The 202183-nt window shown below is 34.7% G+C and overlaps 3 protein-coding genes and 2 long non-coding RNA genes across 7 annotated transcripts; 2 read left to right on the plus strand and 3 right to left on the minus strand.

Annotated features, from left to right (window-relative positions):
* Nucleotides 1–7932: 7932 nt before the first annotated feature.
* On the plus strand, nt 7933–13006 carry LOC127830993 (uncharacterized). The gene is made up of 3 exons (XM_052355961.1): nt 7933–8506; nt 9175–10175; nt 10669–13006. The coding sequence occupies exons 1-3, from the start codon at nt 8172–8174 to the stop codon at nt 11025–11027; spliced, it is 1695 nt and encodes a 564-aa protein (XP_052211921.1). The 5' UTR covers nt 7933–8171; the 3' UTR covers nt 11028–13006.
* Nucleotides 13007–22490: 9484 nt separating this feature from the next.
* On the minus strand, nt 22491–36941 carry LOC127830994 (protein SSUH2 homolog). Its single transcript, XM_052355962.1, has 12 exons — nt 36812–36941; nt 35593–35852; nt 34835–35054; nt 33268–33397; nt 31884–31944; nt 31431–31555; nt 30022–30084; nt 28903–29006; nt 28117–28209; nt 27679–27781; nt 25997–26101; nt 22491–23873 (listed from the first exon to the last, which is right to left on the minus strand). Exons 1-12 carry the CDS (start codon nt 36841–36843, stop codon nt 23727–23729), a joined length of 1443 nt encoding a protein of 480 aa, XP_052211922.1. The 5' UTR covers nt 36844–36941; the 3' UTR covers nt 22491–23726.
* Nucleotides 36942–56443: 19502 nt separating this feature from the next.
* On the minus strand, nt 56444–192203 carry LOC127830991 (neuroglian-like). Of its 3 annotated transcripts, none has more exons than XM_052355957.1 (27): nt 191965–192203; nt 152837–152984; nt 123351–123499; nt 118524–118641; nt 114228–114631; nt 113117–113245; nt 111234–111339; nt 108361–108551; nt 107527–107658; nt 102277–102417; nt 98787–98965; nt 93139–93229; nt 91789–92076; nt 90562–90784; nt 83260–83407; nt 82181–82406; nt 76395–76525; nt 75794–76022; nt 75060–75182; nt 72486–72665; nt 71126–71143; nt 66924–67049; nt 65897–66055; nt 65152–65286; nt 64755–64830; nt 63843–63988; nt 56444–61976 (listed from the first exon to the last, which is right to left on the minus strand). In XM_052355957.1, exons 3-27 carry the CDS (start codon nt 123421–123423, stop codon nt 61909–61911), a joined length of 3840 nt encoding a protein of 1279 aa, XP_052211917.1. In that variant the 5' UTR covers nt 123424–123499; nt 152837–152984; nt 191965–192203; the 3' UTR covers nt 56444–61908. The 3 variants fall into 3 exon arrangements, with proteins under 3 accessions (XP_052211917.1, XP_052211916.1, XP_052211918.1); XM_052355956.1 differs by having other exon boundaries at nt 111234–111351; XM_052355958.1 differs by lacking the exon at nt 71126–71143 and having other exon boundaries at nt 111234–111351; nt 191965–192201.
* LOC127831000 (uncharacterized) lies at nt 76784–111805 on the plus strand. Its single transcript, XR_008026349.1, has 3 exons — nt 76784–77018; nt 79038–79131; nt 111278–111805. It is a non-coding gene; the product is annotated as an uncharacterized LOC127831000 (long non-coding RNA).
* Nucleotides 85101–86211, minus strand: LOC127831001 (uncharacterized). Its single transcript, XR_008026350.1, has 2 exons — nt 85636–86211; nt 85101–85231 (listed from the first exon to the last, which is right to left on the minus strand). It is a non-coding gene; the product is annotated as an uncharacterized LOC127831001 (long non-coding RNA).
* Nucleotides 192204–202183: the final 9980 nt, after the last annotated feature.

Here is a 202183-nt window from a genome sequence, read left to right on the forward strand (position 1 = left end):
CTTTAATTAATTCAAAATCTCATTTTACAGCAGAGATTCCAAATCTGACCTGTAAATGAGCCCCATATTTACTGCCAGTGCTAGGTTACCTTTTCCCATTTGATCATTCTTAAGTATTGGTCTTGTAATGCTGCTACTGCTTCTGCTACTGCTACTGCTACTACTACTACTACTACTACTACTTCTACTACTACTACTACTACTACTACTACTACTACTACTACTACTACTACTACTACTACTTCTACTACTACTACTACTACTACTACTACTACTACTACTACTACTACTACTACTACTACTACTACTACTACTACTACTACTACTACTACTACTTCTACTACTACTGCTAGTACTACTACTACTACCACCACCACCACCACCACCACCACCACCACCACCACCACCACCACCACCACCACTACAGCAGAGATTCCAAATCTGACCTGTAAATGAGCCCCATATTTACTGCCAGTGCTAGGTTACCTTTTCCCATTTGATCATTCTTAAGTATTGGTCTTGTAATGCTGCTACTGCTTCTGCTACTGCTACTGCTACTGCTACTACTACTACTACTACTACTACTACTACTACTACTACTACTACTACTACTACTACTACTACTACTACTACTAATGCTACTACTACTACTACTACTACTTCTACTACTACTACTACTACTACTACTACTTCTACTACTACTACTACTACTACTACTACTACAACTACTACTACTACTACTACTACTACTACTACACATACTACTACTACTACTACTACTACTACTACTACTACTACTACACCACCACCACCACCACCACCACCACCACCACCACCACCATTCACAGTGACAAAAAACGTATTCACACAATGGCTGCTACTACAACTTATAGCCCATATAGGGGGGCACGTTTTACAAACAGCCCTTGTTTCTATGGGATTTTAACCACAACTGTTCATGTTTATCTCCGACACATATTTTTAGGTCACCTGTCATGAAGTGACACGGTGAGCTTATGTGATCGTGTGATGTCCGGCGTCCGTTGTGCGTGCCTGCGTGTGTCCGTGCGTCTGTCCGTCAACAATTTGTTTGTGTAGACAGTAGAGGTCACAGTTTGCATCCAATCTTGATGAAATTTGGTCAAAATGTTTATCTTGATGAAATCCGGTTTGGGATTGTATTTGGGTCATCTGGGGTCAAAAACAAGGTCACTAGGTCAAATAATAGAACAACCTTCTGTAGACAATAGAGGTCACAGTTTTCATCCAATCTTTATGAAATTTGGTCAGAATGTTTATCTTGATGAAATCTGGGTTAGGATTTTATTTGGGTCATCTGGGGTCAAAAACTAGGTCACTAGGTCAAATAATAGAAAAACCTTGTGTAGACATTAGAGATCACAGTTTTCATCCAACCTTTATGAAATTTGGTCAGAATTCTTGATGAAATCTGGGTGGGATTGTATTTGGGTCATCTGGGGTAAAAATCTAGGTCAAATAAATAGAAAAACCTTGTGTTGACAATAGAGGTCACAGTTTTCATCCAATATTTATTAACTGTGGTCAGAATGTTTATCTTAATGAAATCTGGATTGGGATTGTATTTGGGTCATCTAGAGTCAGGAACTAGGTCACTAGGTCAAATCATAGAAAAACATTGTGTAGACAATAGAGGTCATAGTTTTCATCTGATCTTAATGAGTCAGGTGAGCGATTCAGAGCCATCATGGCCCTCTTGTTAAATGTTCAACATTTATCTTGAAATGCATGGCTGCTTTATTTTTGCATGAATTTCTAAGGTTTTGAAAAATGAATCAAGCATGATGTGAGAGAAAGTTTTCTTGGCCACAACTTTTTCTTTAAGGTTCATAGCAGTGATAATAGTATGGTCATCATTGCTAGATAGAAATATTATTATTTATATTAAGCCATCGGTAATTGCTGCTGAAATATTGCTCTTGTCTTATGATATGACACAGAAGCGCCATTATTTGCTTATTCTTGCATAATATCTTCCTTAAACTTTAACATCTTCAATATCCAACATATGTAAGATGTACATGTAGGACAGCAATCTGATAGTACAGTAGAGTATGTTTTGATGATCTAAATTGTTGGTGAACAGTGATAAATATGTTTCAAAATGCACACAAACAGTGAATAAATTAAGAGTACTGTGTTTACGAGCTGAAAACACCCATTACAAACTGTGAATTAAAGGTCAGAAATTTGCAAGAATGACAAGAGACTCTTTCCTGGAATTGCTCTGCTGAAATTGAAATACTTTATTTTACATTTTAACCCTTTACCACTTAGATACATATTTTGATGCATTTTTTGTAGTCACTTAGAAAGTTAAATGTAATTAAATACCTTTCTTACTAGATTCGAGTTTTAAAGGCTTGATTTCCAATCCTTAAATTCTGATGAGCAGCAAAAAGCATAAAACCTGAACAGACTGCGAGTTACATGCAAAGGATTAACAGGTATTATTTCGTGTGACCTCCTTAATAAATGCGAATTGAAGATAAATTACTGATACATTCACAACTACAGGTAGTCAAAAGCATTTTGCATGTGTAAGACTACTGAATCATTTAAATCATGCTAATTTCATTTAAATTAACTAAACATTTTGTTTGAATAACAACTAGGATTGTTTAATGGCGTTAAAGAGCATTGACAGCTGTATATTGTCTCCATTTTAATTGTATCTGTGAACAGGTGTGAATGCTTAGCTTTTTAGAAGATGTGAATTGTGCAAACATAACATGTGTTTTATTAATAAAATGTCCCATTGTGCAAATTAGTGTAAACAATTAAATAACCAATTTTAATATTCCTTTCATTTAATAACATCACAACACAGACATAAGTCACTGTTTTACTTCATGTGTGCTCAAGCTAATGAAAATGTAATATTTAATATTCTATCGTGCTATCTAATCATAGTAAAATAGCATATGTTAGGAAACAGTTACTAAAACTTTTTATGTTCATTTTCTTTTTAAAATTGCATAAAAGGTGACTTTTGGTCATTCCACTGCGCTTTTGGCTCTTTTATGCGCTTTTGGCTTATCAAGTAACAAACATTTTAATCAAGATAAAAAATTGCATAAAATGAAGCCTTATGGATTAATGCAATTTTTCATTTGATCAAAACAAATGGAATTCAACTAGTTGTATTTAATGTTATTGCTTACATTTTGTGTCCTAGATTCCCTTCAAAGAAAATGCATATTACCGGCAGAATCTTTGCAAATCCTGTTACATGTATTGTGGTCATTTAAACATTTCTGTTTGTGCATTTGTTTCACGTATGGTAACATATACTTGAATCAAACAGTTATAAAGATTATAGTGCATGGTACAACTTTGGTAAAAAATAATGGACAATTAGCTCTATTAACAAAATAATATATTTTAACTTTGCAAACAGATTTACTAGTGGAGTGGATAGAGTGGTCTGGAACCTTTCACATGAATTTAAGTTTAAAAATTGTTGAAAAAATATATTTATTTAATATAAAATCAAATGCTGCAGTACACAATACTTCATAGACAGGGATAGAAATTATTGATTGCCTGTTTCTTCGGGCCTTACAAAAAAGCTTGAACCGATTCTATGACATTTATCAGCCCCAGTCAACAGAATCATCTGTAACAGGGTAATTTCAAGTAAAATTGCTTTATGTTAATATTGTCGTACTGTTATCTGACATATTTTATTTTGAAAAGATGCGTTAGATAAACATGTTATATACGTATATAGAGTGAAATAGCTTATGATGCTGGTCGTCATCCTAAGGCTCAACTATTGCTACTAATTTTTAGCTCGGCTGTTTTCGGAGAAAACTCGAGGTATTGTCATAGCCAGCTCGCCGTCCGCCATCGTCGTGCTAAAACCTTAACATTTTGTTAAGGTTTTGAACATTGGCTCTAAAATCAAAGTGCTTACACCTAAAACTTTGAAACTTCATATGTAGCTGCATCTTGAAGAGTTCTACATGCCACACCCATTTTGGAGTTACTAGGTAATAGGTCAAGGTCACTGCCCTTTAAAAAAAAAAATCGGACAAGCTTTTATTTATTCAAAACTGGACCAGCAGCCGAGCCTTGGCACCCGTCATGTGGTGTTCTCATTTTCCATAGCGCCAACCTAGATGTAATTTACTGAATGGTTCTAGGCTGCACACACTTTAACTGAGCAGCTTAAGTACTAAAAAGGGTTGCCTGTCTTAATTACCAACTGCAAACTGTTTCTATGCCTGACTGACTTATGACTTCATTGGTAACATCCACTAGGTATTCATGTTTCTATGCCTGACTGACTTATGATTTCATTGGTAACCTCCACTAGGTATTCATGTTTCTATGCCTGACTGACCTATGATTTCATTGGTAACCTCCACTATTCATGTATTGGTTGTTGGTAACCTCCACTATTCATGTATTGGTTGGAGATAACAATTCAGCTGAACAAAATGGCTCACTGCTAGGCACTTTTGCATTTTTAGCTCACCTGAGCACGAAGTGTGACGTAGTGCTCAAGGGGAGCTAGCATGTAGTGTGACGTAGTTCTCAAGGGGAGCTAGCATGAAGTGTGACGTAGTTCTCAAGGGGAGCTTTCAGGATACTGTGATGTCCATCTTCCAGTGCTTGCATGGGGTGCTTGCGTTTTATATATTTCCCTTAACCCCTTGACAGATTTTTTTTACGAAACTAACCTTGAATTATCATTTGGTTACTCTTTTCCAAAGTTGTTTAAATTGTTCAGGACCATAACATATGTAGGTTACCAGAGCTTAAAATATATTTAAAAACGAAACTTAAAAAAAATCTTCTGTAAAACCTCAAGGATTAGGGTTGTAAGATTTAGTGTGCAACAGTGTCTAGTAGTCCTCTAATAAGTTTGTTCTAATCATGTCCCTGAGATCGAACCTGACCACGCCCAAAGTTGACATGATTGATATAGACTTATATAATAAATAACTTAAAACATATCTTTGTTTATGAAAATGCAAATGCCAGGGTTTAATGTTTGGTCTGCACATGAAACAGGGTTAAGTGGACCACTGGTCCTCTGCAAAGTTTTAATGCAGTTTTCTTCTTGTTATGTCCAAGAATACACATTGAACTATATATTTACGTTTAAAATATGTTTTTTTTATATCTTTTTACATCACAATTTTAGATGTATTCATTAAGAGGGCCTAATACTACGGATACACATGCTAGTGTTCCTTGAAAAAGTGTGTTAAAAGATTATAAACTGTAAAGGCCCTGTGGTCAAAATTTTCTCTGCCCTGGGTGTTTCTTGTTTTCCTTGTATGTATAATATGAAAACTTTAAAATTTGTCTCTAAAACCGCAAATCCTAGAATTTGATATTGTGCATGTAACATCATATGACTGTTCTCTACCAAGTTTGTTAACATCATTAGCCTGGGGAAAAACTGGTTATCCCAGCGATCAAAAGATTTATATAAACCTAAATAAATCTTCAATATTAATAAATCTTCTCTAAAACCGCAAGTTTGAGGTGTTAAATATTTGATGTGTAATATCATACATGAATTAATTTGTGCAAGTGCTACATGTAATTTGACTGTAGGTTACATCATTCCAGTTAATAAGTTTTGTTATAAATTTTAACCAGAGCATCACTTGAAAACTCATTAACGACGTGTTAATTTGAAACTTAATAGGAAGGTCGATTTTATAAGAGTGAAGTTCAGTACACAAGAACTACAACTCTTGCTTCCATATTTTTACATTTATTGCACTTTGTATATTTCTGTATCGAAATTTTGTCTGCAGCATTTCTTGAAAATTATAAAAGGTATCGTCTTATTATGTAGATAGATCGCAATGCTGGAAATTGCAGAGCATGATAACAATAACTCCTGCTTTCATTATTTCACAGTCATTGTCCTTTTGGTCATGATGAAATATTGTACAAGGGCATAACTTAACTATTATATAAGGTATCTAGATGAAACTTCATGCAAATATTGGTAGGAAGTTTGAATTGTTAGAAAATCAGTCCTTAAAACATAACTTCCGATGCCATCTGACAAAGTGGCATGCGAGGTATATTTTAGATGTGAAAGTTTTAGTTTTAATTAGTTATTTTTTATCCACCTGATAGTTCAGAGGTCAACCAAATAGAATTTCAACTATGCTATATAAAAATAATTAAATTAGACTAATCAGATATGAAATGCTACTTTTGTTTTACTTATTTTACCAATGTATGCCGCTATAAATGCACTTTCAATTTTGGAAAGGTTACATACAATGTAAATGTATTTAAAGTAAACTCCTAGTTCCTTAAGTCTGACAGATTAATTCACTGGCTTCTATTAAAGAACCACTGAAAGTTTTATTAACCTTTTGCATTCCTACAAAAAATCCAAACAAACAAAATTCACATGAATTTAAAATTAAATTAAAATTAAAAGATGAAAACATGGCACTCGTCCAAATGGAACATTACTGCAAGGTCAGCAGCCCATCAATATTAACCCTTTGAATGCTGTGAAATTTGTTTTCTGCTAAAATGTCGTCTGCTGAATTTCTAAAATTAGCATTTTCTTCATTTTTTTTCAAAGAATACTATCAGAATAGCATACAGTTCGGATCCTGATGAGACGCCACGTTCTATGGCGTCTCACCTGGATCCAAACTGTTTGCAAAGGCCTTCAAAATTCGGTTCCCGCACTGAAAGGGTTAACACTCAGATATCTGAAAATGCATAGTTGTACGTTTTTGTTTCTGTTAAGTAATACAAGACTCACCAAACAGTATCAACTGTATGTGAAAATAATGCTTTCCTTTTAAGATGTATGTAATTAACTGAACTTTTTGTCCTCATCATCCTTGTATTGCAATGCATTTATACATTTTATCCGATTTTTATTGATTTTGTGTTATGCACACCATAAACAACAAAATGTATTGTTTTAACTTTTCTTGAAAATAAAGACAAACTTCTTTCACAAGTAATGCTAATTGTTGATGTATAGTGTTACTTAATTGATTTTTTTTTTCAGATTTAAAAATAGCACCTGTTGTATTTGAAATTGAATTAAACTTTATTGTTAATATTTTAACAGTCACCATATGTCAGTTTAGAAACTGACAACATCTTAATTGGCATTTTAATTAGACTAGTATTGTTTTATTCAAAGAAGCCCATTCATCACGGTTTCTCACCTGCTGTCAACACCCCCTTTAGGGAACACTCAGGTCTTTATGACAATTTAATTATATCTAATTGCATCCTTTGTGATTTGATTAGTAATTAAGATTTCTCAAGATGTCTGTCAGTATGACACCTCACTAAGAAAATGTGTATAAAAGTGAATAATATTGAACATGAGAGACACATTGCATTTAGCTTTACTTATTTAATCTTGACTTCATGATTTATGCGTGATAAATATAAACTTCATAAAATATTATAAGACTTAGACTGTGTGTCAGTACTGTGAATTCTAAGGACTAATGTTGTTGTGCTATTAACTGAGGACTTTGTTAAAATAAACACTACAATAATCAACACTTGTGTGTGTGTGTCGACTCAAGCAAGGTAATCTCTTCATTAAATGATTGTGTACCAAATTATTTCATTGTTGATTTCCCAATGTACACACTATCTTAGTCCCTTAAATTGGTCTTATGACAAGTAAACCCATTTATGCCGAATGGACTCTCCCATCCTTCTAAATTGGATCAATTTATTTCCAAAATTAGGGATGTCTAGTATATTTATTTCTATATTTCGAATATTTCTTACAGAAATTCTTTAAACAAACAGCGTAGACCCACATGAGACGCCGTCTCATGCGGTGTCTCATTTGGGTCTACGCTGTTTGCCAAGGCTTTTTTCTAGACGCTAGGCATAAATGGGTTAAAGTAGTTAGACTAATAAATGCGCCCTGTTTATATCCATGATATCAAGTTAACCTGGTTGCTGTAGTGACAGAACACATTTCTGTATTTCCTCTTTGTATGCAGTTGACGCAGTTCTGCTGGACATTATTTGTTGATAGTTTTTAGACAATAGCCTAAGCTTTACTTGTTTTGTTTGTTGAATAATAAATTAGCAAAGATGCCTTATTATTTCAGTTAAAACAAAGATTGAAAGATCAATCTGTGGTCAATAAAATGGCGACCTTTTCCCAATATTCCGTTGAAAAGGGATCTGACACAGTCCAAGACTTCTTGTGTTCGACCTGCAAAGATGAGGAACTGGAGGAAGGTGCTGATTATTACTGTGGATCCTGCGTTAAGTTTTACTGTAAAAAATGTATTCACTTGCACAGTCAGTTGTTTAAGAAACATTCCCCTCATGGAAGGGGAGATATGAAGAAATGGCCAGTTGCCAAGGAGGCGGAAGATTTTCTTCTTAGATGTGATGTTCATAAGGAGGAACACCTGAAAATGTTTTGTAAAGGCCATAGCCAGCTGTGCTGCTGTAATTGTTCTTTTCTTAATCACAGGTATGTTGATCATGTAAATATATGAGGTTTAACCCATTTATTCCTAGCGTCTAGAAAAAAGGCTTAGGTAAACAGAGTAGACCCAGATGAGACACCGCATAATGCTGCATCTAATCAGGGTCTATGCTATTTGCGTAAAGAAATTTCTGTGAGAAATATTCTAAAAATAGAAATAAATATACCAGACAGCTCTAATTTTGGAAAAAAATTGATCCAATTTATAAGGATGGGAGAATGGGTTAAGCCTGATTGGAGGTTAATTATGCCAGTAAGATGATCCTGCATTAATGTCTGTGAAATTATAAAGTTATATCTTAATGTCTATTGCATACTTATCAAACAAAGAGATCACAATATACATGTATGTAATACTATTTATTATATATTATGAGCCTTATGCTGCAATGTAAGGTTCCATTATCAAGATACATATACTGGTAGATAACCTTACTATCAAGATACATATACTGGTAGATAACCTTACTATCATAATCAAGATACTGCATATACTGGTAGATAACCTTACTATCAAGATACATATACTGGTAGATAACCTTACTATCAAGATATTGATCTGATTCACATGGATCAAGCTGTAAACAAATAGGTACTATTGCACCATTTATGAATTATTTGTTTTAATAAAAACAAAATCTGTTCTCTTACAGACAATGCAAAGAAGTGTTGCTTTTATCAGACATGGTAAAAAAGACCTCCACGGACCTCAAACAACAATCTGTTACTATCGAAACTACTCTGGCAGAACTAAAGAATATACAAGACAACCAGGAGGCAAGCATTCAATCTGTTCAAAGTTCATACGATGAGCAGTTACACAAGATACAGGAAACTCGCAGAGAAATAAATGCAGCCTTAGAAAGGTTAGAAAAAGAGACACTAAAGGAAATGAAACATACTCTGACAAAACTGCAAGTCTCTCTCACAAGTGATGTTGACAAATACACCACACTTAGAGAGGAGTTAAAACAACTTCGAGATGCCATGCACAACATAGGTGGTAAAAGCAAGCAGGAATTATCATTCATAGCAAGCATCAAATGCCAGGACAAAATACAGCAGTATGAAACCCTTCAAAAGAAAAACCTTGAACAAGTAAACTCTTCAATAACATTCCAGCCTAATGGTGAAATTGTGCAATACCTGTCCAACCTAACAGGTCTTGGGAGGATTGAACACAATACATTGACTGTGCAGAGAAAGCCAGACCCAATAATAAAGCTGAAAGGGAAGATTATAAAGTATGATGTGAGAATACTGAGTGATGAACAAAAATGCAATATCTCAGCCATCTGTGTTCTCCCAGACAGACAGGTCCTGGTTGTAGATAGCACGAATAATAAAGTCAAGCTGCTGAACCGGAAGTACCGGGTGGTGAATCACTGGGATGAGGCTGCAGATGACATGTGTCAGATAGCACCCAGTGAGGTGGCAGTGACTATGAATAAAATGGTCAAGTTCATCACAGTCATTAACAACCAGCTGGTGAAAGGCAGGGAGCTTCAGTTAGACCATAAATGTTTGGGTATTGCCCATCACCAAGGAGACCTGTTTGTCACCTCTGGTTTTGCACTCTACAAGTACACCCTGAGTGGTCAACTGGTCAGCCAACTATACATGGATAAATCAGATACCATGACATTCAATACAGGTGAGAATTATGTTGGGTATATCTTTATGAATAAAAAAATTGTAATATGACAAGACAGTAACTTACGGCAGCTATGAGCCAGATGTCTTTAATTGGATGATTCAAATATATGTATTTAAAGATTAAATAGTGTCGTCAATCTAAACTAAGGTTGTAGTTCTTATCAGTATTTGAATAATTATAATTTGTAAGGTCAATTTGTTACTATTTATAGTGACAATATGTAGTTAAGAATATAATAAAAAAATCAATACATTATATACAATAATTGGTCTATAAAGAAAAGAATGAAAAAAAATCTTATTTTAAGTTTAAGCTGTTGAAAAAAAACTAGACAGGAACATTTCAATCTTGGTTCTTTTTTAACATTATTTTTCTTTAGTTTAATTTACAAACACAACTGCAATAATAATTTTGTAAAAATACATACATACAGTATGGTCTTGTATAATTTTCACTCATAATTATTCAAATCATGTTTTCTGTTTTGCAGTGGAAAGGTGTGCAGTGAGCCTGACCGGCGATAAGTTGTACATTAGCAATACCGACCAGCACACGGTCCTCACCCTGGCCAGGGATGGAACAGTCCTTTCAGTCTTCAAAGTCCCTGAACTACTAACTCCATATGGCATTCATGTGACACCTGCAGGCCAGGTGCTGGTATGTGCATGTGGCGGCTATTCTGCTTCTAGCATCATACAAATGGACAGTAAGGGCGGTAAGGAGCTGGCCACTCTGGCTACAAGGAGGGATTGGGTTGAGGGCGCAGACTCAGTCTGCTACAACAGCAACACTGCTTCCATTATTGTGGGGCAGTTTGAAAACAACAGTATCCTGGTGTTCAAAGTGTAGTTTGTTAGTTTTGTTAATGTAGTTTAAGATGTGTTTCTTAATTAATATGTATTGCATGTTAATATTTCACTTTTGTTCTGAAAACTCAATAAATTTATGCATTACCCTTTCCCACTCAGAAGCAAAGTGAAAATGTTTTAGTGCACACAGCATAAAACCAGAACAGCCTGCAAGTAACTGACAGTCTGTTCAGGTTTTATGCTGTTTCCTGCTCATCAGTATCTAAGGATTGGAAATGAAGCCTAAAAAAAACTTGAATTTAGTAAGAAAGGTCTAAAATTAAATATAACTTTCTGAGGGACTACAAATGCTTGAAAATATGTATCTATGTGGTAAAGGGTTAATTGGCACTTGATTTGTAAACTAAGCGACTAGATGATACATCAACTTTCACTCGTGTGTTTATAAAGAGTTTTATTTTCATGTGTACATTTAAATGAATTTTTTTTGTGTGTGCTGATAATTGAAGGTCTGAATGTAAAAAATCATTAAGCAGAAGACAAATGTGAAATCTTCATCCTGTTTTGATGGTTGGGGTTTGTTTATTTTATTTCCTATTCTAAGCTGACAACATTTTAAACCCAGACATGTTGAAAATGTAACATGTCCAACTTCAAAGACTGAAATAAATGCAGTTTTTTTAGAATACATAATCAACCTTTGTCAGTTTAATCTTCCTGCATTCTGAAAAAAATGTTCAACTGCAATTAGTTTAATGAAGCCAAGTGTTCAAAAATGACTTAAATTTGAGTCTTCTGAGAAAACTGGGCATAATGCATGAGCCTTTAGTGTTGTCCCAGATTAGCCCGTGCAATCTGGGATGACACTTTACGCAGATGCATTTTGCCCAGTTTTATCAGAACACGACTCATTTTGGCACACTCATTAAAACAGAATACTTCATTTTCTCAAACAACGAAGTAACTGATTATCACAACCATGTAACAATGTATAACATATTGGAACAAAATTTAAAGGGACTGTCAACCGCGATTGACGAAAAAGAAAAGTTTTTAAAATACTGTATTTTTTTACAATTATTAGTTTATATTGATTAAAATATCACGATTATTATTATTAATTGAAAAAAGTTCTTATTTTCAGTATATTCAGTAATAAAATTTCACTATAAATAACGCAAGCAGATCATTTTATATATAAAATTCACTACGAATACACAATTTGCATTCCTGGGTTAACCACATGTCGATGATGATCAATCTACTTGCGTTATTTATAGTTAACTGGTAGTTACCTGGTAGTAATACCCAGTAAAATTTATTACAGAATATACTGAAAATATGAAAACTTAACAACTTTTTTCAAGTAATGTAATATACCAGTCGTGATATTTTAATCAATATAAACTAATGATTGTAAAAAACACGGTATTTTAGAACTTTTCTTTTTCGTCAATCGTGGTTGACAGTCCCTTTAATGTGATTTTTATGCCCCCTTCGAAGAAGAGGGGGTATATTGCTTTGCTCATGTCGGTCTGTCTGTCGGTCGGTCTGTCCACCAGGTGGTTTCCGGATGATAACTCAAGAACGCTTGGGCCTAGGATCATGACACTTCATAGGTACGTTGATCATGACTTGCAGATGACCCCTATTGATTTTGAGGTCACTAGGTCAAAGGTCAAGGTCACTGTGACCCAAAATAGTAAAATGGTTTTTGGATGATAACTTGAGAACGCATACGCGGCCAACAGGCCGAACTCTGAACAATATAAATGAAGCAACTTTTCTGTAATCCTAAATCTATAATTATCAGTCCAATGAAACATCATCATTTGAGTAAAATAAAGTGGATCAGTAAAAATATTATCAGAATATGAGATTTTTTTGTACAGTTTGTGTATTAAATATTGTGTTAATGTTTAATTTTGTTGATTAATATAAATATAAGCAGGACAGGAGAAACAAATGCAATAAGTTTAAATTTCATGTTTAATAAATAGAGGATATTTGTTCATGTCAGTGTGAGATCATTTGTTATTTTTTAGCATAGTTGCGTTTTTTTTTTAAACATCTAACAAATTACCACACCCCACATTATACTCCCCTCTCCCCCCCCCGCCCTACCCCACCCCCCCCCCAAATTTTTTTTTTCCTTTTTTTATTTTCGAAAGATCGTCTAATAAATTATTGAATATGAACAATTTCCCCATGATGGCTTACGTTATACTGTCAAGCACTCGAATAGTTGAGCGCACTGTCCTCTGACAGCTCTTGTTAGGTCACAAGGTCATAAGGTCAAGGTGACTCGAAATATTAAAATGGTTTCCGGATGATAACTCAAGAATGCTTACGCCTAGGATCATGAAATTTCATAGGTACATTGATCATGACTGGCAGATGACCCCTATTGATTTTCAGGTCACTAGGTCAAGGTCACAGTGTCTCCAGATAGTAAAATGGTTTCTGGATGATAACTCAAGAATGCTTATGCCTATGATCATAAACTTCATAGGTACATTGATTATGACTAGCAGATGACCCCTATGCATTTTCAGGTCACTAGGTCAAAGGTCACAGTGACTCGAAACAGTAAAATGGTTTTCTGATGATAACTCAAGAATAATTAGGCCTAGGATCATGAAAATTCATAAGTACATTGATCATAACTGGACCCCTATTGATTTTCAGGTCACTAGGTCAAAGGTCAAGGTCACAGTGACAAAAAATGTATTCACACAATGGCTGCCACTACAACTGACAGCCCATATGGGGGGAATGCATGTTTTACAAACAGCCCTTGTTTACTTTTATAATACTAAAGGTATTTCTTACTGTAGTTGTCACCACTGTCATTATGATATATATTACTAGTGCATAAATAATAGTTATATAAAGTGTTTATCCTATCTTGCATGTGTCTAGCTCATAACTTTGTCATCAACAATTGGATTAATCTAATCTTATCTAAATAGTGCCAGAAATGCTAATCATATCAATGTGTCTCACACAAGAAGCATGTTCCTGTTTTGAAATAAATGCTTACATTAATTAATGACACTATAAGTTTTTGCATGAAAACCTAAAAGAATCTCTTTGTCCTGTTAATAAGTTTATTGTGGATGAAAGGATTTCAAAATGCATCAGGATAAACTAATTTCTAGACTGCCTTTCATGTGTATCATATATGCCGGGGCTTTTTTCTTACTGGCAAATTTGTGCAAGTGTCTTGAATGTAATTGTATTGCACACTTTTAAAATTGTTTAAAGGCATGAAAAAAACACTAATGAAGATTAGAAAAATATATTGTTTTGATATTAATATTGAACAATAAAAGTTACTACTGTTTCAAACCTGTACTTGTAGTAAATGTTTACCTCTCTCTGCAACAGAAACTTGTCATGACGGCCCATATCTGTGACAGACCTTGTGATTAAAGCCCAATATATCATATAACAAACCAAAAGAGCAAATAAAACAAGAGGGTAAAAGATTGCTTACCTGAGACCTGAAGGAACTGAGCTATTTTGAGCATCTGATGGAATGTTTTCCTTACCATTTTAGAGTACTGCTGAGATATTATTAAAATTAATGTTCAAATATTTGGGACAAATGAAACGTCTTGACTTTTCTCAAGAATTTCACTCAAGCCATACACTTTTTCCCCCTGCCTTCTAGTGGCTATGTTTTTGAATGGTTAGGAACCATTTCCCTGCCTTCTAGTGGCTATGTTTTTGAATGGTTAGGAACCATTTTGCTTCTCTGATGATACGGTCCAACTTAGCGGTTCCCTGCCTTCTAGTGGCTATGTTTTTGAATGGTTAGGAACCATTTTGCTTCTCTGCTGATACGGTCCACCTTAGCGGTTTCCTGGCGATAGCGGTCTGTGGTGATGCCCCCAGACGAAAACCAGTCTTTATGACACCAAGACACTGGTACTTAAATACACCATAGATGTCTTGAACCTTTTGAATTGTTTCCCTCTGCATCAAAAGAATTTCTGCATCTTAGCAAGCACCATAATAACTCTTTGCAGCCAACGTTGTTTATCTTGACAATATGAAGGCAACGTTTGAATCTGTAGTGTTAGAAACCTGGATCCCCAGGTCATGTCTTTAACAAGTTGTGTCCGTGAGCACCCAACTGTCACAGTATTCTTTATTCCGAGTCGACGATTTGCTCAAGTAGTCGATCCAACCACATTTGCAGGAGATCTGACTGATATGTGTGCATTTCAAAGTTTATGAGGTCCTTCCAAGTCTGAGGCTGCATTTTGTGAGGACCCGGAGTGTGTCCCTGCACTCCTTCCTAATTACACATTTACTCACAATACTTTGAACAAATTTTAAATTAAAGCTGCAATTTTCAGCTTTTACTTAAACAAATATTTTAAATGTTAGTGTGGTATTGTGTTGAGGGAGAAAGCCTTAGTACCCAGAAGAAACCCAACTGTCGGGTATACTATCGTGCCCACCAACCAAACTTGCATGCTGTGGTGAACAGGGGTAAAACTCTAGGGGCCAAGGCGAGAGAAGAGCGTGTACCAGCCTATGCATTTACCAGACAGCAAACTGACAGAAAATTGATTTCCAAGCCTTTCTATACAGGGGAATTTAGCGCCACCTAGCCAGTGAAACTAAGAGAATGACTTGGAGACTTATAACGATGTCACAGATTGCCCTTCACATGTGAAGAAGACTACTGATCAAATAGTTCTCATCCACTACTGATTACATATTTCTCATCCACTGTCACAGAAATAAGCGGAAATTCATTAGAACAATTTTATAAAACATATTCCCTAAATATTAAATGCTCCAAAAATGCTTAATAAATAAAGAATTTAACCTTTCATTGTGAATTACAAGTCACATTTCCGTATTGTTTTTTAGCGGGTGTAGAACTAGGGGGGGGGGGGGTAATTAAAATGCAATAGTTATAGAAACATAAGGCTTGTAATTTGACACCAAAACCTTTGCCACATATGCTTCATTTGTGAATAACAGTGAGTTTTATTTTGTGTGAAGATATATTGTTTGACATAGGTGAATTTATTCTTTAACTATTATTAATTATTATTTGCTAATAATAATGCAGTAAACAATTTTTTGTCAAATTATCAATCTAAAAAAAACACTAAAACAATACTCATTCCTACATCTAGCTGGAAGCCAGAAACTTGCACAACCTCTGACCAAAGATTTGACTAGTTACTTGTGAAGCTTAAACCAAATTTTAAAATTGGCCATTGAATATGACATTTTTCATTATTGATGTCAATTTTATTTATGTATTGTAATTAGTTTACCCGATTGTAGAAAGGTTTTTCTTCAAAACTTTATCCATCATACTGATCGATGTCTTATCATGTCCCTTATATGTCTTGTACTTTTTTCTCATTCTTTACAATAGCTAAGGAACTTGTGAATCACATTTGAGGAAACTTTACATGAAATAACACTGTAAGATGGACCTATGCATTTTGTCAGGTGGTTATGCTCTAATTATTTTTTTTTCTAAATAATTTTAAATTTTGTTAAGAGAGTACTTCACACAAGGACAGCGCTATGGCCACAACTTAATGTAATTTTTTCCTTGAATCTGTAACAAAAATGTTAAAGAAAAAAAAGCCTCAATAAAGCATAAACAACATCATTTAGATTAATTTGATCATATATTTACTTAAATACAAAGAATTTAAACATATATAAACTCAAAAAACAAAGACAACTTCAAATGAAATACCTGCAACAGTCTTATAAAAACAAAAAACATGTAATACAAATATGTATTTAATTAACTATTGACACTGAACAATCAAAATAAAATGTAACACACCCGAATGTTTGGATGCCAATTTAATGAATATAGAGAAATGTGTTATACTATATCACATAATAAATAATTAAATAAAAAATCAATAAACGTTATGTGACTGAATTGATTACCGATATTATTGGGAATGACATGCTCAGATTATCCATAATTTAAGATGAAATATTAGTATTGTTATATTTCCAAAAGACAAAGTAGATAACAAACATCAAACTAGAGCTTGAAAAATACACCACGATGTTACATACACAACTATATTACACATATATTATTGAAGCAAGTTTTAATGATCATTTTATAGATATTCTAAACTGAACAAGAGATGTGTTTGTCAGAAACACAATGTTCCCTAATGCGCTGCTTTGATTTTTTTTTTACCTTTGACCTTGAAGGATGACCTTGACCTTTCACCTACTCAAAATGTTCAACTCCATGAGATACACATGCATGCCAAATATCAAGTTGCTATGTTCAATATTGCAAAAGTTATGACCAAGGTTAAAGTTTTGGGACACACACACACACATACAATGACAGACAGGCCAAAAACAATATACCCCCGATCTTTGGTTCCGGGGGCATAAAAATGTACAGAAGTTAAGTAAATCTTAACATATTATATATACGATATTAAATATTGCACATGCATACCTTCAAATCATAACAAAGTTTTAATCTTGCAAGTTAAAAGGCTTATAAGATCCGTTTGTTCACAAGTTTAACAAACCGATGGAAACCCATTGTGGTTCCAGTGTAGACCCACACTATGTCCAAGGGGAAGATCAGGGACATTGTTGTTTGCATTGTTTTTATAATATACTATCAGGTCATGCAAGAATCACAATCATTTTTGCGCAAATGCTTTTTTTCCTGTATATAAAAATGTCAATTTTTCTGATGAGCAATTAAAAAAGCATACATTATATAACTTAGTCTTATTCTGTCATTGTAAAATTCTTATGAATTGGAATCATTCTAATTTCATTGTTAAGAACAACAACTAAAATCATATTTAGTTGATTATTAGATAGTGATTAGGGATAAGGGAAATGTTTTAATAAACAAGGAAACAGCCATAACAAAATAATAAAACTGTTCAAATGATTGTGGAAACATAAATTATTCCAGAAAGTCCAAAAATGATGACCATTGTATATGTTAAACCAGGGAATGTAAAGAATTAATTTTCAGCAGAACTATTGACTGTGTAAACATTGTTTCTTGCTATGATGAATACATATAAAAAAGTCCTAAAATAATATTATACAACAAACAAAACAACCTTATCAAATATTTTAAGTAATTGTAATATAGTACATGACTGTATACAGGTATTTTTTCCAAGTAGTAAACCCACTATTGACATACTCTCATTTCTAAATGACAAAAAACCACTAGTTTACCTTCATTAAATTAAACATTAAGTTCACCAGTAAATACAGATAGAACACATTTAACTGGCATTCGTGGACTGCATTACCATGAGTTATACACATTGATTGTTTCCTATATTTGCATTCATTTTTATTTGTGGACATTTTGCATGAGTTACTCTCATTTCTCAATGACAAAAAACCACCACTGTTTATCTCCATCAAATTAAACATCAAGTTCACCAGTAAATACAGATAGAACACATTTAACTGGCATTTGTGGACTGCATTACAATGAGTTATACGCATTGATTGTTTCCTATATTTGCATTCATTTTAATTTGTGGACATTTTGCATGAGTTTAACAAGACCACAACAGTATACTTAGTGAGTAACGTGATATTCAATTAAAATTGCTTCCAGTGCTGTAACATGTATATTCATCATGATGATATTTAAATACATTGATGCATATGGGTCAGTTTCAGGCGAATAATTGTGATCAATATAAATCACACAATGGACATAATGTAAATCTGACAAAAAATGTATAAAGCTTCTTTGTTGAAATTTCATAGTACCTTTTGCACATAGACATTTTGCAAAATAGAACACCTGAACATGTATTCACCAACCCATTCTTAGATTTACAAATAAAGAATAGACTTGGCACCAAGAAAACATAATTGAGACTTAAAATATTTACAGTCTATATGTACTGCAAATACCAGTTTATATATATTTAAATGTTATAATTTTGATCGATGGAATTTTAGTGCTCACAGACACAACTTGTTAAAGACATGACCTGGGGATCCAGGTTTCTAACACTACAGATTCAAACGTTGCCTTCATATTGTCAAGATAAACATTCTGATGAAGTTTCATCAAGACTGAGTCATAAATTTGGCTTCTAGAGTGGTAACAAGTTTTGTGTTTAATATCATAAAAGTTGACCTAGTTTTTGGACGTACCTGACCAAGATTCAAACTTGGCCTAGATATTGTCAAGATAAACATTTTTACAAAGTTTGATCAAGGTTGAGGCGTAAATGTTGACCCTTGAGTGGTAAGAATTTTTTAATTATGGACAGACGGAAAAGTGCTTTGATTAATGCCTCCCATTCCGTAGGATAATAAAAATGTGGCCTCTGTGTGGAAACGATCTACAAATTGACGATGTGCGCCACACAGATGACAACTTTGGACGCCGGACATAGGGTGATAACAATAGCTCACCATCAGCCCTTCATGCTCCAGTGAGCTAAAACTATTTAAAACGTATTATTTAACTAAACATATAACAATTTAAAAAAATGAAGTACCTTAAACTTCAAACAAAATTTTACACCGGTAAAATGTAAAAAAGTGTAAAATAAAATGCAACTTTAAAATAAAAGCAGAAATGCTAGACTTGTGACTTGACACATCAAAAGCACAGACTTGGCACATCAAAAGCATGATAATATAAACAACACACATATTTAGATGAAACATAATTTGATTTAGAATTTGATATCAATCAATATGAATTCAACACATCTTACAACCTAAACCCTTAAACAAAAATACCCCACTAAATATTAAAAAATATCTGACAAGCTCAATATTTTTGGGAATTTTGTTAGGGTATGTTTGATGAAAGGAAACTTAAATAATACATTCTTTAAACAGACCACCATAAGTTGTCTCTTATTTTGAAAATAAAAGTATACAACTTAGAATATCTGTTGTGACTTTTCAGTTATGTTCTTATAAACATACAACTTATTTTGATATTAACACATTGCAAAACACATAAAATATCATTTCAACCAAATAATTTTATGTGGTAAGTAAATAAAAGAAAAGTATCAAATAAAAATGCTTAAGATGTCATACAAAAAATGCTTCTGATGAGAATTGTATGATGATAATATAACACAAACAAGAGCACCGCCTTGCGGGTGCAGACCGCTCATCTATTTTCTTTTTAAAGGTGAAGGGACTATTTTCAATCACAAAGGAGGGAGGGGTGGAGTGAAGAGGGGTGCATTGTGTGGGGGTGTGGACATTTATTACATTATGCTCCATAAATGCAAAAAAAATGCAAAAAAAAATTCGGGGGGTGGGGGTGGGGATTCTTGGGTGCGATGGTTGGAGGGTATTTCAAACATAAAATAATAAAAATAAATATTTGTGTTTTTTAACAGTTTCAAAAAAAATTGGGGGGGGGGGGGGGTGAGGTGGGGGGGGGGGTATAGTGTGAGGGTGTGGTGGTAATTTGTGAGATGATCTTAAAAAAAAAATAAAAAAAAAAATTAGGGGGGGGAGATTCTGGTGGGGGGTTGGGGGAGGGGGGGTGGGGGGGGGATTTTTGGGTGCGATGGTTGGACGGTATTTCAAACATAAAATAATCAAAATAAATAGTTTTGTTTTTTAACCGTAAAAAAAAAAAAATTGGGAAGGGGGTGGGGTGGGGGGGGGGTATAGTGTGAGAGTGTGGTGGTCATTTGTGAGATGATCTTAAAAAAAATAAATTAGGGGGGGATTCGGGGGGGGGGGGGGGGGGCAAGGGAGGGGGGGGCAAGGGGGGGGGCACGGGCGATGGTTTGGGTGGAGTCTATTGTGGTATGTCAGGTAAGAGTAGTTTTGTCAAAGTATCAATCAAATCTAATCATAAATAAAGAAGTTATGGCAATTTTAGCAAAATTTAATAATTTGACCTTGAGAGTCAAGGTCATTCAAAGGTCAAGGTAAAATTCAACTTGCCAGGTACAGTAACCTCATGATAGCATGAAAGTACATGTGTATTTGAAGTTTGAAAGCAATAGCCTTGATACTTAAGAAGTAAAGTGGATCGAAACACAAAAATTAACCATATATTCAAAGTTACTAAGTCAAAAAAGGGCCTTAATTCCGTAAAAATGGCAACCAGAGTTATGCAACTTGTCCTTTTACTGTCCCCTTATGATAGTTTGTGAGTGTTCCAAGTATGAAAGCAATATCTATGATACTTTAGGGGTAAAGTGGACCAAAACACAAAACTTAACCAAATATTCAATTTTCTAAGTATAAAGGAACCATAATTCTGTCCAAATGCCAGTCAGAGTTACATAACTTTGCCTGCACAGTCCCCTTATGATAGTTAATAAGTGTTGCAAGTATGAAAGCAATAGCTTTGTCGATACTGTAGGAATAAAGTGGACCTAAACACAAAACATAACCAAATTTTCAATTTTCTAAGTATAAAAAGGGCACATAATTCTGTCAAAATGCCAGTCAGAGTTATCTTACTTTGCCTGCCCAGTCCCCTCATCATAGTAAGTAAGTGTACCAAGTTTGAATGCAATAGCATTGATACTTTCTGAAAAAAGTGGACCTAAACGCAAAACTTAACCGGACGCTGACGCCAACGCCAAGGTGATGACAATGACAATTTGAAAATTGGTTAAGTTTTGTGTTTAGGTCTACTTTATTCCTACAGTATCAAAGCTATTGCTTTCATACTTGCAACACTTATTAACTATCATAAGGGGACTGTGCAGGCAAAGTTATGTAACTCTGACTGGCATTTGGACAGAATTATGGTTCCTTTATACTTAGAAAATTGAATATTTGGTTAAGTTTTGTGTTTTGGTCCACTTTACCCCTAAAGTATCATAGATATTGCTTTCATACTTGGAACACTCGCAAACTATCATAAGGGGACAGTAAAAGGACAAGTTGCATAACTCTGGTTGCCATTTTTACGGAATTATGGCCCTTTTTTGACTTAGTAACTTTGAATATATGGTTAAATTTTGTGTTTCGATCCACTTTACTTCTAAAGTATCAAGGCTATTGCTTTCAAACTTTAAATACTTTCATGCTATCATGAGGTTACTGTACCTGGCAAGTTGAATATTACCTTGACCTTTGAATGACCTTGACTCTCAAGGTCAAATTATAAAATTTGGCTAAAATTACCATAACTTCTTTATTTATGATCATATTTGATTGATACTTTGACAAAACAACTCTTACCTGACATACCACAATAGACTCCACCCAAACCATCCCCCACGCCCTCCCCCCCCCAATTTTTTTTTTTTTTTTTTTTTTTTTAAGATCATCTCACAAATGACCACCACACCCTCACACTATACCCCCCCACCCCACCCCCCAATTTTTTTTTTGAAATGGTTAAAAAAAACAAATATTTATTTTTAATATTTTATTTTTGAAATACTGTCCAATCATCGCACCCAATAATCCCCCCCCCCCCCCCCCGGATTTTTTTTTTTTCAATTTTTTTCGCATTTTTGCAAGATAATGTATAATGTAATAAATGACCACACCCCCACACTATGCACCCCTCTTCACTCCACCCCTTCCTCCTTTGTGATTGAAATTGAGAGTCCCTTCACCTTTAAAAAGAAAAATAGATGAGCGGTCTGCACCCGCAAGGCGGTGCTCTTGTTTTATTTTTTTGCAACAATGACCTTGACCCTTATATCTGTTTCCCATAGCGTACTCCCAAACTAGGTCTACATGTAAGCAACTCATGCACAACATTTAATTGCAATACCTCCATCCACCTGAAACTGTTGTTCTTTTTTTAGTTACAGTTACCTTGACCTTTACCTGACCATCTCCAAATGCTATCCCAGCCAAGGTCTGCAGGTAAGCTATCTACACACACAATTCCCTTGTAAAACCTTTATTCCAAACTAAAGTTATTGTGAGGAAACAGTTGATATATTTTTAGTCACAGTGAACTTGACCATACTGGCCCAATGCAATCCAAGCTGGGTCTCCATTTGAATGTAATTACTCCACACCAACTGAAGTTATTGAGCAGACAATATTTGTCTATTCTTATAAACAATGACCTAAATCTTGACCTGATGAACCCCAAATTCCATACCAAGCAAGGTGGTCTCTATTCAAGCTTAGAAAGTAAGTTTCTTTAAGATTGGTTAATGCAAACTGAAGTTGACGAACAGGACATCACTTATTAGAATGCAGACAATGGAATGTTGGCAATTTAAGATAATTCAAGGGAAATTATTCAAAAGTGTTTAAGGAAATCAGGCTGTTATTAAACTTGGTTGAGATATTATGCTCATTAACATTGTAATCAAGTTTAAATATGATATGATTACAACTATTTGAGTAAAAGAGCGGACAAATTAATTTTGATAATTTTTATATTCAAGGACCATAAAGCTAAAGTGCTTCATTTGATCTGGCTGGTTATCTAATTGCCCAAGATATAATGCCTACAAACATTATCACAAAGTTTCAAGATGATGCAACTAAAATTTTCTTACATATTGACATCTTTTTATTTTAGTGGACACAGCCATTTTCCTTGACGCCGCATGCCCACCTGCAGCAGGTGTTCACATGTTTTTTAAAGAGACATGTCAAAATATTCCACAATTTCAGTCATGTGATAGTCCCTTTTAGGGCACATTTTCCATAGTTGGGACAAACATGGCTACAGGACATTTCTAGTAATCAACCACACTCTGACTGCCAGTAAACCACAACAAACTGTTTGGAATGTTTAGAGAATGGAGCAGCCGCAGCAGCACTGTTGCGGGTAATTTGGGGCGTAGACTTTCTTCTCGAACCCGTACACAAAGAAATCGCTGTCTGCCCCCTTCCACTTGTACAAGGCCTGCGTCACAGGGATGATCCTCACTTGATGGCGCTAAAATGAAATGGGAACATATAAAATTATTACCTGATGTCTTATATAAATGATAAATAATTATTTTTTGCTATTTCCTCGTCCAAAAAGAAATTTGCAATGTTTTAAACTGTTACCGGTGAATATCGAACTGTTGACCGGTCAACAGTTTGAACTGTTGCCCGCTGGAATAATGACGTCATTTCGTCAAATACTGACGTCATTTTACAGTTAGACAGTCAAAATTATTTATTTTATCGATTACTGTTGTGTGTAAATAAAAATTAAGTTTGCTGTTATTTCTATGTTGGAAATTTGATCTGGTAATAAAACACTTATTTCATGGATGCTTGGTGAACAGTCAAAACTGTTGTCCCACGGTATCAGGGCTGACATTTGGAACTGTTGCCCTCGGCCTATCGGCCTCGGGCAACAGTACCAAAGTCATCCCGGATACCTTGGGAAACAGTTTTGACTGTTCACCGCGCATCCATGAAATAAGTGTATACTGTAAAGTGTTGAAATGGTGGCCAGCTTAATAGTCCACAAATAATTTTACATTTCAAACTTTACTTACAAAATTTTCTATAGGAAATCTGATCAATGTAACAACAAATTCCCACATTGGTCTTAATCATATAGTTTATAAACAGGTTATAGCATGTGATGATTCTGGAAGGGTGTGAAGTATGAAGAAAGCACACTATGTTTGAATCATGAGTATAGTAAAGTAACTACTGTGAAACCATTTATTTTCGTCAGCACAAAATTTCGTCCTTTTAAAAAAAATGACTATTTCGTCAGCACTTAAATTCGTCAATTTTTGGTTTTGAAAAAAAAAGCGCCCGATTTGTTTGTAATGTTTGTAATACGCGGTTGCGAAAAAAACGTGCTGGGGAAAGCTGGGTGACACTTGGTAGTCACTTGCAGGAGGTGGGCCTTGTTTGGCATATGCCAATTAACAAGTCTGTTATTTCAGGTGATAGTAACTGTCCCTTATTATTTTATGTCATTGACACGTTCTTTGTTATGATTAGAGGATAAGTGGGACTGAATAAGCGTTAACGAGTGTTTTAAACAACGAAGCCAATTGCCAATTAGTCTTTTTCCATTACAATCACGGACAACCAAACACAAATTAATATGTTCTTTATTAATTTGTAATAAAACCGCAGAAGATATTTCAGTCAGGTGTTGATCACACATCGTCATATTTTAATTGAGTATAATAGTATTGTCTTTAATCCGGATTCACCGCGTGTTGGCTGTATAATCTGCAACACCCCTGAAAAACACAATACACACAATAAGTAATAAAGGTGTTAACAATTTGCGCTAATCAACACTATTATACCTAAACGAAGTCGATGCATTCGATACAGCCTTATTGCATTCGCGTTTTACAGGAAATGTCAGTTGTCAGTACACTATATAATGTACACCCCTTTGTGTCAAAACCAGATTTAACTTGAGTGTGAATAGTCGACTGTTTCATGTTCTTTGTATCAATACCATCTGGGTATTCGGACGTTCAAAAAATTTACCTACGGCTTAGCGTTCACGCCGACTAACGCATTTAGCAATATAACTTGTGTTTTTTTTGTCACTATTTCTTTACTTGCAAAAAATACTAGTGGCTTAAAACTTACCTTGCAATCTTTTTTTCTCGTATTTCACGAGTGTGCGAGTGTTAATTTCGAGCCCTGTGTATATGCGTGGATAATGCTGGATTTAAATGCCTCATGCCTACGGTAATTCAGTCTTTGTTTCAAATATGGGACAAGATTATTCGTTAGGATCTTGAATTCGTCCATCGGTCGAAGGACAAAAAAGACGACAATTAATGTCTGACGAATAATAATGGTTTAACAGTATTCCATTTGAACCAAGCACTTTTGAACACAATTAAATTCATTTCATACAAACAATGTTTTCTTTCATTAGAACCAATGTCATTTTTATATGCTCTGAATTATTTACAGTGGACAGGAGCTTCAAAAGAACAAATTCACATGTTATTGTTTTTTCATTTCATTCAACATATTAACAAAGCAAAGTTACAAAACCAAAGTCAAAATATTTGTCATATTTCTATAAGTTTTGGACCCCCTGTTACAAAGTCCCATCTGCCACCTGTACAGTACCTGCATGAGAATCCTCTCAGAGGGAAAGGCAGAGGCGTGTTGGGCCACCAGTCTGTTGGAAGCGTTGTTTATCTCACCGTCTGGGAAATGATTCACTGGCCACACCTTGAACAGACATACAACAGTGGGAAAAGAATGCATAGAGCACTACAGAAATAATACATAGAGCACTGCAGAAATAACACATAGAGCACTGCAGAAATAATACATAGAGCACTGCAGAAATAATACATAGAGCACTGCAGAAATAATACATAGAGCACTGCAGAAATAATATATTGAGCGCTGCAGACAAATACATAGAACACAGCCCAAATTATACATAGAGCACTGCAAATATAAATTTATGTTTTAATGATTATTTTAAGCTTCTAAGTCACATATTGAAAACATTGCAAAATATTTTTTGGCAAATAAATAAAAACAAGATACTACTGGTATTAAATAGAACTAACTGAAAGAACATTGTTGACCAGTATCAAACTCCCAATGTACTTGGTTTAGTCACTTCAAAGTAAATTTCAAACGTATCTCAAGATGCTTTACAGCTATGTATAACTCTCAGATTGTTGTGGTAAAATCACCATGTGGGTATAAATAACCAATTCATTTCACTTCCAGTGTCCTTGAGATGACAAACACAATTAGTTCAAAATAACAATTTGTACTAAGTGTCATTTAACCCTTTCCCACTCAGTTAAAATGGCTATGTGCAAACAGCATAAAACCAGAACAGCCTGTGAGTAACTCACATTTTTACTCGCAGTCTGTTCAGGTTTTATGCTGTTTGCTGCTCATCAGTATGTAAGATGTAAGGGTTGGAAATGAAGCCTTAAAAACTTGAATTTAGTAACAAGCGATGTGTTTGTGAAACACTATGTCCCCATATATTTGACCTTTGACCTTGAAGGATGACCTTGCCCTTTCACCACTCAAAATGTGTAGCTCCATGAGATACACATGCATGCCAAATATCAAGTTGCTATCTTCAATATTGCAAAAGTGTACATTAAATGAGCAATTTTGACCCATATATTTGACCTTTGACCTTGAAGGATGAAATTGACCTTGACTTTTTACCACTTAAAATGTGCAGCTCCATGAGATTCACATGCATGCCAAATATGAAGTTGCTATCTTTAATATTGCAAAATTTATGGCAAATGTTAAAGTTTGGGCAAACAAACACACAAACCAACCAACCAACCAACAAACCAACAGACAGGGCAAAAACAAAACGTCCCCCACTATAGTACAAATGTGTCAAAATACGTATATAAGTGGAAACTGGTTAAGCAGCCTAGTCTAATCCCCAACCAAGCTCATAATTTTTCATCCGTATTGAAATATTTGCAAATTATTTTTTTAAATATATTACTAGTTCATAACTATAAATCACTCAATAGGCATACATACAAATAATAATACCATTACATTAAATAAGCTATACGAATCATGTTTGGCATGATGGTCATAGGGCCTTTACAACCTGATATAAGATAAATAAAGTTTAAAATCAATTCTAAATTGAGCAATGAATTAAGAAAGGTAAATAATAATTCATTAATTAAATCCCTGTTTATGAAGACAGTTTTCCAGGAAGAGATGTCATGTAGAGGGTGCCAGTAGAATGTCGCCCAGACTTCTCTTAAAGATAAAATTAAACAAAAGTGTGCATTTACTCTTGGTTGCGTCTCTGAAAACGCCACTTGGCCGCTGACTGTACGAATCAGATGGTCTGGCAGCATGGTACGCTCAACGATGTGATCTTGAAGGTGGTTAGTCCTACAAATAGCAACACAAAACATTAAATTTGCTCGCATAGAGATTTGTTTATTTGTTTTGAACTATAGCTATAAAAGAAGAGTTGTTATTCCCCTGATATATAAAAACTGTTTGCTTGTCCATGGACATCATCTTCTCAAGGGAACATGCTGCTTTTTTTATTTGTCCAAATAAACAATCTGATAAAAGACCTTCATGGGAATATTCCTAAGTTTGGTCAACAAAATATAACGAATATTATAAAGAAAAAAAGACAGCATACACATTGATGCTGCCCAGATGCAGTGCCTTAGTGTACATTATTACCTACATCAAAATACAGAACCAAAACCTACCATATAATGGTGAGGCGGATGTAACACTTGAGGTTACAGTGACCTTGGCATCCTGAACATGTGACCATGCCGTAACCATGGCATGTGTCACACCTGAAACAAATGGCAGAATTATGTGAGTAGCAAATGAAAATAAGCATTCATTTTTTTTATAACTTTTTGCAGTTTTCCTCAGCATATCAGTGCTACTAACACTTTACCTGGGTCAGAGGGTTTACCAATACCACATGCACTTATAAGTAGCCGGTATTTCTGTACTTGAATCGGAGATAGGTGGGGAATGGCCATAGAAATAAATTAATGACCAATCAATACAAGTTAAGTGGCCTGGCTGTTAATCGCACCCATGATCCTTAGAATTGTAGTAAAGCAATCTAACAGATGAGCTTGCCTACCCAGTTTTAAACATTGTGGTCCACAGAAAAAAATAAACAATTTCCAAAATTCAGAGGGTCATACCTCTGTTACGACACAGGTAATTTGGATGAAATAACAAGAAACAATTATTATTTCATAGCATCTTTCCAATAATGTATGTATAACAATCCACAATGTATTGTTGATTTAAAAATAGTCTGTCATCACATCACAGAAATGTGGATGTCTACAGATAGACAAAACACAGACAGATGTCCACGGTGAATTCAGTAAATCATGCTGTACTTTGTTGCAATTGGTTTAAAAAAACAATATAATACTTTGTTCAAAGACATTATCTTTTTACTGGCAGAAAAATTAAAAAAAAAATCAAACTCCAGATTTTAAGGAAACAACACAATGTGCAACCTTCTTCTTCCATGGCCATGACACCAGTGACAGCGCTCCCTCTCATACTCCCCGTTGCGGTACTCAGTCTTGTGACCGTTACCATTACACCAGGTACAGCGCACCTGGCAAACACAATACACAAACTGGTCAAAGCCCTTGTCCACCAAACATAATTCTATGCAAAATGAGCCTCGCTCTGTGAAAAGGGGGTTTAATGCTTGTGCGTAAAGTGTCGTCCGAAATGGAGGCTAATCAGGGACGAAACTTTCTGCTTTTATTGTATTTTTCGTTTGAAGAAAGTCTCTTATCAGCAAATATTAAGTTTTGTCGGACTGCACAGGCTAATCTGGGACAAAACTTTACGCACATGCATTAAACCCCCTTTTCACAAAGTATGGCCCAATGTATTTGATTGATAACTCAGAAATGCATTCAGCTCTATGCAGGTGTGAATGGAATAATAAACATGTCCCATCAGACTAACAAATTGCTTTTTTAGTTTGTCCTGACTAAGTATTTGGTAAGCCATGATAGTGCAACTTCCATTTAGGTTGAGCCTAAAAAACGAATTAAAGTAACCTTAATACTACGCGGTTGTAACATCACAAAAAGTTTAATCCAAGACATGCTTATGTGTACAGTGCAATGAGGGTTAGAGCAGTTTAATCCAAGACATGCTTATGTGTACAGTGCAATTAGGGTTAGAGCAGTTTATCTAAGGCAGTGGGATCCATAGGATTTATCATGTGGCTTCAAAATCAAAATTGATTAGGATTTCCCTCACTGGCTTTATAAATTACATTAGTTAGCTGTACTTGTTCTTTTTTCAAAGATTTATACTTGCAACAAGAAGGCAGTTTCACTTAACAAACATTTCCAATTAATAACCCATTTATGCCTAGCGTCTAGAAAAAAGGCCTTGGCAAACAGCGTAGACCCAGATGAGACGCCCCATGATGTGATGTCTCATCTGGGTCTGCGCTGTTTGCTCAAAGGAATTTTAGTAAGAAATATTCAAAATATAGAAATAAATATACTAGATGTCCCTAATTTTGGAAATAAATTGGTCCAATTTAGAAGGATGGGAGAGTCCACTAGGCATAAATGGGTTACGGACAGATATTGTATTTTTCTTACCCTGCCCCGCCCAAAACATCTGTGACAGCGAATCCTTCCCATGGCTAAACAGTTGTGACATGGCTGGAAACAATTGAACAGTTATTATTCAACGTGATAAGTTTGTCTATCTTACCTCCAACAAAATACCAATTTTCTAAGGCTATGGTATATGCTACACTGTTTTTTTCAATATTTGCTCCACCAGTACAGGATTAACACGTGCTTATATCCAGTAAGTAAAAACATTGTTTAAATACAAATCTTGAAAAAGTATGTTACAGCTTTTACATCAGCCTTCAATGAAAACAAACTTTCAAAAGTTCGAGAAAATCTTTATAGGCGCATCAGCTGATTTTCTGTCTTTAATATGAAGGGCACACTTTTGTCCCGAGTACGACCAACATTTTGTTTAACCAATTCTTATATTCAAGACTCATCTCTCTTCTTTATTACATAAATACTTATTTTGTAGACTAGTAAACAGCGTGAAAATATGTCCAAACAAGCAAATTCGTTGAATTGATATCCCCCGCCAATATGCTTCTGGACACAAAAGTGTTATATTTGACACTCAAAAAAGCATTTTTTTCAAGATTTTTTCATAACTCCGTTATTAACAGATGTTGTACAATGACATTTGGCTTGCATCATCCTCTTATCCATATATATACTCATACCAAGTTTCAATGAAATCCGCCAAAGCACTTCCAAGATATGGCTCCGGACGGACGGACGGAAAGACGGATGGACGGAAAGATGGACAGACGGATGGACGAACAACGCCAAAACAATATCCCTCCGCCTATGGCAGGGGATAAAAAAAACAACCTATGTTTCCAAGTTCAGTGCTGGTTTTTGTATACTTCATGTTGTATGATATTACATTGATAGACAAAGTATCTAAAAATACTGATCATTAAAAAGTCTGCTAGAAATGTCAAAATTATGCAGCTAATTTTGTATGATGTATTTTCATTTGATGAATATGACTTAAGAAATAGGATTAAATACAATAGTTGATCATTATAGCACAAGTTTAGAAGACCCGATTTAAGATCTCATCACAGAACATTCTGAACTTGAATCGTACTTGACCCATTCAATACAAGACTATTGCCAAGCAATATAAGTCCCCTACCGGTGAAACTCCAATATTTCCAGCAATATTTCTAGTCTATTTGTTGCCATATCAACCAGAATTCTTGACATAGGAACAAAATGAAATGACGTGCATAATCTCCCTATTGCCATCTGTCCATGTTTCATGAAAAATATGAAGAACTTTTAAAATTATCGCAGGATCCAGAAAAGTGTGACAGAATAACGGACTGGCTGACAGACACACAGAGCGCAAACCATTAGTCCCCTCCGGTTTCACCGGCAGGGAACTAAAAATGTTAAGAATATTACTGCAAATGTAGGCTTACTTTGACAGAAGCTGTGTGGGGGACTTCAATGAATGTTTTCTGGTTCTGGAACATCGCTGGGGGCGTGGCCTGTATGTCCCAGGGTCCGGGGGCTGGGCCGTTGTGGGGGCCATCAATCACCTGACCTGTGAGAACAGGGAGCTTGATTATACAAACATGTCATGTCAAATATCAGGAATCTTACTGATACACAAATCTAAACGAAATACTAGTGATCCTGTTGACATACTTTTTCTTACCTGATATAAAAGTAATCTTATGGTGACAAAAAATCATGAGAAATAATAGTGATATTATTGATACATAATTTGTCACATGAAATAATTGTACTCTTATTGAAAAACAATTTTTGCACCAGGAATTACCCAAGTAATTCTTGGATTTTAAGTCCAGCTCTCAACCAACTCAGCAAGCTGGTCGGGAACTGGCTAATCTAGCATTTCAAATACTTACCCTTATACGGTTCATAGGCCCAGGCTGTGGATCGCGCTTCCCCAAATGTCTCCAATGTATACTGAAACAAACAAACAGACAAAATGGTAACCACAGTTAGGCCACTGCAAGTATCAACATTAACCATGGTAAAGTAAACTGCCCAACAGTCTGAGTCCAGTAATATGCAGTATATGCAGTTTGGGCCCATAGTAAATTGGCTGGACTGTAAGCATTCTACAGACCCAAACTGCATATCACTGGACTCAGAAATATGCAATTTGTGCCTGTAGAATGCTTACTGTCCAGGTAGCCAGTTTACTATGATGGCCAAACTTTTGGGTTCAGCCAATTAATAATGAGAATATTGCATTTGTTTTATACCAAGCTAAAAACTTGTGTTTATTATTTGTTGTTGTTTTTTTATATATTCAGAAAACACTGTTTATTTGATTTGAACAGTTTAAAAAGCCATTTATAATATTCACAAATTGTTGTTTGTTGGTTGATTAAATTATTGCGACACAAATCTAATTTGATTCACATTAAGGTCTAAAAAATATTTTGCAATGAAATAAGAATCATGTATTATTTTTGCTTGGTACTTAAGTTGTAGGGATACGAAAGGTCAATAACAAGCTGTTTAACTTCCTTTGACCTGTAAGCATGATATTGACCTTGAAATTATCTGCCTAAATTAACTGACAAAGTTAAATCATTATTATTTGCAGGACATTAATTTTCGTAAATTTCATGGGTTGACAGATCAACAAATTCAACACAAACACAGGGAAAAATGACCGACGCTAACTCCTTGTCTTTTCCCAAAATAAACAATCCACAAGTTTACATCTCCACAACAAAAGTTTTTAATTAAAAACCTTGAAATTTCATGTGAAAAACTATAAATGATTTTACAGAAAATTATGAAACTGCAGTGCTGGCAAGATTAAAAACATATAATTGTACAGATAATATGACAGACAAATGTTTAATAATGGGAATACATTATTTCCTTCTGACATTTCCTTCTGATCCATGGAAAGACTAAGTCTCATAGCACATGTGATTAAGGTTTTAAAGTTCAGTATTTCAGTATTTCATCAAATATTTGCACAACTAAATTGAATTTCAAAAGGTGCCTACTGTTTGTGCATGGAGGGGAAGTCCTTCAGAGGAGAAGCAAAATGGAGCATGGCTCAACATCTATCTAGTGCCCTCTATATCTATTGCCATCTAAATATATTGCCCTCTCAATATTTTGCCCTCTAAATCTATTGCCCTCATAATCTGTTGCCCTCTAACTATTTTACCCTTTACATATATTTCCCTCTTAATATATAGCTCTCTAAATCTTTTCCTACCTTTGTGGATCGATGAAAAAGCAATCGCAGCAAATACTTACATGAAAGGCGCTTGAAGCTATGAGGTCAGTTAAGGTCAGTTCAGTGGCAGCCCCTTTCCCATAACAGCAATTTTCCGCAACGTGCTGAAGCAATGCCTGGCGAGCCTCGTGTTCATCAATCCGTGGCAAACTAACAAAAAGAGCAGAGAAAGACCCTTTGTGAAAGTGTGGTACAAGCACATTAAACTCTGTGGTATGGGCACCATACATTTTCTGTAATTATTATTATTAAAAATGCATTTTAATTCTTAAAAAAGAGCACCACATCACAGGTGCCAACGCTCGGCTGCAGGTGCAGTTTTGAATAAATGACAGCTTGTCAAAAAAAACAAGGGCTGTTTGTAAAACATGCATGCATCCCATATGGGCTATAAGTTGTAGTAGCAGCCATTGTCTGAATACGTTTTTTGTCACTGTGAACAACGGTGGTGGTGGTGGTGGTGGTGGTGGTGGTGGTGGTGGTGGTGGTGGTGGTGGTGGTGGTGGTGGTGGTGGTGGTGGTGGTGGTGGTGGTGGTGGTGGTGGTGGTGGTGGTGGTGGTGGTGGTGGTGGTGGTGGTGGTGGTGGTGGTGGTGGTGGTGGTGGTGGTGGTGGTGGTGGTGGTGGTGGTGCAACCTTAATTTCATTTTTGCACGATGTTTATTGATACAATGCATTACAAAAATGCAGTTAGCCTTACATTTGGTAAAATTTAAATAAATTACAAGGGAGGAAAATGCTGTAATTTTTTTTAAAACTTATTGCATTTGTTTCCCCTGTATATAAGAAAGATATAATAGTGTATTACCTCCCCTGTCCTGCTTATATTTATATTAATCAACAAAATTAAACATAAACACAATATTTAATATACAAAATATACAAAAAATCTCATATTCTGATATTTTTTACTGATCCACTGTATTTTACTAAAAAGATGATGTTTCATTGGACTGATAATTATAGATTTAGGATTACAGACCAGTTGCTTCAGTAATATTGTTCAGAGTGTGCCCTGTTTGCCGCGTATGCATTCTCGAGTTATCATTCAAAAACCATTTTACTATTTAGAGTCACCGTGACCTTGACCTTTGACCTAGTGACCTCAAAATCAATAGGGGTCATCTGCGAGTCATGATCAATGTACCTATGAAGTTTCATGATCCTAGGCGTATGCATTCTTGAGTTATCATCTGACAACCACCTGGTGGGCAGACCGACCGACCGACAGACAGACAGACCGACATGAGCAAAGCAATATACCCCCTCTTCTTCGAAGGGGGGCATACAATTTTTTTTTTAGAGGTCACAGTGACTTTGACCTAGTGACCCAAAAAAGGGGTGTGGCATGTAGAGCTCATCAAGGTGCATCTACATATGAAGTTTCAAAGTTTTGGGTTGAAGCACTTTGATTTTAGAGCAAAATGTCAAGGTTTTAGCACGTACGTTGCGGATGGTGGAAGACATGACGAGCTGGCTATGACAATAACTCGACTTTTCTCAGAAAACAGCTGAGCTAAAAATGAAGAAACAATAAACTTATAGCACAAGAAGTGCAATTTCCAACTACGGGGTGTTTTTTTCATACTCATGTAATTGCTCCCTCCTAGGCGGTTCTCTCACACTCTCCTCATAGCTAGGAGGCTGCAACATTGCACCATCAAACCCAATATTGGAGTACCCCACCACTGAGTCCATCTTCTCCAGAGGCGGTGCAGATGGTGCAGTGGGCCCCGCATTGGGATTGTCCTCCATGTCTGTGTCCGGTGTAGGCCCTTGCCACTGGACCTGAACATCACCTGGCGCCGCTAGAAGTGTATGAATACTATAGGGTCAGTGATTTCCCAAGATATCCAAGTTAATAAGTTCCATCCACGTGGGAAAAGTACCTTTGTTACATAGGAAATTCATGACAATGAATCTTCAAAATCAGGAAACATGCCTATTGCTGAAATAATCATGTTTTGAAAAGAAACTTACATTTAATACAAACTGATATGAATGTAACTGCAAATGTATTTTAATTTCTATACAAAATGTAACAAATGCCTAACTATCATCATTGTATATCCAATTAATGTACCTTGGGAACAAATATCCAGGATAGCAATAATATAGGAATCAATGTCCGGGGTGTCAATATAACGTAGGAATCAATGTCCAGGCTGTCAAAATGAGGTAGGAATGATGGTCTTGTTTGTCAAAATAACGTAAGAACAAATGTCCCAGTTTTCAAAACAACATAGGAACAATCCGCCAAGTCAAAATAAGCATAGGAACAATTGTCTGTGGGAACGAAAGTCCAGGATTCAATACTCAAGTCTGTTGCACTTTTTAATCACATACCTTGCCCCTGTGGTGGGTCCACCGGAAATTTCCCAGTTGGGCCAGATGGATATTGTCCCTGTGGGGGCCCCCCTTGGTACTGGCCCGGATACTGCCCTTGTGGGAGGACACCTTGATATTGTCCCTGAGGGGAGCCTAAGGGATATTGCCCCTGTGGAGGGGGCCCCCCTTGGTAGGATCCTGCAGGAGGTCCCCCTTGGTACGAGGGGCCCCCAGCAGGGTATGGTGGCGAGCTAGGGTACACTTGATTCATGCCTGGTCTGAAAAAAGAAATTTACATGATTTATCTCATAATCTACAGAGTCTTTATATGTTTGAACTCTGTCAAGAATAAAATAATAATAAAGTAAAGTAAACTCAGATTTTTCTGTACACAAGGTTCATAAGACAGATTACAGAACATTGCCAAGATTTTATTTTTCCATTAAAACAGATTCCTGTACAAAACCTCTTTTCATCAGAATGATATTTTCATACATGCATCAAGGTCATGCTCATGTTCGCGGGCTATACATCTTCCAATTCAGAAATCACAGAAATTTAAGTGTTGAACAACATGGTATCTTTCAGCGGGGTTATCATATGGTGTATTAGACCTAAAAAAGTTGTCTGTTTCAACTGACTTAATTTTCTCTCATTGTTGTTGCCAATCCTAAATGTTTTTTGTTATTTCAGGCTAAACTTTGTTTATTTTTTGCTACTTTTGATAATATTCGCAAATAAAGGATGCAACAACGTTTTTAACATGGGTATAAGGCTTCTTTACTTGTTGGAAATACTTTTGATGTTTAATTAAATACCTTAAAATGCATTGAAAATAAAATAGTTTAACTGAACAAAAATATTTAGCAATTAAACAATTGCGTCTTGTGTATCACCATCCAGTTCAACAAAAAGCTAATATCATAACAAGGAAGTTATTTATTGATGATTGCTCTCCTTAAAATCAGACACAAAATTAAATAATGCACAAACTAGTGAACATAGGTAAATTTCGGTACCCTGGTATAAAAAATATATCATGTATAGCCCAAAATTGAGAAAACCTGATGATAGAAAACTGTATCAAAACCAAGCAGGCAATTAATTTTCCTTAACACAAAAGTTACTTTCAGTTTCCATTTGAAGATTATTGTTAAGAGTCTTATCCATAAGTTTGTTACCTGTACATGTAAATATGTTTTTTTAAGTATAACAAAGTTTAAATTAATGTCCCAACCTTGATCCAAGTAATGGTTTCTTCTCGTCCATCTCTTTAAACAGAACAACAGCAGCCTAGCCCTATTTAAATCAAGCAACTTAATACCAACTATCCTATATACTATCTACTGGGAGGTAAACAACTAAACTGCAGGCTAAATTGGTCTGTAAAGATGAAGGCTAAATCTGATTAACAAAATGTTTGGTTAAGTTGTTCACATTTTTGCAATTTTTAATTTTACCAGTATTCTTTTTTTTGTATAAAGACATTTTTTATAATTTTTAATGTGTAGTACAATCATAAATAACAAATAAAGAAGTCATTGATTGCATTTTAAATGGTTTTCAGTTATTAACACTGTATTTGTGTTGCTCATTCATGAATTGAAATATTCTGATTTTCATTGTAGGATTAATAACACCCCAACATTTTTGTTCAAAATATCAACAAAAATGGAAAAAATTGTCACAAAACCAGGTTTTCAATTTGAAAAAAAAAGGTCGATAAAGGGAGACAATTCAAAATGTGCATTGTTACACCCCTTGTGTCAAATTCAATCAAGTTTTACTCATGGTGACCTTGATTTCAATTTGAAAAAAAAGTCTGATAAAGGGAGACAACTCAAAATGTGCATTGTTACATATTGTTAATAGTGACCCCCCTTGTTTCAAATTCAATCTATTTTTAGTCATGGCGACCTTGACCTTGGAGATATCGACGTAATTCTTTGCAGGACACACCGTCCAATGATGGTAAACAAATGTGCCAAATGATTTTAACATCTCACAATGAATGACATGGTTATGGCCCGGACAAGCTCATTTATGGCTATTTTTGACCTTTGAACTCAAAGTGTGACCTTGACCATGGAGATATTGACATAATTTTTTCGCCCGACACACCGTCTAATGATGGTGAACAAATGAGCCAAATGATTTTAAAATCTCACAATGAACGACAAAGTTATTGCCCGGACAAGCTTTTTCCGCCTGCCCGCCGACATTCGCCAATCTATAACGAAGACCTGGTTAAAAATTGCTCATAAACCCCAAAAATGACATGAATTTAATCAAATTTAACGAAAAAGTCAAAAGCACATTGCCCTGAAAAAGTACTTTCAGCAATTTTTGCCCGCAGTCAAAATGCTAAAATGGCCTGCATTTTAAAAATGTTCTGCCTTGTGTAGTACTGCATGTGCCTTGTATTTCACAATAGATTTGACAGCTGATAAACATTCAAGGCTAAAGTGTATCATTTAATGGTCCAACAGTGATTATGTTATTTATAATCATGATAGCTTACATACTTAAGATCTTATGCTTAATTGAAAAGTCATTAACCTTTATAATAGCAATTACATAATGAATTTAACACCAATTAATTAGCAAGCAAATATGAATGTATGTTTATTGATTTTTTTTTGTATAACTTGAAATGTATAAGAAAATACACTGCAAACAAGGGCTGTTTGTAAAACATGCATGCCCCCCATATGGGCTGTCCGTTGTAGTGGCAGACATTGTGTGAATACGTTTTTTGTCACTGTGAACTTGACCTTTAACCTAGTGAACTGAAAATCAATACGGGTCATCTGCGAGTCACGATCAATGTACCTATGAAGTGTCATGATCCTAGGCAAAAGCGTTCTTGAGTTATCATCCAAAAATCATTTTACTATTTCGGGTAATCGTGACCTTGACCTTGTGACCTCAAAATCAATAGGGGTCATCTGCGAGTCATGATCAATCTACCTATGAAGTTTCATGATCCTAGGCAAAAGCGTTCTTGAGTTATATTCCGAAAACCATTTTACTATTTCGGGTCACCGTGACCTGGACCTTTGACCTAGTGACCTCAAAATCAATAGGGGTCATCTGCGAGTCTTGATCAATCTACCCATGAAGTTTCATGATCCTAGGCGTATGCATTCTTCAGTTATCATCCGGAAACCATTTTACTATTTCGGGTCACCGTGACCTCGACCTTTGACCTAGTGACCTCAAAAACAATAGGGGTCATCTGCGAGTCATGATCAATCTACCCATGAAGTTTCATGATCCTAGGCGTATGCATTCTTGAGTTATCATCCGGAAACCATTTTACTATTTCGGGTCACCGTGACCTTGACCTTTGACCTAGTGACCTCAAAATCAATAGGGGTCATCTGCAAGTCATGATCAATCTACCCATGAAGTTTCATGATCCTAGGCGTATTCGTTCTTGAGTTATCATCTGGAAACCATTTTACTATTTCGGGTCACCGTGACCTTGACCTTTGACCTAGTGACCTCAAAATCAATAGGGGTCATCGGCGAGTCATGATTAATCTACCTATGAAGTTTCATGATCCTAGGCGTATGCGTTCTTGAGTTATCATCCGGAAACCACCTGGTGGACGGACCGACCGACCGACATGAGCAAAGCAATATACCCCCTCTTCTTCGAAGGGGGGCATAATAATGGAATACCAATGAAAAACAAGGGCTGTTTGTAAAACATGCATGCCCCCCATATGGGCTGTCCGTTGTAGTGGCAGCCATTGTGAAAATACGATTTTTGTCACTCAGACCTTGACCTTTGACCTAGTGTCCTGAAAATCAATAGGGGTCATCTGCGAGTCACGATCAATGTACCTATGAAGTGTCATGATCCTAGTCAAAAGCGTTCTTGAGTTATCATCCGAAAATCATTTTACTATTTCGGGTCACCGTGACCTTGACCTTTGACCTTGTGACCTCAAAATCAATAGGGGTCATCTGCAAGTCATGATCAATCTACCTATGAAGTTTCATGATCCTAGGCGTATGTGTTCTCGAGTTATCATCCGAAAACCATTTTAGTATTTCGGGTCACCGTGACCTTGACCTTTGACCTAGTGACCTCAAAATCAATAGGGGTCATCTGCGAGTTATGATCAATCTACCCATGAAGTTTCATGATCCTAGGCGCATGCGTTCTTGAGTTATCATCCGGAAACCATTTTACTATTTCGGGTCACCGTGACCTTGACCTTTAACCTAGTGACCTCAAAATCAATAGGGGTCATCTGCAAGTCATGATCAATCTACCCATAAAGTTTCATGATCCTAGGCGTATGCGTTCTTGAGTTATCATTCAAAAACCATTTTTTCTATTACGGGTCACCGTGACCTTGACCTTTGACCTAGTGACCTCAAAATCAATAGGGGTCATCTGCGAGTCATGATCAATGTACCTATGAAGTTTCATGATCCTAGGCCAAAGCGTTCTTAAGTTATCGTCTAACAACCACATGGTGGACGGACCGACAGACAGACCGACATGAGCAAAGCAATATACCCCCTCTTCTTCGAAGGGGGGCATAATTAGTATGTATTGTTCCCAAGTATTCTGGAGGCTCTGACCAGTGATAGGTCATTTACAGTTAGAACAGCTCATTATTCCGAACTTACTGTTGTAAATCTAGACATCAAATGATATGTTAGTTTTTTCCCATGTGGTTATAAAAAGCTGAAATGAAACTTTAACACTTTTGAATCTGGCTAAAAAAATGTGTTAAAATCATAGAACCAGGAAGTTTGGCACTCTGCAAAATTTACGAGCAATCTTATTTCAGGCAGATATTAAAAAAAAAAATTCATGACTTTAAAAGGATATTATACATTTTTTTAATTTTTCTAATCTGTTTTACAGAAGTTTTTAAGGTAAAATTTACACAATGAGTCAACCAACCACACAGTATGTTAGTAACATACTAATTAGTAAGCCTTTTCTCAACATGATTATGTCTCGTGACTTTGATACTGCATGCTGCAGTGACCCCAGTTATATGTCTCGTGACTTTGATACTGCTGCAGTGACCCCAGTTATATGTCTCGTGACTTTGATACTGCTGCAGTGACCCCAGTTATATGTCTCGTGACTTTGATACTGCTGCAGTGACCCCAGTTATATGTCTCGTGACTTTGATACTGCTGCAGTGACCCCAGTTATATGTCTCGTGACTTTGATACTGCTGCAGTGACCTCAGTTATATGTCTCGTGACTTTGATACTGCTGCAGTGACCCCAGTTATATGTCTCGTGACTTTGATACTGCTGCAGTGACCCCAGTTATATGTCTCGTGACTTTGATACTGCATGCTCCAGTGACCCCAGTTATATGTCTCGTGACTTTGATACTGCTGCAGTGACCTCAGTTATATGTCTCATGACTTTGATACTGCTGCAGTGACCCCAGTTATATGTCTCGTGACTTTGATACTGCTGCAGTGACCCCAGTTATATGTCTCGTGACTTTGATACTGCATGCTGCAGTGACCCCAGTTATATGTCTCGTGACTTTGATACTGCTGCAGTGACCTCAGTTATATGTCTCGTGACTTTGATACTGCTGCAGTGACCTCAGTTATATTATGTCTCGTGACTTTGATACTGCTGCAGTGACCCCAGTTATATGTCTCGTGACTTTGATACTGCTGCAGTGACCCCAGTTATATGTCTCGTGACTTTGATACTGCTGCAGTGACCCCAGTTATATGTCTCGTGACTTTGATACTGCATGCTGCAGTGACCCCAGTTATATGTCTCGTGACTTTGATACTGCATGCTGCAGTGACCCCAGTTATATGTCTCGTGACTTTGATACTGCTGCAGTGACCCCAGTTATATGTCTCGTGACTTTGATACTGCATGCTGCAGTGACCCCAGTTATATGTCTCGTGACTTTGATACTGCATGCTGCAGTGACCCCAGTTATATGTCTCGTGACTTTGATACTGCATGCTGCAGTGACCCCAGTTATATGTCTCGTGACTTTGATACTGCTGGAGTGACCCCAGTTATATGTCTCGTGACTTTGATACTGCATGCTGCAGTGACCCCAGTTATATGTCTCGTGACTTTGATACTGCATGCTGCAGTGACCCCAGTTATATGTCTCGTGACTTTGATACTGCATGCTGCAGTGACCCCAGTTATATTTAGGTATAACAGCTGGATACTGAGGTGTGTTAATTTTATCTTACAATACCATTTTATTTTATTATTTTCAATATTAACTAGAAATGCATCATTAACAACAAATATTTGGCCACAGACAAGTCCACAGTTACAGTTGACACGAACAAGACAAAGGGCAATATATTTCAGGCAAAGCTAATTGCCGCCAATAGGTATTACTTGTCTACACGTTAATTTGAGGTCATCCAGATTTGGTTTTATTTGAAAGTTTGACAGAAATCCGCAAGAGGATTCAAATTTTGAAAAAAACACCCACATAGTTTGGGAACTACAGAAAAAAACATCAAAGGACTATGTTTATGCCAACACTCATCGCAGCCAAGATTCCGTTCTTTCTTACCATCATCTACACAGTTGTTAAAGTTATTACCCTATGAAAGTTGGAACGTGATCCACCCTGTAGCTAAAGAGAAGGTGAAATAAACACACAATTTTGTGGATATTTATACCAGTCAAAAATTCAAAAGGCCATAATTCTGCAGAAACTTGTTGAAGCCAAAATTCCTTTCTTTAAAATCATCTACACATTAATGTCATTCAACTGTGCGCGAAATCCACCTAGAAGTTCAAGAGATTGAAAACACAAGCTTAATTCAGGACGAAGGTAAGTAGGGACAGTCGAAAAAGTTCAATACTTGATGCCTTCTAATCCATGGGAACATAATTGAGTCAATATTAAAACATATGTTTGCATTTTGTATATTCCTTAAAGGTACATGATAAGTTGCTGCTCATCATAATGGCCTGACTTGAGGGTGATTATTGCATAAATAAAAAAGCAGCTTGTCATAATGTCTCTTTAAATTTTTTGTTCTGGGGACTTATTTTGATTTTTGATTCTTCAAAAGCTTGAATAATAAAGGAAGAGAAGAAAGTGAGAGAAGACAATTTGTGTTTTGTTTTATTTATCATTTGTTTCTAACATGATTACAGGAATTAGGATTACAGTATATAATGATTTGTTTTTTTAAATTTCTTGACAAGTCTTTGCTCCTGGTATTTTTCTTGTTTATGTAAATTTCAATTTGAAAAAAACCTTATGTGCCCAGTGGTCTGACTAGTCTTATTGCAGCAAAATGAGTTACATGATCATAACCAAACACAACTGATCCAAGAAAAACATTTTCAGAAATATTTGGGAAATTAAAAAGAAATATTGAAACTTGAAAGAATTGACGGATAAAGTAGATGCTGCCAGTCAATACTCACATCAATACTCACATCATTTGTATCTGTATACCTTACTCTCATAGTATCAGTCCCCCTCATAGTATCGTGCCTTTAACGAAAAACTTTCAAGAAGTGATGGAAAGTTAATGTGTTTTTCAATTTTTAGAAGTTGTTATTTATCTGATGGTTATCCATGACTATTAAGACGATCATTGACATTCTCATGATTTCCGGTGTTCTTTGGAAAGTAGGTCATGTTTATTCCAGGGTGATGCTATGATTTTTAATTACTTAACACACAATTATGTAAGTTTGTTTATGGATCAATAGAAGCTGTATCAAATGTTTTATATGCTTAATTTTTAATAAAATGTAAAAATATTTTAAGAACAACGTGAGCCCGGGGCAGGGGTAACTTCTTATATACGGGTATATAGGGGTGTGCCGATTTTATGGGGTGTGTTTTTCGACTAAAATTATAGAAATGGGTATGGTTTTGAGCATCTAAGTATAGATATGGGTATTGAAATCAGAAATTTGCTTGTATATAAATGCATATAGATTTGAAAGTATCAGTATCAAAATGGGTATGATAAATGTCATTCTTGTATATAAATGGGTATCAAAAAGTAAATTTCCGTAGCGGGAAAGATGCAGAAACTTGACTGTTTTATCTGTTGCTTGATCGACCAAGATCATGATACTGTGACATCATATATTAGCATATGTCATATATTAAGTGACGAAATCGTTGCATAATCTAAAAGTGCCGGGAAAAGTGCAGTTACTGCAAATTATATATGAAAATTGTGTCGGAATTAGATGACTGTAAAAAATAACCGACTTTACGCTACATGTGAACACGGAATTATACTCTGTCATTCCCGGCTGTCATTGTGACATCTTGGATAATAATATATATTTTGTAGAAAATTGTAATTATGTGTGGAATCAAGAAATCGTTATCACAGGCTTTGATAGTAAATTAAGAAAATATATTTAATTTCTGGTCATACTTAAATATAGGATTTTACTAAAAGTTGAAAACATATTTAAAATTGAGATTTCTATTACGATAGACGAATTGGAAAGTGACCAAACTGTTTTCCCAGACAGTTAAGATATATCTCTAGCTCAACTAAGGGTCCAGTTTATCATAATTCTTGTATTGAAATGGGTCCACTTTTTCCATGGTATCGTATACAAATGGGTATGCTTTTTCAAAATTTCGGAAGTCTCAGCGGGACACCCATACCCTAAACGTGAGCAAGAGTTTCCTTTTTCCATTAAATATTTTTTTTTAGAACAAGCACATGCACATAGTAATACTGTAAATCTTAGCAACCAATCAGAATGGCTGATACTATTAGACAATTGGACATGAAACATATTACTACAGGGAGCTACAAGGTCTAGCCAGTATTTTGTCAAAACATTGCAGATTTAAATGAAGTGTTTGCTGTTATGTCCAAAAATACAAATTTAACTATAGATTGACATAAAACACATGTGTGTTTTTGTATTTGTTTACTTTCACAATTATGTATATATTAAGAGGGCCGATTTTACGGATGTGCTGATATTACGAACAGACATGTTCAGGAACCTATACAAACAAAGGGATGCGCAACCTCACGATATCCCGATACAGCACGCGAAATAAACCGGTGCGAGAGATTTGATAATCTCGATTGATTGGTCCCTGAGAAGTGATAATGCGGCTACACGATATCGATTTCGAGGGATTTCGCTTATTGAGCGGGTTACGTTTTTTCGGATTCAAATTATATTATGTTAAATAAACAAGTACCTTTTCGTTCAATTGTTGCATTGTTGATCTCAAAATCAATCATTAATTAGTCCAATTATTACGCATTATGTCGAACGGGGCCCCAACTATCGGACCCTTTGATGAATATTAATTGCTGGTTGTTTCGCCAGGGTTTAATTGCCGTTGTTTATCGCACGTACATGCATGTACAAAAGACCGGTCTTTTCATAGAATTAAAATGTTACCATGTTTTGTTTAAAATAGAAACATAATCAAGACATGTTGAGTGCAAACAACTCAAAATGTATAAATGTTCTTTTAACTCCGAAGCAGCAAAGTTTCGCATGTCATTTTAATATTCACCAACAGAGTCGCTCAGAGCCTGTGCAGCCAGACTGACCTTCATGTAGTTAATGGAAAGCAGATCGATTCATTCGATTGCGAGCGATTTGGCTGATTTATGGTGATAGTTGTTTCGCAATATTCGACTTTTGTTATTTAATAAACAAATACATATTCGTTCAATTTTGCCTTGTTTGTCTTGTAAATAAATAATTAGTAATATTAACACGCAGTATGCTACACGGAACCCAATTACCGGATGCGTGGACGAGTAACAATACCATTTCTTTCTCAGGGTTTCAATTGCCATTGTATATCGCACATATGTGCATGTAGCAAAGACCGGTCTTTTAATTAATTAAAAATGTTACTCTGCTGTGTGAAAAGTATCAACATTATCAACGCCTGTCAATTGCTTACAATTTAAAATGTATAATTGTTCTTTATCATCCAAGATAATGAAGGTTAGCATGCCATTATATTATTCTCTTGGACTCCTTTTGAACATGATATCCATAGTAGTACTGCAAGTCTTTTGGTGATTTCGTATTCAAGTATTGAACAAAAATCAGCAGAATTTGAAGGCAAGGCAATTCATAAAAGTGGTTTATGTTTTATTTCTCAGAATAAATCAGTAAATCATAATTCAAATCACTGAAACATACACATTAGTTCATGCATGATAGGTAATCTTGGTATTATTTAATTTTAAGAGTATGTGTAACAATACATTCATGTTACTAAGTGTAATGAGCATTCAGTTTAAGAAAATATTCTAAAAACTCAATAGCATGTAAAAAAAATCACATGTTTGAAAATGATTTTGCACAAGTAACCATTTGCAATGTGAGATAGAACAACATAATAATACTAATAATTTTTCTATGTATTATTTCAACAACAAAAGACTGAGGTTCCTCCTGACATGGTGATGCAGAAGATTTATTTGAAGCCTACAGCAATACAAAAAAAGCTTATTAAAATTCAATACCAAATTATCTTGTTTAAACAAGTTTTAAAAATTTATATTTATAATAAGTTCTGGGAACACATTTTTGATTAACATGATCAAAGATCGAACAGTCACTTTTGAGTTAAGCAGAGATATTCACTGCTGGAATGTGTTTATTTATGAAAAATGCAACAGTTTAATTTAATCAATTGAATATTTAAAACTAATTCATACTGAATTTTCTTTTGTCTTCGGCAAGTCTGAAGGTTTGTGAAGTTTGTTGTCGCCACTGCTTTATCTAGTAGACATGAATATAGTAACATCATCTTAATGCTGGGATGGTCAAGGTACATGTACGTCTCAGGAAAAGAAAGGAATCAAATTTCAGTGTTGAATCAGACAGTATCAGTATCCTTGGCATAGCTGTGATCACCCATGTATGTCAGCACTATTTTAAGTCCACAATGTTTTTCAACCATTAAAAGTTCTTAATGTGGAAATGACCTGGGTTTGTACGCCCAAGTTTCGCTGGCGTCATGACAATTTCCTTTGCGGGGTCAAACCTTCCGTCTAAAGAGCAAGAGACCCTCTTTTGCTTCTTTTCAGCGCACTGAAAATATAAAACAATATGAATTTAAAACATAAGTATGGCAATATAAGTATATTAATTAAGGCAAAATAACAGCTCTTCAAACAAAAGATAAATACCATATGCTAATTGAACCGTACACAATTAATGTCAATTATACACAGGTTTGTTTGTCTCTTCATTTTTCTTTCCTTAGACAGTACTCAAGTAATCAATTATTTTATAGATAAAACAACTTTAACTGTTAAAGACTATTTTATCACATGACTCTTTGCTGCTTATCAAACAAATTCAGGTCAGCTAGGTTAACATGTTTGTAAATAGCCCCAAAATCAAGTTCTCACTGAGTTAATAGAAACAACTTCCCCACAAAAAGACACAGATGCTGATCTAAATAAATAAAAATAATAATAAATAATAAAATTAATTATTTGAACCGTTGAGATTGTTTTATTTACAAATCAGGATTAGGGTATAAATAATAAGACTAAACATTAGAAGTTGAAGGTAGATCTTTTTATAACAGATCCTTATAAAAAAGACCACTGACATATGCAAACAAGTGGTAAAATTGCCTCTCTGTGTTCAGCTAGATAGTGGTTAAACAATACAAAACAATTAAAATTGTATTATCTTTGAGCTAATAAAAAATAATGCCTTTGCAATACATGCAAATTAAATGTGCACCACACAATGCATTGAAGTGTAACATATGAAAAATTAACAACATGATTAATGTAGGTCTTGCATTGACTGAGCCTTTTGAAAAAAGCTGCAACATATGTTGTTCAAATTGATAGTGGTTACAAAATAAAACAAGAGCACCGCCTTGCGGGTGCAGACCGCTCATCTATTTTTCTTTTTAAAGATGTAGGGACCTATCTCAATTTCAATCACAAAGGAGGGAGGGGTGGAGTGTCGAGGGGTGTATAGTGTGGGGGTGTGGTCATTTTTTTACATTATTTTCCAAAAATGCAAAAAAAAAAATTTGGGGGGGGGGTGGGGATTCTAGGATGGGATGGTTGGACGGTATTTAAAAAATAAAATAATAAAAATAAATATTTGTGTTTTTTAATCATGTTTGAAAAAAACAAGAGATGTGTTTATCAGAAACACAATGCCCCCTATTGCGCCGCTTTGAAATTTTATATATTTTTTTTACCTTTGACCTTGAAGGATGATCTTGACCTTGAACTTCCACCACTCAAAATGTGCAGTTTTATGATAATGCCGCTTTGAAATTATTATTGTTTTGACCTTTGACCTTGAGGAATGACCTTGACCTTGAAGAATGACCTTGACCTTGAACTTCCACCACTCAAAAAGTGCAGCTTCATGAGAATTCCGCTTTGATTTTTTTTTGGACCTTTGACCTTGAAGGATGACCTTGACCTTTAAGGATGACCTTGACCTTGAACTTCCACCACTCAAAATGTGCAGCTTCATGATAACGCTGCTTTGATTTTTTAAATATTTTGTTCGACCTTTGACCTTGAAGGATGACCTTGACCTTGAAGGATGACCTTGACCTTCACCCTACATCACTCAAAATGTGCAGCTTCATGATAACGCCGCTTTGATTTTTTATTTGTTTTTTGACCTTTGACCTTGAAGGATGACCTTGACCTTGAACTTCCACCACTCAAAATGTGCAGCTTCATGATAATGCCGCTTTGAATTTTTTTATTTGTTTTTTGACCTTTGACCTTGAAGGATGACCTTGACCATGAAGGATGACCTTGAACTTCCACCACTCAAAATGTGCAGCTTCATGAGAAAGCCTCTTTGAATTTATTTTTTTTTACCTTGAAGGATGACCTTGACCTTGAACTTCCAACACTCAAAATGTTCAGCTCCATGAGATACACATGCATGCCAAAAATCAAGTTGCTATCTTCAATATTGAAAAAGTTAGGGTCAATGTTAAAAGTTTTTTTCGGACTGACAAGACAGACTTACTGATATATTGACGGACAGTTCAACTGCTATATGCCACCTTACCGGGGGCATACAAATTATGTTTTTGGGATGGGGGGGGGTATAGTGTGCAGGTGTGGTTGGTGGTCATTTATTAGATGATCTTTAATTTACAAAAAAATAATGGGGGGATCGAGGGGGGGCGTGGGGGATGGTTTGGACGGAGTCAATTGTGGTATGTCAGGTAAGAGTTGTTTTGTCAAAGTATCAATCGAATCTAATCATAAATAAAGAAGTTATGGCAATTTTATCAAAATTTAATAATTTGACCTTGAGAGTCAAGGTCATTCAAAGGTCAAGGTAAAATTCAACTTACCAGGTACAGTACCCTCATGATAGCATGAAAGTATTTAAAGTTTAAAAGCAATAGCCTTGATACTTTAGAAGTAAAGTGGATCTAAACACAAAATGTAACCATATATTCAAAGTTACTAAGTCAAAAAAGGGCCATAATTCCGTAAAAATGACAGCCAGAGTTATGCAAATTGTCCTTTACTGTCCCCTTATGATAGTTTGGGAAGTGTTCCAAGTATGAAAGCAATATCTATAATTCTTTAGGGGTAAAGTGGACCAAAACACAAAACTTAACCAAATTTTCAAGTATAAAGGGCCCATAATTCCGTCAAAATGCCAGTCAGAGTTACATAACTTTGCCTGCACAGTCCCCTTACGATAGTTAGTAAGTGTTGCAAGTATGAACGCAATGGCTTTGATACTTTAGGAAAAAAGTGGACCTAAACACAAAACTTAACCAAATTTTCAATTTTCTAAGTATAAAAAGGGCACATAATTCTGTAAAATGCCAGTCAGAGTTACAAATCTTTGCCTGCACAGTCACCTTATGATAGTTAGTAAGTGTTGCAAGTATGAAAGCAATAGCTTTGATACTTAAGGAATAAAATGGACCTAAACACAAAACTTAACCAAAATTTTCAATTTTCTTAGTATAAAAAGGGCACATAATTCTGTCAAAATGCAAGCCAGAATTATCTAACTTTGCCTGCCCAGTCCCCTCATGATAGTAAATAAGTGTACCAAGTTTGAATGCAATAGCATTGATACTTTATGAAAAAAGTGTACCTAAACGCAAAACTTAACCGGACGCCGACGCCAACGCCAAGGTGATGACAATAGCTCATAATTTTTTTTCAACAAAAAAAATGAGCTAAAAATGACTAAAATTGTATTGTTTTTGAGCTTATACAAAATTATGATTTAGCAAATAATGCAAATGAAATTTGCACCACACAATGGACTGAAATGTAACATTTGTAAAGATACCATCATGATTATTATAGGGCTTGTATTGACTGAGCCTTTCAAAAAATGCTGCGACATATTTGATTAAATTGATAGTGATTACAAAATTAAAAAATGACTAAATTTGTATAATCTTTGAGCTAATACAAAATCATGATTTTGCAAATGATGCAAATAAAATTTGCGCCACACAATGCATTGAAATGTAACGTTTGTAAAGATACCAACATGATAAATATAGCATGGACTTTGAGGGAAATCTCTTTGGTTGTAAACAACTTACATGTGCTATTTCCCGCATTGATACAAGTCCCTGGATGATTTTAATGATTTTTTTTTGGACCTTTGACCTTGAAGGATGACCTTGACCTTTAAGGATGACCTTGACCTTGAACTTTCACCACTCAAAATGTGCAGCTTCATGATAACGCTGCTTTGAATTTTTAAATATTTTGTTTGACCTTTGACCTTGAAGGATGACCTTGACCTTGAAGGATGACCTTGACCTTCAACCTACACCACTCAAAATGTGCAGCTTCATGATAACGCTGCTTTGATTTTTTTTTACCTTTGACCTTGAAGGATGACCTTGACCTTGAACTTCCACCACTCAAAATGTGCAGCTTCATGATAATGCCGCTATGAATTTTTTTATTTGTTTTTTGACCTTTGACCTTGAAGGATGACCTTGACCATGAAGGATGACCTTGAACTTCCACCACTCAAAATGTGCAGCTTCATGAGAAAGCCTCTTTGAATTTATTTTTTTTTACCTTGAAGGATGACCTTGACCTTGAACTTCCAACACTCAAAATGTTCAGCTCCATGAGATACACATGCATGCCAAAAATCAAGTTGCTATCTTCAATATTGAAAAAGTTAGGGTCAATGTTAAAAGTTTTTTTCGGACTGACAAGACAGACTTACTGACATATTGACGGACAGTTCAACTGCTATATGCCACCTTACCGGGGGCATACAAATTATGTTTTTGGGATGGGGGGGGGGGGGGGGGGGGGTATAGTGTGCAGGTGTGGTTGGTGGTCATTTATTAGATGATCTTTAATTTACAAAAAAATAATGGGGGGATCGAGGGGGGGCGTGGGGGATGGTTTGGACGGAGTCAATTGTGGTATGTCAGGTAAGAGTTGTTTTGTCAAAGTATCAATCGAATCTAATCATAAATAAAGAAGTTATGGCAATTTTATCAAAATTTAATAATTTGACCTTGAGAGTCAAGGTCATTCAAAGGTCAAGGTAAAATTCAACTTACCAGGTACAGTACCCTCATGATAGCATGAAAGTATTTAAAGTTTAAAAGCAATAGCCTTGATACTTTACTTTAGAAGTAAAGTGGATCTAAACACAAAATGTAACCATATATTCAAAGTTACTAAGTCAAAAAAGGGCCATAATTCCGTAAAAATGACAACCAGAGTTATGCAACTTGTCCTTTACTGTCCCCTTATGATAGTTTGGGAGTGTTCCAAGTATGAAAGCAATATCTATAATACTTTAGGGGTAAAGTGGACCAAAACACAAAACTTAACCAAATTTTCAAGTATAAAGGGCCCATAATTCCGTCAAAATGCCAGTCAGAGTTACATAACTTTGCCTGCACAGTCCCCTTACGATAGTTAGTAAGTGTTGCAAGTATGAACGCAATGGCTTTGATACTTTAGGAAAAAAGTGGACCTAAACACAAAACTTAACCAAATTTTCAATTTTCTAAGTATAAAAAGGGCACATAATTCTGTCAAAATGCCAGTCAGAGTTACATTACTTTGCCTGCACAGTCCCCTTATGATAGTTAGTAAGTGTTGCAAGTATGAAAGCAATAGCTTTGATACTTAAGGAATAAAATGGACCTAAACACAAAACTTAACCAAAATTTTCAATTTTCTAAGTATAAAAAGGGCACATAATTCTGTCAAAATGCAAGCCAGAATTATCTAACTTTGCCTGCCCAGTCCCCTCATGATAGTAAATAAGTGTACCAAGTTTGAATGCAATAGCATTGATACTTTATGAAAAAAGTGTACCTAAACGCAAAACTTAACCGGACGCCGACGCCAACGCCAAGGTGATGACAAAAGCTCATAATTTTTTTTCAACAAAAAAAATGAGCTAAAAATGACTAAAATTGTATTGTTTTTGAGCTTGTATAGTGTGAGGGTGTGGTGGTCATTTGTGAGATGATCTTAAAAAAAAAAAAAAAAAAAAAAAAAAAAAATTAGGGGGGGGGGGAGGGGGGGAGGGGGGGGGGAGGGCACGGGGGATGGTTTGGGTGAAGTCTATTGTGGTATGTCAGGTAAGAGAAGTTTCATCAAAGTATCAATCAAATCTAATCATAAATAAAGAAGTTATGGCAATTTTAGCAAAATTTAATAATTTGACCTTGAGAGTCAAGGTCATTCAAAGGTCAAAGTAAAATTCAAGTTGCCAGGTACAGTAACCTCATGATAGCATGTAAGTATTTGAAGTTTGAAAGCAATAGCCTTGATACTTCGAGTGGATCGAAACACAAAAATTAACCATATATTAAAAGTTACTAAGTCAAAAAAGGGCCATAATTCCGTAACAATGACAACCAGAGTTATGCAACTTGTCCTTTTACTGTACCCTTATGATAGTTTGTGAGTGTTCTAAGTATGAAAGCAATATCTATGATACTTTAGGGGTAAAGTGGACCAAAACATAAATCTTAACCAAATTTTCAATTTTCTAAGTATAAAGGGCCCATAATTCCGTCCAAATGCCAGTCAGAGTTACATAACTTTGCCTGCACCGTCCCCTTATGATAGTTCATAAATCTTGCAAGTATGAAAGCAATAGCTTTGATACTGTAGGAATAAAGTGGACCTAAACACAAAACTTAATCAAATTTTCAATTTTCTAAGTATAAAAAGGGCACATAATTCTGTCAAAATGCCAGTCAGAGTTACATTACTTTGCCTGCACAGTCCCCTTATGATAGTTAGTAAGTGTTGCAAGTATGAAAGCAATAGCTTTGATGCTTAAGGAATAAAATGGACCTAAACACAAAACTTAACCAAAATTGTCAATTTTCTAAGTATAAAAAGGGCACATAATTCTGTCAAAATGCATGCCAGAGTTATCTAACTTTGCCTGCCCAGTCCCCTCATGATAGTAAGTAAGTGTACCAAGTTTGAATGCAATAGCATTGATACTTACTGAGAAAAGTGGAACTAAACGCAAAACTTAACCAAAATTTTCAATTTTTTAAGTATAAAAAGGGCACATAATTCTGTCAAAATGCACGCCAGAGTTATCTAACTTTGCCTGCCCAGTCCCCTCATGATAGTAAGTAAGTGTACCAAGTTTGAATGCAATAGCATTGATACTTTCTGAGAAAAGTGGACCTAAACGCAAAACTTAACCGGACGCCGACGCCAACGCCAACGCCAACGCCGACGCCGACGCCAAGGTGATGACAATAGCTCATAATTTTTTTTCAAAAAATAGATGAGCTAAAAATGAATAAATTTGTATAATCTTTGAGCTAATACAAAATTATGATTTTGCAAATGATGCAAATAAAATTTGCACCACACAATGCATTGAAATGTAACGTTTGTAAAGATACCAACATGATAAATATAGGGCTAGTATTGACTGAGCTTTTCGAAAAGAGCCACGACATATGCTGACCAAACTGATTGTGGTAAAAAATAAATCACTAAAATTGTATTGTCTTTGTGCTCATTCAAAATCATGAATTTGCAAATAACACAAATAAAAATTGCAACACACAATGCATTGAAATGTAACGTTTGTAAAGATACCTACAAGATTAATATAGAGATAGTATTGACTGAGCTTTTCGAAAAAAGCTGAGACATATGTTGATAACACTGATAGTGATTACAAAATAAAAAAAAATGACTAAAATTCTATAATCTTTGAGCTATTATAAAATAATGAATTTGCAAATAATGTAAATTAAGTTTTCACCACACAATGCATTGAAATGTAACGTTTGTAAGAATACCAACATGAATAGTATAGAGTTTTATTAGACCAAGCCTTTTGAAAAAAGCCACAACACATGTTTATCGGATTGTGGAAGTGTAAACAATGATACGCATGATTTGGTGAAACTACCCACCGCTGTTTTTATTAGTAAATACAAAGAAATAAAACAATAAGATGTCTCAAATTCAACAAACCTTTGCAATGAATACTTCTTTGTTGGCAACACTTGGTTAATTTGTAATCTTAAAGGGATCTTTTTACGCTTTGGTAAATTGACAAAATTGAAAAAAGTTGTTTCAGATTCGCACATTTTTGTTTTAGTTATGATATTTGTGAGGAAACAGTAATACTGAACATTTACCATGGTCTAATATAGCCATTATATGCATCTTTTGACGATTTTAAAACCTAAAAATTATAAAGCGTTGCAACGCGAAACGATTGAATAATTTGGAGAGTTCTGTTTTTGTCGTTAAATTTTGTGAAACTACGAAGATTGCTTATATAAGGTATAAAATACGTCAAGTATGTGTACTAGGCGGAATAGCTCAGTAGGCTAAAACGTTTTTACTTCAGGACTCCAGGGGTCACTGGTTCGAAACCTGCTCCGGGCAATGTTCTTTTCCTTTTTTTAATTTTATTCTTGATTTTTTACTGGAGCTTTTACGATCCAATGTTTACATTTATCAATATAAAGCATTTAATGAATAAGTTAAAAAATGCCAAAATCTGTGAAAAGGCCCCTTTAATGTGACTAGATCGCTTTGTCACGGTCTCTCTGTCAAAATGGCTGCTGTGAAAATTTGCATTGTCGCGCAAAGTCTCGTTGGGTCGCAAGTCTTGTTTCCTTTTTGTGTAACAACGGGTTAGCTTGTTCTTCAGTTTCATTGAGTTGGGAATCCCTTTGTTTGTATAGGTCCCTGCATTGTTAGAAAAATTTTCAATAATGTATTTTATTAATGGCTTTATTTGAGTTTGTGTTATTGATGCATTAACATTTTCTATACTTCAATGAGTGCTATGACGGTCATCTTTTGCCCACATATTTTAAAAGAACATAAGTAATGCTCATGAAACAGCATTGCGCACATAATAGCAGACTTGAACGTTGAAGTACCCATGGCTCTGGTGTCTGCAATTTGCAAGCCACTTATTTTGCATTTAATTCGCTGCCTTAACAACGCTGAGCATTGAAAAAAGTCATGCACATTTTTTATTACGTTTTACATTAAAAAGTAACAAATTTAAAGCCTAACCATGCATTCTATAAGCTAAATTATGTGTTTTTACCTCAGCGTTTTTACATTAACTTTGGCAATTTTATAATCAAGGGGAGTAACTTGTGTTGTTTCGGTTACAAACCACTAAGTTCTTTGATCGCGGGTTGCAACAATCCTAGTCATACCGGTAATCGAAACTCGGGTCGGTCTGGGTATTTGATGGAAATCAATTGCTAGGTTACAACAACATACAAAAGACCTTCTAGTTATAGTTTATTGACTATACCCAAAAGTATTTTTAAAAATCAAACCAATAAGAAAGGTTGTCAAACACTTGACTTTTATTAATTGTATGTAAATACACACTTTAAATAATAATTAAGTGAGAAATCCTGAGCTCAAACTGGGGATTGAAGTAGGGTCTCCGGAGTGGTAACTAGACACATCGCTCAAGAGCTAGCCCAACAGCTAGGCTGTTGAAAGTGACCTTTTTTCACAACACTCCTTCCCCTCTTAATGTTTTGTCTTGCATCCACATGGCCCTCCCTGAAACCATTACACAAGCTCAGACCTATTTACTTATTCACAGTTGGTCTATGCCTCGTTGTCATTGAAGTGAAAACTCTTGAGCTCCAACTGGGGTTTGAACCAGGGTCTCCTAAGTAGTAACCAGACACTCTAACTGAATCGCTATAGGCTAGCTGCCCAACATTAACACTTATTTCACTATAGACTATTTTAATCAATGTATTTACATGCAGGTGCTTTAAATAAAATATTATTGCTGTATTAAAATAGGAAATATATTTTAAGAAAAACAGGCACAATCATTAAAATCATCCAGGGACTTGTATCAATGCGGGAAATTGCACATGTAAGTTGTTTACAACCAAAGAGATTTCCCTCAAAGTCCATGCATTCACTTATACTGAAGATTATAAAGGATCTGTTAGATCCATTTAATTGGGATTTAGATACATGTTTGCTGTCAAATTCCCATCTGTTGAGAATCCTATTTGGTCAAGTTGTTTTCACTTAATTGTCAAACATAGTTTTCCCTCTTAATATTCTGGTTAAAGGACATTTTAAAAGAACTTACAAGTCTTGAAATATCTTATCAATATGGACTGTTTTATAAATCTATCTCTAAGTTATAATTATACAAAGTGACAACCTTTAAAATGAAATATTATGTATATAAGTATATCTATTAAATGTATCTATGTTTTTCAGAAGATGATATACATTAATTGTTGCTTACAAACATAGGATTAAATTGTAAAAGGTCCAAAAAGGTTTTGTTTTTTTATTTTATTTACCATTTTCTTAAATTCATGGAAAATTACCATACAGGAGCCAAGGAAAACACAACATTTTGGACAGCATAAATACTTTATTAAGTCATGAAATATAAAGTTTCTATTAATATTCATTTGAGATTTAAACTCAAAAGAACACATCTGACTAGGAAAACAATACATGTACACACATTCACAAAATTAGTAAGAAACAAATAAACAGTACCTGATAAGGTTTATACCTCTATGTTCAACAATCAATCAACATTGCTTTTTTAGGGTTTTGAATATTTTTTTACTGTCTGAGGGAAAAAAACATGTTTGTTTTTTAACAAAACAATGCATACTATCATAAGCCTTTAAAGTTTCGATATCAATAACCAAACTATGATGTGGTGACAAAAAGAGAATAAATTAATTTAAAAAAATGTTCAATTGTCTTTCTCATTGGAACTGTGTCAAAACATTTTGCTAGATTGCACATGCCAACATTTATTGTTCTTTACATCCACTTAGCATGGTTTACATAGAAATCAATTTACTAAGGGCAGATTTATTGGAGTGCATATATCAGTTTGTATACATGTAGTCAAATGACATTTGAAGCTGAAACTTGGCACATCCTACTAATAGGGATTCTACTTCATGATTGTGTTGTAAATTGCTTCTCATAGTATTTATTGACATTATAATATTCTAAAATTGAATCATTTTTTAGAACATACGAGGTAGAGTTAAATAGTAGTACAGTAATCATGTAGTTTTCTCATTGATGAGGGAAGTGGATATTGGAATTGAAATACTCACTGTATAATACTTGATATTACAGCGTTATCTGATTTAATACATACGGAATATTACGCTAGTCAATTGTTCCATGTGTTTGCATCAGTGGAGTGGCTTGTGTGATGACGTATCTCACGAGAGGCTGAGCCTCGAGTGTGATACGAAATAGCGCATGCCACGAGACTAATACAAACACTTGTAGCAATTGACTTGCGTAATATTCCTTTTATTATCTACAACTTTGAATCATTTAAGTTAAAAAAATGAGTTTAGGCGTTCATAATTAACCAAGAATGCTATTATAATTTTCTGCATTCAAAGTGACGTCATTAAAAGTAGTCCAGCTAGTATTGTAATACATAATTGGAAAACTAGCAAGTAGCATTATACGGGAATTATTTCAGAGCAGTTGTATTTTACAGATTGATACAACTTGTATTTTTTGGGAACATAAAGCAGGTATATAATAAAAATAAATATTAATGGAGTTGCTATTTTGTTCCAAATTGGACTCTGGTAAATCATGAAAACATAAGGTATTTAAATAAATTTTAAAGTAAAAGTCTGTACTAATACTGAAACCATCAATCACAAACACACAGCATTTTAAAAAAACCCACATAATAACTATTTACTGATGACGTTGTTCAAAATTTAGATATTTTAACTGTTATAATTGTTAACATTAACATACAAAGATCTTCACTTGTTTAACTTGTCAAATTGATAAGTAGATAAAACATAAATAAACTGTATACTATGCAAATAATTTTACAATACTAAAATTATATCTAACAGGTTAACATAGGAACACCAATATTATTTATAATGTTCACTTCATAAATCCACAACAAGTCAATATTTTCATATACAAAATACATAGCATATACATTACAAGTCACATCTAAAGCAAAGAAAATAAGGTGGAATGTAAGACTCAAAAATAAGTTAATATAAAAAGTACATACAAAGTTTGCAGACAATATTAATGAGTTGTATACTATAAAGTGAATGTACAATGTTTGCTTTAATGAAGCAATAATTAAAGCAGCTCATACAAAAATAACAGTACCATATATTCCCTAATAAACACCAAGGACCTTATACCATAATATACCTCTTATTTAAAAAGTATACACATGCGGCGACATGCCTGTTAAAGATCAATTTTTATAAGATGGACTTTTTTACAGTTTGGCAAAATGACCATTAAACAAAATTGTCATAGATTCCAAAATGATTTCAAAATATTTAAACTAGAAAAATAACACTCCTATGATTTTTACAAAAATGTATGTTCATTCATGGATAATTATTCCTCGAAATTAGAAACATAACAAGTGTTTTGGAACGCTTTAACTTGATAACTTAAAAAAACACTTGCTAGTCCAACATGCACTAAAATGCTGTCCAAATTCAAAAGCATGATATGGTAGCGCATAAGCTTTGTCATCCAGAGGTCCCCAGATTTGAAACCCAGGGCAGCAACATTTTGTTATTCATGTATTTTTCCTTGGTATCACAAATATTCAATACTATCCCAAATATTATAGTTTTGTTTGTAAATTCACTGATGAAATCTTTCAAAAATACAAAAATCTATTAACAAGTCACTTGAAAGACTCAAATACATGCTTAACTTAAATCTTTGTCTGAAATGTTTGTGTAAATAGTTGCCAAGTCAACTATACTTTATTTGTTATATTAGTATTTATTACAGGAAACAATTTTTTAGACTTGTAATAAGTAATAAATGACCACCCTAAAAAACCCACCCCCACCCACCCCTGTCGAAAATGTAAGGTCCTAGGAAAATTTATTTGGGAATATGTGGTAATAAGGTCTATCAGCATATGGGCAATTTAGACTGATAGCTTGTTACAGCTTTCACTGGAAAATACAAGTACAACTCGGGGCTAAACATGTATGCACGTAAGTCATATTTAAATATAAGCACATTTAATGTGGTTCTTTGAGTACCTATTCTATCATTCACACAAAATGGCTGCTCTGTCATTCATACCACTTCTAGATTTCTGAGCCTCTATATACAATGCTCAATAGGCAACACTACTGGGAATGCATTGGTTTAAACATTTTTATAAGGGCATGAGATTTGGCTGATAAGGAATAAAACTTTCTGCCACATTGTATTGAGATCTAAATAAATTTTACAACTGTTTTAAACAAATAAAAATCATGCTAAAATAATAAATATTTATTCTTTTGCAAGCATATAATATAAGTCTTTTATATGATTTAATGAAATAATTTTGTCTTCAAGTACAACTCCAGTCAAGATTTGCCTAAGGTACTTTGTAAATACAGGCACCACCACTTCGAAGACAAATGTAAATTTAATGCTGCAAACAAACAAAAACAGGAATAATGCAAACTCTGACAAAATATTATGTTTGCAAAAAAGGCTGTGACTATTTGGTGAATACATGATGCTAGGACTATTTGGTGAATACATGATGCTAGGACTATTTGGTGAATACATGATGCTAGGACTATTTGGTGAATACATGATGCTAGGACTATTTGGTGAATACATGATGCTAGGACTATTTGGTGAACAGCTGCGACTATTTTGTGAAATATAAGCTGCGCTTAAATGCATGAAATGGTGAAAAAGATCCTAAAATTTCAGCTCTTAAATGTAAAAACACATACTTCATAAAGATGAATGAAAAATATGCATAAATATTGCACAGTATTGAGGCATTTGATGATAGCTATACGTGGTTTAAATGATGGGGCATTTGAGGGTAGATAGCAAATTTGGTGTAATGTAACCTAAAACAAGAGCTGTCACCATAGGATGACTTATGCCCCCTATAAACGATTGATAGAAGTTATGAGCTTTTTTCGAAACCTAAACACAGATTTCAAAACCTAAACGCGGACCCTAAGTTCAAGGTCAAGGTCACAGGGGTCAACATTTGTGTGCGTATGGAAAGGCCTTGTCCATATACACATGCATGCCAAATATGAAATTGCTATCTGAAGCGACATAGAAGTTATGAGCATTTTTCGAAAAGTGTGACGGACAGACGAACGGACAGACGGACATTCCGATCACTATATGCCCTCCTTCGGGGGCATAAAAAGACTATGGATGCAAAATTTGCATTTGTAAGCATTTAAATTGCATTATTAAGCTATTGGAGAAATTCTTCTAAAAATAAAGTAAATATTTTTAAAAGTTAACCTTTAAGATCTCAGAACGTAAACTTTACCATTAAAATATACAAATGCACAAAACAAAATGTCATCTTGATAATTCATCGCAGCATTTGTTCTTACTTTTGATGTTGTTGGCAAAAAAAGAGGAAGTACATTTACACAGGACTTTGTGATTAACTGTATAAAACAAGAATACATTTATATACACAGTTTTGTGCAAGAATTCATAAAAACTATCAAAAGTTTACCTCATTAATTCATATAACTGCACAATGATATTACCTCTGACAGAATTACTAGCTTTGAACATGTATTTACATAGACAGGAATAATAAGCTTGCAAATTGTTAAATTACTCTAAATTACTTTAAATTTAAAACAAGCTAAAAGCTTTCTTCATTCTTGAAACCATCATGTCATGAATAAAATATGAATGAGCAATGAATGACTGGAATTTATTGGAATTCATGAAAAATATAAAATACAGGCATCGAAAGGACAGCACAACATGTAATATTCATTTTGTTGTACACTGTAGCTTTCTCAATGAATAAAGTAAAAAAAGTATTTTAAAAACCATTAGAGCATTTTCTATTTTTAATGCACCAAACGTATCATTCCAAAGTAATATAGAACCATAACATGAAATATTCACTTAAGGGTGTGGTTGGTAACATTTCTTGTCCTTCAAACAGCATTTTTAGAAATTTTTCAATACATGATAATTCTGACAGAAAACAAATTAACATTTTCATACACCTGGTTAAGAGAAAAGAACTGTTGCAAGTAATTTGTTACAATATGACTAACAAATTACATAGAAATATTTAATTGTATGTGCAAACATGTTCGCCAATTTTATCATCAGACTTAGAACATTGCTTTTTTAAATACTGGATAATTTGACAACAACTAACAAGTACCATGAATATTACAATATTGCAAATGAAAATTGAACATATTACAATTGTTGGATAAAATATAGAAAAATGTATACGACATATGACACGGCGATTCAACTTTTTACATTAAGATAGCTCTACCTTCACATCAAATTAAATCTAAGAATCTTTGTCACACCATTTAATCAAAACAGCATGCCCATATTAAACATCAGGTCAATTTATCAATATAAAATTATAATATATAATAATTTATTGTTTGTAATTAAACAGTAACATTGCGAATATATCTATTACAGCAGAAAAATTAGCTCAATAAAATAAAACATCAAGTCTTTACTATTTTTCCACTCAATCCACAACTCAAAGCCAAGACAAACTATCAGTTTATAAATGCTTACTTCAGATCCTTTGTTGTTTCTTCGATCCCAAAATTTGTGACAAACATTGCCTAGCAACAGATGCTGTTGGTTGCCATAACAACAATGGACCTTTATGATCTGTGAACCTTTATTTCCACCGTAGATCACGTCCAGTAATGTTCAGAATCTTTATTTGACTAAGATCTGCAAACATGATACAACTGACCACATTGTTTTAGTTGACCTTTATTTCCTCGGTTGAACTTGGTTCCACAGGAGACAACCTTTCTGGTGTGGTTTATCAGACAAAGGTTGTGGTTCCTGATTGATGGTTCCCTTTTTCATCTTTAATCTGGTTCCCATATTGACCTAGAGGAGAAAACAGAGCATGTTTAGTCACTGTGTATTTCAGCTTTACACAAAACGGGTTTCAAAGAGATGCTGATCTTATCATAGCTTGCATTATGTTGTGAAAGATGCATTTCTATATGACAGAATGCTATATAACATTTAGTTTTACAGCAAAAAAGAATTATATTTAATGATAAGACAATATTCATACTTGAATGTCAATTGAAATCCCATCAACATCTTTGAATGTACAAACAAATAAAAAAGTTTTACAATCAAAGTTTATTTCTTCATGAAAATCACACATTTTTAAAAAAAGAGTGACCTTGAAAAATTATTGCGTCTACTGTTGTATTATGGAATTCTGTGAGGAAAACAGGCATAGTAGATTTTGACAGAAGTGTGGCACACTTGTGTTCATGTTTAATTTTGTACAATTTTAATACTCAACTGTATCAAGTGAATATTTTTACTTAAAAATTGAGAAAAAGTGCAAATGTAACCTTTTTTGAGGTAGCATTAATTATTTTAACTGTTTGATTGATAAGTCTTTTCTTTACCCCAAAATGCCCCATTTAACTCACACAAATTTGTAAATAAGCCCACACAAAAACCTATGAATGACCCCACACACAAACCTATACATGAACCCACACACAAACCTATAAATGAGCCCCCCCACACACACACACCAATAAATGACCTCCCCCCCCACAAACCTATAAATGAGCCCACACACAAACCTATAAATGACCGCACACAAACCTATAAATGACCCACACACAAACCTATAAATGGCTTAACACACACAAACCTATAAATGAGCCCACACACAAACCTATAAATGAGCCCACACACAAACCTATAAATGAGCCCACACAAAAACCTTTAAATGAGCCCACACACAAACCTTTAAATGAGCCCACACACATACCTATAAATGAACCCACACACAAACCTATAAATAAGCCCACACACAAACCTATAAATGAGCCCACAAACAAACCTATAAATGAGCCCACACACAAACCTTTAAATGAGCCCACACACAAACCTATAAATAAGCCCACACACAAACCTATAAATGAGCCCACACACAAACCTATAAATGAACCCACACACAACATCAATGACCCACACACAAACCTATAAACAAGCCCACACACAAACCATAACTGATCCCTCACACAAACCCTATACATGAACCCACACACAAACCTATAAATGAACCCACACACAAATCTACAAATTGCCCATACACAAACCTATAAATGACCCCACACACAAACCTATAAATGACCCACACACAAACCTATAAATGACCCCACACACAAACCAATACATGAGCCCACACACAAACCTATAATGACCACACACACAAACCTATGAATGACCCCACACACAAACCTATACATGAGCCCACACACAAACCTATAAATTACCCCACACACAAACCTATAAATGACCCCTTACACAAACCTATAAATGACCCCCCACACAAACCCAAAATGACCCACACAAAAACCTATGAATGAGCCCTCACACAAACCTATAAATGACCCCCACACAAACCTATAAATGACCCCACACACAAACCTCTTTATGACCCCCACACAAACCTATATATGACCCCACACACAAACCTATAAATGACCCCACACAAACCTATAAATGACCCACACACAAACCTATAAATGAATTTCTTCACACACAAACCTATAAAGGAACCCACACACAAACCTATAAATGAGCCCACACACAAACCTATAAATGAGCCCCCACACAAACCTATAAATGAGCCCGCATACAAACTTATAAATGAGCCCACACACAAACCTATAAATGAGCCCACACACAAACCTGTAAATGAGCCCACATACAAACCTATAAATGAGCCATCTTCATTAAACTTGCTGGGATCCACGTCCCCGTACTCTGCCATGCTGTCTGTCTCACTGCCTCCTGGCAACTTGTCAGGGTCGTTATCGAAAGAATCCGGACTGCCCGCTGCCAAGGGATCCAACTCCCCGCTGTAACCAAGCAACACAAAGATATATTTTCTAAATTAATCCTAAATTGATGCCCATGAAAGCTTACACCTGAAGTTTCTTAATTAACTCACAATTACTTCCTACAGGAACAATTACAGTAAAATCATAAAGTATTTGAAATATTGTGGTCTTAAAAAAAAATATTGACAAGTAAATTCATGATTACTCGTGTAGGTTATTATGATATGAATGAGACTGAAGTTGTTGTTTTTAGTACAAAAAGTGCAAAATCAAAAACCATGGCAATTGTGTCAAGAATATAGAATTTGCCTTGCAACCAGGAGGTCCTGAGTTTGATCTACACTCAGAGAGAGAGTTCTGAAAATGCTTCAAAGGAATGGTTTGTGCAAAGAAACAGACTCAAAGAGTGTGGAAATTAGACAAAAGCATTCAAGCCGATGGTACCTACCCAGTATTTTAGCATGGAAGTTGCAAATTATGTTACTCGAAGATTGACATAAATATGCATAGTTGAATTCGTAATTCATAAACTATCGATAATGAACCAGTACAAAGAAATGTATAGACATGCCTTTTGGTTGTTAGTCAAATGGTTTGCTGTCAAAATATTGCAGCCATGGGCTTTTGTTTACCAAAACAAATGTACACCCATGATTTGTCAACATACTCATTGACTGACCGTTATCTACTGGCTGGTTAATATAGCATGCATTTCAACACATTTATTGATTAAACATTATCTACTGGTCAATATAGCAAGCATCTCCAAAACCCTGTTACATACATTTTTTGGTACTCGTTCATCAAGTCCCGGTCTCCGTTTTCTAGGTCAGCCCCTCGTAGTTTCTCCCTCTCTTGAACTTTGAGACAGAAAAAGAAATGGAAACATTATAATAGTAGTTATAACATCACCACCATCATATTCATCATCATCACTACCATCATCATCATCACAATCATCATTAGAATATTTTTTAGCATATACGTATGCAAGATAATCAAAACTATAGTCATCAACATCATTACTGACATTTTCATCATCATTACCAATTCTTTCCAATCATGGCCTGGATCATTAACAAGAATGGAAAAATCAGTATGGATTGCATAAAAAAACTCCATACAAATCTACAATCTTGAACCATTATCTGTACATAAGTTTGACATGCTATGTACATTACCATTATATTTTTCTCCTCTTCGCCTCTTGATGAAACAAACGATGATGAAGAACAGGATAAGTACGGCAATCGCCACCATCATCGCAATGAACCAAGATGCCTGCGCGATACTAACGTCTGTTTTGATTGGTCCAGCTGCAAGCCAATTAAAACATCAATAAATTGTTTCCATGTTGCATTTTGTGGTAAAAAAATTGAATCAACAAAAACATGTATCTCTTTATCTAAAACATCTGAATGTATCGCCTTTTCAAGATGATAATGTGTAAATTATTGGGCATTTTTAGATGCACACATTTAGAAAAAAAAAACAGACGTTGTACATGATGACATAATAAACAACATAACCTAAAATGGCTGAAAATTGTAAAAAAAAACTTTCTTAAGTCACCAAGTACTTTTTTTTTAATTGTAAATGTCCTTCCATGTTAAAAACATTGATATCATTATTTTATATGTAATGTTAAAAGATATAAAAATGTAGTTAAAAGATTTTTCCATAATTCTGAAAGGTGAAATTCCAAGTCAAAAAGAGCAGTATCCCTAAATTACACTGAGCAAAAAAATGATAATGCAAAGCTTGAATTTACAGCATTGAATACCAGTTTCAAATGTTAAGATTATTTCATGGCATCAGATATAGGGGAGTAATTTTTAGAAGGGAATGTGTGAGAAAACATAGTTCTTAAATCATAGCTTCAGTTTGGTGACTACTTAAAGAATCAACATTTTTCCTTTCACTTACGTCCCCCCTGTGTTGTAACATGTTTCATCTCGCTGAATTGGTCTACTTTATCATTGGACGCGACAACGATCATCTGGTAACGTGTGTTGGGTTCCAGACTCGAGATATTCATCCATGAGTTGACGTCGTCCTTGCTGGATTTCTTCCACTCCAAATCACCTGGAAATTACAATGACATGTAGTTTAGTTTAACTCTTTCAGTGCTGGAACCGAATTTTGAAGGCCTTTGCAAACAGTTTGGATCCAGATGAGACGCCATAGAACATGGCGTCTCATCAGGATCCAAACTGTTTGCTTTTCTGATAGAATTCTTGGAAAAAATTTCTAAGAAAATGCTAATTTTAGAAATTCAGCAGACGACATTTTAGCAGACGACAAATTTCCCAGCATGCAAAGGGTTAAATCTCTGTAGTTTGTCTTGACTGTATTGAAAGCATCAGGCTTATAGAGACACTCTCAAGTCAGTTTCCTAGAAAGAATCAGTACTTGATGTGTTTTAAAGTTCCTTAGGATCCTACCCAAGTAAAAACCTGGTTTATAAAACTTGTTTATTGACATTGAATATAAATTTTACTTGCAGATGGGCAGTGATATTCATGTTAAGCATAAAATTGCGTGTTGACAAAAATACGAACAGTTGCATAAATTTAAACAGATATGATATGACTTAATAGTAAAAATATACTATAACAAATGAAAGAAAATCAAAACAAACATAAAACAATCTTGACATCAGATTTTCCAAAGGCAGTTTCTTATACTTATAAAGTAGTTTTGAAAGCATCTTAACACTATGGTTTCTGGAAACTCCTTTTTATTAAAATTAAATAAAAATAATACCTCATAAAGAGCAATTTTACCAATCACTGCAAAGTGTTCGAGGGATAGTGTATGTATAAAACAGCACATATATGTGGTATCTACATTTTAATAAAATTGTATCTAAAATTGACTGGTGCAAATTGTTATAGGTACTTATGAGTTCAACTGAGACTGTCTTAGGGATTTACAGATATTGGCCCCTGACCTTCCTTCTTGTATTGCACATAGTGGTACAGGCCGGCCGGTTGGTCAGTGTTGGCAGGCACACTCCAAGACACATTCACGAAATCCTCCCCAATCAGCGTGAATTCGATTGTCGGCTTGATCAAAGCTGAAAACCAAACAGAACCAGTCTAACAGTCTGGGTTCAATGATAGAAAGGACTGTTAGTTTCATACATATAAAAAGTGTTCATTGATATTCTTTAAGCATGTAGTAAGGCTAAATTGGTCATTGTCGGCTCGGGAATTACTTAAAAAGTACCCCAGGTAATCTTAAGTATACTACAATTGACATAAAGATGAACATAATTAATTTGAAAAAATGCGCTGAAAATGACCAATTAAGCGTCTATATTACCGGGTACGTTTATGTACATTTTCCGTACCCGGGGAACATTGTAGTATACTTAAGAGTACCCGTCGTACCTTTAGGTAGTACCATGGCCAACCATGACCAATCAAGCTTTAATAAGACAATACTCACTGTGCCACATCAATGGAAAGTAAGTGAGACTTACTTTTGGAAAATGTGCACGTGCATAATATTGTCCCATATTAACAGGTGCAGTTTCACTGGTTTATCAGAGACAATACATTTTGCCAAAACTGGATTTTTTTTTAACAAAACATTCCATGATAGCGGACTGCACAGGCTAATCAGGGACGACACTTTACGCACATGCATTCAGCCCTCTTTTTCCAGCGCAAGGCTCATATAAACAACATTAACTTGCTCTCAATTAAGATCCATAAAGTTTGTATCACGTACAACAAGTTTATTTCAAATGACCCATTCCCAAAACCATATAGTCTTTCTTCCAATATGGAATTAACACATTTCCAAATCAAAAGTGACAAATAAATGAATACACATGATCAATACGTGTAAGAATGGACAAACAAAACAACAACTAGATGCTCCCTAAAAACTGGGGAGCAAAATCAAGCTTTGCTTTTTCATCTTAAAATTTCTGTATTGAATGTTCTGCTATAATACGGTATGTTATGTACATCAATGAAATAAACAGAATATATAAATACCTAATGTCAAGATCGACTGATTCTTCTTTATAATATAATTCTAGTCAAAACCTGATGGCTCGAACTCCTCTCGAAGCATCAATTTTTTATTGCTATAAAAAAAATTTTTTTCATATGGCTCAAATTTGCTATGGTCAAATTATCGGATGGCTTGAACTGTTTTCACAATCCTGGTCACAATTTTCATACGTTCATTTGTTTGTTTTGCTCGAAGTCCCATCAATTGACTAGGAGTGCTTCATCAAAGGCACGCCATAATTGATGTCACAACAGTTGCAAACATGTCATAATCGAAAACATAAAGTTTCTTGGCGACAACTCATGAACACAACACAGACTGACATCATGTCATTCTTTATAAAAACAAGCGAATACATAAATACAAGTAGTGCTGTTTAATATTTCATTGATGTGTATACAGTGATTATGCATGTTTTGTTTGTAAAAGCTGTTTCTTACATGTACCCTAAAATGTGCTACGTAAAAACGTGCTTATATAACATACATTCATTAAATGATATTTGTTTGATTGTAAGTGCAACAGTTTAAAAATATTGATTAATAAAAAATAAGTATTTAATTGATTCTTATTTATTCAAAATCAGAAAGAAGTAGTAGTACAGAGTTCAGACAGTATACATGCTCTTTAACTGGAGATAAAATCAATTGCAGATTCATGTTAATAAACACAAGTATACGAAATCGATTGGCTCGAATTCTTGATGGCTCAAACTTTTGTTGTCCGTCCATTAGTTTGAGCCTTCGGTTTCGACTGTATTGTTGCCTAGACAGCATTTAGCAACATTCTCAAGCCTACATTTGATGATTCCTGAATAACACATATTAGTAACAACAAGTGTAAACAGAACACTCGAACAACATTCCACTTTCAATTTTGAAGGCAATGCAACCTCATGACCTCAAAAGTGTGCTATAGAACCATTCCTCAAACATCATGAATATTTCTATAGATTGCTAGAAATCATGCGATTTTGTTTTTAGTACTACACTGAACTCGATCTGAGTAATTTCTGTGGATAAATGAAATTAGCATACAGCTTTATACAGTCACGTTGCTTTGTAACATGTAATATTTAGTATTTATTATAAAATTATGTTAATTGATAGCTCACTTTAAGTATAAATCATTCCTGACAGGCGATCAACATAGTATCGGTCACTCATGCATATACTATATACTGGTATCAACATAGTATCGGTCACTCATGCATATACTATATACTGGTATCTTACTTTTCTTAAATGTGAGCACAATTCTTAGTCTGTCTTTCAGGCCTTTTTTCTTCTGCTCTCACTGGTCTGAAAGTCTGACCTTTTCCCAAAGCAAATTTTTTCCGCTATTCAGACCAAACAATATCCAAATTGAAAGAACTAGTTTTGATTTCTTAAAACTGCAAATAAACATACGATTATTCAAGGTTTTACAGCCAATGTTCAGTCTGGCATAACATTTGCATATCTTCTAATTTCACTGCTGTTTTCAAGAAAGATCACCTTCTTTGCTGATTTACAGTAATTTTGTACATGGTGCATTTATCTTAATTTAAGTTTACTTGTCAATATTTTGTTATTATAAAATAAGAACATTGTCCCATGTCCACACATAGAGTAACCTGATGTATGCAAGTACAGTTGGATTACCAGTCTGTCGTGATTGGCATGCATGGACACAGATCCTCATTCAATTGAAAACTGTCCATGCCATGCATTTGAATCATTTTGTGCTGTAAACCAGATTATTTCAGTGCGCAAAGCCATTCCAATATTGATGTCTTGTTTCAAATTCAAAAAATATACTTTTTGAAAAAAAATTGTTTTGATCGCAACGCCACAAGAACATATGTCCCTAAAATTTCCCCATTATGACCTGAACAATTATGGCATGAATGAAATTTAATGATGAATAGAGACGCCTCATAACTTGTCAAGAGTTTTTATCAAATATTTTGATATTTTAACAATAGGAAGGTCAGATTAAAAATCTAGTCAAATAAAAGGAGGTAAAGATTCCAGCTTAAAAAGACGCATTCCAGTGGTGTATGTATTCTACTTAACTATTACACCTTATTTCATTATAGCTTAAAATCATGAATATGATTGCCTTTGTCAGGCTTTTCCACAGGATTTTACCCCGGCACAGGGGTGAAGACCCTCAGCTGGCATCATGGAATTTCTTACTCAATTATATGCTCCTAAAATTAATTTCTTCATCACTGCAGAGTTAAAACAATGACACGAAGAGAATAATTTAAAATTCAGGCACAATGGTACTCTTATTTTGAAATTCAGGCACAGGGTTTCCCCTGATGTGAGATTTCAGGCACATGTTTTCCCTGATATGTGATTTTAGGCACAGGGTTTCCCTTGGTATGTTATGATGTGAATTTCCCATTTTAACCTATGTACTTTTCCCCAAAACGGTCTGAAAAAGGCCTGTAGTTTAACCTCTTATAAGGAAAAACTTATTATATGGAAATAGTTAAAATTGATAAATTCCTCCAATAATGGTGCTTTTTTTTCATATTATAATGTTCTACTCATGCAAAAAAAAATTACGTTTATATTCCATAAGATTGGGCAATGTTTTCTTAACCAAACTGCAAGTTTACACTCGCCTCTGAATAGAAAGAATGCGGTACCCATACCCAGCAAATATGAACCAACACAAAAAAGACTACATATCAACATTAAGTTATAACATGGGAAAGGTGAAAACATACAACTTACTTAAAAATTTGAAACTTAAAATCCCTCATAAAGAACCATTTCTCATGAAAAAAAAATTGTAACGAGTTGTAACGCAAAAATCCCACACGAGCCTCCTTATGGGAAAACAAGGCTAAATACATGTGTATAAAGGGTCGCTCCAGATTAGCCTGTGCAGTCTGCACAGGCTCATCTGGGATGACACTTCTGACTTTAGTGTATTTTTTTCGTTTGAAGGAGCTCTCTTCTAAATAAAAATCCAGTCTAGGCCAAAAGAGTCGTCCCTAATTAGCCTGTGCAGAATGTACAAGCTTTATCTTGTATGACACTTTAGGCACATGCATTTAGCCCTGTTTTCCCACAGCGATACTCATTTGATACCACACACTGCTAACTCAAACATGCTGAACTCTTATACCTGATATAAGGGAGCCTTCTGTGTAAGGAAACAATGAATTACTTGTAAAATGTGTGATACTGCACAACTATATTTTCTTATCCATTATGGAAGATGCACATTTTGAGGTCATTTACATTTCCAGACACGAGTAAAATGGGCCTATAAGCAAAGGCTTAGCATGAGACCTTTGTATGGGCTTATGCAATTGTAAATAACCAAATTAGGTCACTATTTTTATGTAAGAAAATGAGTGATTAATTTACAAAAAGTCGTGCAAATCAAACATTTATTTATTATTTACTAACGAAACTTACTACTATTGTATATTGTAACCCAAATAATATTCGAGCATTTTACATATTTCTATATCAGGGTGCTATTAAGTCAGGCTAGAAGTGAACTAGGGATAGTTTTGTGATACGTTTAATATAGGCATCATCTGTGCAAAAAATTAAATAAATACTACAATATTTTTTTTACAAATATTTGCTATTTGTCCATTTACACAACATTATAACAAACTGTAAACAGACTTTAATATCACAATTTTCAATTATGAACCCTTTTGATCTGCCAAGAAAAATAAATATTAGTTAGCTGATAATTTTGAAGATTTGATTTGAGTTTCAGATTTTAGCAAAAAAATGTGTCTTCTTTTTCCAGTTTTAAAACGTTTCCTTAATAAAGCTTCCTATAAACAAGTCAGGTCCAAAGTAATACATTCACAGGAGCTCTGGAGTATGCTATGTTCCACAATGTCCGCAAAAAGTCAAACCAAACGCCCCAAAATCAAATAATAAGCTCAGCTTTAAACAATGAACCAATGAAAATTCTTGCTAGATTTGATATGTGATTGAGTTAACCCATTTATGCCTAGCGTCTAGAAAAAAGGCCTTGGCAAACAGCGTAGACCCAGATGATACGCCGCATCATGCGGCGTCTCATCAGGTCCGCTCTGTTTGCTTAAAGGAATTTTTTTATAAGAAATATTCTAAATATAGAAATAAATATACTAGACATCCCTAAGTTTGGAAATAAATTGATCCAATTTAGAAGGATGGGAGAATCCACTAGGCATAAATGGGTTAAAGACCAAAATTAAGCTTAACAAGAGAGTCAAATGGTTGAAGATTTCTCACTTTCACAACTTTTAAAGAGGACCAACAAAGTGAAGTCTGGTGAAAATCTGCCTAGGGATTCAGAAGGAGCTGTTGTTTGCATATTTGAATAAAAGTGTCAACACGATGGACCAAGTGTGGTAAAAAAAGCTTACCCTGAGCAGTGAGCATGTTCTGCTAATTTAAGATAAAAACTTTGAACGTAAAACAGCTAGTCACTATTCCCCAAAATGAGCTTACAAAAAGTCTGCAATACTTACGTCCTTCTCCCGCTGTTTTCGCCTGTAGGTAATACGCGTCTCCGACCCCTTTGCTCGTCATTGCCATGATATGGATTGTGTACATTGTGTTGTCCGTTAGGTTATTGATGATCGCTCTGTCTAAATCTGGATTATTGAATACCTCTGCTATGACCATGTCTCCAATGTTGAAACCATCCACTGAAAGAGAAATGTCTGCCATTGTATAACAACTCCACTTAGAAAATCAATGTTATTTTCAAAAAACTGTCAGACAAGTTCTTCTTTAAAATGTGTCACAAAATTGACCCTTTCCAACTCAGAAGCAAAGTGAAAATGGCTATGTGCAAACAGCATAAAACCAGAACAGCCAGGTTTTATTCTGTTTGCTGATCATCAGTATCTAAGGGTTGGAAATGAAGCCTTTAAACTTGAATTTAGTAAGAAAGGTCTTCAATTAAATGTAACTTTTTATGGGACTACAAATGTGTCAAAATACGTATCTAAGTGGTAAAGGGTTAATTAACTAATTTCCTACAAATGAATGCCGAATATATAAATAAACATGATTGTGGGAGCCCTTCCTTTCCTTAACAAATCTAACAGTTCTACCTTTATTGAACAAATCTGAGGGCCCAGCCTTTCATGTACAAATTTGATAGTTTATCTTTATATAACAATTCTGAAAGCAATACCTTTAAGGTACAAATGTGAAAAACGCAAATTTTACACTAGGAATTTTATAGTCCTTAAGATACCTAACCATTCTAGTATAAATATTAGGGATGGCAACGAATACCGATTTCGGTATTCGAATATTCGGTCACCCTTCCGAACGAATATTCGGTCAACATCTCGTGGAAAAGTCAACTTTGTTAACCGTACCATTACTCCATGAATTATACTTTCGTTTTTACCGGAAGTTCACCGGAAGTGACTAAATATTGACACAGCGTTGCCGTCGCTAATTCGAAGCTGATTTTGTTGATTACTTTTTATTGTTAAAATTGAATGACAATAACTGTTTTTAAACTATTAATATCGTACATCAACAATAGAACGAGAACAATAATATTTCATGACGAGAAAATAATTACATGACAAAACAGTTAGATCTAAATATAGCTTCTAATTAAAGCTGAAATTAAACGAATTATGTACATAGCCACAACACACTTTGAACCTGTTTAACAGACAGAAAAGTCAGCCTTTTAAAGTTGCCACGTTTAAAAGTCACTTGGATCGGCGACTTCTTATCGGATGATGTCGTGAAATACTTCCAAGCAGCGGAAGGCGTAGCTGGCATTTTGCTTGGACAGAGATTTACTTTATGCGTGTAGCAATTATAATATTTTCAATTAAATGAGGGCGAAATACCAAAAAACATTTCTTTAAGTGTAATACCTGATTGAATATTGAGTAATTAATTAAAGTTTGGACCATACGATACGCAAATAATCATTAGAGGTTGAGTAAATTATTTTCTAAAAGCTTTTCGATTGGACAACGTGATTATAACCATACGATCTTTTTTGTTTTTCACACCAATTCGGCTCTTTCTTTACTCATTTAATCTTTGATCATTTTAAATGTAATTCGAGTTATTAGATCAAGACGGGTCGGTGTTTTAATTTCCATACGGTCTTATTTGTTTTTTACACCAAGTTGGCTTTTCCTTTACTCATTTAATCTTTGATAATTTTAAATGTAATTCGAGTAATTGGATCAAGTGCAGGTCGATGTTTTGATTGCCGACGCGATTTGCACCTATCATAATTTTGACACAAAGTGTCTGTCTTTGTTAGGCAATTAGCGGGATTTATGACCGGTATACTGTCATCACCATAGCGACGCATTATCGCGCCTACCGGAATAAACATTATGACACGAGGAACAACTTTTTTAACAATGTTTGAAGCAAATTTCACGAAAACAAAGTCTTTGAAATTACTCGAGTTTTTTATTTTTTCTTCCGAATATTCGATTCGGAAAACAGTATCCGAATATTCGGTCCGGGACCGAATATTCGGACATTCGGATATTCGTTGACATCCCTAATAAATATGGCACTTTTACCTTTCTGGTACAAAGTGTAAAGCCCAATCTGTCTTCTAACTTATCTGGTGTAGCCTTACCTTTCTGGTAGAATATCTGGTATCCTTACCTTTCTGGTAGCCTTACCTTTCTGATAGCCTATCTGGTAACCTTACCTTTCTGGTAGCCTTACCTTTCTGGTAGCCTATCTGGTAGCCTATCTTGTAGCCTTACCTTTCTGGTAGCCTATCTGGAAGCCATACCTTTCTGGTAACCTTACCTTTCTGGTAAACTTACCTTTCTGGTAACCTTACCTTTCTGGCAGCCTTACCTTTCTGATAGCCTTACCTTTCTGATAGCCTATCTGGTAACCTTACCTTTCTGGTAGCCTTACCTTTCTGGTAGCCTATCTGGTAGCCTTACCTTTCTGGTAGCCTATCTGGTAGCCTTACCTATCTGGTAGCCCTACCTTTCTGGTAGCCTTACCTGTCTGATAGCCTATCTGGTAGCCTTACCTTTCTGGTAGCCTATCTGGTAGCCCTACCTTTCTGGTAGCCTTACCTGTCTGATAGCCGATCTGGTAGCCTGTGATTATCCCATTAGGTTCCTTGGGTTCCTCCCAGTTGATAAGGAAGTGGTGAGAACCTCTTAACAGGATCCCTGCAGAATGGGGCTTGGACGGAACTGAAAATGAAGTTAAGTCTGGTAATATCCAATGGTCAACCCTTTCTTGCTAGGAATTAAAGTGTAAATGGCTGTATGCAACCAGCATGAAACAAGAACATCTTGCAAGTATCTTGCAGTCTGTACAGTTTTTATGCTGTTTGCTGCTTATCAGTATCTTATGATTTGAATTGAAGCTTTTAAAACTTGAATCCAGAAATAAAGGTATTTAACTTGATTTCCTAAGGGACTACAAATGTGCCAAAATATGTATACGAGAGGTATAGGGTCAAGACAATTACAATTTTAAGTCTTATTATTACCTGCAAAGAAAATAAATAACATAGAATGTAAAATGCTTGTATATATACTTTTACTAATGAAAGAAAAATATCTGATTTATTATTACTTATTTAATTCCATACTCCATTCAAAGAGTTCAGGAATGTTGTTATTTCATTCAATACTCCATTCAAAGTGTCCAGGAATGTTGTTATTTAATTCCATACTCCATTCAAAGAGTCCAGGAATGTTGTTATATTATTCCATACTGCTCATATAACAGTTTTCAAAAGAGATTTGTTATCAAATATCCTAATTTCAAACAAAACACCTATTGTCATTTCCAATACCTCCTTCCAGAGTGACAAATTTCTCGATGTTGCTTGAATTCGAATCATAGAACGAATTGCAGGCCACCACGTCAGCTTCGATATCCGAAAAGGGGGGCAAGTCTTTCACAGTGGCCCTTTCTTTGACGTTAGGGGTCGCCCTTCGAGTTCTAGGATCAACAGGGGCTTGTCTAGCAAACATGACTTCCTTCAAGGTTGTGTTCTTTTGGTCAGCTTTCCAGAAGCGAATCTGTAATGAACCATTCAGTACTTAATTAACCCATTTATGCCTAGCGTCTAGAAAAAAGGCCTTTGCAAAAAGCGTAGACCCAGATGAGACGCCGCATTATGCAGCGTCTCATCAGGGTCTGCATTGTTTGCTTAAAGGGATTTCTGTAAGAAATATTCTAAATATAGGAATAAATATACACGACATCCCTAATTTTGGAAATAAATTGATCCAAATTAGAAGGATGGGAGAGTCCACTAGGCATAAATGGGTTAATGTTGTTTAACAGAAGGAAGAAGCTGCTGGGGAACATCTTAATTTGTGACTTAAATAAGATATTAAACTATTAATGTCTAAGTGTCTGGAAACAACTGATTCTACACCATACTTCACCTTGTATCCCTTGAACTCTCCCCTCATGGCCTGGGGTGAGGTGTCAACAGGGTCCCACTGGAAGGTAGCCTCAGTTGCCGTGACATTGATGCCTTCCACCAGCTCAAAGTTGCCTGGGGCTGTCAGAGGTTCTGAAATTACAACAAAGAAGTTTTGAGTACATAAATTCATGTTTCACAACATGCTAACGTGGCTAAGCCTTTGATGGTGTAGCCTTTAATTAAGGCTGTGGATGAGCCTTTGTTATAAGCTGTTGCCTAGCCTGTTGTGTTGGCTGTTTTGTAGCCTTTTGTGCAGGGTGTGGTGTAGGTAGCAGTACACAGTAGGAAGCAAAAATATGCGAATTGGCCCCGGTCAAAAAGTGAAATATTGGGAAAGGGTAGGTTTCAATGTCAAATTTGAGGGTAATAGGTCTTATTGTAACCCCAAATTGCACAAAATCCTAAGAATATGACCATTTTCAAATGCGAAACTGCGGGGTCATGACCTCATGTTGTTGTTGTGTTCTTTGTTACTCAGGAAGGACAAACACAGTAGGCATATTGTATTTTGGGTTCTTTTTAAGCTGGAATTGCTAGTAGGGTCACGCTGTGAATTATTGTGCAAAAACCACCTGGTAACAAGGTATTTATTCATGGTTTGATGGGTTGTGCTTTGTTTTGCGTGTGAAAATATCATTCCATAAGCAGGCTATCATTATGTTTGACTCGTCCCCAGCCACTTTCGTACATGGTAAAAACTTGATTTTGAAGCCCCTGTTTGCGGCTTTGCCATTCTTTCATTTCATTTCATTCTGTCCGTCCGTCCGTCCGTCTGTTAATGTCGTACGCTACGTCAAATATCCTTTGACAGATTTTCTTCAAATTTTAACACAATCTTAATATTGATAAACCCTGATCCCCTTTCGTTTTTGACGGAATTCTGAATTGTCGTTCCAGAGTTATGGGACTTTGTTCGTCAAAATTTCGTTATTTCATTGAATGTCCTACTGTAGCTCAAATATCCTTCGATGGATTTTTTTCAAATTTCAACACAATCTTAATATTGATAAACCCTGATCCCCTTTCGTTTTTGACGGAATTCTGAATTGTCGTTCCAGAGTTATGGGACTTTGTTCGTCAAAATTTCGTGATTTCATTGAATGTCCTACTGTAGCTCAAATATCCTTCGATGGATTTTTTTCAAATTTCAACACAATCTTAATATTGATAAACCCTGATCCCCTTTCGTTTTTGACGGAATTCTGAATTGTCGTTCCAGAGTTATGGGACTTTGTTCGTCAAAATTTCGTGATTTCATTGAATGTCCTACTGTAGCTCAAATATCCTTCGATGGATTTTTTTCAAATTGATCCCCTTTCGTTTTTGACGGAATTCTGAATTGTCGTTCCAGAGTTATGGGACTTTGTTCGTCAAAATTTCGTGATTTCATTGAATGTCCTACTGTAGCTCAAATATCCTTCGATGGATTTTTTTCAAATTTCAACACAATCTTAATATTGATAAACCCTGATCCCCTTTCGTTTTTGACGGAATTCTGAATTGTCGTTCCAGAGTTATGGGACTTTGTTCGTCAAAATTTCGTGATTTCATTGAATGTCCTACTGTAGCTCAAATATCCTTCGATGGATTTTTTTCAAATTTCAACACAATCTTAATATTGATAAACCCTGATCCCCTTTCGTTTTTGACGGAATTCTGAATTGTCGTTCCAGAGTTATGGGACTTTGTTCGTCAAAATTTCGTGATTTCATTGAATGTCCTACCGTAGCTCAAATATCCTTCAATGGATTTTTTTCAAATTTCAACACAATCTTAATATTGATAAACCCTGATCCCCTTTCGTTTTTGACGGAATTCTGAATTGTCGTTCCAGAGTTATGCGACTTTGTTCGTCAAAATTTCGTGATTTCATTGACTGTCCTACCGTATCGGATTTACCATGTTACAATGTTAAATTATCAAGTATTCACATATTCAACTGGATGAGATTTGACTGGAACATTGGAATTCCATACACACATACTCAAATGGGTGAGTTGAACATATTTTTTTGACAAATATTCCAGCTGTCTTCTGCCATTACTTTGCCTAGCACTAATGCCTTATGTAACTTTTTGTATCTGCTGGTTTTCAGACTTTTCACACCTTTCTTCCCGTGTTATGGCACCAAGAAAAATATGAAGATATGTTAAAAGAATAATTTGACTGTAGGTTTTCATGTACAACAGAAATCTTAATCATTTGTTCCTACCATATGACAGGAATGTTGAGATTATTTAAAAAGAATAACGGGAAATTTAGTTTCCCCATGTAACAGAAACTTTATTCACATTGTAGTATATATCTTCACATATACTCAAAAAAAGATATGGTATGAATGTCAAGGAGACGGCGCTCCATGCTCATGTACTTATAAAATAAACCATGTATTCAAATACAAATAAACTGAAGTAAAAAAATGATTCAAAGGGTTATTTATTACCTTACTACTTCATTGGCGAACGACGGGCGTATCATGCGCTCATGGCGCAGCTCCTCAGTTGTTAATAGTATCACCTGTACAGGTTCCATATGCTCTTTTTTATCTTAAATGTAAGTTTCAGACTACTTGTGTGCAGTGAATGTGTTTTTATGATTGCAGGTTCGTTGTTTTCTGAATTGAGCGTGGTGGAGATCAAGAAGGTGTCCGCGGCTCCGAGAGAGTGTGTGTCTACCGTTGTCTGCTACCTTAAGTGGTAAATGACAATTTTTTTTTTACACAGCCTGCCTGTGAAATGTATTTTTTTTTTAAGCTTTTACACTAAGGTGCAGTGTGAAAATGGGCTTTGATGAGCTTAGTTTTCATAATTCGGATGTAAATAACTGATCTGAAAAAGGGAGGTAATTCAAATATTAAAAAATGGCTATTTTCAGCTGGAATCCGAAAAAGCTCTTACAGTGATTTCGCTGTCCAACATCCAGTTTGTTATTATTTTATCACGTTACTCTTACTGTTACATGTTATTTGAGTGTTTCTCATGTTCTTAGTGTCTTATGTATGCTTAAACAGTTGTATTAATGTAGGAAAAGGAACAAAATAGACAAAATCAAGGAAATTGGCACCCCAAAGGCTGAAAAATCAACTATTTTTTGTCAAAAATTAGGTCCAGACATGTTGGGAAAGGTATCGGCTGTGCAAGTAAGATGTATATAAGCATGAGCAGAGTGTTTAAAGGGTTTCCAAAAGGTTCCAGGAGACATTTAAAGTGTGTCTCTCTTGGAACTCTGAAAGCATGAATTGTCAGTGAAATAGGAGTAAAGTGTCACTTTGGGTTAAGTCTTTGGTGTGAAGAAAGACAGTCTTTTTTGCAGTACAGTTGATTGAAAACAGTCTGTTTTTGTTAGGAATTGTCTAAAATACTAGAAAAAGATGCTTGAACAGTTATGAGAAAGAGTAATTGGTGTCCTTAATTGGTAAATGACAATTTTTTTTTACACAGCCGGCCTGTGAAATGTATTTTTTTTAAGATTTTACACCAACGTCCAGTCAAAAAATGGGCTAAGATGAACTTAGTTTTCATAATTTGGATGTAAATAACTGATCTAAATAAGGGAGATGATTCAAATATTGAAAAATGGCTGTTTATGTTCCCCAGTCTATACTGGGGGACATATTGTTTTTGCCCTGTCTGTTGGTTTGTTCGTTGGTTTGTTTGTTTGCGTCACACTTTTACATTAACCATAACTTATGCAATGTTGAAGATAGCAACTTGATAGTTGGCATGCATATGTATCTCATGGAGCTGCACATTTTGAGTGGTGAAAGGTCAAGGTCAAAGTCATCCTTCAAGGTCAAAGGTCAAGGTCAAATTTTGCGATATTGAAGATAGCAACTTGATATTTGGCATGCATGTGTACCTCATGGAGCTGCACATTTTGAGTGGTGAAAGGTCAAGGTCATCCTTCAAGGTCAAAGGTCAAGTTCAAAGGTCATATAAATGTGGTGGGTGAACATAGTGTTTCACAAACACATCTTGTTTCAGCTGGAATCAGAAAAAAGCTCTTAACAGTGATATGGCTGTCAGACATCGAGTTTGTTATTATTTTATCATGTTTTTCTTACTGTTTCATGTTATTTGAGTGTTTCTCATGTTCTTAGTGTCTTATGTATGCTAAAACAGTTGTATTAATGTAGGAGAAGGAGCAAAATAGACAAAAGTCAAGAAAATTGGCACCTCGGGGGCTGAAAAATCAACTCTTTTTCTCAAAAATTAGGTCCAGACATGTTGGAAAAGGAATCTGCTGTGCAAGTAAGATGTATATAAGCATGAGTAGAGTGTTTATAAAAAGGAAAAAGGTTTGAAAGGTGTCTAAAAGGTTCCAGGAGACGTTTAAAAAGTGTCTCACTCAGAACTCTGAATGCATGAATTCTCGGTGAAATAGGAGTAAAGTGTGCACTTTGGGTTAAGTGTTTGATATGAAGAAAGACAGTCTTTTTTGCAGTACAGTTGAATGAAAACAGTGTGTTTTGTCAGGAATAGTCTAAAATACTAGAAAAAGATGCTTTTGCAGTAATGAAAAAGAATAATTGGTGTCCTTAAGGTAGCAGTACACAGTAGGAAGCAGAAATATGCGAATTGGCCCCGGTCAAAAAGTGAAATATTGGGAAAGGGTAGGTTTCAATGTCAAATTTGAGGGTAACAGGTCTTACTTAGTCAATATAAATTGCCGCCATATAGTCTTTTGATGATTTTTGCTTTGGCAGATTTATTCTGAACGCGAATTATTTCAGCTAAGGTCTTACTGTACCCCCAAATTGCACAAAATCATTAGAATAAATGTATGACCATTTTCAAATGCGAAACTGTGGGGTCATGACCTCATGTTGTTGTTGTGTTCTTTGTTACTCAGGAAGGACAAACACAGTAGGCATATTGTATTTTGGGTTCTTTTTAAGCTGGAATTGCTAGTAGGGTCACGCTGTGAATTATTGCGCGAAAACCACCTGGTAACGAGGTATTTATTCATGGTTTGATGGGTTGTGCTTTGTTTTGCGTGTGAAAATATCATTCCATAAGCAGGCTATCATTATGTTTGACTCGTCCCCAGCCACTTTCGTACATGGTAAAAACTTGATTTTGAAGCCCCTGTTTGCGGCTTTGCCATTCTTTCATTTTTGTCAATAGTATCACCTGTACAGGTTCCATATGCTATTTTTTTATCTTAAATGTAAGTTTCAGACTACTTGTGTGCAGTGAATGTGTTTTTATGATTGCACGTTCGTTGTTTTCTGAATTGAGCGTGGTGGAGATCAAGAAGGCGTCCGCGGCTCCGAGAGAGTGTGTGTCTACCGTGGTCTGCTAACTGTAGCTTTGATGTATGTTTTGGTGAAGACTTTGATGTTGGCTGTGGTGTAGGATGTTTTGTAGCCTGTGGTGTTGGTTTTGGTGTAGCCTGTGTTCTAGGCTCACTTGAAGGCTTGAAATCAAACTGAGAACTATATTGTTCAAACCTAATCAATCCAGGACCGAAGCTTAATCATCTCGACTGATCAAATCTAACATCATAAACCACAAATTCAATTAATTCACCTGTGGTTGCAGTGGAATTGTGGATTTGGTATCCACTTAGCAACCGGGAGGTCACAGGTTTGATTCCGAATGTGGGAGCCTTCTTTAGATCTCCCATGGACACTAAGTAATGGTTCTACCCAGGAAATGCACTCAATAGCATTAAAATAAGCCTCAGAATGTCAATGCAATCGAGCTTAAATATATAGGTTTAAACTAATAAAACATAACCCACCTGCCTCTCCTGAGTACCCAAGATGTATTACAGCAGGTTCACTGAACTTCCCTTTGCTGTTTTCTGCCTCAACGTAAATCTCGTACGGCTCATAAAACTTTCCTGAGTAGACACGGAGCTGATTTTGCTTCCAGTCCAGAATCTCGGTCACGTTTTTGACTCCGTTGTGCTTCACGGTCAAAACATACTTGAACTTGTCTCCATTGTGCTCAATCTCTGTCATCCTCTGTAAAAATGTGCGTCAAAATTTGATGCATGTGATGCAATGTTTCGATCAACTTAAATAAGCTTTTTTTGCTTATGAAATTTCATAAAGTCTCTGTTAATTCAAATGTATTTTCTTCAATATTACGATATTCACCCAATTTCTTAAATGACAAATACCATAGTAAATAAACAGCACAGAGAAAAAAAAGAAAATCAGGTCTTTTTCAATTATTTTCTGTTCCATAATCTACAAAAAATAATCCACATAAACAAATTATCAAATTTCTTGTTATATGAATGTATAAAATAAACAGAATAGCATGTGTTCCAATAGTATGTCTCAGTTTCATGGCTTGCACTATTTGAGATCACATTCCAGGTTGCCCCTCTATTGTAATATGGCATAACAAGGCCACTCGACTGAGACATGAGCTAGAAACAAACAACTAGTGTAATATTCCATAAGTTTTTCAGTGAAAACTATTTCATTTGTAACACATTAATATTAAATTCTGCTCTTTTTTTGTAGCATTAGGTGGAAATGAAATATACACCTCATGACTGCTAGAGCACTTACTTGATCTTATGTCGAGAAAAAAAAATCAATTAATACTCACAAAGTAATCATTTATCAACAAATTTCAATGCAATGCTTTGTATTTTGGTTTGTGCGATTTGTATCAGAAACAGGCCCTGCAAATTTATTTTTTATTCAAGGTTTATTCAGCCTGTGAAATGAAGAAACAGTTTAAAATATGCTCATGACACTGAAATTAAACACAGAGCACTGACATTGAACACAGTGCACTGAAATTGAACACAGAGCTCTGAAAAGGAACACAGAGCAGTGAAATTGAAAATTTCAAACTTACATCCCAATTGATGATAAGCCAGCCCGGCTCACTGCGGTCTGTACGCACGTTGAAGGGGTGGTGATCAGGCGTGTCTGGTTTGGTCTCACATCCTGTCATGCTCCTCTCACTTGGTAGACTTTTCCCCAGCTGGTTCTCTGCTATCACTCTATCAAACACAAAATATTAGATAGCACAGCTGGTTCTCTGCTCACTCTATCAAACACAAAATGTTAAAACAGCTGGTTCTCTGCTATCACTCTATCAAACACAAAATGTTAGAACAGCTGGTTCTCTGCTATCACTCTTATCAACACACAAAACATGAGCTAGCACAGCTGGTTTTCTGCTATCACTCTATCAAACACAAAATATTAGATAGCACAGCTGGTTTCCTGCTATCACTCTATCAAACACAAAATATTAGCTAGCAGAGCTGGTTCTCTGCTATCACTCTATCAAACACAAAATATTAGATAGCGCAGCTGGTTCTCTGCTATCACTCTATCAAACACAAAATATTAGCTAGCACAGCTGGTTCTCTGCTATCACTCTATCAAACACAAAATATTAGCTAGCACAGCTGATTCTCTGCTATCACTCTATCAAACACAAAATATTAGCTAGCAGAGCTGGTTCTCTGCTATCACTCTTATCAAACACAAAACATGAGCTAGCACAGCTGGTTCTCTGCTATCACTCTGTCAAACACAAAACATGAGCTAGCACAGCTGGTTCTCTGCTATCAGTCTGTCAAACACAAAATATTAGCTAGCACAGCTGGTTCTCTGCTATCACTCTATCAAACACAAAATATTAGCTAGCACAGCTGGTTCTCTGCTATCACTCTATCAAACTCAAAATATTAGCTAGCACAGCTGGTTCTCTGCTATCACTCTATCAAACACAAAATATTAGCTAGCACAGCTGGTTCTCTGCTATCACTCAAACACAAAAATATTAGCTAGCAGAGCTGGTTCTCTGCTATCACTCTATCAAACACAAAACATGAGCTAGCACAGCTGGTTCTCTGCTATCACTTTATCAAACACAAAATATTAGCTAGCACAGCTGCTTCTCTGCTATCACTCTATCAAACACAAAATATTAGCAAGCAGAGCTGGTTCTCTGCTATCACTCTATCAAACACAAAATATTAGCTACCACAGCTGGTTCTCTGCTATCACTCTATCAAACACAAAATATTAGCTAGCAAAGCTGGTTCTCTGTTATCACTATCAAACACAAAATGTTAGAACAGCTGGTTCTCTGTTATCACTCTATAAAACACAAAATATTAGCTAGCACAGCTGGTTCTCTGTTATCACTCTATCAAACATGAAATATTAGCTATCACAGCTGATTCTCTGCTATCACTCTTTCAAACACAAAATATAAGCACAGCTTCTTCTTGCAAAAATTTCAATAGCAAAATCTAGTCTAGTGTTAAAATTTTGATGCCAAAACTCAAGGGTAACAGGTCCAATCCCCCAAAGAACCCTAACTTACTACCTGTCTTTTGCATGAGACATTAAAGGGGCCATTTCACAGATTTTGGCATGTTTTGAAGTTTGTCATTTAATGCTTTATATTGATAAACGTAAACATTGGATCTAACAAGAGTTCCGCGGTCGGAGATGACCGCATTGAAGCCGGATTTTTTATTTAAATGACAGGAAAGTACCTTTCGTGTTTTTGTCAATGCAATACTTAAATTACTGAAATATTGTTCAAAGGTCAAAATGAAATGTAAGTACTTTTCAAGTCATGAGCAAACCTTGTGTTATGTTTTGAATGCATGCATATACATGAACAACAATAACATTTAAGGTCACAAATATGAACTTGAATTGACAATTAGGAAAGTTTGATCTCAATTTTTTTATTAGCAAATTAGTAAGATATTGTTTGAAGTTTCCATCAATTTCATTATCAAATGTAAGAAAATAAACTTAGATGAAATAATACTATTTATTGTTTTGCTTTCACATACCTACACAGAAATCCAGACAGCCTTATGATCACTCCAAAAGGTTTCTATCACACCAGTTCTAGCAGATAGATTGGACACATAAATATGATCCAAGCTTGAATGACCTTGACCTTCAAATGAATGACATTGAAATGACCAGTGGTCATCTTCTAGTACTGGCCAATCTTTATTTCAAGTTTGAAGACTCTAGGTACAAGCATACCAAAGTTATAACATGAAATAAGAACTTTAACATTTTTACATTCAAGGTCACAGTGACCTTGACCTTCAAATGAATGACCTTGAAATGTCCAGTGGTTACTTACTAGTTCTGGCCAACCTTCATGTCAAGTTTCAAGACTCTAGGTCCAAGCATACCAAAGTTATAACAACTTTAACATTTTTACATTCAAGGTCACAGTGACCTTGACCTTCAAATGAATGACCTTGAAATGTCCAGTGGTTACTTACTAGTTCTGGCCAACCTTCATGTCAAGTTTCAAGACTCTAGGTCCAAGCATACCAAAGTTATAACAACTTTAACATTTTTATATTGAAGGTCACAGTGACCTTCACCTTCAAATGAATGACCTTGAAATGACCAGTGGTCATCTGTTAATCCTGGCCAACCTTCATGTCAAGTTTGAAGACTCTAGGTCCAAGCATACCAAAGTTATACCATGAAATAAGAACTTTAACATTTTTACATTCAAGGTCACAGTGACCTTGACCTTCAAATGAATGACCTTGAAATGACCAGTGGTTACTAACTAGTTATGGCCAACCTTCATGTCAAGTTTCAAGACTCTAGGTCCAAGCATACCAAAGTTATAAGAACTTTAACATTTTTTATATTGAAGGTCACAGTGACCTTGACCTTCAAATGAATGACCTTGAAATGACCAGTGGTCATCTGTTAATCCTGGCCAACCTTCATGTCAAGTTTGAAGACTCTAGGTCCAAGCATACCAAAGTTATACCATGAAATAAGAACTTTAACATTTTCGAGCACGCCGCCACCCCGCCCGCCCGCCCCCCCGCCCGCCCGACAACATCAATCTATAAGCCGAGATTTTTTCGAAAAAAATCCGGCTAAAAAGCTCCAGTAAAAAATCAAAAATAAAATTAAAAGAGAAAAACAAGTAACCCTCAGCAGGGCTCGAACCACTGACCCCTGGGGTCCTGGAGTAAAAGTCTACTATTTAGACCACTCGACCATCTGTCCTCATACAATGAACGATGTATTTTATATTATATATAAGCAATCCTCGAAATTTTACAAAATATAATGACAACAACAGAACTCTCCAAATTATTGAATCGTTTCCTGTTGCAATGCTTTATAATATTCAGGTTTTTAAATCATCAAAAGATGCATATAATGGCTATTTTAGAGCATGGTAAATTTTCAGTATTGCAGTTTCCTCACAAATATCATAACTAAAACAAACATTTGTGTTTCTGAAACAACTTTTTTCAATTTTTTCAATTCACTAAAATGTGAAAAGGCCCCTTTAAACCAAGGTACATTGTTCAAGGCACTTCACGCCATGCTCTACAGAGCCCAGGGTCTCGCACTATATCCATTACTCAACTAATGAGTCTTCAGAGGGCAATAGATGAGAAATCGACTACATACTTACATTTCAATCATATTTTAAGAATTGTCTAATTTTATCCAATCCTGCTCTGACATCACATGTTAAACTAGTTTATATAAAACAGAACAATGTCATGTATGTTGTTTGTGACTTGCCAAAGAGTACATGGTGATGTTTGTGATATTTAATCCATCTATGCCTAGTGGACTCTCCCATCCTTCTAAATTGGATCAATTTATTTCCAAAATTAGGGATGTCTAGTATATTTATTTCTATATTTAGAATATTTCTTACTGAAAAATTCCTTTAAGCAAACAGCGCAGACCCTGATGAGACGCGGCATCATGCGGCGTATCATCTGGGTCTACACAGTTTGCCAAGGCCTTTTTTCTAGACGCTAGGCATACATGGGTAAAGTAATGCTTTGAGGCTATGACGGGGTGTTTATGGCCAACAAAATTGTTTCCCAAATCCATTGATCGAATGTTAATGGCCTACCGGTACTCTGATTTATCATTTGATGATACTACCCCATCAAATTTATTTATTCATATCAAATAAGAAAAAATAATTCCCAATTGCTTAGCTGATATGGTGTTTGCCTCACAACAGGCCGCCTGAAGATATTGCAAACACACAATAATTATACTGGTTCTTCCCAGGAAACAGAATCAAGACTTTATAAGCCCAAGGTCTCAATATCATCAAGCTTCAATGCACAGGCTTAAACTAGTTTGTCCTACCACTCTGCATTACAATAATTGCTTGTGCTGATAAATCAAGTAAATTGATCATGTCTTCATTGTTGCTTATATATTATAGTCTCATATTTTATGTGTGGTTTATTGACCTGTTAAACAACTATTACTGTGTTTCTTGTCTACAGAAAAATCTTAAAGTGGCTTTTTTGAAACAAGAGGGCCATGATGGCCCTGTATCGCTCCACTGCTGAAAAAAAGGCTAAAACAAATATTCTCGGCATGTGCAAATACCGGTACTTAAATATAGGCCCTATTTAAGCACATGTACACTTTTGTGACCCCCTGGGCTGGGTCAAATTTAACCCCAGGGGCATACATGTAATTTGAGCAAACTTTATAGAGGACTACTATATATATATAATATATACAAAATGTGGTAGCCCTAGGTCCTAGACTTAAGACTATAAGATGTTACTGCATACCAAATTTGGTAGCCATAGTCCGAATGGTTTTTCGACAAGAAGGTTTTTAAAGATTTCACAAAATAGGCACTTTATAAGCGTTTATTCAATTCTGTGACCCCCCCGGGCAGGGTCAAAGTTGACCTCAGAGACATTATTTGAACAAATTTGGTAGAGGTTTATTAGATGTCACTACGTACCAAATTTGGTAGCCCTAGGCCTTATGGTTAAGGACAGGAAGATTTTTAAAGTTTTCACAACATAGGCACTATATAAGCATATAATCGATTTTGTCAGGGTCAAATTTGACCTCTGGGGCATAATTTGAACAAACTACCGTAATAACTCTATGTTTTCGGATACCTAAGTTTTGGGACACCCCTTTTTTTAGCAAAAATAATTATTTTTCGTGACTCTTAATTTTCGGACACACGAGTTTTCGTCCATAATTAATGTCTCTAAGTTTTCGGACAGTATATTTTACGGCTCTATTTTACCAAATTTCGGTCCTGTTTTCGATATCTTATGACACTTCGATCATGGGGTTTTACAACCAGATTAACATCATAAAACATGGCAGGTGCATGCCTGAGGGCAACAGACCATTGCATTTGCGTTATTGTGCAAATAACCTTGTAAACCGTTATTAAACAATGGTTTCGCCCAATAGCATTAGTGTTATGACAATAACCAGGGAAAGTGCCAATTAACAGTTTAATTATCTACCGCAATGGTACTACCCCTTCTCAGTAAAATAACTGTGACAAATACTTAAAGTGATATTATGGGCATTTTTCACTGTTGAATTGAGCTGAACAGAATTAACAGGTCAAAAGAATTAGTTAAAATGTGGTAACTGACCAATTATCTATAACACAACTTGCTACAAGTTGTTTATAAAAAATATATATTATTTTCTGTCAAATAAATTAAGCATTTAAAATTATTTAAAATGCAGTGCAATCATATATAACTGTAATTTATACTATACGACATGGTATTTTACAAGCGTGTGCTATTACCGGTAGTTGTAGATTCATTTACGCTATATTCGGACACTTCAATTTTCGACTCTAAGTTTTCGGACATCTGTATTTTGTTCATGTTTTTCGTATCTAAGTTTTCGGAAATTTTTTATTATTTTTAAGTGTCCAAAAATATAGAGTAATTACGGTAAGTAGAGGACTATACAATGTCACTACATAACAAATTGTGTAGCCCTAGGCCTAATGGTTATGGACAATAATTTTTTTTAAGTTTTCACAAAATAGGCATTATATAAGCATATGTTCAATTTTGTGACCCCCGGGGCAGGGTAAAATTTGACCCCAGGGATAAAATTTGAACAAATTTGGTAGAGGACTATTAGATGTCACTACATACCAAATTTGATAGCCCTAGGCCCGATGGTTATGAACAAAAAGTTTTCACAAAATACGCCTTATATAAGCATATGTTCAATTTTGTGACCACCGAGGCAGGGTCAAATTTGACCCTGCGGGATAAAATTTGAACAAAGTTGGTAGAGGACTATTAGATGTCACTACATACCAAATTTGATAGCCCATGGCCCGATGGTTATGGACAAGAAGCTTTTTAAGTTTTCACAAAATAGGCCTTTTATAAGGATATGTTCAATTTTGTGACCCCCCGGGGCAGGGTCAAATTTGACCTCAGGGGCATAATTTGAACAAACTAAGAAGAGAACTATTACATGTCACTACATACCAAACTTGGTAGGCTAGCCCTATGCCACACGATTATGGACAGAAAGATTTTTAAAGTTTTCCCACAATAGGCCCCATATAAGCATATGTTCAGTTCTGTGAACCTCGGGCAGGGTCAAATTTGACCCCAGGGGCATAATTTGAACAAACTTGGTAGACGACTATAAGATGTCACTACATACCAAATTTGGTAGCCCTGGGCCCAATGGTTATGGACAAGAAGACTTTTAAAACTTTCACAAAATAATCCCTTTATAAGCATATATTCACTTTTGTGACCCCCGGGGCAGTTTCAAATTTGACCCCAGGGGCATAATTGGAACAAACTAAGAAGAGAACTATTACATGTCACTACATACCAAATTTGGTAGCCCTATACCATATAGTTATGGACAAGAAGTTTTTAAAGTTTTCACAAAAAAGGCCTTATATAAGCATATGTTCAATTTTGTGACCCTTGGGGCAGGGTCAAACTTGACCCAGGGGCATAGTTTGAACAAACTTGGTAGAGGACTATAAGATGCCTTTACATACCAAATTTGGTAGCCCTAGGCCCAATGGTTATGGACAAGAAGATTTGTACAGTTTTCACAAAATAGGCCTTATATAAGCAAATTTTCAATTTTGTGACCCCCGGGGCAGGGTCAAATTTGACACCAGGGGCATAATTTGAACACATTTGAAAGAGGTTCACCCCAGGAACATTCCTGAGAAATTTCATCAGAATTGGACCAGAAGTTTAGGAGAAGAAGCTGTTTAAAGGAAAAGTTAACGCACGCACGACGGACACAGGACCATGACATAAGCCCCGCTGGCCTCTGGCAAGTGGTGCTAAAAAATCAATTTTGACCATTCACAAACCTGAATGTATAGTTAGTGTAGGGCGACAGTAGTACTTCTGCTTCTTTTTTATTATCTTGAACTGTAACAGCCTGTGTCCATTGATTGGGCGCATATGAGTGGTTGTACTCTACGTAGAACTTTGTGATTGGTCGCAGATTATCTTTGCCAGGTGTCCATGATATTCTGGCCTTTCTGGGCAGGCATTCTTCGACCTTGACATTCCTCGGAGGATCTGGGGGCGCTGAAAGATTGAAGAAATACACAAATACAAATCAAGTACTTGTTCTATACAGGAAACGGACTCAATAGTGTTTCAATAAACCAGGCTTTCTATGCAATTGAGAAAAAACAACAACTTTAAATTCAAATAAACACATTTTCATTTAATTATTTCCAATTTGTTCATGAATTAAAATAATAACTTTTATTATTAGTAAGTAAAAGGTATTTAATATTCTGGAATAACCTTACTTTGACAATGCCACATTAACATGTACTTTAAACTAACATAATGGAATAACAATGAAGTGTAAATTTACATAAAATAAACAAATTGTGGACATTGCTTTATGACCCTGGAATCTGTCAGTGTCTAAGATAATCATTATCCGTTGAATCTTATGTTTTAGTATAAGCATTGTAAATAAAAAAAGAAATGTTTTTGTTGTTTTCAATTTCTATTCAATTAAACGGAATTTCTATTCAATTAAACGGATTATTCAATTATCTGATATTCAATTAAGTGGAATCTACTGTCTACATTGAAGCCCTTAAACAAGAGTTATGGCTGACAATTCTGTGTTAAGATCTTAAAATAATCTTTTGAAATGGGAGATTTTTTCAATACTTCAAAATGAATTTTAGTTTTATCATTAATATTTCCAGTCGTTTTTTTTTAATATTTAAAGTAAACTGCTGATACTCCTAATTTAACTAGTGTAGGTCATATTCTGCAAGTGTTCATATAAAGGCTGCTTGTTCGTACCTCGTATTTCCACAGAGGCACTTTAAAGGCTGCTTGTACGTACCTCTTTTATCTACAGAGGCACTTTAAAGGCTGCTTGTACGTACCTCTTATTTCTACAGAGGCACTTTAAAGGCTGCTTGTTCATACCTCCTATTTCTACAGAGGCACTTCAAAGGCTGCTTGTACGTACCTCTTATTTCTACTGAGGCACTTTAAAGGCCTGCTTGTACGTACCTCTTATTTCCACAGAGGCACTTTAAAGGCCTGCTTGTACGTACCTCTTATTTCTACAGAGGCACTTTTCTGATCAGAGTCCAGCCCATTGGTGGCCAAACATGTATAGTTTCCTGTGTCCTCCGCTGTTGTACTCTCTATCCTCAGTCCATAGTTCTCAAACATTTTCAACCGCGAGTTGAACTTGATGGGGTTCCCATCTTTCAGCCATGATATTCTTAGGTTTTTTATCTCATTTGGATCCGTTTTTGCCCCGCACGTGTACACTAATGGCTTTCCAAATGTCATCTGCTGCGACAAGGGTTGTGGTGACAGTGTTATCACTGTTTTCTCTGAAGTAGTTTTAAGATTTGTACTTATCATATTCTGCAACAATACAAACAAGAGATGTGTTTGTCAGAAACACAATGCCTTTAATGCGCCGCTTTGATTTGTTTGAACTTTGACCTTGAAGAATGACCTTGACATTGACCTTTCACCACTCAAAATGTGCAGCTCCATGAGATACACATGCATGCCAAATATCAAGTTGCTATCATCAATATTGCAAAAGTTATGACCAAGGTTAAAGTTTTGGGACACACACATAGACACATACAATGACAGACAGGCCAAAAACAATATACCCCTGATCATTCAATCCGAGGCATAAAAACACTAGGAGACCTCCCTTGGATATTTACTCCCTTTATTCCCATTAATGGCTGCAGTTGAAAGTCATACAGGTATTTGCAAAATAATTACAAGACTATCGGCAGTAAAACATCAATAACAAACCTTACAGATAATTGGAAGACATGGTATTATTATCAAGAATTTACTTAAGTATAGTAATTTTTTATATGAGTTTTAACATCATGATGAACTTGACATTCAGAAATTGATTTTTGAGTAGTGAGTTTGAATGTTTGACAATGAATTTGTGGGTAGTGAGTTTGACTGTTTGACAATGAATTTGTGAGATTGCAATGATTAGCTGAGTTGAGTTTGACTGTGTTTGAACTCAGTGTTTGAAAAGATGAGCTAAGAAATCGATACTGTTCTTAATACTAGGCAATCTATGCTACCAAACTTGCATCCAAACAACCAATTTACCAACCAATGACGTTAAGGTGCACAGCAACATATCTTCTTGGAAATTAACATTCCAATGAAATGAAACATTTATTCAAGTACTATGACAAGAAAGAATATTAAAACCTGACTAAGAAGATTGTTTCCATGCTACAAGATATTGGATTTGAAAATAAGGCTTTTTCACATTTTAGTAGATATTCTTGGTAAATATTGGATAAAAAATACTGCAATTATCAGTTAATTAATATTTACATGTATGCTTTAGAACAATTTATTCAATATGACACTTTAACACTGTAGACTATCAATTTAATCACCTCTAACAATAAGCTCTCCGGATGAGTTGAACTTTCCGTACTTGTTGTCCGCAAAACACGTCCATATCCCAGCATCATTTTGTGTGGCATTCTGAATATTGATCGAAACATTAATATATTTACACAGATATATTTACACATGCCACTCCACTTCAGGGGTGTGAAAACATCAACTTAGATTACTTGTCCATAGGTCATTGCAAGATGTCTAAAATACATTATAGGTTTTATTCCTGGTCTTCCCGCTTTATTTTTGCTGCATTAAATATTAACAAATATATAATATGAACACTATGTCTTACTTCATAACTTTATAATATATAGGAAAATAATACTATTATTCTAAATTTCCTTTAATTATTTATTTCTTATATTGTATAAGTCCATAGACAAGTAGACAAGACATGAGCCATTTTTAGCTCATCTATTTTTTGAAAAAAAATTATGAGCTATTGTCATCACCTTGGCGTCGGCGTTGGCGTTGGCGTTGGCGTTGGCGTTGGCGTTGGCGTCGGCGTCCGGTTAAGTTTTGCGTTTAGGTCCACTTTTCTCAGAAAGTATCAATGCTATTGCATTCAAACTTGGTACACTTACTTACTATCATGAGGGGACTAGGCAGGCAAAGTTAGATAACTCTGGCGTGCATTTTGACAGAATTATGTGCCCTTTTTATACTTAAAAAATGGAAAATTTTGGTTAAGTTTTGCGTTTAGTTCCACTTTTCTCAGTAAGTATCAATGCTATTGCATTCAAACTTGGTACACTTACTAACTATCATGAGGGGACTGGGCAGGCAAAGTTAGATAACTCTGGCATGCATTTTGACAGAATTATGTGCCCTTTTTATACTTAGAAAATTGACAATTTTGGTTAAGTTTTGTGTTTAGGTCCATTTTATTCCTTAAGCATCAAAGCTATTGCTTTCATACTTGCAACACTTACTAACTATCATAAGGGGACTGTGCAGGCAAAGTAATGTAACTCTGACTGGCATTTTGACAGAATTATGTGCCCTTTTTATACTTAGAAAATCGAAAATATGATTAAGTTTTGTGTTTAGGTCCACTTTATTCCTACAGTATCAAAGCTATTGCTTTCATACTTGCAAGATTTATGAACTATCATAAGGGGACGGTGCAGGCAAAGTTATGTAACTCATACTGGCATTTGGACGGAATTATGGGCCCTTTATACTTAGAAAATTGAAAATTTGGTTAAGATTTATGTTTTGGTCACTTTACCCCTAAAGTATCATAGATACTGCTTTCATACTTGGAACACTCACAAACTATCATAAGGGTACAGTAAAAGGACAAGTTGCATAACTCTGGTTGTCATTGTTACGGAATTATGGCCCTTTTTTGACTTAGTAACTTTTAATATATGGTTAAATTTTGTGTTTCGATCCACTCGAAGTATCAAGGCTATTGCTTTCAAACTTCAAATACTTACATGCTATCATGAGGTTACTGTACCTGGCAACTTGAATTTTACTTTGACCTTTGAATGACCTTGACTCTCAAGGTCAAATTATTAAATTTTGCTAAAATTGCCATAACTTCTTTATTTATGATTAGATTTGATTGATACTTTGATGAAACTACTCTTACCTGACATACCACTATAGACTTCACCCAAACCATCCCCCGTGCCCTCCCCCCCCTCCCCCCCTCCCCCCCTCCCCCCCCCAATTTTTTTTAATTTTTTTTTTTTTTTTTTTTTTTTAAGATCATCTCACAAATGACCACCACACCCTCACACTATACCCCCACCCCACCCCCCCCACCCCACCCCACCCCCCCAAATTTTTTTTTTTTGATTTTTTTTTTTTTTTTTTTTTTTTAAGATCATCTCACAAATTATCACCACACCCTCACACTATACCCCCCCCCCCCCATTTTTTTTTTTTTTTTTTTTTTTTTTTTTTTTTTTCGCTTTTTTGGAAGATAGTGTAATAAATGTCCACAACCCCACACTATACACCCCTCTTCACTCCACTCCTCCCTCCTTTGTGATTGAAAATGAGAGTCCCTTCACCTTTAAAAAGAAAATAGATGAGCGGTCTGCACCCGCAAGGCGGTGCTCTTGTTACCTGTCCGACAGTGAAATTACCCATGTGGGTATGTTGAGCATATCATTTTCACAGCCAAGCAATAAAAGCCCAAATGAATACATTTGTTGTATAATACTCAAATATCCATAAATATTTAATACCTCAGTGTTTCTTAGAAACTCAAAATAAATATGCAGATGATCACTGTAGTTAAATCTTGACTGAAATATTGGTAGAATGAGCTACATTGCATGCATTCAAGTTATTTTGATTATTATAGAAGGTACACAAATTGAGGGTCCCCAGGCTTCTGTATTTGTTGATAAATCACGGAGTGTATATTGACAGGAGATGAATCGAGTATTTGACCCTTACTGTAGTAAATTCAATCTTATGCAAAAACTATTCATCCGATTTTTTTGGTTTTTACGTTATCTTGTTGCTTATTAATTCCTCTTTCAAAAAAATATAACTTTTAGTATATTCCCGTTGTTATTAATGGATTTATAGCGAGTTAAACACAAGAAATACACATTTTATGTTTTACCACCGCGCGTTTTAACGTGTTGTGGCTATCGATCTTTTACGATTAGCGTACAGTGAAGCGCCGAGGTTATACATTTTGATGTACCCACTCACGTATTTTGTTATATTATAGTTTCATTTCTCGGCCGATTTTGACAAATTATATATCATTAGATAGCTTACGTTACGTAGTAAACAGATATATCAATATATATTAAGTTTTTCTTCTGATTTCGACAGCCCGGCGAGTTATAACTTTAACTTTTGCAAATATCATACCGTTTTGGAGTTTTAGAATCTAGATTTACGGTTGACATGTTCGTACTTAATACCAATTTGTAGCGTTTATATTTGGAGTTCAGTTTAAAAAAATTACATCTTGCTTAGGAGAATAGAATTCTGTATAGGATAGAAAAAAAAATTGTTTAAAAACGAAAGTAATTAAGGAATGAAGGCGGGAAAATGTAGCGCGCGTTCCTAACGCACTGAACTTATGCTACGGTCTTGGCGATTATGCTTTTGTTTAGAAACCGGCCATTGAATTTCTTTTGCCATCTTATTATATTTTTTATGGAATATATTGTAGTATTTTGTTCACGAAACATATCAATAAAGCTTATTATAAATGAATCTTAATAAATTAACGATTTCAGCTCTTGTTTATAACACAGAAAGGGTGTAAAATTTATGATATAGCGGACCCTCTCGATATTATTCGGCTTTGCATGCATACTTGAAATAAAATGGGTGTCAAAAACATTCATCGTTTGCTGTTTATTATCAACAAGGTAATTATGTATAATTATTTGAAATGTTATTTACCTTAAATTATCAATTTATTAAAGATTCTTGAAAATCACGGTCCGTGTTACGCGGGTCATTTCGTATTTTGACATCAGGGCATCATGTCCAACTATTGAAAATCAGATTTTTTTTCACCGGGACGATGACGGCTTGGATTTAGACAGGCAGACAGATAGTTTATTCAGACTTAAACAACAGTACATCGTCTTCAACTCAAATATATAAATTATTTTTAGGTTTGAGCATTTTTATCGCGGTGTTCAAAAAAGATATCTCAATAATCTTGTTTATTGATAGATCTGTGGTTTTATTGCCCCTGTGTCCAGCACAAACCAATTATCTCGTTATGATCAGATACTGTGCCGACCAATACTAAATAACACTATGGTGTCATACGCCACAGCAGGGACCTATACTTGTATATTGGTCCCTAACCACAGGTGGCAATGTCTGGTCAGATTACACTTTTTATGATACCTCCATGTCTTCTCGTGGTATTAGTGGTCATTTCTTGGAGTAATGTAATGCCAAATACTCAATTTTGCGTTTATAAGATATGTAGCGTATTGAAAACATTTATAGTCATCTGCCCATACAGATTGCCATAAACTAAATACTGTATAGATGTCAGCCAGCTAAATCACAATAATTATAAGTGCTTAATACCTATACATGTACATTTTAAACATTTAAAAAATCTAATACTTAACATTTATCGTATTAAGCGGGTACCGGTAAAAAAAACTCTGTCATTTCGTAGTCCTATAAAGAGTGTATGGTAGTGTACGGAACAACATAATTAAAAACAGCATTCTCATTTGACCACAACGGGGTTAAATAATCTTTCCGAAAAATACAAATAATACAGAGTTTTAATTTAGAATTCTATATATTTATAACTCTGTTAACTTATAAAGATATTTCAATATACATGCATAGACAGTTGACCGTGATTTTCAAGAATCTTTAAATAATTTTAATTAATTGATAATTTATGGTTAATAACCTTTCATATAATTTTACATAATTACCTTTTTGATAATAAACAACAAACGATGAATGTTTTGACACCCATTATATTTGAAGTATGCAAAGCCGAAAAATATCAAGAGGGTCCGCTATACATTTGTATACGCTGTTTCATCATAAAATTAACACCTTTTCTGTGTTATAATCAAGAGCTGAAATCGTAAATTTATTAAGCTTCATTAATACTTAGCTTTATGGATATGTCTCTAGAACAAAATATTTCAATATATTTCATAAAAAATATAATAATCATGGCAAAGGAAATTCAATGGCCGGTATCTAAACAAAAGCATAATCGCCAAGACCGTAGCATCAGTTCAGTGCGTTAGGAACGCGCGCTACATTTTTCCGCCTTCATTCCTTAATTACTTTCGTTTTTAAACAATTTTTTTTTCTATCGTATACAGAATTCTATTCTCCTAAGCAAGATGTTATTTTTAAAACTGAACTCCAAATATAAACGCTACAAATTGGTATAAAGTACGAACATGTCAACCGTAAATCTAGATTCTAAAACTCCAAAACGGTATGTTATTTGCAAAAGTTAAAGTTATAACTCGCCGGGCTGCCGAAATCAGAAGAAAAACTTAATATGTATTGATATATCTGAAAACTACGTTACGTAAGCTTTCTAATGATATATAATTTGTCAAAATCGGCCTAGAAATGAAACTATAATATAACAAAATACGTGAGTGGGTACATCAAATTTATAACCTCGGCGCTTCGATAAAAGATCGATAGTTACGACACGGTCACGTGACTTAGACACAACAAGATATTTGGCGTAACGGTCCCGTTTCTTATCCGTGTAATCTAGAATCCGTGGATAAATATACTATCTGACATAAGTGTATTTTCACCATATCTTATCAAACTAGTGAATTTATTTTTCACTGAACAAGCCTTTTGTGGGACTATTTAACTCAATGAATTAAATAAAATATGGCATAAAAGTTTAAGTGACAGATATCTGTTTACCACAAGCATTTACACACAAAATATATTTGTCAAATTTTAACACAACATGTTGATAATTAATGACTCATTTACTCAAGTGACTTTGTAATGGTTGACTGGCAACCATTTTTAGTCAAAATAGTTTATGTGATTGGTGGGAAACATCTACATGTGTTACCTATTAAATCTTAATGTTATCTTACATATCTTATACATGTGTCAAATTATACTTTGGCAAAAATAACAATTATCAAAATTATCCAGAAATGGAGGTTACCAAAATGGTAAGGTTGCCAGTGGGCTGTCGGGGGTATTTGTCGGATGACATCACAAGTCCGCCGCGCTTCCAGTAGATGTTAGGTGTAGGTTTGCCGTCTATCTCGCAGGGCAGAGTCACAGTCTGGCCTTCTGATATTTTGATAACGTCAAAGCTGGCCTTACTCTCTGGCTTATAAGCTGAAATGAAAAGTGATTGGCAATCAAACAAAGATGTACAATTAAAGAAAATGGCATACAAATAACACCAAGCTTTATTTCTAGTATAATGCAAGATTATTGTTGCAAGAGGACCAGTCACATGGCTTGTGTTGTTATAATGTGTGATAAGAAATAGCCCAAGAATCCAGACACAAACTCACACACTGACACTCTCAGTTTCCATTAATGTGTCGAGCTGATGGAGATTATTCTAAAAATGGATCAAGTTGTGTCTATGCTGTGTCATCAATAGATTATTCATCAGGAAAGAGTAGTAATTTGTAGTAGTGCTACTATGGTAGTAAGGATCAGAAAAACAGCAAGTACAACTATACAGATTTTTTAGCTATTGAGATGTATTGCAATTATTGATAAAGCCTATATTTGGTTTGATTCTAAATAGGTCCTGTAATTACTCCAAGTTTTCAGACAGTCTTAATTTTCCACGCCTGTTTTTAGCCCAAATATATTTATTTTTGGCAACTCTAAATTTTCAGACACCTGTATTTTAAAATATTTGTTAATCTAAATTTTCTGACACGAAAAAAATATTTATTTTAAGAGCCAGAAAACTTAAAGTTATTATGGTATAAATAGAGGATATTTGTTGGATTCGATGAAGTATTGATTTTATTTCACGAGTGATGATAGAAAATAATATATTCATGAGTGGCTATGCCAAGAGTGAATATATATATTTTTTATGATCACGAGTGAATTAAAATCGATATTCCAGCGAATCCAACAAATTTTCTTTTTATTTTATGCTTTTTGACGTTTATTTACATTGTAAAAGAGTTTAACTGGAGAATTTCGCTGAAATAATGATGTCATTTCGTCGAAAAAATGACTTCATTTCACAGTAAAACAGTGAAAAATATCGATATTTTTAACTGTTATATTTCACTTTTTGAAACAGTGAAATATCAATTTTAAGTCACAGATATATCCTTATAAACATGGAAAGCATACAATAAAATATATTTATATATTTCCTTCCCAAAATAATTGTTCAATTAAATGATTTATTGCCTTATTGATTTATTTGTTCAGGTACAAATGTCCCACTTGGCTTAGCCATATTGTAAAGAAACAAGGGCTGTTTGTAAAACATGCATGCCCCCCATATGGGCTGTCAGTTGTAGTGGCAGCCACTGTGTGAATACATTTTTTGTCACTGTGACCTTGACCTTTGACCTAGTGACCTGAAAATCAATAGGGGTCATCTGATCAATGTAGCTATGAAGTTTCATGATCCTAGGCGTAAGCTTTCTTAAGTTATCATCCGGAAACCATTTTACTGTGTCAAGTCATCGTGAACTTGACCTTTGACCTAGTGACCTGAAAATCAATACCGTATACTTGCGCTTATAAGACGCCCTCGCTTATAAGACGCACCCCGACATCGGACTTTATAATGGGTGGATTTGAGACTGACCCGCGTGTAAGACGCGGTCAAATTTTGCCGTTTTCATCGGCCGAAAAATGGCAGAATGTTAAAGAAAATCATCAATTAGTAACACATTGAGAATTTTTCAAACTCGCGCTGCATACAATTAGTAATTCACACAAGTCTGAAAAATAAAACAATCAAACAACAAAGCAAATAATATTTATTTATTTTATGATATTTTAGTGGGTTTTAATTTATTTTCAAGTATTATTCATGCAATAAAAATAATAATCAAATAAACAAAATTTCTAACAATTGTGTATTTTATCATTTGCCCTAACAATTCCAAACAATTGCAAACATATTATGTTCGTAATATCAATGCACAAGCAAAATTGATCGTATCAGTCATCTTAATTGTATTGTTTGACAGGTATAAAAAACTAATAGGCAGATATTTTGAAAGCGTTTAGTTTTATTACCTAGATTATGCAAATTTTACGCCCATTGTCTATCAACAATAGGCAACGCCTACTTTCATAAATTAGCCAATCGCGTGATAAGAGTGATAGACTCCGAAGCGCAGATCGAAATCACGTGTCAAGAGGAAAGCCATATGCAGATAATTGCATGCGGTCGCTCTTTGCTTCCGTCGTTGTTGGCCCCTTATAAATAAGGTGTTATTGGCATTAGGGGCTCATCTGAATAAACATGTTTATTTAACAATTGACAGTTGCAAACTGGTAACTTATTTCAGAGGATACCCTAATTGCCAATTATGTCTTAATTGACAATTAACGACGTGGAACAAAGACGATCAGGTGATACAAACTTGTCAAGTAGCATTTGTTATCGGCAGTGTGTTTATTTAACAATTGACAGTTTCAAACTGAGAATTGATTTTGCTGTTGTTTTAAGCATGTTGGCATCATGTCTCCGCTTACACACGTATACTATAATGGCCAATTTATATGACATTTAACGACGTCGCGCGCAGACAATCAGGTGATACAAGCTTTTCAAGAATAATCACGGACAATATAACGTCTTACGCCCCAAAAATAACAAAATTCTAATTAAAAATAATAGACAACAAAATCAGTAACAATACATTTTATTACAAATAAATCGGTAACTGAACATAGCGTTCCGATACACGGTACGGGCCAATACAGACTTTACAGAAAATGCAAATGGCTGCCGCGATGATTCAAAACAACTGACAAGTGTCCAACTTGGCTAGCATAAGCCCAGTAAACTCGATATTTTGAATTTTTTTGTTTATTTTCACCAGTATCTCACTTATAAGACGTGACCCCAACTGTAACTTATTAATTTGAGTCTTAAAAATGCGTCTTACAAGCGAAAGTATACGACAGGGGTCATCTGAGAGTCATGATCAATGTACCTATGAAGTTTCCTGATCCTAGGCGTAAGCGTTCTTGAGTTATCAGCCGGAAACCATTTTACTGGTTCGAGTCACCGTGACCTTGACCTTTGACCTAGTGATCTGAAAATCGATAGGGGTTATTTGCGAGTCATGATCAATGTACCCATGAAGTTTCATGATCCTAGGCATAAGTGTTTTTAAGTTATCATCCGGAAACTATTCGGTGGACGGACCGATGGACCGACGGACGGACCGACCGACAGACAGACAGACCGACATGTGCAAAACAATATACCCCTTCTTCTTCGAAGGGGGGCATAAATATTTAATAGTAAATTAAAAATTCTAATTTAGTTTAATTTCTGTAAAAATATGATATTATTACCGCATTTGTCATGGAAAGGTATTAACACGCTTTTGCAATGCCTGAAGGCCTTTGACCCCTTTCTTCAGGTGTCTATAACCTTAACTACCTCAAAAATGTGTCCCAATGGACAGACCACCTACCCAGCACACTCAAGGCGACGTCCGCCCACAGATATCCGTGCTCGTTGGAGACATTGCACTGGACGACCTTGGCGTCGTCAGGGGTAAGGTCATGGAACTGCAGCTGACCAGGACTGACCACCATCTTGTCATCCTTCACATCTGAAACCGGATCCTGACTTACAAACCATCTAACACAAAGTTTAAGTTACAACTCATTGGGCAGTTTACAATCAAAATGTTTCTTGAATAGAATATGAGCAAAGGATATTAAAGACCTGAATACATAACTGAAATTAAGTTATCACAAATGTTGGCTTTTAGGATTGAGTCTGCATTGAAAATTGAATTGTGAGGTAGTTTTAATATAACATGTCACATGACAGGGCCCTCATTTGGCCGTTTTTGGGCCGAAATTCGGCCCCATTCCCCCCTTAAAATAGTATACTTTTTTCCCCTATTACAGCTAAAAATTCCCCCCATAAAAAAAAGTTTTTTTTTAAACTTTTATACCTTAGTTGCCAGCTGGCATTGTGCTATTAACCTTTGATTAAATGTATATTTATGTAAATTACACTAAAATATAGCAATTTTAAGTGCTGAATGGTTGGTGAAAAGATCTTCTAAAATTCCCCTTTTCGCCCAAAAAGACACGAAATTCCCCCCTTTAAGGGCCCCGGCCCCAATCCCCCAAAGTGTAGCAAGGGCCATGCATGACAATTAAGCCTGAATAATTGTGACACAATCAAACATGACGATAATGATGATGACCATGACGACAAAGATGATAATTATGATAATATTGATGATGATGTAATGATGAAGATGATGATGACGATGATGATAATTATGATAATATTGATGATGATGATGAAGATGATGATGACGATGATTATGACAAGATCAAATTAATTAACAACAAAAGAAAAATTTGACACTACATGTAGTAGTGTTCATACATAAACGCAACATATCCCACAGACAATATTAAAATATTTTAGCCATTTTGGAATTGTCCAACAAGCCATGTATGAGGACAGCAAGGTAGACTTTGTCTTGTTCTTGTCAGAGTTTAACCCATTTATGCCTAATGGACTCTCCCATCCTTCTAAATTGGATCAATTTATTTCCAAAATTAGGGATGTCTAGTATATTTATTTCTATATTTAGAATATTTCTCACAGAAATTCCTTTAAGCAAATAGCGCAGACCCAGATGAGATGCCGCATCATGCCATGTCTCATCTGGGTCTACACTGTTTGCCAAGGCCTTTTTTTCTAGACGCTAAGCATAAATGGGTTAAATAACTTAATCCAACTGCTTATTCCAACTGCTTTTATAGTAAGTCAGTTCTTTTAGCTTTCAAGTAATTAAGTATTATGCTAATTTGCAAAATATCCAATGAGACCTATCTTGATTTTGAGTGGAAACCATTGTTCTATATTCACTGTAACAGTGACCTTGACTGTTGACCATGAACCAATATGCAAAGAAAAATGAAGTTGTTGTAATATGTTTATATGCTTGCATCACAATAGCTCAATTCATACTTAAATATTAAGCTGGAACCATTTTTGTATACTTAGTAAACAGTGGCCTTGACCGTGCCCACATCCATCCCATATTCAATCTCTGGATTAAAGGAATATGTATATATACAAATATCAAGTTTCACAACAATTGCTCCATTTTTTCCAAGTTATTGTTTACACACATTTCTTTAAAATCTTATAACATTGATCTCGACCATGACCACACACACACAAATGCAACGACAATGCTACATCTGGATATAATACAATCCCATGTTAGATCTGAATAAGATACAATTTCATGCTAGATTTGGATATAATGCAATCCCATGCTAAATCTGGATATGATGCAATTTCATGCTAAATCTGGATATAATGCATTTATGTATGTACTGTAATTACTACAAGAGATGTGTTTGTCAGAAACACAATGCCCCCTATTGCGCAGCTTTGAAATAAAATTTCAATATATAATTTGGCAGGTTTACAAATTATCTCCCTTTTAAAGCTTTTTACTTCCCTTGGATTGTATTTTTTGACTTTTGATCTTGAAGGATGACCTTGACCTTGACCTTTCACCACTCAAAATGTGCAGCTTCATGAGATACACATGCATGCCAAATATCAAGTTGATATCTTCAATATTCAAAAAGTTATGACAAAACTTTAATGAAGGTTAAAGTTTTGGTTAAAGTTTTGGGACACACACATCCAATGAATGAATGACAGACAGACAGACAGACAGGCAAAAACAATATACCCCCAATCTTTCGATCCGGGGGCATAAAAATTCTATTTGTCATTGAGTTATAGACTGGAAACAATAATCTATATTAGTAACAGTGCCCTTGGGTCTGAAATCTATCACGTTGATCTGATTCCAGTGCGCAATTCAGTTTTCAACAAGGGCTGCTTGTAAAACATGCATGCCCCCCATATGGGCTGTCAGTTGTAGTGGCAGCCATTGTGTGAATACGTTTTTTGTCACTGTGACCTTGACCTTTGACCTAGTGACATGAAAATCAATAGGGGTCATCTGCCAGTCATGATCAATGTACCTATGAAGTTTCATGATCCTAGGCCTAATTACTCTTGAGTTATCATCAGAAAACCATTTTACTGTTTCGAGTCACTGTGACCTTGACCTTTGACCGAGTGACCTGAAAATAAATAGGGGTCATCTGCCAGTCATGATAAATGTACCTATGAAGTTTCATGATCCTAGGCGTAAGCATTATTGAGTTATCATCCAGAAACCATTTTACTACTTCCAGTTACTGTGACCTTGACCTTGACCTAGTAAACTGAAAATCAATAGGGGTCATCTTCCAGTCATTATCAATGTACCTATGAAGTTTCTTGATCCTAGGCGTAAGCATTCTTGAGTTATCATCCTGAAACCATTTTACTAATTCGAGTCACTGTGAACTTGACCTTTGACCTAGTGACCTGAAAATCAATAGTGGTCATCTGCCAGTCATGATCAATGTAGCTATGAAGTTTCATGATCCTAGGTGTAAGCATTCTTGAGTTATCATCAGAAAACCATTTTACTGTTTCGAGTCACTGTAAACTTGACCTTTGACCTCACCTAGTGACCTGAAAATCAATAGTGGTCATTTGCCAGTCATGATCAATGTACCTATGAAGTTTCATGATCCTATAGCCATAAGCATTCTTGAGTTATCATCCGAAAACCATTTTACTATTTCGAGTCACTGTGACCTTGACCTTTGACCTAGTGACCTGAAAATCAATAGGGGTCATCTGCCAGTCATGATCAATGTACCTATGAAGTTTCTTGATCCTAGGCCTAATTATTCTTGAGTTATCATCCGAAAACCATTTTACTGTTTCGAGTCACTGTGACCTTGACCTTTTACCTAGTGACCTGAAAATCAATAGGGGTCATCTGCCAGTCATTATCAATGTACCTATGAAGTTTCATGATCCTAGGCGTAAACATTCTTGAGCTATCATCCTGAAACCATTTTACTGTTTTGAGTCACTGTGACCTTGACCTTTGACCTATTGACCTGAAAATCAATAGGGGTCATCTGCCAGTCATAATCAATGTAGCTATGAAGTTTCATGATCCTAGGCGTAAGCATTCTTGAGTTATCATCCGGAAACCATTTTACTGTTTCGAGTCACTGTGACCTTGATCTTTGACCTAGTGACATGAAAATCAATAGGGGTCATCTGCCAGTCATGATCTATGTACCTATGAAGTTTCATGATCCTAGGCGTAAGCATTCTTGAGTTATCATCCGAAAACCATTTTACTGTTTCGAGTCACTGAGAAAGGACCTTTGACCTAGTGACCTGAAAATCAATAGGGGTCATTGGCCAGTCATGATCAATGTACCTATGAAGTTTCATGATCCTAGGCATAAGCATTCTTGAGTTATCATCCGGAAACCATTTTACTATTTTGAGTCACTGTGACCTTGACCTTTGACATAGTGACCTGAAAATCAATAGGGGTCATCTGCCAGTCATGATCAATGTACCTATGAAGTTTCATGATCCTAGCCTTAAGCATTCTTGAGTTATCACCATGAAACCATTTTACTATTTCGAGTCACAGTGACCTTGACCTTTGACCTAGTTACCTGAAAATCAATGTACCTATGAAATTTCATGATCCTAGGCCTAAGCGTTCTTGAGTTATCATCCGGAAACCATCTGGTGGACAGACCGACCTTCCGACATGTGCAAAACAATATACCCCCTCTTCTTCGAAGGGGGACATAATAAGGATCAGCATGTTGTGCATAGGAAGGATTAAAAATATAAATATATATAAAAAAGGGCAGAACAACTGATTTATTTAAAAGCACAACATTTTAAAAATAAAATAATAATTGGAAACTGTATTTGTGCTAATCAATCATAGTTTCCGAATATAAAATCCCTCAAGCCGCTCTTTGCATCTAGCTTACAAGATAAAAAACTTGAACCTGTCTATTTAATGTGTATGCACTGTTACTAAGGAGAAGACATATTTCAAGTTTCAATAAAATCATTCCAGCCATTTCTGAGAAACAAGCTTTCCAAAAAACTTTAATCTGCCCATATAAAGCATATGTAAATGTCTGAGTGTAAAATGGCCCCTAAGTTTGACAAATTTCAAAACAGCATTAAAAACAAACTTGGCCTTTGGGGTCACTTTGATACGGGGAATACATGTTTGAAGTTTGAAAACAGTCCATTCAGCCATTCCTGAGAACAAACTTACAAAAAAAAGTGCTGAAGGCACTGAAATTGTTCGTTTTTGTCGTCCTTGATTAGCTTGTTTGCATTGCACAGGCTAATCAGTGTGCACAGGCTAATCATATTTGACATGCATTAAGCCCCGTTTTCCCTGAAAGCAGGCAATATGTACAGATTTCAATGATAAACACTAGACTGGCCAATGTCAACTTACAAGCTGGTAAATACACCCACTGCAGTTGTATAGCAGACGCTTCTAAGCATTCGTCGTCTGCAGTGCAGACAGGCAGCGGTAATCGTTCCTAGCATAGTGAGTTACAGTCCTTAGCGTAGCTAAGCTAGCTAAGCACATACTGATCTGCAGAACATGCTCTGTAAATTTAGTCGGCCACTAAAGCGACATGGAGATTGGGGCGAGTGGAATAGCTTACATTTCTTTGAAAAGTCAAGCTAAAAAGGGAAAAGCTAAGAAGAATTATATACTTGATATAATAATCAATTGATATTTATTTCTTTAACTAACTTGCAATGGGTTTTCCATCGATGAACCATTGCAGGGTGGGGGTGGGTTTACCCTCGGCACTGCACTCAAAGGCAGCGCTCTCATCTACACCTGCGTCTACCTGCACTGGCTTAGCAACCCACTCTGGCTTGGCTGTGAAGGCAATGTCAGGGTTTTAGAACAGAAATGCATTATCTGGCATGAAACTTATAGGCAGATACAGCAGTTGTGAGCTGGGACCTGGAATATAGGCAAAATATGCAGGAAATAAGCTGCTTCACCATTGAACACTTAAAACTGACTTCATGAAGTTTAAAGAAATTTATTAATTACATGGAGGTTCATACATTTTCAAGCCATGATTTTGCAAAATTTCTGAGTTATTGGGCATACACTTATAAAGTACTAAGAAACAACAGAAATAAGCCTTTTCTTTCAAAGTTGAATGTTAAAACATTCAACTTATGAACAATAATGACAGATAATGTTAATACTACTTGAAATCATAAAAAGATGTTTGCAGTAGATACAGATATGACATTTAAGTTGATTTGGGCGACTGTGAACCTAATTGATTTGGGCCTTGCTCTGTGAAAAAGAGGTTTAATGCATGTGCGTACTTTGTCGTCCCAGATTAGACTGTGCAGTCCACACAGGCTAATCAGGGATGACACTTTCTGCTTTTATGACATTTTTCGTTAAAAGAAAGTCTCTTCTTAGCAAAAATCAAGTTTAGGCGGAAAGTGTCGTCCCTGTTTAGCCTGTGCGGACTGAACAGCCTAATCTGGGATGACACTTGAATTTAAACCCCCTTTTCACAGAGCACGGCCCATTAAGATGTTTGATATTCAATACCTTCCATGTCCAGCCTGAACGTCCTGTCAATGCTCCCTGAGGACAGAGAGTTAGTTCCCTTGCAGACGTACTCTCCAGCATCAGCCTGCTGGAGGTCAGAAATACTCAGTCTCCACGGGTATGAAATCCTGAATTTCTGCGAGGATTCTATTTTCTCCTTTCCCTTCCACCAAGTCACTGAGGGTGTTGGCCTTAAAAATATAACCAAAGATTAATTGTGAAACTGATGAATATATTTAACATTTCTTTATTTGACATATGCCAGTCAGTGTTGGGGGGGGGGGGGGGCAAAAATAAAGGCCTAATTAACTCAGCCAACCATAGCATTGTTCTATACAAATTAAATTTCCACTTATAATTTAATTTAACAAATTTGTTATTTCAGAAAATTAAGCATTCAAATGCTATTTATTACCAGTGTTTATTTTAAATAATGATCTCTATTGAAAATAAAAAGATATTCATTATTTGAAGTAATTTTTTTTTCAACAGACTAAAAAGAAACATGGACATACCACCATACAAGCTTTCAAACTAATTTACCATTATTACATTTTTGCAATCCAAGGCAATTTCTGCATGAAAGCTACCTGAACACAAGATTTCAGGCCCAAATCCCAAACTCAAGTTATTCAGTGGAAGCAGTTTTTCTAATTGAAGTAACAGTTTGTTTACCTTGACCTTGAACATAATTAAACATATGATTAAAATATAAGTGAAATGAAACTTAATATTCAAGAACTTAATCTAAATATCAGTGAAAAAAAATCTATTAAGATTACTTAATGTTTTCAATTATAAAAAACTGGTGCTTTCTACACAAAATTGCCTTATACCTTTTTACCTTATTGTTCAAGGGCACAAAACTTCAGAATGTTTGAATATGTTCAAGGGCACATAACTTCAGAATGTGTGAATATGTTCAAGTGCACATAACTTCAGAATGTTTAATATGTTCAAGGGCACATAACTTCAGAATGTGTGAATATGTTAAAGAGCACATAACTTCAGAATGTGTGAATATGTTCAAGGGCACATAACTTCAGAATATGTGAATATGTTCAAGGGCACATAACTTCAGAATGTGTGAATATGTTCAAGTGCACATAACTTCAGAATGTTTAATATGTTCAAGGGCACATAACTTCAGAATATGTGAATATGTTCAAGTGCACATAACTTCAGAATATGTGAATATGTTCAAGGGCACATAGCTTCAGAATGTGTGAATATGTTCAAGGGCACATAACTTCAGAATGTGTGAATATGTTCAAGTGCACATAACTTCAGAATGTTTAATATGTTCAAGGGCACATAACTTCAGAATATGTGAATATGTTCAAGGGCTCATAACTTAAGAAAGTTTAATATGTTCAAGGGCACATAACTTCAGAATGTGTGAATATGTTCAAGGGCACATAACTTCAGAATATGTGAATATGTTCAAGGGCACATAACTTCAGAATGTGTGAATATGTTCAAGGGCTTATAACTTCAGAATATGTGAATATGTTCAAGGGCACATAACTTCAGAATGTGTGAATATGTTCAAGGGCACATAACTTCAGAATGTGTGAATATGTTCAAGTGAACATAACTTCAGAATGTTTAATATGTTCAAGGGCACATAACTTTATAATGTGTGAATATGTTCAAGGGCACATAACTTCAGAATGTGTGAATATGTTCAAGGGCACATAACTTTATAATGTGTGAATATGTTCAAGGGCACATAACTTCAGAATGTGTGAATATGTTCAAGGGCACATAACTTCAGAATGTGTGAATATGTTCAAGTGCACATAACTTCAGAATGTTTAATATGTTCAAGGGCACATAACTTTATAATGTGTGAATATGTTCAAGGGCACATAACTTTAGAATGTGTGAATATGTTAAAGAGCACATAACTTCAGAATGTGTGAATATGTTCAAGTGCACATAACTTCAGAATGTTTAATATGTTCAAGGGCACATAACTTTATAATGTGTGAATATGTTCAAGGGCACATAACTTTAGAATGTGTGAATATGTTCAAGGGCACATAACTTCAGAATGTGTGAATATGTTCAAGGGCACATAACTTCAGAATATGTGAATATGTTCAAGGGCACATAACTTCAGAATGTGTGAATATGTTCAAGTGCACATAACTTCAGAATGTTTAATATGTTCAAGGGCACATAACTTCAGAATATGTGAATATGTTCAAGGGCTCATAACTTAAGAAAGTTTAATATGTTCAAGGGCACATAACTTCAGAATGTGTGAATATGTTCAAGGGCACATAACTTCAGAATATGTGAATATGTTCAAGGGCACATAACTTCAGAATGTGTGAATATGTTCAAGGGCACATAACTTCAGAATGTGTGAATATGTTCAAGGGCACATAACTTCAGAATGTGTGAATATGTTCAAGGGCACATAACTTAAGAATGTGTGAATATGTTCAAGGGCACATAACTTCAGAATGTGTGAATATGTTCAAGGGCACATAGCTTCAGAATGTGTGAATATGTTCAAGGGCTCATAACTTCAGAATATGTGAATATGTTCAAGGGCACATAACTTCTGAATGTGTGATCATATTCAAGGGCACATAACTTCAGAATGTGTGAATATGTTCAAGGGCACATAGCTTCAGAATGTGTGAATAATTAGGAGAGGAAAATTTTGTTTTGCACATTTATACTTGATGGACTTCATGGTGATGACAAATGTAAAGTTTCAATTAAATCACATTTTTGAGACAGACCGACCAGCCAAGGGACATACCTACTACCTGTGTGGGTATATATAACAGTAAGATAAATCTTATATCACTCATTCACAGAGCTTATATAGTTTGTGTTTCTTAAAATGCTCATACCTGCCAGAAAATATGCAAATAAACATGACACGCTCTCCTTTCAGACCGACAACGGACGATTCTGATTGGTACATCAACGCTGGTGGGTACTGAGCAGACGGGATGCCTGCAACACGTTCTGTGAAGTGAACGTGGAACAAAAGGGAAAAAATAAACTCAAAGCAACCAAATAAGAACAACAAAAATAATAACTATGGAAAAAAAAATACAAACAAAAAATAAGACAAGATCACCATACATCCCAGCATAAAACCCATGACCAGAATAAAGCCCCAATTAAGAATGTAAAAAGGGTCCAATAGCCAGACCTGTACAAGTAGAAGAAAAAGGCCTGAAGAAGCTTGAAACACTAAATGTAATAGCATCTACTTAGATGCATAACTTGCAAAGTCATTATAAAGTTTTTCTGCATATTCATGTAAAAGACAAAATAATTAGCTGACTAAAATAAAACACTCCCTTAGAAACTTTTTAGTACTTACATGCATTTTTTTTTTAAAACTGTTAATCCAAAACACACCATAAAATCTGTATGACTGAAGTGATTCAAAATAAGTAAATAAAATTAACAAATATGCCTCAACCATGTGAAAATATTCAAAATGAATGACATCATAATTATGCATAACAAATGATAATTTGAATAAAAACTAAAAGTAAATTGAAAATTATTCAACTTAATAGATTATATATATCTAAAACACAAGTTCCATTTAAAACATAATTAAACAAGTTCAGGTAATGTAATTTTGTGATTTGTTTTACAAAAATATTTACATATACATGGACATGTTTAGATATATCTTGAATAAAATGATGAAAAGGTCCTGTTTTATCATCACATGTTTTTAGATACAAAGTAAAATCTTTTTATTTATCAATTGCATGGATAAATCCTATATACAGCTGTTAACCTAAACATCAATTTTACATGGCATCATTTGAATTTTACATGGCATCATTTGAATTTCACGTGACATGCTATGAATTTAACATGACATTTGAATTTCTTGTGACATTCAGTTGAATTGCATAAACATCATTTGAATTTTACATGACATCATTTGAATTTCACATGACATAATTTGAGTTTTACGTGACATCCTTTTATTATGATACCATAACTTTAGTCATCATAGACAAATAATATAAACAATGAAAATGCGGATTACAGACAAACACATTTATATTAAAAAAATTCCAGCATAGAAGCACCTCAAAAGTTACAAATATTTTACATTGAACAGGAATAAGAAAAAGTAGCATTAAAGTACAATACATCTTATTACTTATTATTTAATAAATATAAAAGAGACATTAAATATTGTATAGGTAGAATTTTGAAAACAAGCTATGAAATCCTAATTACCATTGAAAGAAGCAAATTGTGAGACAACATTTCTTAATAGCTATTCCTGATTAAAAGGCTATTCTTTGTATTGGAGAGCTTTTTTTTTTTTATTAATTAATTTCCTATAACTAAAAGTGTATGACATGACATAAGGGTGAATTTAAACTTCTCTATTTAGCATAGTTTTTGGCCAATATTAATCTGGAGTTTGCAGTGCAAAATAGTTTAAAAACAATAACTGTGTGCTTTGTCTACAGAAAAATCAGCTAGCATGATACTGCATTACCCCCCCCCCCCCACATTACATCCCCATTAAATTACACACCACATTACATTACACCCTTTATTGCATTACATACCCCATTACATAACACCCCCGATTACATTACAAACCCCATTACATTACACATCCAACTTTATTAGTGGGGATCAAGCACGCGACCTCCTTACTGAAAGGTGGACACGGTATCCACTTCACTGTTGAGAACTTTTACTGGTCTTCGTAAGCATACAATTCAAGAGTTATGTTTACCTTCTTCAACCTTGATAATTGAATACGCCCCAGTCAAGGTCATGCCAAACTTGGTGATGGAAACCTCGCAGGCGTACCTGTCTCCATCATTCTCATCACCGACCTCGATGTTAGCAAAATACAGGTTGCCTGAAATACAATACCAGCCTTGATATACAGATTGCTTGTAATACAATACCAGCCTTGAATACAGATTGCCTGAAATTCAATACCAGCCTTGAATACAGATTGCCTGAAATACAATACTAGCCTTGAATACAGATTGCCTGAAATACAATACCAGCCTTGAATACAGATTGCCTGAAATACAATACCAGCCTTGAATACAGATTGCCTGAAATACAATACCAGCCTTGAAAACAGATTGCCTGAAATACAATACCAGCCTTGATATACAGATTGCCTGAAATACAATACCAGCTTTGAATACAGATTGCCTGAAATACAATACCAGCCTTGAATACAGATTGCCTGAAATACAATACCAGCCTATACAGATTGCCTGAAATACAATACCAGCCTTGATAGATTGCCTGAAATACAATACCAGCCTTGAATACAGGTTGCCTGAAATACAATACCAGCCTTGAATACAAATTGCCTGAAATACAATACCAGCCTATACAGATTGCCTGAAATACAATACCAGCCTATACAGATTGCCTGATATAAAATACAAGCCTTGATTATATTGATGTTGGTAAGCACTTGATTCAAATGGAACATATACTTTACTGTACATTTATAAAGAAACTATTCTCCTTTCTGGATTTACTCCAGAGGCCTCATTTGCTACTGTGTGTACAGAAACTATGAGATGCATGTAATTACTTTCTGTAGGAAAACCGGGCTGAATGCATGAACGTACAGTGTTGTCCCAGATTAGCCTGTACATCCCTCAAAGACTAATCAGGGATGACACTTTTGTCCTAAACTCAATTTTTGTTAAGAACCTACTTCCTTTAAATAAAAACTTCCATTCAAGCAGAAAGTGTTGTCCCTGATTAACCTGTACGAGACTCAAATAATTTCTGTTTTTTCTTTGAAGTATTTGTGGACTTGGTCTTTTAGTATGCTGACATCATAATTACTAATTTCTTAACAACTTTACCTGTTGTATCCATGGCAATCCTTTCACTCAACTCAACACTTTTTTTGGAATCCCCGCCGTTCTCATATTTAATCCAGTTCACTTTTCCCGGAGGATTGTTCTCCGGGGGGTTACACACCAACGTCAGAGCCTCCGCTGGCTTTCTGGAATATTTTGTCTCCATACCAGGATTGTCAAATGTTCTCTTTGTGGCTTTTATCAGTTGGATTTTCCTAGAGAACGAGAGCCCGTGAGCATTCTTGGCGATACACTGGTATGATCCTTCATCCATCTCCATCATTTGAAGGAATTTTAACGTTCCTGGACTTGTGTCCGTACGTTCAATACGTGGAATGCGAGAGTCATTTGCAGCATATTTGGGGTCACTTATGTCAAACAGTTTGCCGTTTTTGGTCCACTCAAACCTGTGAATGAGTAAGACAAGTATTAACAAGGGCTGTTTGTAAAACATGCATGCCCCCCATATGGGCTCTCCGTTGTAGTGAGAGCCATTGTGTGAATATGTTTTTTGTCACTGTGACCTTGACCTTTGACCTGGTGACCTGAAAATCAATAGGGGTCATCTGCCAGTCATGATCAATGTACCTATGAAGTTTCATGCTCCTAGCCATAAGCATTCTTGAGTTATCATCCGGACACCATTTTACTATTTCGGGTCACCGTGACCTTGACCTTTGACCTTGTGACCTCAAAATCAATAGGGGTAATCTGCGAGTCATGATCAATCTTCCTATCAAGTTTCATGATCTTTGGCATATGCGTTCTTGAGTTATCATCCGAAAACCATTTTACTATTTCGGGTCACCGTGACCTTGACCTTTGACCTAGTGACCTCAAAATCATTAGGGGTCATCTGCGAGTCATGATCAATCTACCAATGAAGTTTCATGATCCTAGGCGTATGCATTCTTGAGTTATCATCCAGAAACCATTTTACTATTTCGGGTCACCGTGACCTTGACCTTTGACCTAGTGACCTCAAAATCAATAGGGGTCATCTGAGAGTCATGATCAATCTACCCATGAAGTTTCATGATCCTAGGCGTATGTGTTCTTGAGTTTTCATTCAAAAACCATTTTACTATTTCGGGTCACCGTGACCTTGACCTTTGACCTTGTGACCTCAAAATCAATAGGGGTCATCTGCGAGTCATGATCAATGTACCTATGAAGTTTCATGATCCTAGGCCCAAGCATTCTTGAGTTATCGTCTGACAACCACCTGGTGGACGGACAGACCGACAGACCGACCGACAGACCGACATGAGCAAAGCAATATACCCCCTCTTCTTCGAAGGGGGGCATAATGAGTCTTATTGCTAGCTTACACCAGATTTAGCGGTGTATATTCAAAATGGAAAAAAGTCTTCGAATAAAATTATATTTCGTGTGTTTTTTTAAGGTTTTAAGGGAAATATTTGTAATTTTAAATTTTGAAAGAAAATAATTTTATGAGTAACTTTTAAATTTAAAGCGAAATATCCGTAATTTTAAATTGGTTATTAATAGGGATGCTAGAGGTAAACCTAGAGGGATGCTATGAAACGATCAGTTAACTGGTAACATTTTTAGCAATTTTTAAAAGGTTGACCTGATTTTTTTGTCTTAGCTGTTAAACTCAGCTTAAATGACCTTTTCATAATGCCAGGAGACCCGAATGAAAACATTCAAATATCTAATTGGCTGATTTAAGAGAATCCCAAAGAACTGCATTACTGAGTCTGAGTACAGAAAAATGGATGCATAGGACATAGCTTTTTTTGTTCAGTGTAAGGACTACGAGAAAACTTTCTGCATGTTCATGAGACACATAGATACAATTTTTTGCCCAGTTAACATCAATCTTGAAGAATTTCAGGGTCAGTATTTGGTAACTAAATAGTCCGAGGAAGATGTAATGGACTATTGTTAAACGTTGATGAAACAGTAATACTTTCAAGATGAGAAAACAAACTCAAAAGAAATAGTAGAGTGTAACGATAAATTGGAAATCTTTAAATTTTCTAACCACAAATATTTGCCTTACTTGGTCAGCCTGTCTGGAAATTGTTTCTGAAAGCCTGAATAGGTTACCGAAATTTGCCACTTTGCTATAAATAACACAGTTTGATTTCAATTTTCTATTGAAAAGTATTGTGCTTAGATGTTCCATTTACAAGGAGCAAAGAGAATGTTTTAAACCTGCTTCATGCTCAATTTGGTCTTATGCCATTTGCAGCCAGCGTAGCTTGCAGTCTGATCAGTAGATACTTATTAACCCTTTGCATGCTGGGAAGTTTGTCGTCTGCTAAAATGTCATCTGCTGAATTTCTAAAATTAGCATTTTCGTCGATTTTTTTCAAAGAATACTTTCAGAATAGCAAACAGTTTGGATCCTGATGAGACGCCACGTTCTGATGCGTCTCATCTGGATCCAAACTGTTTGGAAAGGCCTTCAAAATTCGGTTCCAGCACTGAAAGGGTTAAGGCCACGAAACCTTGCATGATTAAATAGTCAACAGCGGAGCTCCTGACCAGACTGTGCAATTGAACCAGACTTAATTGACCAACGCTAGATGAAACACCATATGACCATTTTTCGCATGATGCGAAAGCGTGATTTGAATGTGTCGAAAGAAAACTGCATGTTAATTATATTAACATACCATATATTTTGATGATGAAGACATTTACTCATAATAAGCCATGTGAGAACATATATGATGAGATGAACCTTGGTATAATTTTTATCTACGAACACTATTTTGTGGTTTTTATTTGAACTGCTTTTAATAACCCACATTTCATGCGGGGGATATGCAACTTACAAGCGAAGAAAAAATTAAACATTTGTTTTAAATTTTATCATTTAAAAAAACGTTATTTTTCTCACTTTATTTCAAAGGGAGGATATACGCCAAATATCTATTTTAAAGACATGTCTTTTTCTAATTATACTTTTTTCATGGAATAAATGTATTGATATTACTTTTTGTGCATGAACTGCTGCCAATTTACGACAGAACACACCAACAACAGTAATAAATAATGCGTCAACAAAGTAAGAAAGCAATCAATCAGTAATTTTGTGATTACAAACAGGGGGTACGTTTTGATTATTTGCACTTTTGTTTTGTTTGACTCACAAAAATTTAACTTGCACTTCTGGGGGAAGAGGGGCTATTAGCATAGATGTAATTGAGGCAAATTTTAATTAAAAAGGAAAATTATTAAACCAATGAAATTGCAAAAACAATAATCAGTTATTTTTAAAAAATCTTTGAATTTAGTATTTGTAATTGCTTCAAAGTTGCACGGTATGGTGCTTTCAAAAACATAAGTAATAAGATGTGTTTGTAAAACACTATGTCCCCCCATAAATTTGACCTTTGACCTTGAAGGATGACCTTGACCTTGAAGGATGACCTTGACCTTTCACCACTCAAAATGTGCAGCTTCATGAGATACACATGCATGCAAATACCAAGTTGCTATCTTCAATATTGCAAAAGTTATGGTCAATGTTGAAGTTTGATGCAAACAAACCAACAAACAAACAGGGCAAAAACAATGTCCCAGTATAGATACTATATATAGTATTTGAGATCATTATATACTGATTCACATCACTGTTAACTGAATTATACTGATAACTTACAATATTAAATTTCCATTTCGTTCAAATTAATTTTATTTTACCGTTTTTTTTTACATTAAGTGAAATTGAGTTTAGAAAAATAAAACAGAATGAACAAAGAAACAGAACATAGTTGTGAGTGATATGACACTAATGTCAAAAGCGACCCAACAAAAACTAAAATAATGACACATGAACATGAACATTTTGAAATTTAATTTTTTTACTCATATGCTTTTAAGCAGGAATGTCAATACAAAACTTAACATACATTTACAAAATTATAAAAATAAATCTTATAATAAATTTTTATTAAGAAACTGCTATGGACGCTTATGTAATCAACTCAAGTGATCTATAATGACTACCTATCTTTTATATATAGAGTACATGTATGAGCAATATGACAAGTTTTTAACTTATGCTATACAAAAATTATGTTTTAAAGTTTTCAGTTAACCTGTTAATAAATACTCACAGTAGAAGTTTAACTAGCAAATGATTTGTGTTGCCTTTTGCATCTCTATAAATTAATTATTTCAAAAAGTCAAAATTATCAATAAGGGCAAATTGAAGAGACTTCCTAGTTGCAAGTAATTTAGTAACAAACCACTTGAAGGGACAGACAATGAAAAATATGATCATTCCTTCTTTTAAATTGTCAAATATTTACCACTTACAATATGGGCTTGTTTCCCTGCGCCCGACAAGTCAGTTCTCTACCCGCCGTACCTTCGGGGTCAAAGTACACAACATCTTCCATTCGACTTTCTGGCATAATCGTTGGGGGTCGAGTCACTGAAAAATTAACAAAGATAAAATGTATCAGATGATTGTTGAGTACTAATAAATTATATTATGCAAGATTCAGATTAACAAACATTTACATATAGGGGGCTGAGTTACGTGTCAGCCAACTTTTTCAAAAGTTTCACCCATTCATTCATATTAAACAACACATCCCTTTTTTTGGCAAAAATTAAAAACAAGAGGGCCATGATGGCCCTGAATTGCTCACCTGACCAAATACAATCCCAACCCAGATCTCATCAAGATAAACATTCTGACAAAATTTCATAAAGATTAGATGAAAACTGTGACCTCTATTGTCTACACATGGTTTTTCTAATATTTGACCTAGTGACCTAGTTTTTGACCCCAGTTGACCCAAATACAATCCCAACACAGATTTCATCAAGATAAACATTCTGATCAAATTTTATAAAGATTGGATGAAAACTGTGACCTCTATTGTCTACACAAGGTTTTTCTATTATTTGACCTAGTGACCTAGTTTTTGACCCCAGATGACCAAAATACAATCCCAACCCAGATTTCATCAAGATAAACATTCTGACCAAATTTCATAAAGATTGGATGAAAACTATGACCTCTATTTTCAATACAAGGTTTTTCTATTATTTGACCTAGTGACCTAGTTTTTGACCTAGTGACCAAGTTTTTGATCTAGTGACCTAGTTTTTGACCTCAGATGACCCAAATACAATCCCAACCCAGATTTCATCAAGATAAACATTCTGACCAAATTTCATAAAGATTGGATGAAAACTGTGACCTCTACTGTCTACACAAACAAATTGTTGACAGTTTTTATATTATTTGACCTAGTGACCTAGTTTTTGACCTCAGATGACCCAAATACAATCCCAACCCAGATTTCATAAAGACAAAAATTCAGACCAAATTTCATAAAGATTGGATGAAAACTGCGACCTCTATTGCCTACACAAGGTTTTACTATTATTTGACCTAGTTTTTGACCCAGTGACCTAGTTTTTGACCCCAGATGACCCAAATACAATCCCAACCCAAATTTCATCAAGATAAACATTCTGACCAAATTACATAAAGATTGGATGAAAACTGCGACCTCTATTGTCTACACAAGGTTTTTCTATTTTTTGACCTATTATAGACCTAGATTTTGACCTCAGATGGCCCAAATACAATCCCAACCCAGATTTCATCAAGATAAACACTCTGACCAAATTTCATAAAGATTGGATGAAAACTGCAACCTCTACTGTCTACACCAACAAATTGTTGACGGACACACACACACACGCACGCACACACGCAAATACGGACGCCTGACATCACACGGTCACATAAGCTCACCATGTCAATTCGTGACAGGTGAGCTATTAAAAATGCCCTGCTTTATTTTGAACACTCGTTACAAATAACTTCTTAAGGCACGGGTTAAATTGTTAGCTGAAATGTTTCAATGAACTTCAAAACTAAAATCAAACTATTATGTTTTTTCTTATAGAGGTTTACATGAAATGATGCCATTATTTTACTCATACATGCCATACGTCCCGGATTGTCCGGGACAGTCCCGGAAATGAAGAACTTGTCCCGCTGTCCCGGAAATCTGTCAAATGTCCCGGAATTGACAAAATCCATTTATACATGTACCTTATCTTAGGCTTAACTGCACCTCGAATCTGTGTATATCTGCAGCGTCTCCATGACAATGCCTACCCGAATAGGCAGACTACGCTACGTGTCAAAATCGATCAATTAACAGGGGTCCTGTTATCATATCGATTGTCTCACGTTCGCGGTCAAACCGAAAAGGCGGCATTGTTTAATGTGGTTGTTAATTGACTTTAATCTACTACGTCATTATTTCCCGCTGCGTAAGGGCAAAGGATAGTTGTTCACACATGTGAAGTCCAACATCGCTGAGTGAAAAATTAAAAGCAGTTTATGTTCGCACGTTTCTAATGTGTGACTGTCCGGATTTTAAGTTGACGATCTACCGGTACTGTTTTGTTGTATTTGTTTTATTGTGATTGGTTGTATGTATTGTGAATTGATTTAAGTTGACGATCTACCGGTACTGTATTGTTGTACTTTTTATTACATAAATGTTATAAATGAATAGATTTCTAAAGGCGTATCAACAACTACGCGTTACACACCGGTCTTAATAACACTAACGCAGTGACGTCACCATCTATGTTTAGAACGCTTACACTGAAAACACGTGGCTTGTATCTAGTAACGGAAGTAGTAATGTTTAATTTGACGTTAATAGATCAAGTGTATTTCGGATAGGCTTTCGAACTTTTGCAATTAACGATGCGAAACAAAAAAAAACGTACCAAAAATGCATGTCTATAAATATCGCTACATTTTATACATGTCCCGGAAAATCGGCAAAAGTCCCGGACAATTTAACTCAATGTCCCGGAATTGGTCTGAAAAATTATGGCATGTATGTTTTACTCTTTTCCCAAAAATAAATCCCCCCTTTTCACAATTCAATGCACATGAAGGCATTTTTAAGGGATATATACTGCACACTTATCCTATTTATGCTTTTGTAATATGCTGATTAATCATTTCAGAGATTAAATGTTGTCCTACTGTCAGCTCACTGTAAAATCATTAAATTCCAGGATTGCCAATGTTATTTTTCTGCTGCAAAATAAGCCAATCTCATACTCCATGAAACTATGTACAGAGTCCATTTATTGTTAACACTTTGCATGCTGGGAAATGTGTTGTCTGCTAAAATGTCATCGGCTGAATTTCTAAAATTATCATTTTCTTCGATTTTTTTTCAAAGAATACTATCAGAATAGCAAACAGTTTGGATCCTGATAAGACGCCGCGCTCTGTGGCATCTCATCTGGATCCAAACTGTTTGCAAAGGCCTTCAAAATTCAGTTCCAGCACTCAAAGAGTTTATGTACACTTGTGACATAGGGTTGTCACAACCCAGGGCTGTCACTGTAAAAACTAATTTCCCCAAAGATGTGTTTTGACCTTTAAAAAATGTCTACCATAAAATCTCTAGGTTGAGGAATCATTTCCATCCCTAAATACTTTTGAGTTATGATAAGCACAAGAATATAACACAATGTTGTTGTGCTCTGTTCATGAAAATAATACATAGAAAAAACCTCTACAAAAAGTTGTAAAAGAATTATGGTTATGACGAATTCCCTGACATTCAGTTAAATTGTCCGGGACTTTTGCCGATTTTCCGGGACATGTAAAATGTAGCGATATTTGTAGACATGCATTTTTGGTACGTTTTTTTGTTTCGCATCGTTAATTGCAAAAGTTCAAAAGCCTATCCGAAATACACTTGATCTATTAACGTCAAATTAAACATTACTACTTCCGTTACTAGATACAAGCAACGTGTTTTCAGTGTAAGCGTTCTAAACATAGATGGTGATGTCACTGCATTATTGTTATTAAGACCGGTGTGTAACCCGTAGTTGTTGATACGCCTTTATTCATTTATAACATTTATATAATAAAAAATACAACAATACGGTACCGTTAGATCGTCAACTCAAATCAATTCACAATACATACAACCAATCACAATAAAACAACTTCTTTGTCGGTTAAACGTGCAAACATAAACTGCTTTTAATTTTTTACTCAGCGATGTTGGACTTCAGATGTGTGAACAACTATCCTTTGCCCTTACGCAGCGGGAAATAATGACGTGGTAGATTAAAGTCAATTAACAACCACATTAAACAATGCCGCCTTTTCGGTTTGACCGCGAACGTGAGACAATCAATATGATAACAGGACCCCTGTTAATTGATGGATTTTGACACGTAGCGTAGTCTCCTATTTGGGTAGGCATTGTCATGGAGAAGCTGCAGATATACATAGATTCGAGGTGTAGTTAAGCCTTAGATAAGTTACATGTACATATGGATTTTGTAAATTCCGGGACATTTGACAGATTTCCGGGACAGCGGGACAAGTTCTTCATTTCCGGGACTGTCCCGGACAATTCGGGACGTATGGCATGTATGATGTTACTCTCCACCTCTTCTTACCATCCTTTAATATTATGTGGTTTTACTTAAATCCTTCTGCACAAGAACATTAGCCATAAAGCAATAAATCTGCAAACATTCAAGAAAGAATTATGGCCCTTATACTTCCAGTTAAACAAGCAAATTTGTTGAATTGATATCCCCTGCCATTATACTTCTGGACACAAAAGTTTTCTGGACAGATGGACAACGCCAACATGCATCATCCTCTTATCCATATATCTACTCATACCAAGTTTCAATGATCTTCAAAGCACTTCCAAGATATGGCTCTGAACACACACAAAAAAGCTTTTTTTTTAAATACAAAGGGCCATTTCTCCGTTATAATCCAATGATGTAGAATGCCATCCTCTTATCCATATATATACTCATACCAAGTTTCAAGCAAATCCCCCAAAGCACTTCCAAGATATGGCTCTGGACACAAAAGTGCCGGCAGGCCGGAAAGACGGACGGAGGGATGGACGGCCAATGCCAAAACAATATCCCTCCGCCTATGGCGGGGGATAATAACCTGAATAATTATATCATAACTCATTTGATTCTCTAAAACTTATTTCAAGTTACAATAAACTTATTCTCCACACAAGAAGCGGAACAGACTGACAGATGGACAGACAATGAAATGGCTATCAATGCATTAAGGAAGTTCAAACCTACCTCGTGGAGGCACGTCTACTGCAACACAGACTACGGCCACCAGCAGTGTAGTATACACTGTGAACCAGGACATTTTGAGATCTAGATGATGGCTTGGTTGCAACTATCAAGATCACAGTTGGACTCTTGCTACCCTCTCACATGTTGACCTCAAAAGGAATACAAAAAAAAATGTTTTGACTTAGTTTCATGTACAAAATTAAATGCATGAAATTAATTTAATATCATTACTAAATTAATTATCACCATAATAGTCATAACATAATTATCAGCAGCATCATAACTATCCTTATAGTTGTCATCGATTTCATCACCATCACAATCATAATACTTATCATCATCATCAAATAATACCCACTGTTATCATCGGTTGTTTTAACAAGACTTACTCCTTTTTTTCACCTGGGTTGAATCATTATTTTTCCATCCTATATGCTCAGGATCTTTGAACAGTTAGTAAAATAATTAGATTTTCTGGAACTTGATGCTGATTGATTTTTTTCTAAAGTTAAAAAAGTTTTCTTAAAGCGGGTATATACGATTTTTATATGTGCTGAATTGTAAAATATTGATACAAATATGTTATAATGACACACAATTTGCAAGAAAAATGATACATTTAAGACGAATTTCATAAAATACAGCAAATACAAATTAGCGCCCCGAGCCGATTGTGACGAAGATAATTCGTAATTATTTTCCTACAATAACCGATGCATTCGTCTTTTTTGTAAGTGTTCATGTGTCGTATGAATCGATATCGCTGCAGGAATTTCAAATGAACCGTTAAACTAAATTTAGATTCACATCGTACATGCATGATATTCATGCTGGCGAATTCGGCTGTACAGCCTTTTTCGATTTCAGAATTAAATATCTGGCTTATTTAGCATTTTTCGACACATGTTCTTCTTAACTTTTATTTTAGTTTAAATTGAAATATATGTATAATAAGTTTTTTACACATTTTATATTTATTACTAAATATTTGATAAGATCGTATATACCCGCTTTAACATGATATATGCAAATTAACATTATACGGCAAAGAAGAAAAGGATTATTGTGGATTATGTTAGACAAATTCAAGTTAAGATGCCATTGTTGAAAAATTGTTGTTACTAAGCTCTAGCCTCCATTCATTCTATTAATTTAATTGCAATCTTTCACATGGTATCTATGTAAGTAAAATATTGATAATATTATAAATTGACTATTTATTGTATCTGAAATGTTGTTAGATCTTTTAAAATACAGGGACCAGAACTGTACCATTGTAACCAGCCACTGTCATTACTAGAAAATACCAATAAAGACAGAAGCTAATATTGTGTTAATATTTGAAGCCACTGTCATTACTAGAAAATACCAATAAAGACAGAAGCTAATATTGTGTTAATATTTGACATAGGCGGTGATGACTAACCAGTGTTTTTTTTCACTTATAGGGGAATGGTGGCGGGGCCCGTCCAAAGGGGAAAAACACGTCTTTTTTTAGGAAAAGGGGAAATTAAAAATTTACTCTTTTATATGTAATGATATTTATTATATGAATACACATGCTTGCATGAATGTAATATTCACAGCTGAATGTCTTTGTCCTTTTTCTTAAATATATATCAATGATTTTTTCAACATTAGTTTCAGACAGTTCAGCCTTCATGCACAGTCTTAGTTTTCCTAATTTGAGATATATCAGGGCTCAACATTAACCAAAAAACCAACTTGCCCTACCGGGCCAGTACTTCCAAAATCTACTTGCACTAAACGTTACATAAAGCAACTTGCCCAAACATGAAATATCACATCAACTGTAAACCTCATATTGTTTAATAAACCAAAATGATACACCACAAAACCTTTTTTTATTTTTGAACATTAAACAAAAAGATTACAGCAATTAAAGTCTAAATGAAATGCTCTTAGTTCTTTTTTTCACTTTTCCGAGCAGACAACTAGATTATAATATAACTTGCCCAGACCAAACTTTAACTTGCCAGGGGCAATAGGACAACCATTAATGTTGAGCCCTGTATATTTATCATAAGAAAGTTATTTAAAAAAAAAATATTTTTTTTACTTTTGGAGGGGATTTTTTCTACAAAATGGGGGAAAAATATATACTCTTTTTTGAGGGGAATGGGGCCGAATATCGGCCCCGAAATTGCCATAAAAAAAACACTGCTAACAATGGATCATTTCTGAGAACACATGGCCATCAACACTAGAGTCAATGACCTGGTGATACATGACCCATATTGTACATGGTACTTCTTTATATGTCAGATTGACACGTACCTTGACATGATTGATTGTTGCAGATTCCAATAGTAAATAAACAATTTATACCATGGAACAAATAGCACTATGGACATACAGATATACTGTTTGTATTGTTGTCGATATGAGTTTATGAATATAAATGAACTTAAACTTCATGAAATGTGTGTAATGCTTTACAATCAGTCTTTCTACAGTTTGTGACAATTTTTTTAAATGACTCATCACTGATTTCGTAATTATTATAGGTTTTTGGACACTAATTCTTTAAACATCATTTTTTTAGCCAAAATAATAATTTTTCGTGACTCTGTATTTTCGGACATAGTTTTCGTCCATAATTAATTACTAATATTTTTTTGACAGTATATTTTACAGCCCTATTTTACCAAATGTCTGTCATGTTTCCGCTTATCTGGGGACCCTTCGATCATGGAGTTTTACAACAGGATTAAGGTCATAAAACCTGGCAGAGGAATGGCAGAGGAATGCCAAAGGACAATGGACTATTACAATGCGTTATTGGTTAGATTACCATGTATACCGCTATTAAACAATGGTATCAAGAGCATTTGGAATGATATCATATTCTGGAAGCAGTATGGTTGTTTTTTATAACATTTTATATACCATTTCAGGTACGTCTACGATATTGCAAAAAAAATCTATCCATTTAAAATGATGATTATCAATAAACTAAAAAATACTTTAAATTCATTTCTTAGTTTTAAGAGTTTTTTATATATAATGTATCCTTTCTTTCTGGACTCTGATATATAAATTTATTTTTTGAAAATTGCCAATTTTCCAACTGTTCAACAGGTTCCTTCAACACATTGTACGGAATTTGTACCACACAACACTAAAGAGTCTATATTACTCACTTTCTGTGCATTCAAAATGAAACCTTCTATATGGTAATATTCTTTAGAACACACCCAAACAATTTGCAATAAGAATCAACTAAGAAACAATGAAGAATTCACATGAAACACCAACATATCCTTTACATTACTGTTCACAATAACATTTGTGGAACTATCAATTTTTAATTACAACGAACACCTACATATTATTTTTCCTTTGTTACAATTTATGTGACATAGAATCACTTTAAGCTTAATCAACAACAGTATAATCCTTTCTCTGTTGGAACAATTTTATTGAGAGGTTTCACATGTAACTCCATGAACACATATATATTTTGTCTGTTAGTCTGTGTGACATTGTATATTATCACATTAGTAGTACATAGTGTATATATAGATGGAGAATCTATTTCATTTAGATGTATATAGAGATAGAGATATAGACTCCACAAAACACATGTCAACTAATTCCAATACAAGTGTGTTACAGCCAGTCGCCACCAACGGAATCCATAATTTCTCATCCCCAATGAAGCATTGGTTCCAAGTCTGCAGCAAGAATCAATAGAGATCAATAGAGATGCTGGGCAGAATATGGGCTTGCAGAGATATTGGAATCTTTAAGTATAGTCTGTCAAGAGAAACTGGGATAGAAAATTGAGAAAAAATAACAACCGCCAGCGCTGCACATATTGCCATGTCCTTGAGACCAAAATGAAACTGAGTCATTCAGAGGCATGAGAATTGCCTGCCTGAAATTTGGGGACACACTTGTGGGGTGTGACAGGGGACAGACTTGTGAGGTGTGACAGGGAACACTCTTGTGAGGTGTGACAGGGGACACACTTGCAAGGTGTGACAGGGGACACACCTGTGAGGTGTGACAGGGGTCACACTTGTGAGGTGTGACAGGGGACACACTTTTGAGGTTGACAGGGGACACACTTGTGAGGTGTGACAGTGGACACACTTGTGAGGAGTGACAGGGGACACACTTGTGACGTGTAACAGGTGACTCACTTATGAGGTGTGACAGGGGACACACTTGTGAGGTGTGACAGGGGACACACTTGTGAGGTGTACAGGGGACACACTTGTGATGTGTGACAGGGGATACACTTGTGAGGTGTGACAGGGGACACACTTGTGGGGAGTGACAGGGGACAAACTTTTGAGGTGTGACATGGGACACACTTGTGAGGTGTGCCAGGGGACACACTTGTGAGCAAGGCTCAAATACATTTATGCACAGCAACAAATATTGATACGACTGAATATCACAGGTGTGTTGAGAATTAGATCTGAAATATAGTTATTATGTTTCTTACTAACTGAATTCTGAATTGTCTTGACAAGCCCATCTTGAAAAGACATGAATCAATGCAGAGCAAGGAATATAAATGTACTTCATAATCCCTTTGAGATATTAGTGCAATCTGAACTGCGTGTTAGTCCATTTTATTTTAAAGATTTTATATGCGATAATAATGACATTTTATACAGTGAGCACTCACATAACATCAAAAAGATTCAAAGGTTCGGTGATTGATTAAAAGTTAAAGTAGGAATTTCCTGTTGTTGATAATCTATGACAATATAATATCATGCAATTAGACATACACCAACATAATATGAAACTGTCTGTCAACAACCTTACTTGGAGACTAGACTGATAAAATATTTATATCAGCTAACAGCAGCAGTAAAAGCAACAGTGATATTATTGAAAATCAATAGCCAATTATCAGGGCATCAAAAAATAAAGTGGCTTGCAGACCCTGATGTAATAACAATATGTCAGGCCAGAAATCAATGACACAATCAGCTTCAAGTGGAATGGCGATGACAGGGTTAATGAATATCAAACTTTTTGGGCCTCTAATGAACATCATGAAAATGAAATCACCAGCAAAACAACAGTTTTGCAAATAATAAATGATTATCACTTGGTAAGACAATGTCAAGCCTTTAATTGTAACATTAAATTGATATAAAATAATTGGCTTTGGCAGGTCATTAGATTAGGCTCAGTGAGTAAGTAAAACATTTCTTTCGTGTACAGTGTCATGTGGCCCCTAAAAATTGCAGGGCCCATAAGCAGTTGCTTATTTATTGTAACTCTGCCTAATGGTTAATCCTATATTGAAAACATCCCAACAACTGTGAAATTTTCCATTACTTGAGTATGAAATATAAATCTTGGAACAATGTAACCAATTATTATCTGAATTAGAAATCTGGAACAAATTTATAGTCTGAAACAGAAATATTAATAGTATGTTACACATTATAATCTGAATTTCCTATTTCAAGCATAATGTTTTTTTTTCTCAATTGAGATATTTTTATAAAGAAGAGCACATTATTATTTATGCTATTTATGTTTGTCTGGGGGTATAATCATTGCAATAGTATTTATTTTATAATCTAATTATTATTATTTATAGTAAATTACAATGTGTAAATAATTTAAGCTTGAAATAAGTCATACTCATTGGGCTGAAAAGATTCTGTTGTTAATCTAAAAAAAAAATATGTTGCACTATTGGCATATTGGTATTGAAAATTCACTCAAACTTAGAAAACAAAGTGTTCAAGGCATTCTATAGGGTTTGAAATTAAAATATGAACCAATTGTATACGGATCTTTTCAGGTGTTTATGTATTTGTCCCCAACATTATAATAATTCAGGAATGTGTGGGTGATTAGACATGTAAAGTTGATTGCAAATCTACACTTATTGGTGATGAAGGTATTTGAAGGTTCATTGTAATCACTTGAGAAATGTGGAATATTTAGCTCCACAAACTTATAACAGTTTATTCTGACCAAAAAACAACAACAAACCGACAGATCAAAACAATGACTCCAATATACCCCCTTCAAACATTGCATGCCATGGTATAATTATAAACTGATACTGTTGATCAGCTTCCAGGACACAAAATAATGTCATAACAGGTCAGATTCAAGACATCAATGCCTGTTGTTTTTTTAACAATCCCAGATGAAGTCCTTTTCTAGACAATAACCATCATGCAAGGCAATCTCATTTATTACAGATTGAAATTGATTTCCTTGATGGATAGCAATAAGTCTAACTCAAGATTAATGAGCTAAGAAAGAATGGGTTCTGAAAAGCAAACATAGCTTTCTCAATCAACTTGAGGACAGAAATCGTTTGCACCTCTTTTCTGTTATGTATTTAATGGTTTGCAGTCAGTGGACTGAATACACAGCCATTTGCTTAGGTGGTTTCAGATGGGAAAAGAAACATTTTTAAAAGTGTTCAATTTAGTGTCAATATATAAAGTTTGCTGGGTCCATTTTAGTCAACCTGTCGCTTGTTATGTTGCGCTTAATTCAAAATGATAATTTCATAGAGATGCACTTTTTCGAAGACATTAAGTGACATGTTGCTTTCACCTTGGTATTAGTGAACTTCACATTTTTGTTGCGTCTAGTTGTGCTTAATTATGAGTCTGTGCCAATTACTGGCTATTACATGATGTGAGCTCCTTGTTGTGTATGTGAATGGTTTGTAATTGTCAAATATTCTGCACCCGCCAAGCCAAAAACCTTGTTGGTAGAGCCATGCTATATATGAGTCATGTTCTGAGAAAACTGGACATAATGCATGTGCAGTCTGCACAGGCTAATCAGGGACGACACTTTCCGCCTAAATTGGATTTCGCTAAGAAGATACTTCATTTACACCAAAAATGTCATAAAAGCGGAAAGTGTCGTCCCAGATAAGCCTGTGCGGACTGCACAGGCTTATCTGGGACAACACTTTACGCACATGCATTAAGCCAAGTTTTCTCAGAACAAGACACATATAGTGATGTGACCAGCCTGTATAAAATGCCAGGAAAATCTTAGAGAATGACACACTTAACTCTTTAAGTGCGGGAACCGAATTTTGAAGGCCTTTGCAAACAGTTTGGATCCAGATGAGACACCACAGAACGTGGCGTCTCATCAGGATCCAAACTGTTTGCTATTCTGATAGTATTGTTTGAAAAAAATCGAAGAAAATCCTAATTGTAGAAATTCAGCAGACGACATTTTAGCAGACAACAAATTTCCCAGCATGCAAAGGGTTAATATGGTGATTTCATTGTATGATCAGAGAACTTAATTATGGGAGAATTGTGGGTCCAAGACAGCCCCAAGGATTGGCCAGCAAGGGTTAAATGACCACAAAACCATGTGCCATGAAATATTATGGGGACACAAAATGGAATAAGGGATAAAATGACCGCTGTGCACGTGTCGTTGATGGCCATTTAGGGCTACAAATGCAAGCATGTGTCATGCAGATGTTATTAATGATGAGAGTTCAGGGGAATATGATACTAAAATTGAAGGAAACTGCCAGTGTTATTTTTTCCACCATTTTGGGAAAGGGGTCAGAGCTCCCTGGATGGGAAAAATGGTGATGTCTTGACTTAAAGTGGGAAATTTGTGTTGAGTTTTTTTGTATAACAAATACTCCAAAATTGTGAAAAAAGGTATTTTCAATATTATGTTTACTAAGGTTCAACTTATACTGCTGGATAAACAAAATGCTGAGATTGAATTTTTTTTTTGGAAATTTAACCTTAAATTGGGAATTTTAGTGCATTATCCCCTGCGAAATGATATTCATGAAATCATGAATTTTTCATACTTTAAAGAATTATTCATGAACTCTTCTTCATTAATTCTGAACGTCACTTCATGAAGTTTTCTTCATGAAGTGAGGTTTTTCCAATTCATGAAGATATCAAGAATATTTCAAGGATTCCCAAAATGCATGAATTATTCATAAAAAATTTTAAGAATAAATTAAGAATATTTCATGAATTTAATATTCTTAAACCACCCATAAATTATTTCATGAATGTTTTATGAATATTTTTTGAATTTAAGATTCTTAAACCACCCATGAATTATTCATAAAATGTTTTAAGAATAAATGAAGAAAAAATTAAAAATATTTCATGACTTAAATATTCTTAAACCACCCATGAAATATTCATAAATTATTTCATGCATGTTTTATGAATATTTTTTGAATATAAGATTCTTAAACCACCCATGAATTGTTCATAACATGTTTTAAGAATAAATGAAGAATATTTGTTGAATTTAGTATTCTTAAACCACCAATGAACTATTCATAAATTATTTTATGAATGTTTTATGAATATTTTTAGAACAAAACATGTGCATTGCTGTTTTTACAAAGTAAGAATATTGTGTGCACCGAGGAAGTTGAAACAGTAGGCAAGCTGAATGAAGCTACATGGTCTATGTTATATTTGGAAATGTAAGTCTTTTATAAATTACCGGCTAAACTGATTGGTTCCATTTCAACTTCTTTGGTACTCTGTTCACATATGTTTCCTAATTTTTGCTACATTATATCAATCTTTTGTCTGCTTTATGAATGTTTTTGTCATCAACAGAATCAGAAGCATAACCAATCATTTCATGTACATGTAATTCATTAACTGTTTGCCAACATGCCGATGAAGTGTCAGCAATTCTAATTGTTTTATTACAATGTTGAATTTTATCTTTAAGTTCTTTCAGTGATCAGACTTTTTGTCTGTTGACAAGACTAATTTACTTCATGAAAACTTCAAGAAGTAAATTTTTATAAAGTTTCAAGAATAATTAAATGTTCATGAAGTAACTATTTTAATATAAATGCGATCAATAAATTTATTTTCTGTGCTGTATTTGATGTTTGAGTTTTTTTAGTGATAAGACTAAAATTTGTCTGTTGGCAAGCAAGGCTAAACGTAGAGGTTTCACTTCATAAAAACTTCATGAATTAAATTTTCATGTTTTAAGAATAATTATATTCATGAAGTGTTCAACTTCATGAAGTAAATATTCTTGAACTAAAACTGAGACATTGAAATATTGAACAAAAAAATGCATGAACTCTTCATGAAGTTAAGTTTCATGAAGTGAGCAAGAAATTCATGAATTCTTCATGAATATGAGATATGTACAGTTTCATGCATAAAACTTCATGAATAATTCATGAATATTAGGTGTGTGTAAACTTCTTGAACTCTTCATGAAAACTTCATGAATTAAATTTTCATGTTTCAAGAATAATTATATTCATGAAGTGTTCAACTTCATGAAGTAAATATTCTTGAACTTAAAGGGATCTTTTCACGCTTTGGTAAATTGACAAAATTGAAAAAAGTTGTTTCAGATTCGCAAATTTTCGTTTTAGTTATGATATTTGTGAGGAAACAGTAATACTGAACATTTACCATGGTCTAATATAGCAATTATATGCATGTTTTGACGATTTTAAAACCTAAAAATTATAAAGCGTTGCAACGCGAAACGATTGAATAATTTGGAGAGTTCTGTTTTTGTCGTTAAATTTTGTGAAACTACGAAGATTGCTTATATAAGGTATAAAATACTTTCTGCACATGTACTCGGCGGAATAGCTCAGTAGGCTAAAGCGTTTTTACTTCAGGACTCTGGCAGGACTCCAGGGGTCACTGGTTCGAAACCTGGTTCGGGCAATGTTCTTTTCCTTTTTTATATTTTATTCTTGATTTTTTACTGGAGCTTTTACGATCCAATGTTTACATTTATCGATATAAAGCATTTTATGAATAAGTTAAAAAATGCCAAAATCTGTGAAAAGGCCCCTTTAAACTGAGACATTGAAATATTGAACAAAAAAATGCATGAACTCTTCATGAAGTAAAGTTTCATGAAGTGAGCAAGAAATTCATGAATTCTTCATGAATATGAGATAAGTACAGTTTCATGCATAAAACTTCATGAATAATTCATGAATATTAGGTGTGTAAACTTCTTGAACTCTTCATGAAATCTTCATGTGCATTAAGGATGCATGATATTATGAAGATTTGATGCATTTTCCACTTCATGAATAGTTCATGAACTCTGTTTTATGAACTTTTCAGGAATAGTCTCATTTTGAGTTCACATGTTTCTCATGAAGTCTTCAATGTGAATAGTTCATGAAGCATTCTTAAACATTTTGCAGGGGATGTTGAGCAAATTATATACTTGTTGAGATTTTTAAGATTGGGAATGGGACCCAATTATCCGCCCAAAAATTGATTAAATAAACCACTGATTTTGTTACAATGTGTCAATCAAATGAAAACAATAGATACATTAATAACCATTATGAGTGCTGTAGTGGTTAATCCCTTTTTCAGTGCTTGCATATAAATCCACATATGGTCTTAAAATTTAACTGCTTATTTGAAACAATGAGTTGTATGCAATGCCCATTTCATGATATATTCCAACAAAAAACTCCATTGAGATGGTATGTCAGATAAAGATGGGGAACATTATTATTTTGTTCATTCAAATTTTCTTGAAAATGGGGAGTATTTAGATTCTGAGAAAACATTGTTTCTCTTTTTTCCACTTGAACAGTATTTCGGTCATATGGTGATGGCTTTGACACTTTCATGAACAGTTTGAGAACATAACATGACCAACAAAAAGTCACTTTATTCATGAATAATGAGCTGCTTCATTAACCGGCTGTATGAGCATGGACTGTTCATGAATCTGTTTATGAACTGGTTCATGAATTAGACTTGTCATGGTTCATGAACCAATCATGAACTAAGTTACATCAACACTTTATATGAGTTCATTTATAAATTATGATGAACAATATAACGCTGTACAGACAGGCAGATGCTCTACAAAAGACCGCCTGTTTTATCTATCTCTCTGGACTCCAAGAGCAGGGGGTCCAGAAGAATAAAACGATTAAATCACATAAGTAACAACTTGAAATGAGCTGGGTACAATTTGTAACTTCAAATAAATAATGATAATGATAATAAACACTTTTAAACAAGTGACTTATGATACATGTGGTAGTGGTTATGAAGACAATGATGATTTTGATCATAATCCTGCTGCAGCTTGGGTTATGGCTGATGATGATAAACATGAAACTGTGAACAAATCAATCTATTCATTAAAAAGCTTCCAACCATCAACAAGCTTGGCAATGACAATATCAATCTCATGAAACACTTCACTGAACACCAATGTCTTTTTCAAGAGGTCATTATCTCTGACCTGTTGACCTAGAGATCAATATTAATGTACTACAGGTGATTAACGGTCATAAAAGATTCACCTACGCATCATTGAAAGTAAACAAAGGCAGGCAAGATAGAACGCTAAGGTCACACTTCTAGGCTATCCATCACGACACACGCCAGGTCACAATCAATAGGAACACTATTCAATCAAGTATTTCCAAGGTGTCCACTGTTGTTATTAGTTGTTAGATGTTTTACATGGATACAGGTTGAATATGCTTTAATCCTGCACCTTAAAACTAATTAATAAAGCTATTCTTCACAACACAACTAACACCTGATCCAATTGACTTGTTTCCATTAGGACCTCATCTGTTAATATGCTATTTTAAGAAATAAGAACATCTGATTAACTTCAACTAATTAAGGAGTATCATATTTCTTCATATGAATATGGACACAGATTCAAATGTGGCAGATCCATGATTTTCATGGTTGTCATATCAACTTCTGATCATTTCGTATCATACTTGTAAGCTATTTATCTTGTATGATGTGATGTCAGTGATGTTATTACGGGTTTCTTCCAAGACAATAAAACATCGAATAACGGAATCTTTTTGTGTAGCTCCTGTCATCACTTTACTTGCAGTTCTCCTTTTACTGACTAGACCCTGTAGTGCTGGGACTAATTTATTTAACTTTAGTCAATATAATGTATACACGTGGAATATTTAGTCATTTTTGCGTTTTTATATATGCCCATATATGTATGAGCTGGAATTTTCTGGGGGAACTTGTGCGCAAGTTTTTGATGCCATTGAGCTAAAATAAGTCGGTTAGAAGAAGAGTTTCTCAAATCTATTAAATAGTCCACTGACATTTGTTTCCCATCAAATTGTGACAAAGCAAGGAAGACATACAATGTTCCCAGAAATAACTCTGCCTCAATTCCATGCAGAGTCATATAAGAAGATTAACTTGTATTTTCATCAATACTTTGCGACAGTGGTAACTTTCCTGTCATTGTCTTTAATGGGGATCATTTGTCATTGCGACAAACAACATGGGAAAAACTGATCGATGGGGAGTAAGTAATAAAAAACAGGCAGGCATTACCAATTGTCTTGTTTCAGAGAAAATTGCTTTTTTTTGCTAGCTCAGTGTCTGTATTTGTGCCAGGAACTCAACCAATGCATCATAGAATAATTTAAAATAGTTGCACTTTATTTCTCTGTATTGGTAATTTTCTTAAAAGAAAATAATCTGGTTGTATTGAATCTGCAAACCAAGATACATTTTAAACAGAAATTGTAACAAAAGGAGGCTGAGCATATTTCTAATTGTACCGGTAAATAATGCATGGGCTAACAATTGTGTTAACCCATTTATGCCTAGTGGACTCTCCCATCCTTCTTAATTGGATCAATTTATTTCCAAAATTAGGGATGTCTAGTATATTTATTTCTATATTTAGAATATTTCTTACAGAAATTCCTTTTAAGTAAACATCGCAGACCCTGATGAGACGCCACATCATGCTGCTTCTCATCTGGGTCTACCCTGTTTGCCAAGGCCTTTTTTTATAGACGCTATGCATAAATGGGTTAAGCATAACACTGGCATGTTAATGTATTCACTGCTACCATTTATGCTAAAATAGTCAATAGGCCAGCATATGGACTGATATTCATACAAGGAATCCCATCGGAGGTTTTGGTTCATGTGGAGATTAATATTTGATTAGATAGTTTGGCAATTGAGATGTTTGCCATGATAGTGATGAATATATACTGGGAGAGGGATGGAGACACATGATGTTGGGAATATTGCAATTAGTGGTTGTGTTTATAGATATAAATGAAGGTTGACACATTGACAGTGATGAAAGAGCTCAGTTGAATTATCCGAAGGGATATTAAAAAATTATAACTCTCTGATTATACTCCTTTAATTGACGTTTCGGCATAATGCCTTTATCAAAACATTGGAAATTATATGTTAACTACATTTTTACGTCTTTTGACTGCACAATTTAAATAACAAAGAAAAATGTTTTTAAACGTCAAATGACGTTGTACATGATGACGTCATAAATGGCGTTATATAAAATGGCGCCAAAAAAATGTAAAAATTCGCCAAAAATGAAATGACGTTAAACACTTACATATTGTATCTTAATCCTATGTTAAATGTGTGCTTTATATATTTAATAAATTGATATTTTACAATAAAATAATCATCATCATATGTAATTATAATCTACCTTAACTTATTATCATAAATTAAATAGGGTAAACTTATTTAATGACTCTTATTATTTCAATCCATATCTATGTATAATATTCAAATGATATTTGATTAAATAATCATATATACTTGCTATTCTATATATCATATACACATTATGGACAAGATAAATTGCATAAAGTACTATTAGTTTTACATCCATTTATGTTGATGATTAATATCAAATGTTTTTCACATATATTTTTTACAAGATAGTTTCCCGTAGCAGGACATCAAGTTGATTTTTTGTATTTAGTCCATTTGGTGATTGCGTTTGAAACTTCTTTATAAATTCCAATTCTTTAATAAGTCTGTAATAATGGGAACTGTCTCTTATTTGTGTTAACACTGATACACCCATATCCTGCACTCTGTGGCCTGCACCATTGAAATGTTCTGAGATTGGTTTCTCTCTTCGTAGTCGCACGTCAGCCTCGTGTTCTTTGGCACGTTCCTTTAATGATCTGCTCGTCTCTCCGACGTATACCATCTTTTGGCATTTAATACAAAATATACCGTACACCAAGTTATAAATGTTACAGTTCTGTTTTATTGCTTCGTTTGGAATGTCACTTTTTGGGTTGTTATGAAAACCTCTTGTCAACATTTTACAGACTATACAATTAGTCTTACACGATTGTGGTATTAGTTGAAAACGTTTGTTTATTTCTTTGTTTGTTTTTCCATGAACTAAAATGTCACCGATATTCCTATCTCGTCTGTATGCAACTATTGGTACGTCTGGGAATATATTTTTCATTCTGTCTGATTTATATAGTTTGTCTGTATGTTTTCGAATTATTGAGTGGATATTTGGAAGGTTGTTTGAATAAGTTATAGCTAGTGGTACTCTCTTGTTGGCTGTTTTATTTGTTTCTTTCTTCTTAAGTAAGTCTTTCCTATTTAAATTATCAACTCGGGATAGCTCATGGTTTACAAATTTATTTGGATATCCTCTTTTTTGTAGATTCTGTTTTAGTTCTTTTTTACGATGTCTGTATTTGTTTTCGTCAGAACATATTCTTTTTAAACGTATTCCTAATCCATAGGGTATTGCTTTCTTCACATTTGTTGGATGGTCTGAGTCATATTGGACATATTGATGTTTATCAGTTGGCTTTGAGTATAAATCAGTTGTTATTTTATTATCTTCTAGTTGAATTTTTGTGTCTAAGAAATCTATCTGTGCTGTGTTCCATCTTAATTCTACTTTGATGTTTTCATGTATTTTGTTAGCATAGTCGAAAAATTTCATGAGTTCGTCAATTCCATGTGTCCATAGTCCAAACCCATCATCTATGAAACGTTTATAGAATATTGGTTGTTTATTGTATTCAGATAATTGTTCATCCCATTTTCTCATGTAACAACAGGCATAATTTCTCCCAAGTTTCGATCCAATAGCTACTCCCTCTTTTTGTCTGTATTCTTGTCCACAAAATTCGATCACATTATTTTCTAAAACAGTTTCAATCATTTCAATCACCGCTTCAGTGTTGATGGTCTTAGTACAGCGTTCATTTAAAGCTTGTTTGCACGCCTCTAGGCCCTCTTTCTTTGGAATCGATGGGTATAACTTGACAACATCAAAACAGTATAAGATAATTCCTTCTGGTAATGGTGTAGTTATTTCCCTCTCTATAGCGTTTAAAAATGCTGTGGTGTCTCTTATATAGCTTGGTGTTTCTATAACATAGGTTTCTAGCTCCTTTTCTGCTACCTCTGCCATTCTTTCAGTACTTGTTCCAATGCCATTTACGATTGTTCTATACGGGTTGCCTTTTTTATGTATTTTTGGATTTCCTTTAAGTTTCCCTCTTGATGGATATTTTGGTATCAAGTATTGTTGTAATTTCTTTGAGATAATGCCGTTTTTAAATAGTTTATTTGCTAGTTGCTTCACCTTTGTGTTTGCATTGTCAAGTCCATTCCCATTAGTTTTTTCATATGATGTGCTGTCATTAAGTTCATTCCGGAGTTTTTCTACATATTCATTTGCCTCTGTTATCACTATTCCAGAACCTTTGTCTGCAGGCCTTATTATTATACTGGAATCATTTAGTAACGTGTGCAATGCTTGTTTTTCTTGTCTTGTGATATTTGACTGTCCATTTTCTTTTATGCCATTTAGAATATCCTTTTTAACTGCTTCTATATAAGCATCTAGCCACTTTTCTCTACCAGGTTCAGGAGTAAAACGGCTTTCTTTCTTTATCTCATATTCCTCCTTTTCATTTTTCCTTTCTTGATTTTCATCACTATGGAAATACTCTGCGAGTCGCATCCGTCTCTCCCATTCTGCTAGGTCACTGTGTATCTTAGATAAATCTACGTGTTTTTTAGACGGTACAAAAGATATTCCTTTGGATAATAGACTTGTTTCTGCTTCTGTTAACTTTCTTGAAGACAGATTAGTAACAGTGTCAAGACTATTATTATTTGTTTCAATTGTGTCTTTTTTTGCTGGTTTATTTTCACCCTTGTTTTTAGTTCTTTTATCGTTTGATTTAAGTTTTTGTGTATCACACTCTTGCGTTTTTCTATTTTTCTTATCTTGATAGTTCATTTTATGCCCTCTTTCTTCAAAATTGCAACAGGACTCCATTGTAAACCAATCTATTTGAACTTCCCTATTCATTCTCTCATATTCAGGAAGGTATTGATGTTTGTTTTGGTCCAATTTTATATGCAGTAAAGTAAAATGCTGCATTCTTAATCTTAGGAATATTTTTCGTTTTGTTTTTACTCCATTAAGTGGTTGGAAAAGTAGTTTACTTGTAATATTTTGGTCGTCAGCAAATATGCATATTTCACTTAAAAATAGGGTTGCTGCTGCATATATTTCGGCTTCAGTTGCCCACGATTCAACTCTTCCGTCACTAAATGAATGATTTTCTATATGCTTTGTGATACTTCTATCTACGTATTCTTTGTAAACATCTTTTAAGTCCTTCATATGGTTATTAATTTTTTGTCTAACTATTTCGTGCTTGTTGTCATTGTTATATATTTCTTTTGCAATACATCTGTAGAAACAGTTCCCATCCATTTGTATGGAACTTTCTTGAAAATTGTCTATTGTTACCAATGAAGATAAAAAATCTAACTTACAGTTCAACAGCTTGTAGAATTTTTCATTCTTTTTCTGTGTAAGTTCAGCTAGCTTCCGTTTTGAAAACAGTTTATGGTCGTCATTGTTTAAATCTTCCACACATACATCGCTTCTTAGTTTGTTAATTTTCTCTTCACAAGCTACCAATGTGAGTTCCATGAGTTTCACCGACGCATCTTGTTTGATTTTTTCACACTTGTTTAGTATTTCATCGCTACAGTCTATCTGAATATTCCAGTTGATCTTGAATCCTTCTGGTACAATCCCATGTCTTACACACTTTGATATAAAATCTTTATGTGACACATAACGTAAGTATTTTTCCATCTCTTGGCTATTGCAGTCCAACACATCTTCCATTTTGTTTTTCGGAGTTAAAAAACATATAAGCTCAGTTGAATTATCCGAAGGGATATTAAAAAATTATAACTCTCTGATTATACTCCTTTAATTGACGTTTCGGCATAATGCCTTTATCAAAACATTGGAAATTATATGTTAACTACATTTTTACGTCTTTTGACTGCACAATTTAAATAACAAAGAAAAATGTTTTTAAACGTCAAATGGACAAGAATACAGACAAAAAGAGGGAGTAGCTATTGGATCGAAACTTGGGAGAAATTATGCCTGTTGTTACATGAGAAAATGGGATGAACAATTATCTGAATACAATAAACAACCAATATTCTATAAACGTTTCATAGATGATGGGTTTGGACTATGGACACATGGAATTGACGAACTCATGAAATTTTTCGACTATGCTAACAAAATACATGAAAACATCAAAGTAGAATTAAGATGGAACACAGCACAGATAGATTTCTTAGACACAAAAATTCAACTAGAAGATAATAAAATAACAACTGATTTATACTCAAAGCCAACTGATAAACATCAATATGTCCAATATGACTCAGACCATCCAACAAATGTGAAGAAAGCAATACCCTATGGATTAGGAATACGTTTAAAAAGAATATGTTCTGACGAAAACAAATACAGACATCGTAAAAAAGAACTAAAACAGAATCTACAAAAAAGAGGATATCCAAATAAATTTGTAAACCATGAGCTATCCCGAGTTGATAATTTAAATAGGAAAGACTTACTTAAGAAGAAAGAAACAAATAAAACAGCCAACAAGAGAGTACCACTAGCTATAACTTATTCAAACAACCTTCCAAATATCCACTCAATAATTCGAAAACATACAGACAAACTATATAAATCAGACAGAATGAAAAATATATTCCCAGACGTACCAATAGTTGCATACAGACGAGATAGGAATATCGGTGACATTTTAGTTCATGGAAAAACAAACAAAGAAATAAACAAACGTTTTCAACTAATACCACAATCGTGTAAGACTAATTGTATAGTCTGTAAAATGTTGACAAGAGGTTTTCATAACAACCCAAAAAGTGACATTCCAAACGAAGCAATAAAACAGAACTGTAACATTTATAACTTGGTGTACGGTATATTTTGTATTAAATGCCAAAAGATGGTATACGTCGGAGAGACGAGCAGATCATTAAAGGAACGTGCCAAAGAACACGAGGCTGACGTGCGACTACGAAGAGAGAAACCAATCTCAGAACATTTCAATGGTGCAGGCCACAGAGTGCAGGATATGGGTGTATCAGTGTTAACACAAATAAGAGACAGTTCCCATTATTACAGACTTATTAAAGAATTGGAATTTATAAAGAAGTTTCAAACGCAATCACCAAATGGACTAAATACAAAAAATCAACTTGATGTCCTGCTACGGGAAACTATCTTGTAAAAAATATATGTGAAAAACATTTGATATTAATCATCAACATAAATGGATGTAAAACTAATAGTACTTTATGCAATTTATCTTGTCCATAATGTGTATATGATATATAGAATAGCAAGTATATATGATTATTTAATCAAATATCATTTGAATATTATACATAGATATGGATTGAAATAATAAGAGTCATTAAATAAGTTTACCCTATTTAATTTATGATAATAAGTTAAGGTAGATTATAATTACATATGATGATGATTATTTTATTGTAAAATATCAATTTATTAAATATATAAAGCACACATTTAACATAGGATTAAGATACAATATGTAAGTGTTTAACGTCATTTCATTTTTGGCGAATTTTTACATTTTTTTGGCGCCATTTTATATAACGCCATTTATGACGTCATCATGTACAACGTCATTTGACGTTTAAAAACATTTTTCTTTGTTATTTAAATTGTGCAGTCAAAAGACGTAAAAATGTAGTTAACATATAATTTCCAATGTTTTGATAAAGGCATTATGCCGAAACGTCAATTAAAGGAGTATAATCAGAGAGTTATAATTTTTTAATATCCCTTCGGATAATTCAACTGAGCTCTTTCATCACTGTCAATGTGTCAACCTTCATTTATATCTATAAACACAACCACTAATTGCAATATTCCCAACATCATGTGTCTCCATCCCTCTCCCAGAATATATTCATCACTATCATGGCAAACATCTCAATTGCCAAACTATCTAATCAAATATTAATCTCCACATGAACCAAAACCTCCGATGGGATTCCTTGTATGAATATCAGTCCATATGCTGGCCTATTGACTATTTTAGAATAAATGGTAGCAGTGAATACATTAACATGCCAGTGTTATGCTTAACCCATTTATGCATAGCGTCTATAAAAAAAGGCCTTGGCAAACAGGGTAGACCCAGATGAGAAGCAGCATGATGTGGCGTCTCATCAGGGTCTGCGATGTTTACTTAAAAGGAATTTCTGTAAGAAATATTCTAAATATAGAAATAAATATACTAGACATCCCTAATTTTGGAAATAAATTGATCCAATTAAGAAGGATGGGAGAGTCCACTAGGCATAAATGGGTTAACACAATTGTTAGCCCATGCATTATTTACCGGTACAATTAGAAATATGCTCAGCCTCCTTTTGTTACAATTTCTGTTTAAAATGTATCTTGGTTTGCAGATTCAATACAACCAGATTATTTTCTTTTAAGAAAATTACCAATACAGAGAAATAAAGTGCAACTATTTTAAATTATTCTATGATGCATTGGTTGAGTTCCTGGCACAAATACAGACACTGAGCTAGCAAAAAAAAGCAATTTTCTCTGAAACAAGACAATTGGTAATGCCTGCCTGTTTTTTATTACTTACTCCCCATCGATCAGTTTTTCCCATGTTGTTTGTCGCAATGACAAATGATCCCCATTAAAGACAATGACAGGAAAGTTACCACTGTCGCAAAGTATTGATGAAAATACAAGTTAATCTTCTTATATGACTCTGCATGGAATTGAGGCAGAGTTATTTCTGGGAACATTGTATGTCTTCCTTGCTTTGTCACAATTTGATGGGAAACAAATGTCAGTGGACTATTTAATAGATTTGAGAAACTCTTCTTCTAACCGACTTATTTTAGCTCAATGGCATCAAAAACTTGCGCACAAGTTCCCCCAGAAAATTCCAGCTCATACATATATGGGCATATATAAAAACGCAAAAATGACTAAATATTCCACGTGTATACATTATATTGACTAAAGTTAAATAAATTAGTCCCAGCACTACAGGGTCTAGTCAGTAAAAGGAGAACTGCAAGTAAAGTGATGACAGGAGCTACACAAAAAGATTCCGTTATTCGATGTTTTATTGTCTTGGAAGAAACCCGTAATAACATCACTGACATCACATCATACAAGATAAATAGCTTACAAGTATGATACGAAATGATCAGAAGTTGATATGACAACCATGAAAATCATGGATCTGCCACATTTGAATCTGTGTCCATATTCATATGAAGAAATATGATACTCCTTAATTAGTTGAAGTTAATCAGATGTTCTTATTTCTTAAAATAGCATATTAACAGATGAGGTCCTAATGGAAACAAGTCAATTGGATCAGGTGTTAGTTGTGTTGTGAAGAATAGCTTTATTAATTAGTTTTAAGGTGCAGGATTAAAGCATATTCAACCTGTATCCATGTAAAACATCTAACAACTAATAACAACAGTGGACACCTTGGAAATACTTGATTGAATAGTGTTCCTATTGATTGTGACCTGGCGTGTGTCGTGATGGATAGCCTAGAAGTGTGACCTTAGCGTTCTATCTTGCCTGCCTTTGTTTACTTTCAATGATGCGTAGGTGAATCTTTTATGACCGTTAATCACCTGTAGTACATTAATATTGATCTCTAGGTCAACAGGTCAGAGATAATGACCTCTTGAAAAAGACATTGGTGTTCAGTGAAGTGTTTCATGAGATTGATATTGTCATTGCCAAGCTTGTTGATGGTTGGAAGCTTTTTAATGAATAGATTGATTTGTTCACAGTTTCATGTTTATCATCATCAGCCATAACCCAAGCTGCAGCAGGATTATGATCAAAATCATCATTGTCTTCATAACCACTACCACATGTATCATAAGTCACTTGTTTAAAAGTGTTTATTATCATTATCATTATTTATTTGAAGTTACAAATTGTACCCAGCTCATTTCAAGTTGTTACTTATGTGATTTAATCGTTTTATTCTTCTGGACCCCCTGCTCTTGGAGTCCAGAGAGATAGATAAAACAGGCGGTCTTTTGTAGAGCATCTGCCTGTCTGTACAGCGTTATATTGTTCATCATAATTTATAAATGAACTCATAAAAGTGTTGATGTAACTTAGTTCATGATTGGTTCATGAACCATGACAAGTCTAATTCATGAACCAGTTCATAAACAGATTCATGAACAGTCCATGCTCATACAGCCGGTTAATGAAGCAGCTCATTATTCATGAATAAAGTGACTTTTTGTTGGTCATGTTATGTTCTCAAACTGTTCATGAAAGTGTCAAAGCCATCACCATATGACCGAAATACTGTTCAAGTGGAAAAAAGAGAAACAATGTTTTCTCAGAATCTAAATACTCCCCATTTTCAAGAAAATTTGAATGAACAAAATAATAATGTTCCCCATCTTTATCTGACATACCATCTCAATGGAGTTTTTTGTTGGAATATATCATGAAATGGGCATTGCATACAACTCATTGTTTCAAATAAGCAGTTAAATTTTAAGACCATATGTGGATTTATATGCAAGCACTGAAAAAGGGATTAACCACTACAGCACTCATAATGGTTATTAATGTATCTATTGTTTTCATTTGATTGACACATTGTAACAAAATCAGTGGTTTATTTAATCAATTTTTGGGCGGATAATTGGGTCCCATTCCCAATCTTAAAAATCTCAACAAGTATATAATTTGCTCAACATCCCCTGCAAAATGTTTAAGAATGCTTCATGAACTATTCACATTGAAGACTTCATGAGAAACATGTGAACTCAAAATGAGACTATTCCTGAAAAGTTCATAAAACAGAGTTCATGAACTATTCATGAAGTGGAAAATGCATCAAATCTTCATAATATCATGCATCCTTAATGCACATGAAGATTTCATGAAGAGTTCAAGAAGTTTACACACCTAATATTCATGAATTATTCATGAAGTTTTATGCATGAAACTGTACTTATCTCATATTCATGAAGAATTCATGAATTTCTTGCTCACTTCATGAAACTTTACTTCATGAAGAGTTCATGCATTTTTTTGTTCAATATTTCAATGTCTCAGTTTAAAGGGGCCTTTTCACAGATTTTGGCATTTTTTAACTTATTCATAAAATGCTTTATATCGATAAATGTAAACATTGGATCGTAAAAGCTCCAGTAAAAAATCAAGAATAAAATATAAAAAAGGAAAAGAACATTGCCCGAACCAGGTTTCGAACCAGTGACCCCTGGAGTCCTGCCAGAGTCCTGAAGTAAAAACGCTTTAGCCTACTGAGCTATTCCGCCGAGTACATGTGCAGAAAGTATTTTATACCTTATATAAGCAATCTTCGTAGTTTCACAAAATTTAACGACAAAAACAGAACTCTCCAAATTATTCAATCGTTTCGCGTTGCAACGCTTTATAATTTTTAGGTTTTAAAATCGTCAAAACATGCATATAATTGCTATATTAGACCATGGTAAATGTTCAGTATTACTGTTTCCTCACAAATATCATAACTAAAACGAAAATTTGCGAATCTGAAACAACTTTTTTCAATTTTGTCAATTTACCAAAGCGTGAAAAGATCCCTTTAAGTTCAAGAATATTTACTTCATGAAGTTGAACACTTCATGAATATAATTATTCTTGAAACATGAAAATTTAATTCATGAAGTTTTCATGAAGAGTTCAAGAAGTTTACACACACCTAATATTCATGAATTATTCATGAAGTTTTATGCATGAAACTGTACATATCTCATATTCATGAAGAATTCATGAATTTCTTGCTCACTTCATGAAACTTAACTTCATGAAGAGTTCATGCATTTTTTTGTTCAATATTTCAATGTCTCAGTTTTAGTTCAAGAATATTTACTTCATGAAGTTGAACACTTCATGAATATAATTATTCTTAAAACATGAAAATTTAATTCATGAAGTTTTTATGAAGTGAAACCTCTACGTTTAGCCTTGCTTGCCAACAGACAAATTTTAGTCTTATCACTAAAAAAACTCAAACATCAAATACAGCACAGAAAATAAATTTATTGATCGCATTTATATTAAAATAGTTACTTCATGAACATTTAATTATTCTTGAAACTTTATAAAAATTTACTTCTTGAAGTTTTCATGAAGTAAATTAGTCTTGTCAACAGACAAAAAGTCTGATCACTGAAAGAACTTAAAGATAAAATTCAACATTGTAATAAAACAATTAGAATTGCTGACACTTCATCGGCATGTTGGCAAACAGTTAATGAATTACATGTACATGAAATGATTGGTTATGCTTCTGATTCTGTTGATGACAAAAACATTCATAAAGCAGACAAAAGATTGATATAATGTAGCAAAAATTAGGAAACATATGTGAACAGAGTACCAAAGAAGTTGAAATGGAACCAATCAGTTTAGCCGGTAATTTATAAAAGACTTACATTTCCAAATATAACATAGACCATGTAGCTTCATTCAGCTTGCCTACTGTTTCAACTTCCTCGGTGCACACAATATTCTTACTTTGTAAAAACAGCAATGCACATGTTTTGTTCTAAAAATATTCATAAAACATTCATAAAATAATTTATGAATAGTTCATTGGTGGTTTAAGAATACTAAATTCAACAAATATTCTTCATTTATTCTTAAAACATGTTATGAACAATTCATGGGTGGTTTAAGAATCTTATATTCAAAAAATATTCATAAAACATGCATGAAATAATTTATGAATATTTCATGGGTGGTTTAAGAATATTTAAGTCATGAAATATTTTTAATTTTTTCTTCATTTATTCTTAAAACATTTTATGAATAATTCATGGGTGGTTTAAGAATCTTAAATTCAAAAAATATTCATAAAACATTCATGAAATAATTTATGGGTGGTTTAAGAATATTAAATTCATGAAATATTCTTAATTTATTCTTAAATTTTTTTATGAATAATTCATGCATTTTGGGAATCCTTGAAATATTCTTGATATCTTCATGAATTGGAAAAACCTCACTTCATGAAGAAAACTTCATGAAGTGACGTTCAGAATTAATGAAGAAGAGTTCATGAATAATTCTTTAAAGTATGAAAAATTCATGATTTCATGAATATCATTTCGCAGGGGATAATGCACTAAAATTCCCAATTTAAGGTTAAATTTCCAAAAAAAAAATTCAATCTCAGCATTTTGTTTATCCAGCAGTATAAGTTGAACCTTAGTAAACATAATATTGAAAATACCTTTTTTCACAATTTTGGAGTATTTGTTATACAAAAAAACTCAACACAAATTTCCCACTTTAAGTCAAGACATCACCATTTTTCCCATCCAGGGAGCTCTGACCCCTTTCCCAAAATGGTGGAAAAAATAACACTGGCAGTTTCCTTCAATTTTAGTATCATATTCCCCTGAACTCTCATCATTAATAACATCTGCATGACACATGCTTGCATTTGTAGCCCTAAATGGCCATCAACGACACGTGCACAGCGGTCATTTTATCCCTTATTCCATTTTGTGTCCCCATAATATTTCATGGCACATGGTTTTGTGGTCATTTAACCCTTGCTGGCCAATCCTTGGGGCTGTCTTGGACCCACAATTCTCCCATAATTAAGTTCTCTGATCATACAATGAAATCACCATATTAACCCTTTGCATGCTGGGAAATTTGTTGTCTGCTAAAATGTCGTCTGCTGAATTTCTACAATTAGGATTTTCTTCGATTTTTTTCAAACAATACTATCAGAATAGCAAACAGTTTGGATCCTGATGAGACGCCACGTTCTGTGGTGTCTCATCTGGATCCAAACTGTTTGCAAAGGCCTTCAAAATTCGGTTCCCGCACTTAAAGAGTTAAGTGTGTCATTCTCTAAGATTTTCCTGGCATTTTATACAGGCTGGTCACATCACTATATGTGTCTTGTTCTGAGAAAACTTGGCTTAATGCATGTGCGTAAAGTGTTGTCCCAGATAAGCCTGTGCAGTCCGCACAGGCTTATCTGGGACGACACTTTCCGCTTTTATGACATTTTTGGTGTAAATGAAGTATCTTCTTAGCGAAATCCAATTTAGGCGGAAAGTGTCGTCCCTGATTAGCCTGTGCAGACTGCACATGCATTATGTCCAGTTTTCTCAGAACATGACTCATATATAGCATGGCTCTACCAACAAGGTTTTTGGCTTGGCGGGTGCAGAATATTTGACAATTACAAACCATTCACATACACAACAAGGAGCTCACATCATGTAATAGCCAGTAATTGGCACAGACTCATAATTAAGCACAACTAGACGCAACAAAAATGTGAAGTTCACTAATACCAAGGTGAAAGCAACATGTCACTTAATGTCTTCGAAAAAGTGCATCTCTATGAAATTATCATTTTGAATTAAGCGCAACATAACAAGCGACAGGTTGACTAAAATGGACCCAGCAAACTTTATATATTGACACTAAATTGAACACTTTTAAAAATGTTTCTTTTCCCATCTGAAACCACCTAAGCAAATGGCTGTGTATTCAGTCCACTGACTGCAAACCATTAAATACATAACAGAAAAGAGGTGCAAACGATTTCTGTCCTCAAGTTGATTGAGAAAGCTATGTTTGCTTTTCAGAACCCATTCTTTCTTAGCTCATTAATCTTGAGTTAGACTTATTGCTATCCATCAAGGAAATCAATTTCAATCTGTAATAAATGAGATTGCCTTGCATGATGGTTATTGTCTAGAAAAGGACTTCATCTGGGATTGTTAAAAAAACAACAGGCATTGATGTCTTGAATCTGACCTGTTATGACATTATTTTGTGTCCTGGAAGCTGATCAACAGTATCAGTTTATAATTATACCATGGCATGCAATGTTTGAAGGGGGTATATTGGAGTCATTGTTTTGATCTGTCGGTTTGTTGTTGTTTTTTGGTCAGAATAAACTGTTATAAGTTTGTGGAGCTAAATATTCCACATTTCTCAAGTGATTACAATGAACCTTCAAATACCTTCATCACCAATAAGTGTAGATTTGCAATCAACTTTACATGTCTAATCACCCACACATTCCTGAATTATTATAATGTTGGGGACAAATACATAAACACCTGAAAAGATCCGTATACAATTGGTTCATATTTTAATTTCAAACCCTATAGAATGCCTTGAACACTTTGTTTTCTAAGTTTGAGTGAACTGTAACATTTATAACTTGGTGTACGGTATATTTTGTATTAAATGCCAAAAGATGGTATACGTCGGAGAGACGAGCAGATCATTAAAGGAACGTGCCAAAGAACACGAGGCTGACGTGCGACTACGAAGAGAGAAACCAATCTCAGAACATTTCAATGGTGCAGGCCACAGAGTGCAGGATATGGGTGTATCAGTGTTAACACAAATAAGAGACAGTTCCCATTATTACAGACTTATTAAAGAATTGGAATTTATAAAGAAGTTTCAAACGCAATCACCAAATGGACTAAATACAAAAAATCAACTTGATGTCCTGCTACGGGAAACTATCTTGTAAAAAATATATGTGAAAAACATTTGATATTAATCATCAACATAAATGGATGTAAAACTAATAGTACTTTATGCAATTTATCTTGTCCATAATGTGTATATGATATATAGAATAGCAAGTATATATGATTATTTAATCAAATATCATTTGAATATTATACATAGATATGGATTGAAATAATAAGAGTCATTAAATAAGTTTACCCTATTTAATTTATGGTAATAAGTTAAGGTAGATTATAATTACATATGATGATGATTATTTTATTGTAAAATATCAATTTATTAAATATATAAAGCACACATTTAACATAGGATTAAGATACAATATGTAAGTGTTTAACGTCATTTCATTTTTGGCGAATTTTTACATTTTTTTGGCGCCATTTTATATAACGCCATTTATGACGTCATCATGTACAACGTCATTTGACGTTTAAAAACATTTTTCTTTGTTATTTAAATTGTGCAGTCAAAAGACGTAAAAATGTAGTTAACATATAATTTCCAATGTTTTGATAAAGGCATTATGCCGAAACGTCAATTAAAGGAGTATAATCAGAGAGTGATGAAAGAATTAAAAAAAGTGTCCATTATTGCAACAATGTTTGCTCAAGTTTACAGTAATGTTACTTTTGGGGGCAACAGTTGAGGCCCCTTAAATTAATGCAGACAATAACTTAAGAATTTCTAAAAAAAAAAAATTTGGTGTATGGAAGAAACACCCTTCCCTAAAAACAGCATAGCGGAAGAAATCCCCTTTCATATTCTGCATACGCCATAATGGAATCAGAGGCCAACACACAATGCCCACAGGAAGCCATGATGTACATATGCAAGTAGAAGAAAGTAATTTTGAGTGTTAAACAAGTGCAAGACAAATTTACACGAGGCGCACTTTTTCAAAGGATAATAAAAGGAACCATTCATGACACAACTTCTTATAATTAACAACGTGTGAACAAATGGCCGGTACACTTCTTTTATCAGCACAAAGCAGTTTGGAAATAGATTTTTGCACCTTCATTTAATTATATTCCAGGTCCTGTAATGTAGTTGGCTATTGTAGATAATGATGAGAAGTTGTGTCATGATCGGGGCCTTTCATTCATTTCCGAAAAATTTCATAAAATTCCAATTCTCCACATTTTGTGTAGCATCACATCAAATCCTCGAAGAATGAGCAAAGGTAGCAGTCATCTTTAAAAGTGAGTATCGCTATTTAAGGCCAAGATATAAGTCATATTGTCCTTTTTAAAAGGCTCAGCCAAATGAATTAGTACTTGATAAACGATAAGTAAAATGATCAACCTGTTTTGTTTCGCTATGGAAGGGTGTTTCTTCCGTGTATGCAAAACGTGAAAGGGGGTTTCTTCCGCTTTGCCGTTTTTAGGGAAGGGTGTCCGAAGGGAGTTTATTCCAGGATTCATATTAACCCCATAAACTAACGGGGCTGTTATTTTACGCATACATTAACTTCAATATTCTTGAAATCATTTGTCTCATTGGCTCTTCAGAATATATTAATCACTGTAATGTTAAGGATTTGACATCATGGACTCAAGTAAGTCTACCTTGCTATGTTTTAATAACATAAACAAGAAATATCTTTAAAAACGATATACGGCGTTGATAGTTCAATGAATGAGATCAAGGATAGCGAATGTCTTTTTCTGTGCAGTTCTTAGCTGCATCACACGCAGTACGGGATGTAACGCGGAGTTTTCGCGGCTTATTTTACATTATTACATATTGCTGGTCATAAACCTATAGATACAAAACAGAAAACCAAAAGAAGAATGGAAGTGAAATTAAAACATATGAGTCAACCGGTCACACGCGAAGTATCCGTATTTATAGGCTTGTTCTTCGAACAAACCTGTTTTAGTGGTTTGTCAGGCATTGCTATTTGATTCGATTATTAACAGTATCGAGAATCATCGCGCTCATGCTAAATACATTAGTCAATATGGTGGAATAATTATTGTTAAATTAATCAAAAATAATAATTATCATTGTATTGTTGAAAACACATTAAGAATCTATTATTGACATACCATAATTATATTGCTGAATATCTTCATTTAACATATTTCTGGTCTAAAGAAAATTCCAGGTCACCTAGTTCACGGATAGCGTCTTTATTATATAACGATTATTTTACTGGCCGCGAACTCCGGTGATGAACTGTATATAAACTCTGACATTCACACACTAACCTCGAATTGACCCAATACCTCGCGGGTTGAAACGCAATGCATTAAATTGAGGCCTCGCTTCCACTGCTCTTTATACTTTTACATGTTAACATGTTGACAGGAATATGGAAGTAAGTACTAAATATGATAACATAGCCTTTAAGTATAAATGCTTTTGCGCTGGTAATTCTCTAAAAATAAAAGGTGCATGCACAAAATGTATTGATGTCGAGAATTTAGTGTAAAACTGTTCTATCTATTAAGCCTTTTCATTAGAGATAAAACTGTTTCATGCAGTAAAACAGTGTTACAAAGACACGGATATGTTTCCAATGTTCTGGTGGTATACTCAAATCAGCCAATGGAATAAATGAAGTGTTTTCATTCGTACCTAGCCGCGGGAAATTTTATTTGAATTTTATTGGACACTTACAAAGGTCAGGTAAGGTGAAAAGCTGGCTTAATACAGCTACGCCCGAAAAAAAAAATTCTTTCATCTTTGATGCATTACATTCACCCATCTCTTCTACTCACCTGGAATTACTCCCAGCTGTCTATAGCCACCATAAGTGCATGGAGTGCATATGGAATGTCTTAAACCAGTCTTTCATCTAGAGTCATGTTGAAACATTTGGTGAACCAGTCATAAAATTCTGCAGACACCAATTATGCACCCTGCTATCTGAAAAAGACATTAGCAAGTGGTTAAAAATCACTTTAACCTGTAAATACATTTTTTCCAAATGACTTCCTTGTAATTAAGCCAGCATGTGTGTTGAAGGGCATATAGACATTGGCTTAATAAAACTGATATATATCAAGTGCTACATTAACAATGTATACCGGACATCTCCCTATGGCTATCCAGCATCAATCGCAGTGCACAATCTGAGCCTCATACACACACAGGCTAATCAGGCAAAACATTTTCGCAATACACTAGATTGTCTTTCAGAAGATCAGCTTCCTTTAAAAAAAGTCCATAAAAGCAGAAAGTATTATTCCTGATTAGCCTGTGCAGACTGCACAGGCTTATCAGGGAAGACACTTTATGCACTTGCATTTAGCCCAGTTTTTGAATAGAAAGGCTTTGGTCAACCAAACTTTTCTAAAACTACATCCAGTGTGTCAGGATATTACTAAGTGTATGAGGGCATTAAACTCCTGTTGCTACGTTATGTGAGAACCTGAGCGTGTGTCAGCACTCATTCTTAATTTACTGAAAAAAAACTTAAGATTATTTGTCAGAAAATAGTTTGTATAGGTTGTCTTCAGTCTAGTTGTGAAATCCCTTGTCAATGGGTTGTTATAATGCACCCACATTGTACTACATATTGGTGTTCACTGAGAATACCACTGTTTGGATTGGAAGTTATTTACATAAAAAATATATAGGTAGAAGAATGCCCATCTTTAACCGTGCAAAATGGCAACATAAATTTTGCTTCTGAAATTCTTTAACACATTTATCCACCAAATTGGTCTGAAATTGCTTTTTAATATGTAGATCCTTTGCGCTTTGCGTGAAATATAATTTGCAACAAATGATCGTTTTTAGATGTCCCACCACAAGATCAAATTATTGGTTAGTTTTTATTATTAGTCCTGATTTTGACCAGGAAAAAAAGGCATTTATGATAATACTGTGTTCGGAAGAAATGCTTGACATTCCAATACAACCCTTAGTCAGTAAAGCTCTATCGATATATTGGGGTCGCCTAAGCTAAGAGCGCTACCTGAACCGCAAGTTCCATCAAATAATCACTATTGTTATTGGGTAGTCAACATCATTAAAAGACTGTATGAGTGTATTTTAATTCACTAGACTTCATGCTATGTATATTGCCAAAATGTGCAGTGAGAGAATTACGATGTTGTCATAATCAAAGCATGTGTTTAAATATATTCTATAGTGAATGATCCAAGTTTAATAAAACCCACACCTATCTGTCAATAACAACTAATTTAAAGAATAAATTGATCCAGACTGCAATCTGGATCCCACACATTGAATCATTTCTTCCATGTAAAATCCAATATTTTTATTTTTTATATATTAAGATGTTATTATGATTGTTACTACCACAAACAGACCAACACACTTATACAAGAAAAAACTTAATTTGCAAAGGATATGAGCCGGAAAACCGTTGAAGTAGAACAGTACAACCAAGAGTGCTCTGGTAAAATGTAATGACGAAATGAGAATTAAGCACAGATCCACAACTTCCTAATGTACAGGAAGGAGGCCAACATGTGCAATTTTCTAATATCTTAAATTTTATCAGAATCATCCTCAAAATTTGCCGAGAACAAAGTAATTAATGGAACAAATTTCAAGCATAGGCAAATTTTTGTTTCAAAATTACGTTTACTGCTTGGTTATTTGGGATTATGAACAATCCAACAAAGTTCTGCGGCTTCCATGGAATAGCAAACAGGCTTTTCTGTAGTTCACATTTGTATGAAACAAAGAAGATATTGTGGATAAATTTAATATAATTCACACGACATTAAATTCTTTAAATCTTTGTGGATTTCTTTAAATGTTTGATATAGACTTTGGAGGTAAATATTAGTTGAACATTTGATTTCCTGGTTGAGCAGGCCTACAGCAAATTATAAATGGCAATCCAACAAATAATATTGGTTTCAAAGTATAATTAATGACTTTTTGAGGAATAGTGTGTATAAATTATAATTATTATTTTGATCAATACACAAAGCAATAAATAATTAATATTTGCATGCCATGTTATATCAAATGCATACATTATTAGCAATCATACAAAGAAATTTATAATTTGTTCATTTAGGAGGAAAGCTGCGAGGAAAGCTGCAGATTTCTCGACCCCACTGTCAACATCACAGGCATTATGTTCTCTATTCACTGGCATCAGATAGAAGTGTGCTGATGGGGGCCCATTACTGGCTCATAATCCAATTTGTCTGGTATGCTATTGAGATGTTCCAGCCAGAATGGAAATGCAAAGGTCAACCATGCTTCGTCATACATTGTGAAATGTCAGCAACATTTTTGAAGCTTGTTGAGCTCATATAATAATTGTAAAATTGACTGGTAAACATTGTTGTGATAAGAAACAGAAGTGTTGTGTTTAACTGGTAATGTACTGTAAACAAATATGAAGAAATTTAGTCTAAACAAAAAACTTGAAAACAAAATCAATTTTTAAAAATACTGTTTAAAACAAAATTAAATGCACTGATAAATATACCTGAAAATGGAAATTCTACCTCAATAAAAATTCATCAGAATTTTTTTCTTCTAAATTTTGATAATTTAAATTTTATTGTTTTAAATAAGGTACACTGAAGGCCACTATTAATATCATTTTTTTAACTGATCTGCTTGAAATATTAACTTGCAGAATAATTATTGTTGTTTTTCATCTTAGAGCAGCAATAATCGGCTGTAAAACGATCTGATTTGTTCTGAGAAATCATCAACCAGAAATCACTAATTAATAAGGGGCTTAAACAACAGAAATAAGCTAATGTCAAACAATCTGATCTCATCTGAGACATAATAGACCAGAAATCACAAATTAATTTGTGGCAATAAGGGGCTTTAACAACAATAATAATTGTTGTTTTCAATCTATGAGCAGAAATAAACCCTCTAAACTAGTCTGAGACCTCATCAACCAGAAATCACAAATTGTGTGGCAAAAAGCGGTTTACACCAGACAACAATACAAGTCTCCCTGGCCTGTGGTCAGTTTTCTCAGTGGTCAAGTGGTCACTCTGTGACTCCAAACAAAGGGACCATTAGGGACCAGATATAAAAAATGGTCACGTAGGCAGTCCCCAATCCTGGTCATCAAACTTGATGAGGTCTTAAAGTCACTACATTACTCCTTCAACTATTGAGATAACTTCCACCAGTTACAACAATATGGTTCTAAACTGAAACGAATTTATTTGTGAGGGATAGGACCAATAACGTCTCAATCGAAATTAGAAATGTAATTGGCATTTATTGTTCTTGTGCAGAACTTCCTAGCTGTAACAATCACTGAAGTGAAATCAATATGGGCTAACAGGAAGCGTGTGTTTGGCCCCATAAGGTTAATTACTGGACAAAACACAGTTCCCAGTGGAACAGCAGTGACAGCAGTGACATTTCGATGGCACACGCCCAAATCAGGTGACCAAACACATGGCTTAATCAAATGACCAAATCGTGCATCGCTTTTATGTAAAATATTTGAAATATCATGATCTATGCTCCCCTCATGTTTTTTGTTTTTTTACAAGAATTATCACTTTAATTCCATTTTTATATCTTTATCCATGAATATAAATATCTAGTTACATTTTAAAATGTTCAAATTTTAAATCATGATATATACTTATAATATACATGCACATGTTTTAATGTGTATAGATTGTGTAGTTTTTCCAAGTTTTAATTTTTGTTCTTGTCTTGTTCATATATTTAATATGCAGTAAACTGTAAAGCATGCATTTGGAAGTGTGCATAGGTTAACCCAACCCAATTATGTCTAAAAAAAAACAGAAAAACAAAGTGACCAAAAGATTTCCCAAAGGTTTCTAAATTTCCTTAGTCTAGACATGACAGCCTATTTTCAAGTAGACATACATATATTGCTTCGTCTTTCACGGGCCTTAACAAGAATGTGCAGAAAATTAATTGGATTATGGAAATATGTGCTGATAATATAAATATAAACCCATGACTGATTATCTTTATCCTTGACTGGCATGTTTTTTTCTTGTCGACACCATCAAAAACAAAATGTTTCTTGTTTGACCGTCTGGGATTATGGATCAAACCCATGAATTATTAATAAGGCATTTAAATGGTTCCAATTGTCCAAGTCAACTCTGAATATCAAGTAATGAAGCCATCATGTCTTGATAGACAATATGACATTTGAACTTCATTTGTGACCATAACCTTTAATATAAGAGGCTGTTTCTTGCACAAAACACCTTGTCTGAATGGTTGTAAACAAATTGTTCTATCTTATTTCTGATGTTTTTTTCAAGGGTATTTGAAGTCCAGGCCGGGACACAAAATACATAAGTTCCTTATTTACAAAACATGCATTGGAGCCCCACATAACTACCACTTACCAGAGTCAGTCTTTTATTAAATAACTAATAACAGGAACTTATGACATACAACAACCAATAGCATCAACTTTCCAACTAAAGTCTACCAACACTGGTTTGGACTACACAAAAGCAGCAACAAATGTATTGGTTTAAACATATTTATTCAATAATGTGTTTTACAACATAATGTACAAGCATCTAAAGTTTATAGGATTGGAACGATAGCTAGGCTAATAGGGTTCCTTTCCTCAATGGTATATTTACAAAACATAGTGGCGGTATTTGCATTCTAAACACAAATCATTTGAATAATCATTCGAGTTTAAACAAGTTTATATGTATGATTGGAACCAACATTGCTAAAATATGTTGAGACAATGTGTTAAGAAAAAGCATATTGCTGGTGTGATTATGATCGAAGAAATTGATGGTGAAACAAATGTTAAAAATTAGAGAACCGATAGTTATCCCACTCTGAACCTTCCTGAGCCTTCGACGAAAATATGGACTGCATCAAATATTGCATAGTTATCTCTGATTGAAAGATTATCATCTCCGTACAGTAATGTGCGGAGTGATATATCCGTGTATTGTTCTATAGTTCTTACTAAAGTTAATCTTATAGCTGCATAAAATGGACAGACCAGTAAAAAGTGAGTAGTGTCCTCTATTTTTCCGCATTGACAAAGTGGCGATGGAACCAGATTTCTATCAAATAAATGTTTATTAAGAGAACTACAATTAGTTCTTAGACGTGTGTGCAGCACTTGCTGTCTTCGCTTACCATAATAGAACAACGGATTACTACGAGATTTGTTAAGATCGATGGCCTTTTTAAAGTCAGATATGTTATCAACAAGTTTTACTTCGTCTGGAAGTGAATTCCAAGCAGCAATTGTTGAGGGCAAGAAGGAATGTTGGTACAGAGAAGTCCTAGTCCGAGCACCATCTAAGTGGGATGAGTTACGCAATGATCTTGTAGATTGCTCGCCAACTGATTGTGGGGACAGTGAGGACAAATAGTCTGGACTTAGACCTTTGACCTTTAAAGAAAAGAATGAGTTTGTGCTTGGACCTTCTTGTGCCAAGAGTTTCCCAGCCAATTTCGTTAGAAAGTAAATTTAAGGACACAAGTCGGGTACAGCCGGAAACAATGCGGGCAGCTTCAGTTTGAATTTTATCTAAATCATTTTTTTCATACATTGTACAATTATCCCATACAACATCTGCATATTCTAGAATAGGTCGAATAAACGTGAAAAAAGTTATTTCAAGTTTTAATATAAGGCCACTATGCCAGACTTTGTCGAATGCTTTGCTTATATCGAAAAAAACCACCCTTACTTCCAATCCATCATCAAGTGCTTTACAAAACGTGTTGTAAAGGTATGTAAGCTGGTTGACAGTAGAGTCACCTGGCATAAATCCGGATTGAAATCTTGTGAAAAAATTAGTATCACGCAAAAAGTTGAATACATGTTTAAAGATAATCCGTTCTAGTACTTTTTCCATGGTATTCAGAAGTGAAATTGGGCGATAATTCGAGGGAATGGAAACGTCCCCTTTTTTTAATATTGCACAAACGTTTGATGTTTTCCAATCATATGGTACTGTTGACGACGACAAAGACATATTAAAGAGATCACAAAGTGGTTGGCTTAGTTCATGAGATGCCTCTACAAGTAATTTGTTATTAATACCATCAGGGCTGCAGGCTTTACCCAAAGGCAGATTCATAAGAACGTCCTTAACTTCGCAAGCGGTTATTACCATAGACAAAATTGTCTGTTGATTTTCAATCGTTGCCAATTCCGGTAAAACGTGACCAGACTCATCTAAAGATGTCTGTTGAGTGAAGAAATTATTTAGTACTTCAGCTTTTTGAAGTTCATCAAAGACCAGTTCGCCAGCGATGTTGACAAGTGGGGGTAAAGTTTTACTAACGTTGACTGTTAGGAAAGATTTCAGGACTTTCCACCAATCATGCGAGGAGTAATTGTTGGATTTTAGTTTGAATGCAAGAGAGTCGTAATAATTTGATTTGGCGAGGCGGACAAGAGAGACTACATCATTACGAAGTACACAAAACCTAGTCCAATTAGATGTGGAATTTGTTGTTTTAGCTTTCCTATAAGCACGTTTTCGTTTTCGTATTTTTAGTTTTATTTCCGATGAGAGCCATGGCGGTTCGGCTGGGCGAACAGTGACCTCTTTGCTTGGTATACAATCAGCTGCAGTGGCAAGTACAATGTTAGTAAGAGTTTTAGTAAATGTGTCGATATTGTCACTATATACGTTATTCCATTCAATATTTGATAAATTGCTTTGAAAAGAGTGCAAACTGTTGCGAGATGGAGTCAATTTTACGTTTAGCCTGATCAAGTTGGGTGTTTATATTAAAATCGCCCAAAACTATAATGTCTTTAATGCCGGTATCTATTGCCAGCCCGATTGAGTCTTCAATTCTACAGAAATAATTGTTATCTGAATTGGGTGGTCTATAAAAAGTTCCGATTAAAATTCGTTTATTAGAATGAGGTCGAACCTCCAACCAAATTGCCTCAAGATTAGTTATCTCTAGATCTGGTCTTCAAGTAAAATGAATACCATCTTTGACATATACAGCAACTCCGCCGTGTGCATTTTGAGTTCGGTCGCGGCGGACAGGTAGGCAAAAACCTGGTATAAATAACTGGCCGTTATTAATGGAATCTGAAAGCCACGTTTTGGAGAAAGTGATGATATCAAATGGTGTTAATTCTGCAGCTAGCAAATCCAACTTATGAAGAAAACTTTGCACATTATAGTGAACTAGCGACAAATTGTGAGAAGACTTTAGAAAATTGGACATATCTAATGATGAGTAACTGTGGGATTCAAGTGATGATGAGGAAGCACTAGCTGATGGCCCGGGGTTTGGGTGGATATCACCGGATATAATCAGTAGAAGACAGTGTAGCCATAGGCAAAGAGTAGACACAAAAACTGCTGTATTCAATCGAAAAAAGAACACGATATTTTGCATTACTTTGTGACTGGTCGGACTGATACGTACATGGGTCTGTATTGTCAGATGGCACTTGGACATGGAATCAATATTAACAGCCAAAGATTTTACAAACACGGGAATATTAAAGATAGCGACGAGATAAAATAAGGTGATTGCTAGCGGCAAAAAGTAGTTGATGCGCAAGTTGGACATGACAGCTTTTCTTGTCTGACCTTTGCTCATGATATACGAAGCAGGAGCAAAATGAACATGTAAACAGCTGTCATGCCAAACAAAATAAACACTGGGAAGGCTCAATATGGTCAATATGGTCAAATTATCGGTTCCATGTAAAGAAAAGTATAATAAAAAAGCAGAAGTACAAGAAATAAGTAAAAAGTGCAAAAGAAAAAAAAATATTAAGACGTAGATAAGAGTGTAAGGCATTATGCAAAAAGGTCGGTCATTCAACATAATTCGTAAGTGCTGTAATAATTACGTGAATAACTTCTTGAGAAGCATAGATGTGGTTAAAGGCATTTGTGGGTGTATTTATTAAAGTAACTGCACTTAATGGTATACATGATAGGAATATACAACGTAGTAAGAAGCGATAGAAAGCAAATTTGAAACAGAGTGAATGGTAAAAGTGATGTAATGTACAGATATACACGATCATTATGAACAGTATATAGAAATAAATGATTTTTCTTTTTACAAGTTGCAACAAGGATATCAGTAAAACTGATGGATGCTGCACAATGATGCTATGTCGATATATGGGTTTATTGTGTGGAAATAAGTGTGACCTTGAGAAAATCTATTATAAGCCTAAGTGACCTTGACCTTGACCCCAGTGACCTCAAACCTCATCAAGAGGTAGAGGTCCATGCAAGGTACCTACATGCCAAATATGTAAGAGAGCGGAAAAGTATTAAAGGCGCTATGTGAAACTGTAACCAAAGTGTGATGAAAAATATATTATTAGCCTCAGTGACCTTGACCCCATTGACGTCAAATCTTATCAAAAGATGCCAAATGTGTAAGAGAGCGGTAAAGTATTCAAGGCGCTATGAGAAACTGTAACAAAAGTGTGACCGAAAATCTATTATTAGCCTCCGTGAGCTTGACCTTGACCCCAGTGACGTCAAACCTCATCAAGAGGTAAAGGTCCATGCAAGGTACCTACATGCCAAATATGTAAGAGATCGGTCAAATAGTGAAGGCGCTATGAGAAACTGTATCAAAAGTGTGACGGAAAATCTATTATTAGCCTGGGTGACCTTGACCTTGACCCCAGTGACGTCAAACCTCATCAAAAGGTAGAGGTTCCTGCAAGGTACCTACATGCCAAATATGTAAAAGATCGGTTAAATTGTGAAGGCGCTATGAGAAACTGTAACAAAGGTGTGACGGAAGGAAGTACGGAAGTACAAACTGGCAACTATATGCTCCCCATATATATATATATATATATGGGGAGCATAAAAATAATACCTTATTCATTATTGGTTGCAAAGCACAAGCGACACATATTTAAAAGAAAGACATGTGTTTACAACATACAGTACACCTATGTAATACGATCCTATGTTCATACATAAATTAGGTGTCAACTGTTATAATAAAGATTTTGCAGTTGTTTACACCATGCTAGACAACAATTTAGGAGGAACTGACCGTTCAGATATACATATGATTACAAAAACGCTAACAAAACGGTTCACATGAATAGACAGATATAATACGTTATAGAAGATATTATCCATTAGCAAAACAGATCTTATAAGTCTGTTCGAATTGACAGTATTATTATAAGGGATTAACTATGACATCAATACAAAAAATAACAGCAGAGACAAACAGTATTTTATATGGTATTATAAGCTTCCAGTTTCACAGACCCTACAAAAAATGTAGAGTCCGTATATGGAAGCGATGGAGTGTTCAACAATTAATTGTCATACTTATTCGTTATAATTTATATACTTTGACAGTCCAAAACTAGCAGCCCTTCAGAAACGAAATGAAGGGTCCGCATTTGGAACATACATAGGCAATGTAAAATTCTATTGGAGTCTGCATTTTTCCACCACAAGAAAAAAAACCCACAGATATGAATGAAATGTTAGTGATAGTTTTACTTCGCGTTGTCCCATCATTGAAAAATTTATAATAATTGGAGCATCATAATTTCAGTTATAAATTTGAAAACGCTAGAGAACTAAATAACATTATTCTATAAAAATGTGCATATAACACACAACAGCAGACAATGTAGATGAAATTGTGTAATTTAAATGAGCTGTGTTATAAGTTACATACTGTATATTAATTTTACTAACATAGACATCTGGGTTTCAGTGTGTAATATTATAAAAGATACATTTCTTAATGGCATAAACAGTTAACACGTCATCTTATTACTTATTAATGTGTCAAAAGCTTCTTGGTGCTTATTTTAATTTCAGAATAGTACTTAGAACATATTGTACTAGTAATTCATGTCAGTGTGTTTGTAGTTTAAAATATGTTTTATTCATGAAAATGACTTCACGATCAGAAAAACATAATTAAGAAATCCGTTTTTAAAGGTCACCAGTATGTAGCAATTCGATCATTACACATGTATTATGGACACAATTAGTATACTGTTCGTGTAAGAAAGGGTGGGACAGTCACGTCTAATTGCTACCTGCAGCAGAAGCTTACGAACTTCTGGATTTGGAGCTGAGTTCTGTGATTTGCTCGGGTTTTTCTATTCTGTGGATGACTCGTTGCAGGTCATGGACCAAGACTTGCCCATCATGCGTCCACGCGCTTTCTACATGTTTGTCAGTTACGAGCTTGCGAGCAGCATAGAATAGCTCACTTCGGTGTTTTGTGAGTGCCTCGTTGATGAAAACTCGCCTGTACTGGTCGATGCTTTTCGCCTTGGCTCTCACGCTGTAGAGCTTCTGTCGGGCTCTGTAAGATACAAATTTGACGACGATGTCCCTTGGTTTAGAGCTCAGGTGTATACGAGGTCCAAGGCGATGAGAGCGATCTATCTCATCAATAGATAGGTTAGCGCCTAGGTGGGTAGCCATCGCTATGATCATGTCGTCCGTGTCCTCATCACCAGTTTCTGCGATCCCAGTTACCCGCAGGCAGTTCCGACGGCTATATTGTTCCGCCCGATCAGCTTGCATTTGAAGCTTAAGTATCTGTTCTTTGAGGGCCTGGTTTTCATGTTCAAGGGATGAAATTTTAATGTTCATTGTCTCATTTATACCACTTATAACCTTCAGTATGAATGTTTGTACAACTGAGCTAACAATGGATTCTATGTCACTCTTCAACAAATCATGCAGTTTCTTGGAAATGACGTCTATGTCTGCTTCGCTCAGATGGAATTGATTGGTCGTTTCATTATCACTGTTCTGCATATTAACTGAGTCAGAAAGTTTATTCTTTTTATTGCCAACGACAATTTCAATGCTCGACGTTGATAGATCACGTTTATCTGGTCGCTTCCCTTGAATAGGAGTAGAATGGCTGTTCATGTTGACTCTTGTTATTTTGGCAAGTATAGATGCGCGTAACGGTCAAGCTGTGAGAATCTCGAGGAAAACGAGTAATGGACAATAGAAGTCAACACTTGTTATTGATTATCAAAGGGTGGAATCTAGTTCAGTTTCGTAAATGCAGGCTATATATAGATATAAATACCTTTGACAAAACAGGTGAATAAGGTGTCCACAAGAAGATCCTAACTATAATGTCCACATCACAATTTATTCCACTCACACAATCTGCTAGCACTATTTATTACACATATCGCTTTATAGACCTGAGAGGATATGAATTAAATCACATATTCCAATTTATCTGGCTAGACACAAAAAACACGTCTACACCCGCCATTAACGGAAGTAAAAAAAACAACAAAAAAACAACAACAAATGTATTGATTTGAGCTCGTCACTTAAGTAATAAATGTCCCCCACCTACCTTTCATGCCGCATGTTGTTATATGTAGTGCATGTTGTAATATGGTGTGCAAGTTGTAATATGTAGTGCATGTTGTAATATGTTGTGCATGTTGTAATATGTAGTGCATGTTGTAATATGTAGTGCATGTTGTAATATGTGGTGCATGTTGTAATATGTAGTGCATGTTGTAATATGTAGTGCATGTTGTAAAATATGTAGTGTATGTTGTAAAATATGTAGTGTATGTTGTAATATGTAGTGCATGTTGTAATATGTAGTGCATGTTGTAATATGTGGTGCATGTTGTAATATGTAATGCATGTTGTAATATGTGGTGCATATTGTAATATGTGGTGCATGTTGTAAAATATGTAGTGTGTTGTAATATGTGGTGCATGTTGTAATATGTAGTGCATGTTGTAATATGTAGTGCATGTTGTAATATGTAGTGCATGTTGTAATATGTGGTGCATGTTGTAATATGTGGTGCATGTTGTAATATGTAGCGCATGTTGTAATGTGTAGTGCATGTTGTGATATGTAGTGCAAGTTGTGATATGTAGTGCATGTTGTAATATTTAGTGCATGTTGTAAAATGTAGTGCAAGTTGTAATGTGTAGTGCATGCTGTATTATATAGTGCATGTTGTAATATGTAGCACATGTTGTAAAATGTAGTGCAAGTTGTAATATGAAGTGCATGTTGTAATTTGTAGTGCATGTTGTGATATGTAGTGCTTGTTGAAATATGAAGTGCATGCTATCAAATGTAGTGCAAGTTGTAATATGTAGTGCATGTTGTTATATGTAATACATGTTGTAATATGTGGTGCATGTTGTGATAATTATGTTGTGCATTTTGTAATATGAAGTGCATGCTGTAATGCATAACAACTCTTAATATAAAGAAAGTTGTTATAATAATCATGTTTAAGTAGTTGAAGATGGAAAAGGGACCTAATTTTAGCAATTTTTAAAAGACATGGATGGTTAAACCATTAAGAACTATGACCACTTTTACACAGAAACAACTATACAATAATAATATCTTTTTTACACAAATCAGACAAGTTGTAAAACATCTCAGATTAACCCTGAATGACTCACACCAGTAAATGAGAGAATTCAGGACACTGCCATGTCCTACTGATGCAATTACCACCAACAACAATTGATTAGAGCTAGCTACTCCAGAATGCAAGAATGACCAATGTCTTCTTAATCACCAACAATATCTGATTCATGGGATTTTCAGCACATGATTTCAGAGATTATAGCACTGGGAATGCCAGGGGGACATTCAAACTGTTTGTGAATTCATACATGACATGCCCAATATATAAATTGTTCATAAACAGCTGGTTTAGTATATTAAGCAGAGGAATCATTGACCATTATTTACAAAATGTATGTGAGTTCATATGCCATCACAAAGTTAATAAAAAGGTATGTTTTTTTATATTTTTAATTTATCTATTTCGTGTTGTGATTGTTGGGGCAATTAATAAAAAAAATGCACTAAAGCTAAAGTCAGGATAAGGGTAAGCAAAGCTTTATGTTAAGTAAATATTTATGGACTTAAAATTTCTTCCTTAGGGACTTCTTTTCTAAATTAAAATGGTATTAGTTTTTTTTATTTTTTTTTATTTTTTTTTAACTTTTTCATAAATGAAAAAGCTCTGTGAACAAGTTCAATTCAATGTCACTTGTTCCAGTTCATTGGGTTACATTTCACTAACATGTTACTAGTTGCATGTGGGCTTAAAGAGGAAAGCAATGAATAATTGATGATGAATATTTTATTAGTGGTTACTTCAGATGCAGGCAATACAGCAATATAGAAGGCAGGCAAAACACAGCAATATAGAAGGCGGCAACATGGAAAGATTGAAACCATAATGATAATGGTGGACGCTGCATTTTTCTCCTAATTGATTCCCAGAGCTGGCGGTTTTATCTTCTGAAGCAAATATTATTGCAAAAAAAAACAAATATAACTTTAAAACAAGAGTACAACTATAAACAAACAAATCTGTTGAATTGATGTACCCCACCAAATAAATTTTGTTTTGGGATAAGTGCAAACAACTTGCTTTTTATTATACACAAATTGTTAGCTAATGAATTTATTGCAGTTAATATGTGACGGGAATACTGTAAAAATCTGAGATCTTAATATCCAGTAAATAATGATGAAGTTTTAAAGCTTTTTTTTGTTTTACTACAGAACATATTGAAACAATTTCAACTACAGTTAAGAAGTTTTACCTTCTCCAGTGAATATTTTGGAAGTAAGACAACACATTTGAAGCAAAATGTGGAGACTCCATAACAATATTTATTGTATTTCAGACAAACAATTTTAGCACAAAACAAGGGGCAGTTGTCTTCAATGCACTCTACCCATAGTTACCAAGCCTGCGCAATGAAACAAGGGGCAGTTGTGTTCAATGCACTCAACCCATAGTTACCAAGCCTGCACAACGAAACAAGGGGCAGTTGTCTTCAATGCACTCTACCCATAGTTACCAAGCCTGCGCAACGAAACAAGGGGTAGTTGTCTTCAATGCACTCTACCCATAGTTACCAAGCCTGCGCAATGAAACAAGGGGCAGTTGTCTTCAATGCACTCAACCCATAGTTACCAAGCCTGCCCAACGAAACAAGGGGCAGTTGTGTTCAATGCACTCTACCCATAGTTACCAAGCCTGCGCAACGAAACAAGGGGCAGTTGTCTTCAATGCACTCTACCCATAGTTACCAAGCCTGCGCAACCAAACAAGGGGCAGTAATGTGTTCAACAAACTCAACCCGTCTTTACCAAGCCTAGGTTTCTACATTGCAACCTACGCAACCTTGACGCATGAGTACAGTTTTATGTCATCAGCAATATCCTATCGAGCAGACCAGCTCGCATTTGTGATCAATAAGCTGTATTCAATCTGGGCCGATACATGTAGTTGTGATAGGCAACTCGTTGAGTTCTTTAACCATTTGCATGCTGGGAAATTTGTCGTCTGCTTAAATGTTGTCTGCTGAATGTCTAAAATTAGCATTTTCTTTAATTTTATTTCGAAGAATACTATCATAATAGCAAATAGTTTGGATCCTGATGAGACGCCACGTTGGCGTCTCATCTGGATCCAAACTGTTTGCAAAGGCCTTCAAAATTCGGTTCCAGCACTGAAAGAGTTAAAGAGAATACAAATTGTAATGCATGACAAGTCAGAGAAAGTAATATTTCCACAAGCAGTAAGGGTAATATAGTAAAAATACATTTTTTATAATAAATATTCTACTGAATTTTGCTTGTCCAAGAAACAAACTTTAATAGCATTAACTGAACAATTTCGCAAGAAAAAGCATTAATTATACCCAGGAAAGGCAGCATTGATAGGGCTCCAGTGTTATGTCATCATCTTCAAAATGATAACCAGTGTCCAACTGGGATTTGTGATCAATAGGTTGTAATCAATCTGAGCTGACAGAATATTGCACAAGTTTGCTTTTTTTATTGACATATGTACAGAACCTTAGTCGATTTCTGTAAATAGAGGCCACTAAAAAAGTTTTTGTCATGGATGAATTTCATCTACAATTATAATGGTGTTGCTTAAGCTATAATCTACATTAAGACAAAGTACACAAAAAGCTTGGTAAAACAACTCATTGTCAATGCAAAAAGAAGTCCCAAACCAATGCAGAGTAGAGCATAGCAAAATATATAGTTATCATTTTAATTGCTCAAATATTTAACAAACCATTAAATTTCCTTTTATTACTGTTTAATTTGAGTTGCAATTCTATGAGGTTAAAGTTTCTTTACACTTATATGTATCATGAATATAGCTGGGCCAAGTGTGAGGTTGAGCGCTCTAAAACTGCTTTAAACCCCCAGTGCTTAGCATTGATGGTTTCATGACAGTGACCCCAGCTTTATTCTACTATGTCTGTGTGTTGTTTCGTATTGTGTCATACTGTTTTGGCAATTGGTCACTTGCCATAAATAAAGGACAATGAAGTGTGTATAATAGGACTGCAATACTGCTCCAGCAGCTGGAGTGCCACTTCTTTATATTGAATCAATAAAGAATAATTTGTTATTTTAACGCAATTCTATTATGCAATGTGGGCATAAAGCCATGGTTTATTTTCTACGCATCAACACTCCACATTTGTGTTTATTGACCAATAAATAAACAATATTGAATAAACAAAATCGAAATGGTTACAATTGCAGGATTTATAAACATGCCATTGCTGTTATGTAATTTATGCATTCTGATAATGGTTTGGTTTTCACACAATATTGCATCATTGTGACCGGATTGTTTTCCAGCACCACATGTGTATCCCCTTACCAGGATAATAGAGATGCATGATCCCCAACTCATACCATCGCAACACCATAGGCCAAACGCCACTATATATTTTGGAGAGCGCTGAGGACCAAACTAATGTAGCTGGTCTACAAATATTTAGCCAAAACAACAATTTAACACTTGGCCCCAAGGACTTGCATATTGATCAAATACCAGCAATAATCATCCTCCCAGGAATGTTGTATAACAGAATAACATTAGCATGCTTATATGCATAATCATGCAGCCATAACACTCTGATTTATAAGCTCAGACAGCCAGGGTCAATAGGAATATCAGACACTATACATTATTGCAACAGAAATTTACCAGCCCGATAGACTTATCACTTATAATGTTTTATCACCTGCCATACCCTGTTTCCCATGTAATATAACCATTACATATTTTTTTATATTACACTTGTGTGATACAACATTTTTAAGCATTTTCATTGGCTTAGTTTTCGTTTATTGACCAATCGCATTTTGTTATTGTGCTGAAATGATGTTGCAACGTCAAATGACATCACGAAATGTAAACAACATACAGGATTTATCATCATGTTTGCGTAAATATTTATTTAATTTGCTCATTTAAAAGCATGTGCTAAAAAAGATCTGACACTCGTTGTCATACCATACCATATTTTATTAAACTCGTCCAGGAAATTCGTTAGTAAGTTCGCCAAAGGCTCGCTTACTAACAAAATTCCTGAACTCGTTTAATAAAATATGGTATCAGGGCTCGCGCTATGGGGCGACATGAGTCGCTTTCTTACGCCAAACGTCGCCTAAAATTTAAGAAATTGTAGATAAAAAGCGACTTCCAGTCTCCCTCTTATCGGAATTTGTTTACATCCGGTTTTCTCGATGTCAAGGTCTGACTCAATTTTCCAATACACACTGTCGCAGCCCGGAGCGTGTCGCAATTGAGCGACAGGTAATTTGAGGTAAACCCCGCCCGATTCTCCCAACCCCTGAAATTATCTAATCGGTGAATGATATTGGTCAAGTCAGCATTCAAGTTACATGGTAGCTGGCCAATCAACATTGACACATAATATTGGGTCATTCATGCGCAGACACTGTATGTAACTTGGAAATACAGTTGATATCTGCCAACACTATAGCGGCAGATGGCAAACGTCGTATTTAAAGATAAACAAATAAAAAGGAGCTTAACAATAAACAAATTATTTCTAAGCTGATCACTTTACACCTTTCTACCGACTATCGATCTGAATTAACAAAAGGATGATAATTAAATAATTAGATATATGTCGATGATGTTACACCTTATTGCCGATTATTGTTTGAAATTAAAAGGTGATAATTAAGTTGTTTTTTACCCACAAACTATGCTATTGTAAAGCAATATGTCAATTAAATTGTATATTAATTACGTATTTGCTAGGTTTAGCATGATACTTTAGTCTGTATACTATATTTACATCAAAATGGATTGAATATAGAGCTAGTAAATGTGTTATTTATCTGTCGTGTCTATTATTACTTGGTTAATTAGAACTTCTGGAAAAATTAAGATACAAAAAAGAAATCTAATTATGTGAACTACAGTGGTATACTTCAATAATGTGATACACATATATGTTTGTTGTAACGCCCTACATGCAAACCCTTGTGTCCGAGTTTCTCCACTTCTCCCTAAAGTCTCCTCACTTCTCCCTAAATCAGTGTCCAGGGATAAGTCACTTCTCCCTAAAATTTGAGCCCAGCGTGAGCCCTGGGTATGATAGGACAACTTGTGACAGATCCTATATGTTGATTAGGTTGGTTTGACATCATGTCCACTCATGATTGTATCTTCCCTGTGAAAGTTATTCGAATGTTCAGGAAAAATCGCAGAAACTTGGGAAATCTTTAGAACTCTATGCAGAAACATGTAAACAGACAAGTACAATAATGCTTTATAATATTTTTTAAGTCCTTTTGTGAACAGTTTAAAGTATAATAAGTGAACAGAAGTCCAAGTCATAACACCATGAAATTTACAGGGAGATGCAATTGGCATCAGCAATTGTAGACAAATAATACATAATTACTTGACATCCCAAGCCTCCCTTTGAACAGCTAACAGAATGACATAAAATAGCCCTATTTACTTCATTTCAACAAGAGTTTAATCAATTAACAAACAATTTTCATACTCTTACAAATAATAAAGGCGCAGATACACAGTTTGAAGTTTGAGCACAAAAAGCGTGCAGAACATTTGAACTGACACATACTCTGCATGATCCTTGACATTTCCATATTATAAACATGTAATTAAACAAGGGCTGTTTGTAAAACATGCATGCCCCCCCATATGGGCTGTAAGTTGTAGTGGCAGCCAGTGTGTGAATACATTTTTGTCACTGTGACCTTGACCTAGGCGTAAGCATTCTTCATTATCATCCGGAAACCATTTTACTGTTTCGAGTCACTGTGACCTTGACCTTTGACCTAGTGACCTGAAAATCAATAGGGGTCATCTGCCAGTCATGATAAATGTACCTATGAAGTTTCATGATCCTAGGCGTAAGCATTCTTGAGTTATCCTCTGGAAACCATTTTACTATTTTGAGTCACTGTGACCTTGACCTTTGACCTAGTGACCTGAAAATCAATAGGGGTCATCTGCCAGTCATGATCAATGTACCTATGAAGTTTCATGATCCTAGGCCTAAGCGTTCTTGAGTTATCATCCGGAAACCATATGGTGGACGGACCGACCGACGGACCGACCGACATGTGCAAAACAATATACCCCCTCTTCTTCGAAGGGGGGCATAATAAGTAGACTTTCGCTCTTATTGTAGAACAGATTGACAGATGGACAGAAATCCATGAATATTGCCCCCCCCTTCCCTCCCTCCCCCAACCCAATCTACTTTGTAACTACTGCCACAGTTATGAGACAAATAATATGACAAATAATTGTTGTATGTTGTTTTCGTAAATGCCTATATGATTTTCCATAAGTAAAAAACAACAACATTCAATTAAAATCAAATTTCAAATTTAACAAGCATTCTCATTGCTCAATATTTTATTATGTTCATATTAAAGTTTAAATCAACATGTTTCATATGTGTTAGGCCTTTACCACTATCAAATGTAACTAGAACTGTGTCACACACATGACTGATCCCCCCCCCCCCCCATGGATTTTCCATTGGATTTCTAATGACAAACATGAAACTAGTTTGCTTACTTATGGAACATAGTTATTATGAAATGTCTAAGTTCAAGGGCACATGACTAATTCATTCAGTATCAGATATTTTCTGACCCCAACAATCACAGAGTCTCAAAAAGAAAAGCACATCCATTCATTCCTGAGGTCGGTCAATACAAACCACCTTTACAAGATAAACCAAATAACAACAGCAGAAGAATGTTGTACATCTAAATCTATACTGACAGGATAAGTGTCAGTGTACCAAACAACAAGTGTTGGTCTGGTGCAAAATCTATATATCATCTTAATTTAAGGCATATCTTTAGACATTGTTGTTTGTAAATATTAAATATAAATATTACCAGATTTATCATAAAATTATCATTCATTTAAAGTTGTGCAATACATCCCAATTGTATTCATTCAAAAAGCAAATGCAATTCATTAAATATGTAACAATTTATAGGAAATTATATTTTATTTTTTCATTCTTTCTTTGTGTTCTCCTTACATATCCAACAGTTCCCAAACAAACACCACTGGCATCTACAATATACAATATTAAGAATATCTTTTCAGTAGCGAAAAACAAGCTCAATGTTGAAATCGCAGTGGTGTAGGGGATATGGTGTCTGCCTCGCGATTGAAAGGTCACTGGTTCGATCCCCTCTGTGGGAGCGTTCTGTAGATTTCTCCCATAGACACCATGTACTGGTTCTAGTCCCAGGAAACAGACTCGAGAGTCTTTCAAATAAGCCTTAGGTTTTCTATGCAATCAAGCTAAAATAAATAGGAAGGTTTAAACTAAGCACAATGTGAGTCTGGGGTCGTATTCCAGAAGCATCTTAAGTTAAATTTTATTCTTATCCTTAAATTAGGAAATTTTCTTAAGTGTTTCATTTCATATTGCAATAGATTGGCATCAAGATATACATTTAAATAACATCATTATGCCAATGTTATTTTAGGAATACCAAAAAAAACATGTGTTTCCTTATTTAGTAAAGAAATACAAAACATTGAAAATTTGAACTTAAGTGAAATTATTTAAGAAATGACTTAAGATGTTTCTGGAATACCACCCCAGATGTGAAGCTACACTGTACATTCATGAGAAAGCAAAGATCAACCTTACTTTTCAATCTACAGTCAATCTTTTGGATGGGACCACTTGACTTAAGCGACCTTTGTCTTACGCGACCACTTTGAATTCCCTACAAGCGTTTTCACTATATTTTGGTATTGCATTAAGCGATTTTTGTCTTACGCGACCAGCGACTGCTGATTTCCGAGTATTGTGAAGTCAAAATATTGGATTTAACGACCACATGGTGGTAAAATTTGAAAATCTGTTGATTGTTTATGGACAAACTTGATCGCCAATTTATCGTCAGTTTGACGTAAGCAAAGGAAAGCCCCTTCCTATCAGATGCCATAAAACCAAACTTTCTGGCCGATAAAATGTTTTCTTGGTCTAACTCATGAAGTAGAACGTGCATAGCTCTGCCTTTTGAATGATTTACTGAGAACGAAGGTGGACTTAACGGTTTAGAGCTCTAACCGATGCGCTGATATTGAACACGTGGTTCACCTATGTTTAGTCCTAATTATTTGCAATATAATAACTTGGCATAAGCTTTGAAAAAATGAATACATTTGTCTCTGCTTTCCGCTAAAAGGCTGAGTAGTTTCGATATACCAACTGCCCGTACATTTCCATAAAAATGGCGAACGTTTGTGTTTACCAAATTCTTAAAACACATTTATCGTCAAAAACTGCTACAATGTTTTGTTGGATTATTAACAGTTAAAAATGTGCAAGGTAATGATATGTTTAAATACACTTATATCTGGATTAATTCATACCATTTAAACGTTCTGTGTCCCAGAATCGGTCTATGAATTTGATACTGACGATGATTTTACTTTTTTCCAGACTGTTTTTTTTATTTAAAGACCATTTTATTAAGAAACCACTTTTGGTTACTCCCTTTTGTGGTCTCTTAAAACAAGATTGACTGTATATATAAGTTAACCATTTATGGACGTGTATTTCTGTATAAATTAAAACAACATATATGCATAAGTCAGTCAATTTACTTGAAATCCTTGAACACACTACCTTGGACACACAGAATGATGGAGCAATCTACATTTATCTATTGTTTCTTTATGCCAAAATTTTAAACAATTTACTCCATTTTGTTCCCACTTTCTCGTCCATACAGTTTCATAACAATTGCACAAAAACTACTCAAATCATTTACCCATACACAAAATTAAATGAAAACCACCACTTTCAAAAGATACTACCATAATAATGTCAGCAAACAATAGTATTGTTTAGTTTACTTATATCAAACCTATTTATTTTAGCTCAATTGCATCCAGCATTGGTTTAATAAAGACACTCTAAAGTCCATAGCCTGGGTAGACCCAGTACTTGGTGTCTTTGGAAAGACCTCAGAGTCAGGGAACAAGTCCAAGACCTCCTGATTGCATGGTAGACACTTTATAATACCAGCCTCATTCAGGGAAAAATGGACTTCATGCAAAATCTGCCTAAACTAGATTTTCACTTACACATGTATGAGAGACTTCCTTTAAACAAAAAATAATATCAAAGTGAAAAGTGTGTCCCTGATTAGCCTGTGAAAACTGCACAGGCTAATCTGGAACTACAGTTTAATAACATGCATTGAGCCATATTTTTCCAGAAAGCATCTCAAATTTTCTACAGCATCTGTTATGTGGCTGTCAAAATTCAACACAGAAAGCAACCACCTTGTTTTTATTACACCTCTACCACCTTGAGTGTACTAAATGTTGTCTTTATCAAACGTAAATAAATCATTATGTCAAATGAGTCAATAAAATCCTGAAGACTCCCAGACAACAATTTGGAACTGAATCTTTACAACTCAAACTACTGAAATCCTACACTAAATAATTCAAGAAAACTAAACACATTTTTAACAAATGTTTGGAACATAATCCCAGTTGGACCTTTTTTCCACCTCAGCAAAAACAGTGTTATTTCTCTTGAAATTATCATTAAAAGTAAAGGAAGTTTTTTGGTCTCGTGTTACTTCATGCCATAAGAGTTTTAAAAACAGTTTCCCAGTTAATATTTCATTGTCAAACCAAAAGAGTAGTGTTCAACTGTATACTAATACAATCATTTGTGTTTTTTATTTTAGATTGTTTGCCATGTATCATCCCAAAATATTGCAAAATAAGCAATAATAAGGAGTTCAATAACGGAGCAGCATGTAACAAACAGCTGTTAACTTGCCAATAAAAGATCCCATTTTGAAAACTATTTTGATTCTCACACAAGCTGACAATTTATTTGTTATTGACAGAACTACAGTTTACTGTGTTTTGCTAAGAATAATTATTACTTGAATTTGTGTCATTCTTTGCTTCTTTATCAACAATCATTCTTTGATAATTTATCAACAATCATTCTTTGATAATTTATCAACAATCATTCTTTGATAATTTATCAACAATCTTTCTTTGATAATTTACATGTATCAACAAACATTATTTGATACATTTGTAGATAATCAACAATAATTATTTTCTCTGTCTAAAGAAAATACAGTGATAAGCGAGGTAGTACGTGACTTTTTAAGGAGTGACAGTTTTAAAGTGAGGGTGCACAATATAAATGAATGAAAGTTAAATGCTAATCTATTGTATATAACAAAGATATTCACAAAGCGCAGTTTTCACCATGAATGTAACAAGATTGTCTTATAGACTCCATGTAAAATTTATCCTTTTTATCCTTTTTCGCAACTGTGAGATACTATAGCATTATTCATCCTTGATTGAGTGCGATATAATGTTGAATAAAAAAGGTATCTAATACACCCACACCAGCATGTAGAAGTGAATTGGCAGTACTAAATCAACCTTAAAAAGTGCATCTCACAAACACCAAGCAACAGATTGCTATTTTATGTGTCATTCTCATATTCTTCAAATGTTCAGTTAATGTACATTGTTTCGCATTTTGTTCTTGCCTTAAAATGTGAAAAATAGATGAATCACATTATGGAATAATCTGCCAACAATTGTATTTATCAGTTTTGAATTGTGGAATTTACCTCAAGAATAACTAATAACAATAACTAAGAAGATGAAATAAAATTATTGTTTGAAAAATATGGATACAGTTAAAAACAACCATTTTTTTTATGTAATAAGAAGAAAAATAATTTTTATATAAATATGATTTCCATGCACTGAATTTTAAGGGGCCAATTCACGTTTTAGTAAATTGTTAAAATTAGAAAAAAACATTTAAGGTTTGCAAATTTTCCTAGTAGTTATGATATTTAGGATATCTAGGAAATAGTAATGCTGAGCATTTACCTTGCTCTAAAATATCCATTTCATGCATTTTTTTGAAGATCTAAAAACTTAAAACTTATAAAACTTTACAAACAAGACACGATTGAATAATTTGGGGAGTTCCATTGTTATCGTTATAATTTGTGACACTACAAGCATTGCTTTATAAAGTATATAATACTCCTTTCACTACAATCAGGGACGACACTTTCCGCTTTAATGGTATTTTTCGTTTAAAGGAAGTCCCATTTTACCGAAAATCTAGTTTAAGCGGAAAGTGTCGTCCCTGATTAGCCTGTGCAGACTGCACAGGCTAATCTGGGACGACACTTTACGCACATGCATTATGCCCAGTTTTCTCAGAACAAGACACGTGTATTTATGCCTTCATTCACATATCATAATCTATTAGCTGATATGACACCACATTTTGAGTCTGATGTGAACTACTTCATTTCAGTGATATTGTATAATAAAACAAGCAAATTTGTTAAATTGATATCCCCCCTGCGAAATGTTGTTCTGCAGTTCACGAATAATTTGTGAACAGTTCATGAACTGTTCATGAACTGAGTTCATGAACTGTTCACGAATAGTTCAGTGAACAGAAAATGAGCCACGTCTGTGAAAAGTTCTTGAACTTTTAGTTCATGAACTGTTCATGAACACTAATGGCATGAAGTGTTCATGAAATATTATTGAAACCTAATGGCATGAAGTGTTCATGAAGTGTTCATGAACTATTCTTGAACCCTTATGGCATGAAGTGTTCATGAACTATTATTGAACCTGTGTGGCATGAAGTGTTCATGAACTATTCTTGAACCATTATGGCATGAAATGTTCATGAACTATTCATGAACATCAATGGCATGAAGTGTTCTTGAACAGTTCATGAACAACACAATTCTTGAAAAATTCTTCAGGGTTTTGCTGTTCACGAACAGTTCATGAACATTTTCCTTCTATTTTTCAATGGCTCATTTTCTGTTCACGAACTGTAAGTGAATAGTTCATGAACCATAGTTCTTCAAGCATTCATGAACTGAGGTGGACATGAAGTGTTCATGAACTATTCATGAACAAGAATTTGTCAATTTATGCAAAGGTTATCATAAGTGTTACTAAAGCTCAACAAACAGGTCAGGGAAAGAAGAAACAAGTCTTGTATTAGCACTTAACATATTGATAGCAACATATAACAATAATTTAAATATAACACTAATAACTGAGATACAAGTGGTTTGATAATACTCTTTAAATTTCATAATACAACTTTGCACTATATGTTCATGAATAATTCATGTATTGAAAAGATTATGAATTGTCTCATTTTCAGTTCAAGAATCATTTACTAATCAATGGTTTCCCTGAAATGGTTACACTTACAGTGCCAAAGAACTTGAAATGGAACCAATGGCTGATCAGTTCAGCCGGTAATTTATTAAAGACTTACATTTTCAAATATAACATAAACCATGTGCCTTCGGTTTCAACTTCCTGTGCACACAATATTCTTTCTTTGTAAAAACAGAAACGCATTGTACATTGAGTTCTTGATATCATCTTAAACTGTTCTTGAAATAAGATGTCCTTAAAACGTTCTTAAACTTGTCTTTTAAGTCTTCCAAGAACAATGACAGATCCTTTTAAGAACATATTGGATTCTTAAAAAGTCCATCATACGTTCAAAAACATTGTGTAGACCTGTTTAAGAACATCAGAAGGAAACATGTTGTTCAAAAAAGTTCTTAAAGTGTTCAAGAATAGTTTAAGAATAATTCAAGAACAGGAAAGGTCCTTAAAAAGTTATTGAAGTGTTCCTGAAGGCAGTTCTTGAACAGTTCTTGTACAAATGTTCTTAAAATTCTCTAGAACAGGTCAAGAACTCTAACTTACAGTGGTGAAAGTACTATGCATATTCATACTAACTTCACAGGTTTCACAAATCTACAAGATTTGTATGCTAGACATTTCAATATTACTTTCAAAAATATGTATGAAACATATAGCACAAAGGAATTCATGAATTATTCATGATGGATCCTTATAGTCTCTCTCAGAAAAGTCATTAGAAATACTTGTGCATGAAATGTTCATCACTAAGTATTTATGGTTAGATGAAGAACTGTTCATGAACTTTGTAATGTTCAACAATAATTCATAAACAGTTCATGAACATGTCTTAAGAACAGTTCATGTCCAAAAGTTCATGAACCAAGCTCAGGAACTTTTTCAGAACTGTTCATGAACAGTTCTTGATTGGCTTGAAGTGTTCATGAAATCATGAACAACATTTCGCCGGGGGGGCCCCCACCATTATACTTCTGGACACAAGATATGGCTCTGGACACACAAAAAAGCATTTTTTCAAAATACAAAGGGCCATAATTCCGTTATTATTCGATGGTGTACAATGCCATTTGGCGTGCATTATCCTCTTATCCATATATATACTCATATTAAGTTTCAATGAAATCTGCCAAAGCACTTCCAAGATATGGCTCCGGACACAAAAGTGCCGGATGGACGGACGAAAGGACGGACGGAAAGACGGACAACGCCAAAATAATATCCCTCCGCCTATGGCGAGGGATATAAACTTACGTTACACTAACCTAACAACCTTCCCTAAGCTTGCAACATTTAAAGACATAAAATGTGCATTACTTACATGCACAATGATCAGCAATTAAATTTTCCAATTAAACAACATTTGCAGCTACATTATGGTGGAATGCAATCGATGTTCAATCCTGTATAAATCTCTCAGGCAACAGCCGCAACAGTCTGCAATCATAGCCACTTTGGTACAATATAAATATAAATAATCAATGACATATGAAAATGTTCATGGGGTCACTGGTTAGAGCTATCTTAACTTTCTGAACTAACTGTATCTTAACTTTAAACTAAATTGATACCTAGAAACCAAACAAATTCCAGTTTTTTGTGCACGGAAACAATAAAATCAGAAGATATATTCCAAAACAAACCTGCACAGTTAACCCCTTTCCCACTCAGAAGCAAATAGAACATTGCTATGTGCAAACAGCATAAAACCAGAACAGCCTGCAAGTTACTCGCAGTCTGTTCAGGTTTTATGCTGTTTGCTGCTCATCAGTATCTAATGTTTGGAAATGAAGCCTTTTAAATTTGAATCTAGTAAGAAAGGTCTTAATTAAATTTACCTTTCTTACGGACTACAAATGTGTCCAAATACATATCTAAGTGGTAAAGGGTTAAAAGGTTATTGGAGTCAGATATGCATGAATGAAAAAAAGGAAAATCCTGCACAAATGTTGCACAAAGTGCCAATATTAATTTACAGTTAATTGCACTTGAAAGACCTCCACACAAATATTTGTTTTCCAGTCAATTACTCTAAAGTAATCAAGAAAAGCACATAAACAATCACAGAAGCCTGATAAAAAGAAACATCAATAATCAATGCACTGTTTCTTCACAAAAGGTTTACAATATACAATATTTTCACTCACCATTTAGTCTAAGAGAATACTCCTTTACAGTTGTTTCACAATTTGTCTAGAATAATTCTCAGTCAATTACACTTACAACTCTTTCTACTGAAAGTAATGCAAAATCGCCCAATACTCACAGGGCATAAATAGTAAATGAGAACTCAAAGACAATCACACTCTAATTAGAAATCAACCAAAAACAATCTTGCATGGTTGTTCCACAATTAGAAGGTGATATATTCCCCAATAATGGTAAAATATTATGCCACAGTCCCACACGTTTGTTGCACAAATAGTTTGGTGATATATCGAAGTCAGTTGTTCATGCTACTACACTAATCAGTCAAGGACAAGAAACAAAAAACACTCTTGCAGCACTGTTGCACAAACAATGAAGATACCCCAGTGAGCTGTCCAAGCTACTACCAGTTGACTGCAATTGACAGATTCTGGCTCCCTGCCTGCTGTATAGTACAGAAGCCGATTCTGACCATATTCTTGTATATGAGTGGGGGGAGTGCCAGAATTGGAGACATTGTGGTGGGGGGGGGAGGAATACTGTAAAACCTTTAAATTTCGTGTGGTACAAATTTTCGTGGATTGCGTTTGTCCACTGAACCGCGAATTCAAGTACCAACGATTATTTATACATTTTTAATCCGAAATCGGTCATTTCCGAATGTCATTTCTGACATTTTCTTGTGTTGTCAGTTATCAGAGATATTTGTTTTTGTAATAGTTACTTCACTTCAGTAGGTCACATTACACTATATCTATCAGTTTTTCTTTTTGTATTCATCTTCGTTAATGTACGTTTTATTAATCATGGTAAATAAATATAATAAAAAGCATTACCAATTGTGGAGAAAAGCACATTTCTTTTACCTGACGTCGTAAAATTAACAGTTTGCAGATTTATCATATATGTCAATATGCGCAAGAGACATAACGGTTTTCACACATGCATTTTCATTTGTTAGGCCAATGTTATTTTTTTTATTTTTTACTAACAATAATATAAAAAAACACATTAATACCCTCTAGTTCAATTAGTTTTAACCTATTTATTTGTGCCCAACTGAATCAAAAGCACAAGTCACAGTGAAGTCTTATTGGGACAATCTCGAGTCTGTTTCTTGGGTATAAACCAATACTAACAGCCTTAAGACAAGATCTATACAACGGACCTCATGATCAAGCCATATCCATCAAGACTTGTTCCTGATCACAACTAACAGCATGACAGTATATATTTATTACCACATTAACTCCCCATTCAGTCAGCTTTAATACTGTGACAAGAGTATTAATGATGGAAAAATAGAAAACCAATAAACAATCCACTGGTATCCCTATGTTTCTGACACCATCTGAGCCATGTATATCGTTAATGGAAGCAATTGTCTAGCTTCATATCTGACGGCTTTTTTTGCTACATGGCTTTCTACATCACCAACCACAAAATCAATACCATATCTCAATTGATTACAACTCCCTTGCCTCTTTAGGTCATATAAAAAAAATATGTTAAAACAGATATAGCAAGGAATAGTTGACCATTTGCTTTAAATTCTGCTATTTCAAGAAACATATAAGACTTCATGACACTTTTTATACTCCATTTCATTTATCTTATTGTTTGTGTGCTGACATCTTTTCATTAGACCAAATTAAGCTGAATTGTATAATCGTGAATATATCGTCATGTATACCACCAGCCACAAACAACAGACAGTGTCCGCGCATGTCCATCCTAAAAGGAAATGCACGTAAAGTTTCCTGAAATTTGGATCATTACTTACTGAGATCTCAAGCAAAAACTAAACATCAATTAATATATGACATATCAAAAAACAAAAGGCCATAACCCTATAGAGTCATTGAACCAGAATGACCTGACAAAGATGCACATGTCCATCATGTAGGTACGTAGGTGTACTGCATATTAAGTTTCATCAAATTCGGATCATCATCATAATGTATGATATCTCGCGCAGAAACAACAAGAGATGTGTTTGTCAGAAACACAATGCCATCTACTGCGCCTCTTTGAAGCCATATATTTGACCTTTGACCTTGAAGGATGACCTTGACCTTTCACCACTCAAACTGTGCAGCTCCATGAGATGCACATGCATGCCAAATATCAAGTTGCTCTCTTCAATATTGCAAAAGTTATGGGCAATGTTAAAATTTTCGGACGGACAGACTGACTGACTGCTATATGCCACCTGCTATATCGTGAATATATCGTCATGTATACCACCAGCCACAAACAGACAGTGCCCACACATGTCCATCCTAAAAGGAAATGCATGTAAAGTTTCCTGAAGTTTGCATCATTACTTACTGAGATCTCAAGCAAAAACTAAACATCAATTAATATATGACATATCAATAAACAAAAGGCCATATCTCCCTATAGAGTCATTGAACCAGAATGATCTGGCAAAGATCTGTCCATCCTGTAGGTACACTGCATATCAACTTTCATCAAATTCGGATCATCATCATAATGTATCTCGCGCAGAAACAACAAGAGATGCGTTTGTCAGAAACACATTGCCATCTACTGCGCCTCTTTGAAGCCATTTATTTGACCTTTGACCTTGAAGGATGACCTTGACCTTTCACCACTCAAACTGTGCAGCTCCATGAGATGCACATGCATGCCAAATATCAAGATGCTCTCTTCAATATTGCAAAAGTTATGGGCAATGTTAAAATTTTCGGACGGACAGACTGACTGACGGACAGTTCAACTGCTATATGCCACCCTAGAAAGTTGGATTGACATATTAATAATCAAAGGGCAATAACTCCTAAAAATTCATTGAACCAGAATGACCTGACCAAGATGCACATATCCACCTTGCATTAAGCATATCAAGTATCATCAATCTCACATTATTAATGTCTGAAATCTTACAGAGTATAAAAAGTTGCATAATAATAATCAATAGTCAATGACTTCCAGAAAAATCATAGGACCGGAACAACCTGTCAAGGATGCTTATATATCTATCTTACAGGGATGCTGATAATTAACTTCAAATTTGATCATGAGTGTCTAAGACCTCACATGGACAAAAACAGTGTAAAGTACGGACAGGAGGGACAGATAGGTAGAAGGGACAAAAATTAGTACAGATAAAATCACCATGGAATTGAGTTCCAGACCCAGCCAAACTCAAATCCACCAAAATAAGACTTCAAACAGACACTACAGGTTAATAGTAAAGCAAATTGTTACTTTCTGTTGTTAAAATAATATATCAGTTTAAAAACCAAAGCAGTTTTAACAATTTGAAACCCAACATCCGTGCTTCAAATATTAAATATTCCAACAAAAATTTCTTCTGAGGAAAACACATTTTATACCAGAAAAGTAATGTTTCATAGCCATATTCCTCATATTTTAAAATCAACTTCACTTTAAATACCTGGAAAGCTGTATTCCAATACTGTATGTTTAAAATCCTCTGCACTTAAAACAACAGAAAAGTAATGCTTGGTAGTTATATATTCCAATAATGTAAGTTTAAAATTCTCTGCACTTAAAACAACTGCTCATACCAGAAAAGTAATGCTTGGTTGTTATATTCCAATAATGCAAGTTAAAAATCCTCTGCACTTAAAACAACTGCTTATACCAGAAAAATGTTTGTAGTTATATTCCAATAATGTATGTTCAAAATCTCAATGCACTAAAAACACTGCACTAAAAACACTCTTCAAATCAAAAATATTATTAAGTTAACGTCATATTAAATCATCATTTAATGTGGTGTATTTTACATAATAATATCTCAACAATTTAAAATCCATCAGGGTGATGTACATGATTGGCACACCTCTGTGTTAAGCCTGTGGATTAAATGAACCAAGACTGATCACCGCTATTCAACCATCTCCCATAAAACATCAATAAACACAGCTCAAACAAACAGAAGCAAACCCCCCCCCCCCCCCCCCCCCCGAACAAACTCATAAAATACGCTTTCTGTAGTATTACTTCAAAAGCAGTACTTTAATAACCTTTAAGTATGAATGTTTACATCAGACGTGATGAACAAAAGTGCTGATACAAAATAAATCTGTGTTGCTTCACATTAATGAGCACATAGCAGTATGTTTAAATTCTTCTGATTGCATCAAGATATACTGAACACATAAAGATGATACTGTATACAGACCGCAAAATTTAAAATTTTCTAATAGTATCAAGTGAATCATTTGGGTGACTTAAAATGTTAAAGGTAATTGTTAATTAAAAATCAAATGCTGGCTTTTTTCATATTTATACTTAATCACAAATAAAACAAAAGCCATTGAATTGGAGGGGGGGTGGTGGATTAATAATTATATATTGTAAAACACGTCAATGGCAATAATAATTCATTTATGTTTCATTATGCATTTTTAATTGAAAGTTTGTGGGACAATTAGAGGGCGGAGGGTTGTATACAATGTATAAGCGATGGGTGGGGAGGATACTGCTACTAAATGTGCCTCGTCTAAGAAAAAAACAAGATAAACAAGAGATTGCCAAGCAATATGGTCCCCTACCGGTGAAACTCCACCATCGTCAGTAATTTTTGTGTGTGTATTTGTTGCCACAGCAACCAGAATTCTTGACGTAGGAACATAATGAATTGACGTGCATAATCCCATATTGCCATCTGTCCATGTTTCAAGTTTCATGAAAAAATATGAAGAACTTTTAAAGTTATAGCAAGATCCAGAAAAGTGTGACAGACTGACAGACAGGCAGACAGACAGACAGAGCGCAAACCATAGGTCCCATCCGGTTTCACTTTAAGCAAACATACCATAAAGTTTCATATCTTCAGCTCATGAATTATTCCATTATGTTCCACTTAAACAATATATCCACAACATATTTTCACAGACCCTGACACAATGTTTTAAAGCTATGATAGAAACTCTGGAATCAACCATTAATTATAAGAGCATTTGTGTCTTGTATAACAGCACCAACTGGTGAGAGCTAATGAGAAACTCTGCAGAAATCATTAAACCACCCTTATGTTACCTGTAGAGTCGTAAATTACTGTTGTTGCATCTGTGTATTATAGTAAATGCTTATGTTTTGTTTTCTTCTGTGAAATGCAAAATTAAGAAAACCCCTTATTAATGGATCCCATACAGATAAGGTAACATAATCTGCTCCTTGGACATGAGGAAATGCATATGAGCCGCGCTCTGTGAAAAGGGGGTTTAATGCATGTGCGTAAAGTTTCATCCCAGATAAGCCTGTGCAGTCCGCACAGGCTTATCTGGGACGACACTTTCTGCCTTTACTGGAATTTTGCTATGAAGAGACTTTTTGCAAACGAAAAATACTATAAAAGCTAGTCCCTGATTAGCCTGTGCAGACTACACAGGCTAATCTAGGAAGACACCTTACGCACAGGCATTAAACCCCCTAGCATAGCACGGTCCATATTTATACGTTAAATACAGCCAGTTCATGCCATATATTTAAAGCTAATCCTGCACATACTACAGAAGTAATGTTAAGTATCACTTAGTTATGGCATAGAAGGCCTGTTGCAATTTTGGTGGCACGATTTGAAGAATGGAAAACTGATGGTTCTGCCATTTGTCTGATCAGCTTGGCTTTTATTATCATGATCTCTGAAATCTTAAAAGTAAAAAGGTCAAGAAATTCAGAAATGTAATTATGAAATCATCGTTTGAGGAAGTAAATTAAAACTATAGCTTACCAATATTAACTTGACACTTGTCTTTACACAAATCCAAACAATTTTAAGTCCATTACTGTACATAAATTACTTATGAAAATATTAGCTTTTTACTTAAATCAGATTAAATGGATACAATTATATTCTGCACAATTTACTGTATGTTTTCATTTAGCTTGTTGTCACGAGCACAAACAAATCTGAGTATAGAAAACAAATGAAGCTTGCCATTTATGCTAATCGAATTCTCAAAGCATTTTAGTAATTTAGATAATATTGCCGATTTAAAGCTATCTATAGGTACACAAAGGCACCTTTTGATTTGTTCTTGTTGTTTAGTTGTGTTGCAGAAACCATCATCTTTTCTAGAGAATTCCTTGCTATTTTCTGGCTGTTTAACAGGAAGGAATTTATGTCAGTCATTCAGTAAATGGAGCAATGAAAATAAATGACTACCAGCTTTCTCTGTTCATTACTCCCAGATGACAAATGTTAACAACTGATTGGACCAACCCTAGCTGAGCTAACTAGATGATGGTTATAGCACAAGAGAAAATCTCACAGGCAAAATGCTGATTTGCATTTTAAAACAACTGGCTACAAAAAAATGGACATATCTATGGACATTCAAGAACATGTACATTAAACATTAAATTTAAGAATAAGATTTTAGCATAGATTTATCATTTGTTAAAGAGTTTGAATTAGCAAAAACGTAAGTAAATAATGAGTTTAAATCTTCAAACTAATTTTAATCAAATCTATTTATTGCAGTAAACTTGGAATATTGAATAATAATTTAATAAAAGTATTATCAGTATTTTGTCACTGACTCTTTTTCATTTTAATGTTCAAAACTAAAACTGTCAATGTCGAGCCTGAAATCCCCCCCCCCCCTCCCTGCATGCAACTCAGTCAGAGAGCATTGGCTGTTCCGCTTTAACCCATTTATGACTAGTGGACTCTCCCATCCTTCTAAATTGGGTCAATTTATTTCCAAAATTAGGGATGTCTAGTATATTTATTTCTATATTTATAATATTTCTTACAAATATTCCTTTAAGCAAACAGCGCAGACCCTGATGAGACGCCGCATTATGCGGCGTCTTATCTAGGTCTACGCTGTTTGCCAAGGCCTTTTTTCTAGACGCTAGGCATAAATGGATTAAGACCTGGGTCTCCCAACATTCAACATTCAAGATTCTTACCTATAAAATTCCAACACAAACATTCACTTGGGCAATAACTGTGATACTATGAAAGCCAGAGTTACAGATCTTAATAATTGAACACAAAATGAATTTTAAACAAGGTATGTGTCCATTTAGGGCACAGATGCCACCTCATTCCGTATTTGTCTTAAAACTCCACATAGGTAAAAAAACTCAACCTTGATCAGCAACCTATGCAGATATAGGCTCAAATACCAAAAATCAGTTAAATATTTCAAAGCGTAAAGATAAAAAACTCCAAAAATAAATGCCAGATGGACTGACAGACGGACTAATGGACGGACTGATGGACAGACTGAGGGACGGACAGACGGTCCAACAGTTCTATGCCACCCTACAGGAAGAATAAAAAAAAACACTTTTAAATATCACACAAGTATATTAATTGTGTAAATTATTTTCTCTTGATATTTTAATGGTTACAATTACCTCCAATAAATTATGTTGTCCATGTTCTCAACTAAGATGTATTCCATTAAAATGAGTTTGAAAGATCATCACAATTATGAACTATCTTCTCTATTGATACCCCACCAACTTAATTACAAGCCTAAATAAATATCCCAAACTCCCAGTCAATTGGTCCCCCACCCCAAAACCAACTTTACAAAAACCTGACAGATGGCATAATTGAGATCATTGCAAGAGTTATTTAATTTTCTGCCCCGGGAATTCTCAGATCACCGATAATGGTCTTGGCTATACCTTGGTGTCATAACTCATCTTTGGGTTAATTATTCTCTTGCTTCCATTTTCCTGCTCATTTAGTCTAGTGACTCTCACAGTCTGTTAGAGCTGGCCTTCTGTTGCTCATTTTGCATATTATAGTTTAAATTGGAAATAGCTAGATTCACTGTTAAAGAGAAATAGAGACACATTTTGTATTGTGATAAAAAATAAAACCTTGTATCCAGAGCTCTAGATAAGATGCGTATTTGCGTATTTACGCATTGAAAAATAAAAAAACGCTTTAAAAATCGGCAAAGTGCGTAACATTACGCAATACAAATCTCGGTACGCAATTTTGATCAATTAAAGTGCGTAGCCGGTTTAACAAATAATCCTGTTAAGGGTTTAGTGTAAGTTTACTATTGAATCAAAAGTAAGTCAATCAAAAGAACAGTGAAATAAAAATGGCGGCTCATTGTGTTCTAGGTTCGAAAAAGGGACGTTTCAATCGAACAGCGGCTCCTGCAGGAAGTAATTGTATATTACAATATGCCATAAATCTTATGATGCTTCTAGAAATTTTTTTAATAATTTTAAGCGATCTCATTGTTGGAGACGTTTATTGTTAACTTGCATAGACCACATATAGTGTGACTTTATTTTTCATTGCACAATCAGTGCCATAACTTAGTTTAATTGCGAAATGGCGTTCGTGGTGTACTACATGAATACTATATGCAAGAAAGACCCAATCAAGGCAGAGATACAACACATGTAAGTTGCACATTTTAAAGAAAGTCTGTTCATATCATCATTGATTATTTATTCTGTTTGAATTTATTAATTAACAAATAATAATAATTCTAGATTAAACACGCTATGTACTATGTCAGTTTTCTATGGAAATGGAAAATACACCTCAAAATTCCGAAATACCCTTTATGGCTGAAACAAAGGAGTAAAATACCCTTTAACAATAATTTCAGGGGGTAAAATACCCTTTAGACTAAATCCTTATCTAGAGCTCTGCTTGTATCATGCACTTTTGCACTTTTGAAAATTAAATAACTCTGTTGCAATCAATGTATAATCAGATTGAATGAAATAAGTATAACATAGAACTTTAGTGCCCTAAGTTCATTATTTCCAAAGAGACATTAAAAAACACCACGAACTGTGAATAAAATGTAACGGTCCACAAATATTAGTTTCATGTTTTATTTTTACAAGTTGTGTTTCCTTAGAAAAGTTTTTAGTCTTCAAATAAAGACTGTATAACAACAGATAAAATAGAAAGTTAATGTTATACAAGGCGAAAATAGGAATATATTATAATCTATAACAACAAAGCTGATAAATTTAATAAAAACAACATGTACTCCATAAGCTTAAAATGCTGACTTCAAGGTAAATATCAAATATGACTTAAACTACAACCCCAAGTCTAGGAATGCCTGACATTCCTTACAATTTGACATCAAACCAATACAATACAGTGTCTGTAATTGATGACAAAAAATGCAACAGGGAAACAGATACCTGACTGCCTTAAGATAAGACATTTGCATAACAGGTCTTTGTCAATCTAAACAGACCCCTATGCAGTCTAAATTGGTCCTGATCACTCAATCAATAATGAATAATGAATATGATATTGGATAAGATGTTAGATAAAGAAAAGATGCTTATAAATAGGACATGCATCCAACATAACGGGTTCATGTATTGCCTAATTTTCTCATTCTGATAGCAAGATATTTTAGTCACGTTCTGAGAAAACTGGGCATAATGCATGTGCGTAAAGTGTCATCCCAGATAAGCCTGTGCAGTTCGCACAGGCTAATCATGGAAGACACTTTCCACCTAATTCGGATTTTTGCTAAGAACGGACTTCATTTAGACGAAAAATGTCATAAATTCGGTAAGTGTCGTCCCTAATCTGGGACGACACTTTACGCACATGCATTATGCCCAGTTTTCTCAGAACACGACTCATTAAATCATTCAGACTAGAAGCTGGGGCCCACTCCTGCTCCTGCAGCCTCAGGCAAGGAAGGACATCATACTCTTTGAAATACACACACCTTGTGTTTTAATCCTTTACCACTTAGATACGTTTTTAACGTATTTGTAGTTCCTTTAACAGTTTTATTTCATAAAATACCTTTTTTACTAGCTTCAAGACTTAAAGGCTTCATTTCCAACCTTAGATACTGGTGAGCAGCAAACAGCATAAAACCTGAACAGACTGCGAGTTACTCACAGGCTGTTCTGGTTTTATGCTGTTTGCACATAGCCATTTTCACTTTGCTTCTGAGTGGGAGAGGGATGAAGTCCTGAACATCCAAACTAAAAAATGCTGTTCATTGGTAACTGAACCATGATAAGTTATAAGAATTCAAACGGATCAAAAAGCATGTGTTCATTGTTTACTGAGTACTCTAAATAAAGAAATGTTATAAAGATCATTAAAGGAATATGGTGGAATGAGCAATAACTCAGGATGAGTTTAAGTAACTTGTATGTATTTACCTCCCTTGTAATCAACAATTATTCTCTGTCTGTAAAACACTTTGATTAACTACATTTGAATTGCACCTTACAGAACCTTAATTTCCAATCGTTGGACCAGACCTTGCCAACGTTGTCAATCATGTTTTTAAGCCCAAATTTACAAATATTTTACAAAATTTGAAGAAATCATTGCTCATATACATCTTACAGAACAAAATATAAAGAAAGCATTGAAATTGGTATAATAATGTAGTTTCTACATACTTTATGTCTCAGTGATTCAATCAATATATTGCTTCTACTTAATAAAACAATATACATTTTATGAAAAATGCGAAATTATAACATAGTCTTAAAGGGGCCTTTTCACGCTTTGGTAAATTGACAAATTTGAAAAAAATTGTTTCAGATTCGCAAATTTTCCTTGAAGTTATGATATTTGTGAGGAAACAGTAATACTGAAAATTTACCATGCTCTAAAATATCCATTATGTGCATCTTTTGACGATTTAAAAACCTGAAAATTATAAAGCGTTGCTTCGCGAAACGATTGAAAAATTTGGAGAATTCTGTTGTTGTGGTTGTATTTTTTGATACTACGAGGATTGCATATATAACGTGAAAAATACGCTGAGCAGGTCATGAGAGCGGATGGTCTAGTGGATAGAGCGGTAGACTTTTGCTCCATGGCTCCAGGGGGTCAATGATTCGAGCCCCGTTGAGGGTTACTTTTTTTTAATTCTTTATTTGTATTCTTGTTTTTTTACTGGAGATTTTTAGACCCAATGTTAACATTTATTAATATAAAACATTTTATAACAAACTTCAAAACATGCCAAAATCTGTGAAAATGCCCCTTTAATATGTGACTATATTGACAGAAAACATAATTCATATTTCCCTCTAAATTAGCAGGACAAAACTTAACAAAGGTGACATGCTTGTATACAATTATTTTGCACAATTCTTTATACAGTCTGTCCTATTTTTGGCATCAAAGATATGGTGATTAAGATGCAAAAAAAAGTTTATCTGTCTTAAGATGATTGCAAAAGTTATTGTTTTACAACAAACAAGCAGACATTTGATCAACCATGAATAACTCCCTAAGAAAATTGCCTCAAACCAATTGGTTCAGTAAACAGATCCCATAAAAGCTTCTTTAAAGAAATGTTATCTTCCAGAATAATTTGCATGCACAATTACACAATCAATTTATTAGCTTGAGATAAAAATCAGTTTGTGCACACACATTAAAAATAGAATTTAAAATAATGTTTGCCTAGTGACAATTTTAATCATAATAGAATTGTACTTTCAATGTGGATGGCAAGTATTTAATATCACAGCAAAAAACACGAAATAGCGGAGTTTGAATTTAAGATCAACTTTGTAATTAAATAAAGAGGGAAAAAATTGCAACTCAAACAATACTTTAACATTATCAGTAATTCTGATTTACAATGTTCAAAGTAAGGGTGATAAACAGTGACAGTTGGCCTTTATTATAGTTACGTTTTATTTTCCTTCACACCATATTTGTTATTTGTTTTTTATAATGTTTTTTTCCCTTATTCGCTTACCAATAAGAAGCAGCCCTGGAAATTGTTAATAAAACAAATCTTGGATGAAATCAATCACAGGAAAATGTTCACCAACACGCAATTGCTGTTCATAGGAACTTTTCAAAATCTGTCAAAGAATCATGTAAGTTATAAGTCAAAGAATCATGTAAGTTATAATTACAATTAGAGTTTGCAGCAGCATATTGGACATGGTGTCTGCCTGGCGTTAAGGTAATCACTCAGTTTGATCTCCCATCTGGGAAGGTTCGAATTACTCCTCTTAAGACTCCAACTACTGGTTTTACCCACAGACCTGACTTAATGAAAGTATCTAAAAAAAAACGAAGGCTATAGATACTATCATGCTTAAATAAATAGGTTTAAGCTAACATAAATTACAATTCTTTAAATTGTATAATATGGGCTGCATCTTCAATTGTGCATAGTTGTGTTTAAGATAAAGTATGAATGTAAAACACATAAGTATACTTACATTTATAAAGTACACACAGCTATGCGAACAAGTGTTTTAAACCACAATTCCACTGAATAACTTCTCAACACAGGCAAAATGCAAATTCAAAACTATCAGTCATTCATTCAATAATCTTCCATAAAAGATCATTTAACACTATTCTCCCTGTTCAGAAAGTAAATCCATAAAAAAGTTGTTCATTAAGAATAACACTTGTATACTTGCACGATGCCAGGCTCAAAAATCAATCCCTTAAAGAGAGGAAAGAAATTGTTGACACAATCTATACTCAAAACACTGCACAGAAATTTATTTCATTAATCAGTTAACCATTCAAAAGCCAGAGCTAGCTTCAGGTGATATCAATGTTTATGCCATTTATTATTATGCGGTACCAATAATAACTTCAACCAGTTGTGTTCGGGGTCCAATACATGGCCAATAACCTCAGAGTTAAATTGCTAATCAAATACCAGAAATCATTGTGCCATCAAAAGATATTCAACATTTTAGAATCAAGCTGTGCACAATATTAACCTTTATAATGGCCGGATATTTACCGTAGAAAGCTGTGTGTAAGATTTACTTTCTAGATGCGACCTTTTCTTCTGTTTTATTTTTTAAATACTTTTGATTCATATTATAAGTCTGGTTTGAAAAGCTTTTTGCTTGTGAAAATGTTATTTTAATGACAGATATCTGTTATTATTCGAGAATTTGTTTATACACTTGTATTTGATACACTGAAAAAAGTGCATTACAAAGCAGCAATAACATTTTGTCTCATCATTAAAACAACAAAACAGTTTTCAAAATTTCTACAAAGTTCAAGTTCAGGTTTTATCTGCCTAGAGTATTAAACTATTTCAGGATACCATTACTCATTAAACCTTGTTCTGAGAAAACGTGGCTTAATGCATGTGTGTAAAGTGTCATCTCAGATTAGCCTGTGCAGTCCACACAGGCTAATCAGGGATGACACTTTCCAGCTTATATGATATTTTCTGTTTAAAGAAAGTCTCTTAACAAAAATCTTGTTTAGGTGGAAAGTGTCGTCCCTGATTAGCCTGTGCGGACTGCACAGGCTAATCTGGGATGACACTTTACGCACATGCATAAAGCCCCGTTTTCTCAGAACACACTCCATTAAACATACACATTTCCATAACTTAACTCTTGTTTTCTATAATCCAACACACATATTTCCATAATCTAAGGTAGTTTTTATCAATATTCCAACCCCTAACTTATTCTTATTGTCATGAGATTGTTTGGTCATATTATTGTATCAATATTACTAGTAGATCAACCATTAAACATATTTGCCCATAAAAGTGTTGTTGTTTTTTAATGGAGTTAATCATTTAAATAACTGAGATATATATTTTTATGACATAAATCATGCTAACATGAAACATTTTAATTTACAGAATTTGCAACACAATAACATAAGTCACATTTTAATATGTCAGATTTGAAAAAGTTACAAGTTAGAATAAAAGTAATGTTTATAGCGTTCCACTTACAAATATTTAAACATATCACAACCAGAATTCATACAACACAGCTATTTAAGTTATCACTTCTAAAATGATAAATCATCAGAAATTGAACATTTATAAGTCTAATAAGGAATTCCTCACTGATGTTCAGTTCGCACAGCAAAGAACTATTTTAGCCTAAACCTTCTAAAACCACCCAGATTAAAGAGGCAACCACAACTGAAAGTGTTGGTAGCTATTTTGTCCATGAGATCAAAAACTTTCATCCTTAAAACAGTCAATGAAAAAGTCACTTAAATTAGCAAATGTTTTGTTATGACCAGGAGCTATGTAACAGGTCTCTCAATGTTGTTGTTAAGTGGGCTAAACTAACATTAAATTAGCCAATAAACTGACCATAAAAAAGTCTGTCCCTCTAATCTTGTGCTATATATCTCTGGAAGATTAAGTTTAATTTAATTTGAAGGGGAATTAGTTAGATAAAAACAATTTATTTAACTGCTTTCAATTTGCTTTGGGTAAACAGAACTTAGATTTTGATACTTCTAGGTCCCCATTTCTTAAGTATGTAGCCCTCTATGCCACAAAACATCTAGGTTACTATTAAATTAATATTTAATTTTTAATTATAACAATAAAGTGTGTGTAAATTATTCCTTTGAGATATTTGTTTGTTAAATTAATACTTGTCCATGTCAAATGTGGTATAATGCCATAGAAAACTATGGAGTTATATTGATGACGAAGAATAAATGTGTCTTGTTCTGAGAAAACTGGGCATAATGTATGTGCGTAAAATGTCGTCCCAGATTAGCCTGTGCAGTCCGCACAGGCTAATCAGGGACGATACTTTCCGCTTAAACTAGATTTTTGGTTAAAAGGGACTTCCTTAAAGCAATAAATACCATTAAAGCGGAAAGTGTCGTCCCTGATTAGCCTGTGCGGACTGCACAGGCTAATCTGGGACGACACTTTACGCACACGCATTATGCCCAGTTTTCACAGAACAAGACACAAATAAGAAACAAGGGCTGTTTGTAAAACATGCATGCCCCCCATATGGGCTGTCCATTGTAGTGGCAGCCATTGTGTGAGCACGATTTTTGTCACTGTGACCTTGACCTTTGACCGAGTGACCTGAAAATCAATAGGGGTCATCTGCGAGTCACGATCAATGTACCTATGAAGTGTCATGATCCTAGGCAAAAGCGTTCTTGAGTTATCATCCGAAAATCATTTTACTATTTCGGGTCACTGTGACCTTGACCTTTGACCTTGTGACCTCAAAATCAATAGGGGTCATCTGCAAGTCATGATCAATCTACCTATGAAGTTTCATGATCCTAGGCGTATGCGTTCTTGAGTTATCATCCGGAAACCATTTTACTATTTCGGGTCACCGTGACCTTGACCTTTGACCTAGTGACCTAAAAATTGATAGGGGTCATCTGCAAGTCATGATCAATCTACCCATGAAGTTTCATGATCCTAGGCGTATGCGTTCTTGAGTTATCATCTGGAAACCATTTTACTATTTCGGGTCACCGTGACCTTGACCTTTGACCTAGTGACCTCAAAATTTATAGGGGTCATCTGCGAGTCATGATCAATCTACCCATGAAGTTTCATGATCCTAGGCGTATGCGTTCTTGAGTTATCATCCGGAAACCATTTTACTATTTCGGGTCACCGTGACCTTGACCTTTGACCTAGTGACCTCAAAATCAATAGGGGTCATCTGCGAGTCATGATCAATCTACCCATGAAGTTTCATGATCCTAAGCGTATGCGTTCTTGAGATATCATCCGGAAACCATTTTACTATTTCGGGTCACCGTGACCTTGACCTTTGACCTAGTGACCTCAAAATCAATAGGGGTCATCTGCGAGTCATGATCAATGTACCTATGAAGTTTCATGATCCTAGCCCCAAGCGTTCTTGAGTTATCATACGACAACCACCTGGTGGACGGACCGACCGACCTACCGACCGACCAACCGACCGACCGACCGACATGAGCAAAGCAATATACCCCCTCTTCTTCAAAGGGGGGCATAATTAAAATAAATGAGAAACGCTCTGCGAAAATGGGGCTTATTTCATGTGGATTTTTGGCTTTATGAATGGATTTAATTGAATTTTTGCTAGAAAGAGACTTACTTTACATGAAAAATACATTAAAAGTGGAAAGTATAGTCCTTAATTAGTCTGTGCAGACTGCACAGGCTTATCTGGGATGACACTTTACACTATTGCTTTAAGCCCAGTTTTCCCAGAACAAGGCTGAAATATAAAGGGAGAATAGACAATAAAGAAACTACAGGGAGAATAGACAATAAAGAAACTACAGGGAGAATAGACAATAAAGAAACTACAGGGAGAATAGACAATAAAGAAACTACAGTTATTTTAGCAAATACGCATATTAATTTGAGCCTTATTTAATGCATTATGATATTGTTACTGAACAAGTTACTATGTAATAGTATATAAGATATAAATCCTTAAATAGGTCACGCAATTAATACATGTTTAATTTGAGACCCAAGATAATCTTAGCTTTCACAATTTAATTTCCATCTAAATGACCACTTTCCAGTAAATCTTTGCTACATAAAAAATTTACAATATTATAATTGAAAACTTAATTTTCTCATTTAAATATTACCAGATTGAATTATATATAAACACTGCATTATTTGAGTTTAGAATAAGACATCAAACGATGGACGTCTTTTTCATAATTTTCTCACACAAATGGTTCATTTCATGTTCTCTATGTATGTTTGTAAGATTTTTTTTATACTTAAAGTATAATAAGGACTTTTCTGTTTTTCATGAATGGTGATTGTTTTTATTAAAAGCCCATTAACATTCAAATTCAACGAATATTTTGTACAATATTTCGGAAAATAAAAGAAACACATAAAAACAAAAAATAAAGTTAACACACGCTAGTTGCTCGTTTGTATTTTTTGTGTCACATGGAATGTATTGTCACACAAAAAATAAAAACATGCTTTTTTTGTTGAATTTGAGTATATATGTTCCTTTAAACATTTTCGCTGTCTTCTTTAAACTGTTTTCAAACTTGCATCGACATGATTTCATGTTTAGGGATTTGTTTTAAATCCATTCACAAATGCATTTCTTTTTGCAAACTCAATTTAAACAAGCAAATTTGTTGAATTGATATCCCCCGCAACATAAATTTTGTTTATGGATGGGTGCAAATCCTTTGATATACAGAATAATCATGAAAATAATAAGTTTCGGGTAATTGATTGTATGCATTGCAATTCTCCTCTATACACGCATGATGTTACAAGTTGAAATCTGGTAGCTTTTCTGAGTTATTGCCTTGAAAATTACATCATACATAAACAACAAAGGGCAATAACTCTTAGTAAAGAAAGTGTAGAGTTATGGTTCTTCAGGGGTCTCACTAGGATTTTAAAAAAGTCCTAGGACTCCTGAATTGGAAAAAGTAGGAGTCCAAAAGGAAAAAATGAAGAGTCCCATTGAATATTGCACTTGTCTTCAAATTTTTTGCAAAAAAATCCATTTAAATAAAGAATGAATATAAAACAAGTCAGCGACTATATGCTCTCCCTTGTTGGAGCACAAAATCCCTTACCTGTAATATCTAAGTACAAAGATGTTTACATAATTCTGGAAAAAAATGCTGGTCAGTTTAGGGGTTCAGCGTACAACCTAACGTGAAGCATTTGTGTAACCTTGACCCTTGATGTGAATCTGTGAAGTATATTGTGTGACGTTGACCTTAACCCTAGACATGAACCTTGACCTTAACCCTAGACATGAATCTTACATACATGTATGACACACAGCAAGGAAGACGATGGAAGGTTATTACAGAATCCACTGATGCATAGTAAAATAATTGCTAAATAATAAATATTTCTAAAATTTGTGACTTTTGATGTGTGACCTTGACTTTGGTCAAAACACATAGGTCTTGCACTGCCTGATAATTGAGAACAATTACATCAGGCCATTTTGAGAATCCATTTTAGTATGGTAGAATCCTTACCAAATAAGGCATATTTTATCAAAATGTGTGACTTTGACCATGACCCTAGCAAGCTGGATCTTATATTTGACACTCAGCTAGAGAATGGAGAACAATTGTGGACAGTTATTACAGAATCCCTTGGTGCATAGTAAAGGAATGACTAAATAATGAATAATTCATCAAATTTGTGACCTTTGACCTCAATGTGTGACCTTGACCTTAGCCCCTAGGATCATGGGTGTTGAATGTGAAGCATCCCCAGATGATTGAGAACAACAATGGCAAGTTTCATGGATCTGACTCTTGTGTTAATGGAGATAAAGCTCTAAGCTTATATTAAAAAGCATTGTTTCAAGATACAAAGGGCCATAACTCCGTTATTAACAGATGGCGTACAATGCCATTTGGCGTGCATCATCCTCTTATCCATATATATACTCATACCAAGTTTCAATGAAATCCGCCAAAGCACTTCCAAGATATGGCTCCGGACACAAAAGTGCCGGACGGACGGAAAGACGGACAGAAAGACGGACAGAAAGACGGACGGACCGACAACGCCAAAACAATATCCCTGCCTATGGGAGGGATAATAATGCAGTTACATATGCAGATGTTTATTTTAATAATTATTTGACAAAACTAATACATTTAACAGCTAAAACTGCATATAAATCATGGATGAACTAACACAGCTTATTCCTAGATTAATGTCTTATTAACTTCACACAATAGCATGTTATGATTTCATTGTGGAAAAAAATTGTTCATGTCTAAGAACATCATAATTGTACGCAAGTCAAAAAAATTGTCTGAAAGCGTGGCAAACTATCATTGCAATAAATTGTAGTAAATATACCACAAGAAATGTCATAATCACGTTAGCATAAAATAAGTGTTACTAATTGGAGATTAACATGCAATGTTACTTTAATCACTAAAAAAGAAAGCACCAAACAACACTAATTAAATGTTTGACACTATCAGGAAATGCCATCTGTAAGATTGATTACTTTAACCCTACATCTTACTAGCCATATTAAGATTCCATTTGACATAATGTTTTCTAACAATGTGCAATTCTCCACTTGTTTAAACATGTGTTTGCATAATTGAACTATTCTGTACAAGAAAACTAAGCAATTCTATTAATAGAGAAAGGTATTTTGCTGTTTTTTTCTGGGGAGATAACATATATTATTTTTCATTACCTCTTATATAATACAGAATTGTAAATGGACATATTAATTATTATTTATAAATAAACACGAAATTAGTCTTGCTGTAACAAAAAAACGGGCTCAGCAAAAAGGTATAAAAAGATTGAGGTTCGTCAACTTGGAAATGCTGAGAAAGTCTGAAAAGCCTTAATTGTTTGGTAAATGTTGTCTAAATCTTTCATTTTGGATGCATTTTGGATACCATTACCATAGAAAATATGCAAAGTAAGAACCGAAAATAAAAATGTTGTATTACATTTATAAAACCTTCAAAAATTACTTCATGACCAATACCCATATAAGTTGCCAGTTCTAATCGAGTCTGCCATCCCCAGATTTGTCAACTTATACGGGATGGGGTGGAAATATGTTAAAAAGCAACATAACAGTACCCAAAAGTTAAATAACATTGAAAGTATTGTCTCTGATTAGCCACAGACTAATTTCTGACAATAATTTATGCACATACATTAACCCATTTATGCCTATAGCGTCTAGAAAAAAGGCCTTGGCAAACAGCGTAGACCCAGATGAGACGCCGCATGATGCAGCGTCTCATCAGGGTCTGCGCTGTTTGCTTAAAGGAATTTGTGTAAGAAATATTCTAAATATAGAAATAAATATACTAAACATCCCTAATATTGGAATTAAATTGATCCAATTTAGAAGGATGGGAGAGTCCAATAGGCATAAATGGGTTAAGCCCTGGTCGAGGTTTCCAGAGACGCACCTCATAATATATTATTCATTTAAAGAGTGAATAATAAACAAAGTAATACTACTACTACTACTACTACTACTAATAATAATAATAATAGTTATATTACAGTAAAAATACACACATATTTATTAATTTTATATCTTATTGTCATAATGAGTCATAATTATATAAAAAATATCACATTATAATAAAGACTTAAATGCTTTGTATATATTTCAAAGAGTAATCAAGTTCCCAAAATCGATTTTTCATGTTATTCACTATATGTATGTTGTTTGATGTCCTAAAATACCCAGTAAGTGACAATCTTTAATTCATTCAGATATTACAAATAGCAGTTAACAAAATACATAATTATTTTACTTATAAAAGTCATGGCTAATATGTTATTTTCCAACAAAAACAAATTAGTTATAAGTAGATAAAACTGTTGTTAAAGATAATTTTGATTTGAAAAATAATGATAAAAAAAGCTTATGCTGCATGTATCTGAATACATGTGTATATCTGAAAACACTAAATTTGATTATTGTTAGTCACATTATAAAATTAACAGTAAAATAGATAAAGCATATTTTTTTCTTTTGTCTCTTATGCATATTAATTGAATACCATATATTTTCCATGTGCATCTAATTTAGCAGAGTTTTATCATTTTCACAATCAATATCAAAATATTCAAAGCTCTTTCGAAGCTAAAATCTAATTTTTGTATTATTATAAGCGCTTTTAACTCACTTAGACACTCTTTTTTAATAATCTTTTTCAAAGAAGCAGCACACAATCTAAGAATTTTCATAGATAATTTTTCTACGCATTATTCAAACACTATAGTGTGATTAGATTTACTGAAAATAATTTTATTTTTTGAATATATGTTTTTACTTCCACATAATACTGCTGACATGCCGCAATTACCTAATTTCGCAGGTCGCCGTGGTGTAATGGATATGATGTCCGCCTAGTGACCGGGAGGTCACGGGTTTGATCCCCACCGTGGGAGCGTTCTTTAGATCCCCCGCCCCCAAAGACACCAAGTACTGGTTCAAGGCCCAGGAAACGGACTCGAGAGCGTTTATATAAGCCCTAGGCTTTCGATGCAATCGAGCTAAAATAAATAGGTTTAAACTAAACTATAACCTTTGTTAGTCCAGGTGATTTATCTGACTATGTTCTGCTATCAAAACTGTCATGTTTGAGTTTAAATTTGTTTAACAATTACCATAAATTGTGTGATAAATTATATGCATAAATCAGTAATAATGACAGGAAACAGAACTCTTTGTTATTGCAAAATAATCTCTTCTACACTGTTCAACACTGAATGAATTGAGTGAAATACAACACCTTTGTGCAAAACCCTTACTGAAGTGGTGAAAATACAGGCATTGAAAAGAAGGGTTTTAGCACTTCTTTATCCAGCAAACTTTACTCCTAAATAGGAAAGGATATATCATAATACCTGAACAAACAAATAAGCAAGTGCATGCAATGAAAAGTTTTATGGTACTAGATTTTAATTGAAATTAATATGGAGAGCATGCACAGTACCTGTTCTATTTCTATTACTTAAATATCATAGAAAAATATTGCAAAGTAGTCTGTAGATACTTTACAAGTAACAACAAGGTGTTAAAGGGCCCTTTTCACAGATTTTGGCATGTTTTGAAGTTTGTCATTAAATGCTTTATATTGATTAATGTAAACATTAAATTTTAAAAGCTCCAGTAAAAAATCAAAAATAAAATTTAAAAAAGGAAAAAAAAAGTAGTCCGCAGCAGGGCTCGAACCAGTGACCCCCAGAATCCTGAAGTAAAAACGCATTAACCAACTGAGCTATCCTGCCAAGCATACATCAGTTGGGTATTTTATACGTTATATAAGCAATCTTTGTAGTTTCACAAATTTAAACGACAACAGAACTCTCCAAATTATTCAATCGTTTCGCGTTGCAACGCTTTATAATTTTTAGGTTTTTAAATCGTCAAAAGATGCATATAATGGCTATATTAGACCATGGCAAATGTTCAGTAATACTGTTTCCTCACAAATATCATAACTAAACCGAAAATTTGCGAATCTGAAACAACTTTTTTCAATTTTGTCAATTTACCGAACCGTGAAAAGATCCCTTTAACTATTTTTAGATCATAATGGATACGGTTCTGCCTTGGGCGCTTCCATGTTTCACTCCCCTTGAGGCATTTTGATGTCCAAGTAAATGTATATAGAAGCCCCAGCTTTTGATGTTATTTAGCTGCAATATTGGGTTTGACTACACTCTATTTCCCAAATCCATTTGTGTATATTATCTAACATCTTGATATGAGACCTACCATGCCGACATATTGTCTAATTGCATCTTTGGAAAATATTTACTCATGAGACTTACCATGAAGATTCTTCAACTGTCAATGTATGGTCCAGCTCCAGTGTTCCATAAACTGAAACAAGACGCGGCAATTTAACCTTTGCAAGAAGAGCTAAGCCCTGTTTTACCACAGTGAGGCTTATATATTTTCTGTTACTTTAATAGCATGAGCTCTGCTTTAATGGCCACTTTGTGCTTAATTTTGACCATGAAAAATTTACCAAGGATTTCAATTAAAATTTTGTGTTGAAAAAATATCGGGTTAAACATTAACCATGATAAGCTTTAACAAATGTTTAAAATGTTTCAACAACTGGACCAGGTTGGTAAGAGGCCATTGTTATAAATATTGGGATCCACTGACATAACTGAGAAATAAAAAAAAC

Source organism: Dreissena polymorpha, chromosome 5 (genome assembly GCF_020536995.1).
Source record: "Dreissena polymorpha isolate Duluth1 chromosome 5, UMN_Dpol_1.0, whole genome shotgun sequence".
In the NCBI taxonomy this organism is placed as follows: Eukaryota; Metazoa; Mollusca; class Bivalvia; order Myida; family Dreissenidae; genus Dreissena; species Dreissena polymorpha.

Coding starts and splice junctions, on each gene's coding strand:
- LOC127830993 (XM_052355961.1), top strand. CDS start 8,172: ATGGCGACCTTTTCCCAATATTCCGTTGAAAAGGGATCTGACACAGTC. Junction 8,507..9,174: donor TGTTCTTTTCTTAATCACAG/GTATGTTGATCA, acceptor GTTCTCTTACAG/ACAATGCAAAGAAGTGTTGC. Junction 10,176..10,668: donor TACCATGACATTCAATACAG/GTGAGAATTATG, acceptor TCTGTTTTGCAG/TGGAAAGGTGTGCAGTGAGC.
- LOC127830994 (XM_052355962.1), bottom strand. CDS start 36,843: ATGGACGAGAAGAAACCATTACTTGGATCAAG. Junction 35,055..35,592: donor GGACCCACCACAGGGGCAAG/GTATGTGATTAA, acceptor ATACACTTCTAG/CGGCGCCAGGTGATGTTCAG. Junction 33,398..34,834: donor AGGAGGGAGCAATTACATGA/GTATGAAAAAAA, acceptor TCTTTTTGTTAG/TTTGCCACGGATTGATGAAC.
- LOC127830991 (XM_052355956.1), bottom strand. CDS start 123,423: ATGTCCTGGTTCACAGTGTATACTACACTGCTGGTGGCCGTAGTCTGT. Junction 90,785..91,788: donor TGCCTCTGTAGAAATAAGAG/GTACGTACAAGC, acceptor TCAATCTTTCAG/CGCCCCCAGATCCTCCGAGG. Junction 75,183..75,793: donor ATTTGTCACTCTGGAAGGAG/GTATTGGAAATG, acceptor CTTCATTTTCAG/TTCCGTCCAAGCCCCATTCT.